Source organism: Lathamus discolor, chromosome 13 (genome assembly GCF_037157495.1).
Source record: "Lathamus discolor isolate bLatDis1 chromosome 13, bLatDis1.hap1, whole genome shotgun sequence".
NCBI classification, from domain to species: domain Eukaryota; kingdom Metazoa; phylum Chordata; class Aves; order Psittaciformes; family Psittacidae; genus Lathamus; species Lathamus discolor.
This window is the reverse complement of record NC_088896.1, coordinates 3,079,660-3,341,310: the sequence shown is the minus strand read 5'-3', so window position 1 is coordinate 3,341,310 and position 261,651 is coordinate 3,079,660. Positions and strand designations below refer to the sequence as shown.

Below are 261,651 nucleotides of genomic sequence, written 5' to 3'. Positions count from 1 at the left end.
CTGCTCTGCCCATACAAGCCCTGCAGTGACCGTGGGAGCAGGGAGTTATCTGGAATGCGCTGTGCTTCTGTTGGGAATGGTGGATGTAGCCCCATGTGAACCCCAGATCCATGGGGAACCACAGGGTTTGGAGCAGACCTGAGGAGCAAAGAGCCTCCCTGTGAAGGGGGAGCCTGATGGAGGCTGGGCAGCCCACTGAGGACAACCTCCTGCTCCCAGGAGCATTGGGAGTCTCAGCCCCTCGTGGTGGCTGATGTCCCCTGTCCCCAGGCCCTGCGGCACTCCTTGGCTGGGCTGAGCCACATTGCTGTGGGTTGCTTAGTGACCAGCTCCACACTGTTCTTCCTGCCTGAATGGGGCTTTTCTCTTCACCAGAAGTTGGAAGAAGTTTCTCTTAGGCCCTTCCCCCTCCTTCTCTTTTGTTTCTGTCTCCTCTGGGAAGTGGGATGAGAATGGGGCTGAGTCCTGCCGAGCAGAGGGATCACAGTGGGCAAGGAGGCTCTGGGGATGGCATCCTGTCCCACCATGGGCTGACATGGCACACATGGGTACACATCCCATGGAGCACAAGTCCACCAGAGCCACCCCTCTGCAGCAGCAGCAGGTCCTAAGCAGCCACGGGAAGTCGAGGGGCTTTGGAGGTGGCATTTCCCAGCCAGCTTCTGGCCTGGCACAAACCAGTGCAGCAGAACCTATGGAGAGCAGCAAGAGCTGGAGCAGCCTTGGACAGAGCCGGGCTTCAGGATGGGGTGAGTGTCCCAGCAATGCAGCAATGCCAGACCAGCCCCAGCCTCCTCCGGGCAGCTGAACAGAGGCAGTGCCATGGTTCAGGGCCACCCCAAATGTCCCCAGGCAGGCCCATGTGGCTGGCAGGCAGCATTGCCCAGTGCCACCAGGTGGCAGCTCCAGTTCAGGACCGGTCAGCATCCTGCTCCATCTGGCACATCCAGGTTTGGCACAGGCCGTGTCCCAGCGCTGTCGCAGCCCTGCACTGCCCACACTGCATCACACCCTTGTCACCTGGTGTCCTTCACTTTATAACCCCTGCCTGCCCATAGCATTATGGCCACTTGACAACTTGGGGTATGCAGGGACATGCACAGGAGGAGTTTGGTGCCCACAAATGCCACTCTTACAGCTGCAAAGGTGAGCCTCGGCTTGTGCAATGTGATGTGGTGCTGAAGGCAGCACAGGTGGAGGGACCAGCGGTGGGATCTGACATCATGAGAGGTGCCTCGGACACAGCGGCTCCTCCTCATGTGTGGGCACGATACCTGGTGCCTGGAATCTGCTGTTGCATCAGTCCTGGGAAGCTGTTGGCGAGTACTGCGAGGGCTGTTGCAGACGTGCCCGGCTCCTCTCGGGGCTCCCCAGGAGGTAACAGCCTCTAAATACCCCCTGTTGTGGGGCCCAGATGCACTGGTCACCAGGAGCTCTCATGGTGTCACCTTCCTGGCAGAGCTTGTGTTTGGTTCCACCTCTTCCCTTTGTGTGCTGGGACTGCTCACTGCTGGCAGATGCAGGGACCGTATCCTGCTGCATGGGCACAGGCACGTAGCTCTGTGGCTGGGGCCAGAGCAGGAGGAAGCGGATGGGGACTTGCTGGGCTGGGGGACCAGGATGCACCCTGGGGACACGTAAGAGCAGGGTTGGGCTGACCAGGCGTGGGGACACCGTGTGCTAGGGCTTGGGCTGGCTGCTAGCGCTGGCAGGCACCACCAAACCCTGCCTGGCGCCAGAGACAGGGCTCAGAGACAGCCTTGTGCCATGGTGGCACATCCAGATTGTCCCTCCTTGCTCCTTCCCAGGTAAGGCACCATGACAGAGGGCAGGCAGAGCTGGGCGCCAGCATGGAGCGGGTGCATCGCTCTGGAGCAGCCGTGGCTGACTGGGTGCTGTGGGGCTCTGCCTGCTCCAGGTCACGGATAACCCTGTTTATGTTCTCCAGAGATGTTTGGGGCAGGGTGGGGGGTTCATTCGCCCTCCTCGCTCCCCTTGTCGACCTTCTCCCTTTGTTGGGGATGTGGCAGCAGGGAAATGCAGTCAGACCAGAAAAACGGTTGATGATAGCGGCGGCAGAGCAAGATAAAGGAGCAGCCCATGGCCTTGTTGTGCAAAAAGCCCCAGGTGACCTCAGAGCACCTCCCCTCGCTCCCAGCGTGCAGCAGCCCCCGATGCCCCTGCCCCGGGGCTGTCCGGGGCTCCTCTGCCAGGCTGAGCAGCAGCACCCTGAGTGCTGTGAGGCTTTCCCAGCTCAGCCTGACCTGGCCCTCGGGCTGGTAAAGGATCCTGCTGTGTCCTGAGGGCATCCCAAGGCTCCCTCCATCCCTCCCTCTGTGCAGCTGGGGTGGACAAGGGGCTCACTCAGTGTCCCCTCTCCCAGCTGTGTGCTTTGGGGACAGAGCCTGCCCTGAGCCCTGGGCCGTGTGCTTTCGAGGCTCCTGTGTTTCAGCGCACCTCAGGCACTGTTTACCCTGCTCAGAGCAGGGCAGGATCAGCTCCTGTCTGCTGAGCCAGCAAGAAAGGAGGAGGCAGTGGTTTGGAGCCGCACCATGGTTTCTCCAAGGTGTTTCCCAGCTCTGCACCACTCCAGGGCATAACCCAGAGCCCCACAGCTTGCCCTGTGCCTGGTGGAGAGGGGATGGCCTCCCAGCTGTGTGTTGGGCTTATCTCACCCCAGTCCGTGGTCCAGGGCTGACCAGCGGCTCTGCCATGCGCACACATCTCGTCACTGTGGTAGGAGCCAGGCTGGGCCCCAGCAGAGCCAACGGGAGCCACCACATACAAGGTCCCAACCTGCCACTTCAGCACATGGCTTGTCCCCGCAGCCCTCCCGCTTTGGGGGGGAGCAGGAGGGGACTGAGGGGTGAGTTTGCCCCATGGGCTGCATCCTGCCAGATTGGCATAAAGAATCACAGAGGGGTCTGTGTTGGAAGGGACCTTAAAGCTCCTCCAGCTCCAACCCCTGCCATGGGCAGGGACCCCTTCCACTGGAGCAGCTTGCTCCAAGCCCCTGTGTCCAACCTGGCCTTGAGCACTGCCAGGGATGGGGCAGCCACAGCTTCTCTGGGCACCCTGTGCCAGCGCCTCAGCACCCTCACAGGGAAGAAGTTGGGGCACATCAGCTCCATTTCCTTGCACAGCTGCATCCCTGAGCCGCTTTCGCTGCCCAAAAGGCAGAGCCCAGTGCTCAGGGCTGCAGTTGCTGTGGGGTGATGCTGAGCACAGCTCTGAGCATTTCTGGTCCTGCAGCTGGGTGCTGCCATCACACTGGGGTCCCGAGTCCTCCATCCGGTCACTTGCACACCGCACCTCCTGCCTCTGGCTGCAGTAACACCTAAAACTCCAAGCACGCCCATTGGGGAGCATCCGCAGGCAGCATTGGTGCTGCAGGCACTTTACCTGACCCTGTCTCTGTGTGGAACCTGGGGAGATGAGGTTTGGCCTCTGTTCTCTGTGCTCCATCAGGAAGGGGCTGTGCAGCAGCCTCCCGAGGCATCCGCTGCCCAGTTTGTCCTTAAGTGATTTCCTTAAGGCATCCCTATGGCGCCATGTTCTCCAGAGGGGCTGACACAGCGACACATTCCTACATCCAGACTTGGAATTTCGGGGCTGTTCTCTACAGGCATCTCCTTGTCACATTCTTAATGCCCCCGTGCCCTGTGCTGAGCAAACGGGGATACATAAATCCTGCAGAGATCTCTGTCCCAGCTGGACGGTTCGTACGCCAAAGACCACACGAGTTCCCTCCACCAACCCGTGGCCAGCAACCAGCTGGTGTGAAATGTGCTGATTTTCCTCTCGCCGGCCATGTGGAGGCCTTGGGGTTTGTTTCCAAGCAGTAATCACTGGAACACAAAGCCCAGGCTAAAAATGACACTTGCTGGTTCTCATTGTGATTTCTTTTGTGTTCTTTTCCTCATCTTTATTTGGCAACTCTCATCCTAAAGGGGTTTTCACACTTAACTTCTAAATTAAGCACCACTTAATGTTGGGGCATGGACCAAGTTGCATTGTAGCACAAAACAAGCAGAGCAGATGAGGAACCGTGCATCTCATTTTCACCCCATTGAAAAAAAGCCCCAGCAATAGAAAATCATCTCTCATGGGAACTGAGATGAGAGCGACGTGAAGAAACCAGCTCCTGCAGCCCTCAGGGCAAAGGCACGGAGCTGCTGCCCCACCACAGATCATAGAATCCTCACGCAATCCCAGCCTGGTTTGTGTTGAAGGGACATTAAAGCTCCTCCAGCTCCAACCCCTGCCACGGGCAGGGACCCCTTCCACTGGAGCAGCTTGCTCCAAGCCCCTGTGTCCAACCTGGCCTTGAGCACTGCCAGGGATGGGGCAGCCACAGCTTCTCTGGGCACCCTGTGCCAGCGCCTCAGCACCCTCACAGGGAAGAGCTTCTGCCTAAGAGCTCAGCTCAGTCTCCCCTCGGGCAGGTTCAAGCCATTCCCCTTGGCCTATGTCTCCAAAAAGCAAATTCCTGACTTTCCCCAGGCTTGCTCTGGACCATTGCCCCCCCCCCAGGGCCAGCCCTTGCAGGGTCCCCTGTGACTCGCTGGAGCAGTTGGTAATAATTAGCTGTGATTAATGAAGGGCCAGAATCAATTGCACATGAGGAGCAAATCCATCAGCTCAGAGCAAACAAAGGCAGCCCCCAAGTCACACTGGTGGGGATGGGCTCCAGGCTGCAGGACCTTTGAGCCCAGCCCCAGGCTCTTGTCCCTGCTCTGCTGGCCCTGAGCCTTGTGGTGCTGCCATGGGCTGGGATCAGGCTTGGCTGGTGGAGGCAAACCCCATCCAGCTCTCCCACCAGAGCTGCCCTTTGCTTCTGGGTTACCCATTAACTTTCTCCCCTTCCTGACCTTCTGCAGCGCTAGCTCCAGCTCAGCTTTAGACCTGGTTTCAGCCAAGTGGTGTTGGTTTGGTCTGTCCTGTCCCTCCTGCTCCTTGCCTGCTCCCCGCAGCTCCCTGTGCAGCAGCAGAGCTCCATCCCTGCACGTCTGCCCTAAAACCACCCCTGCCACCGTCCCCATGTGGTGCCCCTGGTCCCATGCCTGCTGTCCTGGTGGGACAACACCAGCGCTGCCAGCCTTGGGGTGCAGACCTGCTCCTGTGGTCACATCACAGCATGGCCATCAATGGAACCGGGGCACTGGGTGGGTGCCATCCACACACAGCCGAAATTCCCAGAGGACCAGGGCTGGCGACGGTGGGAGCTGCAGTAACACAGACACAGACTGGAATGCTGCTTGCTTCCACCTCCCTTTGAAGGAGCAGCACCATTGGGAATGTGCCTGGGCAGGCAGGAATGGGAGCGGGGGGTTGCTGGATCCAAGGGGATGAGAAGGGTTGGGAAAACGCTGCTGGCCTGGGGGTGCACAAGGGGAGCAGGGATGGGGTCTGGCCAAGGGTTCGTGGGTCCGGATAACAACAGCGGGTATTTGGGATGGGGCCGGAGGTGGGTGACAGCGGGGGTGATGTGCGGGGGGTGCTCAGGGAGCCGCGGGTGCAGGACAGAGGGATTGCATGGAGCAGGGCTCACCACGCTGCTGCTCCCCTGGGCTGGCGCTTCCTGAGCATCCAGCATTGCCCTGAAATAGCTGCAGACCCTCCGAAAGCTCCTTCGAAAGACCCTCCGGAGCCCCTTCCCCCGCTGGAGCAGCTTCTGCTGTGCATCCCTTTCGGTATGCATCTCCTTCAGCTCCCGGCGCTGCTCTCTTTGTTTAGGTGAGCTCAAGTAAAGCCATGTGGAAACATCCTTTCACCAAGCGGGAACTGAAGCGTTTCCTTCCCCAAAACACCGAAAAGCTTCATTCGGATTTCCCCAGAGTACCCCAGCCGCGGTTTCCCGTTCCCCAGCCCAAACCATCCATTGAACTCGGAGCCCTGAACCGCTCTGTTTGCTGCTAAACCGCGTCGGGAGGGAGCAATCCGGCAGCCCCACAACAGTCCCCCCTCCTCTTTCCTCCCCTCTGCCTGCACCCCGGAGCCCGGCTTCCCCTGGGAGGTTCTTTGCCACGGGCTAACCCGCAGCAGACGCCTCCAGCGGGGCCGGCGGTGGCAGCGCAGGGTGGAAGCGGTGCTGGAGCCCAACAATAAGTTCTGGAGAGGGGAACCCTGCGCGCTGGGGGAGCGGGCGGGGGCGGCGTGCGGAGGTGCAGACAAAGGGGCCCGGTTCGCTGCCGGGTCAGTAAATGTTTAATCCCGGCTCGCAGAAAAAGCGGCTCGAAAGCGCTTCTTCTCCCCGCGAGCCTGAAGCGGGCAGCCCGGTGCCTCCTCCCTCCGGCTCGCACCCTCCCTCCGCAGGAGGATCCCAGCCTGCTCCGAGGTGCGGGACGGAGCCGGGCTGCGGGAGGAGGAGGTCGGCAAGTTTGTAGGGATCCTGCGCTGCTCCCGCGGTTGAGGTGCCTGGGATGGGGTCTCCGCGCTGGAAGCGGCTCTGCCTCCTGCTCCTGGCGGGTTTGACCTCCTCCCTGCTCCTGTACGGTCACTACTGCGCTACGGGGGAGTCGTCCAGCAGCCAGAGGATCCTGGCCAGGTAAGGAGGGCACGGGGAGGCGGGATGGGTGAATCCAGCATCGGAGTCGTGCGCTGGGATGGGGAGGGGGCATTGGGGTGCTGTTGGGGTGCTGGTGTGCGCCCTTTAGCGCAGGTTATCCCGCTGTGCTCCCGCTTGATGGCTGCTGGGGGAAATGTGCTCGCAGCAGGTTCTGTGTCCCCCCCCAAAGGTGTCCTGGGCATCTCCGAGCTCAGGGGTGTCCAGAGAGAGATCCCGGGGGGCTGCGGGCGTCCCCGTGCGTGCTCAGCCCATCGCAGTGCAAAGGAACCGCTGCTGGGTCCAGGGCTGGCTGCGGGTGCTCAGTCCCCAGCAGGAGCGAACCCCTTTCAGCAGCCTCTGCATCCCCCCTGGGCTGAGTGAGGATCGGAGCCGCTTGTCCGGGGGATGTTTGGTCCCCGTGGAACTGCACCGATCCCTGGGGCTGTCCCCAACCCCTCGCAAACTCCCCGGGGCTGCAGCACGCCCCAAGCCCCAGCGATGTGCATCTCCCCCTTTGTGCTCCCTGCCTCCGGGCATCCCCCGGCCTCCCCAAGCCCTTTTGGGTCTCCCCGGTGCCGGGGTCCCGTAGGGAGCCCTGGGGAGCGTGGCTGAGCAGGGGTGAGGGAGCACTTGTCCTGCGGCTCCGGCCGCCCTCCTCTCCTGCCAGCATCAGGCGATGTGCGAGGACTGTGCCATGGGTGTCCCTCGCCTCCACACTGGGTGCTCCGGGTGCAGCAGAGCGCAGCCGCCTGGGTGCTGCCCGGGAACTGAGGATGCTGTGGGGACCGGAGCCAGCCCTGGGCAGGGTCCAGAGGCCCCTCTCTTTTCCCTGTCTGGGAGCTGGGGCTCTCCTTGCCCCTTCTGCCATCCCAAGGCAGGGATCCCCTCTCCACCGGGCTTGAGCAGCAGCAGGACCCCAGCAGCCCTGGCAGAGGTTGCTGTTTCCCCCCTTGCTGTGTGGCTGAGCAGAGGTGCCAGTGGCAGCAGCGTTGGACGGCGCCTGGGGCTGGGGTGTGGGCAGCTCCCTGCAAAGAGCTTGATGAGAGTTCGCGAGAGGGCAGCAGGATGTGCGCAAGGACCGTGCTGGAGCTGGGAATGGGAGCCAGCCGTGCCCTGGCAAAGGGTCTGTGGCCCATCCCGGGAGCAGGGTATGGAGGAGACCCATGGGGTGGGTGCTGGGAGCAGGTTCCCATCCCTGCCTGATCCTGCCCCAGCCCTGGGTCCCCCACTGCAGAGCCAGCCCAGCTCCTGCCCCACAGCTGATGGGATTTGGGGGTCAGCTCCTCCAGCCCCAGAGAGGAGCCCAGGGCGAGGTAACGGGGAGCTGAGCTGCGCTCCAGAGCTCTCCTGGGCTTTTCCTCTTGGCTTTAATTCAGCTGCTAAAGCAAGACCCAGAGCGAATCCTGTTCGTGGTTACAAACACGCTGCCCACAGTCACTCTGGACCAGGAGCAGCGGAGTCAGCGCTGCCCGGCCGAGGGATGCGGGGCTGGACCCGGAGGTGGTGCTGGGACAGCCGCTGTGCCGCGCTCTGGTGTGCACCACAGAGCACGCGCTTCCAGCCCTCGCACCGCCCGGGGAGGTCACGTTCTGGCCAGGAGGTTTGTGTGAGCCGTGTCCATGCACTGGGAGGTGAAGGGGGTCAGGAGGAAGCTGCAGCCCTCACTGACGCTGGGTGCCGCAGCACCAAATCACCCGAGGGCCAGACACCCATGGCAGTGCTCTGGCTCAGCACAAAGCTGGTGGCAGCAGTGAGGCCCTATGGAGATGGGTGAAGTGCCCCTGTCCCTGCGGAGCCAACCACCCTGCGGCGCGCAGCCAAATCCCTGGAGCCCCGGGGTTCGGCTGGGCACAGCCCGGTCCCCTCCATCTCCAACCGTCTCTGGAACAGCACCAGCGAGCTGCTGGCATCGCCTGTGGGTGATTGCGGGGCTCTGCCCAGCCTCCGGTGCCGCAGGCTCTGCGCTGCCGAAGGATGCTTTCTGGAGCCCGGCCCTTTGCGGTGGCATGGAGCAAACCCCTTCCAAGAGCCGGTTCACGTCGCTGCTCCTGCTCCCTCAAATGGCTCTGCGGGGCCCTGGGCCTGTTTGCTGAAGATAAGGCGCGAGTGTGTGCTCAGGGCGCTCAGCCGCTGTTATCTGCCAGGGCTGCGGGGCGGCCAAGGACCACAAACGTCAGCTGTGAAAGCCGCGGCGGTGCAGAGCACACCCAGGCTTGGCCGGGCCCGGAGCTGCCCCGGCAGCCGCGGCCACTCCTGCCCCGCAGCCCCATTGTGCATCGGCATCGGCGGCGTTGTCACCGTCTGAGTCAACGCGGCGGCACGAGGCGCTCCGCCACATCCTGGCGGCTGACGTCAAAGCCCTTGGCTGCCCGCAGCCGCTCGCCGGCTGTGTCCGCACAGGGGGGCCCTGGCAGGGCTCGGCCCAGCAGGATGGGAGCTGGCGCCAGCACCCACAGCTGGGCTGCGGACGGAGCGATGAGGGAGAGGCCATGGCTGGATGTGGGACCCAGCTCCCATCAGACACCAGCAGGAGCCAACCTGCGCGATCCCGGTGGATCGGAGGCCCCAGCACCCCGGGCAGCATCCCAGGACCCTCCACTGGCAGTGCCGGGGTCTCGCATTGTCCTGGTGAGTGCCAGAAGGAGAAGGGAATGGTGTGGACCAATGGGATGGGCAGAGATGGGGCTCAAGAGCCTGATGGGGACGGAGTGGGGAGGTGATGGTTGGGAGGGGCTGGAGCGTGAGGGGAGCAGCTCCCATGGGTTGTGTCTCCATGGCCAGGCAAAGGTGAGCGGGCAAAGCAGGGTTTGGGGCCAGGCGGTTTCTTCAGTCCCTGGTCTGTCACTTGGGTGCCGGTGCATCAACCGGCTCCTGCTGGCGGGGCCATGGGAGCTCCGGTGTCACAGGGATCTCCAGAGCTCCCTTCCAGCCCCTGATGGTCCCGGCTGTGTGCGGTGGAGGAGGGCAGCAGGGCTGGGGGCTCCCTGGTCCTGGGCGCACGGAGAGATGCAGCTCCATGCCCCCGTACCTGCTGCGGGACTCCTGCACGGGGGAGCTTTGCTTGGCCGGGCTGTGCCGCTGCACCCGGCAGAGCTGGGCTGAAGGAGCAGCCTCCAGCGTTAACACGAGGGCTCCTGCAGCCTTTGGATGGCCTTGCCCGGCCTTGCTGAGCACCATCCTGCCCGGAACAGGCAGGTTTGCTCGGGCTGGGCTCGTTGAGATGCTCGCGGTGAGGACACCAGAAAGCAGCGGTTCCAGCATCAGCCTGGATGGTTCAGCCCCACTTTGGTGGATCCTCTCCAGGGATTTGTCCTCCCTCGTCTGTGCCAGCTCCAGTGCTCCTGGGATGAGCCTCGGGGATGAGCTGGGGGCTCTCCCTGTGCTGGGGCCAGCTGCGGTGTCAGCACCTCTACACTGGGCACAGCAGGAGGGCTCTTCCATGTGCTTGGAGGGCAGGATGTGGCCACGGGGCAGGGCTAAGCTGGGGACCTTGGCCCAGGGCTGCAGAGTGTGTGTGTGCTCTGCAGGGCAGCGGCTCCTGCCGGGGAGATGCCTTTTCATGGCAAGATGGGTTGATTGAAAGAGCTGCACTGGCCATGCCCAGCCTCTGTGCAGGGACACCTGCACCCTCTGCAGCCCCTGCCCGGAGCTGGGTGTTCTGGGGTGGCGCAAAGAGCGAGCTGGGACTAAATCATAGAATCAATCCCAGCCTGGTTTGTGTTGAAGGGACCTTAAAGCTCCTCCAGCTCCAACCCCTGCCACGGGCAGGGACCCCTTCCACTGGAGCAGCTTGCTCCAAGCCCCTGTGTCCAACCTGGCCTTGAGCACTGCCAGGGATGGGGCAGCCACAGCTTCTCTGGGCACCCTGTGCCAGCGCCTCAGCACCCTCACAGGGAAGAGCTTCTGCCTAAGAGCTCAGCTCAGTCTCCCCTCGGGCAGGTTCAAGCCATTCCCCTTGGCCTGTCACTACAGGCCCTTGTCCCAAGCCCCTCTCCAGGTTCCCTGCAGCCCCTTCAGGCACTGGAGCTGCTCTCAGGTCTCCCCTTCAGGAGCCTTCTCTTCTCCAGGCTGCCCCAGCCCAGCTCTCTCAGCCTGGCTCCAGAGCAGAGCTGCTCCAGCCCTTGCAGCATCTCCATGGCCTCCTCTGGCCTCGCTTCAGCAGCTCCACGTCCCTCTTGTGCTGCTGCCCCAGAGCTGGGTCAGGGCTGCGGGAGGGGTTCACCGGGTCCATGCCTGGGGAGATGCTCCAGCCCCAGCAAGGCGCTGGGCTGTCCGTGTGCTGCCATACCCCGTGGCACAGAGCAGGGTTTGGGTGGCCAATGAGCCTGGATGCGCTCTGGGGCAGGGCTGTGGGTGCCGCTGGTGCCGACAGGGGCTGTGCTGGGGATGGAAACCCAACGCTGCCGCGCTCCGCTCCCCACCTGCCCCTACCTGTCCCTGTGCCGCAGGCAGAGCTCCCAGAACAAGGGGCCCTTGTCTCCACCACAATGCCCCTGTTCTGGCCTGGGCACCTGCCCCTGCCGGCACCGGGGGGCTCTGAAGGGCTCTTGTGTGCGGGGATGAATGGGAGCCTGTTCCCCTCCGGTGGGCTCCTGCCCACCGGGCTCTGACCCTGCCCGGCCCCAGCCCCGCATCCCCCTGGGGCTGGGGCTGCTCCGCCTGGCTCAGGGCACCCCGAAATTCCCAGCAGGGAGCCCTCTGCCTCTGTCCCTCAGCGTCCCTCAGCTGGCCCCGTGGCAGAGGGGTCCCACGCACCCCAAGAGCCTCCAGATTCCAGTTATCGACTGCTTCTCCAGTCCCCCGGCCTCCCAGCTTGTCCCAGCCCCGTTGTCTTTGGGCTTGGGAAGGGTGGGATGGGTGGGGGGAGCCACGAAGGTCTCAGCAGGGCCCCCCCCCGCCGGGGATGCAGGTTCTGGTCCATGGGGGTCCTGGTGTTGGGAGGCAGCAGAAGGCAGCGGCACGGACCCTGTCCTTTGCCGGTCCTCTGCAGGAGGGCACGGGGATGGGCTGGGCAGCAGGGAGGGGACGTGGTGCTGCCCCATGGATCCCACACCTGGGGAGGTCTCGGGGTGCTCCCGGCTGATCCCCCCCCCCCTCGCTCCTTCCCGCAGCCTCCTGCAGCCGGAGCCGCTGGTCCTGGCTCCGCCGGGGGCACCGCGCCGGGCCGGGAGCCAACCGTGGGCCCTCGGAGGGGGCTCGAAGCCCTTCAAGCCTCCCACCGCCGCGCTGCAGGAGCCCAAGCCCAGCAGGAAGCAGGTAACGACGGGGTCACAGAACGGGCTGGGCTGGAGAGGAGCACAAGGTCACCCCGTTCCAACGCCCGCCACCGGTACAGTGCCCCCGGTGCCGCCCTTGCTGGGTGCTGTGGGTTGAAGGTCCATGGGGGAAGCAGAGGATGAGCAGCGTTGTCTGGAAGGGGTTTTGTGTGTGTGATGGCCTCTATCCACGCGCATGGGTCTTCCCAGGCCTCCCTATGGCGGCTGCAGCATCTCCCTGGGCGATTCCCATGTGGAGGCTGGAGCCAGCAGCACTCACTGCTGCCAGCCCAGGCTGGAGAGCCACGAGGATGCACCCAGGCCCTGGTCTTGGGCACGGGGGCTGTTCTTCCACAGCAGAGGCCTTCAGCAGGGTGTCCACACTGGTCTGTCATGAAGCTCATGCTCCCCAGTGGCTCTGCAAGCCCGGCTCCTCCCAGCCCCGGTGAGCCGGGTACCAAGGGGTGTTTCGCCAAAGGCGTGAGGCAGCGCCCTGCCTGGGTGACCCCGAACATCCGATGGACCAGGAGCGCTTCTGCCCCTGGGTTTGTCCTCCCCTCCGTGTGTGCTGAGGGGCAGAGATGCCCAAGGGAAGGCAGACCCAGGCTGGAGACTGACCCAGGGTCCTGCTCCCCCCCAGCCGAGCGCGTGCCCCCGCTCGGTGATGAGCAGAGCAAAGGCAGACCCCAAGTTCGGGCAGATCTTCCGCTTCGAGAGCCCGGTGCTGATGTGGGACCAGCACTTCACCGCGGACACCTGGGACAGGCTGAAGACGCGGCACGTCCCCTACGGCTGGCAGGGCTTGTCCCACACAGGTACGGACCCGGCCGGGATGGGGTGGCAGCAGACGGGAGGGTGTGGGGTGGTTCAAGGGGCGCAGGGGGCCCAGCAGAAGGGAGAGGAGCCCTGCAGGGACCTTGATCTGTTCCCACTCCTGCTCCGGGCGCAGGACGCGGGTTTGCAAATGCCACTGGCTGCATCTTGTGACATTTCCTGCAACAAAAGCCCCAGTGTGTGCTCCGTTATTAACTGGGGCCGGGGCAGCTCGGACAGCCCGGCCCATTGTGCTGGAGGGACGTTGTTTCCCTTCCTACCCCAAACCCACTCCTGGCTCTCCCCGGCAGCCGCTGGCTTCAATCCCTGCGCTGGGAAGTGCTGGGGACAACGGGTGGGAGTGAACCGGGGGCAGCCGCAGGGAGACATTGTCAGGAAGGGACGCGGCCGGTGCAGGCAGCAGCATCCGCGGGGCTGGAGATGCCCGCATGCATCCCTGTGCCTTGCCCGGCCGCTGTTCGGAGCCCACTTTGAGTGTGGGGCTGTGGGGAGGCAGCACAAAGCCTGGGAGAGGAGGGACTGGCCGGTGTTCTCCATCCCACCCCATCCCACCCCTCTCCTCACTTCTGTGCTGCCCCTGGCCCTTGCACCAGCTCACCCGTGCCCGTGTCTCACACTGAAGCGTGCGGATGCTCACGGTGCTGATCCGCACCTTTTCCCCCTGACCGGCCCCATCCTGCTCTGTTCCAGTGGTGGGCAGCACCCTCCGGCTCCTCAACACCTCGGCCAACAGGCACCTCTTCGACAGGGACGGGGTCCCCGGGGGCTGCGTGCGCTGCGCCGTGGTGGGCAACGGCGGCATCCTCAATGGCTCGCGGCAGGGCACGGCCATCGATGCGCACGACCTGGTCTTCAGGTGAGGATGGGGCCGGGCAGGATGGGGCCGTGGTGCTGGGGAGGGGCCAGGCCTGGGCATGGATCCTGTGCTCTTCCCCCAGGCTCAACGGTGCCATCATCAAAGGCTTCGAGGAGGACGTTGGCACCAAGATCTCCTTCTATGGCTTCACGGTGAACACCATGAAGAACTCCCTCATCGCCTATGAGGAGTACGGCTTCACCCAGATACCCCAGGGCAAGGTGAGAGCCAAGGGCTTGCTGGGGAGGAGGGGACCCCCAATTGTCCCTCGGGGCTCCCCATCTCCCAAGCCCTCAGTCCTTGTCCTGCTGGTGTGGGCAGTGCCCCAAGGCCCCTCAGTGCCACAGCTCTGTCCCCACTGCAGGACCTGAAGTACATCTTCATCCCCTCGGATGCTCGTGACTACCTCATGCTGAAGTCGGCCATCCAGGGCAGCCCGGTCCCAGAGGGCTCGGACAAAGGGGACGAGTGAGTAGCCCCCAGGCTCCCCCAGCACCTCTGCTGATGCAGTGGAGGGAGCAGGACTTGCCCGTCCTCACCCCACGTCTGTCCCTGGAGGGGTAAACCCCAAGCAGCCCCAGGGCTCCCGTGACACGAGTTCTGCCCCTCTCCTCGCCCTGCGCAGGCCACGCAAGTATTTTGGACCGGAGGCATCTGCTGAGAAGTTCAAGCTGCTGCACCCAGATTTCTTGCAGTACCTGACAACCAGGTGAGGCTGACGGGCTCAGACCGGCTGTATCCTGCCACTGCTCTCCCCAGTGCACACCAGTGCTGCCCAGCACCAAAGCACAACCCCAGTCCCGCCCTGGCACTGGGACCACCTCTGCCCTGTGTTCTGCAAACAAGGCAGAGGCATCCCTCCCCTGCCATTCCGATCCACTGCAGCACAGCTCACATTCCCTCCTACACCTCACTGTGCCTTGCCTCCCATTTCATACAATCCCAAACTGGTTTGCATTGGAAGGGACCTTAAAGCTCATCCAGCTCCAAACCCTGCCCCACGGGCAGGGACCCCTTCCACTGGAGCAGCTTGCTCCAAGCCCCTGTGTCCAACCTGGCCTTGAGCACTGCCAGGGATGGGGCAGCCACAGCTTCTCTGGGCACCCTGTGCCAGCGCCTCAGCACCCTCACAGGGAACAGCTTCTGCCTAAGAGCTCAGCTCAGTCTCCCCTCGGGCAGGTTCAAGCCATTCCCCTTGGCCTGTCCCTACAGGCCCTTGTCCCAAGCCCCTCTCCAGGTTCCCTGCAGCCCCTTTAGGCACTGGAGCTGCTCTCAGGTCTCCCCTTCAGGAGCCTTCTCTTGTCCAGGCTGCCCCAGCCCAGCTCTCTCAGCCTGGCTCCAGAGCAGAGCTGCTCCAGCCCTCGCAGCAGCTCCCAGAATGAACTCATTTTTGACTTCAACAAGCGCCGAGGTGGGGCCCACAGGGATTGTCCTTTCCTGCCTTGGATGAAAGCAGGCACCTGCGCTGAGGCGATGTCAAACAGCAGGGAGGTCCCTGCAGCAAATGAGCTGCGCCCTAGCAGCAGCCATCAGTGAATCCACACGAGCCCTTGCATTTCATCCAGGGCTCCTGCCTCACTGGGCACGTGCTGGGGGCTGGCAGGGGGCTGCTGGCTCTGGTGGCTTCAGCTCCCCCCTGATGTGCTGTGTGCTCGGGCAGGTTCCTGCGGTCGGAGCTGCTGGACACGCGGTACGGATCGCTCTACATGCCCAGCACTGGTGCCCTCATGCTCCTCACCGCGCTCCACGCCTGCGACCAGGTACAGGGACACCCGGATCTCCCCTATAGCTGTGGGGGGCTTTGTAGAGCTGCTGCAAGCTCATGGTGGGGACCGGCCTGTCCACCCCATGCCCCTCTCCAGGGGAGCCCTGACCCTGTTCTTTCTGTCCCATCTCCCTCCCTGCAGGTCAGTGCCTATGGGTTCATCACCACCAACTACGAGCAGTTCTCAGACCACTACTACGAGGTGGAGAAGAAACCCTTGGTGTTTTACGCCAACCATGACATGATGCTGGAGGCGGCTCTGTGGAGGAGCCTGCACCGAGCAGGGATCATGACCCTGTACCAGCGGTGAGGCCGGGCAGCTGCCCACAGGGGCAAGTTCAAGGACTCCTGTGGCTGTTTTCCCTGAAGGCCACCTTCTCCCTCCGGAGGGCTCTGCCCAGCCAGCCCAAGGAGCAGCCCCTCCGCACCGCAGCCGGCAGTGGTACGATGGTAAGGGACAAGCTGAAGCTGGTAGAGGATCCTCTGGGATCTCCGTTTCATGGCTCAGTGTGATTGAACGGGGCCTTTGGGGCACTAAGAAACACCGTGGCATGTGGTTGTGACCTTCCAGCCCCATGAACACGGATGTGGGGCAGCACTGGCCCCTGTAAGGTACAGGGTGATGGTGGAAGAAGATGCTGGAGATGTGTACCTATGGCTGCAAACACCCTTCACCATCATGCTCCAGCTCAAATGCTCATCACCACGGTGGGACCACAACAGGCACGATGGATCCTTGGAGTGGTGACTGGATCATCTCAGCAACCTGAACATGGTGTGTTTGGAGAACACCTCCCTCCAGGCTGCAGAAAGCCTCATCTGCAGCCAGCTCTGGATTGAGGTGCTGCTGTCCAGATTTGCCTCCATGACCAGCAGGAAAGACTTGGGCTGGCTGCCCTCTCCTGCAACAGACACACAGCGTGCCCTGTTATTTTGCCTGTCTCCAGGGCATGGTGTTTTCAAGCAAGGCTTCAAAGCCATCAGCTATGAGTAGGGTTATTGCAGCTCAGCTGGGACATCACAAACGCAGCTGGACTTTGAGCATCCTGGAACTGAGAGCGGGCCTGCAGCCCTCGTGTGCAGGGGAGTGGGTTTGGTGGGGCTTCCTTCCATGGGGATTATGCAGTGCCCTGCAAGTGAGGAGGCAGCCCCATGCCAGTTGGGTGATGGACCCTGAGTGAGCGTTACTCCTCCCCAAAAGCCCAAGGGGATGATGGTTTGGAACCCATCGGCCATCCCATGTAAGCCAGTGCTAAGGAAGACCCTCTGGGGAGGCTGCTGCAGCCAGTGTTGATGGGGCACTGCAGAGGGAGTGGCGTGAGCAGAGACTTTCCCACTCCGTAATGACATAAATGCTGACTGTTCTCTTTTATGCCTGTTTCTGTTGCTTCTATGAGGGAGTGAGGCCCCTACCTCCCACAGCAGAAGGGCTGTACCATGTACCAGTGAGCCTTTGGCTGGGGAACAGCCCCAGTCACAGCAATGTGGCCATTCCCCATCCAGGGTTAATCCCTGGAGCCCTATGTGGATGGCTGTGTTGGATCTATGGGAGCAGCTTCCGATCAGGGCCTTTTTCCAGTTGGGGTGCTCTGTGCTGTGCGTCAGCTGAAGGGAACAATTCACTGCAGAGATGGCAAGAGATAGGCAGGCTGTGAGCCAGGGAACCTCAAAACCCCCTCGAGCTCACAGTAGGCTGCTTTCAGCCAGTTCCAAGGAGCAGTACAGAAGGCTGGTCTCCAATTCAGATGTAATCTCAAGCTTGGAACCTATCTTATGTTCCCAGATCTCAAATTAACCTTTGTTTGCATCAGAGCCACCTCACAATGGTACCAAGGCAGCCCGTCAGGCCTGTTTCTTATTCACAAGCACTCAGCAAAACCTCTTGCACGACAAGAACAAACCTGATCCTCTCATCACCTGACCAGGACAGCATCAAAGCCTCCTCAAACCAGCTCCGGCCAAGCCTCAACAAAGCCCAGGCAGGTGACTTGGACCATGGCAGCACCTTGACACACAGGGCAAAAAGAGGTTTTACAAATGAGCACTGTCCCGGTCCAGATTCCTGCCAGGAATCCCATCCAGCTCATGGGCAGAGCTCTTTGTGCACATCGGGAACTGCAACTCATTTTTCCTTTCCAAAAGGGGTTTTCGAGCTGTGTGTACTGTGCCCCGGAGTTAAACACACTCTATTTGACCAGACAAGGAACCCAATGGCTCTACTGTTTATACAGGCTGAGAAAGTTGGGGCTGTTCAGCCTGGAGAAGAGAAGCTGCGTGGAGACCTCAGAGCAGCTTCCTCTGTCTGAAGGGAGCTACAAGGATGCTGGGGAGGGACTCTTCATTAGGGACTGGAGTGACAGGACAACGGGTAATGGGTTAAAACTTAAACAGGGGAAGTTTAGATTGGATATAAGGAGGAAGCTCTTTACTGTGAGGGTGGTGAGGCACTGGAATGGGCTGCCCAGGGAGGTTGTGAATGCTCCATCCCTGGCAGTGCTCAAGGCGAGGTGGGACAGAGCCTTGGGTGAGATGGTTTAGTGTGAGGTGTCCCTGCCCATGGCAGGGGGGTTGGAACTGGATGATCTTAAGGTCCTTTCCAACCCTAACTATTCTATGATTCTACTACTGCCTCTCTCCTTATCTTCAAGCATCCAAGCAGAACACAAGAGCCATTTCTGTCACCAGTCCTGGCTTAGCTGCAAGTCATTTTGTCACACTGCTTTTCCTGTTTCCTAACAGTTCCTGCTATCATGAAGTGCTTTTCCAATGTTTGCAGGCACTGAAGTCTTGAGGTATTGGGGAAGCGCAGGTTTTGCTGTAAGCTCACAACTGCTTGCACTTCTGAAAGGGTTTTAACCCCAAATCCTTTCTCCCTGCTCAAAACCCTTTCTGCTTAAGTAGATAACCTTGACAAAAACAACCAAACTAACTTCAACTCTCAAGGTTTTCCACAACCTGTTTTATTCTGGAACAGCAAACAGCAGGGAACCACTTCTTCCTCCTGCCAGCTGCAGATCGGGTCCTAGGTGAAAAGTGTCAGAGCAGAGCAACTGTCAGCTGAAGAGCTCCTCACCTGCAATATTTAATCAACAGCTCAGGGTTCAGGAGATAAAAACTGCTCCCCCCCATAGCCAATGGCATTAGCCATTAGCACCCAAATCCTCTTTGGCTTTACTGAGAACTCACCCACGATGGGGTTGCAGTGAGGAGAAGCCTGCAGTTCCACACTGGTGGCCATTTCACACTGTTTCCAATGATGTATTCAATAGCCATTTGTGAGATCTGCTCCAGAACCATCTTCCTTCTGCTGCTTCTAGAGTTGGGAGACACCACAAAGCAATGCTGTAACTGCTTTCCTAGAAATACTTTGCTCTGAATCCATCCCTTTTCTCAAAGCACTTTTTCCCCCTTCCTCCTTGGAAGCCAAAAGCCCCACATGCTCTTCCCAGTGACTGGTCCCACTCGAACATAGCAGTATTGACAGAGCAATCACTGTGACTGCTGGTTTATGGCACCATTCCCTCACGTCCTGCACACCAACCTTGGTTGTTAAGGAAGTCCACTGTCACCTTTGTTGGCTCAGCCTGTCAGGAAATGTTACTGATCTTCTGCAAACAAATACAAACTTGTTAAATAAAGCATGAAATTATTTAGCAGAATGGAGCTGTCAGATACCTGGAGACAAAGTGCTGCTACAGCCTGGGTGTTCCATGACTGTACATTAGGTGAGAAAAAACACGTCTCTTACCCTGCCCTTCAACCTGCCGCTGTGCCTGTTTGCAGCAGCAGCCCAAAAGCTCTTCACAGATATAATGTGTGCTGTGGCAACAGCAGTCAGTTACTCCCTGTCCTGAGCCTTGCTGTACCAGAGAGCTGGCAGCTGAGCAGCCTGTGTGTCTGGGACAGAGCTTGTGCATCACCAGGGCATGAAGAAAAGGGGAGAGGTGCTGCTTTTGCCCTACTGGTGCCACTCCTGTCCTTGGGAATCTTTACTAGACCTGTTATGGGGACGTAAGCCTCAGTGGACAGTTTTCTCCCTCACAGCTGAGACGTCAGACAGGGATAACAACACATCACAGGCTTGGTTTCTCTCCTGCTCTTGGCTGTATGAACTTCCTAAGTTCTAAGCAATTCTATACAAAGACACCCAGATGCTGCTCCAGTGTTTTTCCTGATGACTAGTATTTTTCCTGGAAAGCATTCAAAAACAAGGTTGTCTGCTCAGCAATGACTCGTGCTGCCTACACATAGATCAAAACCCAGCAGCATGTGATACCAAAGCATTCTCTCACCCGTTTGAAGCCCGACTTGCTCTCTTGCCAAAGCTGTCTTTGGGCAGCAGTACAGCCCCAGGCCTCTGCAGGATGATTTCCTCCTAAATACAAGGTGTATTGAACACTGTTAGCAACAGCATTTTACACTGGGTCACAGAGCAAGAATTAAAGACAGGAATGTTTCCATTCAGAGGCAAATTTTGTCTCTCAAACTCAGCACAGCAGAAACCTGTCCCTCAGAGACAAAGGAATGTATTTGCCAGTGGGTCGTGTCACTCAGACAAGAAACTCTGGGACACGGATGCTATGTAAATCCTTGCTTATTAATAAAAGCCACGCTAACCCTGCGACTTCAATGGTTTAGATCCTTTTTGGCCACTTCAAGCAGACACCCTCCTCACCATCATACAGGAGCATCTTAATCCAACTCCCTCTTTGCACACAAGAATAAGCCACTCCTTCTGGATGTCAAGTGTCTATGGGTTTACTTGAGCAATACATCCAAGCAGACACAACCCTGCTGGGGAAGGATTCTTCAGGGTGTGCCCTTGCTAGGACGACCCTTTGGTGTATGAGAACTGCACATCCCCACCCCCAGCAACCTGATACAGGTTTGAAACTGTCTCAGTGCACCTCCGGGACGGCAAACGGAACAATTATTCTTTCACTGTTGCTGCACAAATAACAGTTATGAGATGAGCTGTGTCAGGTGTCTCCATAATGGGCTGTCATCCAATCCCTCCTAATCCTTTCTACTCCTGCTCATCTCTGACCACGCTGACAAGCAGCTGCTGTACTGAGCACCAGCACCAGTCAAATTCTCATTCATTCGGTGCTGCCTGTCAAGTTGTGCTCCATGGCAGCGCAGAGCTGCACAGTCAGGTGCCAGCTGCAACAAAGCTACAGCCTTGATTGGCTTAATTACATTAATCAAGCATTGGGCTTTTATCCCTCCTACCAGTACCCCCAGGGACACAAGGGCTATCATCTGACAGCAGTGCTGTTTCCACAGCCCAGTGAGAGGCAAAACCCACACTACAAGATAAGAGACTGCTATTTCTTACCATGATGCAAGATCAGTGCTGGTCCAGTGAAGGAATCAGCTTCCTAAGCAGGTGAGTGTTTTCACCCTGGCTTTGCACCATGCTGCGCTCTGAAACAGAGGAAGGAGGCAGAGTCAGCTCACAGAACAGACCATCCCTTTCCCTTTGTGTATTTAGTGCCGAGCCTCAGAGCTAACCTTCCACAGAGGAAAGATCAGTTTCAGACAGGGATAACGTATCATCACTAGCTCAGCTTCCAGGGCAGCTAAAACCGGGCCCACACTGGGCCACCTCAAGCCTGTTCTTGGTTCTGGGTTTGCCTCCCCCCCAGCCAAGCGCTAACGGCAATAATGGCCCTGCTCGCTCGAGCTCGCTGCTCGCAGGGAAGCGCTGACGCTGCACCGACGGCAACGCGCGGGCTGCGCTACACCGGCTGCTCTATTAAACATCCCCCCGCCGGCGCGGCAGGGGAAGAGCCGGGATAAGCGTGGCGGGGAGCGCCCGGGGCTGGAGCAGCCCCGCACGGAGCGGGCCGGAGCCGGGCCCTGCCTCCTTCGCCCAGCACAGCGGGGAGGCCGCCCCATTACGACCCCACGGGCAGCTCTCGAGGCGTCACCGCACCGCAATCGCCATTACCGGCAGCGCGCAGGAGTGCCCCGCTCGCCCCCGCGCTGTCCCCGCGCCGCTCGGGGCCGCCGTGCCCGCGGATGGCTGCGGATGGCGGCCCGCGGTACTCACCGCCCGCCGCACTGCCGCCATGATGCCCGGAAGAGAAAGCCGGCAGAGAGCGGGGCGGGCGCGCGGCCGGCAGATCTCGCGAGAGGCGCGCGGCCTCACGGGAGCGGGGGTGGCCGCGGCGGGGAGTCGAGCCCTGGTGCTGCGGTCCCCGGTGCTTGGGGGTGTGCGGGGGGAGCTCAGCCCTGTGAGGGTGCTGAGGCGCTGGCACAGGGTGCCCAGAGAAGCTGTGGCTGCCCCATCCCTGGCAGTGCTCAAGGCCAGGTTGGACACAGGGGCTTGGAGCAAGCTGCTCCAGTGGAAGGGGTTGGAAGTGGAGGAGGTTTGAGACCCGTTCCAGCCTAAAGCAGGCTGGGATCCTGCACCGTCCGGCCGCTCATGAATCGTATTTGTTCATTCTTGTGCTTTGTTCTGTGGGGAGATACGCACGGAATCACAGAATCAACCGGGTTGGAAAAGCCCTTTAAGCTCACCCAGTCCACCCCTTCCCCAGCCCTGCCAAGGCCACCCCTGCCCCATGGCACTGAGGCCTCGTCTCCACGATGTGTGAGCACTCGCAGGGCCGGTGCCTGCAGCCCTGCCCTGGGCAGCCTGTTCCAATGCCTGAGCACCCTCTGGGGCAGGAATTGCTCCTCAGCTCCATCTAAACCTGCCCTGGGGCAGCTTGAGGCCGGTTCCTCTTGTCCCATCCCTTGTTCCTTGGGAGCAGAGCCCAGCCCCTCCTGGCTCCATCCTCCTGTCAGGCACTTGTAGGGAGCCATCAGGTCCCCCCTGAGCCTTCTCTTCTCCATCTGAACCCCCAGGTCCCTCAGCACTTCCTTGTGCTCGGCTTCTAAAGGCTGAACAAGCATTAGCTCATGTAGGAAGGGGCACACATCACAAAGGTGAATTAGCAGGAGACTCAGGGTTAGGCAGAGATTAGTTAGTACGTATGTATGTGTGCTTTGAATTTGTGACTCCTCCAGGTTATCTTTCAATGTTAAAACCTGCCATGACATCTGTAGGATCCTGTTCAGCTTATGAATACCAAAGTGTAAATGTAACCGAAGGGAGGAAAAATAAGAACCACTAATGTGCACTTTCTTGCATCAAAGCTTCATCCGTCCTGTGGCGACTGGAAATGGAAAGCAGACAGGTGTGAGTACAGGTGAAGCCCCATATCTAGCTGGTGTCACCCCTGAAATGTCTGAGACGTGGGGGGTTCACTGTCCTTCAGGGTGTCTGAATCCAAGATATGCTCATGGAAAGCTGCGCTGTTCCCCACAGTGACAGCAAGAGTAAGCTTCATTGGTGTTGCATGGCATGGCCACCTCCTCTATCGTCTGACCTGGCCTTGGGATTGCCAACTCTATGGACACAGCACCCGTGTTATCCCAGAGCGGAGTCCCCTGAGCTCAGTGGCTTTGCTCCTGGATCCCTCCGATGGCAGGGAGATGGCTCCGTGCTGCCCACCGCGGCTGGCCCTGTGTTCCAGGAGGCCCTTTTCCAGGCAAGGCAGTCAAGTTCCCAGGGACAGGCAGCATGACTTCGTGTGTATTTTTAGTGCCTGGATCCTCCTGGCCTTGTTCCTATTTTAGAACATGAGTTTTCTTTCCAGAGCATAGATTTAACCCGACCTGTGAGTCCTTTGCTCTCCAGAATGGCCCATGTTGTCTCTTAAAGTCTCTCTTAAAAGTCAGCAGACTGCAAAAGCCATTTTGTTTAATTCTGTTTTTCTTGCAGTGGTGCAAGGAGTCTATAAAGAGATGCCAACGTGCTGTTAAAAATAAGCTGCTTCCAACAAAAGTAGCTGCCTAAGAGGCCTTCTCCAGCCCTCTGTGTCCTCTGCTAGCTGCAGAAAGCCTAGCAGGAGCCTGGAGGAAGCAGCCTGCAGTGAGTCCCATCCCCTGGGATGGGAACATGAGAACTTCAGCACTTTCCTGCCCCGCAGGAGCCTGCTGCACGAGTGCTTGGCCCGGTAGGAAAGCAGATGATGATACAGAATGGCAGCAATTAACAGTCTTCACTGCAGCAGCCTTTGCTCTGTGGAGATGTGGCTGGCAATTTGCCTGACTACTTTTAGCTTTCTGGATAAGCAAATACACCAGATACCACAACTAGAATTAGTCCTTTAATTCCCCGAGGGATATAAGGTTTTCTTTTTTATTTGGTTGGGTTTAGTTTTAATACAACGCTTGTGCAGAGTTCACATCCTGGAAAGAGGGAAGATGGAGACTTGGATGTGCTGAGGGATTTGCCACCATCTTGGGGTTTGGGTGGAAGCCCTCAGAGTAACTGTGCTTGTGCCTACAAGTGGATGAGGAGTGCCAGGTGCCAAGTAATGAGCTCAACAAGCAGACGCTTAGGAGAACAACATGAGCAAGTGCCCAGTCATTAGTCCTGTTCGTGGTGCGTAGATATGTCCAAACTATTTCGGAAGCAGAACAAAAGAAGACATGGTCAGCACCTCGCCTATGCCCATTCTCCTAAACCTCTGCAACTTTGCCTGTGTGGGACTTAGTTTTCTCAGCTCTTCCCTTTAGAGGGCGACCATGTCACACACATCTTGGGCGTGCAACCTTTACCCGGGAGCTGCAGTGCAAGGCAAAGCCTCCCAGAGGTCAGCAGAACATGGTGGCTCTTCTCAAGAGCCTCTGAGCCTTCCTAGAGAAGCAAAGTAAGTGATGGTCTGGTCTGAACTTGTGGTTGAACATACTGTTCTTCCTCAGGCGGTTGCAGTGCTGCTCCCAAAGGCAATCTTGATAGACTTCCTGTGGCCAGTCTCCATCAGTTACGGCATTTTCTTGCTCCAGTCTTTGAAAGGTTGAGCAAGAAGGAAAGCTATTAAAAGGGCAGGGAGAGCTACATGTGGATGTTTTGGGGCTGCTCTCAGTTTCCCAGCAGAGGATCTGGAGGGGATTGTTTCCTCCAGCAAATCATATGCTACGTTAAGTCCCCATATTCTGCTTTCTCAAGGTGCTTCAGTATCTGTTGCGCAAAGCCAGAGTTACCTTCTGGTTATCCTTGCAGCAGATAACAGGAGAATGGGCAGAATATGTGCCAGAGAAGGGGAAGGCAGAAAGAGAAACAGAAATCAATGACAGAACCTCTCCAGCTTCATCTGGGCTTTGATCCCACGCTTAAATCGAAGGACAAGGCCTCCTCCCAGTTTCCCACCCATTTCCCCTCTTGGCTGCCTGTAAGCCTCTCCAGGGAGACACTCTCCATGCTTACTGACAGCAAGTTGATTTCCTCTTGCTTTCCCCCTCTGCCTGTCCTGGTCCCACCCTGCAGACAGGGTTCCACAAAGCCTGGGGGAACAAAGCATCTGCTCACTCAGAGATGCCCTGCTGTGGTTCTCATCTTTGACATATGGCTGGCAGAGGCAACCAGGGTATCTGAACACATTAAGAAGTTAGTCCCCCACGGCTGTGTCTGGCTGGCATCAGCCCCCTGCGTGGCTTGATCCTGTGAAGCACAAGGAGATGCTGAGATGCAGGGGGTAGCTAGATTGATGCTTGTCTCTGTTACATATGCTGTGTGCACAGCAGCGCACAAAGACCAGTCCCTTGGTGGAGATTGTTTGCTGGGATTTCAGGTGCTAGACTTCCGAGAGAAAAATGTGTAGGGTTTAAAATAAGTGAGGTCCCAGATCCTGGTGTCTGCTGCTCAAAGCAGGCCCAAGAAATACGAGAAGGGCTCTTTGGAGCTCAGGAGCATACAAGCAACATCTTCCCACACAGGACAAGGCACACTGCAAACAAAATGTCCTTCCCTTCTCCCAGCAGCAAAGCCCTTAAGCCTCCATTGAATGTTAAATACATGCTTAAACCCATTCCTCCTCAGTGTGTCCTGTGTGCTTACATGGAACTTTAGCAGGCTCAAAAATGCTCTGCTCTAAGTGGGGCCTATCTAAAGGCTGAACCTTGTATGCTGAATAACAAGAGCTTTATCTTGACATAAGACCTGTGGCTTTTTCTGGGAGGGTGGTGGTATCTGCAGGCAGGGCTATGATGTGGATTCCTACAGGTGCAGAACAGAAAAGGTTCCTCTTTCTCCTCCTGATGGTGCTGAGCAGCCACTCAGCTGTTCCTCCCACTTCCCCTTTTCCTCAAATGAATTTTGGGCACAGTGCAACAAAACCGGTCTTAAGGTCCTGTCTTCAAGTGCAACAGGGATGGAGCTTGAGGAGGTCATGTCACAGGAATGGAGACAAGCTGATCGACTGATTCACTATGAGGGTGCTGAGGCGCTGGCAGAGGGTGCCCAAAGAAGCTGTGGCTGCCCCATCCCTGGCAGTGCTCAAGGCCAGATTGGACACAGGGGCTTGGAGCAAGCTGCTCCAGTGGAAGGTGTCTGCCCATGACAGGGGTTGGAGCTGGAGGAGCTTTAAGGTCCCTCCCAACCCATTCTATGATGACTGACTTGATCAGTTCAGGTCTGATGCCGCAGCTAGGCAAAGTGACCATCCTGTCAGAGCTAGCCAGATTGCATTCACAGCTTCATTCCTTGCAGGAGCTGATCAGAACAGAGAGCACACAACAAACTGTTCCCATTGCAGTGCCCGCATCGCTAAATCCTGGGGCCAGACGTATGCGTGTGTTGAGTAATAGCAGTAGGAATCCAGCTTCTTCATGGATGACTATGTTTAATTAAAGTATATATCCTCAGAGCATACCCAGAGTTGGAAGATATGAACAGCTACATAAATACACTCAAAGCTGACAGGAAAAACTTAATGCTGTAAGGCTAGTGAAACAAGGAGTAAGATTTCCATCATAGAAAGGCCAAAGCTAGATAGGCAGTTACCAGGAATGGACCTTGCTCTGGGTAATAAGATGGATCCTCTCTATTTTCTGTGTGAGCCTGAGAGATTAGAGGCACGGTAAGCAGAAAGGGTTGGTATGAAAGTATCTAGGCAATATTAATGAGGAACTTCTCAGGTCCTCGTCTATCACAAACAGTAGTTCTGTTTGCTTGGATTACTCGGCCAACCAGCCGTTGATTCAGTCAACCCAGCCTGCACTGTTGTAGAAGCAGTATTTCATTTACCAAGCTTAGATACAAGAAATATGTGAGGCACCCATGGAGCAAACAAGAATATTCTTGCAAGTAATGAGCATAAGCTGCACTGGGGTCAAGAGGCTGTGTCACAGAGCACAATATAAATCCCAGCATTTATTCCTCCTGAAGATGGAGAATTGCAAATGCCCAATCTCTGGCTCACCTCTTGCTTGTCCTCGTTTATACCAGAGGAAGGAGATAATTGTTTTGAGGTGCTTTAGAGAATAGCGTCTCTGCTACTTTCATTGCTTAGGGGGAAAGAACACTCTGAAATGATGAAAGGTCACGTTATTTCGGGACCAGTTAGGTTGTTTCTCTTGCCCTTCTGCAGGAAGAGCAGCCCAAGTCCGAAGTGGTAAACTGAGGCCTCAGTGGCATTAGTCATCCAGACTAATGTCATTTTCTGAGGAGAGGTCCAAAGTGGGTCCTTAGGGAAGTGCAGGAGCAGCGTGGTTACGTGTGGTTCGTCTCCCAGTAGCTTCCCAGCCACCAGCCATTGAGGGGTGGGAATGCCAAAGCCAGCTGTCAGTTCCGTGCCTCACTAATGGGTTTTCTCTGGAATGGAGATTTCAGTGACTTTCTTTTCCCTGACCTCACGCAGTCCCCCTGTGAACCTGTAACAGCCATTCCCTCCTCGGGAAGGACTTGCACAGCTCAGCCCATGCCGCGAGAGGGTCCAGCTTCCTTTTGTCTGTTCTGTGTCTGTTGGACTGATGGCCCCCAGTTCCTGTACAGGAAGAGACCATGAGTGGTCCTTCCTACTTTGCCTGTGTGAGCAGAACTTACGGATCTACTTATCCTTCCCCTCTCTTCAGGCTCCTGAGTGTGATCTCTTCAGAGGAGATCAAAGAGTGAGGGTAGCATTGGTTTAAACCACTGGTTTCCTACAGAATGTGATCTATCCACTTGCAGATGGCTTTTATGGTCTCAAGCCTCCCATGGATTAGCCCACGGTTGACTGTATAAACATTTTCCCTATCCCACATCCTGCTTCCACAGCATGTCTTGTACTCACTTCTCCATCCTTCCACTCAGTCCAAACATCCTGCAGAAAGCCTCCAGCTCTCCTTGACAGCCTTCCTTGCTCCCTTTCCCCCCAGCCTCTGCCAGTTTGCAAATGAAGCTCAGTCAACCCAACACAACCCCAGGTTCTTGGAGACCTGCCCACGAGGGAGAGATGCAAGTGCCTTTCTTCTTTAACTACCAACACATGTCCTGCTGCTTTGTTGTTGACCTAATGCTTCTGCTGTTGCATAAAGGTCCATCTTTAGCCATCTCTTCCCCTGCACATTGCCAGTGCTCTCCTCCCTTCCCTCAGCTGTCATCTCGAGCAGCATCACAGCTGAAGGAGGTGGGTGGGAGAACACGCACCGAGGAGATGGTTAATCTCCCATAGCGCTTGTACTCAGGGATGGGAGGGCTCAGCCACATCCTCCTCCTCCCCACATCATGGGGAGAAAGCTCCACCACAGCTGCTCTGCATGGGGTGGGGGGGGCATTACTAGTGCTTAGGAAGGGTTTTTGGGGGGTTCCTTCTGCCAGGCAAACTGAGGTGGGGTAACAGGGCTGGCATGGCTGGTAGTCCCAAACCACAGCACCTGATTTACCAGAAAGTGTATGTGAATGCTGCTGACCCAAAGCAGCTGGCAAAGAAGTGAAAACAACCCGCCCCACATCCCCTTAATCATTATTTAAACAGTATGAAGGTCTTTGTAAATGTTTAAAACAACAACATGGTTGTGAAGGGAAGGAGGAAAGACAAATAAGTTTGCTGTTTCAGCTTCAAGAAACAGATCCTAATTTTTGGCAGGGTTTTATTCATCCCAAGGAACCAGCTGCTAGCATGCTTTGGGAGGCTCCAAATTCAACATCTCATCTTCCTCCAAGAGGCTGCAGCTTGGCACGGGCACCACCTTTGGTATCAGTGCCTCATGCCATAGGACACCAGTTCGTGACCAGGGCATCTTTGCGAGGAGTCAGCTGCTGTGAGTGCTCACAGCAATGTTTTTCTTTCCCAGACCTAAAGTTCATGGTGGTCAAAGCTCGGAGGGAGCCAGGGAACTCCAAGACGAAGGCGCTGTGGGCTGGCTGATGCTGAGGGTGCTGTGCCTGCATGTGAGCAGTGCAGCTGGAAAAGAGAAGGCTCCTGAAGGGGAGACCTTAGAGCAGCTCCAGTGCCTAAAGGGGCTGCAGGGAACCTGGAGAGGGGCTTGGGACAAGGGCCTGTAGGGACAGGCCAAGGGGAATGGCTTGAACCTGCCCGAGGGGAGACTGAGCTGAGCTCTTAGGCAGAAGCTCTTCCCTGTGAGGGTGCTGAGGCGCTGGCACAGGGTGCCCAGAGAAGCTGTGGCTGCCCCATCCCTGGCAGTGCTCAAGGCCAGGTTGGACACAGGGGCTTGGAGCAAGCTGCTCCAGTGGAAGGGGTCCCTGCCTGTGGCAGGGGTTGGAACTGGATGAGCTTTAAGGTCCCTTCAACCCAAACCAGTTTGGGATTGTATGAAATGGGAGGCAAGGCACAGTGAGGTGTAGGAGGGAATGTGAGCTGTGCTGCAGTGGATCGGAATGGCAGGGGAGGGATGCCTCTGCCTTGTTTGCAGAACACAGGGCAGAGGTGGTCCCAGTGCCAGGGGGGGACTGGGCTTGTGCTTTGGTGCTGGGCAGCACTGGTGTGCACTGGGGAGAGCAGTGGCAGGATACAGCCGGTCTGATCCTGGCTCAGTTTTCCCTGGAGCTGGGGGAAGCTCTGATGCTGCTTTGCACCAGAGCCTGAAGAGGGATGTGAGGGACTCGCCTGCTCGTGCCTGTCCTGCCTCTCTCAAGTCCTGTTCTAGTCAGATCAGTCACTGCCCACAGACAGCACCAGGAAAAGCTCTTGGTGGGGTCTCCTTTGGTTTTCTAGCTTCAGCCAGCTCCTGTGCAGAACCTACACTGAGATAAAAGAGACTGACACAGTGTGAAACCTTCCTCCTCTTCAGCAGATGGTGTTTGTGACAGTGGACTTTGCTTGTGTTGTTGTAACAGAACGGCCTGGTCTAGCCGAGAAATGGAAGGAGAAGGCTGCAGTCTAGTCTTGCTGAGACTGGTTTGCTATGTAAACCTGGCCTGAAAGCCTGGGTCATAAATGAACTCCTGCTCCTTCAAGGATCAGGCTTTTCTGCCATCTTGGAAGCAGAAGTGCTGTCATGACTTGCCTGCAGTCAATGATGTGTGTTGCAATGTGAACTTCATGTTACCCTCACAGAAAACCTAAATGCATCTTACCTGGGGTTAACCTTGTGTCACTGCCTTGGGCTTTAGCAGATCTATGCTACATCTGTCCTAGCTGTGAACTCTACGTGCTTCATGCCTAAAAATCCTTGTGGTTGGAAGAACAGTGCCCCTCCTTGAGTGAGCCATGGAGATGGTTTGAGTTATTGACTGCTACTGCTGCTGAGTGAGCCTGTTCCAACATGTCCTGCTAAAATGATGCACTGAGAAGGTGAAGCTGAACCTCCATCAGGCCCACTGCTGTCAGCCTGAGACTGCTGAGCACAAGCTGCAGTAGGTACTTTCAAGATAAACCGCAGAGTGGAGAATAAAAAGTGTATTGCCTTGATATTGCCTGAAGATTGCCTCCTGCATCGTGACTGAGGGGGAACCTTGTTACCAGCAAAACCCAGGTCTCAGCTGGTATAAACCCTCCAAGAAACTGCGTTACCAGTATTTCTGACCTGGGTCTATCTATCGCATGCAAAATGTGAGCAAACAAAGTGTTGTTCCCTCAGCTGGAAGGGCCAAGGAACCAGGAGCTCTGAGGCTGCTTGTGTGTCTCAGCTGATCCCAGGCCTCTCCAGAAAGTCTTTCCTCAATTCCCTTCTGTCTCTGACCACATCACTCTTCCCAAGTAATGCTGCTGCTCCCAAATCACTGCTGGAGCTCTGCAGACTGCATCAGCTACCTGAGCTGCTCTGCTCCTTACTCCTCCTGATAAGCAAAGACCCTGTACATCAGTCTTTAGCCTCCGCTGAAAGCTGTTCTGAGCCCAGCAACCTGAGAAGAAACTGAAGAGTGTGCAGGGAGACTATTGAAGGCTTTGCCCCACATCTCCTTGATACCTGGGGGAGAAATTAACCCTCCTGGGAAAGGGGTGATGCACATCTACCTGCTCTGCTATTCAAGTACACAGCAATCCCATGGACACCACCTCCTCAAACCTGAGAGCCAGCTCAGGCCATGCAACCCCTGTGGGCATCCCTCCTCCCCCTGGCTCTGACAGCACCAGGCTTTCTCACAGCTCTGGGGGACAAACCCCACTTAGCCCTGACAAGCCTCAGAAGCTCATTCACAGCAAATCATGTGTGAACTTGGCGTGTCCCATGCCAGCACCATCCACCTGCCCCTATCCTGCCTGCTTACAATAGGCACAACAGGCCTGGGCAGGTAGGACACTGGGCATGGTTGGACTTGGATGCTGGAGCTGGTTCAGCCAGAGTGCACTCCTTCCCACAGCACTGCCTTCAGCTGAAGGAGAGAGCTCTGTTTCACTCCTAGCTTTCGAAGAGGTACCGTATGGACACTGTCATGATGTTCATCAGTCTCTGTCTGAGCCCTCTCGTGCTGCAGGAATCCCTGGAGGGGTTGGGGTGGGATGGGTTCTGCTGCAGCTGAGCTCTGGTAGTTTTCCCCCTGGGGTTTCAAGCAGTTTCGTTCCACCCAGGAGAAGTGCCAGGATTTGTTTCTTGGCAGCTGGTTCCGTTTTGCTCTAGAAAACCAATGCTGCGCTCGGAATGCACCGTGACTCAAATTCCTCTGGGCTGCTCAGGTCAAATAGCAAAGAGCAGCAATAGGGAAAGCAGGGGAGCAGTTTTGCTCAGCAGAGAGCAAACAGAAGGGCAGAGCCCTTTCTTTTTCCTGTCATCCTTCCTGGAGTGAAGAAGCAGGAGCTGAGTGGTTGGAGGGAGGGGGGAAGCTGGGGGTCTGCAGGCTGCCTGCCTCCCACCTTTGGCAGCCACACAGTGCTTGGCTCTGCCTGGACCTGCTCTGGGGAGCACTGGCCTTGTCAGCCTCATTGCTTTTGAGGTGGTGTCTGATCCCCTTGGAGAACAGAGCACGCTCTCTCCATTTGTTTTGGAGAGACCTCAGGGAAGCTTTCGGGATCAGAGGTTTAAGCAAAGGGTGTGATGAGCAGTGACAGTTTGGGAAAAACACAAGCAGCAAAAGGTTTTGATACTGTCAGGAACGTGACAGGCAAGTTCACAGCCCCTGCAGGCCTTTGGCTTCTTGTTTTCTTTAGCCAAATGGGGAAAGCAATCCTGTGCGGTGACAGAGTGACCCTGTGACAGGCAGGGCAGAGCTAGAGATGCTGAGAGCAAAGCAGGGAGCCCAGGCTGGGGCTGGGAGGCGGGGAGATGGCCTGCTGGGGCTAGGGAAGCTGGGCACCTCTTTTTCAGGGAGGATGCTGTGAGGCATCGGGCACCTTGGCTCCTCTGACATGCTCAGCTCGTTCCACTGCACCCTGGATGCTAAAGTTGCTCTCAAGGCACCTCTTCCTGCTGCTCAGGGGCTTCCAGGGCTCACAGGACCTCTGGGGCTGGAGAGGGCGAGGTAGAACCTGCCTCCTTCACCAGCTGATGGTGCTGGGACTGAGGATGGGGCTGTGCCTGCCCAGCCTGGGTGGGTGGTGAGGGCAGTGTGGACACGGCCCCTTGACGCCACTGCGGAATGGGTGTCCCCATCAAAACAGAGCTTGCCTTGTTCCCAGGCTAAAAGAAGGGGTTGTGTGGTAAGGAACTGCAGCTGGGCTCTCTGATCTCCCACCAGTGTGTGTGTGAGCTGTCAGGACAGTGACTTCCTTGATGCTGGGCAGTTTTTTCCTGTGCACGCATCCCGTTAATCAATTAAGTTTCTCAGCAGCTTCCTCCAGCATTCAGGCTCGGAGGGTGAAGGGGATTTGTTATTCTGGGCACTGCTGGAGAGGCATGAACTGTACTGAAAGCAAATTGGTTGCGCTTTCCAAGCACTGACACTCTTCATTCACAGCTTGGCTTTGTGGGCCTCCTCCCTCAACCTCCTCCCTGCTCCCCCGAGCACCTGTGGGTGCAGCTCTGGTCCGACCAGCTCACGCAGCGCTGGCCTGAGGCACATCTGGCTGCAGCCTGCTATGGTGGGGCTGGGTGCGGGGGATGTTCTGTGTCCAGGGCAGAGGCATTGACGTTGTCCTTGGGGTAGGGTCTTACTGGAGGGTCAGTTTGGGTTTAGTGCTGCCTGATAAGGGCGCTGGAGCATCTCCTGTATGGAGACAGGGTGAGAACATTGGGGCTGTTCAGCCTGGAGAAGAGAAGCTGCATGGAAACCTCAGAGCAGCTTCCAGTGTCTGAAGGGGGCTACAAGGATGCTGGAAAGGGACTCTTCATCAGGGACTGGAGCAATAGGACAAGGGGTGATGGGCTCAAACTGAAGCAGAGGAAGTTCAGGTTAGATATAAGGAAGAAGCTCTTCCCTGTGAGGGTGCTGAGGCGCTGGCACAGAGTGCCCAGAGAAGCTGTGGCTGCCCCATCCCTGGCAGTGCTCAAGGCCAGGTTGGACACAAGGGCTTGGAGCAAGCTGCTCCAGTGGAAGGGGTCCCTGCCCGTGGCAGGGGGTTGGAACTTCCAACCCAAACCATTCTATGATTGCCTCTCGTCTGCTTCCCCAGCTGTAGCTGTACAAGCTGGCAAGGCTGGGTACCACAGTGCAGTCATGGGGACATGCCGTGGCAGGTTGCCTTGTCCCTTAGCTTACCCCTCTGCGAAAATATATTATCTTTTGATGCCTTTTTTCCCCTTTTTCCTGTCTTGTTTTCCTCCTTCTTCATTGTTGTTCCTTGTGCTGCCCAGGCGTGGTCGTCCTCGTATGGGAGGAAGATGCTATGTGATGTGTTCACATCCCTGCCAGTAACCTCGGGCTTTGTGGAGCTGAGCACTGGGCTGAGGAACACAAGTGGAAGGGTCCAGCAGGGTGGGTGGAGACACCAAGAAACTTGGGGTGATCTTGGGAACATTTATGGATGATTGAGAGGAATTGCATCTCCTGCCAGCTGGGCTACACCCTGGCTCTCTGCTAGTGGGAATGGGGATATGTTTTATGTGTGTTTAGCAATGCAATGGCTTAAGCATGAGAGCAGCAGGATTCCCGGAGTCAGGAGGACCGCAGAGGTTTGTTAGGAGCTCAGCCAGTTGTGTACAGCTCCTTACTCCCCACACTTTGGCCTTTCAGGATATACACACACATCCTCCTAGGCCAAGGAAAACATGGCTTGAGCAGAGCTGTTGGCTGGGTAGGGATGGCCACAGCTTGAATCTAGCCTGGCCTGGAACTGAACAAGGTCTTTTGCATTAGATGCTGCCTGGCAGCCTCGGTCATACCTGCTGAAAGGCTTCTCTGCAGCCTTGGGAATGTGTCATCCTGCTTGGAGATCTCAGCAGAGGATAAGGAGGAGCTGGGTGGAGAAAACGACCAATGCTTTCAGCGGGTTATCTTTATCAGCACGAGGATTTCAGCCATAGCAAGATAACCTGGTGCTAATGGCATTGCCTTTGTAGGATAAATCCCGTACATGTTCTGCTCAGGAAGGTATTTGGTGAACAAGAGAACCCAGGATGCCTGCTACCAGTCTTCTTTCCAAGCTGTTAGTACTAGTGTGGGGTTAAAAACGTAACAACATCTGGGAATAATCAAAGCAGCTCAGGCTCTGGGAAAGCATGGCTGGAGAAAGTTGGAAGGAAGCAACTTGAAAGCTCAGCATTGTTAAAAACAGTCTGGAAGCCCTGGAAATGAAAACTAGGGTAACATCTACAAAGAGCGAGGAAATATCAAGAGAAGGATCTAATATCCTCTGAGGAACAGAGAGGAGCCAGAATGAATTGTAATGCTTGAGCCTCTACTAAGCTACAGGGCATTTCAAATTGCTTTGGAACAAACAGATCTGCCTTTCCTGCGGTTTCCACTGGCAAGAGAGCAGAGGGAAAGACCAGGGCTCGATCTTAAAAACAGCCTAGGGAGTGGAAGTGTGATTTAATGGCAGATCATCACAAGCCTCCAAAAGCTGGGTAATGCCTCTGCAGAGCCTGCGGTGAGCGGTACCTGCCAGGGCTGGCTGGGGGCATGCAGGGCACGCAGCAGAGCTTCAGGGCCACACTGCATCCCTGGCAGCTCCACCAGCCGGAGGGCAGCTGTGGCAGGAGGAATCTAACCCACAGGCTGTGCTTTTCCAGGCAGCAGGATGCGTGCTTGATGGCATCGCTGCGGGAAGGGGAGCGGATGGATCGTGGCTCCTGAGACACATTCCCAATGGAGGGTTACAGTGTCCTGCTGCTTCCTGCTGTGGAGAATGGAGACAAGCTCACTATGAGGCTGCAGCTCAAAGGACAGTGCGGTTGGGATCATCCTCTGAGCGGGGTGGGTAACCCAGGGCTGGCAGCCGGAAACACTGCCCATGGTGGGGTGTCTGCCTGGCAGCAGGGATGTGGTGCTCTGTGAGCTTCCTGAGCTACCTGCAGCACTGGCCCTGCTCCGTGTGCAGGAGCTTCCCTGGGGTGACTTGGGGAAAGGCCACGGAGCCAGCTCTCATCAATGGAAATCCCCTTTCAGCATCACTGGGGAGGCAAGTCTATTGTTGGGAAATAGCCCTGATTTATAGGGGCTTTAATCTAGAAAAGCCTCTCTCAGTGCCTTCCATTCCTTCTTCACCTGCTCTAGTGGAAGGTGTCCCTGCCCGTGGCAGGGGATTGGGAGTGCATGAGCTTTAAGGTCCCTTCCAACCCAAACCACTCTGTGATCACTTTACACCTCCCCCTGCTTCTACCCCTGGCTGGGTCTGGGCTAGAAGCCCTCACCATCTCCAGGAGATGGAAAAGCAGCCTGGGCACGGGGAGGGTGGAAGGACAACAGGGCCATGGAAATGGTTAAAGATCTGGGGAGTCTCTCCTGCATCTTTCATGACAATCTGGCCTCCCCAGCATCCTTGTAAATGAGAAACCGCATAAGCCTCACACTCTATTATTGCTACAGAGCATTAAAGTCTCTCATTTAGGATAAACATTCTCATCTCCAGCAGAGCATGAATAACATTAAATGAGATAGTTAAAATGTTTCAGGCCAATTATAGCCCTGGTGTAACTTCAGCAGAGTTACACCAGGGATTAATTTGATCCGGAGAGCTCTGCCTCCTGTTCTGAACTGGGATTCCAGTGCGGGTAATTGCATCCTGTCTCTCTGTGCTTCCTCGGGAGTTTTAATTGGGTTGAATGGGCTCAACTTCTGCTCTTTTCTTCTGAAAGCCACCAAGTTTCCAAACTGCTGCTCCAAGCTGAGAGCTCTGCTGTGTTAGTGCAGGTCTGTCTGCTCTGCCTCGGGGTGCGGCTTGCACCCCACTGTACCTGCTTGCTGGTGAAGCCATAGTAAAGCTGCCACCCCATCTCATGCTGGGGGGATCAGCCCTCACCTCCCAGCCTGGATCCCAAACCAGGCTCCTTGTGCACTGGGACAGGCAGCTGGACTCTCTCCCTCTTCCACTTCCCAGCCCTCTCAGTAAATCAGTGTTAATGAGGGACATTTGACCCCCTCTTTCCCTCAGCAGCCTTAAGAAGCATTTTTGTTCCATGAGATAGTTAAGAAACTTGAAGCAATTTCCTCCCCCTGCTTCTACTGGAGCTTTAGGTTGATTTTTCTTCCTTTTGGAAAAGTTCTAGGGCACAAGCAGCCTTTAGGAAGTCTCTGGAGCACGAGCAGAGGAGTGACAGTGGTATCTGATATGGAGCGATGGAACAGACAGGCTGGTCAAGATGGGGTTATCCAAGTCCTGGTCCACTTAGTCCTTCAAAGCGATCACGTGTGCAACGGAGGCAGGAGGATCAGAGCTGGGAAAGTGTGTTTGCTGGCTGTAAACAGGAATTTAATCACCAAGTTGGAGCCTATACTGAGCTATATGTCCTCCATAGCCAACTGCATACAGGGGCGATGATGCAGGGAGGGGTGCTGGGAACGTTCTCCTTCACAGATTTCCAGGACTTTCTGCTCCTGTGTGGTCCCTTTCCCTTCTCACAGAGAAATGATGAAAACAGACAGTGAGATAAACCCCAGGGAGCTGAGCCCAGCAAGGCCCCAGCTTCACCCCCTCCTCCAGGCTGCATGGGGCTGCTGGTCCCACACCACCTCCACCACCCTTTAAGCGTAGCCCACTCGCCTTTCATTTCCCTTTTGGTTTATCCCAAAGTGTATTTTAGTGGGGACAGAGATAAAAAAGAAAGCAGAGATGTCACAATCCTTCCTTCCTCCTCAAACAGCATCTCCTCAGCAGGACCACGACAGGACCATGATGGTAGGACCATGTCCTTCAGCCTCCTGGCCCTGAGAAGACCATCAGCATCCATCCCATCCCCTGGACAACCCCCGGTGACACCATGGGAGCTGTCCCCATCAATTCTGTGTTTCCGGTAAAGCAGAGCGTGGTTTTGGCCAGCAGAGAGGATGCAGTTAATGAGGGTTAAGCGGGTTCCCACTCCCACCCACCAAGAGCCTTCCGGGACCATGGCACATCTCTCTGCACAGACAGCAAACACCTTGCCACAGCCAGCAGCAGCCCTCGTGCAGACGCTTGCTCCAGGCAGCTCGCTGTGAGCTAAGCTGCTGCTCACTGAGTAAATACAGCGCATTTCTCACGAAAGCCAGCCTCCCGAGGTCCCCCGGCGGGGAGCTGGCCTTTCCATGGCTCAGGAAACCTTTATCCCCCAAACCTACCCCGCCTCCGAGCAGTGGATTTAGCAAGCGATGTTTGCACACCCAGGTTTGCCGTGCAGTCACCCTGTTCCCGGCAGCGCCATGACATTTGCAGGCAGCGTTCCCAGCTGGCCCCACTTTGGCCTTTCTGGGGTTTTTCTTTGTGGGTTAGGCCAGATGGAGGGAAAGGTCGGAGTTGGATGATGGTGAGCTCCAGACTCGGCTCTGGATGCTCCCAAAGCCCAGGATGACTGTGCCTGTGCAGATCTGGGCTGCAGTCAGTTACCCTCAGTGGGTTGCACCAGGTTCTCTCCTAGTCTTTGGGGCTAATGTAGCTCCAGCATATATGCACCTTTCCTGGGGCTCCTCTCCATCCTTTGCAGATCCTCCTTGTTCCTCATCGCTGCCCACCCAGAGCTGAGCAGCCTCTCTGCAGCTAAGCCCCTGACCTTTATTTTTCCCTTAAATCAATACATAAAAGCTGTGCTACAGCAATCCCGGCATGTCAGGGGAGCTCAGGTGATTTATATCATCTGAGGAGCTGATTCTGCTTTTGAGGCTTCAATCCTGAGAAGCTTTTGTCTTTCCAGCCTCCAATCTCTTCTGTGCTGCCTTCAGCATGTACGTTGTGCTCATCCCCTGGCCCCCGCTTCCTGGCATTATTGACTCTCCATCTTGCTTTTAATCTGCTGTAAAATGAAGCAGCTCTGGGTAAACCAGCAGTTTTATTCTTTCTGATCATAATATTTTCTTTACCATGAGCTGAGATCGGAAAGGTTTAATAAAAAAGCTTGGGGAGGGGGGGCTAATCTATTAGGAAAACTCCCCAGGCATTTGCGCAGTTCTCACTGTGGAGAACCGAGCCACACGGAGCTCTTGCCTGGCCTTACCTCGGTGCTGGGGAGGTGACCCTGCAGGATGGGAAGAAGGTGCTGCCATCAGCCAGGAGCATCCCAGGCAGGAGCCACATCCCAGGCTTCTTCCCTATCTACTTCCCCCATTGCTGTGTCCTGCTGGTGGTTGCCAGAAAGGAGCCAACAGCCTGGTTTGGGTGCAAAGGGGGTGTATTTAGCACTGAAACGATGCCAGCCGTGGTGAGGCCGGTGCAACCCTGCCTGCAGGAGGGATCCTGCTGTGTGACTACGTCGCTCACCAAAGACCTGTGTCCTTTTGACTTATATATTGTCACAAGCTTTGGGGACTGCTGTTTTGGTTAGGTTGAAGCTGTTCTTTGCAGTGACCGATTGATACGCGCTCACATCAACTTTCTCCATCAGAACATTTATTCTTCCAACAGGCCATGGAGCTCTCCAACAAATGAAGGCTCGCACAAGAAATCATCTGCCTGGGTTTGGCAGCAAACAGAAAACAGGGATATTTATCTTTATTCTAACCCCAAATTTTTGTGGCTAAATAGAGCCAAAAATACTTCTCCCCCCCCCCCCCCCCAGTCCTCCACTTCCCCCAGACATGAGACATCGCTGAATGTCGAAAGCAACTCTTCCCCACCACAAATGGACCAAATAAACCCAGCACGAGACTGCTGTTTAGGAGAAACAGATGTGTCTCTAATGCTGTCATCTACAGCAAGCTGCGTCTGCAAACTCGTCTTTATGGAGGTATTTATAGAGACGGGGAAGCTGCCGAGGGGGTGCAGAGCCCAGCGCCAGGGGTCACCCCATGCCTGCAGGCTGCTTCACGGCTCTTGGAGGGCATTGCTGTGGGGCTGATGGTTCCCCCCAGGGCTCAGCCTTCAAACCAGGCCGACTCCTCTTCTGCACCAGTGTTTAACCGAGTGCCAGGTCCTCCCTGAGCTGTGGAGGGGAGATGTGGGATGTTGGCATGGGTTGTTTTGCCAGGCGTGTGCCAAGGCTGGGATGTGCTGGGTGCAGGGGAGCTGCAGGGGGAGAAGGAGTCATGGTTAATTCTTTGTGGAAAGGATTCTTCCCTGTGAGGGTGCTGAGGTGCTGGCACAGGGTGCCCAGAGAAGCTGTGGCTGCCCCATCCCTGGCAGTGCTCAAGGCCAGGTTGGACACAGGGGCTTGGAGCAAGCTGCTCCAGTGGAAGGGGTCCCTGCCCGTGGCAGGGGTTGGAGCTGGAGGAGCTTTAAGGTCCCTTCAACCCAAACCACTCTGGCATTGTATGAGGATTCTATGATTAATTGTTTGCAGAGAGCAGGGACAATAAGATGATCCTTGGAGGATCTTCAGAAGGGACGGAAGAGCAAGGTGAGTCCCTGAGGTGCCCGTAGGCATTCAGCAGTTCCTTGTAGGCTGGAGGGGATGAAGAAAGAGAGCCTCAGTTCCCCCCTGAACCCCACACACATGTCCCAGCCCAGGCCAGTGTCCCCTCGACTCCAAAGGTGTGTGTTGCCTTCCCCGTGCTGGGAGCCACAGATGGACAGGCAGGAGCTGGCCCTCCCTCCCTGGAGTCACTGTGCAGGACACAAAGCCACATCAGTGCCAAATCCCCATGTAACTCACACCCCATCCCCACCCTGGCTGGACCACCACCGGCTCTGCTGCCTTTTCTGTCCCTACGAGATGCTCCTGGCATCCAGGCAGCCACAGAGGAAGGGCTGGACGTACCCTCACGTGGTACCTGAGCTGCTACTGAAAGTGATGGAAAAATGGGCTTTTCCCTTCCAATCTGAGTTGCAGGCTCTCATTCCTTCTCTCAGAGTGAGCCAGTTTTCTAGAGCCTTCGCAGCCTCACTGGTAGGCAGAGACCTATAAATCCTGGATGAAACAGGAAGAAACCATCATTAAAATGCTTGAGGCATCTGTGAGCAGGGCAGAAAGGCAAAGACCAGGCTTTGTGCCCCAAGCCAGCACAGTTCCCCCTGAGCTGCCTCTATCCCAGGTAACTGCTACATCCCACCTGGCTTTGACTCCGGAGCAGTGTTACGTGGCGCGAGGGTCGGAGCCAGCGTCTCTCCTGGTCTCTTCTTCTCCCTCGGGATACCTGGGGACAGAGGAGATGGGTGAGCTGTGGGCAGCAGTGCCAACTGCAGCTCTTTCTCAATGAAAGTGGTGACTTGCTGCAAGAAAAGGCAGCTTTGAATCAAAGTAATGACAAAAACCTCCTTTTCCCCATGTACCCCTGGCTCTGCAAAGCAGCCTGGAGCTGCAGGGAGACCAGGCACCTCAGCTCTAATCCCACAAGGAATTGCTGCAGCACATTTTAGCCTGGAATATGCTGATTTTATCCAACAATTCCTCTTTTTTTTGGTTGTTTTTTGCCAGGAAATAAATCATGCAAGTCCTCCATCACCCTCTTTCCAACCAGCTGTCCCTTTATCACAGCCCAGCCTTCCCCTGGGCTTTGGAACTGGGTCAGTGAGCGACATCCAGCCGCAGTTGCTCCCCACTGAAATTCATAGAAAGCAGAGATGGCCCCTGGGTGCTTTGAAGTGGCCCAGCTTTGCCTTTGCAGCACCAATCTCAGCCAGGCCGAGTGGGGTGGCTGGAGAAGAGGGCGATGCATCGCTTCCCTGCATCCCTCTGCCACATCAGCGCTCATGGCTTTGCGTCTTTGCTACCAGGTAGGGACTGGATGTCTTTGAACCTCTATCCCCAGGGAAAATTGGCTGAAATGAGCCATCAGGCTCAAAAGCCACCTTTGGGGAGCAGCCACATGTATGTGTGTGCATGGACACACATGCGGAGCGTAATTACCCAGCACTTGCTACCCATGGAAACCAGGTGAAAGAGGGAGCAGCTTCACCCTGCGGTTCTTGCCCTTGCTCTGTTTTCAGTGTTGTTCTCTGCCTGGTTACACCTGATGGTAAAAGGGAATTGTGCTGCCCTGGCTGGGGACCAGGTCCTGGGACAGAACTTGTCTCATCCAAAGGAATGTAGCTGAAACAAGCCCAGGAACCTCCTTCAGCTGCAGAAGGAGCCCTGCAGGGAGCAGAGAGGTGGTAAAACCCATCCCCACCTCCAGATACCCAGCTGGCTTTCCCCCTGCTGAAGCACAGCTCCTCTTCAGTGCTTGAATTTGGGGTCACTGTCAATAACTTGCTCAGAAATCAGAAGAAGAAGCCAGAGACGCTCTGAGTCACTGGCATGTTGTTACCAAGGACACTAAGGTTCCTGATTTTGAAGAAGAGATTAATTACATTCTACAAATAGACATTTTCTCTGCATTGAAGAGCAGCAAGAGCTGGTTCTTTTCGCGTAGCTCATTATGTATCAGCAGGTAGTATTGTGACAGATGTAGGAATCCAGTCGTATTGTCACTTGGGTTTAATCATCAGAAAGCTTTCTTCCCCGGGTCAGCTCCTAGTGAGGATTTGTAATATTTACATAGCACTTGGGGCTGGTTTCTTTATTGCTGGAGTCTGGATTCACTCGTCAGTCTCTCATTATGCATGTGCCAGTATTAATTGCATTTAGAAATGAGATTCCAAAGGCAAAGTGAGAGCTATTTAGACCTCCATTCAGCTTGAAAGACAGCAGCCTTCTGTGTGACAGCTCTCGAGATGTTCTTGTGCTCGGCTTTCTCTCCAGCTGAAAAGCAGGTGTTGGAGCGGGTTGGTGCCGGAGCCACTGTATCAGCACTGCCTTTTGTGCATGCCCAGACATTTATATAACCGACAGGATAATGACTCCGCAGAAGTGGCATAGAATTGACCCTTTTGGTACTGGATTCAAGCACGGCAAGGTAAAGAGTGGGTCTGCTCAGCTGCCGTAAGGATAGAAGGGGGAAAGTGATGCTAAGCCTGGAAAGAGGGGTGTATTTCGCTTGCCAGTGGCTTTGGGGGTTATTTATCAGCTCAGCTGTGCCTGCAGCACTTTGGAGCTGTGTTTGTGGCCTTGCTGATGTATTTAAGCTGTACAGGAATTCAGCTGACACTTGTCTGTGCATGCCTGCTGCGCACTGATTGCTCCAGCAGCACCGGAGATGCAGAGCCCTGCCTGGGCAGTGGAAAGGAGGAGGCCACGTCCTGTGTCCCAAAGGGAATGAAGCTGGAAGGTTAAACCCCGAGGATGCCAAGCTACTGGCTCTGTTTAGCCTGAGGTGCAGAGGGTCTGTAGAGAGTCTGTTCTTGCCTTGCAGCACAGTGTGTGGGGTGCAATGAGGGTGTCCTCATGGGGGGATTGATCAGCACAGGCACCACGCTCTCCCTCTCTTCATGGCCCTGGCTCCCAGTCCTAGGAAAATAACCCATCTGAGGCCCAGGGATTCGTGCCCAGCCTGTTTGTGAGGGGGCTGAGAAAGCAGCAGTAGAGGCAAATCCATGTTTCACTTCCCCAAAGCACTTCCTTTGGTTTGCCATAGTTCAGCCCTGCCTTAGCAAGTCCCTGACCCGATCCCTCTCCAAGCGCACTCCATGGAGAACACGTTCCCTCGCAGACCTGGCTCTTCCAGCAGTCTCCTTTGGGTGCTCAATGGCCCTGCATCCCCTGTGCTGGCCCAGCACCAAGACCAAACCCTGGGCTCTGGGTCAGCAGCATCTCTGCCTCCCAAACCCACACACGCATCCGGAGCAGGCAGTGAGCTGCTCCTGCCGGGAAGGGCCCGGAGGGGAAGAACATGAGAAAGGCAAACAGAGCAGACACCCGTGACCAGCCCTGGCCCCTGGCCCGCACCTTGTCGTTAAATAACACAGAAACCAAAGGATAAACCACTGCTTGCCGAGGAAACCCAAGCACCAAAGCCCAAGGAGTCCCCCTTGACCTCGCTGTCCCTTCATGGGAGGTTAGCCCAGGGCTGTGTTTCAGTTTGCTTTCCAGCTCTAGTGAGAGGGGGATAGCAGACCCCATGGTCAGGTTAGGAGGAAACCTTCAAACCTCCCTTTCTGAAGGGTGTCAGCCAGCTCCAGGGGCCAACCCTGACCCCCCAGACCCACGGCTGAGCCCTCCAGCCCTGTGAGTGGGGGCCAAGGACAACCCTCACTGTCCCTGCCAGCCTCAAGGCATATAAATAGAAGATGAGACGTGAAGGAGGTCAAATGGGCAGAGGATTTCACATAATCTGATCTTGCCTGGGCTGTTCATTTGTGTCCTTTGCCCAGGACACACGCTCTGCTTCGCACACGGGGACGTCAGTGCCAGAAGGATGTTCCTGCACCAAGGCAGCTTTATCCCATGGAACATGTGGGCTCCTCCTGTCTTTTTCTTCACTGTGTGCTGCTTTCCAGGGATGTCTTTAACCCAGGGGTCATCCAGACCAGTGCACATGGGGAAAATCCTGGTCTTTCTTGCCATATGGGGTCCTGCTGCCAGCCCAGCTTGAGCCTGGGCCTCACCAGACTCCAGTTGGATCAAAACCGGGTTGGGGCTCTGGTGCTGTTGGTGGTGTGGAGGATGCTTCCTGCCCTCCACCATGCCCATCTGAAGCCTTGGTCTGTTCTGCCTTGGTCCCCTCTACCACTTCCCCCCGACCCTGGCCAGCAGCAATGGCTTTTCTGGCTTCTGCTACTTCTCTTTTCTGAAATATGAAAGGCTGGGGACAAATTCTCTCCTGTTATAAAGCTGTCAGTGGAACTGCTCTGATTTATGCCAGTGCGGAGCACGGTGAAGAGATGAACATCTCAAATAGAGCAAGTAGAAAACCTCTTCATGGCCACCGGTGTTTAATGGTGAGGGCAATTAATCACCTAAAGAACCAATCTAGCGGTGTACGGCTTCTCTGTGGGCTGGTGCCTTTGCACCGGTGCCTGTCTGAGAGCTGCAGTGGGGCTTGGGGGGAGCCTCTCCAGCCCATCCAGCTGTGATTGTCCTCGTGCTCCCCAGGTCCATGCCAGTCTTGCCAAGGCCTGAGCTGCTGGTTCAGGTGCCGGCCCACTCCATCTCTGCACTGCTGTCTCACCAGCCACACATTGATGACGATGGTGATGGTGAAGGCAGTCGGGTGCAGGGTCTGACCTGGCTGTGGGACATTGGTTTAGATGTGGTGAAGTTGTGCTTCTGCAGGAGCGGAGGTGGCCCAGGCAGCCCCAGCGTCCCTCTCACCCCCAGCTCTTTCGGCTCCGAGGTTTTGTGCTTTCCCAATGCTTGCTCCTAGCAGCAAGGACAATGGTGGCCGAGCCATAAACCAGCAGCCCTGACTCCATCCCCCACACCCGCACACTTGGCTTGCAGTGACAGGGTGCCGAGCCAGCCACAAAGATGTCCCTGCACCCCGTCCCTACCGCCCTGAAGGCAGCTCATGCCTGCTCCTATGGCTGGATCTGCCACCACAGGGCTGCCAGCACCAGTGGCATCACTGCTGTTCCCCAGCCTGTGTGCAAGCCCTGCAGCTTCCCTTGGAATGGACCTGCAGGAAGCCAGCTCTGCCAACCTCCCCATGCATCTCTGCTCGGAGGGAGCCTCAGCTCACGTTTGCTCGGGCTCTTGAGTCTTTCGTTCAGGCAGTGCTGCAGGTAGCACAGGGAGAGCCAGGGACACACAGGCCCTGAGATGCTTTCCCTGCTTCCAGTCTTGTTCCTCCCTCCCTGGCTCATTGTCTCAATAGGTGCCAGTTCGACCTCCCCACGCTCGCGGCTCCAGTCTCTGGTAAATGCATTTGCACGGCCCCAGAAGAAACCTGGCTCCGAGGCTGGCGCTGGAGCAGGCAGCCCCATGGCAAGCGTGGAGCCATGCGGGTGCTGAACGGGAGCAAAACCCCCTCCCGAAAGGCACCGGGAGCTGCAGGCAGCGGAAGGCGCAGCCGCCGGCAGCGTGCCCGTGGCACAGCGGGGATGCTCGGAGCAGGAGGTGACCCTGCGCGCCCGTGGTGGCTTTGTCACTGCCGCGACGCGGGACTGCAGCAAGTCCCTTCCCATCTGCTGCCTGCCACCGCCTCGGAGCCAGGACGTGTGTGTGGGCACAGAGCGCAGCGCAACAGGGCCACGGCTGCGGCGGGGTGGCTGCTGGCTCTTCTGAGAGCCAACGTGTCGCTGATGCTCTCAAGCATCCTCTGCACCCAGATGCCCATCCAACCCCCCTGCATCCCAGGGACCTCCCCGGGGCTGTTTCACACCAGGTGAGGGTTTGGCTGCTGGGTGTCATTGGCAGCCTGGTGATGTCCCCACACTGAGAGCACTGCTCAGTCTCCTTCGCAGCTGAGGCAGGTCACACAGGCAGCCAGGCTGCTTGCCTGGAGGGGCAGCAGGATGCTGGACCACTCCATTTGGGAAACACCTTGATCGGTGTGGGTGAAAGCATCCCAGGAGTTCAACCGTGGCCCTTCACACCAAAGAGACAGGGGAGCAATCCTGCATTTCCTCTTTGCTCTTGCTGGTGCAACAGGGAGGAGATGACTTCTTTGTGCCCAGCACAAGGAATTGGTGAATGCCCCATCCCTGGCATTGTTCAAGGCCAGGGTGGACAGGGCTGCTCTAGTGGAAGGTGTCCCTGCCCGTGGCAGGGGGTTGGAACTGCATGAGCTTTAAAGTCCCTTCCAACCCAAACCATTCTATGCTTCTATGATTCTGTGTCTCCTGGTGTCACTCAGAGGACTGAAACTACAAGAAAACTAAATACCTCCAAAGACATCTCTTAGGCTGAGCAACAAGATCCTCCACCCCAGGGCCTCCCGTCACCCACTTATCCCAGCCCCAGGGAGCCAAGGGGACAGGAACGGGATGGGAAAGCGATGGGAAGAGGATGGGAAGGAGATGGGAAGGGGCTGACAGAGCACGTACGGTTCGACTCTGTTGGAGAAGCGGCGCCGCAGGATCATGACCAGCGTGCCGAGGAGCAGGGCTGTGGTGCACATGGCGCTGCCTCCATCCCCACGCTCCCGCAGGCTGTCGCCGTGCCCCCTGGCCCCTCACGCCGGCGGCTCTCCCCGGCACCCGGCTGCAGGCTCCCGGGGCTGGTTTTAAGAGGGATTAGGGCAGGATCGGATGGAATTAGGAGGTGACACACAAGGACGCTCTCCTGTGACCTGTGGGCAGGACGGAGCCAAGTGGCTGCTCTGTCACCCCTTGAGCGCTTAATAGGTTTTGGCACGTGGTGCTCCTGCCCCAGCTGGTCCCCAGGTGATTTGTGATGAACCAAGCCCATTCCCAGCCCGACCACCCCGCTCCTGCCCCAGGGCTGGGCGCTCCCCTCTGCTCCCCCCTTTCCCTTGTGCCTCCCTTTCCCCTCTTTCACCACATTCCTCCTTCTCCCCTTCCCTCCAGCTCCTGTGCTCCTCCTCCTGCCAGACCTGCCTCAACCGGCTCCCTGGCTCCGCTGATCTGGCAGGCTCCGACCTGCCTGCAATTCCCCATGGACACCTCTCAGGCAGCTGATCCAAGACCTTGTCTGCATCCTGCCCTCACCAGGCTGGGTTTGCCTCCTCCTCCCCACTCTCCCATCACTCAGCAGCCCCTGTCACACACCTCCCTCCAGGACACTGCTCTGGCCCCACAGTCTCCTGCAGGACCTCTGTGCCTGTTGTCTTCCCAGGGAAGACTTTCCCTTCCCTACAAGCTCCTTAGATGTCCCTGCGCACGGGCAGTGAAGTGTCTTCACGCACCTTGCCCCAGGTCGGTCCTTTGCGATGCAAAATGCATCTGGAATGGAGTGACTTGGTGGGTTTAGATTGAAGAGAACTGGGAAAGCAGCCACTGGAAGAGAGAGGGCGAGGGGAAGATGCATGCCCATGAACACAGAGGGGTTTAACAGCGCATGGAGGTCCTGACTTGGAGAAGAGGCCCGGAGCAGGCAGGACGACCTGGGCAGCGGCTTCCCGGGCAGCCATGGGTCAGCCAGGGGCTGACACGGGACTGACGCTGGCCACAGCAGAAGGAAAAACCCCAAGCTGGGCATTCCCGTAACGCAGCTGGAAAACAGCTTCTTCCTGCAAAAGGATTTTGAAACCAGAACTGAATCCAAGCAACCTACGTCAACCCAGGTTCAGTGACCGGCTGGGTCTGAAAGAGAGAGCAAAGCCGAGCTTCCCAAGAAGCCTGGCTTTCCATCCCCATCCAGCCAGGTTCAGAGATGCCCCCAGATCCAGCTATATGGGCACGTCCTCTCCAAGTGCTCCAAACCCTAAAACCAAGGCACGAGCAGCACTTGAAACCTCAGTAAAGCCAAATCCCTCTAAGCCCGTCCAGTAAACAGTCCCCATCCCTGAACGTGGGGGTCAGCCAGGGGCAGAGGGGATGGATCAGCCTCGCTGCTGGCACCAGTGTGATGAGAAGCCTTGGGGAGAGCGGTGGAAGGAGCAGCCCGAGTGTGTCCCGTGGCCAGCTGGAAGCGGGAGTGAACGATCGCTTCCCGAGTGGAAGTCAGGCCGGAGGGCGCGGAGCTGCCCTGCACAAGGCACCGGGGAGCATGGGGCAGCCGAGCCCTGTGTCCCGGCTGGAGCACGCTGGGCTCCCGGGAGCGCGTTTCAGTGTGCTCTGAGGTCATGGAAGCCCCAGAAACAGCGGCTGCTGCCGAGCTGGAGCCCAGGGGGCTGGAAGGACCTGCTATTGCCTGGCAATAGCACCGCGGCTTTCGCAATCCCTGCGAGGACATCGCTGCTCGCCGAGCCCCAGCCGCGCCGACACCAGCAAGGGCCCCGCTCTTGCTCCTCCGTGGGCTTGTTTATAACCGCATGGTCCTCCATGGCCAAACAGAGGGCCATAACCTGGGCTGCTCCACCATAGGCACAAGCCCTGGGTGCTCCCTGGGTGTGAAAGGGGCCATCAATGCCATTCGGTTGACATTGGGTGACCTCGGCAGCCCAGGCTCGCCCCGCATGGGTGCGTATCGCTTCCAAACACTCTTGATTGATGCCGAGAGCTGCTCGGTTCAAAGGCAAGGTAATGTGAGCAGATTAGTTAATGCTTCTTGCCCTAGCCCTTGAGAGCAGGGCTGGAACGGCGAGGCAGCCTTAATGGGTTTTGAAGGCTTTTCTTTTTAAGATATGAATCAATGAAGCTGTACGGGGAGCATGGATAATGTGATCGGAATAAGAAACAGGGCTTGTCTTTGAACTGGAGCGAGGTCCCTGACGGTGTTTACTTCATGTCCTGGCACCAAATGCAAGATGACATGAATATATTAGCTTCCTGGCTTTCCTGAGCAACCCCTGCCATGCTCACACCAGCTTCAGGAAGGAAAAGAGCAGCAAAGAGAATCTGTTTGGAAGCGCTGACTTGTTTCCCAAGGACCCTGTCATCCTCGCTTATCGCTGACGGGTCCGGCTCTGACAGGGGCCATGCTCCGGGGGGGGGGCTGGTTCCTGCCGTGGGGTGAGCTCAGCAGGGGGGGGACATGGAGGGGGAAGGTGGTGACACCACCAGGGTCCGAGGAAGTGCAGCGGCCGGCTGGGGCCTTGCCCGTGCAGCCCCGGGATGCTGGATCTGGCACCTGCGTCTCTTGGTTCATCCCTTCCGGCTGCATCACGAGGCCTCGGTTTCCTCAAATCCCGGTGTGGGACTGGGGGGGTTTGAGCAGTTCCCAGCCCGGGACCAGGTTGGTCGGGGTGGGAAGCGCTCTCCAGGGCTGCCTTGGCAGCTTCTTACCCTCCCGTGCCCTGCCCGCGAGCGCCGGGCAGCACCCAGGACCCCTCTCTGCTTCCTCCTGCTCGCCGGCATTTCCCGATCCTTGGGATGCTTTGGGCTGTGTGGGCTGGGAGCGCTGTTTCTGGGGAGGGAAGCAGGAAGCTGACACAAGGTCACGGGGAGGCTGCTCTGTCCCGGCTCACCCACCCCTGCCCACTGCTGCCGGGGGTCCTGCCCGTGTGTCCCCATCCTGTGCTCCCTTCCTGGGCATCACCCCTGCGCTGCTGCTGTCCCGGTCCCCAGGGCATCTCCCCCATCCTGTTCCCATATGTGGATGGTGAGGTCGAGGTCAAGGCGGCCCCAGGGCTTGAGGTCCCCTCTGAGAGCTGGACGCTCAGGGCAGGGTCCCACTGTGGGGTTTGCTTTGTGGCACCTCGGTCTCTGCACAAAGCCACATCTGTTGTACTTCAGCTCCAGAGCAGACGAACCCTATTTGCATGCAGGAAGGAGAGGGAAGGCTGGTTTGGTTTAAACACATTCCCCACCAGCTCCAGTCGGCAGCATGGCCTGAGGTCTGGTTTCAATCAGAGGAGGACTGTCTGCTCCAGCTTTGTCCCGTTCTGCTTCCTGGGGCTGCCCATGGCTGGGACAGGACAGCAGCTCCTGCACTGTCACTGCCCTGGCCCTGCTCTTCCCAGAGCGGAGGACACGGATCTGGGGCATCCCAGTCTCTCAGTACTGCTGCTCTCTACAATGAGTGACCGAGCACGCCAGCAACGTGGACAACAGCTGCGTGATTACCCTGGGATGCCGCAGCATCCCGTGTGATGGAGATGCCGGCACTGATGCCATCCCAGCTGGCTCGGGGGGGTCCTGTTGGCTGTACCCCTTTTTACCTCCTGGACATGTCCTCCAGCCCATTCCTGCAGCAATGGCTCAGAGGCCGCAGGCACTGCCAGCACAGAGCTGGAGCATCAGGATTGCGCACGGGTCTCCTGGGATCAGAGAAGCCGGGCAAGGAAACCTGCAATAAGTGCAGAGCATTTATCCAAGCTTTAGGCTAAATCCTTCCCTCCCGGGTAGCAGGCACTGCAAAGCTGTTTCCTAAAGTCTTGTTATTCCTGTTCTGGCCAGGACTTTGCAGTTAGCAGCAGGGATGGATTAGGGGAGGGGAGAAGGGAATCATTGCTGGGGCAATGCTGGGTGAGCTGGGTGGCAACCCAGGGATTCCTTCCATCAGTGGTCAGAGTGACAAGTCCGGCATCTCTGGGTGAGATAATGCAGCAGCTTGGATGGGCTCTGAGAGCAGGTGAAGGAGGAACACCCAAGGACACGCAATATCCCATGGCCGCATCGGTGGGAGCAAAAGTGGCAGATCCCTATCATCATCTTCCACCTCCCTGTCCAGCTCTGACGGCGGAGGAGCAGAGTCAGGGCTGCTCTTCTGGATGCCTTGGCTTCACCACACTGGCGTCTTCAGCCTTATTTCACCCAAAATGCCAGGGCTGCTCCGGACCTGGCCAGGTTGGTGCCTTGAGGGTCTGGAGAAGGGTCCCAGCGTCACACCTGCACCAAGGCCTTGGGGCAGCTCCTGCAGCTCCTTCCCGAAGCACTCCCAGCGGGAGCTCCTGGGGTCTTTTCCAGGACCAGCCCAGCAAACGGTGTTTGTGAGAAGGCCGCAGGGAGCTGACTTGGCAGGGGACACGTGGAGTCCCCACGTACCAGGGAAGGTGGGCTCAGCCCCGAGGGTCTGGATGTGGGGGTTCCGCCATCGCCCCGGAGGCAGTGGAGGAGTCAAGGGGGGGCTCTGCCATCATCCGCATCCCACGCGCCGGGGAGCTGAAGGCTCGGGATTTTTTGCCTTCACCTCCCACTCGAGGATCGGGAGCCAAGTACATTTCTCATTGCACCCAGCGCAAGGGAGGAGGAGAGGCGGTGTGGGAGGGCACGGCGGGAGCCGGAAGAGCCATCGGCAGGCAGGAGCAGATCCCGCAGGAACACGGCACATCCCGGGAGCCCGTCCTCACCCCTGCGGCCATGCGAGAGGAGGACGTCTTGAGTGGGAGCTTCGGCTCTTCCTATCATGCGGGCGCTATGGGAGGAGCAGCTCAGGCTCCACAGTGTCCCCTGTTGTGGGGACAGGTCTGTGGGAAGGAGGTGGAAAGCAGGAGGGATGTGGTGCTCCAGTGAGAGGGGTGAGGGATCAGCCTGTTGAACTGGGATCTGAGAGAGAAGCACTGATTTCTTCCATGCGGGTTACCCAGGCTCAGCCTTCCCACCGGCTGTGGGGACCACGTCCTCTGTCCCCATCCCTCGGCCACCCTCTGGGACAGCAACCAAGGGCAGCTGGGACTGGGCAGGGCGAGCAAATGCCATCCCAGCCGTGAGGGCTGCCACCTCCCTCGGCACAGCACCTTGCACCAAAGGGTCACCAGATTCTCCATAGGGCTGTACAGGGCCTGCCAGTGCAATTCACAGCCAGGATTTCCCAGCTGCATCTTTCTCCTTCTGGAGCAAGTTGCCTCCTCACCCTGAGCCCTGGAGAGCCATAGCCATGGGAAACCATGGAAATGGGTGGCATGGCATGTGCCAGCGAGTGCCTGCGCCCTGGGCCCTGATTTATGTCCCATGTCTGTGGTAAGATGCTGAAGTTCAGGGCTGTTGGGGTTCGTTTGGGATTTTGGGGCAGTGGAGCATCGCTGCCACTTCACTCATCCCCTGTTTGTGGTACATGGGGATGGGGCTGGGCTCCTGCCATCACAGAGCCCGATGTGGAGTCCCCAAAGAGGGGACACCCAAGAGGGAGGCAAAACCTGGAAAAGGCCAGGGGATCTCTCGCTTTTCCAGCATTTTCTGATATTCTCAGATTTGTAAATGGAGACTCTTGGGCCAAGACCCTTCGACTGCCAGTGCTGATGAGCAAGGCGAAGGTACCAGAACTGACACCAAGTGCAGAAGCTTCAAAGAGTCCTTTACACAGCAAGTAATAACCTGTGCTCCACCTGGGTTATCACCTGAGCCGTCAGATTCAATAGTTTGAGGGTTTTCCCTTTTGGAAGCACCAGCACTGCACTGCAGCGTTGCTCTGGTTTTAAGCTGGGTCTAACTAAGCGCAGCTGCTTTTCCCCTGCATTTTAAGGGGAGGTGATCAGCTTGGCCGTGCCATCCTGTGTCCAGAGCGTGGTGGCCACCTGAGGACATCGTAGCTAATGCTTGAGCTCAGGCTCATGGCCAATGGACAGAAGACAAAGCCAAACTTCAAGCTGGCCACTGCCAATCTGATGATCTGGAAGCTGGTGGTGCTGTCACTGAGGACCTGAATGATGCCCAACCTCCAGCCAGGTAAGGATGGCTGCTGTGCTTTCACACCATGGGTTTGGCAGCTCCCAGGTGAGCTGAGCTTTGTGTCCCTGAGCCCAGGGCTCCCAGCCTGCCCCTGTATGAATCCAGTGGGATACCCACAGTGGGGGCCATTGGGCAGCATCTCCTCCATCTCCACATCTGCAGGAGCAGATGTGCTGACACTGCTGATCTGGCTGGTTTGGAGGAGAAACACAGCAAAAAGCAATGACAGATCTGCAATGACAAAGCTCCAGCCCCAGATGGGCTCAGCTCCCCCCAGCCCCTGCCTGCACCTCAGCCTGTCTGTCCGTGTGATGCTGAGCGCACCCGGCTGCTTCCCTTGTGTCTGATCCCCCTCTGGGGGATTGTCGGTTATTACAGGTCCCCGTGGCGTTCCCGCTGTGCTGCGGGTGTTCCATCCGGCTCGGCAGCGAGCTGGGAATGGCATCTGGGTAAAGAGCAGCCCAAAAGGACGCACAGGAAGGCAGAGGGGAGCCTGGCGTGGAGGTGTTCCCGCACTCCCCACCCCTGCCCAGGCACTCCAGAGCAAGAATCTGCTCCTTTCCCAAGTGCCTTAACTCTGGATCCCTTCGCAGCTGGGTCCTGCCACGGGAAGGGGAGCAAATTCTTGTCATTGAATAAGTCCCCGTGGGACGGACCTTGATCTCTTTGGGGCGGCAGAGAGATGCTGGGTGAGCGGGTGCTGTGGGGTCTCACCCGGCTCTTCGTGCAGCCCAAGAATGAGAAGCAAGTGAGGCTCTGTCCTTCAAAGCACAGAACACGGGAGCACGGGGGGAGCTGAGCACAGGCAGCGCTTGGGATAACTTCAGCTCCCACTTCGGGCTCTGAATTTCCTCGGAGCTGTTTACAAGGGCTGAATAAAAACCTCCCACCCCCCCCCCAGCACGGAGCTGATGTTGCCCAGAACATCCCCCTCATCCCTCCCTTTTGGGAAGGGAAAAAAAAACAGGGAAGGAGGGAGGAGTGGGAGAGAGGAGGAGAGAGGGAGAAAGTGAGCTCACGTTCACACGTTGGTAAAGAGGCTGGTCTTGCGATGCCTTTGAATATTTCACTTTTAGGCAGTTCCCCATCAGTCAGGCTCACGCATCCGAGCCGAGCTGAAGCCAACTCCAGCCATGGGCAGCACCAGGAGGGCTGAGATCTGATCGCACGCAGCAAACCCCGGGATCTTCGGCTCAATTCCATCTCCAAGCCCGGCGGCAGCAGCCGCGCTCGCACACACACACACACACACACGCATTTACACATCCCCGCGTCGGCAGAGCCGCTGAGCAAACACCTTGTCCCTCCTCCCCAGGATATACCCGCTCGCACACATCTCCCTTGCTCTCCCTCTGGCTTCCCGGAGGATCCTGCCGGCTGTTTTCCATGGAGAAAGTCCAGGGAGAAATGGAGATTGAGAGATGGGAAAGAAGTGAAGAGATTTCAGACGCAGAGAAAAAGGTGATTCAAGAGACATGGAGCAGAGTCTATGCAAACTGCGAGGACGTGGGGGTCTCCATACTCATCAGGTATTTAAAATCCAAGCAAACAAGGCAAAAAAAAAGGGAAGCAGCAAATCCAACTGCATCTCTTTATAGCTCAGGAAGAGGCAGAACAATATATAGAAGCGGACTGGAATGAATGACAGCGAGTGGGGAGCTGGCTGGGTGTATTTGCTGCCTGGGAGCAGGGAGGGTTTCACAGCACTCCTCTGATTTCCACACCTTCGAGCCGGGTGGTGGCGGCGGGGGGAGCCTCAGCGGGGACTTTGGGGGAAGCTGCTGCCATCACAAAGGTCACCTTAGCCATCTTAGGGGATGGAAGAGCGGCGTGGGGAGGAGAGCGGTGCTGGGGTGGGCTGGGGGTGGGTTGTGGTGTGTCCCCCCCCCCGTTAGCTGCGTGCGGATGGATGGCAGCGGTACGTAGCAGGCTGGCGGGTGAAATAATGCGAGTTGGGAGCCAAGATCAAACCCAAAGCAGGTGTGACTCCCAGGGCACCATCTGTGCCTCCGGCGGCAGCGTCGGCAGGAAGGAGAGCGCTGGAGTTGGCAGTGGAAGGGGGAATGTGGGGGGCACAGGGGGGAGAGGGGGGCACAGGACCCCGGGAGCGGGATGCTGAGCATCGCCCAACGGCGTGGGGCTGGGGCAGCTCGTGAAAGCAAGCAGGGGAGATGCTCTGGAGGTGGGTTTCTTGTGTTGTCTGAGGGTGCAACCCTTGTTCAGGCACCCTAGGAAAGCGCCAAGCGGGAATCCCATGGGGTGCTGGGGATGCCGGGAGTTTGGGGTGTCGGTGGGGTCCAGCACCCAGAGGCTGTTTCCCTTATTTAAGTGGGGAGAGGAGGATGGTGAGGGTGAGGAGAGGGGCAGGCGGGGTGCCCACACTGACCTGTTGGCAAGCAGCAAAGATGCTCTGCAGAGAGACAAAGCTCCCAGCACCCATCCCGGGGAGCAGCAAAGCAGGAATCCTGCCTGGACCCGAATCCAGGAGCCTGGGTTGTGTCCTTCCCGTTTTGCTCCTGCAGCACGGGCTGAGGGCGCCGGGAGAACCCCTCGGATGGATGCGCTTTGTTAATCATCATCCGAAAGTTTTCCAGGAGGCTGAGAGCAAATGGGATCCCCGAGCCCACGGGGTCTGCAGAGAGCAGGGGCTGGTTCCCCTCCAGGCTCAGTGCCAGCACTGCAATGGGGCAAGACCCCTCTGCAGAGAATCCAATATGACATTGAGTCCTCTCTCTGCCTCTCCTCGGGCATTCCTTGTCTCGGAGCTGGTCCACAGTGGTCCCCATGGCTCCTGCTCCATGTAGCCAACCGGGCCAGTCAGGAGCTGTGACACCAAACCCACCTGGGCTGGGTTTGAAGCTGCAGCTGGCAGAGAGCTGGGGGATGAGAAATTCCTCTTTTCCCCATTATAGAGCCACAGACTGGCTTGGGTTGGAAGGGACCTTAAAGCTCCTCCAGCTCCAACCCCTGCCCCGGGCAGGGACCCCTTCCACTGGAGCAGCTTGCTCCAAGCCCCTGTGTCCAACCTGGCCTTGAGCACTGCCAGGGATGGGGCAGCCACAGCTTCTCCATGAGCTTCAGCATGGGCCTGGCCAGCAGCTCCTGCCCAGCACCCAGCTGGAGCCATGGCCCCATGGGGACCACGTGGCCGAGCTCTGGTCCCGACTCAAACTTTACCCATAGAAGTTTCTCCTGGAGGTTTCCCCCCGGTGGGATGCAGCGCTGTGCTGCGGGGCTCCCCCATTGCCGTGCCGCCAGCACACGACTGAGCTGGCTCCTAGAGTGAACCCCGGCTCCTTGAGAGCCTTCCCATGTTTGTCCATGACACGTGCCCTGGCACATCCCAGCTAAACCCACCACCCGCTCCCTCAGCCGGAGCATCCCTGGGATGCTTCAAGTAAGGTCTGGACTTTTGGTGCGCATCCCCAGGGATGGCGGCGGAGTGTGGGAGAGCTCCCGTCCGCCCCGGCATCCCCGGCTGGAGCAGCACATCTGCCTGCATCCGTGTGCCACGGCTCCCTCTGGCAGCAAACCCCATTCCCAAAGAGAGCCTCATGCTGCTGCCCGAGCCCCGCTCCCCCCGTCAGCCCTGACAGCTCAACCTGCGCTCCCCTGGGAAGCGTGTGCCCGGATAAAGCCGCCGGGGCCGGGGCTGGGAGCACCATCGGCGGCGTTTCCCAGCTGGCATCAACCGCCGGGAGAAGTGGGTCATGCGTGGAGGCCGCCGGGAGCCCAGGCAGTGCGGGAGGGATGCAGCCGCTTCCTAAGACATGATTCAGCAGCTCCAGAGGTCGGGGCTGGGGAGGGGGTGGTGGGAGGCTGCTTGGTGCCGTGCGATGGATGCCATGGGTGCAATGGATGTGGAGGATGTGAGGGATGCGATGGGTGTGATGGGTGCGATGGATGTGATCGGTGTGAGCTGACCCAGCTCCCTTTTGGGTGCACCTGCACAAGGTGCCAGGGGCTCAGAGCCAGCCCAGCCAGCCTCCATGCTTTACTAACACAGGGCTGGAGTTGCTCAACACCTTGCTGGGGAAACTGAGGCAGAAAGGGATGTGCGCATGGGTGGCCAAGGAGATGGAAGGGGGGTGCATTGCAGTGGGACCTGTTTGGTGCTGCCCTCATCTGCAGAGTGACAAAAGGAGGCACATCAGTCAGCACCTGCGTTTCTGTTGTTGGGGTTGTGACCGGGGAGTTGCCTGTGTCTGGTGGCAGAGGGTCCCTCTGTGCTTTCCTGCTCTGTGCCCTCTCCATCCATCCAGAGCTGCTGGGGGCAGGGAATGACTTTTTCCCGTGTGGGAAGGGCAACACCTCTGAATTTAAAGGGTCACAATGAACCTGCGGCCTGATCCATTGCCCTGAGGGTGGAGGCAGCGATGCCCACCCAAAGGCAGCGATGGGGAGGGCTGCAGTGCCCATCCAGCTCCCTCTGCTCCTCCTCCAGCCCCTGCCCAGCAGCTCCTCCTCCACCCCAGCCTTTCCATGCTTTGCAGATGGGGAAACTGAGGCACAGATTTGGGCGCTGTGTTCTCAGCCCCCATGGCAGTGCCTGGAGCCACAGCAAACCCCTGCGGTCCTGCCAGCAGCACGGCGGGGTCCTGGTCTCACAGAGCCTTTGGGGGCCCGGGGGACACAAACACCCGTAATGGGCACTGCTGGCTGAGCAGCCTCCGGATCATGGGAACCTGCTGCGTGCTTCCAACTGCCTCTAATTGACAATTTCCTCGGTGGGGGAGCTTCGCGGCGGAGGAAGCACAGGCTCCTCTCCGCGCTCATCCTCCTCCTCCGGGGCTATGGGGCCTCTGCAGGCTCCATCTCACAGCCACTGCCTTAACCCTTGTGGGGACGGAGCAGGAGCTGGAACTGCCCATCTGGAGCTGCGTGCATGGGCTGGGTGGCTCCCCACACAGGTCCCCATGCCCCCGGGCTCGTTGCTGTGCCTCAGTTTCCCCAGTTGGAATTTAGGGGTTGGTCCTTTTTATAGGAGCCCTCACAAGAGCTCACAGCTGGGGAGCCCAGGGGTGAGATGAGCTCTCAGCACCGTCTGGCATCTGCATTAGCGCTCGTTGTGTAGCACAGGAGCCCTTCATCACTCCCCAAGCATCCCCCCTGCTTTAACACGATTTATTGCATGGTTCAGTGGTGGCCTTGGCAGTGCTGGGGTCAGGGCTGGACTTGATGAGCTTAAAGGTCTTTTCCAGCCTGGCTGGTTCTGATTGCCAATACCCACGCTCCCAGAGAGCACCGAGGCAGGGGGAGCATCAGCTCAGGATCCTCGCTCCATTCCAGACCCCACTAAACCCAGGCCTCTGGGACTGAAGCCGCAGCCCATGTCCCATCGCACACATCCTCTCCCACACCCACACACACGTACCACAGGCACAGATGTGGGACCACGAAACTCCACCAGGGAGATAAAGCAAAGGGTTGGTTTCCATCAGCTCCTAAGCAAATCCACACCAAATATTAATGCCGTGCCAAGGACAGGCAATGCAACCTGCCACTGCGGGCTGGGCCACCTCTGCAGGGCTCCTCCATCACTGTCCCCTCCAGCTCTGCTCCAGACCCATCAGTTTCCAAACTCCCCACGTTGTTACCGTCTCCTTCCCTCTGAGGAGCTGTAGGAGGGGAAGGGGAAGGATTGCCAGGGCAGAATCAGGCCCTGGATTTCGACGGCCACTCAGTCGGAGCTAATACACCTGGATCCAGACAGCTTGCAGAGAGCTTTGCAGTATAAAAGCACTCCTTGGATGCCAGACGTTATTGTAAGGCTTAGGTGAAAATAGCAAAGAGCCTGAGCAATGAGTCTGGCTGTACAGAAAACCCTGGTTTTCCCCGGCTGAACCTAAATGCATGGGTTGTATCCACCCAGAACTGGCGTTTAAAGCAATGATTTGCACCTAGCCCCAAGGCCAAAGTGCTCTGGGGATGTGTCCATAGGGAAAGGCCTGTTTCTGGATGCCTGCGGGCCAGTTTCAGAGCAGAGCAGCTCAGGGAGATGCCCCTGCTGCAGTACCTCGCTGTGAAAAGGGCTCACGGAAAGCCTCCTGTGTGGCAATGTCCCTGTCCCAGGGCTTGTCACACACTTGGAGTCATTGGGCTCAAGCTGGAGACATCTCTGTCTGGAGACAAGGAGCGACCAAGAGCAGCGGGGCTCCGTCCTGCTGAGCAGGACACGCATGAGGAACCCTTTCCAAGGCAGCAGCCCCCTCCATGGGCAGTGAAGGGCTGAGGGGGGGTTCAAGGAGCTCCGTGCAGGAGCAGCCCCTTTCCCTGCGCTGGGTTTTCTCTGACTGCAGGACCTGGAGCCAGCCCTTTCGGGGCCAAGGGGCTGCGTGGGGATCCCTGCGGCACATCCCACCCCGGCACAGCCGCGGGGCTGCCGCAGCTCTCGGGCTGACCCCAGAAGAGCTTTTCCCCTGTCCCAGGGCTGCTCTTGCATCTATTGCGAGGCTAAAAAGATCCCGCTCCACACCCCGAGAGCTGCAGGAGCGTCCCTGGGTGGGAGAGGAGGTGGCGGACGTCGTGTTCCCGGTTTCACTGGAATTGTGCCGGACGGGTGACAAATCCCAGCGCAGGGACCACGTCCTTGTGGAACTGGGTTACCCCTGCTCCACACAGCCAGGGGTTGACTTCCACCCCCAAAGCCCTCCACTGTCCCTGGGGATGGGGAACATGGAGTGGGGCTCCAGCAAGCTCCATCCTCATCATGCCTCAGAGGCAAGAGTCACCTCTTAGCATCCTTGCCTAATCCCCATTGTCTGGTGTGGGAGGAGATGCTGGTGTCAAGGCGGAGGGACCGATGTGATGTCCCTGCCTGCTGCTTGCACCCAGTGGGCAGGGATGCAGGCAGGGACAGTGGTTTGGCAGCAGAGAGGGACAAGGACACGGATGTGGAGGGGCTGAGGATGATGCTGTGGAGGAAGGCACTGGGTGAAGGGCCATAGGAAACTGGAGGTGTGAGGGAAAGCCGCTTTGGTGGTGTTAATTCATTTATCTGGTGAAAGCTGTCCTTACCCCAGCCTAAAGGTTCGTCGAAGCCAAGAGGCTTTGGGCTGAATCTACACATGTGGGAGGGGAAGGCAACAGCGACGAGGACTTGGGGGTGTGAGCAGGACATGAACCCAGGGCTTGCTTGCTCGGACCCAGATGTATTCAGCTGCATCTTTGCTGCTGGGACCTCTCCCGCCCTCGCTGGGGTGTCCTGGTCCCTGGGGCTCTGCAGTGCCCGGGGTGTTAGAGATGTGCTGGAATCCGCACCCAAGGCTCTGCAGCGGGACGTGGGCTTCCCCTGGGGGAAGGCCATGGGAAGGGGAGAGCAACACCTCTTCTCCTCAGCTGCACCGCTTGAATTTAGCAGCACTGCGTGGACCAGGAACTTGGCCCTTTTGCCTCCAGCCCTCTCACTCTGGAGCTGCTGCCCATCACCACCTCCACCCTCAGGGGCCCTCATGGAGAGGACACAAGCAGGCACCATCCTCTTCTTCCTCCACTCAGATTCGCCTTTCCCTGTCTTGCTGGGCAGTGGCAGTGACGTGGCTGGGACCTTTCCCACCTTGGGCCGGGGGCTGTGGGCACAGGAAGCACCCAGCACCCCTGGAACTGGGATGCTGGACTACAGGTGGCTGGGAGGAGCAGGGGGGAGCGAGTGGCAGCCCTCGGCATAATAAACAGCAGCATCACACAGCTCCTGCCTACCCATTATCAGCTGCTTTGTAGGTACCTGAGCAGAGGGGAGTTGAAGGAGAGGTTGGGAAAGGGACACAGAGAGACTCCAGGCTGCGTCAAGAGAGTTTCTCCCATGTAAAGGGATGAGGTGAGAGAAAACATGAACGCACGGGTAGGGGAATCTAGCAAAACCGAGTGTACGAGCGGTGGCTGAGGCTCAGCCACAGCCTCCCAGCACCTTGGAGGGCTCACTGGTACTTTCCCCTGCAGTTTGCAAACAGGGTGTTGCAAACAGGTTTAGGTGCCTGGGGGGGCCAAGGGAGCAGCACCCAGGTTTCATCCTTCCAGCTGGGGAAAGAAGGAGGCAAAGGGCAGGAAGGTTTCCTCCGTGTGGGGTTTGGGAGAGGGAGGAAGATGGGGAGATGCAGAAGTGGTGCCTCTCCTGGGCAGAAACCAGGTTCCGAGTGACTGCAGTGGGTTTGCACCTTAATTATTTCCTTTGGCTCTGCTCTTGTGTCCTTAAAGTTGTTAAAAGGGCAAAAGGGAGAGGGAAAGCGAAGCCAACATCCTGTCCATCGGCTCCAGATGCAGCTCACAGAGCACAAATGAGCGGGCGCGGAATGGAAGCGCTTAAAAAGAAACTTAATGAGATTGGTATGCAGGCATCTGCTTCCTATCAATCATCATCTGGTGTGATATGGAATGGGAAATGTCATCTGTTTAATGACTCTGATGAAGAAAAAGAGCCCCGAACACACACACGCACATCATGACCCAACAAAATTCCAGAGCCTGGGATGTTTGAACTCTCAGAAATGTTCTGGAGATGGAAAAACCCCAACCGACACCTCTCCCAGCTCACTATTGTTTGCCTTGTTTTATTTCTTCCCCCTCTTTTTCCTTTCCCTCTCCTTTCCTCTGGTTATATTTAACCTTTGTGTTAAATTAATCTTCTCTGTTTATTAACACGGAGCACTGAGCCAGCCTCCTTCCCCTTGGTTCCACAGCTCAAGTATTTGCTCCAGGCCAGCTCTTCCTGCAGGACTTTTCCTCTCTCCTCCCCTGCAGAAGCAGAAGGTGCAGGTCTCCAGGCAGCCGCAGATTTGCTTTCCAGCTCGAAGCAGAGATGCTTTGGGCTCCCCTGGTTCAGTTCCCTGTCAGTGAAGGGGAGCACTGAGCACAGGAGCAGGGGGTTGCTGGGTTTGCATCCCTTAGGAAAGCTGTTAGTGCTCAGCTCCCATGGGAACATCATCTCCAGGGTCTGTGAAGTGGGGAAAGGCTGGAAACCAAATATTTGGATCCTTCACTGGCTTCACCCAGGTTGGGGGGTTTTGGTGGTTTAATGCTGGTGCAGCTGGATGGAAGCGGCAGAGAGGTGGAGGTGATGCCAGGGGGGAGGCGTGAAGCCTCGGCTCCTGCTCCCAAAGGGCATCAGTCCCAGTGGCTTCTTTTGGTCCTTCTCTTGGTAGGATGATGCTGTGATCCCTGGGGATGCAGGGCTTGGTTCCCGCTTGCTGTACCCCTTCTGCTGAAAGAACCTGGCTCGGACTGAGAATTTTTCCTCAGCTCATTCCCTGGCTCTTCACATCATGTCCCTGAGCTGACATCGAACAGGGCTTTCCAGGGAGCTTCTGATGGTTTGGGATTTGGGATCCGTTGGCAGCTGGCAGCCTCCGTCCCCTGCTCGGGGTGGTCTGTGGGCAGCAGGTCCCCCTTCCAGCAGCACCCCTGCTCCCAGTGTCCAGGGGATGCTGGCCAGAGCCGAAGGGTAAGGGGAAAAGATCCAGTATCAGGGCTGGCAGAGCCTTAGCTCTGACCTTGGTGGGGTGTTGGATGTCTGTAGCTGGAGGACGTTGATGTCAGGGGCTGGCTGGAGCTGCAGGATCGGGGCTGCAGCAGAGGTGGGAGGGATGGGACAGGGGAGAAGGATGCTGGGGCTGGATGGAAGCAATGATGCCATTAAAACAGGAATATTTGTCCTTCTGTTGGGAACTGCTCAGGGCAGAAGGCATGAATCCTGGGAATGGCGCTACCTGCATGGCTGGGGCTGGCGGACACATGCCCATCCCCAGCCTCCCCACTGACAGCTCCGGGCTGCAGGGGACAGACTGAGCATCTCTGGTGACAGGAGCCGGAGGCAGTCCGGCCTCAGGGGCTGTCTCCCAGTAGGGACCAGATGTGACAGGAGCAGCTTTGCTGAGGGGGAGGCTGGGCAGTAAGAGGAGTTTTGTCCTGGGTCCCCTCCTGGATTTAAAACCTTGTCTCCCTCTTCCACCTTCCTTCCTTCCTCCCCCACCCTGCTCGCTGCCTTCACACCTCCAAAACCTATTTTGGGCCATCTGATGAATCCCAGATGCCTTGGGGAAGCAGCAGGAGCCGTGGTGCACTCCAGGCGCTGCTTCGCGCCGCTTCCTTGGCAATGCCCCCAAGCTTTCACAAGCCAAGGGAGCGGGGGAAGGAAGGGAGGAAGGAAGGGAAAAGGAGGATAACGCAGTGGTAAATGAGGCTGGTCCTCAATAGTGAGATGATTTGTGGAGTGGGGAAAAGAATCCCACCTGGTCCTGGAGAGAGGTAGTGATGGTTGGGAGTAGAGATGGGATGGATTCGCATGGTTTGGGATGGTGCTTGGGGTAGGGCTTATGGCTTGGGAGAGGGGATGAGGGCGTCCATCTGGGTGATGGGGACAGCCCTGCGAGATGTTGCCACCTCCTGAGCATCCTTCCCTGGTCCAGGTGAAGGAGGAGGCAAGGTGACACCTGTAGGGAGGGAGCCGGGTGAAAGGGGAAGCAAGCGCTGACGTGGTTCTCTCCTGTGCAAATGGGGTGGAAGCGGGTGGTTAATGTGAGACCAGCATCAGCCCTGCCTGCGCAGAGTGACCGGCTGCATTGCTGGGCTGCTGCCGTCAGTGGCCCCAGCCCTGCACCCTGTCCCTGGCCCAGGGAGCTCAGCTGCAGCCACAGCTTCACCTGCTCCAGCTGCATTTCACTGGGGTTGGTGTAATCCTGCAGCAAAGGGGGTGCTCAGCCCCTCAGAGAGGCTGCTGGGCGCTGTGGAACATCAGCTCCTGGCATAGGTGAGCAGTGACATGAGCCGCTGGTGGGGCTGATGTGTGAAAGGTGGGGGCATCCTCAGCATGGGGATTTGGTTTGGGTGGCAATGCAGGAATAAAGCCCATGGGACTGGGGAATAGGGGCTGGGAGAGGGTGGCTGGGATGAAGAGAGGTGGTCACGCTCCTCTCCAGCTCTGTGAGGCAGGACGTGGTGTTTTGATGTATGTGGGTATGAATATAGCATCTGTGCTCCTGGGTACCAAGAGCTCAGTCTGGTTTGCAGATGAATATCCAGCTGTGATGCTTTTGCAGCAGATAAGGAAGGCTGGGGAGAAAGGCATTAACCTGCTGGGTTCAGGCGCTGAATGCCACGGCTCCGGAGGAATTCAGAGAGGAAAAGCAGCCCTGGCTGTGTTGGATGCAAGGGGGTGGTTTCCAGCATCTCCACCACTCCATGCTCTGCTTTAACCTCTCCGCCTGCTCTCACCCTCCCGATGGAATTTGATGTCTGTTCTTTCTTGCAGGTTTTTTGTCAACTTCCCCTCGGCCAAGCAGTACTTCAGCCAGTTCAAGCACATGGAGGATCCCTTGGAGATGGAGAGGAGCTTGCAACTGCGGAAGCACGCTCGGCGGGTCATGGGTGCCATTAACACTGTGGTGGAGAACCTCAATGACTCCGAAAAGGTCTCCTCGGTTCTGGCCCTGGTGGGCAAGGCCCATGCCCTCAAGCACAAAGTGGAGCCCATCTACTTTAAGGTAAAAGGAGCAAAAACATATTTCTGGGATGCTTTAGGAATTAGGAAGACGGCAGGAGAGAGGGAGCTGTGGTGCTGCCTGTCCCAGCCTGGTGGAGGTTGGCTGGTCCTGGGGCTTGCTCCCCATGCAGCTGAGGTGTCCCACTGCGATGCTGTCCCATGCAGATCATTGTTCCTAGGTGCAGCCAAGCTGGAGCATCGCTATCTCCTGCTCAGGGAAACCTGCCTGTGTCCTGCCTGCAGCCCCTCCAGCATGGCTGTGGCTGTATGGACCCTTCTGCTAAGTGCATAATAGAAGGGACTGAACAATTGGAGGTGCCTGAATTGTGGAGATGCTGGAGCCTGCAGCAGCACCCCATGGTGCCGGCAGGCTGGTTACCTGGGGTGTCAGCAGACCTCCCAGACATCAACCTCAGAGCATCGCTATTCCCAGAGCTCAGTCACAGGAGGCTTAGGAAAACCCAGACCCGCTGTTAGCTGCTCCCCGGCACGTTATTAACCCTTTGGTGCCTTCCAGAAACTGACCGGCGTCATGCTGGAGGTCATTGCTGAGGAGTACGCCAATGACTTCACCCCGGAGGCGCACGGTGCCTGGACCAAGATGAAGACCCTCATCTACACGCACGTGACGGCGGCCTACAAGGAGGTGGGCTGGGCGCAGTACCCCACCGCCACCCTGTGAGCGGCCCCCGGGCCGGGCGAGGGGCAGGGAGGGCTTCACTCACCCCAGGACTTCACTCTGGTCTCTGCTCAAGGTCTGTGCTCGGGCTGGGGAGCCCGCGAGGGCCGGCTCCGTTAGCTGCCAACTCACAATTGGATCTCCAGGGGGGTTAAAACCAATCTCAATAAGCCAAAATAAACCAGAACCACGAAGGGTGAGGGTGGGTCGGGGTGAGGCGGTGGCAGGGGGTGCTGGAAGGGGATGCAGAGCACAGAGGGCGAGCGTTTGGTTGTTGCCTCCATCTCACTGCCCTGGCCTGTCCAGCACCGCCTCCCACATCCTGCGCCTCTCTTGCTCCGCCTCGGAGCCCTTTGCCCAGACAGCAGCGCCGTGCAGCCCCAGTGCTGCCGAACGTGACCCTGGTTTTCCATGCACAGCCCCCAGGGAAACCTGGCTCCTTGCTTTTGCGGGTGTGATGCTTATGGGGGGCCCCGGCTGGCACTGAAAACACTTTGCTTTGCACTTTCTCTGCTCCCCTGGCAGGGTGACAGGGCTGATGGCTGCGGCCAGAGCTGCTCCCGGCCTCCCATCACCTGCACCATGGGCTGGCAGCAGTCTTCTCCTCTCCCTTCATCCATAGTCCCTCTCCTTGCTTGGCGGCTGCAAACCCTCCCAGGGCTGGAGGGAGCAAGGGGGTGGGCAGGATGTGCTCCTCTGTCGTTAGAGAGTGAAGAAGGAAGGATCATGGAATGGTTTGTGTTGGAAGGGACCTTAAAGCTCCTCCAGTTCCAACCCCTGCCACGGGCAGGGACCCCTTCCACTGGAGCAGCTTGCTCCAACCCCCCTCCAACCCACCCTTGATGGGCTTGTGGGGCACACACTGCACCATCGCCCTGGGAGCTGGTGTCTGTAGGTCTGTCCAGCAGCCAGCAGCAGGATGATGCAGCGATGAAGGGCTGCGGCAGCTCTGCCTGGCACGGTGACAAGGGGGGCTCAGGATGTGATCAGTGTGTCCTCTGAAGCAGACACAGCAGGAGGGGTTCCTGGGGGTGAAGGAAGGTCCCTGCTCTGTTGGATCAGTCAAGAACTTGTTGCTTAGAGCGTGCTCCTGCCCTCTTGGTGAAACTGGGTTCCTTCAAATAAAGTGCCTGGTAGGAACCAGCCCTTGCAGGAGCCGTGTCCCTCCTCAGGGGCTCCAGTGCCTGGCAAAGGCCTCTTTCTCCTGCCCAGAATCCAAGCCGTGGCTGCAGGGCTTGGGGCGCTCATTCTGCTCCAGCACCGGCTGTCCCTGGAGCTCTGGGTGAGCTCTCTTGGTTTCTGCCTCAGTTTCCCCTTCAGTTACAAAAAGGAGGAGGAGCAGCCCCGGTGCCTCTTGCACATGTGCTTGGATTAATAGGATGCCTGGCAAAGGGCTGGGGATGAGGCATCGGATGTGCAGGGAAGCTTTGGCATCCTCATCACCCAGCACTGCCCAAAAGGTCTTGATGCTTTCGAAGCGCCAGCGTTAATGGCAATGTTCCCTGTCGAAGTGGGAGGGGGGTTCCCTTCTGAGATTGGCTCTGGCCTCACCACCGCTGCCCTGGTGTTTTGCTTCCAAGCCAAGGGGTTCCTCTGCCCCTGGCACTGCTGGGGGGGTCCCTGCTCCCAGAAAAGCTCTTGATGGTGTTCTCCACTTTGTTCCACCGGCTGTAACAGCAGGTTCCTGCTCAGCATCCTTGTTGGGCCCCAGCCCTGCCCCTTCCCTCACTCGTGCCCCGATGCTGGCGCAGCCCAGGGCTGCCGCTCAAGGCAGCAGAAGAGGTGTGCTTGGGGGGAAAACGTCACCTCCTGTTCCTCTGGGCTCACTCAGATACAGCCAGGAGCTTGTGCCATCGCCAGTGCCCCGGCTGGGCAAAGAGGGGTTTGGGGAGGGCTCTAAACCTCGTGGCTGCGTTCCCCAGGGCCCTGGGACCAGGGTTAGTCCCAAAACAGCCCCAGGATCCCACTAATGTCACAACAACCCCTTCTCTGGCCTTGCTGTTCTTTCCTCCTAATGTCCCACAATAAACCAGGTGGAGGGGAGCGATGGAGCGTAGAGGGTTGGGTGAAACAATGGCTCAGGGCACTGTTGTCCTGGGCAAGGTCCAGGGGGTTAGCAAAGGGACAGGCACAGGCTGCAAGTGATGCTGCTCTGCTGCTGCCATTTAGAGTCAGCACCCTCAAAACTGAACCCAGCAGCCTGAACCAGTGACAGTGCCAGAGCTGATGCCACTGGCTCATGTCCGAGCGTGGTTGGCAGAGGCATCCCTCAAAGAGCAGCTGCTGTTGGGGTCAGGATTAGGCCTGTGCAGATGGGAACAGACCTGCTCAGTCACCGACCTTGCTCCAGGGCAGGGCTGGAGAGCGACTGCCTGGAGCAGGCCTGCAGGGGTTGATGGTTTTGGGGTGCATCACGAGCTGCATCGATCCCTGCCGACACCCCGGGTCCAGCGGCGCGTATTTTCGATGAGTTCAAGCTCCGTGGATGCTGGGCCAGGCACGTCTCTGTACAGGGGTGTCTCCCCCTCAGACCAAGCTCACGTCCTGACCTTTGGGGTTAATGTTCTCCGGGTGGGAATCTTGTTTTCGCAGTGCAAACCCTTCCTCTCCCTTCCCACAGCCGAAACCGGGCTCGGTCACCATCGGTAGAGGTGATTTTGGGGTGGCTGGAAAGTTCCCAAGCTCATGCCCCACCTACCTGAGTGCCTTGGCTTTGGGGGAGCAGCAGTGAGGTCCCCCCCCTGCCGCACACCTTGGAATGGGGCTTGGTTTCTCGTTGTGTTTCCAACCTGTTCCTTTGCACCCCCAGAACAAGCCAGGCCGTGAGCTGGTGCGGCCGCTTCCGCGCGTGCTGGGCTTGGGGTTGTTTTTGCAGGCACATCTTTCACAAGTAAATCCAGATGTGTGCAGCTGCTGTCCCTCGAGGACCCCCCCCCCCCCCCGCAGCCACGCTGCAGCCAGGCAAATGCACGCAAACAAAAACATGTTTATTTTTACCAGCTCTGGAGGAAGTGGGATGGAGCAGGGAGGGCAGCCAGGGCAGAGCTCGGGAGGGAGGAGATGGAGATAAAGCAAACTGCCCCCCTATTGCTGCCCGTGCGGAGGAGGCGTTGCTTAAATCAGGGGAAACTCATCTGGGAGAGATGAAAATGGACAGAGAGAGGCAGAAACACCATTCCAGAGTGACAGGGCTGAGGAATGCCGTGCGGAGGAGCAGAAAGGGAGGCCGGGTCCTGGCTCTCTGGTGCACACGCATGCACACGCCTGTAGAGCTGCTCCCTGTGACTGCCTGTCCTGTCTCCCCCTGCACCCACTGCAGCCGGCTGGGGACCCCGTAACCCCCAGCACTGGGGCTCAGCACGTCAGCTCCCAGTGTGCTTGGGCTCAGCTTTGCTCTCCTTGGTGGTGGCAGGATCTGGCCTCTGGCTCTGATGCCTCTGCATTAGCATCAGCGCTGGGCTGGGACCCAGGGCCTGGGTCGAAAGTCTCTGGCCCCTGCAGCAGATGAATGCTGGGGGGGGGGGGGGTGTTGGGATCTCTAGGGCAGGGTCCCCCCAAGCACCTCATCCTGGCTCTCTCTGGGGACACCACATCAACCAGTTTGTGTCCCGTCACCCTGCGGTCATCACTGTCTTTGGTCAGAGGGAGTTCAGTGCTGGAGGGAAGAGGAAGCATTGAGTTAGGATGGGACATGGATCCCATCCACTGTGTGCCCCCTCCCTGTGGCCAGCACTCACGGCAGGTATAGCTCCATATGCACCCAGCCAGCTAGAGGGACATCCCAGTGGCACCAGAGCCGCTTGGACAAGGAACCCTTAAAGCCCTTGTGCCACCACCCTCCACCCCCTGTTATGGTGAGACAAACCCCAGAGCCACTGGCTCTCCCGGGGGAATCCTCCTGCACCTCTGCCAGTTTGCTCCAGTTTGCCCCAGTAACGGGGATCCCAGCGTCTGTGGGGAGGTGCCCAGCGACTTCAGTGGGGACCAGACTTTGTGTGGCTGGACTCTGGTGCCAGAGCTCAGCCTTCCCTGCCCCTTGCCGTAGGGAAGCTGCCCTGGTGCACTGCTGGGTAGAAGGGAACCCCATGAGCTAACGTCGGACCGACTCACACACAGGGAGGGGTAAACCCCCCCGCTGGGCCTGCCCTCTTGGGCAGCCACTAACTGCTTCCCATAGCTGAAGTTGTCTCTAACTGTTGGTATGTCTTAACCCGTCCCACCGTGACCCACAGACGTGAGCCCGGCGTGGTCCCATGTAACTCCGTGTCTTTCCGTGACCGCTGCGGGTACTGTTTGTGTGCGTGTTCCTCGGCGCTTCCGTGCTGGTTTCGTGTACGATGGGTGTAACTTGTTCTTCTTTTTGTAGGTTTTTAGTATGTTTGTAACCCGACAGAACGGCGTTATTAAACTGAAACTTGTATCTTCAGTGGATGAACCAACCAACCTCCTCCAGCTCTGCTTGGCTTCTTTCTGGCGGGGTCGGGGGGGGGGGATGTTGGGGGAGATGTGGGGGCTGTGTGGGTCGCACTGTGGGATGCTGGGGAGGGGGCTTTGGGGCTGAAAAGCAGCAGCAAGGGGAGGAGACGTGCCCTGACGTGCCCTTCACTGCTCTTCTGCACCAAGGGTGGTGGTAGAGGTGGCCGGAGGCATCTTCCTGATGGGCTCAAGTGAGAAGGGGAAGGTCTGCTCCTCCTCTGGGCTCTTTGCTTGGCTTCCAGGTACGTGGTGCAAACCTCTGAGGGCTCTCCCTGGGTCGGGAGCTGATCCCATGCCCTTGCCCAAATGCAGCCCAAAATGCAGGTATGGAGAATGAGCTACAAGGGACTGGCCGGGAGCTCTCCCTTGCTGATGTCCTAAGGCCAGTTTGCAGCCTCCATGGCACATGAACCCAGGCAGGCGCCGAGATGAAAGCTCCTCTGGATGTGAAACCCGCGGTGGTGATGGCCTCGGGATGCAGCAACCGCGACCACCAAGGACGTGCGATAGTTCCCAGTCTTTAAAAGGCAGCTCCCTGAGCAGCAGGAGCCAAGTTTTCCATGGATCTGTCCCACGCGGCTCCCCCTGTTCCTCTCGCTGCAGCTGGGTCACGTTGCAGAGGGATGGGTCCCAGCACGGTTGGGTCATGTTGTGGTTTCCCTCCATGGATCTTTCCAGCTCCCTCCTTTGTAAAACGGGCCCATGATGTACTCGAGACCTCTGTCAGATTTGTTTGAGGCCGGCCGACCTTTCCAAAGTTGTTGGCAGAGGACTTACAGACAGACAGACAGACAGACGCATGTGGTGGTCCCATAAGCCCCGTTTCTGTGGGATGCAAGGCTTGGAAAAGAAACCCAAGCAAGCTTTTTCGTTGTGCTCTTCTCCACTGGTGCCAAATTACATCAGTGCAAGGGAAGGGGAAGCTCATCCCACCAGGGTGGTGGAAACCACCAGCATCTGGCCACAAGCAATTTGAAGGGGAGGAATCCCAGCTTAGCACCCTGGTCTGAGGCTGAGGAGGGCTCGGTGGGGTCTGAGAGGGAGAAGGGCAGAGGTCGGTGCCTTGGGGACTGCCCAAGGTCTTGGGGAGCCTGACGCTGGCTCTTCTCCTGTTGGGCTGAAGGCAACAACAGTGTTCTCCAGCCCTGCATGTGATGGAATAGCTCTTGTATGGGCAGGCACTTGGGCTAGTCTGGAGCCCCCAAGCTATGGGGGAGCCTATTTCTGCTCTGCAGCTTAGCCAAGCCCAACCTGCCATAGCCATGGATAAGGGAACCACAGGTTAACCTGGTGAGGGGAACATCCACCTGCTTCCATCTATTCTCTCCTGCTGTGTCTTTTTTGGAGGGGGAAACTACTTGGTGCTGTTGAAGCACTGAGCTCTCGGAGTCTGCTCCTCATCCTGTGCCCTCTTCCGGGTGGAAGCAAGCAGGTAGCAAATGCTGCACACTGCTGTGCTCCCCATGGAAAACACTGCCAGGGAAACCAGGAGCAAAAGGAGCAGGGCGTGGGGAGGTTGCAGCGGTGACCTGGAGCTCTCAGACCTCTGCACGCTGGGCTGAGAGTAGCCAGAAGCAGCAGTGGCCGGAGGGTGCTGACATGGAGCTGGTTTTCCAATGGCCTGTTGAAAAGGAGCTGGGAATTTCAGCATTACTTTGCAGGGAGAAAGTATGGACACAGCCCTTCGCTTAGTACTGGTGCTAACCCCCACTCCCATCACTTTGGGCTGGCTGTGACCACACTCTCTGGCTGCCCTGTGCCTGGGGTGGGCTAAAAGCGCTCTGTTCCCAAGTGTCCCAGCCTGGGGATGCTGCTCTCCAGGAGGCACCCCTCACCCAAGGGAGATGGTGGAGATCCAGCTTCCAGAAACCACCTTGGCTGCCCAGAGAAGCTGTGGCTGCCCCATCCCTGGCAGTGCTCAAGGCCAGGTTGGACACAGGGGCTTGGAGCAAGCTGCTCCAGTGGAAGGGGTCCCTGCCCGTGGCAGGGGTTGGAGCTGGATGAGCTTTAAGGTCCCTTCCAACGCAAGCCCCTCTGTGATTTGTGAGTTACGGCTCCATGGGCACCATGCAGGTGCTGGCTCAGAGGTGGCACATCTCCAGCCTGTGTCCACAACCCACCGGAGCCAGTGACAGCCAAGGGAGAGCCGGGAGGTCGCAGACAGAAACGCATCTGCAAGAGGGACATTGAAAAAGAGAACGTGAAGTAACTGTGCTGCACAAACCCCATTGAAACCCAGCCTGTGGGGTGTGGTGGTGAGGAGAAGTCCTCCCTTGTTGTGCTGGGTGGCACAGGGTGAGAAGCCTCTGGAGATGGAGCTTGCAGGCTCCCACCAGCTTGAAGGACACGTTTCTTCTCCATTATCTGCACCAAGATATGAGCCAGGAGCTCCAGGCTTTGCTGTACGACCCTCCCTATGGGCACCCTCGGCAGCACGGCGGGATTTGGCGGCTCCTGGCTCAGAGCAAAGCTCCTGGAGGGATAAAAAAAGGCAGGAAAAAGTCATCCCAGCGTGGTGGGGCTGACACTGAGCAGGAGCCGGCCCTTCCTTCCGCGCCCGGCTCCTCTGCAGCCGATCTGGTTTATCTGAGCGGCGCTGAATGTAAACGCTGTCAGCGCCGGCAGGGAGGAATTCCTGGGAATTTGGCATCCAAGAGCTGCAATAACAGCGCCGGGCTGGGGGGAAGTGCGAGCTCAGGCTAAAGATCCTCCTGGATAACTTACAGCCAGGCGAAGGGCAAAGGGAGGGCAGGGGGAGGATGAGGAGAGGGCCAGGAGGAGGAGGATAGCACCAAGGGCCACGCTGCGACCAAGGGAGTGGGGATGATGGGGAAACCACACTTGCCCCATGGTGCCTAAGAGCGCTTTGCCCCCCTGCCATGGACCCGGGGTGGGGGGGGCCGGTCCCGATCACCCTCTGGTTTTGCAGGATGCGCTGGGTGCCGGTGGAGGAAGCAGCGCGGAAGGCACCGAGGTGGTCCCGGCCACCTGAACCTGCGGCGTGCCCGAGAGAGGAGCCCCCTCTGCTCCCTGCTCCCGGCCTGGGGGCAGCTCCATCCCCCGGGACGGGCACCGGCTCCGCTCTCTGTGGGCAAAGCAGCACAAAGGCACCCCCGCTGCTCCGCGCATTGAACCCCGAACCAAACGGCTTTGCTGCCGCGAGGATCCCCGGCCCCACGCAGCTGGGACATCCACTGCTCTTCAATACAAGCCCTGTTTATGGACCAGTGTGTCTGCTTTAAGGGAAGGCTTTCGCAAGCCACCCTGCGGGTGCTGCTGTTTGTATATGGGATCAGTTCGGAGGCTGATATTCCAGACGGCTCCTGAAATAAAATAGCCATCGGGCTCTGCTGCAGTGTGGGTTTATATTGATACAGCAGCGTGAGTAGTTAGGGGGGTACTTCTCTGGCAATAGTGTGATTTCTTTAGATACTGACTTTTCTTGGTAGAGTCAAAATTGGCTGGTCAAAATTGGCCCTTCAGCAAGCTGGTTTACTTTAAACTCGGGAAAACCCGTGTCTCATCTGTCTGCCAAGAACTCTGCATCACTCAGGGCTCTTCTACCAACAAATGATGATTATACTGATAATTTAACCATATATTTTATATATACCTACATATAATGTACTCCGATAAGATGTATTTTGAGGTCTTGGTGCTGCTCAGGAAATCATCATAGAATTACAGGATGGTTTGGGGGTGGAAGGGACCCTAAAGCTCATCTAGTTCCACGCCCCTGCCAGAGGCTGGCAGAGAGGTCAGGATGATGACAGAGAGGGGTACCTGTAGGGCTGGGGTGTCTACAGAGGTGTAGTGCCTACAGATACTGGGGTGCCTATGGGGAACAGAGTGCTGGCAAGGATGCACCCAGGATGCTAGTTGTCCAGCCTTGCTCCCTACTGAGCACCTATCTCCCCTGGGGTCCTTCATGGATGGACGCTGAATCCTCCCTGGCCCCAGCCCTTCCCTGGGGCTGAAGAAGGGCTGTGGCGCATGGTCAGTAAGAGGGTGCAGCTTGGCTTGGGGTAACCTCTCTGCAGGCGACTGCAGATGGCTGTGCAGGTACCTGCAGCCTCTGCTCAGGCAGGCATGGATCCATGAGCCTGGGAACAGCACATCCTGCACTCTGAGCAGTGGCAGCTGTGAGGCACACAGGGGCATAGCGATGCTGAGCGACAAATCGAGGTCTGGGGAGACTCTAGAGCAGCTCCAGGGCCTAAAAAGGAGCTACAAGGAACCTGGAGAGGGGCTTTGGACAAGGGCCTGTAGGGACAGGCCAAGGGGAATGGCTTGAACCTGCCTGAGCTGAGCTCTTAGGCAGAAGCTCTTCCTGTGAGGGTGCTGAGGCGCTGGCACAGGGTGCCCAGAGAAGCTGTGGCTGCCCCATCCCTGGCAGTGCTCAAGGCCAGGTTGGACACAGGGGCTTGGAGCAAGCTGCTCCAGTGGAAGGGGTCCCTGCCCGTGGCAGGGGTTGGAGCTGGGTGAACTTTAGGGTACCTTCCAACCCAAACCCATCTGGGACTCCATGATTCAATGGAATGAATGGCTTCTGCTCTCAGCCCAGCTCCCCAGGGTCACCCAGCAGGCAGGAGGGTTCAGTCTTTTGCAGAGCTGTTGTTCCAGCAGTAAAGGTGTTCAGCTCCACAAACCAGAACCACCCTGGACAGGAGACAGCCACAGCCCAGCATCTCCCAGCCTGGCCTGTGCATACATCCAGGGTCGGGCTCAGCAGAAGAAGCCCCTGGGGAAGCTGGATAAATAGCAGCCGGTGAGGAGACTGCTTCCCAAAGGTCGCAGCTTCCTCTGCACCGCTGTGAGTTCACCCCTTCAGTCCCCTCTCCACATCAGCATCCTCTGCTCCCAGTGACCCCAGTGCCAGGGGATGAGGCAGCCTCCCCATCAAGCCAGGCAATTCCCAGCCTTATTGTCTGACGGGGCAGTCACTGCTGCTGGAAGGAAAATCCCCAGGGCTGGACCATCATCCTATGGGATTTGCCAAAGGGAACAGGCATCCCCCTGTCTCCTGCCCTTTCCTGCTCCACTAAACCACCCCAGAGCCCTCACGAATGTTTATTCTTTGGGAAAGTAATAAAAGAGAAGGAAATCCCAAAAGACAAACTCCCACCGTCCTGCCTTTGGTTGCATTTGATATTGGGTTATTCCTTAATCCTTTCCCCCCACAGGCTGGCCAAGGAGGGAGGAAACAGCATTCGTAAGGTGTAAAAGACAAATTTCCAGCTAATATCCATGTGGAAGGGTCTGGGGTGGCTCAGGCAGGATCTGTGCTGACAGTGCCTCTGAGGAGGGGAGCTGGGGTCCCCCCGCTGCCCAGGATGTGGATGTGAGCAGGGGTGTCCCCAGGTTTGCCAAAGGTGATGGAGCACAGGTCGGCCGCGGAGCACGGCGCGGATGGGCCACGGGCGCTGTTCCCCATCTCCCGGCCCTGCGGCGGGGAGGACGCGGTGCCAAGCTCCGTGCGCCGCACAGCCGGCTGGCCGCAGCGTGCCCCGGGTGCCTTGCGGTGGCACCGGCCGGACGGGGCGGCGCTGGGCTGGAGGGGACAGGGGCGGGCGCGCCGGGCGATGGCAGAGGCCGAGCATCCTCCGCTGCTGCGCTGAGCGCGGGTGCGGGCTGGCCCCTGCCGTTCACCCCGGGAACGGCAGCGCTGCAGGCGCCGGGGGCTCCCCGCTGGCTCTGCGGGGCACGGAGGGGATGGTGGCAGCAGGGACAGCCCTGAATGAGACGGGCCGGAGGGAGAGCAGGACATGGAGGTGTCCAACCGGTGGCGAGGGCTGGGGCAAGATGAGTCCCCTCCATGCAGGGCATTTCCCCTGGGTTGTGTCCCTGGGGACAGGGGGGTGAGGGGATGGAGCTGGCAGCTCCCAAAAGGACACAAACCCATCTGCGTGCGTGCGGGAGCAAATCAAGGCGCCCCGGGGGATCTCATGTCCAGACTGGGAGCTCATGAAGAGGCAACAATGGGGAAAAAACCTTCTGGAGAACGTGGCCTGGGAAGGTTTAGGAAGTGGTTGATGTTAGAAAGACACGGAAACCTCAGACTGCAGCCCCAGGATGGGACTGGTGGGGGGGGTTTAACAACACATCCATGTCCATGGATGGGACCTGCCCTGGCAGCCACCACCTCCCAGCCCTTGGTGGCAGCAAGCAGCAGGACCTTGCCTGGCCCCAAGCTGCTGGGACTGATCCCACCCTGGAATATTAACTGGCAGAACAGGAAGGGATGGCTCCTGATGAGATATCCCAGTCCGAGGCTTGGCACTTCACACTGGGGGCTGCTGGCAGGTCAGCCAGCAGCATTGCTGCAGGGTGCACCCTGCTCAGGATGGGTGTCCCATAGCACTGTGCACCCCAGCGCTGTGTCCCCTCCCTGCCTGCCTTTGGGGACATTTCTGGCCGGGCTGGGCTGCGGAGTGGTTTGCACCACAGAGGGAAATGCTCTGCAGAGCATCTCCCAGCGCTGATGCAATGCCCTGACGTTGCTGCCTTGGGGGTGGTTTTGGTCAATTCTTTTGCTTCCTCATTGCCCAACGCTCCACGGGGTTTGCACAGGTGGCAGCCACCATCCTTTCTTTCCCTCTGTGGGCTGGCACAGGGCTCTGCCTGGCTCCTCCACAGATGGACACATCCTGCAGGTCCCAGCCTTGAAGAGGATGCAGGTAGGACCACAGCAGCGATGCTTTTTGTCAGCCCTTGTTTGTCCCAAAGACAGGCTTGATCTGTTCTCTCCCAGAGAAGTCAGTGCCTGGCATCTTGGCACAGGTCCTTGCTTGCTGCCTGCCCCAGCTTGTGGCTGGGGACACCCTCACCTCACTCATCCATCACCCCTGAGTCACAGGGAGCACCCACCCTGCGTCGGGGTGTCTGTCCCCAGCACCCGCTGGGCTCTCCTTTCTCCAGCGGCTTCAAAGTGTAACTTCAAAGGAGCTGGGAGGAAACAGAAGCTTTCTCCACCCTTTTTTTTTCCTACCAGGAACCAGGAGCAGATTTGCTGAGCAAGAACCCATGGAAGTGGAAAGTGGAGGCCACTGTGAGCTCAGCACCGTACTAGACATCAGCAAATCCAAGCTGGACCTGCACTGCAGCATCCCCAGGGACAGTTTTAGTGCAGTGGGCTCTTTTGAAGCATCCATGCACTGGTAAGGTAAAAATAAAGGGAAAATACAGTTTTGAATGGCAAAGCAAAGATCCGTGGTCCCAGCTGTAAATTCAGCCTGAGACCTGCAGCAAGTCATGAAGCAAGGATTTATTTTACGGCAAAACCCAGTGCATACTTTCCTGTGTAAGAGCCTCAGCCGTGCCAAACCCAACCTCAAAAGGTCTCTTCTTCGCTCCTCACATCCTGCCAGCACCTACTCTTCTCCATAGGGATGGGAGGACGCTGCGCGTGAGGCTGTTGGGAAGAGCGATGCTGTGCTGAGGGCGCTGGAGCAGGGGCAGCTTCCCCAGGGCTCAGCTCTGCCGGAGTGCCGTGGTGGCCAGTGCCATGATCCCAGCCCTGTGACATCCTGCCACCTCACCCGCCCGGCAGGACCTGCCTGGACCTGCTGTGCACTTGGGAATGTGGCAGCCCACACCATGCCCGGCACACTGCCAGCACCCAGGGTGCCTGCTGCTGGGGAGTAGAGTCAGGGCCATGCCCTGGGGTCCCAATAGTGACTGGTCCTAGGAGTGGTCAGTGCTAATAGTGACCAGTGCTAGTAGTAGCTGGCTCTAATAGTGACCAGTCCCAATAGTGAATGGTCCTTATAGTGACCGGTTGTTATAGCAGTTCAGTCCTAATAGTAGCTAGTTCTAGTAGTTGCTGGTCCTAATGGTGACCAGTTCTAATAGTGGTCAGTCCCAAAAGTGTTCTGTCCTAATAGTGACTGGTGCAAGTTTTAGCCGGTCCCAATAGCGACCAGTCCTCACAGAGCCTGGTCCTAGTAATGAGAAGCCCTGAAAGTGACCAGTCCTAATACTGTCTGGTCCTCATAGCGGTCGGTCCTAATAGTGGCTGCTCCTAATAGGAGCTGTTCTAGCGCTGACCAGTCCTAATGGGGACCATTCCTGGTACTGCCCGGTCCTGATAGTGCCCAGTCCTACTGGTCCGGTGCCCGGTGCCGGGGCTCAGCTCCCAGCCCGGAGCCAGGCGCCCGCTGCCCAGAGCGGCGCCCGCGGGAGCACCCACGTGTGACGCGATGGGCGGTGCCCATGCCCGAGGCCCCGCCCCTCTGGAGCCCCCGCCCCTCTGTGGCCCCGCCCAGCCCAGGTGGAGGCGGTGCCGAGCGGCGGCCGGTACCGGGACCACGACCGGGACGAGGGGACCGGGACCGCACCGGGGTGAGCGGGGTCGGGGTCGGGAGCGGGCGGGGTCCCGGTGCGGCCGCTTCGCTTTGTGCCCGTCCGGTTTCGTTGCTGCTTTGTGCCCGGCCGCGTCCCGCCAGCTTCCTCCTCCGCCCGCTCCTCCCGCCCTGGGGCCGCCCGGCCCGGCCCTGCCCGCGGCACCGGCGGTGGGCGCCTGCCCCGGGCCCCCCGGGCCCCTGTGCCGGGGTCGGGCGGGGGCCGGCGCGGATCCCCCTGCCCCTGCTGTGTCCCTCCGGAGCGGGCAGCCGGGGCGGAGCGGGGGGGACCCTCCTCTTCCTCCTCTTCATCGCGGGGGAGGCGGGTGCGCGGCCCGGCGGGGTGCCCCGGCCGTGTGCCCCGGGCGGTGGGGAAGCAGAGGGGGGGTCCCTGCCCGCTGCCCTGCCCAGGCAGGGGGGGAAGCCCTAACCCACTTCCCGGGCCCGCTGAACGAGCGGGTGCTCCAGCGGGTTTGTTTCTGGTTTGCGGGTGTTCAGTGCCCTTGGAAAGCGGCAGCAGCCCCGAAGCTGCAGGCAGGTGCCCGGGTCCCTGCCCGCTCCCGCTCTGCCCCGGAGCAGCGGCCTCTCCTCCCCTCCGCCGGAGCCGGGGCTTTGTTGTTGGTGCTGGTTTGAGGTTGGGTTTAGAGGCTGCGGCGCGCTCACACGTGCTGCTGAAGTGGGAGCGCTGCTGCCAGCCCTCTGCAAACAAACCAGCCCCTTCGGTCACCCTGCACCCGTACGAGCACCCCGCAGGGAGCGGGGGGATGCTGCGTGTGGGTGTTTTAGCCCGTTGGGTTGTTGTTGTTGTTGGGTCTCAGTGGCTTTGGGGCTGAGGGGTGAGGCTGAGCTTCACTCGGTCCTGCTCTGCCACCAGGCCAGCAGGACCAGGCAGAGGTTGTCCCTCTTGCCCACAGCTGGGTTGTGGTGCCCACAGCATCTGAGACCCCAGGGCTCTGCAGGGGAAGGGGAGCCGGGAGGCTGTGCTGTCGCCACTGGGTCCCTGCACAAGAGGAAGTACCTGCCCTCTTCCCCAGCACGGCGTCATCCTGCCCGCCACGAGGCCGTGGGGAGCTGGGACACTTCCCTGCCTCTGTGCCTGAGTCCTGGATGCTGGCTCCCGGGGATTTCCAGGCTGAGCTCATCATTACTGACGCCGTCCCGGACTTCCCTGCGCTGGAGCGCTCAGGAGCCACAGTCCCATGGATGTCCTGAGTGGGGAAATGCCACCCGGCTCAGCTCACTCCATTGTGTCCTCCGAAGCAGCACCCATTGGCTCCTGCCTGTTTCCCAAGTGGGAAACAAGCAGCTTGGAAATATCCCACCTCCAAAACAAGCTGGAGGGTTCAACTGTGGCCATGCCGGGGACAAAACGGAGGTGCTGTAACCCCAGGCGCCGCTGGCTTCACAAGTGGCTTCCTGGGCTCCCCAGCTGCTGCGCCTGGGTCTGCTTTTCCGAGCCCTTTGCAGTGAAGGGAGCAATCACTACTTAACGCCACTTGCTCATTTGGAGGGCGGCTTCTGCCTGTTCTGCTCCTGTTTGCTGGAAAGCAGGTGCCTGAAGCAAGCCCCCATGGCCTTCCTGCTTCCTCTGGCCAAGGGTTCCTTGGGCACTAATGCAGCTGCATTGCAGCCTGTGAGCCCTGGGTGAGAAAGGGCAAACCACAGCGTGGGGAGCGGGGCTTGAAGCTGAAACAGGCGTCCCGGTACCAATTCTGCAAGCCTGGTGTTGCTCTCAGTGCACGTGTGAGCCCTCAATGTGTGAGGGTGGCGTTGCCGCAGCGTGGATGTGTGCAGCAGGAGCAGCGGGTGCTGGGAGAGCAGCTCGGAGGCTGGGATGCAGGCTGGCTGGGCTAGGTCTGTCTGGGGGCTGCACTCTTCGGGATGCCTTTGGAATTGAGGCAGTGTTTGGCTGCACTGGGCTGGAAGTCAAGCACACAGCTGTATTCTGGGTCTGTGTTTTGTCATTTGGTGCTGCTCCCGTTTAACTCTTGACAATGAAGCTGAGGGATCCCCCAAATCAATCCTTATTTCATCCCTTTGGTTAGAATCATAGAATGGTTTGTGTTGGAAGGGACCTTAAAGCTCCTCCAGCTCCAACCCCTGCCACGGGCAGGGACCCCTTCCACTGGAGCAGCTTGCTCCAAGCCCCTGTGTCCAACCTGGCCTTGAGCACTGCCAGGGATGGGACAGCCACAGCTTCTCTGGGCACCCTGTGCCAGCGCCTCAGCACCCTCACAGGGAAGAGCTTCTTCAAACTGGTTGTAAGTCTTAATCTGACAGCAGCCCTCAGGATGAGCTTGGAGGCGAAGCAGCACTTGTCACCAAAGAAAGTGTGGGGTGGGTGATGGAGAACAGGCCAGCAGGGGATTATAATGGAGTGGTGGTGATGGGAGCCCTGGTCTCTGCAAGGAGGGCTTGTCCTTCTCTCGCTGTCCCTGTGTGGCAGCCCTGCTGGGAGCTGCCCAGGCCAGTGCAGGGCTCCTGAGAGATCCCCCTGTTTCCCAGGAACCCTGTAGGGATCTGAGTGCAGAGGAGCGAGCTTGGGCTTGGTGCTGGCAGGGGCTCTGCACCAAAGGAGTCAATTGGTAAGGGCTGCAAACTGATAACTTAAATCCCTATGAGCCCACAAGTGATGGGATCACAAACTGTCCTCTCGAAGAGCTCTGTCGCTAATGATCACTGGTCCCTGCTGTCCTGCTGGGCCGGGAGATGGCTGGTGCCACGATGAGCCCCCAGTGGAGATGGGCATGGTCCCTTTTAATTACAAGGAACCAGGAGGTGTCATTTGGGAGCATGTGGTGCTTTGGGTTGTGGCTGTTTCCCAGGCTCCAAGCTGTGCGTGTCCTTGCAAGTATGGATGGAACCCTTGGCAGTGGTGCCCTTCTTTCGCTTAATCCCCATTTCTTTAAATACCAAAACAAAAAGCGGTTGGTGGTGGTTCTGCTCTTCAGGAGGTATTAAGGGTGGGGAATGGACCCAGCGAGGATGCCTTGGGTGGCCCCGGAACCAACCCTGCCCTCTGCTTGGCAGGACTCCTGTGTCCCCCTTGTCCTTAGGGACCTGCACCCCAAGGGCCACCATTGCAGGGTGCTGGCCACACTACAGCAGCCCCAAATGTCTGGTTTGGGAGCAGCCTGCAGCCCTGTGGAAATCAAGGATTTAAGAGGTTTTCCATAGGGGGCTTCCCTTTCCTCCCTCCTCCAGAAACTTAAATCTGGGGGAGCTGTATGAACTTTGCTGAAGTCCTTGGAAGCCGCTCCCAGCCGGAGCAGCCGGGGCTGGGAAAGCAGGGAGTCCTCTTGTATGGCAGCGCTCAGTTCCCCATTATGAAATGGCACCAATGAGTCAGTGTGAAGGTCTCCTGTGAAACCTGCTCAAGCTCCTCTCGAGGTCACACTCAGCAGCCACGGGTGCAGGACCTGCTGCTGCAGCCGTACCCCGAGAGCAGGGAGTGCGGGTGCAAACCAGCTCGCTCGACACCGCTGGTGTGGTGTCAGGAAGCAGTGTGGTACCCAGTGATGCTCCTTTCCACGCTGCCACCGCTCCATCGTGCAGCAGCTTGTGCCGGGGACGTGCCATGGTTATCCCTGTAATTGGGCATCCTGTAGGAACGCCGGGCAGGGCTGGGAGTGACCTCCCATGATGCGGAAGCCCAAAGGCTGCACGCTGAGCTCACGGGGTGAATCCTTGGCATGTCCTGCCCTTTCCTTGGCTCCTCTGTGGTGTGAGCAGGGAAGTCTTGCCGGGACCGGCACCACGCTGCTGGCATAAGGCTTTTCCATGGGTGATGCCATAACCAGCTCATGCACGTGGTGGCTTAACCCAGTCCGAGTGCTCCTAGGGAAGACATGGAGATGCCCCTTAAAAATCAGCATCTCCAGCCCCTGCGGTGGGCTCTGTGGCTTCCCTATGGGCACAGGGAATGGAGGCAGGAGCAGGATGAGAATGGTGTCGGGGAGACCCCATCAGCAGCTCTTGGCAGCTGAGAGGCTGCTAAGTGTGTTGTTGGCACGGGTCCACGGTGATGCTGTGATGAGGGCAGAGCATCACACGGTTTCCTTAGGCACTGGTGAGTGTAGGATCCCCCGTGCTGGGTTTGTGCTGTGTTGGATGGGGATGAGCCATTCTTGAGTGGGTTTTCCTCTGCAGGGTGTAGATCTGGGAGCTTCTGGCCTTGTGGCAATGAGGGTCAGACATGGCCCATGCTCATCTGCTGCTTGGGAGGAGAGGGGTGGGCAGGGAGCAGCTTCCCTGGGTTGAACTGTGGGGCCAGGGGAACACTATGGCTTGGTGGGGTGACCGAAGGGCAGCCCCCAGGTGCCACCTTCACCCACAGCACAAAGGGATGCAGCAAGGTCCTTGTCCCCTCTCCTCAGGGAGCTGCTGGCTCCAGGGGGACATCAGAGCTCTGGCATCCCTTTGCATGGGCCTCTCGCTCTGCACAGGCGAGCAGGAGAATTGTGCAGCCTTGAAATGGCTGAGCCGAGATAAGGAGCCTGTTCCCAGAGATAGGGAGCTTGTTCTGAGGGGGCTCGTCCGGGGGTTGTCTTGTGCCTGGGATGAGCTGAATTCCTGCGTGGGGCTGAGCACCACCTCCCACCGCTGCATCCCACGTGGATGCTCAGGGCTCACAGCGAGGGGAACCCCTGCCAGTACGGGGTGTTCCTCCCATCCCAGTGCCTCTCCGGGTGGCTTCGTGCTCTCTGAAACAGGCAGTGGGCGTTGGGGAAGTCTGGCCTGAGCCCTCACACCAGGAGCTGCTCTCAAAATGGGTGCTTTTCGGAGCTAGAGGAAGAAACGGCCCCTCCATCCCCAGCGTCCCCTCGCACCAAGAGGAAGGGGGAAGTGAGAATGGACTCAGCAATGACCTTTGGTGTGGGGATTGCAGGCAGGCCGCCCTCCCTTGCCTTGGGTAAAGAACAACCTGGGACCCTGCAGCCCCTTCCAGAAGTCACGGCCAGGGCAGAAGCGCTCCCGCCATCGTGCCCGTGCACCCTGTGTTTAAGCCAAGCTGCTGAGGAATTGGAGTAGCTCCGAGCAGTTACTCGGTTCTTAGGTAAAACCAAGTCTAATCAACCCCGGTAGCCTGGGGAATCCGTGTGGTGCCTGGAGAAGAGCTCTCGCGGCTGGAGAGTGCTGCAGCCCTGCCTGGGGTGCCTGTTTGCCAGGGGAGACTTTTGCCCTTTGCTCTGCCCGAAGCCGTTGGGGTGACTCAAAGCCTCCACGTGCCTGGGCTCCAGCTCCGGAAAGCCAAGAGCTTTCCCTAGGCCGCTCTTGGGCTGCGGGTCCCCTTGCACGACCAGGGCCCTTCCAGCAGCATCCCTCGCCCCAGGCAGTGCATCTGCACTGCAGAAAGCAGAGCAGGGCCGGGCAGTGCTGCCCGTTCGGGGTGATGCTGCTGTGAGGGTACATGGAGCCCCACGGGGAGGGCCAGTGGGGAGCTGTGGGGTGGGTGAGCCAGCTCCCTGGTGCTCCCTGCCCACCACAGCAGGTCAGGAAGCATTTGGGTGCTGGCACTCACTGTGCTGGGGATGGGGCTGCTGTGCTGGTAAATATTAATGAGGATGGGAAGCAGGCTGTGTCTGGGGTGCGGGAAGTGCTTTGCGTGGCTCCTTCAACCCATTCCCAGATGTGGCAGGCAAATCCTTCCCTCTCCACGCTGCTCCCAGCGGGGTCACCCAGGAATGCTGGATACACAGGGAATCAAACCCCTGCAGCGGGGAGGCCCAGCCCAGGGCTGTGTGCGAGGGTTCTGCGCTGCCTCATTATCAGCAGCACCCGGCATAGCCCCCCCGGCTGCTCTATCTCCCCACTTGCTCCGCTTCCTTCCCGGGCGTGCTCCGAGCTCTGCCAAGCTGAACAAACCCGCTCTGGTTGCCCAATGTCCTTCCCGGCGCAGCAAATGGGAGAGGATTTCCTAATGGCAGCGTGGGTGAGGTGTGCGCTGCTGCCTGCACGCCCCTGGGGTCTTGCCACCCATTGGGCATCCGCACCCCATCTTGCTACCCCAGCCCTGCTGGAGATGGGGTTAAAGATCCTGCTTCGGGTGTTGGTGCCAACCGCATGGCTCAGGGATGTGGGAGACGGGAGTGGGCAGCTTGAAATAGCACAGAACCCCAGCCTGGTTTGTGTTGGAAGGGATCTTAAAGCTCTTCCAGCTCCAGCCCCTGCCACGGGCAGGGACCCCTTCCACTGGAGCAGCTTGCTCCAAGCCCCTGTGTCCAACCTGGCCTTGAGCACTGCCAGGGATGGGGCAGCCACAGCTTCTCTGGGCACCCTGTGCCAGCGCCTCAGCACCCTCACAGGGCAGAGCTTCTGCCTAAGAGCTCAGCTCAGTCTCCCCTCGGGCAGGTTCAAGCCATTCCCCTTGGTCTGTCCCTACAGGCCCTTGTCCCAAGCCCCTCTCCAGGTTTCCTGCAGCCCCTTTAGGCACTGGAGCTGCTCTCAGGTCTCCCCTTCAGGAGCCTTCTCCTCTCCAGGCTGCCCCAGCCCAGCTCTCTCAGCCTGGCTCCAGCCGGTGGCACCGCTGGGCTCTGAGCTCCACTCAGTGGTGCTGGGCTGCAGCAGAGGAGCCCCAGCAGGATGCCTGTGCCCCAGGGCACGCTCCCATGGGGACGCTGGTGCTCATGGCAGGGCTGACCGTGGCTGATGGCATCCCCATGGCCATGGCTGTGCCAGGGGTCCTCTGCTCCAGTGTGAGCCCGCAGGGGCTTGATGCACAGAGCCATTGCACCAATTAACTCTCCCATCCAGGACTGTTAATAACCGGGAGCAGCACTTAAGGATGCTCCAGCTTTGAGAGAGGTCTTTCACATGAATTATTCAGACAGCCATTAGACTCTAATGGTCTCTTGGGTGTGAGTGTCAGCGGTGGCTCTGGGGGTGTTTTGGAGGCTCCATGGCATTGCTGACCCCTTTCTTGCTCCCCTATGGAGATGAAGAGGGAAGAACAGGGGCTCGTGGTGCCTCCATTAAGGGTGATGGGTGCTCTGGGCCCTGCACCCTTGCGTGGCTCAGAGGCACTTTTCGCTCCCAGTTTAATTGCACCAGCCCGATGCACTTGTGTTCCAGTGCCATTAATGCTGCCTCCCCTCACACCAACGTGCTCAGGGGGACGGATCCTGATCCTCCTTCGAGTGCCTGTGCATCCCACCAGCGCTGCTCTGCAGGCTTGTCTCCAGTGTCTCGTACAGCGGTTGTGCTCGGTTGTCCCCAGGTCACCACCTGGCCTTGCTGATGGTCCCTTTGTGTTGCTCAGAGCATCCCGGTGTGTCCCGTGCTGACGCCTCGTGCGAGCTGCATCACTTTTTCCATCGCTTTCTTCCTTGGGTGTGTTTCCTTGGGTCAGCGTCTGTCGTCATCCACCCCGGGGCTGGGAGCCAGCCCTGGTCACCCTCCGTGTGCTTTGCCTGGTTGAGGACCAAAACCTTGTCCCAGGCTCTTTCGGGAGGGGATGGGGGCTTCACCCCCTGCTGCTGTATCCCTGCTGCTGGATGTCAGGCTCTGGTGAGCTGCAGTGGACAAGAAAGATGTGAGAGGGAAGGTGAAGATGGTGGGGGAGCTCCTACGGACCAGCCCATGCTATCCCCCTCCACCCCCTGCCCATTTATTAACCCCCCGTGGGTGATGGCAGAATTCCCACTGCATTTCCCCCTCCCTGGAGATCTTTTCCTCCCTGAAGTATCATTGTGAGCCCTTCTTTCCAGCTCAGAGCACAGCTCCAAAAGCTCAGGACATGCTTTTGGGTGCTGAGTCCCATGTCCACCACCACCCCCCCCCCCACTGCTGTCACCCACCTTGTCCCCACAGTAGGGTGTTCACACAGCCATCCCCCCCATGCCAGCTCAGTACGTCACCTCTCTTCCCTGTCCCCAGGGCAGAGCCACCCCGAGCTCCTTGGGGACCAGCAGCCACCAGGGACAGTGGGGCAGAGCAGTGCTCCTGATGGGATGCTCCCCATCCCGGGGCTGGGGGTGATGGGGACAAGGGGGTGCTGAGCTGGTGGCAGGGTTGATGTGGATGGAGGCACTGGCTGCCTGTTCTTATGCTGGGTGAGAGTGGTGCCAGCGCTGGAGGGGCTGGGTGCCAGCACCAAACACATGGGGAGCTGGGAAAACACCTTCCCAGCACCATTCCCAAGGGATTTCCCTGTCTGGCGCAGGGTAAAACCTCTCATGGGTCAGGACCCGTGCTTGGGGGCGGCTGCTGTCCCCAACCCACGTGGCCAAGGGGACTTCAGCCCCTGGGGGCTGCTCCCCTCCTCCCTGCTTTCTCCCAGTGCCAAATCCTGTGTTAATGCACAGAGCCATGGAAGCAGCCCCGGCTGTGCCGCGTGACCGGGATGGCAGGTGCCGACGGGATGTGCCAGATCCCTCGGGAGCTGCGTCACCTCGGAGGAGGCCCCGCGCTGCACCCGGCGCCGGTGGGGATGAACCTGGGGTTTAAACCTGCTTTGGCCAGGAAGCCAAGGGCTGCTGGGCTGTGATGGGAGCGGATGGGGATGGGATTTTGGGATGGGGCTGTGAGAGCACCACGTCCTCTCACACCTCTGAACAGCACAGTTCGGCTCCGGTTTCTGTGCTCCTGCCTGGGCTGGCTCCCACCCTGAGAGCTGTTCCCCAGCGTGGATGAGGGTGTCGCAGGGCTTGCTCTGAGCCCAGCGTGTTCCCATTCCCGGCTCTCCGGAGCAGCTGGCGCTTTGAGCTCATTCCCTGGGAGGCAAACAAACAGCGTCTCCAGCTCACCAGCGGGGTGGAAAGTTTTGCTTGTGGGGCTGGCGTTCTCCCAGCTCAGAGCTCTGGAGCACCCCGGCCAGGCACCGGCATTCCCTGCAGCTGTCCCGCTTCCCAAGAGCTGGGCCTGGGAGGCAGCGGTGGGTGAAAGCTCCCCCCCAGCCCATGCAGCTCCCCTGTCACAGGGCAAGGTGCATCACTGCAAGCGGTGCCTTCCCCTCCTCCTGCTGCCCTGTGCCGGGACTGGTCCCTGTTCCTGGTGTCTGGCGGCCGGCAGCTCCATCCCCAGAGCCCGGGGAGCACGGAGCTCCGCTCTCCCTCCACCCCACTGCTCCTGCAGCCCTCTCCCGTGTTCCGGTGTGTGGGTTCTCATTGCAGCCTCTCTCCCTCCCAGGTGAGGCAGGAGGAGCTTGGCCTTGCTCCGGAGCTCCCGTGCGTGAAGGACGGAGGAGGAGGAGGAGGAGGAGGAGGAAGGCTGCTGCGGGTGTTTGCCATCGAGACGCGCCCCGTGGGATCTCCACCACTCTTATGAGGTAGCAAGGCCCTGGTGTGGGGACCAGCGCTGGCTCTGAGCCCCCACAGGCAAGGTGGGAGCTGGGTGCTCCCAGCTTTGGTGCTCAGTGGCAGCGAGGGGTGAGGCAGCAGCTGAGCTGCCGGCAGCACCCAAGGGTGCTGCTTCGGTGCCTCTGGGGAGGAGGGGAGGCAGGGAAGTCTCTCTCCCTGCAGCCCCTTTAGGCACTGGAGCTGCTCTCAGGTCTCCCCTTCAGGAGCCTTCTCCTCTCCAGGCTGCCCCAGCCCAGCTCTCTCAGCCTGGCTCCAGCCGGTGGCACCGCTGGGCTCTGAGCTCCACTCAGTGGTGCTGGGCTGCAGCAGAGGAGCCCAGCAGGATGCCTGTGCCCCCAGGGTGTCCCCCTTGGATGGAGGGGGCCATCTCCTGTCTCCTCTTAGAAGCAGATCCCGTAGGGATGCTGGTGCTTGTGGCACCATCCCTGTGCCATGGCTGTGCCTGGAGGGGGACAGGAGATGCTCCTAAGACCTGTGCAAGTCCCCTGGGTGCTGGCACGTGGCCGGGGGGACGGGAGGGGGCTGGGGTGGTCATGCTCCCTAATAGCGCCTAATAGGATCTGGAACTCCCTCCTCATGCTCACATGGAATTACCTTTCCTGTGAGGTCCTGCCAGGTGGAGCTGGGCTGCAGGGACCCTTGGGATGGGATTGCTTGCGGAATTAACCACCTCTTGGCCATTAAGCTTCTTCCTCTTGGCATGTGGTGCCGGGCAGGATTCAGTCTCCCAGCCTGGCCTCTCTTTGCACGTGCAGAGGGAATGTCCTGCATCTCCTCTCCCGTGGGGCACCCAACACATGGCAGGTGCTGGCCCCATGGCTGGAGGTGTCCCGGGCTGCCCCAGCCCCTCGCTGCCGGAGGAGCCATCCATGACACGGGGCTGTGGGACAGGCTGGGATGTGAATTGGGTGTTTTCAGGCTTTTGCTTTTACTCCCTTGCTGTGTCCAACCAGGGGGGCCCGGTGTCCCTGTGTGTGAGAGCTGCAGCCGTGTGCCATGGGCTGGCAGGGCCACCGCATGGCTCCCGTGTGCATCCCATCAGGCGCATCCTGATGGGATGTCAAACCCCAGCATCCCATAGGCACGTGCTGGGTGTTGAGGTGCTCTGACTCGTCACTCCTGACATCCCTCGCTCTGCTCCTGGCAGGTGAAGGGATGCTGCTGGTGGTCCTGATGGAAGCGCCCCTGCCCACCCAGACCCAGGGAGGGGGTGTGGGGCCTGGGGACACAGCAGCTGGGCTGATGGTGGCGAGGTCTCAGCAGCACAGGGGCTGAGGCTGGTGGGATCCCACTGGTGAGCCCCCCCCTCCTGCTGGGAGCCAGGGGAGATGCTTCTTCCCCTGTCACTGACTCTGTGCACCCCCAGCCTGCCGACTGCTGCCGGCCCGAGATGTCAGCCGGGGACAAGAACGGGGGCAGCCGCTCCAGCAGCAGCCGCCTGCAGAGCAAGAAGCCCCCCAACCTGTCCATCGTCATCCCCCCCCGGGAGGCGGAGGAGGATGGTACCCGCAAGGAGGTGAGAGATGGGGACCTGTGTCCATCCCACGCTGGGCTCAGGGGGCTGCTGTCCCTAAGGGACCCCCTTACGCCATCCTGTCCCTAACACCCTGCTCTGCCTTCCAGCCCTCCAAGGTCCCCATCTACAGAAAGAGCAAGAGCCTGCAGGAGCCCCGCTCAAAGGGATCCGATGGCTTGGAGCGCCGGCCCGGCTTCCGCCGGCAGACTTCCCTATCCCAGAGCATCCGAAAGTGAGGGCTGGGAAGGGTTCTGGCAGCAGCTGGGTCACCAGAGGGGTCTCTCGGTCCCTGTCGGGGTGCTGTGACTGTGGGTACCAGCTTGGGATGGGATGAGAGTTGTGTCTCCAAAGGGAAGGTGTCTGAGGGTTTTGTGCAGCTCCGCTTTGACTCACTGGGGATAATCCTGCAGCAGTTGTTTAGGGCTCATCCACACTGTTCTGTACACTGAGGGCATTTCTGAGCCCTGTTTATGTGGAACCTTCACAAGCTCCTCGAGCTGGATGTCTGCTGCAGACCGGAGCTGATGCATTCTGAACACCGTAGAATCATAGAATCCCAGCCTGGTTTGTGTTGAAGGGACCTTAAAGCTCGTCCAGCTCCAACCCCTGCCACGGGCAGGGACCCCTTCCACTGGAGCAGCTTGCTCCAAGCCCCTGTGTCCAACCTGGCCTTGAGCACTGCCAGGGATGGGGCAGCCACAGCTTCTCTGGGCACCCTGTGCCAGCGCCTCAGCACCCTCACAGGGAAGAGCTTCTGCCTTAGATCTAACCTGAATCTGCCCTGTTTCAGTTTAAACCCATTTCCTGCCAATCCATAAAACCCCATTACCCCGCCCATCCTGTCCTGTGCACGGTGCAGGTCTCAATGGAGTTACCTCTCCAGAGAGACCCAAGGGGCAGTGACATCTCTGCAGCATCCCTTCATTGAGACCCATAGCCAGGTCAAAACCACCCTTCCGAGTCACCCCAACACACATCACCTGCCCCAGAGGAGGATGCCTGGGTGGGACGGTGGTACCCATGGTGGGGGACTGATGTGCTCAGTGTGCCCCTGGTGTGCTCAGTGTGCCCGTGGTGTGCTCAGTGTGCCCCTGGTGTGCTCAGTGTGCCCCTGGTGTGCGCAGTGTGCCCATGGTGTGCTCAGTGTGCCCGCGGTGTGCTCAGTGTGCCCCTGGTGTGCTCAGTGTGCCCCTGGTGTGCTCAGTGTGCCCGTGGTGTGCACAGTGTGCCCCTGGTGTGCTCAGTGTGCCCCTGGTGTGCCCGTGGTGTGCGCAGTGTGCCCCTGGTGTGCTCAGTGTGCCCGTGGTGTGCTCAGTGTGCCCGCGGTGTGCTCAGTGTGCCCCTGGTGTGCTCAGTGTGCCCCTGGTGTGCTCAATGTGCCCGCGGTGTGCTCAGTGTGCCCCTGGTGTGCTCAGTGTGCCCGTGGTGTGCTCAGTGTGCCCGCGGTGTGCGCAGTGTGCCCGTGGTGTGCGCAGTGTGCCCGTGGTGTGCGCAGTGTGCCCGTGGTGTGCTCAGTGTGCCCGCGGTGTGCTCAGTGTGCCCCTGGTGTGCTCAGTGTGCCTGCGGTGTGCTCAGTGTGCCCGTGGTGTGCTCACTGTGCCCCTGGTGTGCTCAGTGTGCCCGCGGTGTGCTCAGTGTGCCCGCGGTGTGCTCAGTGTGCCCGCGGTGTGCTCAGTGTGCCCGCGGTGTGCTCAGTGTGCCCCTGGTGTGCTCAGTGTGCCCGCGGTGTGCTCAGTGTGCCCCTGGTGTGCTCAATGTGCCCGTGGTGTGCTCAGTGTGCCCGCGGTGTGCTCAGTGTGCCCCTGGTGTGCTCAGTGTGCCCGCGGTGTGCTCAGTGTGCCCGCGGTGTGCTCAGTGTGCCCCTGGTGTGCGCAGTGTGCCCGTGGTGTGCTCAGTGTGCCCGCGGTGTGCGCAGGGGCACGGCGCAGTGGTTTGGTGTCAGCAGCGACTGGGAGGGGAAGCGGCAGCAGTGGCAACGCAAGAGCTTGCAGCACTGCAGCATGAGGTACGGCAAGCTGAAGCCCGCCTACCGCGACCTGGAGCTGCCCAGCCAGGAGGTGCCCTCCTTCCAAGCCACCGAGTCACCCAAGCCCGCCAAGATGCCCAAGGTAGATGCTCGCGGCGCGGGGTCCGGCTCCCGGCCTCGCTGTCCCCCCGCTGACGCCTCTGCCCTCCTCCAGATCGTGGACCCGCTGGCCAGGGGCCGTCCCTTCCGCCACCCCGATGACACCGACCGGCCCCACACGCCCCACCACGTCCTGCCCCCGCTCACCCCCGGTGTTGTCTCCTTGGCCTCCTTCAACAGCATCCGCTCGGGCTACAGCCGCCTCCCGCGCAGGAAGAGAGAGTCTGTGGCCCACATGAGCTTCAAGGCGGCCGCAGCCCTTCTCCGCGTGAGTCTCGGGGCTGTCATCGTCTTCAGCTCCGTCCCGTTGGTGGGGTTTCACCTGGGCTCTGCTCAAAGGGGAGCTCTGGTGGAAACCGGACATCCCTGGAGAAAGCGGCTTCTGGGTTTCACTCCCGAGGAGCCGGGAAGCTCCTGCAGCTCTCCAGCCCCTATGGAGGCCTGTTGGGGTTTAATCCTTGCCACTTGGTTTAGGGGAGGGGAGCTACAAGAAGCCCTCGGTGCTGCGAAAGCTGGGGGGCTTCTGGTTGCTTACCCCCATTCGCTTCCTCTGCCAAAGGGACGCTCTGTCCTGGAGCCACTGGCTCCCAAGCAGAGGAACAAGAGGAGCTTCATGTACCCCAGCTTCATGGACGAGGACACAGTGGATGCTGCTGATACCCTGGACTCATCCTTCTTCAGTAAGGCGAGTGCTGTTCCCTGCTGGAGCAGGGAGGGTCCTGGTGCCCTGCACAGGGGCTGGGTGTGGAGTGGGGCTCTAACGGGCCCCCCATGTGCTTCACCCAGCACTGGGAACAGGGGCCTTGGTGGCTTCTATGCCTGGCACTGCAGAGCCCAGGTCTTGGTGATGCTCCTTGGTGGAGGCAGGGAGTGATGCCACCAGCGTGGGCACGTTTCACACCTTGTGATGTGCAGTTGGTGGGATGTCAGTGGAGATCACCCCCTCCCCAGGCTCTGGAGCCAGCCTGGCCTGGTGATGGGCAGGCTTGGTCAGGGGAGGAGGTTTCTCACACACGCAAGAACACATCTGCATCCTGCTTCCAGATGGACATGCACGACGAGACGTACTCCATGCCTGACGACGTCTTTGAGTCGCCGCCTCTCTCAGCCACCTATTTGCGGATGCACCCGGTGGGGGAGGATGCCAGGGTGTCCCCTGAGGTGGAGCAGCCCACCCCGTGAGTACCAGCTCCCAAGTGCCCTGCCATGGTGCAGTGCCTGAGCACCCTCTGGGGCAGGAATTGTTCCTCAGCTCCATCTAAACCTGCCCTGGGGCAGCTTGAGGCCGGTGCCTCTTGTCCCATCCCTTGTTCCTTGGGAGCAGAGCCCAGCCCCTCCTGGCTCCATCCTCCTGCCAGGCACTTGTAGGGAGCCATCAGGTCCCCCCTGAGCCTTCTCTTCTCCATCTGAACCCCCCAGGTCCCTCAGCCGTTCCCCATCCCCGCTGTGCTCCAGGCCCTGCCCCAGCTCCATTCCCTTCTCTGCCCCGCTCCAGCCCCTCAATGTCTCTCTCGCAGTGAGGGGCCTGGAGCTGAGCACAGGATCCGAGGTGCGGCCTCACCAGTGCCCAGCGCAGGGGCACAGTCCCTGCCCTGGCCCTGCAGCCGCACTGGGGCTGACCCAGGCCAGGACGCTGGGGGCCTCCCGGCTGCCCGGGCGCAGGCTGCTCCCGCCCAGCTCCATCGCTCCGCACCCCCGCTCCCGTTCCATGGGCAGGTTCCAGCCGCTCCCCCCAAGCCCGGAGCGTTGCCGGGGTTGCTGTGGCCCGGGGGCAGGACCCGCGTTTGCCTCTTGACCCCCGCCCCGTTGGCTCCAGCCCGTGCGGGTCTCTCCTCTCTCTGCAGGCGGGAGGGTGCCCGGCTCCCATCGGCCGGGGCTGGTGCCGGGCCGGCTCCGCGGCGAGGCCGGCGCATCGCTTCCAAGGTGAAGCACTTCGCCTTCGACCGCAAGAAGCGCTACTACGGGCTGGGGGTGGTGGGCAAGTGGCTCAACCGGACGTACCGGCGCAGCCTGAGCAGCATCGTGCAGTCACAGCTGGAGATCACCGACAGCCACCGGTGAGCAGGCACCCGTGGGACGGGGATCAGGGCTTGGGGCACTGCAGCATCCCTTTGCCCACCATAGAATCCCAGCCTGGTTTGGGTTGGGGACCTTAAAGCTCTTCCAGCTCCAACCCCTGCCACGGGCAGGGACCCCTTCCACTGGAGCAGCTTGCTTCAAGCCCCTGTGTCCAACCTGGCCTTGAGCACTGCCAGGGATGGGGCAGCCACAGCTTCTCTGGGCACCCTGTGCCAGTGCCTCAGCACCCTCACAGGGAAGAGCTTCTGCCTAAGATCCAACCTTCCTTGAGCTGGGCTCCAATTTTGGGTTCTTTCCTCCACAGGCCGTATTTCACCTACTGGATCACCTTTGTCCACATCCTCATCACCTTGCTGGTCATTGGCACCTACGGCATCGCTCCCATCGGCTTCACCCAGCACGTGACGACAGAGTTAGTAAGTTTAAGAGCTCCTGGCTGGGCTGGTGGCCTCCCAGCTCTGCGGTGATGTGCGGCTGATGAGGAAAGCAAGGCTGGTGCCCAAGGGTGCCTGTCACACCCCAGCGGGTGTTAAAGAGGGGATCCTGCCCCTGGGGTTCAACAGCAGCCAGCTGCAGTGCCTCCTTGGTACCCAGGCTGGAGAGCAGAGCAGGGATCCATCTTCCGGGGGGGACCGTGCCCACCAGTGTCCCCACGCTGTCCTGCTGGGGCTGGGAGCATCTTGGGCTGCTGCTGCTGGCTCCTGCTGCTTGAGAGGCTCCATTAAACAGCCAGGGCAGGAGTCCGCACATGCTCCGGCAGAGCTGCTCTCCTTCCCACATTGCTGTGGGACCCAGCAGCCCTTCCCTTGGGACAAAGGGGCTGCTCAGCCCCCCAGGAGCAGAGCGAGCGAGTGCTGACCCCGGCCTGGCTCTGCAGGTGCTGAGGAACAAGGGTGTCTATGAGAGCGTCAAGTACATCCAGCAGGAAAACTTCTGGATCGGGCCCAGCTCGGTAAGGACTGTGCTGGACCACTGCCCCTCGCCCCCCACCCGAGGCTCTGCCCCCCACCAGCCACTGCTCCCCCTGCCCCGAGCCCTGGGGTGCTCCTCTCCCCAGGAAGAAGCTCAGTCCCTCATCCCAGCCCTTGGTACCCCCATCCCTCTGGACCTGCTGCCTGCTTCCCAGAGCTGCAGCATCATGGTGGGATGCTCAGAAGGGACCCAATCCCCTTCCCACCTGCCTCCCCTCCCACCAGGGTAATGGCAATTCAAGGGCTATGGGGACCCTCTGCCCCTGCTGCGCTCTCCCCAGGGCAGCTGGTGGGTGAAGGGGGGGTACAGGGGGACCCAAAGAGCATCTCCTGCACTGCCGTCTCCCTCCCAGATCGACCTGATCCACCTGGGAGCCAAGTTCTCCCCCTGCATCCGGAAGGACCAGCAGGTGGAGCGGCTCATCCAGCGGGAGCGGGACCGGGAGCGTGGCTCGGGATGCTGCGTCCAGAACGACAACTCGGGCTGCATCCAGACCCTGCCGCAGGACTGCTCGGTGCGTGCACCGGGAAGCGCTGGGGATCCCTGCAGCAAAGGGGGAAGCCATCTCCACCCTGCACAGCACCAGGGCAGGATGAATGTGGGGTCAGAGTGGGGCGTTCGCGGCCGCATCCTCAGTCTCTCCATCCATCCTGCCCACAGGAGACGCTGGCAACGTTCATCAAGTGGCCGGGCACCAATGCACCAGCCTTGGGCTCGGGGGAGAAGAGGACGTCAGGGGCTGTGTGTCACCAGGACCCCAGGTAGGGGTGACAAACGGCTGGGGAGAGGTGCCATGGTCACCCAGCTGTGCATGGGGCACCATGGAGGTGCCGTGTTTGCAGCTTGGGTACCTTGAATCCTCTTGTGCAAGGGACTGGGAGGTCTCACACACCATGGCAATGATAAGGAGGGAGTCAGTGGGGAAAGCGAGGTGGGGTCTGTCCTAAACACAGGGAGCAGTGGGAGATGCCGTCGTCTTGCGCTGGTCCCTGCTTGCCCTGCTCTGCTGGGATGGGTGATGCTGTGAGGGGGCATCGATGGGGCTGGGGGGGGTTCACCCATGGAAGGTGCTGCTGTGGGGTGTTGTAGGACACCGATGTGCAGAATCCCCCTAAGCCAGGGGAAGGGGCAGGTCCCAGGGCTGTCTGTGCCTAAGGAGGGGTTACCAGTCTGTAGGGAGGGATGTGCTGGGGGGATCCATCCTGACCCCCACCTCTCTCCTCCCACCAGGACATGCGAGGAGCCGGCATCCAACCCACCCCACGTGTGGCCGGACGACATCACCAAGTGGCCGGTAAGAGCCTGGTGGCACCGTGAGGCACCGTGGTGGCACCTCCATGGGAGGCTGGGCTGGCCATGGGCTCTGGGGAGAGCCTGGGGCTGGACCCCATCCATGGCTCCTGCTTCTAGATCTGCACCTACGAGACCAAAACCAACCACAGCGGCTTCACCCACATGGACTGCCAGATCAAGGGCCGGCCCTGCTGCATCGGCACCAAGGGCAGGTGGGTCACAGCGATGGGCGCATCCACCACTGCTGCCTCTTGTTGTCCCATTGGAGACGGGGGCAGAGGGAGGTTGTGGATCCTCACTGGGGTGGGCAGTGCAGTGGCTGCTGGGAGCGGAGGGGGATGCTATGGGGATGGGAGCGATTTCAGCTCCAAGTGATCCCGCTCCTGCCTCTGCCCAGCTGTGAGATTACGACGCGGGAATACTGTGAGTTCATGCACGGCTACTTCCATGAGGAGGCAACGCTCTGCTCGCAGGTATGGGGCTGGGAGGCACGGTGGGACATGGGAGCAGGCAGGTCACACGTTGCCATGCTGATGCCAAAGGGATTTAAAGTATCCTGTGGAATGGGATGCGGGTGGGATGCAAAGTGCAGGGACTTTCCCAGCTATAAGCTGGACTCTGGTCACTGCGTGCCTGACTTGGGGTGTGGGTAGGACGGAACGCAGTGCCTGAGCCAGCCTCGCCCGGGCAGCACCGGTGTCCTTGGGAAGGGCACATTCCAGGCAGGAAAACATCCCTTCGGGATCTCCTGCAGCACCAGGGATGTTTGGTTGCTCCCTTCCCAGCACCGGAGCAATGTGGGTGCCTCACAGCAGCCAGGGTCCCCCCCCACAACTGACGCGTGGCTTCCCTGTGACCCATCCTGTGCTCCCTGCGGCGCGGCGCTGCGGCTGAGCCCCCATCACCCCTGAGCCCTCCTGCCTCTGCAGGTGCACTGCCTGGACGAGGTCTGCGGCCTCCTGCCCTTCCTCAACCCGGAGGTCCCCGATCAGTTCTACCGCCTGTGGCTGTCCCTGTTCCTGCACGCTGGGTGAGTGCAGCCCCGGTGTCCTGGGGACCGGGGTATCCACTGGGAGGAAACCCAGAAGGAATCCAAGAAACCTGGAGAGGGGCTTGGGACAAGGGTCTGTAGGGACAGGCCAAGGGGAATGGCTTGAACCTGCCCGAGGGGAGACTGAGCTGAGCTCTTAGGCAGAACCAGTGATAGGACAAGGGGCAATGGGTGTAAACTGGAGCATAGGAAGTTCCACGTTAACATCAGGAAGAACTTCTTTACTGTAAGAGTGACAGAGCACTGGAACAGGTTGCCCAGGGGGGTTGTGGAGTCTCCTACACTGGAGATATTCAAGGCCCGCCTGGACAAGTTCCTGTGTGATGTACTGTAGGTTACCCTGCTCTTGCAGGGGGGTTGGACTAGATGATCTTTTGAGGTCCCTTCCAACCCTTGGGATTCTGTGATTCTGTGATTCTGTGAGGGTGCTGAGGCGCTGGCACAGGGTGCCCAGAGAAGCTGTGGCTGCCCCATCCCTGGCAGTGCTCAAGGCCAGGTTGGACACAGGGGCTTGGAGCAAGCTGCTCCAGTGGAAGGGGTCCCTGCCCGTGGCAGGGGTTGGAGCTGGAGGAGCTTTAAGGTCCCTTCCAACCCAAACCGGGCTGGGATTGTTTGTCTGTGATCCCTAATGGCTTGGGAGAGAAGAGGAGAGAACAGCCCAGACTACAGCAAGTGCTGTTCAGGGTGCTTTGTCAGCTCTCTCGTGGCCTGGGGCAGCGGGTGGGAGGGCTGGGCAGGGGCAATGGCAGGACAGGAGGTCTCTAACTCATGGTGTCTCCCGCAGCATCATCCACTGCCTGGTGTCGGTGACTTTCCAGATGACGGTGCTGAGGGACCTGGAGAAGCTGGCAGGCTGGCACCGCATCTCCATCATCTTCATCCTCAGCGGCATCACGGGCAACCTGGCCAGTGCCATCTTCCTGCCATACAGGGCAGAGGTGAGGCTTGGGATGGGGCGCTTGTCCCACATCACCCCAAACCAGCCAGCTCCCCAGGGCACCCATCCCCAGACTGTCCTGCCAGAGGTTTGTGGAGGGGGCTGCAAAGCAGAGCTCTCATCCCCTGACCGGTTTTGCTGTCCCCATGGCAAGGGGAGGGGGGGTCTCTGCCCCATATGTGTGGTTCACACGTGTGGGTCACGCGTTGCCACGTGTCAGTGTGTGTGCAGGGTCCCTGGGCGGGCAGATGGCTAATCTGCTGGCACCAAACCCTGCCAGCTTTAAATGAGATCACACCAAGCACCCTAATCCCCTGGGGTGCATCGGGACAGGGCCAGGGAGGGGGTGATGCTGCCGGCTGCTGAGTCATGGAAAGCACCAGCATCTTCCCTCCTATTCCTCCCCTGCTCCCTCCCCTGAGCCCTGCACTGGTGTAAATGCAGCCCCAGGAGGGATGCAGGAGCCAAATGTGTTTTGCAAGGGGAAGAGATGATCCTTCCAGTGTCTGAAGGGGGCTACAGGGATGCTGGAGAGGACTCTTCATCAGGGACTGCAGTGACAGGACAAGGGGTGATGGGCTCAAACTGAAACAGGGGAGACTGAGCTGAGCTCTTAGGCAGAAGCTCTTCCCTGTGAGGGTGCTGAGGCGCTCGCACAGGGTGCCCAGAGAAGCTGTGGCTGCCCCATCCCTGGCAGTGCTCAAGGCCAGGTTGGACACAGGGGCTTGGAGCAAGCTGCTCCAGTGGAAGGGGTCCCTGCCCGTGGCAGGGGTTGGAACTGGATGGGCTTTAAGGTCCCTTCGACCCAAACCAGGCTGGGATTCTGTGGTCCCTGTGGACACAGGGATGTGTCTGGGGTGATGTGGCAGGGTCAGTCCTGACTTCCCCATCCCTGCAGGTGGGCCCTGCCGGCTCCCAGTTTGGCTTGCTCGCCTGCCTCTTTGTGGAGCTCTTCCAGAGCTGGCAAGTGCTGGAGAAACCCTGGAAAGCCTTCCTCAACCTCTTCGGCATCGTCCTCTTCCTCTTTGTCTGCGGTCTCTTGCCCTGGATCGACAACATCGCCCACCTCTTCGGCTTCCTCAGCGGCCTCCTCCTCTCCTTCGCCTTCCTGCCTTACATCACCTTCGGCACGGTGGACAAGTACCGCAAGCGAGCCATGATCATCGTCTCCTTGCTGGTGTTCGTGGGGCTCTTCGCCTCGCTGGTGGTGTGGCTCTACGTGTACCCGGTGAACTGGCGCTGGGTGGAATATCTGACCTGCCTGCCCTTCACCAGCAAGTTCTGCGAGAAGTACGAGCTGGAGCAGGTCCTGCACTGACCGCTGGTGGGGATGGCACTGGGAGAGGCACCGCTGGTGATGCTGCCCATGGAGGGTCCCCCACCAGCCTGCTGGAGATGCTCCAGGATGAGGCAGACCCTGAGCGTGGCTCATCCTTGGGCTCACCCCTGTTAAACACTGGGGGTGCAGTGGGGAGTGGGGCTGGAGCCAGCCCTGCACCCCTTTGGGGCTGAAAAGCCCATAACTGGTTTGGGGACCAACCCCAACTGCTGCCTGTGTGGGGAAGGGCTCAAGGGAAGTGGGGTTTTGGTGCATCCAGGGCCCCCAGCCTTGGGGGGGGGATGTTGCTGGGGTGCCCTGCCTGTGCCTCAGCCTGTCCCGGTCCCATCCCACCTCGGTGCCCCGGGTGCTGCAGCTCATACTGTGAACACGACCCCCTTTTTGCAGGGGCACTGGTATTTACCTGCAGCTCTTTATGGCCAGGGGTTCCCCACTTTGGGCTCCCCAGGGTCTGTGCTGCGGCTCTGAGGTGTTCAGAGCTGGGCTTTGAAGGTGTTTGTCAGTCCCTCTCTCGCATCTCCTGTTCCCCCAAGGCAATGGAAGGAGACGTGTGCTTGCTCCCTGGGCTGGATGGAGAGGCAGGAGTTGGGGCAGGGGCGTTTCTTTCCCCCTCGTTTCAGTGAAATTCCCTTTTTGGGAGCAGAGGGGCTGCACGTGCTGTGTTCATAGGGCCAGGAGGGAGGCATGGAGGAAAACACGCTGGGTGCTTGTGTGGCTGCTCCTGAAGCCCAGAGACCCCTTGGGAAGCTGTCTGTGCTCCCCCCTTCTGCTGCTGCCTCCAGTCCCTATCGTTACCCCTTTCCTCCTTCAAAGCACAGAGACCCAGGAGCCCTCGCACCTCGAACGGTGCAGACGGAAGTGCAGGATGGGGCAGCCGCCGTCCTCCTCCCCTGCCTGCCCCAGCCCTGGCCGCTGCTCCCCAGCATCACCCCGTCCCTGCTGCCGGCCGCAGTGTGAAGGCAGGTCCTTCCTGGGGCCACTGACCCCTCTGGGCTGGTTTGGACCCGGGCTGTCCCTCCCTGGTGTGTGTTGCTTTGGTGCTGGTGGGTCTCAGCACTGCTAAACGGGGGAAGGTGGGAAACCCCCAGCTGGGGTGTCCTGGGATGAGTATTCAAGGGCTGGGAGCTCAGCTCCCTCTGTCCACAGCTGCTCCCGGGGTCAGCCTGGCAGCAATGTGGCTCCTCCATCCCTCCCTGCAGCCTTCCCCCCTCCATGGGCCAGTTTTCACCCCCACCCCTCCGTTGCTGCTCCAGCCGAAGGCAGACACTTCACCTCATTTGTCTCTTTTTGATACTTTTTTAAAAGCTGTGGGTTTTTTCCCTTCCTTAATAAATTTCTACCTGTATTTAACGAGACACAAAGGCCTCTTCTCCCTCCTCGGGTGCGGGGATGCTGCGCTTTCGGCTGTTGCGGTGGTTTTGGTGGTGGCTGGTGTGGCAGGGAGGGAGGATGAGCCTGGGGCTGATGCCCTGGGGTGCAGGGCTGGGCTCCCCGCATCTCCTCTCAGGGGACAGGATTTTGGGGGTCTCAAGAAGGGGAAGCCAAATACCTGCAGTGAAAAGACCCATGGACCCCCTTCACCTTGCCCCAGGACAGAGACCCCTCGCTGTGTCCCTTCATTGAATGACCCAGGGCTGGATTTACCCCATCTCCCTTAAAGCCAAGATGCCCCAAGGGCTGTTGGCTGTGGCTGTTGTGGCGAGGTGACAGAGCAGGACACAAACACACACAGGCTGCGTAGAAAACCATCACCGTGCCTTTATTTGCTGCTTGACAACAGCTTGAGGTGTTTGCAGAAGGCTTGTCCTGGGCCAGACGTGGGTCTGGGGGGCACTGGTTTGCAGTGGCCCCCAAGGGAGGCTCCACAGTGTGGGGCTGGGGATGTGCTTCAGGGGCTCTGCGTGGATGTTTGCAGGCAGGGGAGCATCTGCAAAGGCCCCTGCTTGGTCTGGGGGCTGCTCAAGGGTGGGCTCGGCCATGGTGGGGCTGGGGAGGCTGCAGGGCTGGGGCACGTGTGTGTACGGGCTTTACTGGGTGTCTCTGCAAACTGTGGCTCTGAGCACCCTTAAATCAGCAGAGACCCCCAACCGTTCCATGCCCGGGGGGCCCTTAGCCCTGCAGCCCACCCACGGCTGCAGCAGAGCCCATGGGGTCAGCGCTGGGATGGGACCAGGCCGTCCGCGGCTGGAAGGCAAAGGGGCGGCTGTAGCCGGGGCGGCCTCGGAGCTGCGGTGGGGATGCAGAGGGGCCGCTGCCTCCCGTCGCCATGCGCGGGGCTGGGGCTGCGGGCGCTCAGCAGCCGCTGTTCCTGCGCATGAAGGCGTGACCCCGCACCGCGTGCTCCATCTCCACGAAGGCCAAGTCCCCGACCGTCACCGCGCAGGGCCCCAGCGCCCGGAACCCGCACTTCTGGTAGAAGGGCACGAGGAAGCGCTGGCACATGAGCAGGGCGCGGCGGGCGGCGGGCAGGCCCCGCAGGTGCTGCAGGTACCGCCACATGAGGATGGAGCCCTTGCCCTGCTGCCGGCAGCCCCGGTGCACGGCCAGCACGTGGATGTGCACGGCCGAGCCCTGCGGCCGGTGCAGGGTCAGCGCTGCCTGCAGGGGGAGCGCGGGTCAGGGCCCGTCCTGCGCGGGTCCCTTTCAGCTCATCCGGTCCAGCCCAGCCCTGCCGAGGCCACCCCTGCCCCATGGCACTGGGGCCTCGTCTCCACCGTGTGTGAGCACTCGCAGGGCCGGTGCCTGCAGCCCTGCCCTGGGCAGCCTGTTCCAATGCCTGAGCACCCTCTGGGGCAGGAATTGCTCCTCAGCTCCATCTAAACCTGCCCTGGGGCAGCTTGAGGCCGGTTCCTCTTGTCCCATCCCTTGTTCCTTGGGAGCAGAGCCCAGCCCCTCCTGGCTCCATCCTCCTGTCAGGCAGTTGCAGGGAGCCATCATGTCCCTCCTGAGCCTTCTCTTCTCCAGACTGAACAACCCCAAATTCAAGGTCCACATCCTCCCCATAAGTACAGGGGTCCCACTGCCATCCCCCCATCATCCTTGGAGGCTTTTTAATCCTGAAATGAATGCTGAGGGGAATTAATTGGCGCATTTTTAACAGCATCAGTAAAATTAATTACTGAGGAAGTTCATTTACCCCAGCGCGGCCTTGGGAGAACACTGCCTGGGTAGCCCCGGGGAGCTTCTGGTCCCCAGTGCACGAGCCGGGGTAACAGGGTCTGGTTCTTACCTGGTTGAGCCTCTCCTGGTCCCAGAGGGAGCCAATGATGAAGGCCACGAGCCGCCCCTCCTCAAACCAGCCGAGGGACAGCTCCGGGCACAGGTTCAGGAAGTGCCGGATCTCATCCAGGTGGAGGGGACAGTCCCCAGAGACAGAGATGAAGGCTGGAGGGGAATAGCAGTGAGTGGAGGGGGGGACCAGGGGCACCCAGACCCTTTGGGACACCCCCAGCACTGATGTAGGTGATGAAAGCAGGATGTGATGGGGAGAGATCCTGTATCCTGCTTCCTACTTGGTCTAAAGGAGCTCTGAGGGGCCTGGGTGGCTCCAGGGAGCAGCTCTGCTCATCCAAAAGCAGCCCCCCATGGCCCATCAGGCTCCTGCTGCTGATTCCAAGGCTACTGCAGTGGGTGCTGAGAGGAACCCTCCCTCCCGGCATCTCCCTCTGGAGAGGACGGAGAAATGGGACAGGTGAGTTTGGGAGAGGGGAGCTGGGGGTGCTTGGGATGCAGGCAAGAGGGAAGGTTGCCGGGGTGCATCTCCCAGTGTGACGGGAGGCAGAGCGTGGTGTCCTTCCTCCCGCTTCCCCGCTGCTCACTGGCTCCCAGGGCTGTTCGGGGAGATCTGGTCCAGGGTCACCCCAGGCTGCCCAGGGGATGGGTGAGCTGAGGGCCATGGTTCTGCACCTCATTAACTGCAGCCCCTCCGCACCTCATTAGGGAGCCCATGGTGGCCTGGCCACAAGCCACAGCCGCTGAGTCCCTCTCTCGTCACCCATGAGGGCACACAGGGAGGGTTTTGCCACCAGGACGTGCCCTCAAGGAGCACAGGGTGAAGGAAAGGGAAGGCAGGACCCCAGGCAGCGCCTCACCTTCCCTCTCGATCTCGAACACGCTGACAGCATCCTCGGGGCTGAGGCAGCGGAACTCGCTGGCAGGCAGCGTGTGGCGGCGCTGGCGCCCGGGAGAGCTGCGGGGGGACCTCACATGGACGGGCTTCAGGAAAGGCATCGCGCTGAGCACCGACATCCTGCTCCTGCTCCTGCTCCTGCTCCGGCTCCTGCTCCTGCTCCTGCTCCTGCTCCTGCTCCTGCTCCTGGTCCTGCTCCTGCTCCTGGTCCCGCTCCTGCTCCTGCTCCTGCTCCTGGTCCTGCTCCTGCTCCTGCTCCTGCTCCTGGTCCCGCTCCGGCTCCTGCTCCTGGTCCCGCCTGGTTTCCCACTGCTCCACTGCTCAGGCAGCCGGAGCAAATGGGCTCCTTGCTTTGTTTCTTGGCTCTCTGCAGATGCAGCTCCACTGGTCCTGACAGCAGCACCCTTGGTTTCAGCCAAACTTCTCCAGTGCTCTTGGCTGCTGGAAATACCTGTTGATCACACACAGGGATAGGCACCCTTCTCCTATACATGTGAGGAGATATATATATATATATATATATATATATATAATCATAGATACATATAGGATGCTGGAGATGAGCTCTTCCTCAGGGACTGTAGCAACAGGACAAGGGGTGATGGGTTCAAACTGAAACAGGGGAAGCTCAGGTTAGGTATAAGGCACTAGTTCTTCCTGTGAGGGTGCTGAGGCGCTGGCACAGGGTGCCCAGAGAAGCTGTGGCTGCCCCATCCCTGGCAGTGCTCAAGGCCAGGTTGGACACAGGGGCTTGGAGCAAGCTGCTCCAGTGGAAGGGGTCCCTGCCCGTGGCAGGGGTTGGAGCTGGAGGAGCTTTATGATCCCTTCCAGCCCAACCCATTCCTTGGTTCTATGCTATATGCAAACAAACACCCACCCACAGTGCCCCCATTGCCATCACTGTGAGCTGGGGCCAGTGCCTGGGAGGACCAGGAGGCTGGCACCAGCCATGGGCTCTAGCAAACACAGCGAGCAGGGTGACAGAAGCCTGGTGACCAGTTAGGAGGTCTGGGCGCTGGGACAGAGCAGGGGCAGGGCTGGGTGTGACAGCTGGAGCAGGAGGAGCAGGCGTGGGGCTGAGCATCCTGCCCAGCATCTCCCAGCCCATGGCAAAGCCAGGCAGGGGGAGAGGCAGCAGAGCCCTGGGACAGGCAGGGTGGGCTGCAGCTGCAGGATGCCAAGAGGATGCAAAGTGAGCATTTCCGGGGGAAAGCTCCTTGTGATGCTCTTGCTTTCACGGTGCAGCACGGCTGTGTGTGAGCGAGCGGTCAGTGCTGGGCCACCATGCGTGCGCTGAGGTGTCCCAGCATGGACTCGCACCAGGCACCCAGAGACAGCCCCAGCTGCCAGGATTTACTCCCTTTTCCAGCTCTCTCAGCAGGTAAGTGGCAGCTCAGCACCTGTTGGGCTCTTGGGTCACATCCATGCTCACAGATAGAGCTGGGGTGGGTTCATGGCAGGATGAGTGGGTGCCTGCAGCTGCAAGGACCGGTGTCCTCCTTGGGCGAGATGCCCCAGGCTCTGCCACTGCCCAGGGAGCTTTGGGCAGCGTGACCCCACCAGACACGGCCCGTGCCAGGACATGCTGCCTGTGATGCACAACCCCATCATCCCTCAGTTCCCTGGGAGGGTCACCAGTGCCCGAGCTCATCCATCAGCAAGATCCTGCACAGCCTGGCCCAATCCCTCAGCCTGGATAAAAGCCTGGAGCTTCAATCTGCCTCTGGTCTCATGTGTGAACAATCCAAGATAATAAATCCAAAGAGAACCGTAAATGGAGCTGATAACTTTACGGAACATATGCATTCCATAGGCAGAAACAGTGGGAATTGCTCCTGTAGCCAGCTATCCCTGCTCAGCCCAGTATTCCAGCCTCCTGCAGCAAAGCCACTGTGAAGCCAGATCACTTTTGATGATTGTCTGAGAGGTGCCAGCTTTCCCTGCTAATTATAGGCTTGCCTCCAGCTAATAGGATTTATGGAAGCAAAATCATTACCAGCACACACATCGCACAGGGCAGAACAAGCTGGGAATTTTCCACCCTGAAATGCCCAGGGCTGGGTGCTTGGAATGCCTGGTTTATCCAGCCCAAGGTGAAAGGGGGGTGCTGTGATGGATTTTCAATGAGTTGCTGGGTTGGCAGTGGATGTGTTGCTAAGGGATCGTACCCATCAGGGAGAATGGGTTTATTTGGTGGGGGAATTACTGAGCACCCCTAATGCTTGTTCTGGTGACCACGGACTGAAATGATGCTGGGAGTGGTTGGTTCATGCTCTGGGAAGCATGTAGGAAGGAGGTAAAGGGGTGGCTGAGGTGGAGGGGACAGCAGGGTGCTGGAGGTGCAGTGTTTGTAGAGTTTATATCAGCTGCTCTGGAACTCCTCATCCTGCCAATTGAATTAGGGGCTCATCCACCGGGATAAATCCTAGAGGAGGCAGGAGGGCAGGCTCTGGCACCTAGAAAATGCAGCCGTGGTTTGATCCTGGGTGGTGCTGAGTGCCTGAGGATGGCAGGGCAGGGCCAGCTCAGTGCAGCCTCGGGCAGGACTCATGTTCCAGCTGCTGTGGGGATTCTGGAGCAGGATAGTTTGGGTTGGAAGGGATCATTAAAAGCCATCTGGTCCTACCCCCCCACCCCTCCCCATCACGAGCAGGGACACCTTCCACTAGACCAGGTTCCTCAGGGATGTCTGCTCACTGATGATAGCCACTGTTGAACAGTTCAGCATCCAAGAGCAAGTCTTCATCCCAGATCACATAAAGCCTGGAAGGAACTGAATAGTGGAAAGTCTCTACCAGGACATCCGGAGCTGGGCATTGAAGACCTCTTGTGCAAGTGGCTGCTCCATTCCCATTAGAGATACTCGTGAAAGGGGGCTCAGATCCTTCCAGCTGCTTCTAGAAACTTCCTGAGACACCAAACAACAACAGCCCGGAGCCGAAAGCACTGATGGGGAAAGGCTGCTCCTTGGCTTCTTTTCCCTGTATTCTTCCCCCCGCTGGCACTTTATTCCTGGCAGCCCAGGTTACACCGCTGCAGGGCTGATCTATTTGTGTCTGTGTTCTGGAAATGAGCCCCTCGCTTTGCTTCTCAGGTCCCCGCAGGTGCAAAGTTCTGGGGTGGGCTCTGGGGATAGACAGAGCGCAGAGGAACCATCCATCATCCCAGCCCATCCCTGGAGCTGACCCGAGCCCTGCCATGGGGGTACCAGCACTGCTGTTACACCTGGGGAGCATCCGACCTGCAGAGGTGAAGGAACCGCACCCCAGCTCACAGAGTGAGTAAGAACCAGAGTGAGGAGGAGCATCCTCAATCCCTTGCTTGAGACATCTGTCTTCCAATGCTCCAGCACAGCCTCCTATATCTTGTTCAAGTCACTTACCCCCAGGCTGCATTTTGTACTGTAACTCCTTCCAGCCCTGCCTGAGATGAGCCCCATACATCTCTGTGTACATAGCAGCTACCAAAAGCTTTCTTTGTAAATTTCCCCCCCACACACTCGTGTTGGTCACTAGAGATCAAAGCACCTGCGTGGTTCAGAGAGGACCTCACGTGTAAATAAAAAGGCAGGTCTGCACTATCCCCCTAACAGCATCTTGCTGTTATTATGTGATGCATCTGCCTGGCTTTGGAGCTTGGCTGTTCAAATGAGTTGGTATCAAGGAGTTATTCACCCAGTTCTGAAGCTGAATACTCTTTGCAAAAGAGCTTGAGATCTTCCAACACCCTGAACAGGGAGGGTTTCGGTGAGAAGGGTCCTTACACCCAGGTTTTGATAGTGTTGGAAGTGCAGGGATGGGACACGGGCTGAGGCGATGGTCACGCTCTTACCTCCACCAAAGCCACTTTTCAGACAAGCTAAGCTGCCTGCACCAACCTCCCTCCCCTTTGGAGCAATTCCCCCCCTGCCTGGGATCCTGGGGCTGGCAGGTCACTGGGCTGGCTGGACCACTGGTGTCCCCAAGGCTGGTGCGGCACCGGGATGTGGGGTTCTTACCGGATGGGGCCCCTGCGCCGTTCCTCTGCCCGCCTGGCTCCAGTGGTGCTGTCCCACAGCAGAGGAGGAGCTGGGGTTCTGCCTCCCTTCCTCTGCCCGCTGCCCCCTCCACTGCCCCAGCTTATATATTTGTTATTTATGGAGCACGTGATGCCACCCTCTAAGGAGTTTATGGCTCCAATGACAGACAGGGTGAGGTGAGAGGCTTTAACGTGACAGGCCAGCAAAAGGATCCCATCGGGTTTCTACTTCCCCCCCCATGACTGCCCACAGGAGGATAAAGCATTTAGCTGATTGCTCTGCCCTGAGTCCCTGCTGCAGGGAGAGCGCAGGACTTAGCTAGGACAGGAAAGTAATGTGTGCCTGATCCAGACCTCCCTGATGGCATTGGGAGATGCTGACGACAGCCCTGCTGAGAGTGGATGAGCTTCCTTAGGATGCCCGTCACCCCAGGGAAGGTCATGATCATGCCTGCTCATCATGCCAGGCATAAGCATTGCTTCGGTTTGAGCAGCTGGGGAGGGAAATCAGCTGGTTCCTTGCGGGATGAGAGGCCAGACCTAAGCTTTCTGCCCCAAGCAGCTTACTCTAAAGACCAAGCATCTCCCTTGCACAGCCTTCTATTGCATAAGAGACTGGATAGGCAAAGCCAGCGACATTTGTCCTTGTCAGGATGTGTGTAATAAAAGGGGGATTATCCCAGGCATGAGCGTGATGTTGGAATCATCATTATCATCATGAACCAGATGCAGCCCAGAAAGGAGCCTGGAGCAGGAGCAGAGCTGGCTTTGTTCCACCGAAGACATGTCCAGGGGAGCTCAGGACCTGCTTCCATTTCCAGCCATGGGTAAGGTGACCCTTTAAGGGAGATATTCCCTTATCTCCCTCTTTTAAGTTTCTTCTCATGGAATTGAAACAGAAATACAACCCAGCAGCTTTCTGCTCCTCAGAATTGCCATTTCAGAGCCACTCCCCACCATTTAGACTGAGCCCAGCAGAGCAGAGGCTGGTCCGTGGCTGGAATAGTCAAGCAGGGATGCTGCATTAGGTGGTTTTAGCTGGGTCTGTCTCTCCCTGCTCCTACACAGCTGCAGAGGGTCAAATACTCCATTAAACGAGAGCCACAGCAGTGTGCTGGGATTTACACATTTAGCATCTTCAGAGAGCCTTGAGCTGTCACTGCCGCCAGGCTGGTCCCTCCCCTGGAGTCCAGTTCAGGAAGGTGGCAGTTGTCTCTGGGTAGGATGTGCAGGGAGGGGTGGCACATGGAGTGCAGATCAACCACAGCTCATCCCCTGCTCTGCCAGGACTTGGGGCTGAAGTGACACACACACAGCCCAGGGTCTGCCGTCACAGGGGACAACGGTGGCACCAGGATCCTCCCGAGTGCCACCATCAGGGATGTTTCTCTGCCAAACTCATGTATTTACTCCTCTAATTTCCAAGCTGGATGCTTTGCTTACATCCCTGTTTCACACCTTCCCCTGGCTTAGCCATGGGGACCCAAGAGGGTGACGCTTTTCTCCTAGCAGTGGCATAAGATGGGTGGCAGTGGGACATCACTGCAAGGTCAGCCACTGGTTCTGATTCCATTCTTCGTTGCCTCCTGCCTTTTCATCAGCTACCACTGACCGGCAGCATGGAGTGCTCATTGTTGCTGTACCTTCACAGCAGGATGTGGCTCTTTGGGCATACTCAGTATCTTCAGCACCTGCCAGGCTGGCTCCTTTGCTTTATCCCTCAGTGCTCCCGTGCTGAGCTGCCAAGCACAGGTCGAACTCACCAGCAGGTCCAGGTCTCTGTGCTGGAGAGGGACAGTCAGTGCAGGTTAAGAGTCTGGGAGCTGGGGCCCTGCTGGAATAGAGGTTCAGGGCTCCCATGGATGGTAGCCAGAGGCCCCAGGCTCTAAACAGACCCTAGAGGGGCTGGTTCTGCTCTGTGCTCTGAAATGTTAATATAAATATATAACAGAGATATAAACCATGCAAATATACGTGTATGTGGCTTTCCTCTGGCATATTCCTTTTGGCCCATCAGTGTAGCTGATGCCCTTCTGCGAGGCTGCAGGGCTGGTACCCTCAGCAGCACCCACAGGGAGCTGGGGAAGGGATGAAGGGATGCTACTTCACAGCTTGCTCGGGACCGCAGCTCTGCTCAGGCTTTGAACATTGGCTTTGTCCTGCACCACGTTAACATGTGCCTTTGCAGGGCTGGTGAATCTCGCTCCTCCTCTACACGAGCCTTTGAGGAAAGAGCACGGGCAATCCGGGGGCAGTTTCACGGTGCTCTCCTGCCTCTGAGCTCCACCAGCAGCACCAGGCAGGGGTTCCGAGCGTAGCCCCCGCTCCTCCGGCCCGGCGAACCGGTGCCGTCCTCGCCCGTCCGCGGCACCCGGAGCGGCCGGGCCAGATCCTGCGCGACGGCGGCAGGAGGCAGCCCACGAGGTGGCACCAGAGCCCCGCAGAAGCGCGGGCATCAGGACCTTCCGGGCATCATCGGCAGCACCAGCACCAGCGGGCATCGGAGCCCTCTGGGCATCGCCGAGCATCACCAGCATCAACGGGCACTGGGGTCTTTGAAGCATCCCAGCACCACGAGACATCCCAAAACCTGCAGGCATCATCAGCACCACCGGGCTTCACCAGCACCTGTGGGCATCACTGGGCATCTCAGTACCCCACAGGCATCACCAGCATCACTGGGCATCCCGGTACCTTGTGGGCATCAGTGGCACCCTGCAGGCATTACCAGTATCTTCTGGGTATCCGGCACCCTCTGGACATCTCTGGCACCCTGCAGGCATCCTGGTGCCCTCTGGACATCCCAGCACCCAGTGGGCATCACAGCACCTGCTTCTTAACTCCTGCAAGGCCTGTGCAAATATGCCCCATGAGAGGTGCACAAGCTCCCAAGGAGGAGGGAAGGGGATTGCCTTTCACCAGTGCCTTGACAGGGACATGCTGGTGATCTAACAGCCATAAAGAGGCTGGACCTCAGGGGGCAGCTTGCTTGCAGGGAGGATGTTCTCCTGCAAAGCAAAAGCCATCACTTCCCAATCAGCCTAAGAGCAGAAATGGTCAGTGGGGCAGTGGGGGGGCTGCTTGACATGTGTCACTTGCACACACTTCCTGTGTGTTCAGACCTCCTGCTGAATCAATCTCATTTGCCAAAAAAAACATGGATGAAAAATGCTTCTTGGGTCTGCCATAGTGTTCTGCAGAGCAGTGCTACTTCCCTATGGAAGCATGGCAGAGCCCCAGCTGGGATCACAGTGCAAAACCACCCGGCTCAACTCTTGCTAACAGGCAAATGGTCCTCACTTGTCCCCATTAAAATCCCCCTGCTGTGAGCCTGGCCTGTTGTATAATGTGCTTGTTTGCATGGCTATTTATGGCTACCTGAAACCCCACCGCTGCTCTTCAGCATGTAATTGCTCTGAAGAGGGACAGTTTCTATCTACGCACACAACTATGCCCATTACATGTATGTATATTTTATTAGTGGCTGTAAGATGTACATTAAGGAGACGATGAGAAGCATCACGGTGCTGGATAAAGCTGTGCTTTGAAGCCTTGAGAAGAACATGGCACCAGTGCCAAAGGGCACCTCCCAGAGGCCTGATCCTGTTCCATAAAGGCACAATTCACCCTGACTGCACTGGGAGAGAGGCTGATACCTGGTCCCTAGCTCCAACAGGAGCTGAATGCCCTGGGGAGCTGTGCTGCAAGCTCCACGCCAGTGATGTTCAGAGGGTGAAATCCTTGTGCTGGAGGCACTCGTGTGCTGAGCAGGTGCTGAGCTCATCCCATCTATCCTCCACTTTACAGAGGTCATGGCTTGTGGACACAGCTCTGCTCCCAGAAGCACATCCCCATAAACAGCCCCATAACCACATGGCACTGAATGGATATTTAAACTGCCTTTTCCCAAGGGTAGGCTGCTATTTTCCCACCCAATGGTCCCTTTTAGGTCCGTTCTGTTCCTTATCCCTGGGGGTGATGCCAAGGAACGCTCAACCACATCAACACCCCACCCCTCTGATTAAAGTGATGCTGTAGCAAGCAATTAAATACTGGTGTCAAGGTCAGGCTGGCCCAGGGGAAAGTGGGAGCTGGGAGAGCTTCTCTGCCTGCAACTCCCTCATTTGGAAGCAGGATGGGAAGAGTTTGTGCTTCCCATCGCCTGTAGCATCCTGCTGCCTACACCTCAAGATAGGCGAGAAACCAGGCAGGGGTGAACTGGCTCCCAGTGCATCCCTCAGCCATGCACCACCCGGATGCCCCAGCCTCATCCCAGCTGCTTCCCAGGGGTTTAGGGCCATTTACAAGGTTGGAAAATCCCAGCAGGCCTGAGGAGAGGGGCTCTGCTCCCTCATGGGGCGGTGAATCTTGGAGGTGGGCATGGGCAGACCTTTCTCCCTGTTGCTTTTCCTAAAAGGGGAAAACTTGGAAGGAGAACTGATCCAGCTGAGAGCATCCTCGCGTTTCGGGGAGGGAGAGGGCAAGAGGGAAAGCACTGCCCTGCAGCTCCTGTTTCCTGCAGCAAAACAGGTCAGGCTGAGAATTCCAGCATCTTCCTGGTATTCCAGCCAATGCTGCACAGGTGGGGAGACCTAAGGAGCAAAGAGGCAGGATATCTCTGGGCGAAGGCCGGGCAATGATGGCTGGTTCGGCTTCCCTCAGCCCTTCACCAGCCAGAGCAGTGGAACCAGCTCGAGAAATCATTTGGATTTCAAAATTCCCTGGAGACAGAGGAGGAAAAACCCCTTGGAGTCAATGAAGTCAAAAGAAGTCAGTGACTGGGGACAAGGTGATGGTGGAGTGTAACCCCCAGTGACTGGGGACGTGATGGCGGAGTGCAGCCCCCAGTGACTGGGGACAGGGTGACGGCGGAGTGCAGCCCCCAGTGACTGGGGACGCGGGGATGTTGCGGTGCAACCCCACGGTGACGGAGGACATGGTGCAGCCCAGCCTCCCCCGCTGACACGGGACATGGTGCAGCCCAACACCCCCCAAGTCCATGTCCGCATCCGCCCCCTCCCGCTGGTGGGCGTGGCCTGGCGGTGGGCGTGCCCTCGCTCGGCCCCGCCTCCCATCCCGTTACTTGCGCGCGGCCCGCGCCGCTCCGCCCCCTCCCCTCCCCCGCCCGCCGAGGCGGCCGCGCGCTCTGCCGTGACTCCCGGCGCCATGGCGGACCTGCCCGCGGAGCCGGCCCCGGCCCCCGCCCTGCCGCTGCCGGCCCCGCCGGGCGGCTCGCAGCGCCTCCTCTTCTCTCACGACCTGGTGTCGGGCCGCTACCGCGGCTCCGTGCGCTTCGGCCTGGTGCGCCTCATCCACGGCGAGGACTCGGAGGAGGACTCGGATGAGGGCGGCCGAGGCACCGGCGGCGGCGCCGCCAGCTCGGGAGGCTCCGAGTCGGGGGGGCCCGGCACCGGCGGCGCGGAGGAGGGCCGCGCCAGCCCGCTGCGGCGGGGCTACGTGCGGGTGCAGTGGTACCCGGAGGGCATCAAGCAGCACGTCAAGGAGACCAAGGTAACCGGGGCGGCCGCGGCTCCTAACCGGGCTCCTAACCGGGGCGGCCTCTGCGCCCGCGTCTGACCCGCACTGGGGGGCCTGGCTCCGCCTTGGAGGCCTCCCGGGGCAGGGCCCCGCGCGGGCTCTCGGTGCCTCCTCTCCCCTCCCCTGCCCTCCGGTCCGCGGGCTGTGGCGTCCGCTGCTCCGGAGCCCCCCGCCGAAGGGGGTTTGCGGCTGTCCGTGCCTCACCGCGTCCCTGCCCGGTGTGGAGCCGCGGCCTGAGCAGGGAACGGGGTCCTCCAGAGGTTGAAATCCTGACGCCTTTCCCTTCCTTCATTGCGCTCCTTCTGGAAGGCCGGCGTGGGTGCTGCTGCTGCCCTTGGCTGCTGGCGGAGCACGGCTGAGGTGCTGGGGTTTCATCATAGAATCGTATCCTAGAATGGTTTAGGTCGGAAGGGACCTTAAAGCTCATCCAGCTCCAGCCCCTCTGCCGCAGACAGGGGCACCTTCTGCTCTTTAATGGCATAGAGAGAGGCCTGCCTGTGAAGGGTTTGTGCGAGCTTCCAGACCCCTCATGCTGGGAGTGTGGGCCGGTATCTCTGCCTTCATGGACGGTGTCGTCATTGCCTGTTTTCAGGGAGTCAGCAGCTGAAGAGGGAAACCTCGACGTGGGGTTTCCCCGTTCAGATTCCAGCAGGGAGTAATTGTGGTCTGGATCTGCCCCTGTTGACAGGAGCAGGTACCCCCGCCGCCGAGCCATGCGTAAATCTGTGACCTCTTCATTCCATGGGAAGAGCCACAAGGTGTAGGTAGGTGTGTGTCAGAACATTCCCACTTCCCAAAGTTCGCTTGGCACACACTGGCTGACAGTACAGAGACAAAAGCGAGCGAGGGGGCACTGTAATATAACACAAAGGGGCCTGCGAGGAATGGGCGTTGCACTGAACAAAACAGGCCTGCACTGTCCTTGCAGTGGGTCCTGGCCCTCATCTGGGGTGGCAGGCGAGCTGGGAGGCTTCTGGTATGGTGTGTGCTTTGCTGGTGCAGAAATGGCCTTGTGCACTGAAGGAGAGAGGGAAGACTGAGAGGAAGAAAGGTGTGTTTCAGTCCTACAGGCATTGGTGGGATTGCAAGTGCTAACGGAATGAGCTAAATTTAGGTGGTAGTGTCATTGCACACGTGACCGCTTGGAGATAAGGAAAATGAAAACAGGTATTCAGAAAAGATGCTGCCACGTGATGGGTTTCTACCTTGGGAAAATAAAAGCCGCCTTTCTCTAAAGAACCACGATTCAGTCACTGCAGCTTTCCAGCGAAATCTTTGTGTGCTGTTGCAGCAAGGATTTGTCCCAGGGTGAGTGTGGTTTAAGCACCTAAACAAAGCCACCTCGGTTTGGGTGAGTAAACACAGACTTAGGAGGTGCTACTGGGTTCCCAAATCCAGGAGCGCTAGCTCTGACTTCAGTCGCTTGGTAACTGAACCCTTTGCAGTGTTAGGAAAAGCTGGAGTGGGGAGGATCAGAAATCAAGGACAGTTATGGAATAAACTGTCTTTCCTCTTCGTGGGGATTCTCCTCTGGTGTAGGCATCTCTGCCACTTTAACCTGGGGAGAAGTCTCTTGAGTGCTTGAGGAATTGAGGTGTACTTGTATTGATTTTTCTATCTGGGGAGCTGCCCGCTAACAAAATCAAGAGGTATTGTGTGCCATCTGCACTGCAGCTCAGGGTTTCTAAAAACAAAGCTGGTGCCATTGGAAATATGTTATGGAATTTACCATTTTGTGGTTATAATCAGGGTTTTTGGCTGTCTGCTGAACCAGCCCTCTTTGTGTTACACTAATGTGTGAGAACCAGCCAGGTAAGCCTGATGTGCTGCTTGTTGTCCGTGCTGGAAGGGGTACAAACCGTGGGCACTACATGGCTGTCCTGAGCCTAAAGTTTGTTGCCTTTTGGGTGCTGTTGCCTGCTGTTACCTGCAGGTGCTTCTTTTAGTGTCTTTGACTCTTAGCATCTTTGGCTGTGAGGCTCTTGTTTGACATCATTAATGTTGACTTGTGCTGGTCACAGCTAAACCATAGAGTCGAGAGGGTGTTTGTGTCACCCTTGTATTTCCCTGAGCTCTTAATTCTGAAATGGGCAGAGGTGCTTGCGGTGCCAGGGCTTCCACTAGCCCCATCTTGTGCCATCGTGTGCCTGGTTTGTGTGTTGAGTTCATTCGTGTCTCTCCCCTGTTTGTCAAGCACTTGAAGATCTATAAACCCTGGTGTATGGATTGGATAGAGTTGAGCATTGTTATCTGAGGGTAGCGAAACATCTTTAGCTTCCAGTGCAAAGGTTAAAAGCAGCTTTCTGTAGCCAGTTACAACCCTGAGCTTTCCTGGCCTTAAACTCTGGGCCAGTTACATGTTGTATTTCAGCTAGGGAATAAGTAGGCCAGTCACTCTTACTGATGTTTCTAGAAGTTCAGTGCTTGCTGTTGCTCTTTCCTGTTGGAGGTGGTAGGCGCTTAAACCCTAGCACACCATAACTGATGTTAATAGGTAATAAAACTTTGTCTCGAAGAGAGCTCTGTCAGTACAAAAGCCCCACCAGCTCCTCCTGTAATAAGTGGTACATCCGAGTGCACTCCTGCCTTTGATTCCTGTATTAATAGTCATTAACACTATCATGACAATAATGTGGATTTATCCTCTGGCTCCTTGTGCTCCTTATCTGCCTTCCATGAGCCCTGTTTAAAACACTGGGAAATCATTGTTGCTGAATATTGTAAAAGCCAAGCAGTCCTGGAAGGAGCAAGCTTACCTTTACAAGTGTATTTGCTGTCCCTGTCTTTTCTGACCCAGCAAACCTGAAGAGCAGTTCCTCTGAGTGGCTAAAGCCTTATCTCTTGTCTTCATGGTCCTGTTGGGTGTGATTACAACACAGGCTGAGAAATGCTGTGACCTGGTGTGAGCACTTAGGGCTTTCTCTAACGCATTAGCAGGAGCACTTGAGCCCAGCTGAATGTTAATTCAGGGTTTCTCAGCTGCAGGTTAGCTTTCCTGCTGCATGCTTGAGCTGCCTTTGGGAACCTCACAAAGATTTTGGGATGGACTGGGTGTTAGTGATGCTCATAAGGTGCTTTAAAATGCTGCTCCCCTTCGTCCTGCCTCTCACCCGAAAGCGTGCCAGCTCTCTGCCACCTTTCCTGTTCACAAAGCCTGTGCAAGGCAGCTTCTGCAGCTGGGGAAATGGAGAGTGCAGGTGTTGTCTTTCAGCCCCTTATCTGCAGGCCTTCAGCCAAGCTCCTGGCCTCCAAGATCCCTGTTCTGTGTCCACCCTGGGAGGGGATGCTGGCACTGGTGTCTTGGTGTGATGCTGTGGTACACACACAGTGCTGATGGGTTTACATGTAGGGACCTTCCAGGGCCCCAGGGTTGCTCGAAGTGTCAAAGTACAATTCTGTTTATATATTTTTAGCAGCCTTTTGTTTTCATGGTCCAGGATACAGCTTGGTTTGAGTGGCTCTGACTGCGTTCAGCCTTGCATTGGAGACAGATTCAGACTATCAGTGCTCCTCAGACACAACCCAGTGGCTGATAGCTTGTTAGCTGGAAATTATCTGTTATCTCTGTGGATTCAACTCTGCTTTGCCCCACACAGCCCTTCTGTCCCTTTTTTTTTCACTGCTAGAATTTCTTGACCTCAGATACTGAGTCATGGATATGAGATTGCAGAAGTTTCTGAAGACTTTATACTCGCATCATTTCAAGGTTTTAATGAATAGTTTGTTTCTTGTCTGAATTCTGCCATGTAGTTACTGCTGTGACCTCAGCTTTTCAGTTGTGATCTTCCTGTGCTTATACATAGGAGAAGGAAATAAATCTTTCACTGAAGGTCTGTGTTTTCCTTCTCCGTCCCTTTGCAGACCCTCTCAGCCCTCATTGCTGGGATCCCAGCCCACACTCTTCAGATATTTATCCTACCTAGTGACTCTGTGGGAACTGTCTGCAGTGGAGGGATGAAAACAGCCCAGAAATCTTCCATGATCCTACCTGGCAAGAGGTTCTCTCTGGAAGTGCAGTGATGCAGCATGAGTGCTTTGCAGGTCAGGAGGGAGAGCTCTGCCTTGCACAGGCAGGAAGGATCCTTTTCAGGAGCCATGAGGAGATGCTGGTCGCAGCCCAGAACTCCAGTTTCATTGCAGCACACCAGTTCCATGCTCATAAACTGTTAAGGCTGGGGTTTACTGCATGAGGAAGCCGTATGTAACTCTCTTCTTGCATCTGACATTTCAGTTAGTCTCCCAGGGGGGGGTTCTTTGAAACCACCTGATGTTTGCAGTCATCGGAGACAGGAGACAAGAAAAGGCTTACTGGAATTTTTTGCAGTTCTGTGTAAAATAGAACCAATTTAGTGGGTGACCTTTCCATCCTGTGAGTGTCTGTTGCAAGGTTACCTACCCTCCAGTTGATTCCCCATTTTGCTTTGATTTATTTGACTTTTGCAATATAGACTTGAGGGTCATCATTAATATTTTACTGCAAAAGCAGAATCCTGCACAACTCATGGGCTGGAAATCTCAGGAGTACTAAATAGTGTATGAATACAGCACTAAATACTGCATGGAGGGTTGTTTTGTGTACAGTGTGCAGAGTGACTTGATCATTCAGGAGTCGCAAGTGGCCACCCGGGCTAAGCAATGAGTTAGAACTATTCCAAGCCTGGACAGGAGGGTTGTTTTTAAAAGGACAAAACCTGTCCCAAGGCAGCAGGTTTTGTGACACGATCTCTTCCAATGTGCTTGTATAGCTCCAATAAAAGAAACCAAAGTAATAATGCTCTTAGGACCAGTAAACAAACTAATGTGCACTAAAAGCTTTAGCAGGAATCGATCAAAGCCCGTGGCAGGCTTTGAAATACCTGGTGAGTGAGGCATTTACTGCAGCATTCCCATACAAGCTCTTCCTTCACTGCTGTGCTGCAGCTCTGATGCAGACTGTTGCAAAGAAGCAGCTTTAAGCAGTTTTACCAGGTTACTTTTTTTGGCTGAAGGTTCTTCATTGCAGTTAGATGGCAGAAGCTTGGAGAGTTGCTTTTTGGGGCAAGGTCTTTCTTACAGCAGCTGCATTCAGCTCCTCTCTTCAGAGGAAGGACACTTTGTAATGTTTAGCATCTGTGTTGGTGCTGGGAAATAACTGTGAAGCTAAAAGCCTCTTCTCACTTGACTCTTTAATTACTTGGGGGATTTCAGAGGCTCAGGTGGTGATGGCACCTTCCTAAATGCTACTGAGGAAAAACCTGTCTCATTGTTTCCACTCTCCTGTTACCTCCCACCCTCTGCTGGGTTTTGGACCAAACTGGTTGTAAGCGCAGGAGCTGATGCTTTAATCTGGAAGCTTTGAACTTGCTTTTGAGGTTGTCAGTCCTGGGTTTCCTGGTACTGAGGGATGCGAGATGATGGCTTGGCTGTCTTTGTTTTACGTAGCGCTCAGAGCGCTTGACCTGTAACTCAGTTCAGGCTCTTTGCGTAGCTGGGGTGTCCCACTCCCGAGACCTTCAGACCTGTGGCAAGGTAGGTGAATGCTAACTCCATCTTCTGGAGCAACAAAAACCCTCACAGGGAGACTCCATGGGAATGTTTGGGCTTTTTTTTCCCCCCCGTTTGCTGTTGGCTGTTTCATTGCTAAGGAGATCTGTGCATGTTTGTGTCTGGAACAGAGATATCCTGCTGGCTTCATTTGTGAAGTTTCAGTTTCTCCTCAACATGAGGAAGAACTTCTTCATGCTGAGGGTGGCAGAGCCCTGGAAAAGGCTGCCCGGGAGGGTTGTGGAGTCCTCTTCTGCAGACATTCCTGACCCACCATGGCCATGTTCTGTGTGACCTGCTCTGGGTGGCCCTGCCACAGCAGGGGTTGGACTGGATGATCCCCAGAGATCCCTCTGACCCTGATGATTCTGGGATTGTGTGGAGTTAAACTTCAGCGAAAGCCAGTTTCTGTTAATGGCAAGGTCCTGGGACTCGGTGGGGGATTTACCTTTGACAGCTATAGATAAGGTTTCTTCCTCTCTGAATGTTAAGTGTTTCTGTGAAGGCAGCAGACTGCATGGGGGGATAGAGCAATAATGAGTGTAAAGGGTGATGAGCAACATCAAATGCTATGAAAAACATGTGGTTTTGTTAGTGGAGGTGGTGGGGATTACTGATGACTGTAATAGCTGCTTTCAGATGTGCCTAGGTTTCAAGTTGACAGGTATTCTCTTATTTTTAGAGCTGCTCTTGGTGTGAGCTGAATGAATCACATGGAGATCCTGTGCCTGCTGTGGGGAGCCAGAGCACATGCAGCCTGACTTCATGCAGGTTGGGGTGTTGCGTTTCTTGACAGGAGGCATCTCTCATTGTGCACTTCAGGATTATTCTTGGTTACCTTGTGCGTTTGACTGCACATCTGGCAAAAAAGCGAGCTATGGAGTTATGTCTGCTGTGCTTTCTGCTTTGGGAAGTGCTTGGGCCAGGCACTGGAAGTGGCCCAAGTGGAGACTGTGAGCATTTACTGGGCTGAAATCTTGAGAGTGTGGTGTAGATGCACACAAACATATTGATGGTGGATAGGGCTTGATAGCTTTATGTTGGATGTGTGCTTGTCAGGAGAGGTGAGGGGAAGTACAGGTGACATTACATTTGTCTTCTGCCCTTAATTGTGTAGGGTTTAAAGCAACTTAATGGGGAGAGATCCAGTAAGCACCTGCAGATGGAATTTTTCCCTCTTATAGAATGACATGTAGATTGAGGCCAAGAGCCTGGGTTGAGAGCGGTCAGATTTTTAGAGTAAGAAATCTGTACCCCTCTACACTGGATTTTGCTTTTTGAGCTGCTTTTTTAAAGGAATGACATCACCTGTATGCTTTGTTCATCCTCTGTCAGTCAGGTACATGCTGCACTAGAGAAGCTCCGTGGTTGTGGAGGAGTTTGCACTGCAGTTCAGGTTATGGGGAAGACTTAAGCTAGACAGCATTGGTGCCTGTATGCTGTAAGCTACTAACCTGCTGGTCTAAATGGATAGCTGTGTGGAAGTGTTTAGAGCAGGCTAGTTTTGGGGTTGGACTTGCTCCATTAGCCTCTGGCATGGGGCAGAATTGTGGGAGTATAAGGGCAGTAGGAGGAAGCCAAGATACAAAATGCTTTTTCTGCACATATGCCAAGATCACAGAATCCCAGCCTGGTTTGGGTTGGAAAGGACCTTAAAGCTCCTCCAGCTCCAACCCCTGCCACGGGCAGGGACCCCTTCCACTGGAGCAGCTTGCTCCAAGCCCCTGTGTCCAACCTGGCCTTGAGCTCTGCCAGGGATGGGGCAGCCACAGCTTCTCTGGGCACCCTGTGCCTCAGCACCCTCACAGGGAAGAGCTTCTGCCTAAGAGCTCACCTCAGTCTTCCCTCGGGCAGGTTAAAGCCATTCCCCTTGGCCTGAAAGTGGGACACATCAAACTACATCTTAAATAATTTACCCTGTTTTTCAGGGGGGTTGAACAACCAGCTCCCTGCTGGGGATGTACACTGGATGCCATAGGTAGGCTGCTTTAATTGCAGAGCTGAATGTTTTCCCCCTGCTTTTGCCATTGTCTTTGTTTCTTCCCTGAAGAGCTGGTGCTCTTTCACTCTTTGTGAAATGAATGGTCAGTGTGAAGGCTGTTGATCCAAGGGCTTGCAGCAAGGAAGGATTGGCCGGGAGCACTTGGTATCTTACCAAAGCTTTCAGACCAAGGAGAAGTTGAATTCCCAGGAGTAAACTTGAAACAAGGAAACTCTGCTCAGCTCGCATGGTATCACCTCACAGCCCCTGGTTAAAGTCTCTCCAGCTTTGCCCTTTGTCCATGAAGCAGCGCTGCTTTTGTACAGTAACATTGTACCATATGGCTCTGCATTCAGCATGCATCCGACCCAGCCCGGTGGTTTGGCTTTACCACTGCCCGTAAAGCTATTAAGCTTTTCTGCTTGTGAGGGAGGGGTTTGGAGGCTTGCAACTGAAGAGGCTGTTTCATCACCAGCTGGGAAGATCAGGAGCTTAAGGCTTTTAACCATGTTTCTTTGCCCAAAGCTGGGAGTTCCTGGTGCATCATTCCAGTTGAAGTAACTGAGTGCAGTTTTCATTTGTCAGTGGATGGTGAACCCTCTGCTTAGTGAAATACACTGATACTGGGAGAGCTGGAGTTAGTTCCATCATGACTGATGTATTTTTTTTTTTTTTTTACCTGCTCTTGAAAGGCTCTGACTTCTTGGAAAATGAAAGTATTTTGCTTATGAATTGTTCTGGTTGTAAGAAACAGTTTTGCTTCTCTGCTGGTAAGGATACTTAGCAAGTAAGTAAGTAGCGCTTTTCATCTTCAAAGGGATAAAAAGGCTCTCATGTGGCAGTGCCTCTTTGGCTGTAAGTGTTAGAAAGGTGACAGAAACTTCCCTCTCAGGTGACTGTGGGTAGTGCCAGGCCTTGGTGGTGCTTTCCTGGGACGTGCTCAGTGCTTTTGCTATCTGAGCCTTTCTGGTCAGGGCTGGAGAGCAAGAGAGCAAGCTGTCTGCTTGGTGGAAAAGCTTTTGACTCAGTGGAGTTACAGCTATAGTCTTCTGTCTGGGCAAGCTATTCTCACCTCAAACTGTAATACATCGGTTATTTGGCATATGTGTAAAGTGGGATGCTTGGAAACCAGAAGACATGCTGTATCTCTTTCTACTGAGGAGCTTGAGTTTGATTTGGTTTTACTCGTATGAATAGCTATTGAGTAATCTAGTCTTGTTGAAAGTTGGGTTATAGGTATAAATCCAGTGAGCTGTGGGTCTTGTAAGGCAAGGGTAGAAATCCAGCCAATGAAGACCTGTAGAAGGAGGCTGTTAGCTTAGTTCCTAGCAGTGTTTCTAGAACTCAGTGGTGTTGCAGGCCTCTTGGCTCAAGATAACATTGATAAAGAGCTGGCCCTAGATCTCAGTCCTCAGTGAAGTAGTTGGCAGCAGCCACACGGAAACACAGTTGGAATTGAGCAGTGCTCTGATCTCCAAGGAGCCTCTGTATTGCCCTTCATGCAGCTTTACTCCATGTGCACTGAGATGGCCCCTTCTGCCTTACCTGCTGCTGGGGAGGGGTGGGAGGTCTCGGCCCTGCCGCGTGGGGCCCGTCTCTGGTGACTGGTGCTGGTCTGTGCCTTGTCACCTTTGCAGTGCATGGGCCACTGCTTGATGCTGCTGCTCAGAGTTGATCAGGCCTCCAGCAAGGCCCTGTTTGTCCTTTGGCTTTGCCCTTCTGTCTGCTGCTGAGGATGACAGTTGGGGTTTCTGCTTGGAAGGTGGGTTATATATCTAATCCAAGTGAATAATTAGCATGGCTGTTGCAAGGAATAGTCATGCTTCTGTTCAGCGCCTGAGTCCAAGTTCCTTGAAACAGCTTTAGTCTAGAGGCAAAATAGCCACATCCTCTAAATTTAGAGTTACTACAGCTGTGTAATTGGCTGGAAATGGTACATAAGGAGCTGCCTCCTCATGTCTGTGTCCTTAGCACGTGTGACTTCTGTCAGAAGCCTGTTCTCTGTCCTTGTGCCACAGGTTGTAAAAGCTGCTGGGGTTTCCCGTGCTGAAGTACAATCTTGTCTTATTGAATTGCCTGTGGGTTTCAGTTTAAAGCAGAAAATGGGAGCGGGGGAGAGGCAGGAATCTCCATCCTTCCTGGAAAACCTCTGCGTTTGGCTGTTTTATTTTAAAGCCTGCAGATGTGGATGAGTCATTTGTAAGAGGTGGGCTGGCCAATGTTGCATGTGGGAAGCTTTTCCTAAGGAGGTGTAGTAGTACATGGTTTCTTTCTTGAGGTATATTTAATGCTGTTTGTGATTGAACATGGATTTATCCTGACTGTGGAAGCTGGAGGAAAGTCCACAGCATGAAGCAAACTGCTTAATGGATGAAGCAATTTGCTTCCTAGACTACACACCTCTGTATAGTCCTGAAATGAGGAAAGAAAAGAGCACCGAGCAGAATTACACAACAGGGAAGGTGACACTGCAGAGGAAGAACCAGAATTCCTGGCTGCTTTGGTTAGGAAGAAACTTGAGGGGTTTTAACTCCATCATCCTCATGTGTCAGTGTTCTGAGCTCTCGCCCTGTGTGTAACAATTGGACAGTCACATGCAGAGTGTGTTACTGGCTCAGTATCTGCCTTTCCACGCCGAGCATCCGACCTGTGCAGCTGACTTGGCTGGTTTGCCCTTTTGCCTCTGGGGCTGGAAACTTCCTCTGCTTGGTTTTGTGTGGGTTTGGGGATTGTGCTGGGATGTGACAGAGAAATTGGTCCACAAACAAAACCTTCCCTGTAATGATAAAGCAAAGTGTGAAGTGCACGGTGACTTTACTGTAATGAAATGTGTGCTGAGCAGGCACAACCTGGGATCACTACTGAGCACTCCTAGGTAGGAGTGGTGAGGGCACCCTGAGCAGGTCCCTGCTGTCGCATCAGGGAAGGCTTGTCATAAAGAGTTACCTGTTTGCTTGGATGCCTTGAATTAGGAAGCTGTCCCAATCTTAAGGAGTAAATATGTAATTTCCAGCATAAACATGCAGGCAATTTACACCCATCTCGTGCTAAAAGCAAACCTGGCTCCTAAGTAGCTTCTTGTCTTTACAAATGTGCTGTTACATGGTGAAGCACAACCATTTTTATCCCTTCACATGCTTTCTGGATCAGAATTGGCTCTGGCCGCCCTGCTCAGCCTCAAGTACCTTGTTGAATGATATTAATGTTTCCTTCCTGAGGCTGCTTTTATCTGAGCCCAAGTGTTAGATGAAAACTTAACACTTCCCGTATCATGCACTCTTTGTATTTCACAGGAGGATTATGTGATCTGCTCTCGTGTTTCTTGTTTTGGTGGGGATCTTTGAGCAAGATTAATAATTTATAGGGGGGAAAGAATCACAAATATGGAAACTGATGTGGTCATCCTAATGCATGTGTAAAATCTTCAATTGGACGAGTCTGGTTTTTTCCAGTGTTGACACTTTTCGATCTGGAAGAAATCCAGGCTGAGTTCCTGGCTTCCTCCTAATTGTGCTGTGTGTATGTTTGTTTCTTCTATTCTCAGTAATATAATTTCATAGAACCCCAGCCTGGTTTGTGTTGGAAGGGACCTTAAAGCCCTTCCATTTCCAACCCCTGCCACGGGCAGGGACCCCTTCCACTGGAGCAGCTTGCTCCAAGCCCCTGTGTCCAACCTGGCCTTGAGCACTGCCAGGGATGGGGCAGCCACAGCTTCTCTGGGCACCCTGGGCCAGCGCCTCAGCACCCTCACAGGGAAGAACTTGTGCCTTATCTCCAACCTGAACTTCCCCTGTTTCAGTTTGAACCCATCACCCCTTGTCCTATCACTACAGTCCCTGATGAAGAGTTCCTTATTTAATACGAAATCACCATCCATGGATACTGGTTAGCTTTTAGAATTTATCTTCTCTTGCACAAGGGTCACAATAATTAAGTTGGATGATGGGTCCGGATGGAATGCACCCACGGGTGCTGAGGGAGCTGGCGGAGGTCATTGCTAGGCCACTCTCCATCATCTTTGGTAAGTCGTGGGAAACGGGCGCGGTGCCTGAGGATTGGCGGATGGCAAAGGTCACACCAATCTATAAGAAGGGCAAGAAGGAGGACCCGGGTAATTATAGACCGGTCAGCCTTACCTCCATCCCTGGAAAGATGATGGAACAACTTATTCTTGACTCCATCACTAGGCATATCAAGGATGAGGGGGTCATTAAGAACAGCCAACATGGTTTTATGAGGGGGAAGTCATGTATGACCAACCTTATAGCCTTCTATGAGGAAGTGACTAGGTGGAGGGATGATGGTAGAGCGGTAGATGTAGTTTTTCTTGATTTCAGTAAGGCATTTGATACTGTCTCCCACAGCATCCTCATAGATAAGCTAAGGAAGTGTGGGCTTGACGATCAAGTAGTGAGGTGGATCGAGAACTGGTTGAAAGGAAGAAGGCAGAGAGTTGTGGTCAATGGCGCAGAATCTAGCTGGAGGTCTGTGACTAGTGGAGTTCCTCAGGGGTCGGTGCTGGGACCGGTGCTGTTTAATATTTTCATCAATGACCTGGATGAGGGAACTGAGTGCACCCTCAGCAAGTTTGCTGATGACACAAAACTGGGAGGAGTGGCTGACACACCAGAGGACTGTGCTGCCATTCAGCGAGACCTGGACAGGCTGGAGAGTTGGGCGGGGAGAAACTTGATGAAATTTAACAAGGGCAAGTGTAGAGTCTTGCATCTGGGGAAGAACAACCCCATGTACCAGTACAGGTTGGGGGTTGACCTGCTGGAAAGTAGTGAAGGGGAAAGGGACCTGGGGGTCCTGGTGGATAGGAGGATGACCATGAGCCAGCAATGTGCTCTTGTGGCCAAGAAGGCAAATGGCATCTTAGGGTGCATTAGAAAGGGAGTGGTTAGTAGGTCAAGAGAGGTTCTCCTCCCCCTCTACTCAGCCTTGGTGAGGCCGCATCTGGAATATTGCGTCCAGTTCTGGGCCCCTCTGTTCAAGAAGGACAGGGAATTGCTTGAAGGAGTCCAGCGCAGAGCCACAAAGATGATTAAGGGAGTGGAACATCTCCCTTATGAGGAGAGGCTGAGGGAGCTGGGTCTCTTTAGCTTGGAGAAGAGGAGACTGAGGGGAGACCTCATCAATGTTTACAAATATGTAAAGGGTGGGTGTCAGGATGATGGAGCTAGGCTTTTTTCAGTGATATCCAGTGATAGGACAAGGGGCAATGGGTGTAAACTGGAACATAGGAAGTTCCACGTTAACATCAGGAAGAACTTCTTTACTGTAAGAGTGACAGAGCACTGGAACAGGTTGCCCAGGGGGGTTGTGGAGTCTCCTACACTGGAGATATTCAAGGCCCGCCTGGACAAGTTCCTGTGTGATGTACTGTAGGTTACCCTGCTCTTGTGGGGGGGTTGGACTAGATGATCTTTTGAGGTCCCTTCCAACCCTTGGGATTCTGTGATTCTGTGATTCTGTAATGGGGCCTGAGTGTGTGTCACACTAATTCTGTGTATTCTACTGTTTAATTGGCATTGGGGTGCAAACACAGTGTATATTCACACCTAATGTGTGTATCTCACAGGGATGCTTGGCTTCTTTTGTTTCTGCCCTATGCAGTTGCTTTCTCTTCAGATTAGCATATGTACAACTATGCAAGCAAGGCAGTTTTGTAGAGAAGATACTCTCATCTGAGGCCTCCCATAGCTGGCACACTTGCTGTGAAATGAGCACACAGTGCAAAAGCTGTTTTCTTTTTCCCTTTAGCAGTTGTGGAGATGGTTGGAAGCTGATGGGGAGCCCCTACATGTTGGGTTTGACAGCCTGTGTTTGACCTTCTTGGCCACCATCAGTTGGGTAGTCCCATCTCATCACCTGCCCTACCTCTGATAGTTACTGTCGAGTGCGCTTTACTGCTCGTGGTGACTGACATGAACCTAAACTTGTGATAATGGAATGAATCTCTTCTAGCCTGCCATTGCTAAGTCTTTGCTGTCAGGAGAGCTGTGGTGAGAAATGAAGGGACTGAACAGGGCAGCTTTTAAAGGTGGTGTTTGTAGGACAGATTCATGGCTTCCAGTGCCTGTACCTGCTTCTTTAAATGAGTGTTGTGCTCTTAATGCTGCAGAGGGTGAGCATGCAGAGTCGGCAACAAACTCAGGGTGGAAAGCTCCTGCTTTCCACAACTTCGATCTTTACAGCTGCTTAGTAGAGCTTGGCAAGCCATCCTTTAGCAGCATTTCTGAGCAATGCTCTGCAGCTCCTGCTCCTGTGGAGCTCCTGTGCAAGAATCCTGTTGATGTGAAGATGGCAGCAAACCCAACACCCCAGGAGCTGGAGAGTCCAAGAGAGTAGTTTTGGAAAGCAGCTGAAGAAATCCTTATGAAATGCCCTTCGTGCTTGTTGGTGCTGCTAACTTTGCTCCAGTTGGGTTCAGATTGCAACAGTGCTGGCAGTGAAGGTGTAAAACAGAAGATGAAGGATCCGACACAGTGATGTTGGTAGCATCATTGTCCAGCCTGTGTGTACTCCTGAGCATGGTAGAAAAGACGCCAAATTGCAGTTCTTGAGTGCTGGCTTGGCTCTAGCTAGTCCCTGCTGTGCTGTAAAAGGATGAGGTGTGTTACTGCTGCTGTAGGCAGAAGTTTGGTGTGGTAACAAGGCTTTCAGAGTTCTTTCTTTCAGTTTTATACCATTTTGTTGCTTCAGAGGCCCTTAAGTGTTCATGGCCCTTAAATGTTAAGTGTAATCCCTTTGATAAATTTTAGCTTTCTTCTCATACCAGTCTCAGGTGCCTCAAAGATCCTTTCTCCCCACACATTTATCCTCCCATCCCTTATCTTTGCTATTTTCATTTTCGCTTGGGAGTTCAGTTACTCAGGGCAGTATCATGTTTGCTCTTCAGAGAGTGGTCCATCCCTGTGCTGGGTTGCATCTGACCGGAGGAGTGATGTTGAGCTGGGTTTTAGGTTTTCCTGCCAATGCACAACCACTGGTATGTGAGCTAAAAGGGCATTTTCCCCACTTAATTGCTGTAGGGTGTTTGAAATGAAGCAGAGTTCTCTGTGTTCTGAGGAAGAGCAAAACAAAGGGTGTTTATGTTCCCATGTAGAAGTGAGGCTCCAGTGGGAACACCAGAAGGTTAGTAGGTGCTATGTGCGTTAGCTAGTGCTGCTTCTTCCAGCTTAGCCTCATCCCAGCAGTGCTTTTATCTTGTGCTTTCAAGAGAAGAAGGTACCTGTCATGTTCAGCTACACCCAGATTTACCCGAAGTGGCAAATCTCCATTAGAGACCAGGAAGAGCTTTTAATCAGAAATGACAGTGTGTGGTCTGTGATTTGCACCGGGGCCTCGAGTGCTGGGTGAAATTACCTTTCTTGACACCCACCTTGCTATAAATAGCTGTTTTAACTGGAGGCACATGTCACTTGGGTGAAGCCTGAGTGATGGGGGGAATGCACATCTCTGAGCAGAGGCGTTGTCTTGCTTTATCAGATGTATTGAAAGCTGCACATCTCTGCCAAGCGATGCTGTAATGGTGAGGCAGCTATTGATCAGAGCTGCGCTCTCAAGTGTTTTGAAGCTGTAATAGTGCCTTGAATCATCCTGGTGCTCCATTCACAAAAGCTGCTGCTGTTAGTGTCACACTGATAGATCGGTATTGGTTTTATCCCACCTGACTCCCCCATCATAAGCGATTTATACTTTTTTCCAGGAAATTCCATACTTTTTCAGTTCCCTACTTTTGTGCACATCACAAAGGGGTGGTTTTCCTGTTATGAAGTGTTGTCTGAGTGCCCAGACTGTTGGTAACATGTAGCAGTATGCTTTTTGGTGCAGTGTCGGAGTATCTCCACAATTCTCTATTTATAATTGTCCTCTTTCAGGGGAAGCCGTGGTGACTTCCCTGCTTGAAGCCATCTCTGCATCGTTGCTGTAGGACTTGGCTTCTGATGCTGAGGTGTTCTGCAGGAGGAATACTGCAGCTTGTCTTGATGCATTCAAGCCTGGAGTGTTACTTGAACTTTGTGGAGAGGTCTCTGATTGGTGCATGTGAAAGAAGAGGAGGAGGATTCAATTGCGAATCTCACTTGCCATTATCATGATGGCTTTCTGAGATGAAGAACTCTGCCCATCATCACATCCTCTTGAAAAGAGAGCAGCAGCTTCTTTTTAAACTTCATTTTCTTTTAAAGCTACTGTATCAAAATCATCTTTGCTATAGATGAAACAGAGCCGGGACTTTTGAATTACAAGCTTTGATTTCGAAGCCCATTTCTGATCTTTGGGCTGTTCCTCTTCAAAAAGCATGTGACACTTCAAAGCTTTAACACTGAGGTGCTTGGAGGCTTCAGGTGGCTGGGTGGAGAACGTGACTGGAGGGTGCCTATTGCAGTTACCATTACTGCTGAATCTCCAACACCCAGAGCCTATGGAAGCTAGCTCTATGACTGTTAAGGATGTTTAGTGCTGGTTCCTGTGGGTGGTGTAGCTGTGGCAGTGTAATCCTGAAAAGGTTTTGGAACATGGCTGTATCAGAAGACTCAAGCACTGATGGACAAGCATGTGCCACACCACCACATCAGTGTTTAATAATCCCCATTTTTGCGCTGCCATCTCAGTTTGCTGAGCAGACTGACATCTAGGAAGAACTCCGAATTTGGGGCTGAAACAACGTGTGTGCTTTGTGCATGGAAGAAGGAAATGTGGTAAGAATAGAGGTGGAGGCTCCATCCTGAGGGCTCAGGAGCTGGGGTGCTAAGAGTTGGAGTTCCCTTAAAATCATCTCTCCCAGAAAGGTGACATTTGCCTCTTGGGTTGGAAATGGAGATTTGTGAAAGGAGAACTGTACACAAACTGTCCATCAGTGCAAGCCCTGCAGGCAAGGGATGGCTTCAGAGGTGACTTGTGTTTCTGCTGGGACTCTGCCACAAAGGGTTTGTGTTACTGCTGATCTTTCAGCTTAAATGTAAATGATGGCTTAAGTTACCCTAAAAATCTGGGGTTAAAGTTTGCTTCTGAAAGAGGTGCTCCACTATGGGCTCTTCCTATCTGGAGGTAATTGTGAAGAGTAACCTCATCTTGATCTGAACATTGACAACAGTTCAGAGATGAGCTCAGTGGCCCTTGAGGATGTCATACTACAGGCTCCACAAGCCCTTCTGTATGGATTTTCAGTGAGATTGGTTCTGTCTTGTTGTGTAGAGAATTCAACCCTCATAGGGTTGAATTCAATCCTCATAGGAGGATCTGCTTGTTCTGCCTCTTCCAGTGGCTTGGCCCCAGGCCAGGAGGAGTTAATGGTGTTGTACTCCCAGGTGATGCTTCACTGGTAGAGATTTGAGAAGACACTTAAAAATGGCAAGAGAAATGGCAGTTCAGGAAAGGGCTGTGTGAGGAGAGGGAGGAGGATGAGCAGACTTCACATCTTCATCCCTTGCCGTGACTGTTATGCTCTGATAGAGCTCAGTGTGAGGTGTGTGCTTGCACACAGCTGAGTTTGGGATCCTTGGTTCGTTTCCTCAAGTCTGGCACATGGGATGGAGCAGTTTGAGAGAGGATGTGATGCTGAACCTCCGGACCTTGAGAGGTGCTGGTGCTGCAGCAGGGGAATAGGATGTGGCAGCAGCAGTGCTGGTGGTGGGTCCTGCCGCAGCGTTAGGCTCTGTCTGCCCTGCGGTAGGTCACCAGCATCTGCACGTGGTCTGGCTGCTGCCTTAGTGCTGACAAGGCCTTTGTCACCGACATCCCCCAGCCTGTGTGTCAGTAGAGCTGCACTTGTGCAGGAAAGGAGTTTATACCCTAACAAAGGAGAGGGCGTTCTTGTTTCTCTCCAGTTGGAGGGAACTTTAAGCCTGATCTCTCCTCAGTTCTGTTTGGGATGATGTGAACAAAAGGGGGAAAATGGTGGGATTTCTTTTCATCTGTGGCTTTCTTACCACGCCCCTGGTGATCTCATAGCTGCTTAAATCTCAGCCCTAGCGCTGTGCAACATAATCCTTGTCATTTGGTGACAGCTTATTGTATGCACATTCTCTGTGCGCCTCCTCATCTGAACTGCTTCATATACCAAAGCAGGAGGCATTTTTATTGCTCTCAGTGTTGTTGAGCTTTGCAGTGTTGGGTGTATCCTGTTCTGCATCATGCATTAACAAAGCGAACAGCCTTTGGAGGGATCTTGGATCTTTATTGCTGGTGGTAATAGAGAGGGCACAAAAATGATGTGGGTCAGCTTGTAGAAACTGCTGGGGGTTTAAACAGCTAAAATAGACACAGGATTGCAGAAGGGTAAATCTGAAGTGCTTCATCCTGATGGGGGGGAGAGCACATTGACCAAATGGGTGTTTTCCAAAGGCGGTGGCAGTGAGATGTGTTATTCTGTCACTGCTTTTCTGTTCCCGCTTGGTTTCTATCACAGCCCTGATGCCCTTGGAGGGAGCTGTTGTCCCTGAAGCTTGATGATGCCCTGTGTCCATGTCCCTGGTGTACCAGGAGAAAGCCCTTAAGGAAGGGCCTGCCTCCCTGATACTGTTGCCCAAGAGCAGTTCTGCACAGATTCCTTCTCTGTTAAGCCTTTTGGGGGGTCCTTTCTGATTTGGGGGGGTTTTAGGATTGGTTTTTTTTTTGCTGTAGTAGTAGGGGAGAGGCTGCATCTTGGAACCTCTTAGAGTTTCCCAAAACTTTGGGGTAATAAGGGTAAGGTGTAATCCTTACATTCGAGTTCTGCTCCCTTTTTTTGTTTTAATGCAGCCAGTGAGTCTGCTTGTTTCTGTGTTCTCGTTACCAGTGGCTCATGGGCTCCTTTATTTAGGGACAAGAGGTAAGGTTGGTGACTGCCCCAAAGACTGCTGGTTTCATCTCCCTTCTCAAACCCAATCTTGGCTTCAGTTTCAGGAGGGGACAACCGCTTGCATAAGGAGGTAAAGCACCTGGCCAGGGCCATTGCATGTGCAGGCTCTGTGTTCATCCATGCCAGTGGTCTCTGGAGCAGAGGGTGCTGCTCAGATTGGGCAGCAGATACTGTTGCCTTCCTTGAACTTGATGGCTGTTCTACCTCTCTCTTTCCTGGAGCTTCCGTAGCTGTGTGTTATCTGAAGAGACATGAGGCTGCCCCATCCATCCCTGCTGAACCCTGAAAAAGTGCTGGAGCTGATTAAAGAGGCACATTCCCTCTGGAGATTGGCCTCCTCCAAGCACGGGAATGTAGGTCATGGTTAAGTATATAAAATGCAAAAAAGACTATTGTAATGGCAGCATTTCACCCAGATAATCCAGTGAGGTCCTCACACTAATAGCAAACCTGTTCTTCCATACATACTATTTAATATGACTCATTAAGCAAACTTAATTAAGTAGCAGCTTCACCCCTACTAAATGCCACGGCACAAGTGATTCCTAAGGCTTTAGGAATCCTGACCAGTGCATCCTCCTGTCTGCTGGCCTTTCTCCATACAAATCTGTATTCTCAGCCTTCAGTGCCCAAGGCTATGGCAAAGGAGGGAAGCAGCAAGGTGTGAGGCACTATTAAGTACCTGATAGGATAAAGGGAATGCTGCATACATGGCTGGCTGAGCCAGGCACCTAGCTCCAGAGTAATGAGGAATGGATCCAGGCAGATGAATTAAGTGGGGTGGAAGCTGGCTCTGTGTGGAGAAGGGGGTGCTCTGTGTTCACTGGGTGGTGTTGTAACATGCAGGAGATCTCCTAAAGCACACCTGAGAAGTGGTATATCTAAAAAAATCTCTCAAAGCCTATCAATGCCTGTTGAGGATGAGTCCGGGGCTCATCTGATGCAGATGTTCCCAGCTGAAGACCTTTCACTACAGGATTCTGTCACATTAGGTGCTTTCTGATGGTTTTTAGCTTGTGGTAAGGGCATAGCCAGTCATATTCATAGCAAAGGTATCCCTTTTGCTGCTTTCTCGGTGTATTCAACATACTTTTTAATCTTGACGGTATCTTGAGTATGGACTTGAGTAGCTGCAGTGTACACCTTCAAATGGAGAAGTACCATGTTCTTGGCTTACTATTGCCCACTTGCTTTTGCATGGTTACCATGCAACTAGCTGCACTTCAGTGGCTGGTAACACAGTACTTTCACATATGCACAGCCTGCAAAGTTGGGGAATCTTAATTCAAGTACAAAAATCACTGTTGTAAGCATAGGAGCATCCTGTGGCTGGTCTGACTTGACTTGAGCTGCCGGAGGTTGCGCTTCCAACTCAGGAGCCTGCCAAATCTGAGGAGTACACAATGGCAGTAATGAGCAGGGGCAGCTTTAAGGAAGATCCCAGTTTGTCTGTCTAATGAGGAATGACCATCTAGTGCAGCCTAAGGCTTTCCAGCACATGGACCTTCCCAGGACATGCCTGGGGCTCAGCATCCTGGAGCAGTTTTGCTTATGGGCTTACTAATGCTCTTCAGTTCATGCCACGTGGCTTTTCAGTGGCTGAAGTCTGCTGTCCAGTCACTGTCTTCCACAGTCACCAGCCTGCAGCCCTGTCCCCTGCCTCACCATGGCATTTTGGCAGTGCTGGTTGGAGGCAGAGTTCTGTTAACCTCCATTTTAGGGGAAGCAGGGAGGAGGAGGCCGAGTGCTGCTCTGGCCATCAGGGGAGCAGAGCTCTCTAAATCATCTTGTGAGGGTGCGTTTATAGTGTTTGCAAACCTATAACTGTGTTTGTGGCTCAGTGTTTCACGAGGGCTGTGATGGGCTGAAATCCCTCTATTATAACTGAAGTCATTAAAGCAAAGAACATGTTCTGGATATGGCACATAGCAAAGAGCTTGGTATTAAAGCAAAATACGTACTTACCTACTATGTATATGCATAGCAATCTATCCTCAAAGGTTATTTTAGGAAGCAACCATCAAGTGAATTGCAGTTCCAGGAAATACGGGCTCCCTGTCAAGGGTAACTGGCTGGGTTTAAGCCAAGGCTATTGATTAGTTGTTCACCAGACTGTTTGTATGCTTAGCTGCAAAGGTATCCAGATACACAAGGCACACATTTGGAGTCATGGCATTGTAGGGGCAGGGATCAGTGGCTTTGTACTTGATTAGCTGCATCAGTTGTCCTTAGTGATTTTCCATCTTGGTTATGATATTCCAAAGAGCCTGTTAACACAGGTACAGTGCAGCACTCAATGTCGCGTCTGTGCTAAGGGATCTAGTGCCTTTCTGCTGTGAAAGGCAAATGCTTTGTTTTAATGGGGAAAGAAAAAGCCTCACTGACAGCCGTGTGTCTGTTTGGAGCAGAACTGCTGACTTGAGGCAAACGAGCTCTTGCTGCTTTCTGCTCATGCTCTCTAGAGTGAGCACTTACTCCTCTAAGGGCATCCTCAGCAGAGCTACTTACATCCAGGCAGGTTACACCTGAGAGAGTCCATGGAGGCAGTAAAGATGCTCAGAGATGAAAGACCTCAGCTCATCTCAGGCCTTGGCCTGAGCTAGCAGCTCTGGAGGGGGGGTGGCAAGGTTAGGGGGGACCAAATACATGTTACAGCTGTGCAGTATTTGACTGTCACATGGAAGGGGGGAGACTGGTTCCACCCCTCGTGTTTGATCTGTTTGTCAGCATCCCAGGGAAGCCAAGACCTCATGCCCAAGCAGTGTGTCAGTGTCCCATTGTAGGGACCCTTCCCTGACCAGTCATACTGGATTGAGGGCAATTCCACTGCTCAGGGAATCGTAAGGGGACCCCTCAGTGGCTCTTCCCACTTTGTGATCCACTGGCAGGATCACCTCCTTTCCATCCTTCAAAAGAGTCTTAAATCCCAGTTAGGAAAATTCTGAGACTTTAGTCCTTGACATTTCTAGGAAGATAGTGAGCTCTGGGGTGAGTTTGGTAACACCCACTCTTCCCTTGCCTGTAAGAGTTGACCTTTTAGAGTTACTAGTGAAGGGGCAGCTCCAGGTTTAGAATGGGAGCTATGTACAAAACTAGGGTGCATCCGGCTGTATTGCCCCTCTGGTTTCAATGCCATTGATAAAAGTATTTACTTACAGCGCAGTGACTTGTATGAACCATCTATATATGTGCTTTTTGTTGCCAAGGAAGGGAAAGAAAGAGAAAAGAAGATTCCCGGAGCCATAATTCTGGAATTACTGTCACATCAAATGTGCTGCTGAATAACTGAATGGATACCTGTGAAGTGACATGGAGAAGAGAGCAGTGTTTGGGTGCAGATGCTGGATGTTCTGCTGGGCAAATGCTGTGTTTAGGTTGCTGGCACAGATATGGAGAGCTTTTGATAGATGGTTTAGGTGTCAGCCTAGAAAACACTCGAAGGGAAAAGGATGTGGTAGTGTTGTATGGTCACGTTGATGGGGTTTAAATAACGATGTTGAAAGCTTTGTGCTCTGGCTGAGGCAGTAAGGAAGGAAAAGTCAGTCTGCTGGACTTACCTGTGCAAGGAGGTGAAACAGGGCTTTGCTCTGGGAGTACAAAGTGAGACTCTGAAGGGGTTTGACATTTCTGTGTCCATATTGCATCATTGTCACCAGCCCTGGTGAGATTGTCTCGGAGTTATTATAGGAAGTTACAGGTTGGTGGGGTTTGTGTTATAGGATGCACAAACAGGAGGCAATGGATTAAACCTGCTCAGGCTGAGGATGTTTCAGGCTTCCCCAGCCCTTCCACAAGTGAGGAATTCACCCCTTGAATAAACAGGCATGTTCCAGTGCAGGGCTTGCAGAAAATCAGTCCTTAAATAACTGGTTTTTGTAGCCTGCTGTATGGATTCAGTAGGGACTGTTGCTTCTTTTTGTGATGGCCAATACAGCATTTATGTAGGGGAGGGATAATTGAAACCCTTTCAGTGAATAGAAAATGCAGCTGAGGTTTTTTGGGCAATGATGCAATTGTGCTGCATTGTCCCAGTAGCTTTCACACACTTCTGCAGTGTGAGCTGGGGGAGTGGCTTTGCTGTTTGTCAGGAGTGAATGCACTCATGGGGTACCTACACTGCACTGAATGCGAGGTGGGCTCTCTGTAGCATTCCAGAGGTTGCTTGAACTGGTTGTAAAGGCTTTGATTATGCTCTCTGAAACCAATGCCTGACTTAGGTGGTTCAGAAGGCATGTTATTTAACAGAAGGCTTTCAGAGAACGTGTGTTGTCTTGCAGCTAGGCACTGTACCTCTTAAACAAGCTCCTGCCTTGGCTCTGTGCAAGGGGGAACTGGAGATATGATCCTAAAACTGCCCTGGCTGGTCCTGACAAGGAGGCAGTGATGATACTGGTGTCCTTGTGAGCTAAATCTGTTTCCCTTGAGTGCTTTTAATCACCAGCCATGGAAACTGCCCCCATCTCCAGCCTGAACATCCCATATTTCTCAGCTCAGTTAGCAGATTTACCCAGGTCCTGATCTGCTTCATGAGCTTCTCTGCTCTGCCTCTTCTCCTTGGGCTTCAGCCAGCCTGTCTGTCCATGCAGCATTCCGTATGTAGCAGAGCACTAAGGCACTGCAGCATGTCTGGGGAGTGTGTTCTGCCTGTGACACCAACCAGGACTCTTTCTCCAGGGGGATGCTCTGGTTCAGAGCAGGCAGGACGCTCGGAGGAGCTACAAGAGACTGGGCAGCTCCATGCCCTCGCTGCCCAGGAGTGACTTGGCACTGTAGCATGACACAGCATTTGCTGTGCTTTCAGCTCCAGCTATTTATAAATGGCTTTTCAGTCGTATTTTGTCTCCTCTAGGAGACTCTGTACTTGATAAAAGAATTCTGCCGAAGTTTATTAGATTTGCTGCAGTTCCTACACCTCAAGGAGTATTTCGGCTCCATGGCAAGGGCTCTGGCTCTGGGTCTAAACATTGTTGAATGTGAGGGAATTGCTCCTTAAGGTATGTCTGCAGTCAGGCCCCTAAAGTGATTTGCCCTGCAGGCTGGACTTGCATTGGGTCTTATGTGCAAGCCAAAACTGCCACGCTAGGGATTTAAGGCTAATATCTTCCCTCTCTCCTAGGAGAGAAGATTGCGGCCACTGTGGGACATTGCTGTCTGTGGGGAAGGGGCTGCTGTGAGGGTGGTAGGGGAGGCTCTGGGCTGTACCACACTAACCAGCCTGTGTCGACCTCCCCTGTTCGGTTGTTGCATGGCTGACATCCTATCAAAGAGCTCTGGCTGTGTCCAGAATCTTAAGCAGCTTTATAAATAGTGTTGCTCCAACTGCCTGTGTGTGCAGAGACTGTGAACGACCGGGGGAGTCCAAAATATTATTGCTGCAGTTTGTGAACCAGTCCAAAAACTGGAGCAAGGAAGAGTGGAAACCTTGGTTATCATCCCCTGCAATGCAAAGCACATGTCTGGGGGGGGGGCGACTGTTAGAGAGGCAGCACTGCTGGAGATTGCAGGCTGTGACACTCGGAAAACATGAATATATAAATCTTCTTAAAGCATCTTAAACCGTTCTTTCTCTCTTACTTGCCTGCTGCCTTAAAGCTGCTTGCAGGTTATGCTGTCTGTGAATAACTGTGAACAATTAGAAGCAATTTTAAATGGCTGGTTTGTATTCGCAGCAGCAGCACATGAGCTAACCAGCTGGAGAGCAGACACAGTGATTCTCTGTTGAGATGTCTCCTGCTTGTGTTCCCTGGTGGGTTTGGCAAGGTGGTTGTTTGCTGAGAGCTATTAGGAGTTCCTCCTGCACACACTGACCTGATTGCAAGGGGAGAGAGGATGCTTCATTCCTTAGCTCACACTTATACCACCAACCCAGCAGAAATCAGCTTTGGCTCAGCAGAAGAGCTCCCCCTGCTTTGCTTCAGGAATACTTTTCATGGATCCACTCTTTATTCCTACTCCCAAAGACGCAGGAAGGTGGGTGCACTGTGCCTCGGGAGGGGGGTGGTCAGCAGTAGTTACACAGATCTCCTTGCAGCATCCTTTTTAGCCTCTGGAAAGGCAGATGGAGGTTCAAGCAGCCCCACTCTTTCCTCCAGGCCTGGCAGTGTGCTGCAGATGCCACTCAGAGTGGTGAGTGACTAATCTCCACACCACTGATGGTGTCCAGATGGCAACCCCAGCGTGGTCCAGCAAGGTGGAAAGCCCTGCTGCATTGTAATGCCATCTCCCTCCCAGGGCAACAGTCTGAGGAATCCTTTTGCTTTACGCTAAAGAAAAGAGCTACTGGACAGACCCTTCTTGCACACAAGGAAGAACACAGCTTAACTGGCCATGGGTTGTTGGGAATCCCAGGGATCTGTGCTGGTGGCTAAAATGGGCTTCTGTCCATATCACACTGGTTGGTGTTGGCATCCAGGTGAGCTTTTTAGGGGAGTCTCTTCTAGCAGTCAAATGCATCTCACTTAGACCTTGTCTAAGGTCTAAGGTAATGCAAAAAAGCTCAGCACAGCCCCTGCTTCCCCCCTGGATGGTGACGTGTTCACCAAGGTTTCCAGGTTCTGCTTGAGCTGGGCCTGGGTGTCTGTACAGATGATGTGTTCCTCACGGCTGCTTTCTGCTGGCTCTGACCTGGCTTTCCTGAGGGAGTGCTGAGACAGCCTGTCTGTGACAAGTGTTGCCTGATGTATATGTAGGCAAAATGTTGTCTCCTTCCCTGCTTACTGCTTCTACCCAGCTTCTCTTGTGTCTCTAACCACGGGCTGGTGTATTTTCAGGTAACAGTGCCATCTGGTGCTAGAGCACTGCTCTCTTACCAAGCTTTCTGTTAGGCAGAGGTAGTAGGGCAGTATTGCTTTTAATCGGCCATCTTACTATAAGAAAATGGGTGGAGGGGAGTCCTGTGATAATCTGCTTTTGGGACACTAAAAGGGGTGATGCTTTAGGCCTGGCCTGACTTTTCTGTTAAGGAGCTGATTTTCCTGGAACTGCTACACCAACAAGACTGGGTCCACAAAGCAAGAGCATACAAAGCACCGAGAAGGAGGATCACAGCTTTTACCATGAACTGCTGCCGAGAAGAAAAATTCGCTGCTTGCTTTAAATCTTGTCGCTGGGGACATCTTTGTAAGATTCCCTGTAGGAGTCTGAGTGGCTTCCTACTGGAGTGACTGCTGAGTAAATCATAGACTGGTTTGGGCTGAAAAGGCCTTTAAGATCACCCAGTTCCAACCCCTGCCACGGGCAGGGACCCCTTCCACTGGAGCAGCTTGCTCCAAGCCCCTGTGTCCAGCCTGGCCTTGAGCACTGCCAGGGATGGGGCAGCCACAGCTTCTCTGGGCACCCTGTGCCAGCGCCTCAGCACCCTCACAGGGAAGAGCTTCTGCCTCAGAGCTCACCTCAGTCTCCCCTCTTCGTGTTTTTGCACATTACGGGGTTGCTTTGCATTCCCAGATGTAGAACCTGTTGATTGACCGATGTGAGTACATGGGATGTAAGCCTGTTAGAACAAGTAGAGCAGCACTTGATGACAAGGTTGGACAAAATCAGACTTCTCTGTAACTCTTCCTAGTGGCACTGAAGCTTATTCATGTCTGTTGAGTCCAGAACAGAGTGTTTCTGTTGAGCAGGCTGCTGAGGTCCTCATCCTTTGAGCCAGAGCTGGCACTTGAGGTACCAGGTTGTCTTTGCTGCTTTACCCCTTCTTCAGGCATGTAACCCAGGCTGATGTGCAAGTGGGTTCCCTGTTGCTGCAGCCCTTTTGTGATGAGTGGTGGTGCTCAGAATTTGAGACTAAAGGTGCTGAGAAGCTAAGAGTTGATGGTTATAGGTGGGATTTGCTTCCAAGTGAAGCAAAGAACAAGGTGGATTTATGTAGCTTTGCTTGTTCTACTTCCAGAATCCTCCTCTCACAACTGCACTGCTGCCTCTGCTGGGAAATAATCTTAAACCTACTTCTTCCTTCAGATAATAACCCAGTAACCTTCCTGTTGTCTTGTTTTCCTTCCTGTGAATCACTGCCTTGTACTTTGTCTTCATTTGCAGACCAGTGTGTTCACCAGGCCAGGCAATGTGGCTTGTGGTGTTTCCCAAACCGTCATGCAACTTTGCAGAGCTACGGAAGCAATTTGTTGCCAGTGTAGCAAATAATACTTGACAGCCTTGGACAAGGCAAATCCGAGTAAAAGATTTACTTTTGCTAAGCAAAAGACTCGCATCGAAGCCAGATTCCTCTGCTCCAACGCACAGCATTTGCCCACATTAGAATTAAGCTGAATTTTTGTTGTATGCAGTGATTTGTTCTGACTTTTTAGCCAAATTCCAGTTCTTGGAAAAACCTTTCAAGGTCTTTCTGCCAGAAGGTTCTAAGGTGGTATTTTGGGAGAGGGGGAAGATGCTGCAGCAGCATGTGGCTGTGAGTGAAGGACTGGGAGGAACTGCGCCGTGGTACTTAAAGGATGGAAAGATGCTCTGCCACCAAGGAACTTTACTGCCCAAAAATAATGGGGAGGGTAAAAGTCCCAGCAGGTATGGTGCTCAGAAGTGCAGGCAGGGACAAAATTAGCTACGAATCACTGCAGGTAGGTGTGCAGAAAGGGGAGGCTCAAGAAGCTTCAGCTCGAAGCTGAAGTTGGAAGGAGCTCAGCTGAGTGGCCCGACTTCAGGTCTCTGTGTCTCCATAAGGAGAGATAACAACAACTTAGAGCTGTGGGTCCCAGGGGAGGATGGCAGTGTTGGGAGGTTATAAGGAGGAATGACACAGCGGGATTTTGAAGCTGGCTGTGTCACAAACCTTCACTGCCAGCAGTGCTGAAAGGGAGCAGGGGTGCGGAGCCGGAGATCCGATTCCTGTGTTTCAGACTGCCTCATCTGTGGTGCTGGGAAGGTTTCCCTCCTCTGCTGTAAACAATTGGTGTGTAATTTGATCGAAATTCTTGTTCCCTTAGTAAAGGAGCTTTAAAGCTGTTGGAGGCATTCAGCTGGTAAATTTAGAGCAGTGTGTGATGGCCTGAGGATGGAAGCTGCTGTGTTCATCCCTACCAGCAATGAGCTCATCGAGTCATGGAATGGTTTGGATTGGAAGGGACTGTTGAATCACAGAATGGTTTGGGTTGCAAGGGTCCTTAAAGATCATCCAGTTCTAAACCCTGTGCCATGGAGGGGGGTTCATTACCGGATCTTCATGAGCTCTTTAGGAAATCCTACTTTAGTCCATGCCTTTTTTTTTCCTGACAAGGTGCTGCATCCACACTATACCATCAAACCCACAGCAGTTTGCTGGTACCAGGCACTGCAAGGGGTAGGCTTAGTGGAGAATCTGAACTGCTGCTGGTTGTGCATGTGCTGAATGTTGGCTGGTTGACAGATTTAGGGCTGTTGGGTGCATGAACAAAAGAATGGGAATAGGTTAGCAGCTGGCTGCCTGCAGGTAGTGCTGCATGTGATGCAAAGGGCTTGATTTCATCTTGGCTCTGTGCTTTCCTTTAAAGTAATCATTTCAGTTTGGGGGAGCCTTTTAGCATCTCCCTGCCTCCCCCTGCTCTGTTCTTCCTGCAGCTGAAGGAAGGCTGTTTGGCCCTGCACACAACAGCCTCATGAGCAAGCTTTTGGACTCTTTTGCACTAAACACAGGAAACAAAGATGCTGCTCACTGCCCTTCCCTTGCTTTGACCAATCCAAATGGGGAGCTGGTGGTTCCTGAGTCACTCAAGGGATTTTTGAGTTAAATACAGGCCATGTTGAGCTTGTCGGTAACTTTAGGTATTTTCTCCTTTAGTAATTCTGAGTGCTTTGAGATGACAAGTGAGGTCATGATGTTATGAAAAGGCACAATGATGTTAAAAAGCAAAGTGGCTAAACCCCAAAATGCATCTAAAGGCATTGGTTATGTGGCAGAGAGGACCATGTTCTGTTGTAGGGTGCTGGGAGCCACATACCACTGACATCTACTCGATCAGGCAGGAGTTCAGACTGTCCCACATGGGTGTATTTCTTCTGTGAGTAACGCAGGAGTCTCCACAACCTCCTGTCTCACTTTCTGTCTGCAAGAGCTACACACGACATATGTTTGCTATGTGAGAGTAGCCAGGAGCCATCACAGGCACAACTTGTGTGCTAATCAGTGCAGAAGACTTACTGTTCTGCAGCTGCATCCCTCAAAGGTTGCTTTGAAAACCTTCTGTGTTGTGCAGCTCTTCTGGGTAGTAGAATTCCAGTTCTCAGGAGTTTCGGTTCCTAGTAGCCTGTTTTCTACCCCATTCTCCCATCTTCCTTCCCATAAAACCCAGCAGGGCTGGAAACCTCCAGTTGTTAGAAATGAACCAAATCTGAGCTTCCCTGGGATTCTCAGCTCTTGCTGCTTCATCCTCTCTCCTCCTGCTTTGCTTTTCAGGCAGTGTGCAATGCAATATGATCAATGTAATGCAAGTCTCGCAAGGGAAGTGAACTTTCCACGTGGAACATATTTTCCCCAGTAGTATGTGATGCCACGGGTAATGTGTTGCTACTGAAATGATATTAAAAATATCTTGGCTTTGGATCTTCCGGGTCTTTGAATTTCTGAACCTTTTGTCGTGTAACTCTGTGTGTAACCAGGCTATATTTGGGAGCTCACTTGCTATTTTAGACGTTTCGTTTGGGTTGAAATAAACCCAGCTTTTGTTGAGATGATTGCTGCACTGCTGTTAGCTGAAGTGGATTTGGGTGTGTGAGCAGGCCTCAGAGCTAAAAACAGCCCAACACTGGGGGGCACTGACTTGGGTTGGCTGCTACCATCTCCCTCCTGTCCCACCTCCATGGACACAATCCCATGGCCACCCCTGCACCAGGACTGAGCTGTTCTGTGTTATGTTGGCCCCAGTATCATTTTGTTTTCCCCTAGTGTGTGGTGCTGGAGCTGCTGGTGACCAGAAGCTGCTTCTTGTTGTAAGGAAGCTCCCTTAACCTCAGAGCCCTGTGGTGGTCCCAGTCCCCAACCAGTGCCGTCTGGTGCAGCTTTCTGAGTCACAGCTTCCCCATTGGAGAAAGCACATCCCTACTTTCAGGTTCAGAAACCAGGCATGGAAACAGGGTACACAATATCCTGCTTCACTTGGGCTTCAGGGCATTCAGAAGACGTGTGAGGAGCCTGTTTGCCAGCTGAATGAAGCCAGGTTGTGTTTTGTCACAGCATCAGGCGCTTGGATTTATCTTTATCTGTTCATGGAGCATCCTCTGAGTGTATCCTGGGGTCTGGAGAGCTCTGTGTGGCCTGTAACCTGTTGCTGCAGCAGACTGCTTTCCCTGTGGTTTGCTCTTAACCTGGAGTTTTCCTTTTCCCTCTGAGTATTGCTACTGCAGGGTTTCCATGGCATCTTCAAAGCCAACACACAGGTGCCTGTCCCTTCAAAACAAAAGTACTAATGTGGGGATTGTAGAACATTGTCAGCTGGAATTGGTGACCTGGAGGGATGTCCCATGGACCTTGATATGTGTGACACTAAAATTCTGTTAAACTTGAACAGAGATCAGAGACCTGGTTCATCTCTCCTCTATCGCAACATTTGTCCGTTGGCACAGAATGGTTTAAATGAGATCAGTTACACAAGGTGTGTGAGGAAAGTGCTGGGGGACCACATAAGATGGAGAAGCAGCCCAGAATGAAGAGCAGTGGCAGGTCTGTGCACATCAGAGCCTGGCTTCCCTGCCTTCCAGGTGATGACCACCAAGTACTTGCTTAACTCAAATGGCAGAACTTCCATAATGGATAGTTTACTTCCAGCTCCTAGTGGGATCGACATCTCAGCCATCATAGAGTTTCGTTTCTAGCATTGTGCTTCCCTCCATTTCCTTGCAGTGTCTTGTTATTCCCATTTCTATAAGCAGTTACCAAGGGGAGGGTAGGTGGGTGTTGCTTTTTCTCCTCCATCCTTATGTGCTTATTCCCAGAGCTCTTGTTTTGGAGGATAAAATCTGGGATGCGTCTGGAATAGAAACTGATATTCTCACCACAGCGACTGTGTTGGAGGTAGAGGCTATGGGATGGCTCTAGCACCCTTGAGCAAATGTTGTTTGCTGGTCAGGCATTGCAGTTACATAGACTCCCAGGATCATTTAGGTTGGAATAGACCTGCAAGATCATTGAGTCCAACCCAGCACTGCTGACATCACCCTAAGTGCCACATGTACATGTCTTAAGCACCTCCAGGGATGGTGACTCCAGCCCTGCCCTGGGCAGCCTGTTCCAATGCCTGAGCACCCTTTGGGGAAGGAATTGTTCCCAATGTCCATTTAAGCCTCCCCTGGTGCAGCTTGAAGCTGTTTCCTTTTGTCCCTTTTTTCTCTGGAGCAGAGCCCAGCCCCTCCTGGCTCCATCCTCCTGTCAGGCACCTGTAGGGAGCCATCAGGTCCCCCCTGAGCCTTCTCCAGGCTGAACCCCCCAGGTCCCTCAGCCGTTCCCCGTCAGAGTCATGCTCCAGACACATGAGACAGCACTGACTGAGTGTGAACTTCAACAGTTGAAGCTGGTATTGGCAAGCTTTGTACTGGATCAGGTGTCACCTCCCACAGCCAGGACACACTCCGTATCACTGGGTGGCTGAGCAGAGATGCACTTACAAAACCAGGGTTGATGCAGGTGAAAGATGTGCTCCCGTAGTCCATAGGAGCTGAAGATCAAGGAGCAGTGATCTGAGATTCAGCCTTGGGCAGTGGTGAGTCACAATGACAGTCTCCCATCCTTCCTGGTGACCAAGCATAGCTTGAGCCTGAGTAGTTGGCTCCTCTGAAAGGGAGCTCTGGCAAAAGGTCTGTGTTGGTGTGTTTGAGACTGAGCAACCAGTGTCTGCCTGTGGATGCATTCAGCCTTTAAAACTGTGGGTCCCATCTGTGATTTAGCTTGTCCCCAGCTTCTGCTCTGGGGCTGTTCAGAGCAGGAAGCAAGTTCATAATCATCTGCTGTTGGCCACATGGCCCACTTGGAGTGAAGAGTGATGGCAGCAAAGCAAAATCCTATTTGTAGGCAGAATTCCCTTCTTTTATTCTCCTAATGTAACGTATCAAGACTCCTGCCCCAAGCAGAAAAGAGGCCATATGGGAATAGGGAAGGAAGAGATGTGAGGGCAGCAAGTGGGTGTGTGGTTGCCTTTTCCCCTTTGTAGTTTTAAGGAGAGGGATGATGCTGGTGGCTGCAGCCTGCATAGAGGTGTTTCTATCAACCATTGGGTACCACTGATGTTAGAAGCCAACCCAACCACCTGGTTAGTCACCTCTGCTTTTAACTATGCAGATAGTGCCCAGGGATGCATGCCACTACTGCGTGCTTCCAGTACTGGTTTTGTTTGTATGCACACTAACCAGGGCTGCTTGTCCCTATGTCAGCTCAGCAACTCTTGTGTTAGCTGTCACTAAACCTCACAAGTAATTGCTGCTTATTTACCTGCACAGCACTTGGCACTGGTGGCAAGTCCAAATCATCAAAAGAAATTGCTCTGGGTTTGAGCTCTTGTCAGAAGGTGGTTTTGGAGAGGAAAATTGGGCCTGTGGGTCTCCCATTTGCTTTATGGAGTTGAGAGGTTAAACTCAAGAGTTAGAGTGTGGGTTCAGCACAGCCCTGGCCAAGGATGCCTACATCTACCTGCTGAGCTGCTTGCTAAAGTGAGGATCCAGTTATTGTCACAGACATAATTCCCAACCTCTGCAGTTAATAAATAACCCCCAGAAAGATGCTTTGAATGAACAGTTTCTTTCTGATAAAAAGGTAGACAAATGGTTTGAAGCAATAAGATGCCAGTTCTTAATGAGTTAGTGCTCAGTAGCTAGGCTGAAATCCCAGGCTGGTTTGCATTGGAAGGGACCTTAAAGCTCATCCAGCTCCAAACCCTGCCCCACAGGCAGGGACCCCTTCCACTGGAGCAGCTTGCTCCAAGCCCCTGTGTCCAACCTGGCCTTGAGCACTGCCAGGGATGGGGCAGCCACAGCTTCTCTGGGCACCCTGTGCCAGCGCCTCAGCACCCTCACAGGGAAGAGCTTCTGCCTAAGAGCTCAGCTCAGTCTCCCCTCAGGCAGGTTAAAGCCATTCCCATTCTTCTCCTGTCCCTACAGGCCCTTGTCCCAGGCCCCTCTCCAGGTTTCCTGCAGCCCCTTTAGGCACTGGAGCTGCTCTAAGGTCTCCCCTTAAGGAGCCTTCTCTTCTCCAGGCTGACCCAGCCCAGCTCTCAGCCTGTCTGTTCTCTCCTAGTCCACCCAGCTTCAGGTAAGAGCCATGATGCTGCCTTATTTCATTTGAGGTGTGCAGATTCATCTGGGAAAGGGACTGTGCTCCTGTTGGTGCTTGTTCTTATGCAGAAATCAAATACTTCTGTACCCCTCCTGCTGCGCGTGGTACAAGAGCATCTTCAGATGTTCTCTAGATTGCAGCTGGTGCCTTTTGGCTGGTAGATCTACTGTAGAGCTTAGGTATTGATTCCATGCAGAGCACCAAAAGAACATCTGAATAGGGGAGGAAATAAATGGGTGCCAGAGCTCTTTTGCAGTCAGTGCACTCACCAGTGTAACAGTCCAGGTGGGTGCATGTCGGGTGTCCCTCTTTGCCTGGGTAAAATTCACTGATGAATGTCCTTGTTTTGCCTCATTTAACATACAGGAATGTGGGTTTATTCCTCATGCTTTGTGTTTGAGGTGTTTGGAGGGTGTGGAGCCCAGTGTGGCTCACAGGAGTGCAGTACTAGCTGAGGGCATTGCTGGGAACCTGGTATTTATCATTCTTGGAGCTATTATCAAGGTGCATGGTTAGACCATCAAACTCATGTTAATACTGCCTTTCATAGGGGTAAATATAGCAACTGAGCTGTAAGTACCTATTTTAAAAGGCTTCAATATTGGGTTCTCTCACTGCTGAGTGAGGGGGCTGACCTGCTGCTGACGATCACATCACTCTGGGTATGACAGGCAAGAGGAGGAATGACTGAAGTGTCATTCTGGCTTCCTCTGGTCGGGGTTCTTCTGGGGTTTCACAGCCTTTTGTGTGATGACAGACCTGCTGAGTATTTATTGTTGACGCTGGCATCCTGCCTCCTATGTGGCTTGCTTATCCTGGCAACTTGAGGCAGGTGGGTCTGGCACATGAAGCTGAAAATAGTGGTGCTGCCTTTAAAAATAGTGATCTGAAAATAGGTGAGATGTAGGCCCCCTGCAGAGGAAGCATTATGCCTTGCTTTGGGAAGGGTTTGTGTGGTTGTATCCTTCGGGAAGGATCACAGAATGGGGATGCTGCTCATTTACAACTTCTGTGATTTACTAGAGTTGACTGGTGCACAAGTATCACCGCTGTCAGGTAGCATCGGATCACCTTGACAGGCTGGGTTCTTCAGGTACTGTTTAATACAGAGCAGAACAGTATGGCTCAATGGTATGTTGAAACATAACACATCAATTTAAACACCATGTGTCAGAGATTAAATTGCCCTGATGCATGTTGAAGTGAAAGTATCATTATACACTCGGAGCTCTGCAGGAAGAGAACTTCAGTTCAAATACCCAAACTGCTGCTAGAGCTCGAGTCCTTCCTGGAATGTGAATGTTCTGGTTCTGGATGGTAAGAGGCTATCTATACAGTACTTATTTTAACAAACAAGTTTAGAAAGCTCTATAAAAATTGATGTGCTCTATATACCCTGGTGGGATGAGAGAGGCAATGAAAACACTTCCACAGTCTGGAAATGGGCTGTGGGCTTCAGGTTTCCCACTCTGGTGAAGTTCGGACTGCAGAAGCTGGGTCTAAAAGCCTGTCTGGCTGGCTCCCTTCCTCTCTTACTGAAATACACCATCAAGAAGGCCATAAATACTCAGGTACTTTGGGTTGATTCCGGATCTTGTCCTTGAATTATAGATTTATGTCTAATTTAGTAAAGCAGGCTGGAAGCCAGGGTGTGGGTTAGGATGAAATGCTGACAAAGCACAGTAGATTTTAGGCTGGAATCCACAAGAAAAAGCAACGAACGCAGCAGCAATGGAAAGGTGGATGCTGAAGGTGAGATGTGGAAGAGGCTCTGTCCCTGAGAGTGCACTCGGGATGTGTAATGAGTGTGTCTGCTGGGCTCAGGATGATGCACCAATGCGGATATGCTCTTGACCACTGAAATGCAGATGGAACTTCCTTCTCCTGTTCAGCAGAAGGACATCTCAACTCAGTGCTGGAGGCTGAGCAAGCCTGAAACTGGAGTTGTGGCCTCCCTGTTAGTATGCTCAGGGCATTACTCCTTGTGTAGCATTTCGGTATTAGTGTATTTGATGGCAATGGCGTGTTGTAGTTTTGAGCTTGTTGATGACACTTAATGGGCTGCAGGTAGCCTTGAGATCACTGAAGCAGCTTGATGAAGGACCACTGTTGGAAGGCTACCGCTTGGTTAATTGACCAGTAATCACTGAAGACTGATCAAGTATACCTCCCCTTACCCTGACTCCTGGTGCACCAGCTCTGCATGAACGAATGCAGAACATGTAATGATGGTCCAGCCACCTCTTCTTGCCAGCTCTAGCTCTTTGCCAGCAAGTGCTTTAGGAGGAGTACAAGCAGTGCTTTGGCTTTATCCATGTTCTTACCAACATTTTGTGTTAACCTGCATGGACCTGGGGGCTACTAAGTGCAGCAACAGCCATTTATTTGCCTTTTTTTCTTCAAGGCAATTGCTTGCTGCAGTGAATTTAGCACCAATTCCTCTGCTAGCTAAGACTCCTTACCGTACTGTACCTTGCTTCAAATGTAGCTGACCAAACATACCCACAGATATTTGGGGGTATCTTGTGTGCGAGATGAGGCACAGGACTGTGGTGTGATGTGCTGCTTCCTGTGTCATCACTTCTCTGGTACATAGACTGGGTGTGGGCATGAAAGGATGTGTGGTGCAGATGGAGGAAGAGGAGAGAGGGAAGTTTGAAGTGATGAACGAGTCAGGATGTCTGCATCCTTTTTGATGTGTCTGCTGATTTAGAGCACGGTCGTGGACAGAGCACCTGGTTGCTGTGTTTTGGATCTGGCTATTGGATTTTGTGCATGTGCCAAGGGGGTTAACTCTGTACAGAAGTGCCTCAGCATCCTCTGCTGAAAACCCTCTGTCTGGAGGATTGGGATATTGTGCATTTGTATTTGTCATGTTATTTTTGACTATCATCTGGGGTCACTAAATTCAGTCTCTCTCTGTCTCCCCTTAGCTGAAGCTTGAAGATCGCTCTGTGGTCCCTCGAGATGTGGTCAGACATATGAGCTCCAGTGTAAGTGCTTTTTCTTTGTCCTGTTTTGATTGTGATACTGCTGCATAGATTTCTGAGGCTTGCCAAATTGCCTGAATGGAACTGAACAGGAATGCTTTGAGCATGTTCTATTTTTAGTGTGTTTGATAGACCTAGCTGCATCCTTTGAAAATGAAATGCTGATAAGGCTGCCTCTCTACTGTTGCATATCTGCAAAGGGCTCCTGAGCAAGCAAGCCTGATAATGCCAAGTAATGAGACAAGAAGCTCATTTATCCTGCCATCGTTTAAGTTTTAAGTGAGTCCATGCTGGGATGAGGAGCGTGGATCTCTCCAGGACCTGACAGGGAGGCTGAAGCAGAGGCAGATCGCATCATCACTGCTTTGTTTGCCTTTTGGTGTGCTGCGGTAGAGAATTTGGAGGGAATGTTTTCGGGAAGACCTCTCAGCCTGCAATGAGCACCATCCTGTCCAGCATCTCCCATATAGACCTCAAATCCCAGCACTGCTAAAGCGTCCAACACAGACTGACAGAAAGCAAGCAAGCAGCCTGTAATCCTTACCTGTACTCTTTCTGCACACTATTTTACGTCCTACTTGTTCTGTTGTAACTGTGCTTAACAGAAATGTGTGGATTTGGTTTGTGTTCAGTTTGGATCGTCAGCTGAGTTGTGGTCTCTTGAGGGGCTTAGCTAGGCTGGCAGTTTCTTACTGTAGCTCACATCTAACCTGTAACCCCAGGCCATATGGCTTGCCATGTGCCTGCATCTTCTCTTGACTTGCTTCCAGCAACGTGGCTACCAAGGCTGTGATGAAGCAGGCAGCTGGCCACTCGCTGCTGCAGTTGCACCACATGGTGCCCAGCCTGGTGCAGGGATGGGGAAGGCCATTCTCTGACCTGGGTGTTTTGGGGTTTTAAATATAGCCTTTTTCTTGTCACCCCTTTTTTACCACCAAATGTTCTAAAGAGAAGGGAGGAGAAACTTGAAGGGTAATTTGAAATATGCTGAAACAAAGCATTTCCTTAAGAAATTGCATTGGTTTTGAAATGGAAATTTGAAGTCAACGGATGTTATTAAAGCTGCAGCTTGATGAAAGCGTTTCAATCCCCAATAATGAAAGCAAATTGAAACATCAGCTCTTCACACCACTGTACCTGGCACAGCTGGACTCTGTAGTGTACCCTCCTCATGCAGAGGGATGCTCTGAGTCCTCCCTCTCAACTCTCTGTTCTCCAATGCTGCTTACAGACTTTTTAAGCTTTCAGGACAGCAAATTGTTCTCCGCTTGGCAAACATGGATGTGCTGCTTTTGTTTGCAATTTCCATACTCATCTGAGCAGAACTTGGCTGCTGTGGCTTGCTGCACGTGTATCAGCAGATAAATTAGCCGGCAGTTGTTTTGCACTCTCCTTTATTGTCTGTTTGCATGTTTAAACACTGGCTTTTGCTTGGCCGTTTGTACTGGTGGCTGACAACTTCGTTTTCTTTAATTGAAAGGGTATAACTCAAATTATTCCCTCTATTCAAAAGCACGGCAAGCCTGAAGAGGACTTCTATTTCACCTTCCCCTCAAGCATGTTTTAAATGTCAGTGGTAAATGAAACAAACCCTTTCTATCCCAAAGAAAGCCTTCACTGTTAAGCGGAATAGAAATCGAAAATAGAAGAGCTGCAGGTGTCAGCCTGCCAAGTGCAGGATGCGGGATGGCTGTCCTGCACCAGTTGGCCTGGCAAATGCACAGGGTGGAACTTATTCTGTATTCACCACACACTCTTAGGGCTTGTTTTTAACCTTGAGCGGGAAGGACTCAATCCTCTGTTCCTCAAGAGAAGAGCTGACTCAAATTCATGTGCTTTGTATCGAGCACTGAGTGTGGGGAAAGGCTGCTTCAGGGGTAATGCAGAAAATGAGATCATTCCCTCTGGATGTGGTTGGGCCTCTGAGTCTGATCCAGCTGGATGAGAAGTGCTGGAGGTGGCAGAGTTCATTTTTCCAGGTGATAGGCTCATTTGGGGAAAGAGTGTATGTAGGTGTCTGTAATCTGTATTGCGCTGCTTCAGAGGGTGCCAGGCTATGCTGGTCCTTTTAAATAAAGGAATAAGAGGTTGTTATAAAGACCTCCTTATTAGAAAAGAGAGTGATGAAGGAAAGAGTAGAATGATGGGAAGTAGAAGATGCAGGATTGAAGCCTGTTCTTGCTAAGCTGCTGTCCTTTCAGGTTGGAGTTTGCTGCTCTGCCTTAAAGCCTTGTCTCTGATGAGGAAGGGTCTTCTCCATTCACTGCTTAAATACTCAGTATCTCCAGTGTGGTGCATGCTGTCAGGGAACCAGAAGCAGCAGGAGGGAAGTCTAGGAGGTGCACTTGCTTCTGGTGGGACTTGAACCCATCAACTCTTCTTCAGATCAGTCCCCTCCCTTTTCCAGTTCTGTTGTTGGGGTTGATGAACATTGATTTTTTTCTTTTTGGACCTGAACTGAAATGTCAGCTCTTTCCATCCTTTAATGGGAGCATCTAATGAACAGGCTGGGCCAGTTGTGCTGGAGCAGGCTGGTGGGGAGCCTGCCCTGGAAGACAGGAGACATGGTGGTGACTTCTTGCTCCAGGACTGCATTGCTGAGCTGCTGTAATGGGGATGATTCAGCAGAAGCCCTCAGCTGCGGATCTGCCTCCCCTGTCGCAGGCTGGTGCCTCATGTGACAGGGAAGTAAATAAACTCCCAATAAATACAGGTTCAGTGGCAGGTGAGGGAGGAGAGCTGTGACTCAACAGCTCCCAGCATTGGTCTCTGCTTTTCTAACCACAGCCAGGGCTCTCTGCTCGCTCAAGTGCCACTGAAAGATGAACTAAACCCATGGCTAATAGCACCCAACTGTGTAAGATGGGAGGCTGGCTTGTAGGGTGGTGCAGGCACCTTCTCTGTCTGGAAGCTGTCTCTAAAGTATGGGCAGAGGGTGCTGGTGTCACCTCAGTCCTGGGTTTATCGCTTTCAGCATCAATAAAAGAGGGGGTTTAGGCCCAGAAACAAGCTGATGCACAGGAACCTCAGGTGTTGGATTGCTTCATGTCTCAAAGCTGCTGTCATGTTGGCTCCTGATAAAGGCAAAAAGAGCTCTGAAGTGCTCAGCATGGAGCAAGGAATTTTGTTGCTTGAGGGGTTTTTTTTTGGTTCTGACTATTAAGCAACCTAAACCACAGGGCCTGAACTGCAGGGGATGGACTGGGCATGCTTGGTTGAACTTCATGTGCAGGGAAAGCAGGGTGGTAGCCGTGCTGTAGCCTGCAGGAGCTGTGGGCTTGTGGAGCAGGTGCCACTTCTGAGCTGGCCTGGCTCATCCTGCACCTCCAATCCTGCTGGCAGCGGTTGTTGTGGATCTGGGGGAGTTCTGGCAACTCCTTTTCAGGTGAGAGATAAAGAGCAGCTCTGCTGGGCTCTACCCTGGCAGCCTGTGCAGGCTGTGAGCTGCTGTCTGCCGTGGCGGAGCTCCCATCACTTCCTGGCCTTTCTAGAAAGAAATGGGAATGATACGTGGACCAGATGGAGGGAATGAGCCCAAGTGCTTCAGGTTCTGCCAGCCCTCCTGGCCGTGCTGGCACAGCTTTCCATGGGCAATGCATGGGGCAGGACCCACTCCTTGTCATCACTGCCTCAGGAGCCAGGAGGCTGCAGAGCAGAGCTTTAATGGGATGTGAGGAAGAAAGACTTGCAACAGGCAGGTGGAAAGCCAGCCAGCCAAATGGGCTGAGCAATCTGTCCAGGAATTACCCTGGACTGTGGGTGTCTGTGGGGTGTCTTTGCTCTTAACTACCAGTTCCCAAGATGGGGCCGGATGTGTTGAGCACCAGCAAGCTCCTGAAGTCCCAGAAGGGCTGCCTTGGGGCTCAGAGTGAAAGCCTTGAATAAATATTTAATGTGCTCAAAAGAGCAGCATGTTTACAAGTGGGACTGAGCAAACAAATCCACTTCTCACAGGGTTTAAGCCCTTTGAGTGTTTTGCTCAAGTCCTGTTGGAGCAGAGACCTTGATGCTTGAGATAAGGACAGCTTCAGAAGTTCTGATGCCAGGGTGTTTGTCACGCTGGCCCTCGGACAGCTTTTATAATGGACTTGTAGTCATTAATAAATCCGTATCAGTTGTGCCAGGAGGCCAGGGCAGCTGCTGCTCTGACAGTGTTTGGGTTAGCAGCCCTTCCTTGCAGGCCTCTACCATATGTGTGAGCAGCATGCACATTGCGTGCTCCCTGCCAAACCACCCCCAGAAGGCTCTTGACAGCACGTATCAGTTTCCTGGGGGCAAAAAAGGTTAAAACTTTGCTAAGAAATGCAGGAGATAATGACAGCCGCCTCCTGATTGGAGCAACTGTGAATGATCTGCCTTGAAACCTGACTAAAGGTGCCAGGTTTATATTAATTTTTTCAGCATGGCAACGGGTGAAGACCATTCCTCATGTGCTGCAAAATTGAGCTCGATGTGAAAAAGTCACAGCTTTAAAGAATTCATAGAACCCCAGCCTGGTTTGGGTAGGAAGGGACCTTAAAGCTCCTCCAGCTCCAACCCCTGCCACGGGCAGGGACCCCTTCCACTGGAGCAGCTTGCTCCAAGCCCCTGTGTCCAACCTGGCCTTGAGCACTGCCAGGGATGGGGCAGCCACAGCTTCTCTGGGCACCCTGTGCCAGCGCCTCAGCACCCTCACAGGGAAGAGCTTCTGCCTAAGAGCTCAGCTCAGTCTCCCCTCAGGCAGGTTCAAGCCATTCCCCTTGGCCTGTCCCTGCAGGCCCTTGTCCAGAGCCCCTCTTCATGTTTCCTGGAGCCCCAGAGCAGCTGGAAGGGCTGCTCTAAGGTCTCCCCAGAGCCCTCGTTTTTGCTCTGGGGTTGATGATCTACCTCTGCCTTTACTGTCTCAGGGCAGTACCTGCAGGAAGGTCCTATGGAGTTGCAGAGGTCTGCTCCCTTACATAGACCAAGGAGCCAGGCAGATTTTAAAGCAAATTCTAATCACCTGACACTGTTCCTACTTGACCAGATGCAGCATTCTCTGGGCTGCTGCTTTAGCAGCCATATTAACTGGGAAGACAACATTACAGGTATTTAAGTGATCTCACCTTCTGAGTTGCCTTAGGGTCCTCTGAAGTGCCCCTTCAGAATGAGGGTCTGAAGGGTAAGACTGAACAGGCTTGAAAGGCTACTTGCCTCTGCATTGTGTGCGTAGAGCATGTGAGTGTGTGTGTGTGTAAGGCCTTCCCTCAGTGATAAACTCTTTTTGTCTATTGCCTTTTCAGGACAGCCAGTGTGGAACTGTAATTGATGTCAACATAGAGTGTGCTGTGAAGTTGGTAGGAACCAACTGCATCCTCTACCCTGTCAACAGCAAAGATCTGCAACATATCTGGGTGAGAACACAGCCCAAATCCATGTGGGAGCCAGGGCTTGGTGGTTTGGAGGGCCGCTGCTGTATTCCAAGTAACACACGCAAGGGAAGAATCCATATTGTGCAGAAAGCATCTGCAGCTTAGTTTTATTTTAAACTTACTGCAGGCATCCTCCCTGGAAGAAGATGATGCAGCATCACCTCATCTCCCCATCTGTTCTATGTTTCTGATCACATTGCTGAGGCGAAATTGACTTGAAGGGCAAGGCTGACATTCAGTTGTGTGAGAACTGAGATGGGCTGGTGTGCCAACCTGACTGGGGCAGCCGCATGGCAGTAGCACAGAGCTTTTGAGCTGTTGGTACTCTTTAAACAGGCTAATAAAAAGCTGAAAGGAGTTGAGCACCTTTCTGTTGAGCTGGAACAGTCTGAACCAGATCTGGTTCTCCCCTTGAGGGGGTGGATGGTTTCCAGAGACCGGGCAGGATTTCATCATTCTTTTTCCTCTGAGATAAAGGTAATTTGGGAGCGAAGAGCTGGAGTGTCGCAGCCTTTCTCAGGACATAGCCTATGGAAAGGCAGTGGGTTACAAGCTTCTCTGAGATGGAAAGCTGCTCTCAGTGATAACAATTGCCAATATTAACTGAAGGCAAGTGTTAGTAGGCCTCTACCTTGCAGAGCACCTCCTGAACAGGATGCTTAAACTTAAGATGTGAGGGGAAAAAAAATCCCAGAGAGAGCCTGAGCTTTTAAACTGGAGAATCCAGGCTCTGTGCTGACTGTGAGACAAACTCTGATGCACCTTAATTCCAGTTTATAGGAAGATCTGTATTTGCTGTGAGGAGTCCCTTTGAGATTGCTGTCTAGTCTGCATGGTGTAAGGATTTACGGCTCAAAGTACAAGGGTTAATATATGTAAGGTTTTGTTTCCTGTTTTCTTTGTAGCCTTTCATGTATGGTGACTACATAGCCTATGACTGCTGGCTGGGCAAGGTCTATGATTTGAAGAACCAGGTCATCCTCAAGCTTTCCAATGGAGCCAGGTACTTCTTGCTGTTGAAGACTGTCCCCCTGTGGCTTTCACAATCCTGATCTGTTTTAGGAGAACCAGAAGCAGACTTCATTCACGTACTGATGAGTTATCTGCCTGCTTTATCTTCAGATGTAGAGTAAGAGTACATCTGTCTCTGAAAACAGTAAGGTTCATTGGTCACCTTCTGGAAAAGCTATTGCCTGGAAGGTGACAGTTTTCTTCAGTACCAGCAGATCAGTGCTTCAGAACTCAAGCACGTTGGTCCTTAAACTGCACTTCTGTTCTGGAAAATAGCTGTTTAATTTGGGCTGCTGTTCCAGACCAGTTTTCAGTAGGAGAGGTAAACTCCACTGAGAGGATTGTTACATTAAGAAAGGTCTGTGAACGTGTAGGAACTTGGAGGCTGGTGGGTTTTATGAAACCAGGATTGAACAGCTTTGCTTGTTCACTGTTGTTTGCAATTGTAGTAGGAATGCTTTTTCAATGAAGACCTAATCCAAAGTTATCTCTAGAGAGAAATTTAACCAGAGGTGTTGAAAGAAATATCTTGTTACTGTCTGCAGAGCCAGCAGAAGGATCTGAATTCTGTTCCTTCTGCATGTTGGACAGTTACTTGGGAGCTAAACCCCTCTGAATTCACTACATTCACTGGCACTGAAGCCTGTTTTGTCCAACAAACTTGACTGATGCAAGGGAATGAAGGAACCAGTGGAGGGCCAGGAGGCTTATAGGCCCGGAAGCTGGGAAATAGCCCATCTGTCTTGTAAATGGAGTGCTGATGTTTAAAACCCCCAAACGCACAATCCTGCAGGCAGCTCTGAGCCTTTCTAAGAGAAGCAGTGTGAGAGCTGTAACAGATGACTGGTGGATGTGTCTGATTTTGATTGTTTCAGCGTTTGTTTCAGGCTGGAAGTCTCTTATGCATATGCTAAACTGGGAGTGAAAAATAGCTCCCCTTCTTTATCTGTATCTCCTGCAGTTACTGCTGCAGCTTAAAACCTTCTTGCTGTCTGTTACCAGTTCATACATAGCTATGTGAAATGAGGTAACTGTTTCCAAAATCTCTTCCTGATGAATCATTTGAAATCCCATCAGAACTAACTCTGGAAGTGAATCTGTTGCTGAAGCAAGATACCCCAATTGTCTTGAGGTTCCAGCATCAGTGTGAACAACAAATGGGAGCTTTAAACCAGATATGTTTAAGATTCCTTGAATTTATTATTACTTAATGATTTTACTTCTTTTTACATGCTGGATGGAACCTTTAGGTACCAAGCAGGGCTTTTAGAGCTTGTCTGTAACCAGCTTTGCTCTGGACCATAAAGGCTCAATGATACACTGCAGGGTGTATGGACAGACCCACTCAGACAGTGTCAGTTGATTTGGTGGTGTTTGCTTTTGAGGTGTTTGCGTCTGGAAACCTGACTGTGTCTCTTGTCTGTTTTCCAGGTGTTCTATGAGCACAGAAGATGGAGCCAAGCTGTATGATGTCTGTCCTCATGTCAGTGACTCGGTGAGCTTCTGCTTCTCCTGAGAGTCTTTTTGATTACCTTCATCTTGTAAGCTTTTTGTGCAGGAGGGAGGGAGAAGACAAAAGTATAGCTATTTATTAATCCTAAAATTAAACGATGCATCACAGATGAGAAGCACTTCACTAGCTCTTCACTTGAAGTAAGTGTAACAGAATGTAGCTTAAAGGTGCTGTTAGTAATGAGCAGGTTTTGTGGAGGTATTACAATTCATGAATCCAACTGCTTCCTTTGCAAACAACTTGCGTAACATGTAGTCAGGTGGCTGATGTCAAGGCAGTTCACTGCTCATTAGATCTGTACATGCTTGAAAAGGCTCTTTACTCCATTTAATGCTTTCAAAATTGTTCCCCTTCTGGAAAAGGGCATGTTGAAAAGGTGTTGTGCTAGAAGCACATTTCCACATCGCATAAAGCACTGTCTCTCTTGTTATTGTGGTCCATCGTGTTCTCTGAATGGAGACCTGCCACCATGCTGGCATTCTCCAAATCACGTGTCGGGAAAGGTTTTGCTAGCTTTTGGACAGCCCAGAATTCCCTATGTGGTGATGGGATCTAACCTCTCTCACCTTTAAAGGGTGACAGCTTGCTTGTTCTTCCAGTGCCATCAGTATGGCCTCGCTGTACTCCTGCAGTGATACTGGGAGTTGACTGAGAATGGTGTTTAATTCTTGGGAGCTAGCAATGCAGTCAGGATGTGTGACAGAGCAGGTTGCTATAGGAACTGCTATAGGAGAGGAATGAGCTTTAGGAGATGGGCAACTTGCAGACTTTACCCTTATGGTTAATCTTACTGATCACAAATGAGATGCAAGCAATGCTAGAATCATAAATCTTACAGCCCTTTATGCTGTTTTTTCCACCTCCTTTCCCCCCACAGGGTCTCTTCTTTGATGATTCGTATGGCTTCTATCCTGGGCAAGTCCTCATCGGGCCTTCTAAAGTCTTCTCCAGCGTGCAGTGGCTGTCGGGTGTGAAGCCTGTTCTGAGCACAAAGAGCAAGTTCAGAGTGGTGGTGGAAGAGGTAAGGACTGAGCAGCAGACATAGAACCACCTGCACAGGCCCTGCCTGGCTCTTTGGAGCAGTCAGCTTGCCATGGGCACCTTCCACAAGCACATGCACTGTGGCTGTGTTCTGCTGAGGTGACAAATTCCTCACTGTGGATTGACAGGACTGTTGACCATGGTTTGGCTTTGCCTCCCTGACAGCACCCTGCAAGGTGATCATGTGCCAATACACTTAGAAGCTGATCATTAGGGCAGTAGAAGCACCTCTTCTATTGGAACTCAAGGTTGCATGCTATCCAGAAAGGGAGGAATGTTGCTGACTCCAAGAGGGAGCAGCTCCAAGTCCATTAGCATGTCTCTGTGACATTGGGCTGCTGATTTGTATGTATACAGCTTCCTTCCCAAACCGTGTGTCATCTTTCTTGGAGTTCAGAACTCTAGAAGCTCTTGGTGTTGCCAAGAGCCAGGCTATGGGAGCACACACAGGTTTGCCGCTTTCCTGGGTGCAAGGATGCAGATCCTAGACCCTGGTCAAGGAAAGCCTTTGGGAAATTGAGTTGCCTTTTCTCTCTTTACATTGTAGGTACAGGTGGTGGAACTAAAGGTTACCTGGATCACTAAAAGTTTCTGTCCTGGAGGTACTGACAGTGTGAGCCCTCCTCCCTCAGTAATCAGCCAAGAGAAGCTGTCCAGGTGAGAGAACCCTTTTCACTCCCAGCACCCAGTGCCTGTACAGACTATGGGTGACCTGCCTGCTAACTCATCAGTCACAATGCTGCTCTTCCTTGATCCATGCCTGCATATTCCAGAGCTTCAAAATGTCTGAGAATACCTTCCAAATCAGTTTAGCAGATGCTGGAGTTACCAACACAAGGATTGGCATCTCCAAGTACTCTCCAGCTGACAAGTGAATAGAGGAAGGGAGTGTCTGGCAACAGGTCACTTCTTCCCTCATCCTTCCACTTGTGTCTGGAGCAGGGGGCAGCTGTTCCCTGTGTGTGTAGTAGGCTGCTGAGGTGTCCTCTCCAGAGCCAGGCTGGTACTGAGGGAGCAGCTGGTGCCCTCTGCAGGCCGCAGCTGCAAAACTGGGCTGGACGCAACTCAGCAAGGAAAGTCAAATGAGTAATAACTCAATGCAGTAGGGTTCCTGCCTGGAGTTCATAAGGTGGAGGGGAGCAGCTCTCAGATGACATCAAAAAAACCCCAATGCCCACTCAAATGTCTCTTGGCAGCATCTCTGGGAAGGGGAGCTGGAGGGAAAGGAGTCGCTGGTATCCCACCCAGTCCCTGGTGAGATCCCCACTTCCCCTTTAGAACTGGGGAACGATCTGATGTGGTGTTCAGCTCCTGCCACCCCAGAAGAGCCATTGGCATGAGCCTCGCTGGGCACTGCTAGGTTCTGCTACTGCTTTTGCACTTTGCTCATGGCTGTCCTCCTGTCCCACAGGGTAAAGCGGCTGGGGTGCTTTGACCATGCCCAAAGGCAGCTTGGAGAAAGGTGCCTGTATGTGTTCCCAGACAAAGTGGAACCTGCTAAAATCACATGTGAATGTCCTGAGAGGAACTGTGTCCTGGGTGAAGGGTCAGTTGCCAAAAAGGTGAGTTGAGGGCTCAAGGGAGTCATTATCTTCTCAAAGTATTTCTGGTTGCTGTAGCTTTTAGAGCAGAAACCTTCTGCACTGTCATGCGGCCTGAAATGTGACTCTTGAAGTGGTGGCTGTAAAGAGTAATGGCTCCTTGTTGCCAGCAGCCAAGTCACCTTGTGCAGTAGTCTGACTGTACTGGGTGAAGCGTGCAGCTAATGCTGTGAGAGAACACGAACAGGGCCTTGAGCACACTCAACACCTTGCAGGGGTTGAGCTGTGTCAGAGCTGGTGTGCTCTGACAGCCAGGCCATTAGACACACGTTGTTTTCATTAGCATGGCCTTGGGTTTCTCGTGGAGCTGTGCTGTTCAGTTAAATCCTTGCTGCAGTGAGACAAGGAAGAAGCCTTTGCATCCTAGGCCAAGTGAGTCACGCTACAGCTTCTACATGCTGGCAGCAGAGCAGCGGTGTTCCTAGAATAACAGGATATCATCAGTGGGGATGGTGACCTCCCTGCTGTCTGCTACATAGATTAACTTGTGACCTTCCATAACAAAAACTTCAGAAAAAGCTTAAAATAGCCTGCAGGAGCAAAGCTCACTGCCCTTGGACTAGCCCAGTGCTGCTCTCCTTGGTTTGCAGGACACTCGGGGGCCTGTGAACTGTGCAGAGGCCTGTGGGGTGCTGTGTTCCTCTGTGTGCAAAGCTGGCTGGCAGCTTGTGGGGTTCTGTGTTCCTCTGTATGCAGAGTTGGCTGGCAGTTTGTGGGGTGCCCAGGTGTTGTCTGACTCAGCTCTGCTTTCTGTAGGTGAGGCGGCTGCTGAAGAAGCAGATAGTGAAGATCATGTCCTGCTCCCCAGAGTCTCAGGGTACCAGTGAGTCCCCTGACAAAGAGGCTGCTGCAGCTGATGACCAAAAACCAGAAGAGCTTAAGCCTGAATCCAAGTGTGAGCTGGATGACTCTCCCAGCAGTGCACCGAGTCCCGAGGAGAGCAAGGAGGAGCAGCCTGAGGAAACGGGGAAGGAGAAAGAGGGAGCAGCAGCACGACAGCAGCCTCCCTTTCTGCTGAAAGATGAAGGATTGTCCGACTACCGGCTCCAGTCCATGGAGCAGGATGCTGATGATGAAGCAGCTGATGACACTGATGACACGAGCTCTGTCACCTCTTCTACTAGCTCCACTGCCTCGTCCCAGAGTGGCAGCGGCACTGGGCGCAAGAAGAGCATCCCTCTTTCCATCAAAAACTTGAAGCGGAAGCACAAGAAGAAGAAGACAAAAGTCTCACGAGAGTTTAAGCCAGGAGACAGGTGAGTTGGGTTTCCAAAGGCTGGTAGACTTGCCAGAAATGTCCCTTACCAAGGTTCCCAGATGTAAACCACCTCCTCAGCTTGAGTGGAAGGTGATGATGTGCCTCATGTTAGAACACCCCATGGTAGTAACCAACAGCAATTCTCTTGTGATGACTGTGCAGTGGCCTGTGTGGAATCACCCTGGTCCCAGTCCAGCTTCTGATGAAACTGGGGCCACATGACGTGACACTGATGCTATTTTATTTCAGCTATGCCCCAGGGCATTGGCAGAATGTCTGTGCTGTATTAGACTCTGTATGCAGGGAAAGAGATGGGTGAATAAAGATCACACAGCTTAAACATGACATGAATCGGTTACCCTATTGGCAGCTTCTGCAGGGAGGCTGAGGACAGGTCATGCTTGCAGGAGTGCACAGTTTCTCCTCCTAGAGCTGTCTCCAGATGAGCAGGGAGCTCTGTGTTGGCAGGGCTTCACACTGCAGTGGTCTCTATTAGCTTTACCCTGCTCTGGAGAGAAATGGGCAACTTTTGCCAGCAGTATACTTTATATTGGGTTTTTAATGAACAAAGTGCACTCCTTGAGAGCCTTGGAGGGATTGATTTCATAGCTTGGGGAAGGAGGGAACATTGCCTGTGTCTGCCCATTTCTAGATAAAACTGGATCTCAGCAGCTTTTCCCTTTTACCTAATTTGAGAATGTTTAAGCTCTTCACGGGATGCAGAGATGTCTGGCAATTGGCTTCCTTGGGCTGCTTAGTTGTATACAGATCCTGCACCAGAAATGAGCTAGTGTGAGATACATGAGAATCCTGGCAGAAAAGTGGCAGGATCAGGATTTAAGGGACCCAGTAGTTTGAGAATGCCATGAACTTCAGTCACGTTTGGGTTAGGTGTTTTAGCTTTTCCTGCATGCCAGGAGAGCTGCTCCTTCAGTCCTTGTGGGGTTTGGAGAACCTGAATTTGAAGGTCACAAGTAGTATTCAAGTGACAGAGCAGGAGTGTGTGATGGAGATCCTGGGAACTGATTCTGGCTTCACTTTTCACTTCTCACCCCTTTGCTGGGGCCTCCATTTCACTAAAGGCTTTGTTAAGGAGAGCATAGCTGATAAACCTGGCAACTTTCTACCCCATACAGGCACTGGGGAGAAATCCCTGTGGCAACACAGATTCCCGGGCTGGATCTGGGCAGCTCCAAGAGGGAAATGCAGAGGTCAGATGCCAGGGCCCTTTGCAGAGATGACCATGCTGCAGAGAATAAGGAGCTAGAAGCTTTTTCAGCACAGAATGTGAACCCCCAGCCGACACTCTACAGGACACATGTGGCAGCTGGTCACAGCTCGGCAGGAGGGGTCCTTGCTGGTTGAACATCCAGCTGAAGCTGGTGCCCGTCAGTAGATGCTGCCGAGCACTGCTGAGAAGTGCAGCGTGGCTGGGCTGGCTGCAGTCAGTCACCACATCTGACCTGGCAGCTCATGGGCATCTCTGCCTGCAGGAGCCAATGCAATGTGCGGCTTTCCCATCATTCAGTGACCTGCTGCAGCTCTCCAGGCAGCTCATGGACCTCTGGTTGTTTTAGTGAGGATCTAGCAGGGGGGGTTATTAATGTTAAATCATGATTTTCCTGTTTGTGAAGCTGCATAAGCCGTGCTGCAGACAGGGCTGGAGCATTTCCTTCCAGCCTCTCCACTCTCCCATCCTCAGCTTTGCGGACTCCCATTTTCCCCAAGGAACCGTTTCTGGGCACGTCACCCACCACGTGTGACCTGTTGCAGACTTGTTCTCTGATACTGTGCTGTTGACTGCTGGTCCTACAAGAAACTTCATACCATTTCCACTTCAAAGTATTTCTCTGACATTCCAGACCCTGCTTTGGTGCTGTTGGGTCCTCCATGCATAAAAACAGGGCTGAGATAAACAGTTGTATTTGAATGTTGTATCTTCTTGATGGATTGACTTGAAAACAGCACAAATGCAGCACTTTTGTTATGTCTGGAAGGTCTGGCCAGCAAAATAAAGACGAGGTTTAAACACTGCATGAGCTTCAGTTTGTTCTGTGCTGTAGGAAGGACAGAAATGGGTGGAGGGCTCATTAGAAGAGGAGGTGCAGCTAAACTGCAGCTCTTCAGCTTCTCAACTTGCCTCTTCTGGCAGTTTACTCAAGCTCTACGGCAGAGGACTAGCATGTGGTCCATTGCTGCATGTGTGGGTTTGATTTCTGAGCTGCAGACACGCATGGATGTGTTTGAACAGCTGAGAAGGAGAGTTTCCTCCTTTCAGACAAAATCCTTTTGCTTTACCCGTAATCAGTGTGTTGCCTCTGGTTTTTTTGTTTGGCTTTTCTCCTTTTTTCTGGAAGGGCTGAGATGAATGCTGCTTTAGCTTTCCTTTCCAGTTCCATGCTCTTTGGCTTCAAAGATGACTCAGAGCTGTCAGGCAGAAGGTGCTTCAGTGGAGATGTTCTTAAGGTTCAAAGTATTTGAAGCTCCTGTTGTGCCTCTGCCAGGGGTTAGAAAGTGGGTGCTGGTAGATGTTAACGTGCTCCACTAAGATTAAAAGTGAGCTCAGCATCAGCTCCCTGGAAGGGAAGAAGTCCTGTAATACAAGCTTGCAGCAATGTAACATCTGCAGGATGATGGAGAAGCTGTCAGAACAAAGCCACTGGGAAGAGGTGGGTTTCGGACATCCCAACCTGCTGATGAGCGTACCTTTGTGTTGCTGAGATCTATCTTGATTCTTGAGGTTGGCAGCATCACATTCTGGCTGTGATCATGCACATTCCCTCTGGTAACTCATTGCCTTTCCGTGTTGCCAGGGTTGCTGTGGAAGTGGTGACCACGATGACTTCGGCTGATGTGATGTGGCAGGATGGCACCGTGGAGACAAACATCCGCTCCAACGAGCTGATTCCCGTCCATCATCTGGACAACAACGAGTTCTGCCCTGGGGACTTTGTGGTGGACAAAAGAGGTATTGGGTGTCAAAACAATCCTCTCCTTGGGGAGCAAACATGCTCTTAAATGCAGAATATTCTTCAGTCTGGATCTCTTAATGTACATTGCAGCCCTTTTTATGGTAGCCTTAGTAGTACTCATTGGAGGTAGGTGCAGGAGCCTAACAAGGGACAGGGGTTCAGCCAACTTAATATATCAGTAGAGAACCATTATTTAAACACCATTATTTAAACTGTTGAACTGTGATAACAGGCGAGATGTGGAAAGAATAAATGCCAAGGAGCAAAGCTGGGATTCTCAGTGTTTCTATAGAGTAGAGGTGGCCACCTTCTTGAAAGCCCTGAGCTCTGTTGCAGAACACGGGGAGAAAGGATCAGCTCACTTTAGGCTGCTTCCTCCGTATGGCTTGTTTGTCATGACCCCCCCATTTTTTCTTGGAGGGGTTGTGGGATCCAGAGGCATCTTGCTTCCCCTTTCTTCACCAGACCAATTGGTGAAACCGATGAGGGTCACAGTACATGTTCAAGGACACTTACAGCTTTCGGCCATGAAATACTGATGGCACACCATCTGCTTTCAGCTCTGTTTCTAGCAGGGATAGTCCCTCAGCAGTAGAGAGCACAAAGCATTGTCAGGTTGGACTCTGGTAGTCTTTGTGTGGTGCTGAAGAGGTACCAAAAGGCCCACGGAGCTGCTGCGAGGGCTGGAGCAGCTCTGCTCTGGAGCCAGGCTGAGAGAGCTGGGCTGGGGCAGCCTGGAGAAGAGAAAGCTCCTGAAGGGGAGACCTGAGAGCAGCTCCAGTGCCTAAAGGGGCTGCAGGGAACCTGGAGAGGGGCTCTGGACAAGGGCCTGTAGGGACAGGCCAAGGGGAATGGCTTGAACCTGCCCAAGGGGAGACTGAGATGAGCTCTTGGGCAGAAGCTCTTCCCTGTGAGGGTGCTGAGGCGCTGGCACAGGGTGCCCAGAGAAGCTGTGGCTGCCCCATCCCTGGTAGTGTTCAAGGCCAGTGGAAGGTGTCCCTGCCTGTGGCAGAGGTTGGAACTAGATGAGCTTTAAGGTCCCTTCTGAGACAAAGCAGTCTGTGATTCTGTGGTTGTATGATTTGAGAGCAGAGCACTAACGGGACAGTGTGTTTTCTCTTGGTGATAGAGCTCAAAAGTGGTCTCGAAGTGGATGTGTTCACCCAGTCCAATCTTATTTTAACATCACTCTGTGCCCCATTAAACTGCAGCTCATTAGCTGAGTACAGTTGTGGCTGTGCAGGAAGAAGTGTTTTTCTTCCTGCCATTCACAAATGGAAGGTTTCAGCCGGGAGAGCTTGGGAGCCGACAGCCTCAGTTGCTGTGCAGAGTCTCTGCTCCTCACTTACCTTGTCTGTTTTCTTCCCTACCGTTGTGACCCAAAGCTCAGAGCTCCCAGGACCCTGGGTTATATGGAGTCGTGCAATCTGGTGACCATATTGGCCGTACCTGTGTGGTGAAGTGGTTCAAGTTGAAATCCAGTGGAGATGATGTGGAGGTAAGTGCAGGAGCCAGTGCTTGTTGGAGCCAGCTAAGAGAAAGCAGCCACAAAACACACAGGCTTCACACATAAACGCATTTAAGCCTGAGAGTCAGCTCTGCAGTGGAGTTTGTCCTTGAGGATGGGAACAGCAATGTGCTTTTGGCCCTGTAAGGCTTAGCTACATATTTATAGATGCCTCCTAGGCAGTGAAGACCAAACAGAGTTTATATCCTGTAACCAGCATCAGGCTGAAGGTTATTGCTGAAGTTTTCAGAGACAGTTGATTTAAGTTCACTATAAGAATTTTTCCTTCCCATGGCTTTGCTAGCTCATGGGAAGAGAATTGACCTATTGCCTGTTGGCCTGCTCACTCTGCTGGGCACTATTGCCTATAGCAGCCTGATGCCTTTTTCTCAGGGCTTGTATGAACACTGTTTTGCAGAGTCCTGATAGACTCTGGTCTAGTTGGGAGATGAGGAGGATTCAAGTCACACAAACGGGGTGGGAGACCACGTTGTCAGAACTGAGCAGGGCCCTTTACATCTAGAAGTGGAACATGAGTCAAGCATGGGGTTGTGCTCCACTTCACCCCTTTCTCATTAGTTGTGAGGCTCCTAGCTCTCTTCCTTCAGGAGAAATCAAAGATGTTTCCTATTAATTGACAAGGCTTTTGGCACTTCCCATTGCCTTGGATCATTTCAGAAGTAAACTCTAACCCTTTGGGCCCCAGCAAACTGCTTTGAGAAATCTGGGTGCTCAGAAGGGGATAAAACGTTGTGCTTGCATGTCTTGTGATCATAGTGATGGAGAACCTGAAGTAAAGGTGAGGATGAGCAGATGAGACAGAGTATCTGCTTCCTTTCACTGTTGCACCTTGACTGATGTGCTGCAGGATGAGGTGACAGGAAGGGGCATCAGCGGCTTCTAGCAGGTTGTTGGACAACTGAAAATTGACCTCATATAGCACAGTACTTTGAAGTGTTGCAGGCATGTCCTGCAGGGCAGTGCAGCATCCTGGGGCTGACATGTTCACATTCTGTCTGTGCTGCAGCTGATCGGGGAGGAGGAGGATGTGAGTGTGTATGATATTGCTGATCACCCAGACTTCCGCTTCCGCACCACTGACATTGTGATCCGCATTGGCAACTCGGATGGAGCCACGGCTAAGGAGGATGAGGTGGGTTCTGGGCACAGTTATGTGACCACACTGTCACCAGCTATTAGTGGAGACACTTGAGAGAGTCAGTCAGAGGGCCTCAGGCCCGCAGGGGTATCCTAAGCTCCTCAGCTTTGTATCGGTGCTCCCTGCTGTCATGAGTAACACACCAGACCTCGAAGTCTGGAGGTGTAACCTTGAAATCCTTTGCTTTTTGGTGACAGAGTCTATAGCAGAGCAAGAACAAAGTGAAGACAAGAAGCAAATATGCCTGAGTGGGTTTAATAAGAGTCTTGCTTAAGGTTTCAGGGTAATCTCTGTTATGAGGATTTTCTGTGGGCTCCTGAGCAAGAGTGAAGGTGGATTTGTTATTAAACCAGTTTCACTTGGCAACAGAAGACTGGGGTTGTGGTTTTCATCTGAGCTGTTATGTGCATGTTAATTCTGTTGAGCTGGTTGATCTCCTGGGGAGGAAGAAGGAACAGTTTATACTGTGGAGGACGCACTCTTTGCTAGGAAAGCAGCATCCTCGGTGTGCAGGGAAGACCTCCAGCTTTTGAGACTGCTGTCCTAAGTAAGAGCTAAAAGGTGCAGTGTGGCTTTTCCTGCAGCCCCAGTTTCAGCAGCATGAAGCACACCGCAGCTTGCTCAGCTGACCTACATAACCTCCTTCCAGTGCAAGGTGCTGCTTGCTGCGCACAGCCCGTGCCAGTGGGGACTTGTCTGTTCCGTTCCAGCGGGGAGAAGCTGCTGGGAGCCCCTGATGCTGGGATCCCACTAGAGGGCAGCCCCATTCCAGGGAAGGTCCTGTTGCCTTCCTGGCACAGCCCTGCAATGGCCCTGGGCCTGCTTAGAAACCAGATCTGCCAGATTGAGTCCTCCTGGTTCCTCCCCTCCTTGGGCAGTGAACACTTGGGAGAGTGTTCCCCTTCTCTATGGCAGTGTTGTGGGATTTCTATGTGATTCTCTTCCCCCTCAGCATGGGGAGCCCAAGACTTCTGCTGGAGGCTGCAGGCATTGCTCTAGGTGCTTATCCAGCTGGGGAATATCTGTTTCTCAAACCTTCTTGCTCTGCACTTCTGGGGGAGGAAAGGGACTGACAAACTGCTCTTGTCTCCATAGCCTTCAGTCGGACAAGTGGCTCGTGTGGATGTCAGCAGTAAAGTGGAAGTGGTGTGGGCTGATAACTCCAAGACTATTATTCTGCCTCAGGTGAGGTCCTGTTCCAGCTTGTGATATCCCTGTAATTGTTGACTGAGTGATAAGTCTTGGGTTTAAATCCTGGGTGCAGATTCACTGAGTAAGGGAATCTTGCTCCATTTATTGCTGCCTTCCGCTATCATAGGATGACTTCCCAGTTCTGTTAGCACAAGAAAATCCTTTGTCAGGAGGACTGGACAACTAACTGGCCATCACTGCTCTTGACTATAGAGGCCAGGAAGGTATGGGCAGGCTGCTGCACCCTTCACACACTGCCCTGCATGTTCCCAGCTCTGAGCACAGCCCTGCTCCTGGCCTCCTGTTGCTCTGCACTTGGGGTTGCAGAGCTCAGGGATCATCAGTTCTGACCTGAGCCCAGGTTCTCTGCATTGCCCAACTAAGGCACTGCTCGAAGATGATAGTTTGTTCTGTCTTGCCTGTGAAATAGCTCCATAGTGGTTTGTTTGGGGTTTTGTGGGGGTTTTTTTTGCTAAAGAGGCTCCTCCAGAATCTGGGCCAGAGCCACAAGTTCTCACCTCAGCTAACCTAGGGATCAGACCTGACTCTCTTCCCAGGGCAGGGAGGGAAAAGGGGTGAGTGCAAGCTTAAAAATAGATACAGCCACACTGCTAATCCATTTAGCCCCATTGATATGTCTTCTGCATTGTTCTAAGCTTTTCTGTTGTACTACCCTGTAATCGTCTTCACTGCTCCAGGTAGTTTCATCCCATGTTTTTTCTCCTTGTTGCCTCAAATGAAGGCAGACAGCCTAAAGCTGAGAGAAGACCTGCATCTGTAGGGTCCTATCTCTGTCACTGTGGCAGAGAACACCACTGCAGAGATGCATTTGGGCGTAGAAAGTACTCGCTCCAGATTCCTTTCTAAAGCAAAGCAGCTCTGCATTAATTACAGTAGAATAGTCAATGCCTGCACTATGGCAGTGGACTGGAGCGTCACAAAGGCTGCTGTGTCCCTTCCCCCTGGTGTCACATGTGCTTGGATCACAGGCACAATCAGAGGGCTGATGTGTGTTCCACAAAGGGCTGTTCTCCCTCCGCAGGGCTGGGGCTCTGCAGCAGCTCCTGCTGTGTCACGCCAGCCCCTTCCATTCTGCTCGGCTGCGTAATTATGGGAGTTGGGGAATGTCAGGAGCATGAGTTATCGGTTGCTAAAACCCGGATTTATCAATGCCTGTCCATGTGCCCAGGGAGGAGCTGGCTGGAAGCTTTCTCTCAGCTCTAAAAATAAAGATAGCATGAATGGCTAATTCCCTTTCTGTCTCAGATTTGGATTAGCTCTGAGGTTTGATGGCTCTTCCTGCCTGCAGTCACTTGTGTTGAACCCAGCTAACCTCTGCTGCCTGCCTGTCTCTGGGTGGCACAGAACAGTGCTGGTTCAGTTCAAGGCTGTGACAAGATGATTGAGTGCCCATGGGCTTTAGCCTCTGGGTCATATCTTGCAAGATTAAGAGGATTCTTGGGCCATCAGTGAAGTGTCAGAAGCTTGTGGATAAAATGTTCCATCCTCACGCAGCCCTGTGAAGCTGTTCTTGCTCCCTGCCTCTGTGTTGGTGCTTGTAGCTGGAGTATGTCTGTAAGGCTCTGCAGGGGGTCTCGTAAGAGACATAGCATGTGCAAAACTAGAAGAGGCGAGGCCACATGGAGCATGGAAGGGTTCAGCTTCCAGCAACAAAGGGGAAGAGAGCATTTTATGTAAGAGCTTATTCAGCAACTTGGGTTAGACTTCATTGTCCCAGTTGAATTTTAAGCAGTAGTGACATACAACAGCCAAAGCAGCATAGCAGGGCTCTGATGGCGAGTAGTGTGTGCCACAGAAGAAGAAAGCTGGTATGGGAATGTTTCCCTGCTTCCAGCATTGTTTCTGTGGGAGGACAGAGTGTGGAGGCAGCCAGACCAGGGCTCTGTGCCAACACAGTTGCTGGTACAGAAGCAGGACCAGAAATGCTAACTCCACTCACAGTACATCTACATGTGGAAACCCTGGGGCATCCAGGTAGCTGTTTGGTGCCTGTGTGCTCTCCCAGGCTGGATCCTGGCCACTGGAATGGCTGCAGCCCACCTAGAACTTGTCTTAGTTTTGCCCTTTGAAAAGTGGAGGGTAGGGTTCTGCTGATCCGTAATCTGTACCAGCCACTGAGCATGTCATTTAGATCAACCACAGGCCACCCTGTAGAGATGGAAGGGGTTGAAACAGCCCAGCCAATCCTAGATGCAAGCTCTGTTTTCATGGGAAGAGCTGACTTGCATGTAAAACCAACTTAACACTCTGTGCTTCAGCCGAACTCTCTTGTAACTCTGCTCTCCTTTAGCACTTATATAACATAGAATCAGAAATTGAGGAGTCAGACTATGACTCTGTTGACGGCAGCACCAGTGGAGCATCCTCAGAGTGGGAGGATGAAAGCGACAGCTGGGAGACAGACAATGGCCTCATGGAAGACGACCACCCAAAAATTGAGGAGTTAGAGCCTGAGGAGCCAGCGGCAGAGGAGGTGAAGAAAGTAGAGGAACAAGTCCAGGGAGCTGTGGCTATGGCTGTTGCAGATCTGGCTGCAGAAAAAGGCGTTAAGGAAAGAGCCCCCAAGAGCTTCCGCGAGCTAAAGGAGGCCATCAAGATCTTGGAGAGCCTGAAGAACATGACTGTGGAGCAGCTGCTGACTGTGTCTCCCACCTCCCCGACTGTGGAGCTGGAAAAACCCACTCGGGAGAAGAAGTTCTTGGATGATATTAAAAAGCTGCAGGAGAATTTGAAGAAAACCCTGGATAACGTGGCTATTGCAGAGGAGGAAAAGATGGAAGCTATGGTGGAAACAGACAAGAAAGAAGAAAAAGCAGAGGCACAGACACCGGTGAGGTCAGAGTGGCCCAGTGAGACACCAGTGCTGTGCCAGCAGAGTGGAGGCAAGCCCGGAGTCACCTTCACCAGTGCCAAGGGAGAAGTTTTCTCTGTGCTGGAGTATGCTCCAGGTGAGTGTGTCAGGTCAGGCCAGTGTGGCAGACTCTCTCCTTGTTGTCTTGCAGTGTTCCCCTCTCCAAAACCTTTGCTTCCAGGCCTTTTGGGTTGGCTATCTTCTCTTCTTCCTAGTCCTTTTCACAGCTCATTAACTAGGGAGGAGAAATCAAAACAACTTCTGTAGCACAATCTGTTCTGGGACATAAACCTGGCTTTTAGATAGCATCTCTAGGCACTACTGCAACATCTCAAGCCACAGGAGTGTGCTTCCCTTTTGCCCATGTTGGTAAGTAACTTTGGAGGGCTGCAGAGAAGAGCTGCTCTCCATTGCAAGTACTTTCTTGAGAGCTGCAGGCTTTGTTCAGGCTTAGTTGCAGGGATGAACTGGTTAAGGAGAGCAGTAACAGCTTGTGCTGGGTGTCCTTGATGGGTGAGAGTCCTTGTTCACTTATGCCAATGTTAATCAGCCAAAAATACAGAGCAGCATCTGTTTGTGTGGAACAGTGGTGACGGCAGAGCCCAAGGTGCTCGGGAGCCAGCCTGCCAGGCCAGAGCTGACAAGAAAAGGTGGCCAAAGTGTTCAGGACCTGCAGGGTGCATAGGTAAAAATGGGGAGCTGTGCTTAGGGTTTGCAGAGAAAGGGTCATTACTCCAGCTGTAGGACAGGGCTCCTGGCTGGGGCACAAGGACCGTGTTGTGTGGGACCATGAGAGCAGGAGATGCAGGCTGTGGCTGCTGTACAGTGTGGGAAAAATCAGATCATGTCCAGGCTGCCTCGTGGCTCAGCACCGAGGCAAGTTTGAGTCTTTTCATCCAGGTGATACACTTACAGACTTGCCTTCACAAGGAGCCCGTGGCAGTTCCCAAAGGCAGGCTCTAATCCTGTTCTCTTCCTTGCCCCACAGATACCCATGCCTTCAAGAAAATGGAGTTCCAGCCCCCAGAAGCAAAGAAGTTCTTTAGCACCGTGCGGAAGGAGATGGCTCTGCTGGCCACCTCCCTGCCTGATGGCATCATGGTGAAGACTTTTGAGGATCGAATGGCAAGTGCCTGCTCTCAAATGCCTGTGTGTTAGTGCTGGGCTCAACATCTACATCACTTTCTTTCTGGAATTCTTTCTGGAATTCCCTGTGTGTCCTTAATCCTTTGCATTAGAGCTGCAGGAATGTGTGCAGCATGTGAAATACAGCTGTAATTACAGTAAAGGGCTGCTTGTGCATTCCTCAAGTCAGGGTGGGAAACAGCCTGGAGCTCCTCATTGTAGGAAGCTTATTTCAGGTGCTTTGCCCCTGTGCCGCCTGTCCTGCTGAGCAGGAAAGGCAGGTGGGCAGCCACAAGGGGCTGGTGTAACCAGTGAGTAGCTTGGGACTTGCTGGCTGCTCCCAAAGCCCTGCTTCAGATCTCTTTGCACACTCTGGTCTCAGGCTGTAGAACAAGTCCACTTCTATGGGGAGAGGTGCCTTGAGATGTGTTGTTTGAGCCGAGTTAATCACATCTCCTCTCTCCTTCTGTGTAAATACAGCCCTGCCAAGGTAAGAGGATGCTTCACTGGCTTCTGTTGCCTCTCTCCACAGGATCTCTTCTCAGCACTTATAAAAGGGCCCACACGCACACCCTATGAAGATGGGCTCTTCCTCTTCGATATCCAGCTCCCCAACATCTACCCTGCTGTCCCTCCTCTCTTCCGCTACCTCTCCCAGTGCAGTGGGAGGCTGAATCCCAACCTGTACGACAATGGCAAAGTGTGTGTCAGCCTCCTGGGGACGTGGATAGGCAAGGTAATGCTTCCATCCACCCATCCGTGGGGAGCAGTGGTTGTGCCAGGAACAAGCCACGTCTTACCAGGCCCAGAGTCCTGGGCTCAGGTGGTGCTTGAGCTCAGGGTGCTTTGGGCTCCGTTTCAGATGTCTGGAGCAGGTAACTGGTGTAGGTTGGCTTCTGCAGGGACTGTATTTGGCTCCTGTCCGTCCTCAATGAGAAGGCTGTGGTCAGACTAGCCAGGCTGTGTCACACTCGGACAGAGCAGAGATGCCAACACCAGCATGGGGTGTTCTCCCGTGGTTTGGCTCTCTGTCCCCCACACTGTGAATGAATCGTGTAGTGTGGCACAAAGTCCAGCTAGAGACTTGGAATAAACAGAGCCAGGGAGATGCTGTGTTGTGAACAGGCAGATCAGCAGGGCATGGGGAAGGGCTGGAACTGGTGTGTGGTGTGTAGGGTCACACTGTTCCATGCAGAACTGGCCTGATGGCGTGTAGTGCTGGCACGAAGTAATGGAGAGATGGGTTGGTACAATGGGACACCAGCACCTTCCTGCTGTGAATGCAGAGAAACTGGGGCCTTGCTTCCTCTGACATTACCACAGAGCAAGCTGCTGGTGCTTGAGCCCTCTAACACATTTGTATGTGTGTTTCAGGGGACAGAAAGGTGGACCAGTAAATCCAGCCTCCTTCAAGTGCTCATCTCCATCCAAGGTAAGGTAAATGCTCCTGCAGAACCTGCGGGACAGGGAAAGGGGGAGGGAGGATCGCAGGCTTATGGGGGTGGGGGGGGCACCCAGCTGAGATCTGCCACCCAGCTGGGTTAGCGCTGCCTTTTGCTCTCACCTTGCTGGATAAAGCAGTGTCCTTATCTCTCCAGTTCAGCAGTCAGAGCAGGTTCAGGCTTTCCTTATGCCCTGAATTCTGGCTGCATCCCAGGTCTCTGACAATGCTTTCCCTTCTTCGCACTGCATCAGCTAAAGCACAGAGCTCTTCTGCTACTTCTTGCGAGCTGGCAGAGGTGAAGCACCGTGTCCTCAGCCAGTTAGCGACGTTAGTTGAGGTTGCTAAACTGGGCTTCATTTGCAGGTCTGTTTTTATCCCACTGAGTCACCTGCCCATCCTACGTTGTACATGTTTTTGCACATGATGCTGGTGTTTATGCTCCTTCTATGTAGAGAATAATGAAGGGTGTGTCTAGACCAGCCCCAGAGCTTCCTGCCATAGGGCTTTGCTGTGTCTGGTTTGGGAACAGACAGACTAAATCAGATCTCTTCCTCAAGGCCACCTTTCTGTATGAGGAGCCCAGGCTTGTGACTTGAGAAACCTTTGACACAGAGCAAGGCAGATGCTGCTCCTCTGAAGTCTCAGGGACCTGAGGGAGAACAACACACAAGAAAAGCCTTTTCTCATTTCCAAAGCTGAGGATCCAGGGTTAGGCAGTCAAAGACTCAATGTTTTACTGGAGCAACGTGGCATTAGTGAAGGACCCTGCTCTCCCCTGCTCCTGCCTGGGCTGGGAGACACTCGTGGTCTCACCTCCAGCAGCTCTAATGCAGTTAGTGGCAGGCTGCCAGCAGCCTGGCGGTGTTGGTGCCATTGCTACACACGTGATTGCATTAGAGCAGCAGCAAGCGGGAGAAAGCCTGGGACGGGTGACCTGTCCCACTGGTTCATGTCTCAGGCTGTGCTGTCTGACGGGACTGTGCTGCGCAGGACAGGACGTGGCCAGCTCAAAGCCTCTTATTGAAGGTTGGCCTTTGTTCTGATTAAGAGGAGGAAGAAACCTAAGGAAAATAGAAAGCTTTGGGTGTGTTTATGGGGTTTTTGCTGGGCGGGGAGGGAAAGGAGATGTGAAACTTTTCCCCTTCTGCCTTTTTGACCTCCTGTGCTGTTGTGTGCCTCTGCATCACACTGGTAGGAGACTGTTCTTGCAAGCTAAGGGTCTTGAATGCCACTCTTGGTAGTATCCAGGATCCCTACTGCCCCAGCAGAAGGCCACAACCCATCCATGTGAGTGCTCCCCTTGTGATCCCTGCCCACTGCACCTTCCAGGTTCTGGTTTTCAGACCTGGCCTCTGCTACCTGCTTGAAGTCAAAGCACGGCTTCTGGCCTGGGGCTGCCTGCATCACTGCGCCTGCGGGTGATGCCTCAGCAGGGTGGTGCTGTGCCCCTTGAACCCCAACCACCTTGGCAGTCCCTTGGCTTGGGATTCAGCGAACATCCCCCCCTTAACCCCTCGGTGCCCCCTTCTCTTGGCAGGTCTCATCCTGGTGAACGAGCCCTACTACAACGAGGCAGGCTTCGACAGCGACCGGGGCCTGCAGGAGGGCTACGAGAACAGTCGCTGCTACAACGAGATGACGCTGATCCGGGTGGTGCAGTCCATGATGCAGCTGCTCCGCAGGCCCGTGGAGGTCTTCGAGCACGAGATCCGGGAGCACTTCCGCTGCCACGGCTGGCGCCTGGTGTCCCGCATCGAGTCCTGGCTGGAGACCAACGAGCTGGTGGAGCGGAGCCACGAACAGGCCAACGGGGCGGATTCTGCCTCCCTTTGCTCTGCAGGCAGCGCCCTGGCCGAGAGCCCGGGGGACAATGCGGGATCGCAGGGGGAATACGGGAGCAGCTCGGAGCAGGGAGCGGCCGCTGAGCTTTCCGACTCGGCGCTGGACGGGAAGGAGGAGCTGGATGAGTCGGAGTTCACAGCCTCGACGCCCAACGCTGCTGATGCCCAACAGTACTCAGACTCGGAGAGCACAGCCCAAGCCAGGGGGGCAGACCTGGCCAGAGACCGAACGGACGAGGGGAAGGCTGCCCAGGACTCTGCCGTGCAGCCCAGTGTGAAACCAAAGAAAAGGAGGAAGAGCTACAGGAGTTTCCTTCCGGAAAAGAGCGGTTACCCTGACATTGGGTTCCCCCTCTTCCCTTTGTCCAAGGGGTTCATTAAAAGCATCCGTGGTGTCTTGCAGCAGTACCGGGCTGCCTTAGCAGGGGCCAATATCCCAGAGTGGACAGAGGACAAATAAACCATCAGGTTAGGGACAGGCAGGTGCAGGGGAGAAGGGAAAGCAGCAGAAAGGAAATAGGCAGATGCTGTCACCAGTAAACTTGCTTCTCCTTCCAGCTTTTCTTCCTCAGCTTGGTTTGTTCCAAAGAAGGTGGTAGGCCTGACTGCTCCTCCCAGGAAAGGTTGTCTAAGCATGAATAACTCTTTGCCCCAGCCCTTCTTCCTTCCCCCCCTCCCATGTACGTGTTCCTTTTGCAAGTTTGACCCTGCAATGGTAAGATTTGAGACCCGCACGGAAGCGGTCATGCAGCCACATTCCCTTCTGCACTTTCATCTTGGGGCACCTTTCCACACAAGGACTCTTCCCACCCATCAGGTTCTTCTGGTGGGCTTCAAGCCAGGAGAAGTGATTGCTGTAGGATCTGGAAGCGAAGGGCAATGCCCTCCCGGTCTCTCCTTTTTTCTCTGCGTTACCGTGGGTTTTACGAAACCTGCCCCAGCTTTCCTGTTCTTAGACATGGGATTGTGTTTGCGTTGAGGTTGTCTGCACCGTACAGAGTTGCCCTGGTCTTGGTTCACAGATAGCTACGAGGCTGTTGCAGTCAGGACTTGCAGGCAGAACCAGAGCTCTGAACTGGCACTTGTGCAGCCCTGGCAGTGCTGCAGGGTTTCCATCCAGTTCTGCAGCTCCTTGTCAGCCTCCTGGAAGCAATTCTCGCCATCCCTGCTTCTTTTTGGCCAGGGTAAGGCAAACTTCCCTTTCCCCCACCGCGCATGCTGCCTGTCTTCTAGAAATACCTGGGGTTCAGGGGTCTGCCCTTGTTACTTGCTTCGGTAGCAGCATCCTTCATTCCCAGCCAATCCAGGCTGTCACACAGCACTGAGCTACCCCTGGGTCTCGGCCTCGCCTGGGCGGCAGCAGCGAGCAGTCCTGGGGCACGTTGTAGATCCTGAAGCTACTCTTGGTGGTGAACCTGGTGTGGGTGCTCCTTCTCCATCAGCTGTAGATGGGTATTGTGGAGCTGTTGGAGCCAGGACCCCCACAAGACAGGAGCTGTGGTGTGGTGACGAGGTCCTGTCATAGCAGCAGCAGTTTGTGCCTGTTCTGTGCTGTTACTCAGCAGCTGGGGCACTGTTATCAGTTCCTTCCCTTGCCAGGGTGGCCTGGGTCCGCTGTGGGCACAGCGCATCCTGTCCCTGATCTCCACGGTCCCTCTCGGGACGGGGCCGGTGAGACAGCCCCTGCTCCAGCAGTGGAGCTGCTGACCCCGAGCACTTTGAAGCAGTGACTTTGCCAGAGTGCCCCGCTCAAGGCACCTTCCTGAAGCCTCTTTTCCTGTGCGCACGCCCTTACCCTCGCTTCTGGAGCTGGGACATCGCTCTCCAGCGCCACTGCATTGCCCAGCGTTGGGGCATTGGAGACGCTCCCACCTGGCATCCCTGCGGAGCACAGCCCGTCAGGGAGAGGCCGCTGGTCCTCCCGCAGCGCCAGGCTTCCCGGAGGAGTGTGGCTGAGCGGATGGCTCTGCCACAAGTGAGGATGGAGCCAAACCCCTCCTTTGCTCTTGCTCGCTGTGGCTCTGGTCCCTTCCCCTTGCCCAGGCCAGGCTCTGGCCTCTTCTCAGTTTGAAGCAGGGCGGTGCAGGTGCCTCTCAGCGCGTTTGCACGGTGCTTCCTGCTCCTTGAACCACCAGAGCCTGCACCCGTTGTCCCAGACCCCCTCCTGTGTCCCTGTGCCTGCTCTTTTCCTGCTGCCCCCATGCTCCGGGCACCACAAAGCCCTTGTGGTGTCCCCATCCTCTGCTGGGTCTTGGGAGGCGCATCCTGCACTTGGTGCTCTGCAGGGAGCAGGGGTGGCTGCGGGGAGCAGCCCTGCAGGTGGATGGGGCTGAGCAGCAGCTCTGGCCCTGGGCGCAGCGGGGCAGACCCTCCCTGGGCTGCAGGGGATGCTCTGGGGCACGGGCAGTGCGAGGCGAGCGTTCACTCCTGGCCACGTTCTGGTGCTAACTGCATGAATCCCTTGAGCGAAGGAAGAGCAGGGGCATCTCCCCCATGGATGGGGTCGCTTGGGGCAGAGGGCTGGGGGCTGCTTGTGCCGGGGGATGAAACCTCTGCGGAGCCCAAATCGCTGTTGGTCATCCACAGACACCGACTTCCTCTGTCCCCTGTGGCTGCCCTGACAGCGCCAGCAGCCAGAGAGGGAGAGAACCCTTTAGGGATGGGGATGGAGCAGCTCCAGGGCTCCCTGCTTTGCCCACCCTTTGCCCTCATCTCCCAGCGAAGGCCGTCCCCTTCGCCCAAGAAATCTCTTTTGTTTCCTCTGATCTGAACCAAGAGCTTTGCACAGGCTCCCTGCGCGGTGCAGTGGCCGTGGGGCAGGGGCCGCTGCCCCCCGGCACTGCCCCACACGAGGCGTGCCCAGAGGTTTACACGTTTTCTAAAGCTTTTGATAATGTGAAGCAGGGGGCAGGGGGCCCAGCCGTGTATTTTGTGTATATGTAATATTTAAGGAGAACACTTTAAAAAGCGAAAACCTGGAGAGAAAAAAAAACCCAGTGGAAAAAAAAACCCAAAAAAAAGCCAAAAAAAGCCAAAGCATGATGCTTATTGTCAGCCTTAACCCGGCTCCGGGCTCTGGGGTCGCGTGCGATGAGAGCGGGCTGGAGCTGCGGCGCGGGGCGGGGGGAAGGAGCGGTTGCAAACCCCCTTTGGAGCCTTGGTTCTGTACAGTACTTAATGAAGACAACAGCCCCGGCCCTGCCCTTGAGGCCATGCTTAGAGGTGTCGTCCCCGTGCAGATGTGGGTGCTTGGTTGCTTACGGTATCTGTATAAAGTGCTGTGTGCCCATTCGGACTTTTTTTACCTGCAGAACTTGTTTTGTTTGGCTAACCCGGGTGTAATAAAGGAGGGAAGATGACTTGCCATTAAATCTGCCTCTGTGAGTACTTCTCAGCGCTGTTCCTTTCTTGCCCTCCCACCCTGTGCTGGGATCCCGCTGGGATGAAGGAGGTGTCCGGAGGGAGCCAGGAGGACCTGGCAGCTCGGGCTGCCCCTGGGCCTCCAGCAGCTCCTGCCCCTCTGCTCTGCTCTCACGAGACCCCGCTTGCAGCGCTGTGCGCGGTGCTGGTGTCCTCAGCATGAGGACATGGAGCTGCTGGAGCAAGCCCAGAGGAGGCCACGGGGATGAGCAGGGGCTGGAGCACCTCCCGTATGGAGACAGGGTGAGAACACTGGGGCTGCTCAGCCTGGAGAAGAGAAGCTGCGTGGAGACCTCAGAGCAGCTTCCAGTGTCTGAAGGGGGCTACAGGGATGCTGGAGAGGGACTCTTCATCAGGGACTGTAGCGATAGAACAAGGGGTGATGGGTTCAAGCTGAAGCAGAGGAAGTTCAGGTTAGATGTAAGGCAGAAGCTCTTCCCTGTGAGGGTGCTGAGGCGCTGGCACAGGTGCCCAGAGAAGCTGTGGCTGCCCCATCCCTGGCAGTGCTCAAGGCCAGGTTGGACACAGGGGCTTGGAGCAAGCTGCTCCCGTGGAAGGGGTCCCTGCCCGTGGCAGGGGTTGGAGCTGGAGGAGCTTTGAGGTCCCTTCAACACAAACCCCTCTGTGGTCCCTGCGGGATTGAGCTCCCGGCTGTCAATCAGCTCCAGCAGGAGGCTGAGCAAGGAGGCACCAGCACACCCCAAACCCTGGAGGGGGGGGGCAGCAGCACCCCATGTCCTGCCTCTGAGGCACCTTCCCTGGGAGCATCTCCGGGGCCCTGGCTCCATGCTGGCTCTGGCTGGAGGGGGCAGTGCTGGGACGGGAGCAGAGGGCACTGAGCAGCTCTGACCACGGCTTTCAGGCCTGGGGTTTCTGCAAACACCGGATCTTTATTGCATCTCCCACAAGAATAAACTCTGCTGCTGCAGGAGCTTTGGGTACAAACATCCTTACAAAAAGTCGAGTTCTTGTATCAAGAGAGCTTGGTCCTGACCCTCCCTGCGGGTGGCGCTGGGGACACGAGCGATGCCACCGTGTGCGTCTGAGCCAGGGAGGGGACGGGGCTGTGCCGGCACAGCCGGGACCTCGTACCGGGGTAGGACACCGAGCACCTGATGGGCACCGAGTACCTGATGGGGCTCATGGCTCAGGTGGGGGACAGCGCTGGTGGCTGTCCCAAGGGGTTAAAGCTAAGCGTGGGGGCAAGCGAGGGGATGAGCACCCGTGGCCCCCGAGAGCTATTGCTATGGGCGGAGGAGGATGTTCCTGAGTGGGAGGAAGGCTCTGCCCCCCCCCCGGCTGGGCCGTGCCTGCAGCTCAGCGCCGGCGTGGGTGAAGGCAGCAGCTCAGGAGCCGCAGACAACGCGGCAGAGGCGGCCGTGGACCTGCCCCTGCACGGGCTCGGAGGCCAGCGCCTCCCCGTCCACCGTCATGATGCCTGCGGCCGTGCGCGGCTCCAGGCGGAAGGCCCGGACGGGGACGTAGCACAGGTGGGGACAGTTCAGGTCCAGGTGGGTCCCTCTGGCCATGGCCAGGAAGATCCTGAGCAGCGCCGCGCGGCCGATGCCGGCCTTCAGGTAGAAGAGGTGGATGCAGCCGTCGTGCAGCCGCGCCGCCGGTGCCATCAGCAGGTTGGTGCCCAGGTGGGACTGGTAAATGGCGTAGACGGTGACAAACTCCTCCTCGGGGACCACGGTCCAGTGCGCCGGCACCGGCTGCCCCAGCGGCACCAGCAGCGAGTCAGGGGGCAGAGCCCCCGGTGCCCCGGTCCCCGCCGGCAGCGGGATGTGGCCGTTGGTGACGGGCTCGGGGGGGTCCCGGGGGGTGCCAAGGGGCAGGTAGGAGAGGCGGCCCTGGTACACCCGCAGCTTGGCCAGGCACTGCAGCGTGCCCAGCGTGAAGCGGGCATTGCCCAGCCAGCGGTACTTCTCGCTGTCGATGTCCACGTCCGAGATGAAGCCCCAGCCGAAGCCCAGGAAGGAGAAGAGGCGCTTGCCCGAGGCCGTGCTCAGCGAGACCAGGTCCATCTGCGTGTGCAGCCCCTTGCACAGGATGAAGGTGCAGTTCGTCAGCAGCTTCTTCTTGGCGACGTGATCATTGCTGCGAGGGACGGAGAAAGGTGAGTTTGGGCTGGACCCATCACCAGCGCTGTATCCATGTGTCAGAACATATCCCAGCTGGGTGACAGTGTCCCTCAGGGACAGCTGCTGGGAGAGGTTGTGCTTGGGGTGGGAAGCATAAACCAGCTCCAAAAGACAGACCCGAGCTGGGGCTGCTGGCTCAGGGTGATCCCAGTCCTGCAGCGGGACCAGCTCTGCCTGGGGTGGATCCTTTAGGGAAAAGCTTTGCCAGACTCAGAGCCTGGAGAGGAGGAAGGATGTGGGGGGATGTGGGGATGCAGCCTGATGCTCACAGGGACCAGCCTGCGGGGAGGTGGGGACCCAGAGGACCCCCCTGTGCTGGGATCAGCTGGGATGGAGCCGTTCCCCCCATCCCGCTCCCCACGGGGCTCACCCTGCGTAGTAGTTGATGGAGGCAGCCAAGGCGTTCCCGGAGCCCCCGGGCAGGATGCACAGCGGCTTCTTCATGGCCTCATCCCAGTCCGGCCGCTCCATGAGCCCATTCACCACCTACAGGATGGAGGCAGCTTGAGGCAGGGACCCGGCAGGCCCGGGGGGGCCGCACTGTCATGGTGAGCCTGCCCCTCTCCAGGCACGGTGCCAGCCCCCCTTTGCTGTTCCCTGCCTGTCTCAAAGCTCAGCTCCGGCCCCAGGCACCCCGTTGTGCCCAGCGCGGGCAGGGGATGCCCCGTGGTGCCCCTCACCTCGTACAAGAGCCCGTCCCCGGACATCACCACCAGCGCGTCCCACTGCGACAGGTCCTCGTCCCGCACCTTCTCGTGTGCGTGGTGGGGTCTCTCTGCGGGGGCAAGCAGAGAGAGCCGAGCGTCACCGCCATGCCCCTGCCCTGCCCCTGCCAGCCCCAGTGTCCCCAGGCAGGGCTGCGGGAGGTGAGGCAGCACCAACCCAGCCGTGTTCATCCCAACTGGGCGATGCTGGGGGTACGAGCCCCTCGGAGGAGCCCGTCCCAGTGCAGCAGCACCCAGGAAGGGGCCCGGGGCAGGAGGAGGGGACTCACCCGTGATGAAGACGCTGGCAGCGACATCGGCCTCGGCCAGCATGGGCTGCACCACGGCCTGGAAGTCCTCGAGAGCACGGCCAGCCCCGCTCTGGGGGTTCAGCAGCACCAGCGCGCGGCAGGGCCGGGGCAGCACCCCATAGCTGTCACCTGCGGGGAGGGACGGGGCTCAGGGGGCTTTGTGAGCACAGCCCCACAGCGGGAGGAGCTGCTCCCCATCCCCGAGCTCCGTGGGCCCTGAGGACATGGGAGGTGAGCAGGGATGGAGAGGAGATGGAGAGGAGATGGAGACCCAGGGTCCTGCAGGGACTCGTCCTGTGCTCTCCCACAGGAGAAGTTCAGGTTAGGAATAAGGAAGAAGTTCCTCCTGTGAGGGTGCTGAGGCGCTGGAATGGGCTGTCCAGAGATGTGGTGACTGCTCCATCCCTGGCAGTTCCAGCCCTAACTGTTCTATGATTCCATGTTTGATGCCCAGGCTGGAGCCCCGCAGCACCCAGTGGTGCCAGGGCTCTGCAGTACGGAGCATCCCTGAGCATCCCGGCGCTGGCTCCGCTTTCAGACACACCAGGGAAAGAAAGGTGGAAGCAAAGGGGAGGTTTAAAACCCACCCCCGGCTGAGCTTCCCCTGCTGAGCCCCACGGCTCAGTCCCTCAGTGTGCAAGGAGCCAAGCAAGGGGGGATGAGGGCCATAGATCCCCATTCCCAACATTCTCCCTGATGGAGTGGGGCCAGGACAGCCCCCTGCACTGTCAGACAGACACTTCTGCTTCCTCTGCTCCCCATGGGGCCCAGGTTTAGTGTGAGGGCTGTAATTACCAGCCTGGCAGGGCTCCACATCCCTCTGCCCCCCCCCAGGCCCAGTGCTCCCTGTGAGGGAGGACCCCTGGGTGCTGCTTGGGCACCACAAGCAGGGCTCCGTGCCTGGAGCTCCTGCAGTGCCTCTGGACCCCGCGGGCCCTGCGGGATGAAGCAAAGCTGGGGGTGACCCCACCAGCTCTGGGCCCCCGATGCCATGATCGGGTCCCCAGGGGGGTGGTGGGTGCCTGCCCAGGGCTGCGCCTGCTGACTCAGCACAGATCGCGGCTCCGTCAGGAGCTGACTCAGGAAAACAGGCACTTCCCAGCACCACCTAACCCAGACAGAGCCGGCCAGCCTGGGGGGGCTGGGGCTGTCCTCCTGCCCCCCCCATCCACACAATGGGGTGATGTGAGCTGTTGGAACAACGAGAAGCTGAGCCCGCCCCCGCTGCCCACCCCAGGCATGAGGGCAGGGAGAGGGGAGCCTGGGGACAAGGATTTGGCAGCGGTGCCCCCTCCCGTGGGGGACACCCAGCATCACAGCGGGGCTCCGCAGCGGCTGGCAGAGCTGCACACGCTGCCCTGTGCCATCCCCTCCCCATGCCCATCCAGCCCTGGGAGCACGGGGAGCACCGCGCATTCAGCACCATGAGGCTGACGGCTCTGGCCCCAGGAATGACCCGGTGAGGCCGTCACCCTGCAGGAAACCTCCTTGTCCCCACAGGAGCCGGCTGCTCAGGACCTGCCACCGAGGTCCCAACAATGCTCTGCCCATGAGAGCCCCTTCAGCCAGGGCTGAGCCTGGGCGCAGGCGCTGGCCCAGGGCTGGGGGGAGCATCAGCTGCCCCCCACCTTCCCCGGCCCCTTATCAGTGGGTGCCAGACAGGAGGGACCTGCTGCCCTCAGGACAGCAGCGGGGCAGAGGAGGCCCCAGCTCGGGGCAGGGATAATGGGCAGTGACCCAGGGCTGGGCTGGACACAGTCGCTCCTCTCCGCTCACCACCAGCACTAAACCCCCTTGGATCAAGCAGCAGAGCCCCCAGGCAGGGACTGGGCTCCAGCCCCGGCTGATGGAGGCAGGTGATGGGGGATTTTCTCCCTCTTTCTCCCCCGGCAACCCTGGAGGATGCAGTTGGAGCATGAGGCACTTCAGGAACCTCGCCGCAGTTCTGAAACCCACACCGTCTCTAACCAGCCACATCATTCCTGAGCTGCACACACGGGTCTGGCCTGAAAATCCTGCCTGGACCTGTGGTGTTGCCCCTGGGCAGGGGGTTACAGCTGGGATCCCAGGATCTGCTCCTTGGCTGGGTGGGGAAAGGCATCAGGGACCCAGAGGGATGCCACAACTCCCTCCCAAGGAACAGACTGCTGGCAGCAGGGTGTGAGAAGGGCCTGGGCCGTGGTCCTGGTGCGGGATCAGTGACGCCGGCAGCACCAGGCAGAGGGGGTGAGTGCTGGTTCAGAGGCAGAGCCCAGCAGCGTGATGCTCGGGGTGGGACACATGGCAGCAGCATCCCCCTTCTGCTGCCCGACACGGGCATCCCGGCATCCCGGCAGAGCTCAGCCACTTCCCGGCCCCGTGCGGCTGCCTCCAGCCTCGAAGGCTGCGGTTGAGGCTGAGCAGACGTTGAGTCAGCAGGAGGAAGGGGCTTGAGCTGCTGCCAGTGCACGCTCTGCTCTGCCCCTCTGCCCACATCCCCACATGTGCCACGTGTCCCCACTGCGCCCAGCGGGGACCACGGCTCCACCACCAACAGCTCCGCCGCATCCCTGCATCCTTCTGGAGGCTCTCTGGGCACAAGGAACAAGGCTGCTGGGGACGGGGAGCCCTGCCCTGGTGTGAGGCCGGGTCAGTGTCACCTCTGCAGGGCAAAGGGGTCCCCCAAAACACATCCTGCACCCGGCGCCAGCAGCTCTACGGCAGCTTCCTGCCCCAGCCAGGGCTGGATTTCCCCAGCAGGACACAATCCCGGGGAGGGTTTGCAGGTGGGACCCTGGGTTAGAAACTGCTGAGGGAGGGGGTTTCCCCCTTGGGGTGAAGTAAGGAGGGGGAAGCTTCACTCGTGCCGAGGGGGATGCTGGAGCTGACCCCAGGACGGGCTCCCCGAGTCCCCTCACTGCAGGGGCAGGGGGGCAGGATTGGTGCGCACGGACTCACCCGCAGCTTCCCCAGCTCGGCCTTATCTGTCCCGCACAGGCCGCGCTGGGGCAGCGCAGGGTGTGGTGAGAGGCATTTTTAGCTCGCCCCGACCTGGGGGAGGAGGTTTTGCAAATCCTTTTGGAGCCCTCAGCTCCGCACCGCCTCCTCCCGTCCTCCTTCCCCGGGCTCCCCCGAGGCTCCTGCCCCAGCACCTCCCTCACGCTGCCTGCGAGGGATTCCAAGCGCTTGGAGGCTCCCAGCTGCAGAGTTCAGGCTGGAATCGGAGCCGGGTACTGGTTTTGCCCCGGCCCCGTTGTCCTGCGTTTTTGTTATTCTGCGTCAAAAGTAGCAGAAAGTCGCTTTGCAGCTGCAGGTCATGTAAAAAAGCTGCATTTTCAGAGCCGAGCAGGGAAGCGCTGGGCTAAATGGGATCTGACAGCATGGATCCCCCTAACCACATGCCTCTGCCTTCCCAAGTCTGAGCAGAGCGACTGGGCAGCTAAAAAATGAAGTAGTGCATATAATTGAATCCCTGCTCAGATGTTCCAACACACGCCAGCCCTGCCCTGACAGCCAGAGCTGGGGACCTGGGCCCCAAACCGGCATCTCCCCTTGAAGCTGGTGGCGGCTCCTGGGAGGCTGAGGGTGCTCTGGGACCCCCGGGGATCTCGGGGGGATTCACCTGCCGGGGCCTGGCTCCTGTCCCGCCTGCGTCAGCACCTTTGGCTCCTTTGGTTTTCTTGCTTAATTCTGCCCTTTGGAGCTTTGAACTGAACGGGGGGGGGGGGGGGGGAAAGGGGGGAACGTGCAAAGGGCCCCCGTGGGGCCACCACGGCCCTGCTGCCCCTTCGATTGAAGGGTGAAAGGGGGTTAAGGCACCCCCGGGGCTGTCCCCGTGTCCCCACCCTCCGATCCAGGTGACTCCTCGGGTACGCGGATCCCCCCTCCCCATCCCTTCGGAGCTCCCGGGCACCGGGGCTCCCGGGGCTGCCGTTGCTCGCCTGGTCGGGCCCTGCGACGGAGCGGGGCCGGGGCCGGGTCCGTGTCCGTGTCCGCGTCCCCCCGCTCCCCGCCCGCGGCACTCACCGTCCTGCACGGGCACGGCGGGCACCGAGAGCTCCCGGATGCGGCGGCTCCAGGCCTGGGCGATGCGCAGGTTGCCCTCGGCGTCGGGTCCCCGGTAGACGCGGAAGGTCCGCTCCAGGCGCTGGCGGGCGGGCGAGCCCCAGCGCGGGCCGCGGAACGGGTAACAGACGAGCGAGAAGCAGGCGGCGGCGGCGGCGGCGGGGAAGGCGGCGGAGCTCACGCAATCGGCCAAGCGGAGCGCGGCGTCGGGGCCGGCCGAGCCCCCGGAGGAGCCTCCGGGCCGCCGCACCTGCAGCTCCCGGGCCGTCAGCACCAGCGAGCAGGAGGCGGCTCCGGGACCCGGCCCCGCACCGAAAACACCCTGAAGTAGCACCGGGCCCCCCCCGGGCTCCGGCGGAGCGCGGCGGCCGGCGGCCATCGGCGCTGGAGCGGGGAACGGGACGCGCCGGGGAGCGCCGCCCGCCGCTGCTCGCTGCTGACGCCCGCCGCGCCGCACGGCTATGGCAGGCGGGGCGGCCCCATTCATAAAGTGCAGCCCACCCCCCGGCACCGCTCCTCCCGGCGGCGGGGACCGGCCCCGGCGCTGCCCCGAGCTCCACGCACGCCCGTCCGCCTGCCTCAGTTTCCCCAGGCGCCGCCCCGGGCGGCGGGGAGGTGTCACCGGAATGTCCGGCTGGAGCAAGGGATGTGCGAAGGCAAAGCGATGCCGGGGTGGCTCTGCCCTGGGGCGGGGGGGGGTGTCCGGTATGGTGCTGCCGTGCTCCCGGGGCTGGCGCGGCACCGACCACACGGTTCTCCACCGGGAGAGCAGCAGATCGTGCCCAGCAGCGCAGCGATCGCCGCGGGCAGGGGTCCTGCCCCGGTCCCTCGACCCCACGCTGCATGAACGGCGTTTAGCAACATCTCTCCAGCCGGGACAGGGTGAGAGGAGCAGAGCGGGGAAATCAAGGCACAGTGGAGGACAGCGGCACAGCTGAGGGGGTCACCTCTGGCAGGGAGGATGGAGCGGGATGATGCCACTGGTGAACTGCCATCAGGTATCCGTGAGGGTCGGAGGGTGCCGTGGGCACCGTGGAGGGAGATGGGCTGCGCTGTGAACCCACCGCGGGCACAGAGCGCTGGGGACAGAGCCCAGGGACCTGCCTGGAGGGTGCTGGCAAGGCTGGGGGCCGCCCGGAGCCAGCAAAACTCACTGACAACAGATTTGATGGTGACAGGACTGACCTCACCCTCCCGAGGGGCTGCCGGGCTCCAGGGGGTCTGGCCCAGCTCAATAATGGAGTCTTTTTGTTGCCAGCCACCTCCCCCTGGATGTAGCTCTGCTCCACATGCTCCAGCTGGTGCTTTGCTTGCAGGAGGCCCTCAGAGCTGAGCCTCTGCAGAGAAGCGGGTGATGAGCACTCGGACAAGCCCATTGGGAATGGTAAGGAAGGCAGAGAGGTGCCGAGTCCCTTCCTCCCCTGGGCCTTCCGCACCCCCTGCTCACCCCCACGCTTTGTGGCCGTGCTCATGGTTTCACACACCATGTGCTGCTGGGCTGGCCGCAGCCTGAGACCCCATAGCCTTGAGCTCCTCACACTCGCAGCAGTTTAATTAACAGCGAGGCCTCAGCCCTGCCTAATCCTGCCGGAGCTGGCCACAGACTGCAGGGAGGGCATGGGATGACAGAGTCAGGTCTTGCTTGTGACCTGAACAGAGCTGAGACGCCATCGTCTGGAACACGGTGCTTCCCAAAAAGACTTCCTGGGTGCTGCGGGTTCAAAGAGATGCTTGGAGGAGAGGTGGGACGAACCCTGCTCCCAGCCTGCTGCTGGTGGATGCTTTCAGCTGGGGCACTGCAGCAGCCACGGCTGATCTGAGGTGAGGTTCGGGCACAGTCCAGTGTTTGTAAACAGCTCCGAGGCCTTGGGCAAGGTGTCACGGGAGGAAATAGCCGGCTGCTGGGTGTGCAGCGCCCTGACCTGCCCCTCTCCCTTCTCGGTGACTAGCGTGCTCCTGATTTCCGCTCAGGAAGGCACGAGACGCAGTGGGAGGATGTGAGAGCAGAGCAGTCACGCTGCTCCCCGCAGGTGCGCGGGGTGATGGGGCAGCTTCGGGCTCTGTCCTCACCACGCCACATCCATCCATGGCCCTGTGCTGCCCGGGTCCCCTTACCCTGCCTGAGCTTTACATAGGGCTCTGCTGGCCACGGCTGTGAGCTGGGAAAGCGGCTGAGAATGGCTTCCCAATGAGTTGTTGAAGCCATAGGAAGGTTTAGGGCAGTGCTGCCCATGGTGGGGATGCAGGGAATGAGGGGGCTGCAGCCAGGTTTTCCTCCGATGGAGAATGGGACCGGCACAAACTCAACCTCCATGTTGAGCTTTCAGCTCTCTCAATGCTGGTCCATGGGGACTCCATGTGAGCCCATCCCCATGCTGTGCCACGCTGGGTGGATGCTTTGTACCACGGACACCCCAGAGCCCACCACCAGCCCCACGTGGGTCCCTCTGCTCTGCTTCCACAGCCACGCGCTGATTCAGCTCCATCCCACGTGCACACCACTTGCTTGCCTCCAGATGCGATGTCTCATACGGAAGCGGGATCACTTCCTTCGCCCTCAGTGCTGATAAACAGTCGTCTGGGCCTATCTTAATTACAGGCGCTTTAACAAGCTCCTTTGACCCAAGCAGCAGCCTGAAGGGTGCTCAGCAGTCTGCAGGTCAGGTTTGTCCTGATCCGCTCCATTCCCAGTGCTGCAGAGGCCACGTATGTGGGAGAGCAGTGCGGGAATACAGGATGGGGATGCGGTATGGAGCCGGTGGGGACAGAGGGTGGTGAATGCCCCCCCCAGCAACGGGTGCTCAGTGCAGGGTGTCCAGGCCAGTCATGACCATGGAGACCACCGGTGTCTCTTCAAGAGCAAACACCCGTCAAACTCCTGTCCTGGAGGGCCTGTGGGGTATCCCAGACCTCACCGATGTCATTTGGGGAAGCAGGGTTGTACACGCAGAGCGCCGTGCCCCTGCAGAGGGTGGTGGATGCTCCCGTGGTTGGGGAAACTGAGGCAGAAACAGCAGACAGGGTTTGCCTTGAGTTGTGCCATCAGCCAAGGGTTAAATGTGGCAATCCAACATCCCCTCAGCTCCCTCCTGCCCCAGCTGCTTAGAGGACCTGGTGCCCACAGACAGCTTGTCATGGGGGCAGAAAGCAGAGGCTGGGGGCTTCCTGGCCCTGCCCTAGTCCTTCACCGTGCTGATGCGTGGCTCTCCATGCCAGGACAAGCCTGGGTTTCAGGCTCCTGCTGCCTACACAGCAGCGACAGGCTCTGGAGGAGGCGTGCAGAGGACACAGCTCTGCAGCAGGTTGAACGGCAGCGTTTCCCTTCGAGGCACACAGCAGCTCCTCCAGCTCCCTGCCCGCTCTGCTGCAGCCGCCTGGGGACGGGAATGGGATGCACTCATCCTGGATCCATCTCTTTTAGCATCATTCCCGCTGCTGAAGGTACATGTCTCAAGGTGGATCCAGAAATAGCGCGGCTGTGTGCTGCAGCGGGGCTGGCAGGGCTGCAGGGCTTGGCAGGGGGACAGCCACCCACTGCAGCAGTGGGAACGTTCCAGGCAGTGCCTGCAGGAGTGGCCAGGGCAGGGATGGAGCCACTTTGGGGCAGACCCAGGCCAGTGAATGCAGCTCAGCCCCTCACCACTGGGGCTCATGGGGAGCAGTCACCCAGGGAGACGCTGGTGCCGACCCACGGGACCAGCAAGAGTCAGGAGGGGACAGGAACAACAGGTATCGCATGGGGGAGAGTGATTGGGATCCCATCCCACCTGAGGTGCATGAGCCAGGACACAGGTTTTGGGTCTGCTATTGATTTGGGGTAGAACTCTGACAAGTGGCTGCACCCCCGGTGCTGGCTCCATGACCTATAGCAGTGGGTATCACCCAAAGCAGTGGGTATCATCCATAGCAGTGGGTACCACCCATAGCAGTGGGTATCACCCAAAGCAGTGGGTATCACCCATAGCAGTGGGTACCATCCATAGCAGTGGGTACACCCATTGCAGTGGGTATCACCCATAGCAGTGGGTATCACCCATAGCAGTGGGTATCACCCATAGCAGTGTGTACCATCCGTAGCAGTGGGTACACCCATTGCAGTGGGTATCACCCATAGCAGTGTGTACCATCTGTAGCAGTGGGTACACCCATTGCAGTGGGTATCACCCATAGCAGTGGGTATCACCCAAAGCAGTGGGTATCACCCATAGCAGTGTGTACCATCCGTAGCAGTGGGTACCACCCATTGCAGTGGGTATCACCCAAAGCAGTGGGTATCACCCATAGCAGTGGGTATCACCCATAGCAGTGTGTACCATCCGTAGCAGTGGGTACACCCATTGCAGTGGGTACACCCATTGCAGTGGGTATCACCCACAAGCCCAGCTTCACACAGGGCTTAACCCAGGAGGTTTCTCAACCTTTGAGGAGCTCAGGGTTACAGCAGCTCCTCAATCACAGCCAGGCTTTGTGACCTGCTGAGGGCTGCCACCCCCCATTGCCAAGCTCTCAGCACAGCCCAGGACCACAGGGGCTCACTCAAAGCAGCTGAGCTCATTCCTGATGCTTGACTCAGGGATATTTCTGAGGTCAGGCCCTGTGCTTGGGGAAACACTTCCAGATGTCCCACGAGAAGCTGCTGAGTCTGGAATAACCACACACACACACGCCCCCCACGCATGAAGTCACCCCCATGAGTGTTCCTGGCATCAGAGCGATGGAGGCCAATGTGCTGCTGCTTGATCTCCCCCCTTGGCTGGAGGAAGCCAAGTTTCAGGCCGTTGTTGCAGGGTTTTCACCACTTCCCTGCAGTGGTTTCCTGCATGATGTGAGCAGAGGAATTTTTGGGAGGTGAGTCAGAGGCTGCAATGAGAACCACTGGGCTGGGGCAGAGTTACGTGTGGGGGACACAGCATCCCACCACAGCATCCCGTTTCTGGCCTGGGAAAGCAGAGGAGGGATTTGCTGCAGCAGCTCCCACAGCTCCTCTCTCCCTGCTGGGTTCCAGCCCCCCCAGCGCGGCTCCAGGGTGCCATTTGGTAAAGGAGAAAGGGCAAAACCTGGTTCTGCTCGGCAGGGTTATTCTGTGTCAGCCCCACACACGAACCCACCCATAGCGAACTCCCTGGTGCTCTCTGGGAGCAATGCAGGACTTGGCAGAGCTGAGAACTCGCTGGTGCCTGACACTCAGTGTGTAAAGCTGGGCTTTGGTATCGAAGCCCCCCACATGGACCCTTTCTTGGCTATGCCCCCCCCCCGGCAACCGCTCCCCTGAGCACTGCTCAAGCCCCTCAGCTCAGAACACAGCAGCGAGGGAGGCTGAGCCTGGATAAGCCTTTCCAAAGGAGCTAAACCCGCCTAAAGCCAGCGTTGTTCCCTGACCCGCCCTCCTAATCTGCGCTCTGATAATGGAATAATGAAGCACTGTAAGGCCTTGCTCTCTGCCATGCTCCGGAGGGAGGGCTCTGCTGCCTCTGAGCATGCCAGGAGCTGGGGTATTCCTTGCTCCCTAAGCTAACAATGGCTCCTTTCTCCTTTGCCTGGCTGTAAAGGCAGGTGGGACTGCCAGGGAAACCAGCGGCTCCCTTTTCCCAAGGAAAGGTTGGCTGGTGCAGTGATAACAGCCACAATCTCGGCTCCACAGGGCGGATGCCAACCCCTCCCTGGGGGATCCATCCCCGCTGGGTGGCTCTGAGCACCCCAGGAGGCAGCGGGAGGATGGTGCTGGAGCAGAGGCCCCAGCATCAGCACTAGGCTGCTGTGTTGAGCTGCCGAGGGAGGAGCGAGCTGGCCGCGGGTGGGAAGGGGTTAAGGAGCCCTCGCTTCCTGCTCCAGCACACCTGACTGCTGGCAAGCCAGGAGGGAAGCACTTGGGAGGAGGGCAGCAGCAAATCCCCGTGCGACGGGCTCAGGAAGGAGCTGAGCACCCTGCAGAGGTGCTGGGTCCCCCTCCCTGCCCTTGGGGTCCTTCCCTCCTTGCTCCCCCTGCTTGGGTGCTGCTCAGGGTTTGTCCCTGCTCCCCCAGGAGCTGCCATTTCCCTGGTGGGAGCAGGAGGGCCCTCAGCACTCAGCCAGCTTCTACACTATAGAAATAGCCTGTGCCCACCCCAATGGTTTCCTTTTTCACCTCCTTCCTCTAGAAGGACAAAGCCGGCTGCTTGTGATGAGTGAAGCTGGGTGCTGTGACCACTGGTAACGTCCGTGCAGGGCAGCAGCAGCCATCACTAAACACACATCTCTGGATGCAGCTGAGGGAGAGCCTGGGTTGGGGTGCCCATGAGGGGGTATCTGTGCCCCCCAGCAAATGGATCCTGCAGCTTGGGAGGCTTCATCAGGTAGGTAACTGTGAGGTGGTTTTGAGGGATGCTGGGGGGAGACATTGGAAGACGAAACTTTCCACCCTGGTGCTCAGGCAGTGCATACAAATGCATTTCTATCTCGTTTGCATTGAGGATGCTGCGCCTTAACGGGAGCTGGAGAGAGCCAACCTTTAATGAAGCGTTCAGCTGAGGAGGACTGACAGCAACGCTGCAGCTCCCAGCCAAGCATGGAATGTTTCTGACAGGAGCTGTGGCTGGAGGCATTGCTTGTGTCACACACACGTGCACCAGAGCCGTGGAGTCACTGCTGAGCCACGGAGGTGTGCAGCCCCATGTCCCGACTGCAGCCCCATGTCCCGACTGCAGCCCCATGCCCCGACTGCAGCCCCATGTCCTCAGCACAGCCCACCACAACTTCTCCCCCTTCTGTCAGGCCATGACGCCTCTGCAGTGCCCGGGAAGAGCCTGTCCCTGCAGGGCGAAGGAAGCCATGTCCCGGTGAGGCGGGTCGCGCTCTTCGCCGTCCCCCCGACGCCAGGCCCCCGCGCTGGCTCTGAAGGGTCAGCCCAGGCTGCTGCCGCAGGGCTGGGGCTCGCCCTCTGCTTGCACGAATCATTCAGGGCCTGGACCCGCCGGGGGACCTCGCCCTCGCACCCAAAGAGCCCGGAAGGCCTCGGAGAGCCTGACAGCGCGCTCCCTGCCACACGGTGCCGAGCGCCAGCGCTGCCCCTCCGCGCCGCCATCCCCGCCACGGGCCGCTGAGGCGAGGCCTCCCGCCCCGCCAGCCATAGAGCGCGGCTAGAGCGAGGCTAGAGCGCCGCCACAGCGCTTCCGCCGGGCCGCCATCTTAGGCGCGGGCAAGTGAAGCCGCCGCGTTGAGGCCGCGCCGCTCGCCGCGGGCAGCACCGGGAGCGGGCGGCGCGCCCCGGCCTAAGCAGGCAGAGCGTTCACCGCCCTCACGCCGTCTCCTCAGGTACCGGCGCTTCCCGGGCAGGAGCTGGGAGCCCCGTCCCGCTGTGTGTGGGGGGGGCGAGGCCGCTGTGCCCTCACCTAAGATGGCAGCGGGGGCGGTCTCTCCCGCGGGAAGATGGCGGCCGAGGGGAAGCGCGGCCTGGCCGGTGGCGGACCCCGCTGGGCTGGGTGAGGGGAGCGGGAGGGCCCCCCTTCCCCGGCCTCCTTGGGACCCCTTGCCCCCCGTCCGGCCCTGCTGTCGCACAGGGCCCCCCCTTCCAGCTGCCCGTGCCCCTTGCGCCCCCCGCCCTCCCAAGGGACCCTCGCTCTGCCTCGTACCCCCTTCCCCACTCTGGGGAGGGGGCAGTGCTCCTCCCGGTGCATGAGGGCGGGGGTGGGTCGGGGTTTGCTCTGCAGGCAGCGCTCCCTCCCTCCCCATGTCCTCCCCCCGCCTGCTGCTCCGTTTTAGTAGCGGTGCTCCCCCCTCCCCTTTCACACTTTGCCACAGGAATGCGGCAGCAAGACCGTAGGTAGCGAAAGGGCTCTCCTCCTCCTCCTGCCTCTTCCCCACCCCTTTAAGGGGCGGTGATCGTGGCGGAGAGGAAGAAAAGGATGCCACGGAAGCTCTTGTTGCCTTATAAATCTGTGTTCTCTCCCTTCGGAGCTCCGCGGGGCTCGCATGACTCTTTGGCGATGAACGCAGCCAGAAGTGGCTACCGGGTCTTCTCGGCCAACTCCACGGCAGCCTCCACTGAGCTGGCGAAGAGGATCACGGAGTAAGTTCCCTCTCGGGCAAGTTTCTGCCCCCGCCCCGCGCTCCAGGCTCCTCCGTGCGGGCTGAAGAGGCTTTTGGCATCCTCCCGCCTCCCCAAGCCGCAGGCGGCTGCTGCGGACGCCTTTGCTGCAGAGGGTTTGCGCTGGGAGTCTCCAGCAGCTCTGCCCCTCTCCGCAGCACCAGCTCGTCCCTCCCGGTGGACCCTCTGGTGTCTTTGACATCCATTTCAAGGCTGGAAAGGCCAGGGTGCAGCAGAGGCTGTTACTTTTGGGAAGGGAGGAGGTGCAGCTTGGCTGAACAACCTCGGGAGGCGTTTTGACTGGTTTGGGAGATGCTCAGAGCTCTCTCTGCTGCCTTTCATGGGCACAGCCTGCTGACCTTGTTTGCCCAACAGCTTCACTGCTTGGGGTGTGTGAAGCCTTGCATGAGTGGACCTTGGCGCAACAGCAGTGGTTGCACCAAGCAGACTGGATCTCGGTGGGGTAGGAGAGGAGGCTTTAGTTCAGGGATAGAAATGTGCTCCTGGTTTCTCAGCCCATCAGGGCAGAGTTTGGATGCACCGGATGAGGGTGTAACAGCTGACTCCAGAGCGGGGCTCTTGTACACAGAGGAGCACTGAGTCCCCCCTGATGCTTGATCTTCTGCTTTGGATTAGTTTGGTTCAAACTGGGGCTGAACTGGGGGTTCAGACTCCCAGCTGAAGGGGCTTTTCTGAGACAGGCATCTGTGGCCTGGGGAGCTGCCATCCTAAAGCTGGACTTGAGTTTCCTTTCTGTGTCATAGCTACAGTTTATAGAAAGCTGCTCCCAAAATCGAGGGGCCTCAGTGTGTGTTTGCTGCAGCAGAGCAAACCCTGAGGCAGCTGCTGGCCTGATCCACCTCCAAGGGGTGCTTAGATTGTGAACATTATTAAAGAGAGGTGTGCTGCTACCTTAAGCACAAGAGCATTGTGCTGTTTGTCCAGCTAGTTTAATAAACAGATTATCTCCATGAAGCTGACTTGGCTGTCTGGCTGAGATTGCTGGTGTTGATGGGATGTGTGTCGGATAACAGCGATGGACTTCATTATGTGATGGAAATCCTCATGTTTGGGAATGGAAAGCATTTTTTGGTTCATGTATTTTTCCTCTTTTTGGTCAGTTCTGGCACTGACACAACTCTGGAAATAAAATGTCTAAAAAAAGTAAGTTTTGCTGCGACAGATGGGACACGGTTTTACAGGACTTGTCCTGTTATGTGGACACAGAACATAACAGAATTCCCCTGGGGGTGAGTGGACCTCCATGAGCTCCGTGCTCTCAGGACTGAAAGAGCAAAGGGATAATCTTTATTCTTTGCTCTTCGTCTTAAAAATAACCCCGTTTTTAAACAGATGTAATGAGAAGAGGCAGGGAATGGCTTCCCCAGGCCATGGCTGTACCATGTGCGGATGGAACCCTCTGCAGGGTGCCCAGTGTTGCTCTGAGTGACAGCAGGATCCAGGCAGTGACATCCCAGCTGTCCTTCATGGAGTAAACTTCTAATAGAGGAGATGGGGGGGGCTTCTCACCTTGGCTCTAACACCAGTGAGGAGTTGGGGTACGGGTGGTGGTGTGAGCATGACAGTGTGCTACACAGCTGCTGCTGAAACTGAGACTTGGGGACACACAGCTGTAAACTGGGAGCAATGACTGAGCTGAAATGGGAAGGTATGAAGGATCAGAATATGTGGATGAGGTTTTGTTGGAGAGGGAGTGCAAAATGTGGAATCATCCTCTTCACAGAGGAGGCCACAAGGATGATCAGGGGCTGGGGCATCTCCTGAATGGAATCGGGCTGAGAAAGTTGGGGCCGTTCAGCCTGGAGATGAGAAGCTGCGTGGAGACCTCAGAGCAGCTTCCAGTGTATGGAGGGGGGGGATACAACGATGCTGGAAAGGGACTCTTCACCAGGGCCTGCAGTGATGGACCGATGGACCAAGGGGTGATGGTTTCAAGCTGAAACAGGAGGAGCTCAGGTTAGACCTAATGCAGAAGCTCTTCCCTGTGAGAGTGCTGAGGCGCTGGCACAGGGTGCCCAGAGAAGCTGTGGCTGCCCCATCCCTGGCAGTGCTCAAGGCCAGGTTGGACACAGGGGCTTGGAGCAAGCTGCTCCAGTGGAAGGGGTCCCTGCCTGTGGCAGGGGGTTGGGACTGGATGAGCTCTAAGGTCTCTTCCAACACAAACTATTCCATGGTTCTATGACTAGTTGGGATTTGGTCACAGTAAAAAGTCTCTCCAAAATAAAGGTGTTCTTAGCATCTTGTGTAGTGGCTTGGCTCTGACCTCCCTTGGGAGCTCAGGGACTGTTTCAACACCTTTGTAATGCATTCCTTGTTTTTCAGGTCGCAAAAGTTGCGTGACTGCTGCCTTTGCCACCGTGTCCCATCCCAGCCTGTGCTTTGCTGGGGAGGTCAGTTGAGCCTTTTAATTGAGTTGGAGCAGTCTTAGAAGGGTGAGTGTGTCCTCTAATATTGTGCGTGCTTTTTAAAGTTTTTTTATGGCCTTTAGTTTAAGTAGTAAAAGAACTTTAAAACAACACACAATATTAGGAGCAGGGCCCCTGGAGACACTGGTCTGAGGCTCTGTTGCTCTTTGCTTGTAGGTGTGATGGTGAAAGTGGCACTTGAGGAGTCCTGGCTTAGCCTTTTTTGACCTCTCAAGCCTGGGGAGGAGCAGTGGGACAGGAGCCTGTGAAAACTGTTCCATCTCCTCACTTCCTTTAATACAGATCTTCCAGAGCTGCTTTTGATTCAGGCTCTGAATGTGGAGTTCTGATCTCTGCCATTTCCCAGTGTGATTCTTGTCTGGTTAGGGGGTGGGTGACGAAAGGGATAGTCCAGCTTTGAGCTTTCAGAGCTCTTGTTTCTGTAGCCATGCCAGGGAGAGGAGATGGTGCTGGTTTGTGAGAGCCAGATGCCTTCTGAAACTTTAGATGGCAAAGATGCTCCTTAGACTCAGGACCACTGAAGCATTAAAAAATCCGTATGTTTACTTGTATCCTAGAAATTAAGAGCGATGATTTTTAATTCCCACATGGAAAGAAAAATCCTACTGCAATTAGGACACTTTGCACCTGATCAAAAGCTGCTTTTACAGGGGAGACAGCTAATTTCTGGACCTGTGCTGATCCCTAAGGGGCCTGTGTGCTGCTGGGGTAGGGAGGAGGTCTAGCAAAAGTTTGCTTTGGTCTCCAGAGTCTAACAGATGCATTGAGATCCCCCTCTGACTGCAGTGCGTGGTTAGCAGGGTGCAAACACCATGTTCCACTCCCTGCTGGTGTGTTTGGGTTGGAGGGATTTGCTGGTTGAAGCTTGCTAATGCTTCCCCAGTGCTCCTGCATAGTGATACTGTGGTAAACTCATTGCAGGCTGTGGATGGGAGTATTCTAGGCTTTCATTTGGTTGGTAGCAATGGGAAATGCTGGTGATCTGAAGACAAAAGCAAGGCTGTGAGCCTAAACAATGTGGAGTGATGAGGGAAAGATGGAGCCTTGCATTCTAATCTCTGGTTGTAGGAAGTTGCCAATGCAGCAACAGGGTCGTGGTTTCTATGGATGAACAGGAGGTGAGCCTTGCTTTTGGAAGGGACAGTGTGTCAGGAGGACTTGCAGCAATCCCTTCAGCTGAAGGAGTTCTCATGGGGTGAGGAGGAGCAATGTCAGCCTTCCTCATTAGGCCGTTAGGATGACGCAGGGGAGTCACCTCATCCTTCATCCTTCAGATCACCCTGTGATGCCACTCTGCCCCATCTCCAAACCCTGTTCCTGCCTTCAGGAAAGAGCTCTTGTGTTGGTGCTAAGGGAGGAGAAGAGGGCATGAACTCTTCTCCATCTCAGAAGATGCAGCACTGTGGCAGGAAGCTAACAGATATTACAGGGTGAATCTGCATCAAAAGGTTTTGGAGGGGGGTCAAAGATAACAAGCTGAAAAGTAGTACGGTTGGAGAGGGTTACAGGAGGGGAACAGTGCTGGAGAAGGGTGTGCATGGAGCAGCTGGGCTTTGAGATGTTCTGTGCAGCTTGGGCATGTAACAAGCTGAGCAGACTGGCTTCCCAAGGAGCATTCTGGTAGGAGGGTAGGAGTAGAGGAAAATCTGTGTGGTATTTGCCCATAGTTCAGCTTCATGGCTTGTGGCATGGCTGGAACAGGTGGTGCAAGTGCTGCATGGCTCAGGGTGCAAGTTGCAGATGAGCAGTAGGGATTATTCTTCAAGTATCCAGTTGTGATGGGTGGATGGAGAGAGGTGAAGGAGAACTGGGGTAGTTCTAAGGCTCTCTGAACAAACTGCCTTGTATCCAGGAAGCTGCAGTTTCCTTTCCCTTTTCCTGGCTTTTTTTTTGTAGTGGGAGATTAGGAAATACACCCCAGAGCTGCATTGTGCTTGCTGGATGAGATGTCTGACCTTTAAATAAAGATCTGCTCGAGTTTGGAAAGCAACTCAAAGTCAAGCTATGGCCTTGGTTAAGCGTGGAGCAGATCCTCTGCTCTCAGCTCCAGCTCCTTCTGGATCTGCAGCAGCTGGTGGAGGCTGGAGGTGTGGGGAGAGTCGGGTGTTTGCAGAGCTGCAACCAGTGACAGTGTTTATAATGAAGAGGATATTGCTAAAATAAAGAAAGGGCTTTCTCTGTGTGCACATTTCAGATTTGATGTCTGCACTGTGAGCTGAAGCTTCCTTTGGAGATGACTTTCCAAATGTCTTTTGGTGCTTGTCAAAGAGGGGAGAAGGAAATGCAACCCGAGCACCCTTTCCAGGAGTACTGAAGCATGCTCTGGTGGCATGAAATCCTGCAGGTGCACTTGCCCCTTGAATGGCGATTCAGCTGAGCATCAAGTCTCTCTTAACTGCCTGTCCTCTCTGTCTGGAGCCTGGTACAGTTGGTGTTGACAGGCTTCAGAGAAGCATTTTAAAGTGCAGCCTGATACAGGCTCATAGTTTCCCATGTCATTTCCTCATTGAGGTGTAGGTGATTGCTGAGCTGTGCACTTTGAGGCTGTGAATTTGAGACATTTTCTAAACACTCTTGTAGCCACAGCTTAATATCCTCTTGGCATGTGCTGAGACTGCAGAGGGCAACTTTACAGAGAGAGAGAGGCCAGATCAATCAGCTGTTCTGAGTAGGTTTTTTAAAGCTGTAATGAGAACTTTTCTCTTAGTTGCCATCAGGTCCTAGAGGAGTCACTTTAGTGATGGAGCTGATGAGGACAGCAGAGTGAGGAGCGAGTGAGTGAGGAGCAAGTGAGTGGTCATACTGGGAAAGCTTGCACTGAGCTGGCAGTGTGGACTTCAAAAGCTGGGAGCAGCGTGGTGTAGTAACACTTTGATCTCAGCCCTCTGTGCTGGGGCTCTATGAGCACACTGCTGCTTTTGAAACCTATACCAACACCAGACTGAGTTTCTGTCTCCTTTGGATGCAGAAGGGAGCTTCCAGAAGTAAATATGTGCTCATATGTCTACATGGGGCTGGTTAACAAATGAGATTTTGGCCTCAAACACTTTGGTGTTGGCAAAAGCCTCCAACTCTCTGTGGCCAAATACTGCAGCACACAGCAGGGCTTTGGTCAATGGAAATCATTTTCCTTGAAGATGTGATTTATCTATGGGACCTGAAGAGCTCTTTTTCCCAGAAGCAGCTGTATCTCCGCATGGCTATGTGCTCTGGGTTACTTGTGGAGCCTTTTCTTTCCTAGTGTGACTCTTCCTGCAGATAAGTGACAGCCCCTGTGCTGCTGGGCTGAAGCTGAATGCAGGCAGAGTTCTTGCTGTCAGTTCAATTTCTCTGTCACTTAAAGCAATGACTGGCTGGGAGCTTCTGCATGGAAAGGTTTTTGAGAGAAAACAGTTGGGGATGGAGGGAGGCAAAGGGAGAGGTGATGGGAAGGAAGGGTTGCTCCCAGGCTGTGTGGTGGCTATGGCTGTGCCCTGCCCTTGACTTCTGTCCAAGTCTCCCTTTTGACGCAAGTCTTCTGGAATTCGGTGCTTTAAAACAGGAGCTTCAATAGTATCCTTGGAAATAAATGAAGGTTTGATCAGGCGCATTCACTGACTGAAGCCTCAGCTCACACAAAGCCTTCATGAAGGGACTCAGTGGAAGGTGAACTGGTGGAGCTGCCTGTTGGTCATCTGCAGGGTGCTGCAGGTCACACTGATTGGCGCCTTCTGGACAGTTTCTGCTGTATCCTTCCCATTGCTGCTCCTCTTGTTGCCATCAGCAGCTGGAGCAGCAGTTTATTGAGAGAGAGATTTATTGTCCAACCAGAGCAATCTGCTGCTGCTCATTCCTTTAAGACTGCAGCCAGGTTTGACAGCCTGAGCTGTTTGTGGCCCTCTTTCCACTGGGAAGCAAACTTCCCTTTCTGATTTCTTGTTTCAGCAGCACAGAAGCTGCATTGCTGCTGTGCAGCCTGAACAGGGGAGCACTGGCCTCTGGTTTCTTCTTGCCAGCTACATCGTAGAAACAGGTTGGAAAAGCCCTTTAAGATCAAGTCCAGCACTGCCAAGCCCACCACTAAACCATGTCCCTCAGGAACACATCTACATGTCTTTTTAAATCCCTCCAGGGATGGTGACTCCACCACTGCCCAGGGTAGCCTGTTCCAGTGCTGGACATCCCTTTTGGTGAAGACATTTTTCCTAATATCCAGCCTAACCCTCCCCTGGTGCAACTTGAGGCTGTTTGGAGCATCACAGACCTCTGTGGTGCGTGTTTGCCATCACTTAGCATTGAAAGTACTACTTTCCAAGGGATGCTTTGCTGTGACATGTGTGGCTGTGCCGGTTTTGAAGCTTTCCTTCCTGCTGTGAGGTGCAGGCTTGACTAAAGGCGTTGCACAGTGTTGGTAATGGAGTCTTTCTCCCAGCAGTGAGGTAGGAACGTGCTGCCTGCAGTGAGCTCGGGGCTCACGTGCCTCCAAAGGGAGCTTGTGAGACGTGCTGTGTGGTTCTGGAGGAACAAGTGTGAGTCACTAAATGTTTCCCCACACACACTGTTTTGTGTGTGTGATTCTTGAGCTGGTTTCGACTTGGCAGCGATAAGGCCAAAGCTTTGTGGTTGCAGGTGCCTGACTGTCGTGGGAAAGACAGCAGGATCCCATCTGCAAATCACCTTTACTGTGTTTCCCTCCCTGGGTTTGCTTTTTGTTGCCCAGCTGCCAGCTCTGGTTGAAGACACTGAAGGTACTGAGGATGCCCATATTGCAGCTGTGATTTTTAACCAAGTGGGGCTAGTGGGAGAAGCCCCATTGATAGAGATTTGAGTGACCTGTCTGATCTGGGCTGCATGGCCCCTGTGTGGTGCTGCAGCTGGTACCCAAGCCAGTCTGCTTCCAACCTCACATGGACAATTCTCCACGTAGGAGTTCGCTCACCAGCCCCAGCTGTTGCCACATGTACTGCCAGACAAAGCATCAGGAATGTGTGTGCACCAAACACATGCTTAGAGGCCAGCTAAGCAAATACATCATGTTGCATTGAAGTAGCTGTTATGTCAGCTGACCTGGACATGATTTCCAGGCCAGCTTCCAGCTGAGACCTCTAGCATGTGGGCTCAAAGTGGCCAGGGTGGCCAGAGTGTGGTGTGGGGCTGTCCCACTCACTGGCTTCTGAAAAACCAAATCTGTGCAACAGTTGAATACAAGGCTGCATCTGTGGCTGAGGAGATGGAGAGAGACCAACTGCTGAAGGTGGTAGAGTGGGGAAAAGCCAGTGACAGATGTAGGCTCTTCGTTTAGGGGTAGTCCTGATTCACTTGTGTCCAAGTGAATGCGGACAGGAAACTACCATGGTAATGTTCATAGAATCACAGTGTGGTTTGGGCTGGAAAGTACCAAAAGTCACCCAGTTCCAACCCCCTGCCATGGGCAGGGACACCTTCCACTTGGCTGCTCCAAGCCCTGTGCAACCTGGCCTTGAACACTGCCAGGGATGGGGCAGCCACAGCTTCTCTGGGCACCCTGTGCCGGTGCCTCAGCACCCTCACAGGGAAGAGCTTCTGCCTTACATTTAACCTGGGCTTCCCCTGTTTCAGTTTAAACCCATCACCTCTTCTCCTGTCTCTCCAGTCCCTGATGAAGAGTCCCTCTCCAGCATCCTTGTAGCCCCCTTCATACACTGGAAGCTGCTCTGAGGTCTCCACACAGCTTCTCCAGGCATGTGGAACAAAGGCATTTTCCAGACATAAACTGTTCCCTAATCCATGGCATGGCCACCAAGCAAAGCCTCGAAGAGAGGGCAAGGAGGGTGTGTGGGACTAATCTTTGTTGTGATGAATGATGTAGGTTGAACATTCGAGAGGAGGAAGGAGTAATTTGAAAGTAAATCAGCAACCTTTTGGGTTTTTAGCATTAAAATCTCTTCAATCACCTGAGTTATTTCAGAAGGAAGGTTTGGGGGAAAAAATACAAGAAATGAGAGTCAAAAAGAAGTGACTCAGTTGCCATTCATCAAGTCTGAGTAAATCATTAGTGTTTAGTTTTGCGACAGACCCACCTAAGATGACATTGCAGAGGCCTGCACGGTGTCATCTGCCATCAGGAGACAGTCACAGAGGACTGGCCCTGTGAGCACACATCAGCCTTCCCCAGGGGTGTCAGAAGGAAGGAGGCCCTGTGGCAAAGGGAGCAGAAGCAGTTCTGCAGCCTGAGGCAATGCTGTGCTTTGTTGGTGTGTCCTGTTTGGTCCAGTCTCTGCTCTAGATCATGAACTGAGTTATTACAGATGTTGGATTCCTGCATTTTTAATTTCCTCTTTTTCTCTGCAGGCGTCTTGGTGCTGAGCTGGGGAAGTCTGTGGTGTACCAGGAAACCAATGGAGGTGAGAGAAATGGTTACTGTTTGCAACTGGTTTGAGGTAACGTTAGGAATACTGCCTAATTCCATCAGCTAAGCCTGGCTAATGAGGGCAGTGATTCAGCTGCGATGTTAGTGCTGCTCCTGGCACTGCTAAACGTCATGTCTGACCCTGGACAAAGCAATTTAAATGTGTTCCTTGTTTTCTCCTCTTGCTCATTTGGCTGCCCATCTCTTCTGAAGGAGTGTCCTACCTCAGGCGTTAGGAAGAAGCTCTTCCCTGTGAGGGTGGTGAGGCGCTGGCAGAGGTTGCCCAGAGAAGTGATGAATGCTCCATCCCTGGCAGTGTACATGGCCGGGCCGGACAGAACCTTGGGCAACATGGTCTAGTGTGAGGTGTCCCTGCCCGTGGCAGGGGGTTGGAACTAGATGATCTTAAGGTCCTTTCCAACCCAAACCAGTCTGTGATTCTGCGATAGTGCTGCTGCTCCTATAGCCAGAATGGGCCATGTGGTGCATAAGCTGCCATAGTTCTGGTGGGGCTGGCCTCGCCCTTTAGGTTTAGTTTGAAATCAGGTCACTTGCTGCAAGGTCTGAAGACATTCTTCATCACTGCACAGCCTGCTTTAAGCAGAGTCCCTTAAGGTTACTGCCAGTGCTCAAGCAGTTATAGCTGGGTGGATATTTCTCTCCTTTCACTTATTCCTGCCCTTTAGTTCACAACTATGTGGGAAATGAGTGGCTAAGACAGGCACCTCGGGAAACTTTGGCTTTGTAGAGCTACTTTGGAGCTCAGCTTTTGCATGTCGGTCTGGGACTATAGGAACTGTGTTCAGCAGAGACGCAGCACATGTCAGTGTTGGAGTGTCTTGACCTTGATAGTGAAACTGGGGAGCTCTCCCAGCTCTCTGCTGCTGGTGTTGCCTTGGGCTGACCCCTTGGTAAGCCACAAAAGGAGTTGCCTCCTTGGTGATTATTGAAGGTTGTTGTGTTGGGTGGTTCATTGTGCACTAATGAATGTGGTATTGACAGCTTCCAGCACTCAGTGAGGAGAAGTGAAAAGGCTCTTTCTCACTCAGAGTTAGGTAATTGTCTCCTACATGGGTTTGCATTGTAAATACAACTAACTCACCCCAGCCTTTGGAAAATCCACTTGGCTTATCTGTGTGTGTAGAGGGTGTATGTGCACGCAGGGCAAAGGAGCAAATCCTTATCTGCCCTGCCCAGTGGGCAGATGCTGCTAAGACATGGTGTGTTATCACTGGAAATGTGATGTCTGGAAACAAAACTGACTGTTTTCAATCCTCTTCAGAAACAAGAGTTGAAATAAAGGAATCTGTGCGGGGACAGGACATCTTCATCATACAGACAATCCCCAGGTAAGGGACCTGTGGCTCAGTTTTACAGCTGGGGTGTGCTTTGAACTTCTGGTTCAGCAGGCTGCTCCATGGGTTTGTTTGCCATTAGCCAGCGCAATGACCAGTATCTTTCCAGTGCTTTGACTTACATTTAAGACACCACATAGTGTTAAGTTGTTAAAATTCCCAGGGGATCTCTTATGCCACAGCAAACTGAGATGCTTCCCATCAACTAGCTGAAGTGTGTTACTTGAAGCCAGTCATGCTTATTCTTGCCCTAAGTGACACACCTGTGCTGTGTGTGTCCTGGCAGCTCAGTTGCTTGGTGATTCCTGACTGGCATTTCCATTTTGAGCTGCATATTTTCCGCTGCCTTCCCATTACCAAATAGCAGAGACAGTAACAAACAGCAGCTATTGCTTTCATTACAGGTTGCATTACTCTTTCCCTTCCACTATAGTGGTGTGAAACTGAGCTTGGTTTCGCTTACTGATGTTGGCCCCTTTTGGGCTTTTATGTTGGGCTGTTCTAGCCTTGAAGTAAGAGAAAAAAGAGGTGCTGCAAGTAAGCTGGGGGCTAAAAAACCCAGCTGCTACCCCCAGGAACCTTGCTGCTCCCTGTCTGAGGAAGAGTGCAGTGAGACAGCACTAGTGTGGTGGGAAGGAGCCTCTTTGTAATGTTTGGCCTGTTAAAGAGATCAGTAGGACTATAAGATCAGCTTTCTCACTCCTGGAATTCTTCTTGCAGGCTGAGATATTTTCCTAGAGCTCATCTCTCTCCAGAGAGATGCTCCAAGTGTTTCCTCCCTCAGGGAGCAACTAAACCTCCAAACTAAACTCTGCCGATGCAGGATTATGTTTCAGGTGAATAGTGCCCTTCTGTTGTTCCTCCTGGGAGAGCTCTCTGAAGGAACTTGTAACTGAGAGCTCTAAAGGTGAAACAGATAAGGTGTTCAAAGATGGATAACTCATAGTTAGGGACAGCAATAGGTTTGGGAGGGGAAAACCTCTTCTGCTTTCAACTTGTTGATCCTCTTGTTTATCCATAAACTAAATTCAGTGTTGTGGGTGAAGAAATGGGTCGTTTTTAGCCAAAATGTTCAAGACCTTTCAGCTGAGGAGCTACCATTATGCAGCTAGTTTTTGCTGCAGCTGTAGCTGGCTGCATTGCTTGAGAGGACAGATTCTGGGGCACCTCAGATTTGCAGTGGGTTTCACGAGAGTAAAACCAGTAACTGTGTTGAATAATGTAAGAATAGGATTTCTACACTCAGTAGTGGTTTGAAAAGCAAACAACATATTAGGACTTAGTAGGAAGGAAGTAGAGGGGGGGAAACAACCTTGTTATGCTGCAGTGTGAATTCAGTCTGCATGGAGAGAGAACAGAAAGACCTGAATATTTGATGCAAGCTGACTGTCCAGAAAGCACAGAGCAGAACTGAAGAAGCTACAAAGACAGGTATTATCCAAGAGTGGTGAAGTGTGGACTAGCATTTGGATGAGGGACAAACAAATAGCTCAAGTTCATACTGTAGAGTATGAAAGAGTTGGTGGTTTAGTGATCCACTGAAAGGGAAACGAGTTGTCTTAGTGCTGAGTCTTGGTGCTGGTTGTTGCAGCTTCACATAAGCCATTTGCTCAGCCCCGAGAACAGGGATCTCCAGAGATTGCTTGGGCAGAGATGAAGAGCAGTGAGGAGGCTACAGGCTGCTGGAGAGGTGTCGTGGTTTAAACAAAGTCAGCCATAAACCCAACAGCCCGTCCACTCACTCCCCCCCTTCTTGCCCTCCCCCTACACCCGGAGGGACGGAGAGGAGAATCGAAAAGAATGCAACTCCCACGGGCTGAGATAAGAACAGCCCAGTAACTAAGGTATAACACAAACCACTACTGCTACCACCAATAATAATAGTGCTAAAGGAAATAACAAGAGGAAAGAATACAACACCTCAACACCAGCCGACCAATAACTCGCCCCACTCCCCCCAGCCGAGCACCGACCCATACCTCGTCCAACCCTGCAGTCCACTAGCCCTTCCGGGTCACTCCCAATTACCTCCCTGGGCATGACGTGCTGTGGTATGGAATACCTCTTTGGCTAGCTTGGGTCAGGTGCCCTGTCTCTGCTTCCTCCCAGCCTCCCCTCATCCCCGGCAGAGCGTGAGGCTCATAGAGTCCTTGGCCAGAATAAACATTACTTAACAACAATTAAAAAACAATCGGTGTTACCAGCTCTCTGCCCAGGCTGGAAGTCAAAACACAGAGCTTGCACCAGTTACTAAGAAGGAGCAAAATGGCTGCTGGTAAACCCAGGACAAGAGGGGTTTGAGGGGAAGCAGAGCTGGCACTAAATGTCCTGGTAACCAGATGACAGTAGTGACAAGGGGTGATGGGTTCAAACTGAAACAGGAAGTTCAGGTTAGATACAAAGCAGAAGCTCTTCCCTGTGAGGGTGCTGAGGCACTGGCACAGGGTGCCCAGAGAAGCTGTGGCTGCCCCATCCCTGGCAGTGCTCAAGGCCGGGTTGGACACAGGGGCTTGGAGCAAGCTGCTCCAGTGGAAGGGGTCCCTGCCCGTGGCAGGGGTTGGAGCTGGAGGAGCTTTAAGGTCCCTTCCAACCCAAACCAGTCTGGGATTCTGAGAAAGTTGGGGCTGTTCAGCCTGGAGAAGAGAAGCTGCATGGAGACCTCATAGCAGCTTCCAGTACCTGAAGGGGGCCTATAGGGATGCTGGAGAGGGACTCTTCATCAGGGACTGTTAGTGACAGGACAAGGGGTAATGGGTTCAAACTTAAACAGGGGAAGTTTAGATTGGATATAAGGAGGAAATTCTTTCCTGTTAGGGTGGTGAGGCACTGGAATCGGTTGCCCAGGGAGGCTGTGAGTGCTTCATCCCTGGCAGTGTTCAAGGCCAGGTTGGACGAAGCCTTAAGTGGGATGGTTTAGTGTGAGGTGTCCCTGCCCATGGCAGGGGGGTTGGAACTGGATGATCTTGAGGTCCTTTCCAACCCTAACTATTCTATGATTCTATGATATGACCACCAGTGCCCCACAGCAGCAGCAGGACTGCAGGTGCCTTTTGAAATCAGTGATAGCTCTTTTCTCCCAGGAGCAGTCTTGTTCTCTACCTGCTTTCCATGTGAACATACATCTTTTTCAAGAGTAGTTTGAAAAATAGGGATGGAAAAGATTGAATTCCGGGATGAACTTTAAGCAGGCTTAAACTTGTCCACTTTGTTTTTACATAACACTGATAGTAGCATCTTTTTTTCCTCTCATGGCCTCACTGGCACAGCTGAAACACCAAAGGGAAGAAACAGCCCTTTGTTTGCTTGTTGTCCTGTGTGGCAGGGGTATGTTTTATGTAATTCTTGGCTGCGTGCTTCAGAGCTAACAAAGCTTTCTGTGTGTCAAGGATACTGTGATGGGGCCAGAGGGAGGGAGAGCAGAGACCTAGAGTGTTCCCAAACAAGTACAAGTGGAGGCTCATTCCCAAAGGAAGAGGGGAGCAATGGGGAAATGGGAATGGTCGGAGCTTGGTCACGGGTCCCACATATTGAGGCTTGGAAAATGGGATCTTTAAACTCTTGGGGAAGGTGTTCCCAGTGGTCAGGAGGAAAAGAGGACATCAGGCAGTGTCCCTGCAGAGCTCTGAGCTGCTCCATGCTGTGTATTCCTCTGCTGCTGTGTGGAATGATGGCCCTGTCGGCCCCTGCTCTGCCATCATGGGCTCCTTGGCTGAGCCACCACCAGCACTGCGCTCCTGGTGACCAGTCTGGGAAGTGGAGCTGCCTGTGCTGAAACCCCCAGGCAAGGCATTGCAGGAGCTTTGCTGGCCCTCGGTCTTCTCGGAAGTGTTCTTCAGTTCCCAAATGGGCTCGAGTCACTCTGTGGTGATGCACAAAGTGTCTCTTGGTGCTGGCTTTAAGGAGCTAAAAGGGTTTGGCTTTGTTCCCCCCTTCCCAAAATGAATTAAAATGCAGCTTAATACACTCCTTCTGGGCCACAGCAGCCATAGAATCACAGCATCAGCTAGCTTGGAAAAGACCTTTAAGATAATCAAGTCCAACCATCATGGAGAAGCCAACTGAAAGGGGGGTTTTAGGTTGTTCAGCATTTGTTGTGCTGTCATTCCTTCCCTCTCTAGATGATAGCATGGAGACGCTGACCTCCACCCAGGTGGTGCATCTGGACTTTGTACTCCTCCAAAATGCAGGTTTTCTTAAGGCAGGAAAATTAACCTGCCTTACATTAAAAATACGCTGATAAATCCAGTGAGGATGAAGTTGTGTTGGCTTCATGTGTGCTGCTGCTTTAAAAGACTATTTTATTTCAAAGTACACTGTATGAAGTGACATTTGTTCCAACATAAGTGAAGAAAAAAGCCTTTTTTTGTTGTGCTGATGGAGGGAAATCATCATATACCTCATGTGAGGATACAGGATCAAATTCTGCTCACAGCTCTTGAGTGCTGGAGTTATGTCCTGTCCATGTAACAGCCAATTGTAATGTGCTGTGGCATGATGGAAGGAGCTCTGTAAGCCCAAGCTGGGTCTTGCGTGCATCAGCATAAGGTGTAGCATTATTTGCTTGGAGGTTTGGTGAGAAGAGGTGTGTCAAAGGAGTTACACTGGATAAACGCTAACATCTGGAATGGGTTTCAATTCTAGAGATGTGAACACTGCTGTCATGGAGCTGTTGATCATGGCATATGCACTGAAGACTTCCTGTGCCCGGAATATCATTGGGGTCATCCCTTACTTCCCCTACAGCAAACAGAGCAAGATGAGGAAGAGGGGCTCTATAGTCTGCAAGCTGCTGGCTTCCATGCTGGCCAAGGCAGGTGAGTGTCACAGAGAACAGCAGCATAGCAGGAGGGTGTCTGTCCTTCTGTTCTACCATCCAGTGCTGGGACATGCTGCTGAGCTCTCCAGCTGCTTTGGGCTATTCGTTTTCTTCAGCTTAGTGTTATTTCTTTGCAACTCACATCCGGGAAGCAGCCCTAGAAGTGACATGTTGAAATACTGCATCAGCCCAGTGCTGTGACTTACCAGAGGCCTGGTTCTCTTTATGTCTTTGGAACTCTTCACATGAACCTGTTGATGCTTTTTTTAGCACATGGCATGTGTGAGTAATAGCTGAAATAGTCTGGAAATGGAGCTATTGAGGATCTCTAGCTGTGTGGGACTCATCTCCTTTCTTTCTTTCCCCTTTTCCTTAGGTTTAACACACATTATCACAATGGACCTTCATCAAAAGGAAATTCAAGGCTTCTTCAGCTTCCCAGTAGACAACCTGAGAGCATCCCCTTTCTTGCTTCAATATATACAGGAAGAAGTGAGGTTACTCTAGTTGTGTGTGTGTATATATATATATATATATATATATATATATATATATATCAACTTGTCTTAATGTGCCAGCAGCATTGGGCCTCTGCTTATGCAATTTGTTGTCAGGCTGGGTCAGTTGTTCTGTTACTGAATTCTTTCTTAGGGGGTACCTATTGCATGTTTCTTAGGCAAGTGAGAAAATGTTCTATTGTATGATTGTACCTTGATAGAAACCAAACTCTTGCCCATAAGATGAGCTTGTTCTCTGTAAAGTCAGTGCCATTTGAGAGCTCCTCTTCATCCTGCTGCCTCTGATCACCTTTTAAATCCTGTCCCACTGTCTCCCCTCACCCTTTGTTCTGTGGTGGATGTCTGACTGCTCTGAATTATTGGCAGACTTTGTCTGAGGCTGAGTATGCCGAATGCTGAGCGCAGGGCATGAGGTTGTATTTTCCATGTGCAGAAGATGATGATTTATGCCCACACATTGGGTTTAAGGCTTCCCCATATGGGGAACCTTCTCCAGACAGAATTGGCTGCAAGGGTTGGAACTGGATGATTTTAAGGTCCTTTCCAACCCAAACCATTCTGTGATTCTAGCCACAGAATGAAGATTTGGGTCTGGGGAAGGAGAAGGGGGTGTGATTATTCATCCATGTATTAAACCTGTACCAATAAGATCTTTACTTAAATAACTTTTTATCATATCCAGATTCCAGACTACAGAAATGCAGTTATTGTAGCCAAATCTCCTGATGCAGCTAAAAGGTAAATGGATGTTTTACTGACTGGTTAAAGGTAACTTGGAAAAAAATCTGGGCTGATGGAAATACACCAGGAAAAATATGGGAGGGTCACACACGGGTCAGCAGTCTGGTCTGGAAGTCCCTTGTGCCTGGAAGTGGGATAAACACCTGTAGTGGTGCAGATGGGCAGCTGAATTTTGCAGTCCCAACCCTGTGGGGGTCACCTCTGAAAGTCTGGGTGGTTCACCTGGGGTTAGGATCAGATTTGCTGCATGAGTTTCAGCAGTGCCTGATCATCTCAGAGAGCATTTAGCAGATGGAGGGTGGCCAGGAGACCCCTGTGCTGCAGCCAAGGGGGCTTTGGGGTGTTAAGTTTGTTTCTGGTGAGGTTTCTTGCTGGGGATCAGCCACGGATGTGCAGCCTTTGCTTGCCCTGTTGGGTCTGGGAGAGATGTGCTCCATCAGCCCAACATCTTCCTGACATGCTGTGGTTGTCCTGCAGGGCTCAGTCCTATGCTGAGAGGCTGCGGCTGGGACTGGCAGTGATCCACGGGGAGGCTCAGTGCACAGAGCAGGACATGGATGATGGACGTCACTCCCCTCCCATGGTCAAAAATGCAACTGTGCATCCTGGCCTGGAGCTGCCGTGTAAGATGGAGCTTCTCTGCTTTCCTGTGGGCAAAAATGAGGGAAGTTTGGTGGGAAACTGCTGTTAGTTTAGGCATGTAGCTATAACCAACCTAATGGCAGTTGGACCAGTGGGAAGGCTGATACCAGCAAGTTGTAGGAGAATGTAGAGGGGAGGGTTTGTATCAAACCCTTTCTGACCATGCAAAGCATCAGTCTTGTTCTCCTTGGCTGTGTCCACGTAACAGTGGCAGATTGACCAAACTCTGCTGAAGGTGGTTCTTTTACGGCCCTCAGCACCAAAACTCATTGAGCTCATGAAACAGAAAACAAATGCAGAAGTGTTACTAACATGGGGACAGGCACTGAGGCTGCTGTCCCCAGTGTGCAGGCTGGCCTTTGTCTTCCCCTCCTGCTGCTGCTGAAAATCTTCATCTTGGCAGCCAGCTGATTGCGTTCCAGTGTGTTTTGACAAGGTTTTGGGGGTTGTGTGGCTGCAGGAGCATTGCTGTGTTGCTTCCTCAGCTCTTGCCATCGACTGGTAAGCTGCTGATTTGGGAGCACAGTGCAAAGTCAAAAGGAGGATGCCTGTGTTCCAGGCAACGCCATCCCCTTTGGATTGCTTGTGTTCCTGCAACAGCAGCAGTCATGACAACCAAAATCCAGCTCTCTCTTTGGAGGGTTTTTACCTTTCTAGGTAGGTGGTGGTGGGACAGGAGCTGAGTGCAGTGAATGTGCCTGAGAAGCGATAGTGGGAAAAGCTGTGAGCAGCTGTGTGTGGTGAGGAGCTACCCCTCATGCAGCCAAGCTTCGTATGCCAGCAGTGGCTATGGCTGCTGCTAAGTGTTTCCTGTTTAAGTTCAGGGAGAGCATCCAGCCAGTTTGTGGGCAGGTTGTGAAGGGCAGGCAGGTGGGACTGCAGGCGTTTTACCTTACCCTGTCATCACTCACTGTAATACAGTCAGTTAAACAGTGCTTATGTTGCTGGAGAAACCCCTGCTGGGCCTTGGGGACCAGGTGAGGTTTGGCAGTGGAGCTTTGGACTTCATCCTGCTTGTCCCCTGTCCAAAGGGGATTTTTTCATGCCCTTCCAACAAAACAGGAACGTATGTGGTTACCCTTGGCCTTTTCCTTCCCCACCTACTCTGAAGAGGATGCTGTCCTTCAGAATGTCACTAGCTGATGTTCGCTGCCAGGGCATTGATGTGACTGTGTTCTTACTTCTATTTCACTTCAAGGAAGCTCAGCTGTGGAAGTTTGTGCTGCTGGTAAATGGCAGCTCAAACAGAGATGTGCCCTTGTCCCGTTTAATTATGATTCCAGTGGAAAATGGTTTTCAGTCCTCACACAACTAATCTGCTGCGGATCACCACTTTCTTATTTCATCTCCTGCAAAAACTTGACTAATGACCTTACATCCTGCATGCCTAAGGCACAAATGTAACACAGTCAAGCTGTGGCTTGGCAGCTGTCTGTCACTGGGCTGGATTATGGGGCCAACTTGTCCAAAGCTCTCAGGAGAAAGTTGCTTTTGTCTCTAGTTGTCCAATCGGATAGATCCCTGGCTTTGAGTGAGCTGGGCTCTGCTGCTGGAGGTGCAGAGTACTGAGGTGTTGTGTGTCTAAAAGCAGTCTGTGAGCTTCTAGTGCATCCTGGTTGTGTTGCAGCCTCTGTTGTGGAGCTGCGCTCTTCCAGGCAGAGGTGGAAGTGCAGCTGTCCAGGGATAGGGATGGCAGTGCTGTGAGTGTCTGCATTTCCTCTCTTTTATACACCTCTTTTCTTGTCTGATTCAGGCATTGGAGAAGTGTCTTCCCACCTCAGGTGGCACATAAATCAAACCTGTTGGCCAGCTCTTCCTGCCATGTGTGCCACCACCAGCAATCCCAGTGGTGTAAGGTGTGATGGCAGAGTGAAGTAGGGTTCAGCTGTGTCCCTGTGTGGTTTGTGAATGGTAGGACACATGCTACTCAGAGCTGTATGCTTCGTTACATCAAAGCTGGCCAGAGAAACCTCTGGGTGTCAAAACAGAAGCATTCTGCAGGGCTCAACTACCACAAACCTGGGTCTGGGCAGTTAGAAGGTGGCTGTGACTAAACCGTGGAGCATCCTCCTCTGAGCTACAGCCACACTGGTGTGGAGCAGCCTGTCCTCCCTCTTGAGACGCTGCAGTTCAGCATTCCCTGAGTTGTGTTCCAGCCAGAAGAGAGGTAAAACTACATCTGGGAGCAGCCCCAGAGCCCTGCAGCGATGACTTGTGCTTTAATGCTATTCTTCATGGGCTTCCTAGTGAGTTGGCTGAGCTCCTGCCTCCTGGTGTGCACCTTTTATCCCTATTCTAGTAGAGATCATGCACCTTTAGTGAGTCTTATATAGTGTAATAGCTTATTTATTGTCCCAAGAGTGTAGTCTCATTTGATGCTCTGGTTTGATGTCGTAAGGAGCTGTAACGGGAAAGTGCCAAAGGTACTTCTAGTTGCAGTTCAAGTGCTGTGCTGAAGCAGCAGCAACAGCTCACATCACTCAGAGCCCAGAAATCAGAGCCTTTGGGACAGGATGACACTCCAAGGTTGTTCTCTTTGATCGTGTGCTCTTTGTGGCTCCAGACTTGCAGCTGGTTTGGGGCTGTGCTTTACCAAATGCATGTGGACTCTGCATGTTTCCTAGAGAAAAGGAGTGGGGCACCATCTGTTAAATCATTTCAGTCCCTTCTATAGATAGCTGCTGGTCTGCTTCCAGCCCAGAGCCCCAGCAAACTGGGGGTGGGGGAAGAAAGTCTGGGTCTTACCCCTGTCTCTTCCTTGTGTTCAGGCTGGGCTTGGGGCTGTTACCTCTCCTTCCAGGTCTGTCTCTCTCACAGAACAGCTTGAGCAGCTTTTTGCTCGTGGACTCTGTTGCAAATGCAACATTCTTCTTCTTGGTAATTATCACTTCAATCCACATTGGCAGCTCCAAAACAGAACTGGGTTTAGCATTTACCATTGGAGTTGGAACTGGATGAGCTTTGATGTCCCTTCCAGCCCAAACCGTTCTATGATTTCTTAATCCATTTTTGACTGTAACAGGCTTATGCACCTGGGAATGCTGGTTCTTTGTGCCAGCGATAAAACCGCTTTTAATGGGAGGTGCTTTAGTGTATATTATATCAGAATGAAAGTGCAGGTTCGAATGTTTGGCTGATGAACTTCTATCCCCACCACCCCTCTGTGTTCTTTGATATTCTTGTTTTATAAAACTGGTGGTTGGTTTGAGTTCTTTTCCCCTCTGTTCTTTATCATCCTCCCCTGAAGCTACAAGTACCACAAGCATCTTTTCTGACTCCAGAAAAACCCCAGCAACTCTTTTAACTTAAACCCCTACATAATCCAAGGGGTTACACCAGGCAGAAGTACAGCTCTGGTTTCCTTCTGTTGCCCTCTGTTGTCTACACACAAATTTTGTGTCTGAGAGGGAAAATGTTCTTTATTACTTGAATCGTGTTTTACCTTTTCATAGCACATCTTTATGGTCAAAGATTTTTGAAAGCAAAAGAATCTGGCTGCAGTAACCCCTGTGTAAGCTCTCCTCACACTGGATTTGATGTGGTTGTGGGTAGATCTTTGGCTTGCAATTGTTTTCTCTTTTTTTGCAGAGAAAATTGAACAAGAAAAAGGGAGAACATCTCTTTAGGATCCGGGTAGGTCCACGTGTTGCCTACCATCCCTGAAAACTAAAGGAGAATTGAAATACAGCATTTAAACCCCAAGCGATGGGAAGTGCTGCTCAGGTTGTAGCTGCTGTGTTAGCCTTTGAGCATAGCAAGGAATGGGTCTGCTTCCTTTATGGAATGGATTTACTGAAACTTTGTGTGTTTCTGGGTAAAATAGTGCTGCATTTCAGCTCCTTGGGCCTGTTTTTTGCTTAGAAGGGTTTTTTCCCTGGCCTGGCTGTTGGAAACGGGTCTCATCTGTGGATGCACACCAAGGGTGGGACAGCAGCCACGTGGAATCCTTTTGGTATTCCACAGCTCCTGCTGGGAGTTCTGTTCCTGCCCAAGCTAGATAACAAGCTAATAACTAATCCAAGCAGGTAGGTAGTGCCTAGAATTGAAATGTATGGTCTGCTTATCTCTTGTGATGTTTAATCTTAGTTTTTCCTTCTCCTAAAAATATTTTCCCTTCAGGATTTAGATGTGACTTTGCATTTGATAGACTAAGGAATCATGCAAGGAAAGCTGAGAATCTGCTCCAAAGAGCAGTTAACTCTTCCAAGTCCAAGGTAGCTGTGACTCTACCTGCAATACCCAGCAGTGAGTAATGTAACTTTGGTCAAACCAGAACTTTTGGCCACCTTCTGTACAGTTTTGGTCAGCTTATGGAGAGCCAGTCTGTGGAGTTGGTCATGTGTGTGAAGAACAGCTCTCCACATGTATCTTTGGAGCTGTGGTCCTCATAATTGCCTTCATCATATCCCTCAGACTGACTCACTCAGCATTCCCAGGCACTGAGGAGTTGTGGGAATAGTGCTGCAGCAGCCTGCTGTGCAGGATGTGGAGTTTTGTGCAGGACCTTTTTCACTCGGGAGGCAAGAAATAATTTTTCAGACAGGCTTTTTGATGGGCACTGGCTTGTGTTCTCATGCTGCTCAAGTGTTCTATCAAAGTAGGTTATCTTAAAGGAGAAAAATCTCCCTCTTTAGGGTGTCCAAAACCCCTTGGTACTGGAGAAGCCTCTGTGGCCTTGGTAGGACACTTTGCACTCCCTGTAGAGAGCATAAAACCTGGGGAGTGCAGATGGGGCAGGTAAGTGTTACAAATGCTGGATGTTCCTCTTCGCTTCAGTGGTTAGATCAGCCCAGATTGTCACCTAATGGCCCACACATGCCCACCCCTGTGTCCTTTGTGTGCTGCATTCACTGTATAAACCTCTGGCAGGTAAGAGGTTTGGCTTATGGAGAAGGCCTGTATCAGAGGCTGATTGCAGTCTGGCGCTACATCTGGACACCCTCAGTGCACCCTAGTTCATCTCTCTGTTATTTTTCCTATTGCTTTCAGGATAAAGCCTGTTACACGTGTACTTTTTGCATGAACCATGTCAGTGCACAGTTAGGCAGGCAGGAGCGGAACCAGCTTTCCCAGTACGTGTCTCCACCATGTGTCAACCAGCTCATCAGTGTGTCCTTTTGCTTCCAATTATTGCTTGCACTGAGCTTAAATAACTGGGTTTGAACTGGGTTTGTCCTGCTCTTTCCATTAATCCCCTTTAAAACAAATACTTACCAGAAAAGGAAGTTTCAGAAGCAAATTGCAGAGCAGGTATTTTTAAGGTCATTACACCCTCTGAAAGAGCCTTGTGTGTTTGGTGAGGTGAGAGAAAGCAAGCAGGCTGCAGTGTGGGTCCCAAAGCCTTCAGAGGAATTAGTGGGTCCAGCAGGTGAAGAACTACATTTGTAAAGCCCTTGAGAGGTGTTGCTCAGAGAAGCCCATCTGATGTTCCCAGTCAAGAGATATCCCTTTTTCTTCAAGTCCTGTTCTGGAGCACACAAAGTCACTGATGCTGCCCATAAACGAGGTGCTGCTTTGGAGCTTCCCTTGCACAGGGGGCTGTTGAATATTTGGATTTGGTTCCTGTCTCTGAGGTCAGTACAAGGTCCCTACAGAAACAGAGAGTTTCATCTTTGTGCAGCACTGCTCTTTATTTCAGGGGAAATGGAGGAGGGGAAAAGGAGGGGAAAAAGAGGGGAATGGTTTTCAACTGGAAGAGGGTAGAATTAGCTTAGATCTTAGGCACCCTGTGAGGGTGCTGAGGCGCTGGCACAGGGTGCCCAGAGAAGCTGTGGCTGCCCCATCCCTGGCAGTGTTCAAGGCCAGGCTGGACACAAGGGCTTGGAGCAAGCCGCTCTTGCGGAAGGTGTCCCTGCCTGTGGCAGTGGGTTGGAACTGGATGAGCTGTAAGATCACTTCCAACCCAAACCAGTCTGGGATTCTATGAAAACAGTGGTTAAACCAGTGGTCACCTGTTTAGGTGGGTGTCAGGATAACAGGAAGCACGCGTCTGTGTAAGATGTAGTTAAAGGCTGGGCCTCTTGTGTGGTGGAGCTGTTGTGGTTTGACTCAAGGGTAACTGACCTGGCCTTTTCTTTCTTCTTATTCTTTAGTGATGATGGCCAAGGAGAAACCACCAATAACTGTGGTTGGAGATGTTGGAGGAAGAATTGCCATCATTGTGGTATGAGTGTGATGGAGAGGAGAGTGGGAGGGGGGTGACTTCCTCCCAGCATCTCCTGTTGACCTCTTTATCCTAGAGAAGAGGAGGAACTGCTCGGGGAGGGTTGGGAATGTGATTGTTGCCACTGTTCTCTCCAGTTTTCCTGGTGGCTTTGGTTATGTCAGCTTTCTGTTGAAAACCCTTTGTACTTCAGTGCTTTAAGCCCTGAAATTTCCTTGCTCCTTTGAAGCTACAAAGGTCACATTTCTACAAATAGTCCACAAATCCAGGACATGCAGAGAAATCTTCTGGAATGTTTAAACACACCCCCCCCAACCATCCAGAAAATCTTGCTGAGCTTCTCATCCTTGCTGTGCCATGCTGCAGTGTAAGTCATCAACACACAGCTACTATCACCGTGATAAAACCCACCTTGCTGAAGAGAAGCTCTGTTGGGGTGTGTGCAGGAACTCCTTTGTTTCCAAGACACGATGTTTGTTTTGCATACCAGCAAAAGGGTCTGTCCATGAGGGAAATGGCATTCACAGGTGGCTGTCCTCACATCCAACAGCAGCTGAAATAGCTAGGGTTTCTGGTTTTCATGTGGCCGAAGCTGCAGTGCCTTGAAGATCCACTCCTGGCCTGCAGGCACAGTCAGCTTTGGGTTTGATGGTATTTCTGTGTCTTCTCAGGATGATATCATTGATGATGTGGAAAGCTTTGTTGCTGCTGCAGAGATCCTGAAAGAGCGTGGAGCCTACAAGATCTTTGTGATGGCTACTCATGGGCTCCTGTCAGCAGATGCCCCCCGTCTCATTGAGGAATCCTCCATCGATGAGGTGGGTCTGCTCTCTGACTGCTCTGGGGGCTGGATTGATGTAGAGCACCAAAACCCACCAACTGGTGTTGTTCCCTGCCACATAGCTCATCTCTGGAATGACTGATTTCCAGTCATTCCAGTTTTCAGCTTTCATCACCATGCTGCTCAAGCTGAACATCAGCTTTCAGTTCCCTGGCTCTTCATGGGCAGGAGGGGGAAGAAGAATCATGTGTGATGAATCCTTATTGAGATCAGATCAGTGTGATGAATCCTAATTGAGATCAGATCAGTTCTGTGTACATGAGAAGGATACTTCAAACCTCACACTTGATAAATGTGTCAGCTGCTGCAGTTGACGTGGATCCCTCAGCCTGTGTGGAGGTGGCTGTTGTGGAGTTGGTGATGCTGGCTCCCTCAGCAGCAACTGTCACCTGGGGGAGACCATTTCTCTTACTCTTCATTTGGACACCCAAGGAGCTCTCCCCTGACCTGCACAGCAGCAGCAGTACACCACCACTCGGGAAGCTCAGTGGGGCGAGCGTATCAGCAGCACGTCTGATGCTCTTTTCTTTGTGATACTCCATAGGTGGTAGTAACCAACACAGTTCCTCACGAGGTCCAGAAGCTGCAGTGCCCCAAAATAAAGACTGTGGATATCAGTTTGATTCTCTCTGAAGCCATCCGACGAATCCACAACGGCGAGTCCATGGCTTATCTCTTTCGCAACATCACTGTAGACGACTAGAGCTGGTGCTGCCCGTGGCCTGGCTTCCACAAGAGAAGGAAACGTGTGTGAAAAGGCATCAGTTATAGGCAGAAGACAACTTTATTCTTGTAGGAGCATGAAGGTTTTCAGTCAGGGGCTGGAGCCATTACATTTTGTGAGCTTTGGGTCATTCTTGTTCTGCAGGGGCAAAGCACATTGGGGGTCTTGGTCATCGCTTGAACACTGCACTGCAACTGCAGGCACTGCTCCTGGAGCTGCTTGGGGCTGCTGAGTTGTGGCAGAGTCTCATGGGGACGGGGAGTGCAGCTCTGCTCTCCAGAACACTAACAGTGACCCTGCTACCAAAGCAGAGGATGGTCAGGTTTGGTGCCTCCTGTGCAGCCCATCCCCTCTGAACAGCCGCTATGCCTGGCCTGTGGGGCTGTTGCTGTAAGCAGGCTCACTTGGCAGCTTGCAGCCCCTTCCACAGGGAAGCAGGGAAGCTTGTTCCTTTCTTGTGTGACGCTAATCCTTGCCTGGAGGGGACACTTGAGAAGGCAGCACAAGGGGCTTGTGAAGGGCTTTGTCTCCAGGATGATGGAAGAATAAATTCTGTAACTGTGATCTTCCCCTTGCTGAGGCAGACAAACACTCCAGTAAAACATGTACCACTTTCCAGCCTGCTGAGGAACAAATCACTTGCTTCCAGCGTGCACTGCTGTCACTAACAGACCCTTCTTCCCTTTTGCTTCTCCTTCAACTTCTGCCCACATCCTCTCTTCCCCTCCAGCATCTAAATGTGTTCCAGGGTGCTGAGTGCCAGGCAGTGCCTGGGCAGGGCCAGCCTCAGCAGTAATAAACAAGTGTGCTCTGCACCAGAGTGGCCAGGCTCAGAGCTGGGGAGGGGACACGGGGGCTCGGAGTGTGTGGGTTGGCTCCAGTGTCTCCAGCAGGGCTGGGTGAGGGCTTGAGGCTGGGGCTGGGTTTCGTGTGTTTTCCAAGCACTAGGAAGAAGTCCCTGCTCTGCCCTGGGAGCACAGTGTGGCTCCTCAGCCTGCTCCAGGCACACAGTCCGGTGCTGGGAGGGTTATGGAATGGATCTGTTGGAGTGTGTGGAGTCCGTGCAGATGTCTGCGTGTAACCCCTTGCTCTGAGCTAGCATTGGACCACGCTTTTCCTCCTGGAAGACGTGAGCAGCGCTGCTCTTCTCTCCCCATTGCTTGTCACGCCTGCCAGAAGCAACGTCAGGGCTTGTTGCCTGCTCTTGCCCAGTTCGGGCTTGCTTTGGGTAGAGAGCATGGAACGCACAGCCCCAAGTGAGCAGTGGGTTGAGCCGTGCCCTGTGGGTTGTGATCAGCACCAGAGCCCGAGCTGTCCTCAGGCTTCCCTTCACTAGACGCCAGAAGCAGTTGGCTGACATGAAGCCAGAGCTGTCTGCAGCTCCCTGCCTGCTTTAGGAAAGCCGGTACCGCAGGGTTGGGGGCAGATGGTGGGCTGGGGCTGGGTGGACGCAGTGCCCGCCTCCCTGATGGAGCCAGCGCCTCTTGCCTGCCGCCCCCCCTCGCCCCAAGCTGCTTCCCCCGTGAGCTGCCCCCGGGGCTGCCTGCGCCGCTCCGGTAGCTCCGCCGAGGGAGCTGCGTGCCCGGGGGGGCCCCGCTGCCGCCCGGTGCTCCGCAGCCCCGCCCCCTGCCGGTGGGCTCGGCCAATCGGCGTCGAGGAGCGGCGGGCGGTGGCCAATAAGGAGCAGGCGGAGCCGGCCTCGCCACATCCCGGGGAGCCGAAGGACGGGGCAGGGGCTCGGCTCGGCTCGGCTCGGCTCGGCTCGGCTCGGCTCGGCTCGGCTCGGCTCGGCTCGGCTCGGCTCCGCTCCGCTCCGCTCCGCTCCCGTTCTCCTCTTACCCCAGGTCCGCTCCTGTTACCGGCCCCAGCAGCACCGGACCCGAGGTCGTGCTTGTGACCCCCCCAGCGCTGTGCAGGGCCTGGGGCCCTGGGCCGGGTGCCCGCCCCGGGCTGGGAGCAGCCGGCGGACGGGACGGCACGGCCCCGCCGCGAGGCACCGGCTCCCGGGCTGACTGCGTGAGTGCCGACGTGGGGCAGCTGGAGGAGGAGGAGGCCAACGAGAGCACCGTCTCCAGGGCAGCGGCCCTCCCAGTTGCCTTCTCCAGGGCCACGCTGCCGTTACAGCAAGGTCTGGTTTAAGCCCGAGGACCCCGTGGGGCTTCGCTGCCGCTGGGGAAGGGATTGAGTTTTGGGGAGGAAGAGCTGGGGCTGAAGCGCTGCTCGGGGGCCTCCCCGTGCTGACAGGGGCTGTCGCTCTGCCAGCTGTGGGTCCGAGAGAGCCAGCGCCCTCAGCTCCGTGCCCCCGGAGCTCCCGCCCCGCCACCTTCTCCATCCCTTCCTTCCCCACTCCTGAGCTGCGGCGGGGAGCTGTGTCTGCTCCTTGGGCAGCAGAGGGGCTCCATCAGTCTCATGGGCCTCATCTCCCACCCCAAGTCCCCTTGGCTCATCCAAGGGCTAAACCCAGCAGTGGTGGGGACCAGAGAGGGACCGCATCCTGCACGGCACTGAGTGGCACGGGGACACGCTGTTCTGGTGTCCCCCGGGGCAGGGACCCTCCCTGGGGCTCACCCCTGCCAGCCTGCTCTCTACCAGCGCCTTCCCAAGGAGCTCGCTCAGGTGAAGGAGGAACAGTCCTGCATGCAAGGGGAAGCCCGGATGAGCCGGCCGGCGCTTGGCCTGGGAGCTGCTGCCTTACCCCTGGGAGGGAGCTTGGCCTTTGCCCCCTGTGTCACCCAGCAAAGGGGGACAAGGAAGAGGTGGAGGAAAACCCAGAGGATGAGGAGAAGGCCAGTCCGCCCCTGCTGACACCCCAGGGCCCCGGTGGCCCAGCAGCATTAAATGGTGATGCTCAGCCCGTGTGGGGGACCCTGGCTTGGGACCTGCCCCTCATGCACAGGCAGGGGTCAGCAGCATCCCTTGGCCCACAGCCACGTGTCACTGGGGTGGCTGAAAACAGCTCCTGGGGCACCCCCCGCCCTGCCTGAACCCCATGTGGGCGCCCATGGCCCTACAGTGGGGCTGGGGGCACCGGGCGGTGCAGCAGCAGCAGCAGCACCTGGCTCCTGCCAGAGGCCAATCCCAGCCCAAGGCAATGGTGCTGCAAGGGGTGAGCAGCACCCGGCTGCCTTCCTGCTCCCCTCGTGGGGAGCCCCCTTCATCGCCCTCCTGCCCCTCGCAGCGCTGCCGCCATGGCTGGGAAGGCGGCACCGACCCCGGCCACCGAGCCCAGCACCAGAACCTGCCCCAGCCTCGGGGGAGCGGGCCCCCCCTTGCCCTAAAGCCCCTGGAGCCTGCTTTGGGAGTGCCCCCGGTGCCCCCTGCACTGGGGTAACTGGGAGCCAGCCAAGGCCCCTCCTCACCCATGGGCAGGCTCAGGTGTTGATGAGCTCAGCCCACCCCCAGCCCTGACTGATCTGCAGGACGGGGCCCAGCGGGGGGGTCACCAGCCCCTATGAACACAAGCACCAGGCACAGGCTCCCCCCGGTGCTGCCTGTGTCCCTCCGTGGTGAGCAGCCCCAGCTGGGAGCGTTCCCCCTTTCCTCCCCATTTCCTGTTGTGCTGTGCCAGGTCTGTCCTGCCCTGGGGCTCTCCTGGTGTCCTGGGGGCTGCTTTGCTGCTGCCCTTGAGCCCCCCGGCCCTTGCTGGCACCTCTGGAGCTGCTGCATTCCCTTTTGGGAGGATTCTGACCCCAGTGGCGTGAGCGGGATGGCAGCGGGGTCGGGGGGTTTATCCCATGGGATGGAGTTGGGCTCTGGAAGCACCAAACCAGGGGCTGGGTGCGCTGTTGGTGTCATTTGATGACACTGATGTCATTGGAGCGCTGTGCGCGGTGCTGGTGTCCTCAACATGAGAAGGACATGGAGCTGTTGGAGCAAGTCCAGAGGAGGCCACGGGGATGATCAGGGGCTGCAGCACCTCCTGTATGGAGACAGGGTGAGAACACTGGGGCTGTTCAGCCTGGAGAAGAGAAGCTGCGTGGAGACCTCAGAGCAGCTTCCAGTGTCTGAAGGGGGCAAGGGGTGATGGGGACGGACCCTTCATCAGGGACTGGAGTGATGGGACAAGGGGCGATGGGCTCAAACTGCAGGGGTTGGAACTGGATGAGCTTTAAGGTCCCTTCCAACACAAACCAGGCTGGGATTTGAAGGCTGGAGGCACAGGGAATGGCTTGGGAGGTCAGGGCCCAGGGCTGAGCCACTCCAGGGCTCTGCCCATCCCATGGTGGGCACTGGGGGACAACCTGCAGGCATCCCCTTGGCCCCTGAGCACAGCAGCACTGGGTATCCTGCAGCACCGAGGCACGGGGTGGGCGATGGGCTTTAGGGGCTGCTGCAAGGCACAGGATGGGGTCCCCGCCCTAATACCCCCATGACTGCAGGCTCTCCCCTCCCCTCTGCTCCCCCTGCCTGAGGGTGCAGCCCCCCGGGGGCTGTGGCAGCTCCTGTGGGCCCCCCCTCCATGACCCCCATTCCCAGTGCCCTGCCGGGACGTGCTCCCAGCAGAGAGACCAGGCGGGAGAGCTGCTGTTAAAAACGGGATGTCTTCTTTTTGCCTTTTTTTTATTATTTTTAAGTTAATAGAAAACTTCCCCCGGGCTCGCCTTTGTCTTTTTTCTCTTTTTTTTTTTTTTTTTGTTTTTTTTTTTTGTGTCTTTTCTCTGTTTTTTTTAAGCAAGATTGATTCGAAAACTAAAAACCTCCCCTGCTGCCCCCTCCCTGGGCAAGGGCCATGAACAGCACCCGCAGGGACCTCACCTTGATACCCCCCCGCAGGCCCTGGGGGGGGTCAGGGGGGTCTGTGCAAGAAGCCAGGCTGGATGTCGGAAGCCAGAGGAGGGGCGCGTTTGCTGTGGGTGCTGCAAGAGGCACCCGGGGGGTCCAGAGCTGGGGGCGGGGGGGGCAATGGCTCCGTGCCCCCATGGCCACCTCCATCCCTTGATTCTGTGGTATTCCCCCCCCCCCCCCTGCTTTTCCCTCTCCTGCCCTGCTGCAGGGATGCTGGGGGAAGCCAGAGGGACCCCCCCACACGCACCCAGCGGCTGCCTCCTTCTCTCTGGATTTATATACATTAGATATATTTATATATTATAGCTATAGATTTAAAAAAGAAAGGGGGGGTGGAAAGGCCCAGCCAGCAGCTCCTGCAGGGGCTCTCGAGGCCCCCCCCAAATAATAATAAATCCTAGAAAATGCTTCCAGTGCGTTGCTCAAGGAGCCCCCGCTCCCAACGCCCTGGCCCGGACCCCCCCCCCCAGCCTCCTCCATCCCACCCTCCCAATGCCCCCCCTCCACCATCCCAGTCTTATCTCTGGCCGTCCATGGTGGCCACGGCTTTCTGTGGGGGGGCAGCGGGCGGGGGCGCGGGGGGCCAGGTGGGCTGCCCGTGGTGGAGGTGGTGGTGCAGGCCATGGGCGGTGGGTGAGGAGGGGGGCAGCCAGGCCGGCTGGTGGCTGGGGGGCGAGGAGGCCCAGAAGGGGCTGAAGCTGCCCGGGGGGGAGCAGGCCATGGAGGTGATGGGGCTGTTGCTGCTCTGCAGGCTCTCGGAGGTCCGCAGCTTGGAGAACATGGCCAGAGCGTCCGGGAAGTTGGGTGGCGTGGCTGGGGTGTTGCTGGGGGTGCACATCTGCGGGGCAGAGGAAAGGGGGGGTCAGATCGGTCTGGTTTGGGGTGCCAACCCCATCCATGGGGACCCATCCCGCACCTGGCAACCCCCCCAGCCCCAGGGGATGCTCGGAGCCTGGCTCTGGCTCAGCTTGGGGTACCCAAGGGTCTGGTGGTTCCCTTAAGGGGGGGGCTGCCTGGGGAGGGCCAGCAGCCCAGGCTGGGAAGGACATTTTGGAGCATCCCGGATGCTCGAAGCCCTGCGGATGCTCGAAGCCCTGAGGATGCTCGAAGCCCTGAGGTGAGGCAGGTCTGGGGAGGGGGCCACTGCTCTGGTGCCAGCTGCACCCCCAGAGAGGAGCAGTGGGGATGGGGCCGATGCAATGGGGCCTAGGAGGCCCCCAACTCCCCTACATACCCCGCTGCAGCAGAGAGAGTGAAGGGCAGGCATCCCCCTGCCCCAGAGGGGGACCCAATTCAGCAAAGCACTCTTGACTATAGGGGGGTTATATATCTATATGTAGAAATGTGTGTGTGTGTATATATATATACATACATGTTCCTCCTCATCCCATCCATGGGATGAGGGGTCCCTGGGATCAAAGGATCAGCCAGGAGTCCTGCAGGTGTCCCCCACAGCCCACCAAGTTAAGAACTGCCATGTAGTCATTGCCTTCCTCCTCCAATGCTTTAAGGTGGGCTTGGAGCAAGCTGCTCCAAGGAAGGGGTCCCTGCCCGTGGCAGGGGTTGGAGCTTTAAGGTCCCTTCAACCCAGTCTATGGCTCCATAAAGGAGCCGCTTGGCTGTCGGAGGACCAGTCCCTGCCCCACAGCTGGATCCTGCGGGGGCTCTGTGGGGTGCTGGGGGTGACGGTGACACCCCCCCTCCACCAGAGCACTGCTCTGTCCTCTGCTGCTGGGAAAAGAGATGGGAGCTGCGCCCATGGAGCCCCTCACCTGCCCTGAGCCGTGCGGGGCCGGGGGGGGAACAGCCAGAACCCCCCCAGACTGTGGGGGGTGTCTGTGGAGAAGGCGAAAAGTGCTTTGTGGGGCTGGGGGGGGCTGTCCCCTGCGCCAGGCTGGGGAGGCAATGGGGCACCCGCTGCGCTCCACGGTCCCGCTCGGGCTGGGATGGGTTTCGGCAGGGCCGGTTTGCATCCCGCTCCCGGCAGCGCCGGTGTGAAAGCACAGGCGAGGCCCGGAGCCGGCCCCGCTCCCGCCGGGAATGACGGGGATGAGGCCCTGCGGGCTCCCCACAGCAGCAGCAGCGCGCGGGGATGGAAGCAGAGGGGTCCAGGCAGGAGCCGGGCTCTGAAATGACTTTGTCCAAGGGACGGAGCCGGCGATGCCGGCGGCTGATTCCCCGATGGAACGAGAAAAGGGGGGTGTGGGGGGGGGAAATCGGCTTAGGCCGGATCCGCTCCTGCCCCCGCGCACGGCAAAGCCGAGCTCCTTCCACAGGAAAAAGCCATCGGAAAGCCCAAAGCAAACCCAAGCAAAACCACCCGGAGGGGACGAGCTCCCCCCCCACCCCGCCCCGGGCAGGGGCCGTGCCCTCGGCCAAGGTCAAGCGGTGCTCGGGGACAAGGGGGGCAGCAGCGGGGCCGCCCCCCGGGCGCCGGGGGCCCCGGTTCCGCCGCGATGCTCGCAGGACAAGCTGCTTCCTGGCAGACATCTTAGCTCGTGTTTACATTCGCCGTGCTCCGGGCCCCAGCAATATGGCTGGCAGGGGAGCCCGGAGCCCCGCGCACCCCGGCGGGGGGGGGGTCCTGGGCACCGAGGGGGGGGGGAAGGGGTTTTTGGGGGGGGTTGGACGCTGTTAGAGTGGGTTGGAGGGGGGGTGGGGAGGGAGGGGATGGGTGCGGGCCCCACTCACCATCTGCGGGGGGTGGTGGCTGCTGGGGATGTTGGTCTCCTGGAAGAAGGCGCTCAGGGCTGTCTGTGGGGACAACGCTCCAGCTCCAGCACCCGGATGCCGGGGGGGACACAGCACCGTGCCCCCCGTCCCGGTCAGAACCACCCCCCCCCCCCGACGGGACCACCCCACGGTGCACGCAGAGGTGCTGCCCCGCCGCCTCCCGAGCCAGGCCTAGCGCGGCGGGGGGGGGGGCCTGGTGCTGCCCTTCACCGGCCCACCCGGGATCGTGCCATTGCCCCCCGCTTCACGTCGGGGGCCCTATGCACGGCGTACAGCACACTGTTACAGCCTGCCCCCCGCCCGGGGCCGCGCTCGGGTTACGGCCAGGGTATAAATAGCCCCGGGGGAGCTCGGACCCGGTTCCCCCCCCCCCACCTCGCCGCGTGTGTGCTGGGGGGGGGGGGGGGGGGCGCAGCGGCCCGGCCACGCGTGTCGGTGGGCCGCGGATGGGCCTGCACGCACCGCTCCGCCCCGTGGCTGTGCGGGTGCCCCGGTTCGGGGTGTCCCGGTTAAAATGGGGGGGGGGGGGTTCGGTCCCGGTTGAGTGCGGGGGGGGGCGAGTACCTCGAACTGCCAGTGGGCCGCCTGCAGCAGCTGCTTGGCCTGGTCGGCGGCGCACCCGGCCGCCAGCACGAACTGGTTGATCATCACCTGGTGCCGCAGCTCCTCCATGTTCACGGACATGGCCGGGCGGCCCCGCACGGCCTCGGGCCGCGGGGCGGGGGGGGCACACGGAGAGCACCGGGATCGAGCGGGGGGGGGGGGGGGGGGAGGGGGCGAGCACCGGAGGAGGCCCCGCCCCCGCGCGCTGATTGGCTGCCGCCGCGCCGCCCGCCCCGACGGGCGTTCGGTTCGAATCTTCCAGCTGCCCCAGCGCCGCGCCCCGCCCCGCCGCCTTCCCATTGGCGGACGCTTGTGTTTTGGCTGCAGGCGGCGCTGCTATTGGTGGGTGAGCGGCGGGGAGGGTGGGGTTGCTGCTGATTGGGTACGTGGTGGCCTGCTTTCGGGAGGCGCTGTGACGTCACGTTCATTGATGAGGTTCATTGATGGCGGGGGGGGACCCGCACGGGCTGGAGCCGACGGGGCGGGGGTCAAGAGGCAAACGCGGGTCCTGCCCCCGGGCCACAGCAACCCCGGCAACGCTCCGGGCTTGGGGGGAGCGGCTGGAACCTGCCCATGGAACGGGAGCGGGGGTGCGGAGCGATGGAGCTGGGCGGGAGCAGCCTGCGCCCGGGCAGCCGGGAAGCCCCCAGCGTCCTGGCCTGGGTCAGCCCCAGTGCGGCTGCAGGGCCAGGGCAGGGACTGTGCCCCTGCGCTGGGCACTGGTGAGGCCGCACCTCGGATCCTGTGCTCAGCTCCGGGCCCCTCACTGCGAGAGAGACACTGAGGGGCTGGAGCGGGGCAGAGAAGGGAATGGAGCTGGGGCAGGGCCTGGAGCACAGCGGGGATGGGGAACGGCTGAGGGACCTGGGGCGTTCAGATGGAGAAGAGAAGGCTCAGGGGGGACCTGATGGCTCCCTACAAGTGCCTGACAGGAGGATGGAGCCAGGAGGGGCTGGGCTCTGCTCCCGAGGAACAAGGGATGGGACAAGAGGAACCGGCCTCAAGCTGCCCCAGGGCAGGTTTAGATGGAGCTGAGGAACAATTCCTGCCCCAGAGGGTGCTCAGGCATTGGAACAGGCTGCCCAGGGCAGGGCTGCAGGCACCGGCCCTGCGAGTGCTCACACCCCGTGGAGACGAGGCCTCAGTGCCATGGGGCAGGGGTGGCCTCGGCAGGGCTGGGGGACGGGTGGACTGGGTGAGCTTAAAGGGCTTTTCCAACCCGGTTGATTCTGGGGTGCCCCCTTTTAACTCCCCATCACCGGTGGGGCAGGGACCCCAGCCTAAGACCAGGGGCTGAGGCTGGAGGCCAGGTTTATTGGGCCAGGTCAGGCCCCCAGGTTTGGGGTTTTGAGGTTTGCTTTGTAATACTGTGTTTAAAATCCTGGTGACCCCAAGACTCAGCTGCAGCCTGCGAGGGTGAGAACCCCCGAGGGTGTCCCCCCCCACTGCTGGGTTTGCGGAGCGAGGGGACTGGTGCGATGCACGCCTGGCAAACAGGAAAGGTGCCTTCCAAACCCGAATGAATAAACCGGGGACTTTGCCCACGGATGGTGTGAAAACATTGAGCTGGAAAGCACCACTGGGGCTGGGATGTGATGGGGGTGACCGGTGGGTGAGGAGAGGGAAGGAAGAGGTGGAGGGGTGGAGGTTCAAGGCAGCTGCTTGCCCCCAGCAGCCAGTGTGCGAGAGCCCCAGTGGGTCACGTGTGGGGTGGCAGTGGCCGTGTGGATGTGGGGCAGGCAGGCAGTGGGCAAACTGTGCCAGGTGGAGGTGTGGAAAGAGCAGTTCCAGAAGCGGGGATCCCAAAGCCGCCCGTCTCCTGCGTGCAGTCCTGGAGAGCGCCCAGGACCTCCTGCTTGCCAAAAACACCCACATCAGCATCAAGCTGAGTTAGCAAAGCTGTGAGCAGCCGGCCCTGGGTGCGGGATGCCTGTAAAACCCATGGGGATGCTGCTTATGAGCCCTCAGTGGGCTCATGCAGGCAACAGGGACCTGAGGCTGCGGTAAAACACAGTGTCAGTGGAACCTGGGACACCAGGCAGGGCCCTCAGAGCCTGGCCTGGCTGCAGGGCCATGAGGCTGCTGCATACACCTCGGAATTCCCACCTGGCAAACCAGGTGGTGGAAAAGCCCCTTTTGGGGCAGGATTTGCAGGGAGGGCAGTGAGGAAGATGCTGCGAGGGCTGGAGCAACTCTGCTCTGGAGCCAGGCTGAGGGAGCTGGGCTGGGGCAGCCTGGACAAGAGAAGGCTCCTGAAGGGGAGACCTGAGAGCAGCTCCAGTGCCTGAAGGGGCTGCAGGGAACCTGGAGAGGGGCTTGGGACAAGGGCCTGTAGGGACAGGCCAAGGGGAATGGCTTGAACCTGCCCGAGGGGAGACTGAGGTGAGCTCTTAGGCAGAAGCTCTTCCCTGTGAGGGTGCTGAGGCGCTGGCACAGGGTGCCCAGAGAAGCTGTGGCTGCCCCATCCCTGGCAGTGCTCAAGGCCAGGTTGGACACAGGGGCTTGGAGCAAGCTGCTCCTGTGGAAGGGGTCCCTGCCCGTGGCAGGGGTTGGAGCTGGAGGAGCTTTAAGGTGCCTTCAACCCAACCCAGCCTGGGATTCTGTGATTTGCCTTTGGCCCTTGCTGGTCTGATCCTGCCCGAGGTCTCTTCCATCCTCCCTGTGCTGCCACCCCACAGGGACCCCATGCGGGGTCTGGGCTCCCACTTCCAGCCAGGAGCTGCTCCAGGAACCAGCCTGGAGGCTGATGCTACGTTAGGGCTCAGCACCCAGTAACGAAGGGGCAGCCCCCTCTGAAGCCGTTGCCACCCTGCAGGGCTGCACGGGGCTGGGCTCAGAGCCCTGGGGTGGGTTTGTCAGCACATCCCAGTGCCTGTGGAGGAACTGGAGCACCGCGTCTATGGACAAACGTTTGCTGCTCAGTCTCCATTGAGCAAACTGCTGTGCCCTCCCATGCCTCAGTTTCCCTCTTTGCACAAGGAGGCAGGAGCAGGATCCTCTTTCCCTGCCAAACACACACCAAATCCCACAGCCGGGTGGCCTGAGCACTGCAGCCTTGTATCTTGCGCAGCTGCAGGTGCGTTTTGGGGTTAAACGTTGCTATTTCCCCATGGGTTGGATTCCCCCTCCCCATGGCCCTGCTGGGCTTTGTCCTGGCTTTATGCATGCAGGATGCGGCCAGGCCTGGGAGGACCCTGCCCTCGAAGCCGGATCATCGCCCATTCCTGCCTGTGCTCCCGTGCTCCACTGCGGCACTGTCCTACAAAACCCTCTGCTGCAGCGGAGACACAAAACCCACCCCGCGAGCTGTGCATGCACACAGCAGCTCTGCGTGCGGTGGCTGCCGGGCCATGGATCTGCACGGGGATAACCTGGAATTACGACAGGCACTAACCCGTGCAGTGTGCAGTGTGCAGTGTGCAGTGTGCTCTGTGCTCTGTGCTCCGTGCTCTGTGCTCTGTGCTGCTCCGGCTCCCGGGCTCACATTTCCCCCTGGCAGCTCAGCAGCGCTGGGCACTCCTCCGATGATCCATGCGCACAACGGGCTCCCCAGGATGTGCTGGGGTGAGCAGGGATCAGCCCCCAAGGGCTGAACAAGGCTCCCTGTTGGTTGATGTGGCCCTCGGCTCCTTTTCGGCCAGTGCTGGCCCCCAGCAGGGCTGTGACGTGCAGCAGTGTGGACACTGGCGCTGCGGGTGACACTGGGGCCGCGGGGCCTGGCGTGATGGGCACAGGCAGAGAACCGGGGTACAAAGTGCCCCCGGGTGATGGTGGCTGCTCCTTGGCTTGGCTTTTCTCAGCCAAACGATGAGGGAGGGCAGGGGATGCGTGGTCCCTCTGTGAGGGGGGAGCCCCGGGGGTGGCTCCAGGACACGGGGCAGCGGATGCCTCCCCGCACGTCTCCTGGTTGGTATTTATAGCACTCGAGTTATCAACTCGAATCAAAATCATGTGCTGCTCCACTAACTTCCACTGCAGGACTACCTAATCACAGCGGTTTAAGTGGGCATCCAGAGGGTCCCTCCTTCACGTTCACCTCCAAGGGGAAGATGTGAAGGTGCTTCTCGGTAGCATAACGCTGGGGGAAGCTGGGGTGCACCGGAGTGGGCAGGCAGAGGCTGCTGCTGGCAAACGCACCAGAGCTGGGAAGGGAGGAGATGGAGGTGGACGCTGGCAGGGGGGTTAATTCCACCCCCTTCTGAGGGCTGCGCAGCCCCGACGGGGTCCCAGGCCGGCCCTGGGGGTCCCCGCGGTGGGCTTGGGGGTCGGCAGTGGTGGGGCTGGTGACACTGGGGTGTGAGGCTGGGGGGGCAGGTGAAGGGTACAGGGGGTGACAGCGGCGGGGGCACCGGGGGCACGCGTGTGCGCTGGGGAGGGAGCGGGTGTGAGCTGAGCGCGGGCACCGGGCGGGGGTGATCCCGGGCACAGGGGCAGCGCTTGTCCCCCAGCCCCGCGGCATCCCCGGGGCGGGGCGGGGCGGGGGAGCCCGGCCCTGCCCGGCCCCGCATTGGCGCAGCCCCGGCGCTAGCGCGGAGGCGGTGCCGGGCGCGGCGCAGAGCGGAGGATGCTGCGGGTGCGGGCCGCCGCCGCCGCCAGCCTCGGTGCCGGTGCCGGTGCCGGTGCCGGTGCCGGGCGGGAGGGAGCCCCGCCGCATCCCGCCCGCTGAGCCCGGCCCGGCCATGGGGGCTCTGACCAGCCGGCAAGACGCAGGCGTGGAGGAAGTGGATGTCCCCGCTAATTCCGTCTACAGATACCCCCCGAGATCCGGTGAGACCCGGCGGGGGGGGCCCGGTGCCGCCGCTGGGCTGGGGGGGGAAAGGGGCAGCGAGCGGGGCGGGAGGAGCCGGGCTCGACCTTGCTCCGGTGGGGGATGTCCCTGCACCCCCCGAAGCAAACCCCGACCGCAGGCAGCTGAGGGGCACCCTAAAATTACCCGTGTGGTGCGGTAGGGATGGGGTCACCCCTGGGGTCCCCTCCCTGGGTGCCCCTTTACCAGCCGAACCCGACCCCCAAACTTGGCTGAGTTGATGCTAAATGCGATTAGTGCATTATTATTAACAATAACAACAATTTTGGCCGTTGTCCGCAGCGCGGGGCTGGAGCTGGGTTTGTAGCCGGTTGCTCCAGCGCTGGCTGCTTGGGGAAAACCTGGGTTTAAATTCCCGGGAGGCTGGGTGGGAGGGATTGGAGGGGATCCCTCCTTCCCGGGGCCCTGCCCCACAGCAGCACCCCAGCCTCTGCCCTGGGGCGCCTTCTCCGAGCTCCTCTCCTGCCCGGCCCCGTCTCAAACCTTGCGTGTGACCTTGGAAAATCCGTCCCTCCCCTCCAGGCCTCGGTTTTCCCTGCAAAGGGCCGGGATGAGCCGGTGTTGGATGGGGGGGGTTGTGGTGGGGAGAGGAGATGGAGCCGGGTCCTTTGGGGGGGCAGCGCTTCCCACCTCCAAAAATCCCCGTGTCCCAGGATGCTGACCTGGAGCACCGCGTGTGCGCAGGGATTGCCACAGGAGCCTTGCGGCGCTGGCTATTATAAATAGAGAACTATTTTGGTAGCTAATAGGATAAAGTAAGCCCTTGGCTCGTTAGTGCTGTGATAAATGACTTGCTAATTACAAATAAAGACCTCCTCAGGAAGCATTGCAGCCAGCACAACCCCTGTTCTTGTCCCGAAAGCCTGTGCTTGGCTTGATTTATTACTGTTATTTGAATTGGAAGCAGAAATGGGCTGGCACATCCATGGAGGTGCAGGTTAACCAGGACGCTGCGGGGTGGAGATGGCTGATCCTCAGCAGTGGGGCTCCCCCTGCTCCCCCTTTTCTATGCATTCAAGGCCTTTGTCACCTTGATGCTGGCTGAAGCTGGACCGCCCCATCCTGGGCTCGCTCTCTGCAGGGGCTGTGGCTCTGTGCATTAAGGGGTTTTGTCTTGAGCCCCCTTCTTATTTAGGGGCTCTTGAACTGTCTGGGTGCGGAGGGGTCAGTGCTGTGCAGCTCCAGGGGAACAACTGAACCCAGTTGAGCACTTCCAGACTCATCTCAGCTGCAGAGGACACGGGGCTGATGCTTGGCTCTGGCTGTCAGGGAGAAGCCCGGGCTCTCGGGGTGCTCAGTGGGGCTGGTCCCACCGCTGGGATGAGAGCAGAGCTGGGGGGACGGTCCTGGGGTCCTCAGGGAGAGGTGCCCGGGTGCCCTGCGATGCGCCAGGGCAGGATGGTGACCGCGGGAGATTATGGCTCTTAATCCAAGCGGGGATTTGCCTTCAGCGCTGCCGGCAGCCGAGGGGACGTGCTGGGAGCCGAGCCGGTTCCTCCCTGGCAGCAGCGCTCCTCTTGCCTCGAACGCCGCATGGAAACAGCCGCTGGCTTTGGGAACGTGGCCCTGGGGGGTCCCCCCCTGGGTATTCCCTTCTCTCCCTGCGGGTGCGGCTTTGGCTGCTGGGCTGCAGGCTCGCTCGGAATGGTTGGTGCAGCCCATGGGAATAGGGCAGCTATGCCTTGCCCCAAGCGAGCATCTCCCCTGCATCATCCTGGGGTCCCATCCAGGCTGGGGGCAAATGGGATTAGTTAAACCAGCATTTTGAAGCAAAGGCTGGGATTTACTTCAGTGATTCTGATCTGGTGCTGGTAAAGGCAAGAGCAGAAGGGGGCTGTTTATGGAGCCCGGCTTGGGGCAAGTCCCTGGCTTCCTGCCCCTGTCCCTGGCTGAGGTTGGCACTGGGAGGAGGGAACAGGAGCGGAGCAAGGGGCTTGGCCATGCAGTGACACCCCGGTCCCGGGGTCCCCACGCCGGTGGGTGGCACTGCCATGGCACAGGGAGCAGCTCTGGGGCTGTGATGGGTGAGGGCTGACGCAGCAGAGCCTGGCTGGGGTTTGGCTTCACCTCCAGCTGCCGCTGGCTCTGGCTGCCTGTGTTAGAGTGCAGTTAAATAAGCCTCAATGTGCCAGCTCACCCATGGGGTGCTCCGGGGCAGGAGCACCCAGCGGTGGCTCAGGGGGTGATGCAGGACGCGTGTCACTGGGTGCCAGCGCCGTGGGCACACAGTGCGCACCAGGCTCTGTGCCCAGGGGGTCCTTGTCTCTCTTGGGGCATCCAGGCAAGGCGCACCCCTGGAACTCATGGGGAAAAGGGGCTGACAGCGTCATTGGCAGGGGCTGGTGTCAGATGTGCCCTGTTGCAGGACACACGTGGATTGCCGGGAGCCTCAGGCCAGCTTGGTTTATTGCTTCTTCCCAGCAGCCGCTCTGGTCAGCCCTTCCCGCACGCTCTTTAAGCCTCTGGAGTTTAAGATCTCATTAAAGCCCGGCTTTCCCTTGGCGATGTGACCGTCCTGGATGGGCTTTTCCTTCCCCTGCGGACAGGGGTTGGTTAAGGCTTTACAATTAGCCAATAATAAGGCGGATGTGGCTGGGAAGGTGCCGCTCTCTCCTCTGCCACCCGCTGTGCCCATGGGGCCACTGTCACCCCAGGGCACAGCTTGAGGCGCCTGTTCAATGGTGAAGCTTCTGGAGGACCTTCCCTAGGCTGCCTGCTGCAAGGGGGGAGCTGAAGCCCCCTTGCATGGGGTGCCCGAGGAGCCTGCAGCACCCAGGGGTGCTCCCTGGCAGGGCGATGGGGTGGCAGTGGTGCGTTCCTCACCCGCTCCCATCCTATGGCAGCACCCAGCACCCACAGACCGTGGCTGGAGCCATCTCCGAGAGCCCCCGCTCCATTTTCCAGCTTTCCCCAGGGCTGGAGGAGCTTTCCTGCAGGTTTCAATGCCGTGTCCCCACCTCCTGCTCTCAGCCCCAGGCAGTGCCAGCAGAAGCTGCCGTTGGCCCCGTGGTGCCCCGGCCGTGCCGCTGCTGGCAGCCCTGCAGGCACTTTGCTCGTGGCTTTTCTCTTTCCCCGTGGCCGCGTCCTTCCCTGGGGAGCTGCCTATAAATTATGTACGTGGAAAATGGGACCAGGAAGCAGCAGGCATCAATAATAGATGGTTGATGGTTGCTGCATCCGGGCATCCCTGCGCCGTGGGGTAAAGCTCTACAGCCCCTCTCATCCCTCCTGCCCCCGTGTTACATCCCCACTCCTCCTCCCCTCAGGCTTTCCTTGGGGTTGGCTCCGAAATGCAGGATTAAGGCCTGATCCAGCCCTGGGCAGTTGCTGCATCTGCTGGAAGCCCACTGCAGGCTCTGACTTCAGTCCGCACAAGCAGAGCTGCAGCCCAGGCTTGAGCTCCTTTATCCAGAGCTTTAGCTGTGGGGTGTCCCCGGGGGGCTATGGATGACTCCGTGCTCTTGGGTTTGGGGGTTGTGTAGGCTGGACCCCATCCCCATGGCCAGTGGGATGCAGTGTAGCGCCCATCCTATGCCCATTGCCTCTCCTCACTCCCAGTGCTTCTGCTCTCCCCATCCCTGTTCTCCCCTCCCTTTCCCTTCCTTTTCCCACCTCGAGGACACATCCAGACCCTCGTGCCCCGGTTGGCTCCTGTGGGGCTGCTCCCAGCTCGGGGGACAGGACATGCCAGTGTTTTGGTTCTGTGCTTTACCCCACGAGGGGAGAAGGGTCCCTGGTCATTGCCTGGTGCTCACCAGGGCAATGTGAGCACTTTGCAGGGGGATTTGAGCTTCTGGAGGTTCTACAGCCCCCGCAATCCTCCTTCCTTCAGGTGAGCCCTTCCTAGGGAAGGCTGCGGGCTGAGAACAGACAGAACTCGGTTCAGGTGTGCTCTGCCCAGTGCCGAGGCTCTGGCTGTGGTCACGCTGCCTTGGCTGCACATGAGGTCTGTGATGCTGCGCAGGAGCAGCCCTGCCTGCATGCCTGGTCCATGCTGCTCCTTCCTGGCTCCCCGAGGGCTCCCCGGGCTTTCAGTGCCAGCACCAGAGGTCGATGGTTGAAGGTTGGGGTGACCGTGGGTGGCTCAGGCCAGGCCGGGGCTTGCAGGGATGTCCCGGGCAGGGAAAGGGGCGCAGGGGAAGGACACAGCCCTGGGTACGAGCCTGCTCCCGTTACATCCCTGCATCACCTCTCCCCATCCCGGCTCCATCCTCCCAGACATCAGCCACCGGAGCCCGGGCAGGGTCAGGATCGGGGGGATGCAGGCAGGGAGAGGCAGCCGCGGAGGGGTCGCTTCCCGGCCAGCTCCTCCTTCCCCTCCGCCTGCTTCGTGTCTGCTCAGCCTGAAAGGCTCCAGCGAGGTGCCCCTGGGGACAAAGCCACCTCTGAGCCGTCGCCGCGGGGGCTCCGTGCTGCCCCATTGCCCGGCTGAAGGCCGGTCCTCGCCCTGGGCTCAGGCCGTTTCTGTTTGCTTTCCAGGGAGCTACTTTGCCAACCACTTCATCATGGGCGGCGAGAAGTTCGACTCCACTCATCCCGAGGGATACCTCTTCGGAGAGAACAGCGACCTCAACTTCCTGGGGAACCGGCCCGTGGTGGTGGGCACCGGGGGCACGGGGCTGGGGGGACAGAGACGTGCCCCTTCCCAAAGTGATAGTGACCGTGTGTGTGTGTCATGGTGTGAGGCTGCTGGCTGTCACCTCGCAAGGGCAGAACCGGCCAAGCATGCCTGGGGTGGCCGAAGTGGATTCTCTGATGTCTAATATGTGGGTTGGCTGCTTGCTGCAGCCTGTCCTCCGCTGGGTATTAACCCAAGTCTGCCTGCATCCACTCCACAGCAATGTAATCGTAGAATCCCAGACTGGTGTTGGAAAGGACCTTAAAGCTCCTCCAGCTCCAACCCCTGCCACGGGCAGGGACCCCTTCCACTGGAGCAGCTTGCTCCAAGCCCCTGTGTCCAACCTGGCCTTGAGCACTGCCAGGGATGGGGCAGCCACAGCTTCTCTGGGCACCCTGTGCCATTGTTACTGCTCTGTCTCCTGTTGCAAGGGGTGAACTGGTTTGCGGGTGGTTGGGAATGGGCTGGGTGACTGTGTGGCATCTGCCTGTGGGTGCCGCTTAGTGCGGCTCCGTGCTGTGGGTCATTGGACCTGCACATACTCTTGCAGCCCACAAGGGCTGCTTGCACACACAAACCCACCAGCTTGAACACAGCAGCTGGTGAAAATGATGGTGAAGGGTCAGGGCTCATTTAGCTCCTTTCTTGCTGAGAGCCCCTTTTCTTAGGGGGACTTTTGACAAGGACAGGACAAGTTCAAGGACACTTACTGCTTTTGGCCATGAAATATGATGGCACACCATCTGCTTTCAGCTCTGTTTCTAACAGGGGTCATCCCTCAACCGTAGAGAGCACAAAGCATTGTCAGCTTGGACTCTGATAGTGTTTGTGTGGTGCTGAAGAGGTACCAAAAGGCCCACGGAGATGCTGCGAGGGCTGGAGCAGCTCTGCCCTGGAGCCAGGCTGAGAGAGCTGGGCTGGGGCAGCCTGGAGAAGAGAAGGCTCCTGAAGGGGAGACCTGAGAGCAGCTCCAGTGCCTAAAGGGGCTGCAGGGAACCTGGAGAGGGGCTTGGGACAAGGGCCTGTAGGGACAGGCCAAGGGGAATGGCTTGAACCTGCCCGAGGGGAGACTGAGCTGAGCTCTTAGGCAGAAGCTCTTCCCTGTGAGGGTGCTGAGGCGCTGGCACAGGGTGCCCAGAGAAGCCCTGTGAGTGCTGGGTGGGCAGAGGCAGTGCCGGGCTCTGCATCCTCCGCGCTCCCCCGAGTCAGCGCTCGGGTCCCTCTGCAGCAGCGAGCACTGGGAACCCTCTGGGTTCAGCAGCAGCCTCTGAACTGCCCGGTGAGCAGGGCCTGGGGCAGACACCGGCAGCAGAAGCTGTGGGGAAGGAAAAGGAACAGCTCGGGAGCAGCAGGAAGCGTTAACGCAGCGCTGGCGACTGAACTGCATCGCTCTGGTTCCGTCACCAGCACCCCTGCGCTGCAGAGCTGCCATCAAGGTCCCATCTCCCTGGGGACCGGGGCGGTTTTGGGGCTGGGCTTCCAGCTCAGGCCAGTTTGGGGGGCTCAGGGAGGGCTTGGGGAGGGTCCGTGTTGTTTCTGGTCCAAGCCTGTGTCCAGGCAACGTTGTTTGGGCATCTCCGAGACTTGTCTTGATGCTGCTTGGCTGCGATGCTTTCGTGTCCTGCTGCTGTGCGAGCCCTGGCTGGGCTGGAGGCGTTGGATGTGGCCAGTGCTCTTTGGTGGGGGTTTATTTGGGTGCCTTGGATCTGAGGAACCAGGGAAAATGGTGTCCCGGTGTCCCAAGTCCCCTCTGAGCTGAGCACCGTGGCAGGGCTGCGCACAGCTCCCCGGGGCCGTGCGGGCTCCCTCCTCCAGGGATAATCGGGATTTTCCAGCCGGGAGCAGGTTCCCAAGGCGCTGGGAAGGGCGTCGCAGGTTTGAGCGCCTGCCCCAGCCGGGCCCAGCGCTGCAGGGGCCGAGGAGCAGGGAAGCGCTTGTGGCACCCGCGGGGCTCCGGGGGAGCCGGGCATCCCTGCCCGTGCCAGCCTGCCTGGCTCTGCTCCTGCAGCAACCCAAGGGAGGGCTTGGCGGTGGTTTTCACTGTAGCAGAAGGGGCCTGGGCCCCGCGTTGCTGTAGCTCATGGATGATGTCCTTAAGGGTAACGGGTGCAGTGAGGGGGGTTTCCTGTTGCGTTTCAACTTGATTTAAATTGAGGAGATGCAAAACCTCCTCCAACAGCCCCTTTGTGATGTCAGGTCAGGCTTGCAGCAGCTAGTTCAATAAAACCCCCAGTTCTTCCCCCAAAAGAGCCCACACATGGGTGTGGAGGAGCCCAACGGTGATGTTTCTGCAGCACAAAATTTGCCTGCGGCACTTCCCCATCCTGCCCAGCACCCGGGGCACCCTTTCCTGCATCACCCACCCCTGGGTGCTGTGGTGCAATGGGGCTGGCACCCAGGGCTGCTTTGGGTATGGCTGGGCTGGGAGCAAGAGGTTGGATTGAGCAGAGGATGGTGACATGGCTCAGCTCCAGCCCGAGGCCTTTTCTCACTTGCTCCCTTCCAGCTGCAAGGTGGGATTCTGCAGGTGCACATTAACAGGTTCATTACCACCAGGTTAATGACTGAGCAGGGGCAATCCCAAGGTGCTGTGGGTTCACCTTCAAAGCTTCTGGTGCCATCAGCCGTGCTGGGGCTGGTCCGAGCTTTAACCTGCTTTTCAGTGCCACCGGTGGGACCAGTGCTGTGGGATGGTGGGGCACGGGAGGTGATGCTGGGTGGTGGAGGAGGGATGGGGCAGGCCTGTGCTTGCACTGCCTGGTCCTGCGAGCTGTCTGTCCCGTCCCATCCCATCCCATCCCATCCCATCCCTCTGAGCCGTGGACAGGTCCCCCAGCCCCATCCATCCTGCTCTGCAGGGCTCTGGGCCCGGGCCGGTGATGATGGATCTGGGGATGGGGAAGGTGATGATGGATTTCCCAGGCGAGGGCGCCAGGGCCACGGGAAACAGGCACCTCGCTCCCCGCAGGGGCCATCTGCAGCTGGGGCTTGTCCCCTCAGTGTCAGGGTCCAGTGCATGCTTCACTGCCGGAGCCGCGGGCGGTGCGGGGGAACAAGAGGGCCCAGGCAGCCTGGCGTGGTTCCCATTCCCTCTCCCAAGGCAGCAATTGAGCCCTTTGTCTTGTGAGCATCTGTCAGCCCTGATGGCACCCGATGCCCTCCTGGCACACGGTGACAGCTCACCAAGGAGCCGGGCCCTCATCCCGGCCTCTGTGTCTGCAGTGCGTCTTTGTGCTGTCCGTTCATGGGGCTGGGAGATGGAGAGGAGGGCGATGGGTCCTGCACCCCTTCCCCAGTGCCCTCCTCTGGGTGGCTGCAGTGCCAAGGAGGGGGTGTCCCTGGCTGCCACCAGGTCCCCTGTCCCCAGCAAGCCCTGCAGCCCCTGTGCAGGTGGACAGGAGGGACCAGGCAGGACAAGGTCACCCTGGAGGATGCCAGGACACCTCTGCCTGTGGTGCTGCTGCCTGGTCCTGCCTGGTCACCCCTTTGCCCCCCTGATCCGGGCATGGCAGAGACCCCACCACCCAATTCCCATCCACGCCAGGGACAAACAGGGGCTCTGTGTCTGTTCCTTGGCTGTTCTTGTTCCGGAGCTTCAGCCTCCCCCTTCCCAGCCATATCCAGCAGCTCCACACTGCACCAAGAGCTTAAAACACACCAGCAGCAGCCTGCCTGCCCTGTGCCCGCATCTCCCTCACCCCCCAGCCAAAGGGGACAAGGAACAGCCCCCTTGTGCGTGTCCCAGCAGTGAAACTGCCCCCTGCAAGGGGTTTTGGGCTTGCTCTTTGCAGAGGGATGTCCCTGTCATCACACTGCCAGGGACCCAAGTGCCAGCGGGAGCTGCGGGTCAGCACCCATCAGGCTGTACAGGCCACGCTGGGTCCCTGCTTACTGGTGTTGGGCCGGGGCTGGGGGATCCAGGACAAGGTCCACGGCTGCTGTACCCCGCTGTGTGTCTGCCTTCACCGGTGTCTCTCTCGTCCTAGTTCCCTTACGCTGCTCCACCTCCTCAGGAACCCGTGAAGACCCTCAGGAGCTTGATCAACATCCGCAAGGACACCCTGCGCCTCGTCAAGTGAGTCCCGTGGGGACGACAGGGATGGGCACGGGCACCCCATGAGCCATGGGAGGGCAGGGTCCGGCTGGGTGCTCCAGGGGGTGCTGAGCACAGGGATGCTCGCACTGTGGATGGAGGGGACGAGCTTTTGCTGTCCAAATGCGCCCCATCCGCTCGCAGCTCGGGTGCTGGCGCTGGCTGCCTGTGAGATTAACGGAGCTTAGTGCTGCCTTTGAAGTGCTTTTCGTTCCTCCCCCACCTTCCAAAGGCTTTGCTGCAGGGAGGCTGGGACAGGAGATGTGGGATTGCAGCTGGAATCTGCTGCAGCACTTCCTGGTCTGCAGGCCTGGTTTTGCCCAGAGAAGCTGTGGCTGCCCCATCCCTGGCAGTGCTCAAGGCCAGGTTGGACACAGGGGCTTGGAGCAAGCTGCTCCAGTGGAAGGGGTCCCTGCCCGTGGCAGGGGTTGGAGCTGGAGGAGCTTTAAGGTCCCTTCCAACCCAAACCAGGCTGGGGTTCCACCACCTGGGGCACTCTGGGCCCTCCTGCCGTGCCTCAGTTTCCCTTGGTGGATGGGGAAGCCCCTTTTGGGGCCACTGGTGCCAAGAGGAGCCTTGTCCAGGGGGTCAGGCCTGGGGCACCCTGAGCCATGCCTGGGATGTGCCCATCTCCCGCACCCCCTGTGCCCCCCAGGTGCTCAGAGGAGGTGAAGACCCCGGGGGAGGAAGTCAGCAAAGCCAAGGTGCACTACAACGTGGAGTTCACCTTCGACACGGACGCCCGCGTGGCCATCACCATCTACTACCAGGCCAGCGAGGAGTTCCACAACGGGGTGGCGAGGTGAGGAGCCTGTGTCCCCCCCATGCCCTTGGTGTCCCCCTGGCCAGGGTGCGTGGCTCCTCCTGATGGACACGGGCCCTTTCCTCCCTGGAGCACTCCCCCCCGTCACATTGCTGAGGGCAGAGGGGGGTCCTCCTTCCCTGTCCCATCCTGCCCCTCCTGGTCCCCACCAGCTTGGCTGCAGAGTCCCCTCCTGCCTCGTGTTGGCTCCTCTGGGGTTATTTTAACCCTTCTTGGGACTTAGCCCCAAAGGCATCCACAGGGGATGGGATGTGAGCCCCCTCCTTCCCATCTTCCCAGCATCCCCGTGCTCCGGGGACCCTGACTCTGTCCTCTCTCCACGGCACAGTTACATCCCCCGGGACTCGAGCCTGCAGTCCGAGACGGTGCACTACAAGCGGGGGGTGTGCCAGCAGTTCTGTGTCCCCTCCCACACCATCGACCCCTCCGAGTGGAGTGAGGACGAGGTGGGTCCCACCGGCGGCATCACCCGTGGGGTCCGGGGGTGGTTGTGGATGCGGGGTGAAGCCTCCATCCCTGCTCCATCTCACCCAGCCTCTCCTCCTGTCTCCCTCCAGCTGGGCTTCGACCTGGACCGGGAGGTGTACCCCATGGTGGTGCAGGCGGTGGTGGATGAAGGAGAAGGTGAGGATGGGGTTGGCTTGCCCGGTGGCTGGCTTTGGGATGCCAACCCAGGGCAGAGCCTCCTGCTTGTTCTTGATGCTGCCGTGGCTCTGCCCATCCCCTAAGCCCTGCGCATCCCTCTGTGTCTTGCAGAGCACAGCGGGCACTGCCACGTGCTGCTGGCCACCTTCGAGAAGGTAAGTGCCACGCTGGGACCATCCTCATCCTCCTGCCCTCTCACCCAGTGGGCGCAAGAGCCCAGGGGAGCCTGCAGGGCTCAGGATGGTGCTGCTGGGATGGGGCTGCTTTGGGGCTGCCCCTGAAATTCCGGGACTAGCCCTTAATTTTCAGCATCACTTTTGAGGTGTTCGGTCTCCCCCCCACCTTCCTTGCTCCAGCAAGTCTCCAGCCTTGGATGTGAAATCCCACAGCTTCCTGGTCCCGGGTGTCAGGAAACTGCTGCAGAAGGGGCTGGTTGGGAGCGGGGACAGCGCCAGGGTGGGTGCGAAGGGGTCCCTGGGTGCTGAGCCTCGGTGCCACCCGTGTGCTCTCCTCCCTCCAGCACAGCGATGGCACCTTCTGCGTGAAGCCCCTCAAGCAGAAGCAAGTGGTGAGTGTCCGGGTGCCCCAGGGTGGTGGCAGCTCCTGCCCTGCGCACCCCAGGGTGGCGAGGGCCTTTGAAGGGCAGCAACCCCAGTGTGGGCAGCGGCTGCCCCTGCCCTGCTCCTGCCTCCCGGGAGCTTTTCCAGTGTAATCCTGAGTGCATTGATGCAAATGGACGGAGGAGGGAGCTGGGAGGGCCTTGCCTCTGCCCCTCACCCCTTCCCCACGGGCTTGCAGGTGGATGGTGTGAGCTACCTCCTGCAGGAGATCTATGGCATTGAGAACAAGTACAACACACAGGACTGCAAGGTATGTGCCTGCATCCCACATCCCGCATCCCTTGGGCCTTCCCTTAGCCCCTGTTCCCTTCCCCTAGCATAGGTACAGCCATTAAAACATGTCTGGGGCAAGAGTTTGTGCATGTGTCTGGGAACACTTTGTGACAGCATCGAAGCTGCTGGGGGCAGAAAGCTACGGGATGGAGCCTTTTTACCCCCTTCCTTTTTGCCCCCTTCCTCTCCCCCATCCATTGTGGTTCCTTGGGAGGGTGGTGGCTGGGTCTTACTGGTTTAGGAGGGGACAGTGAGGCTCAAAGCATAGGATGTGCCTCCCGCTCTGCTTTATGTATATAAAAGATGGGGTGAAGGTTGCATCCCGCTGTGGGTACCTGATGCCTCCAGCTCCAGGAAGGGAGGGACAAGGTCCCAGGGCTGGGTATCGAGAGCAGGGACCCAGGCAGGGAGCCCCCAGGGCACCCACGCTTGTGCCGATGGGCTGGGGAGCAGGAGCTCGAGCTGGTCCCGTGTGTGCCATGGGCAGGTGGCCGAGGACGAGGTGAGCGACAACAGCGCCGAGTGCGTGGTGTGCCTGTCGGACGTGCGGGACACGCTCATCCTGCCCTGCCGCCACCTCTGCCTCTGCAACACGTGCGCTGACACCCTGCGCTACCAGGCCAACAACTGCCCCATCTGCAGGCTGCGTAAGCACGGGGGAAGGGGCCGGAACGTCTGGGAATGGGCTGGCAGCACTGGGATTTCCCTGGCATCTCCCATGCTGGGGTTCTGGGTCAGCCTGCGCGCAGCGGTGCTGTGCAGTGCAGGGGGGCCCCTCCTGGGAAACGGGTGCTCTTCTGGGAGGTCTCTCATTCAGCACCCGGTTTTCCCCCTACCTCTCGTCCCCGCTGCCGCAGCTTTCCGAGCCTTGCTTCAAATCCGAGCCATGAGGAAGAAGCTGGGGCCCCTCTCGCCCACCGGCTTCAACCCCGTCATCTCCTCGCAGACCTCTGACTCTGAGGAGCACTCGGTCAGTGCCCGCGGGGCAGGTTTGGCATATATGAGCTCCCCGGGGCCGGGGTTTAGGTATTTAATGCAATTGATGTTGCCACAGACTGCAGGTAGACAGCAAAAACAGGGCTTTAGCTCGGGTGGGAGGGCCATGGTTTGGGGCTTCCATTCGTGCAGGGAGTTTGTCTGTTCCCCGGGGCTTAGCTTCTCCCTGGAGTATCCTGATCCCAGCCTGGAGAAGAGAAGCTGCATGGAGACCTCAGAGCAGCTTCCAGTGTCTGAAGGGGGCTACAAGGATGCTGGAGAGGGACTCTTCATCAGGGGCTGGAGTGATGGGACAAGGGGTGATGGGTTCAGACTGAAACAGGGGAAGTTCAGCTTAGATAAGGCAGAAGCTCTTCCCTGTGAGGGTGCTGAGGCGCTGGCACAGGGTGCCCAGAGAAGCTGTGGCTGCCCCATCCCTGGCAGTGCTCAAGGCCAGGTTGGACACAGGGGCTTGGAGCAAGCTGCTCCAGTGGAAGGGGTCCCTGCCCGTGGCAGGGGTTGGGGCTGGAGGAGCTTTAAGGTCCCTTCAGCCCAACCCCTCTGTGACTCCCTGGTCTCTCCGCAGTCCTCAGAGCACATCCCCCCGGGCTATGAGGTTGTGTCCCTGCTGGAGGCTCTCAATGGGCCCCTGATGCCATCCCCGGTGCCCCTGCGCAGGCTGGGGGAGCCCCCGGGCGCGGGGCCCCTGCCCTGCTATGATGGGTCCCTGCCCCCCCTGCGGGCTCTGTCACCCCTCGAGCGCGTCCCCGACTGCGGCCCCCCGGGGCTCAAGGTGAAGAGGAGCATCTCCAAGTGAGTGCCGGGGCCAGGCGGGCGCAGGGGTCTGGGGCTGTGGCAGGAGTGAAGCCGTTTGCTTTGCCCCCTCCGGGCAGGTCCATCTCGCAGAACTCCTCCATCCTGCCCGAGGAGGAGGATGAGAAGTCGTGCACCGAGTCGGAGCTGAGGGTCTCCAGGAGGAGATCCCCTGCCCGGTGCCAGGAGGTGAGCGCTCCGGGGCCGTGGTGATGACCCAAGGCACTGGGAGGGTGGCAAGTTTGGGGAGGTTTGGGAGCTGCCTGGGGTTTGTCCCTCCTGGCTCTTCCTGCACCCATGAGGATGCCTGGGGGAGATGGATCCATCCCTGCTCAGTGTCCCCCATCCCACCCTCCCCATGGGTTCTTCTTCCAGGAGTGTGGTGTGACGCCGGAGAGTGAAAACTTCACCCTGTCATCATCAGGAGCCATCGACCAGTCCTCGTGCACCGGGACACCCCTCTCCTCCACCATCTCGTCCCCAGAAGGTAGGGCACCATGGCAAGGCAGCAGAGAGGTATCGAAATGTGGTTTGGGTTTGCATGGCCCCTTCCTACCTCTGCTTCGTCACCCATAGACCTGGAGATGGGGACATAGGGGCACTGATCACCCTTGCTTCATTACCAGAGACCCAGAGGGATGCGAGTCCCATGACCTATGCTGGCAGCTTTCCACCCATCACACCTCCATGGCTCCTTCCTCCTCCTCATTAGCCCCATTGTGATTACCTGGTGCCGACCACTTGCACGGGGGGGCTGGGGGGGTCCAGTGGCCCCGCTCAGCCCCTGCGCTCCCACAGAGCCCGTCAGCAGCAGCCTGGCCCAGTCCGTCATGTCCATGGCCTCCTCCCAGAGCCAGCACTCGCAGCTCAGCACCGACACCGTGTCCTCCATGTCCGGCTCCTACATCACTCCCGGTACGGAGGAGGAAGAGGAGGAGGAAGGGGAAATGCTCCCCTCGCCTGCAGGTGCCAGCGCCACAGCCTCTGATGGAGAGGTAGGGGCTGGGGGGGTTTGGTGGTGCCCATCACCCCCAGGCTCAAGAGCTTCCCCAAACCCAGCAGCGCCACACTCTTGGTTGGTTTTTCCTTTCCATCTTTCCCACCTTCTGCCCACAGTCGACGCCTGTGGAGTCCCCGGATATCAACTTCGTCAGCATCTCAGCCGAGGAGCGCGATGCCGAGGTAACCACAACTGCCTGGTGAGGGGCTGGCACCAGCATGGCAGGGGGGCACCGGGATCTGGGTGCCCCACAGAGCGGAAAGCTGGGCACTGGGCTAGCAAAGGGGCTGCTGGAGCATCCGTGTCCCTGCAGGGCTGCCCTGGCAATGGATGGGGCAGCGGGGTTGTCCCCTACCCGGGAGCATCTCCCTGCTCCTTGGATATCCCCAGGAACAGGGGCGTCATTCCCCTAAAGGGACACAGTGGTGGGACACTATGGGGTTGCTGATGCTCACTGCCTCTCGCAGGGCAACGACGTGCTGGAGGATGAGGACGCGTCTCCCACACAGGAAGATGGTAAAAGGCCCCGGGTCACTGTTGTCCCCTCACTGTCTGTTGGCTGTCACCGGTGGGCAGCCCAGCGAGGGGCAGACGCTGGCTGTGCCCAGCTCCCCTGCCTGCCCCCTGCCACCCATGGGTGACTCCATGGGCACTGGGGCTGGGAAAGCATCCCAGTGGGGTCACCCATGGGTGGGTTGAACACCAGTGGTGTGGGCAATCCAGGCAGCCGCGGGGGCGCTGGTGAGCACAGTGTGGGGTGTGCAGCAGGTGATGGTTGGCATGCAGCATCCAATGGTGTTTCCATTGGGAAAGAGGCTCCTCTGTGATTTTCCCTTGCTAGGACAGTCTTTCCTTGCACCTCTGAAAGTCTCCCCCCTTAGAGGTCCTGGTCTGGGCTGGTTCCCATAGGAAGGGGCTGCAAAACTTTTCCCTTTGGGATGCTTTCCTGACTTCTTTTATGGCCTGTCCTCAATGTGCTTTCACAAGGCAACACACGTGCACTGAGGGCTCCTCTCACCTCCTTCCTTGTGCTCAAATAAGCCAAGGAAAGACGTGGTCGCTCCTTTGCCGTCGGCCACCAGCCACCTTGGATTTCTGTTGGGCTATAGGGAGGCCCCCAGCGTGCCCTATCCCACGTTTGCAAGCCTCTGGTTAGCAAAAATGTGCCAAAGCAGTTCCCCCATCCAACCTGGACACTCAGCTGAGCTGGAAAGCAGGAACACCCATCCCCAAAACCGGGCCTCTGCCCTCGAGGAGGCTCTTGCTGATGGGGAGACTTGTATATGACAACTGGGAGCACCCAGGGGCTGTGGTGGACATCCATGGGCATCCCAACAACTCCGGGAGCAGGATGGCCTCTCTCCTTCGGGCATGGTCCTGCGCCTGTTGCAATGGGAACATCCCTCCTGAGGTTTAGCGCCTGCATCTGATGGATGCAGGTCAGAACCCCGGGGAGAGCTCTTGCAGAGGTGATGCTCAGAAGCAGAGTTATCCCCCACGGCCTCCATCCCCCTGCAAAGCTTGGCTACAGCTTCTTCTGCCCCACGCATCCGGTTGCTGCCTCCACCCGGCATCCCTGCGGCTCCCACACGCGCTGATGGTGCCGGCGAGGCTCCGGCGGGAGGTGACGGTGACACCGTGACCCGGCTCTATTGACCGGGGACCACCCGGCTGGGCCAGGGGGAGGTTTGGTGAGCCCCGGGTTCAGGTGTGCCCATCACCGCATCGTTGCTGTTTCGCTGCCCTGCGATGTGGCCGGCGCAAGGAAAGGAGCAGCTGGGGCCGTTATTGTCCGCTCTTCACCCGCTCCCGGCTGGAGGCACCGTTTTAATCTCGTTTTCTTTGGAAAGAGGGTGGGAAAGGGACAGGAAAAGAGCCCGAAATCCCAGCCCCCGCTGCTGAGAAGGCCCCCGCGGCGTTAACTGCCTTAACTCCCTTCCAGGCCCGAGGACAGGCGCTTTCCTCGGTCTGAGCTGTGACAATAACAATGACTTGGGCATCGCACACGTGAAAGCGCTGGACAATAAACTGTGCTCTGAGGCCTGCTTACCTGGTGAGTGGCCGTCTGCTGAACATGAACTTGGGGCGGGGGGGACAGTCCCACTCCTCCCTGCATCACCCCAGCCCTTGGCATCCACCCCTCCTCTCCTCCTGCCATCCCCATCATCCCCACCGCCATCCTCATCATCCCCACCTGCACCCCCCTCAGGCTGTCCTCACTGCACCAGGCATGCCATGACCCAGCTGTAGGTCAGCGTGCTCTGTCCCCACTGGGATGTCCCCAGGGCGTTGCAGGCTGGGATGCTCTGTCCCTTGGCCAGGGCACTGCTGGTACCCCAGCCCTCCCTGTGACAGCATTTGTGTGGCACAACTGCGGCCTGGTCCAGACCTATGTTGGGCACAGCAGTATTTTGGGTTGGGATGTGACCCACAGCCAGTCCAGCCTTAAAACCTGCCTCCCCTCCTCTTCTTCCAGGGGAGATGGGGGATGTCATGTTGGGCTGCCCTGCAGAACCCCCATGTTCATCCCTCTTTCCCATTTCTCCATGCTTTCCTTTCCACCCTCCTTCCGTTTCCTCCCACCCTCTCTCCATCCCTCTTTCCTTTCCCTCCTCTGTATGGAAGTTCATGTTCGCTCTGTGCCAACACGGTTTTCCCAACCCATGCTTGTCCCCCCCCTGCCCAGAGCTGCCCAGAGGTGACAAATGTATTGGTGACCCCACTCCTCGTGTGGCCCGGGGGCTGCTCAGTGCTGCAGGATCCTCTGTGCCCGCCTGTGTGTCTGGAGGAAACACGGGGCACAAAGCCCAGGTGAAGCCCTCTGAGGGGCCAGGTCTCCATCAATACATTTGTGGACAAGCTCAAAGCAACTCTGCCCCCGCCTTGCCCCTGTGCCTAAATCTGTGGCAGGTCCCAGACCCGCAGCGGGTGCTGGGGAGCTGAAGGGGGGGTGTGAAACCCCTAGGAGGGAGGGGAAATCCTTTCTTTCCCCCTTCTCCTCTGGGAAAGCTCCCTTTCCTGCTGCTTCACCTGTTCCTGGTGGCTTCTGCGCTGGAGAAACATGGCTGAGGCTCCTGGGGAGGAACAGGCGCCTGCCACAAATGCTCTGTGTCCCCTCCATCACCCTCTGGCAGCCACTGGCTGAGCCCCACCGGTCTGGGGGGGTCCCAGCAGCACCCCTACCTTTGCTGGGGGTCCCAGCAAAACATCCCCCAGCTCCGGCACCGGCCAAAGCCATCCCTGACCGCGTCCCCCTCACTTATACGAGGGGGAGGATGAGGAAGGGGCAGCTTCGCAGCCCTGGCATGGGTCTGTCTTGCTCTGCTGTGAGGACTGCAATGGCCTTGTCCCCCGGCTGGGCTGGGGCGCAGGATGTGGCCCCTGGGCCGAGCCCGGCCAAGGATGTCCTCTCCATCCTTTGGCCACCACGCGTGCGCTGCTTGGAGCCCTCGGCAGGGATGGGGAAGCATGAGAGGGATAAGCGGGAGCTGAGCAGAGCGGGGGCTTTGGGGCTGCCCGTGGTCACTGGGGGCCGGAGGGAATAACCCCGGGGTGTGAGCTCTGCGCTAGGGTGCTTGGAGCTGGATTCCCACTGGAAGAGCTCACGGGGCCGGAGCGGCGGAGGGGAGCAGCCGCCCGGGGCTGAGCTGGTGGTTTCCTGGTTGCCATCAGTGTTGGGTTTGTCCCTTAAACTCAGGGCAGCTCCCTCCTTCCCCTGCCCCTCTGCTCCTCCTGCCCCGGGGCATTCGGCCTCCCGCTGTGCTGGAGCTCCTGTGGGGCCCAGTTGGATGCTGGTGGTGCTGGTTCGCAGTCGCAGGGCTGGTTTGCATGCACTGAAAAAGTCCTTTTTGGCAGAGGTTTCTTGCAGGTCTGGATGTGACCACATCCCTGGGGCCAGCAAGAACAGGGGGAACTTTTACTTTGGGGCCAGGCACTGGTTTCTTGGAAGCTTAAAAGAAAATCACCTTGAGCAGAGATGATGATATCATTATTGTTATTTGTTCCTCCCTCAGTTTCTCTTGTGGGGTTAGACCTAGTGAGACCCATGGGCTGGGTTTTGCTCTCTCTATAATGGATGAAGGTGCAGGATGGGGTTCCTCAAAGCTCTTGTGAAGTCTCTGCAGCTTTCAGGCTGGTGGGAGAGGGCTTTGGGAGGAGTGGAAAGGCCACATCCTGGGATCTGGGGACACAAGGTTTAAATCAAACCCGCAGACCTGTGTCCCTGTGGATCCTGCAGAGCCCTGGGGTGAGCAGCAGGTTGCATGGGCTGTCCCCATGGCTCAGAGCATCCTCTGGCCGTGGTCATGGCCTTGGCCAGATCCTGCTTCCCAATCCTGCTCCTCGGCAGCCACCCAAGGGTGCGCTGAGCTGAGCTGGGTCTGCTCCAGGGCACTGCAGTGACCGATGCAGCGTCAAGCTCTTAATGGGATTTTGGGGGTCGTGTGTTCTGTGTGGTCCTGTTTAACAACCCCTTCCCTCTGGGATCTGCAGGCTTAACATGCCTTGCTCTCCAGCCTGAGCTCGCCATGGAAAGCTGCCCCCTCCCATACATCAGCAGGCAGCAGGGCTTTGTTGCTCCCTCTTTGGGAAAGCCTCAGCACTTGTCCTTGGCCTTGGGGGGCCCTCACATGACCCCCCTCAACTCAGAGCTGCCCCGAGCCTTGGGCACAGGGCTTTCACCTCACTGGTGGGAGCAGCCGCTCTGCTTTAGGCGTGCGTCCCCTTCCTAAGGGCACCACGTAGCCTCTGGGACACAAGGCATGGGCAGGCAGGTCCCCAGCTCTGCCCATCGGCCTGCCCTGGCTGGAGGGTGCTGCCTGCACCAGGAGCCTGCAGCCCAACATGGGGCATGTGAGGACCCAGCTTCCCTGTGCCACGAGCATGTTCCCCCCTCGGTTCTCCTTGGCACAAGCCCACGCATGACGACCCCCTTGCCCCATCGGTGGCTCCCTGTCCTCATCCCAGACCTGTTCCCGGGCAGCGAGCCCCGCATTCCCCCCAGTCACTCCGGTTGCTCGCTCGTGTGCATGTCCCCCCGTGCCACTCTGCTCCCACCTTCACCATGTGCCTTCTGGTCTCTCCTGCCACGCAGCCGCCGTGCCGGACTCCTGCCCCATTAACATTGAGGAATAGGTATGAGACACCCAGAGCCTGCGCCCACCTCGTGCCCGGTCACCCGGGGGGTTGGTGCCCCCGGCAGTCCCCTCGCTGGGTCACATCCCAGCCTACCCCATGGGGCGTCTGTAAGTGCCCTCTTACTGGGCATGGGGGGGGGGGGCAGAGGCAGCCCCCTTCCATTTGGGTTATTAAAACCCAGCCATAGTGCACTGTGCTTCCCATTTGCCCCTCGGCATTCCTGCGAAATCAGAGGTTTAAGGGGCTCCCCCGGTTTGGAGAGGTAAGTGCAGGCACCTGCTAGCCCTCACTGCAGCTGAAGCCCAACATGGGGGGGCTGGGGAGGTGGGTGTCACTTGGGGAGACTGTATTGCATCCCATGGGAAGATGCCCAATGGTGCTGTGGCTTTGGCAGCCCCTAACCCCCTGTTTTCTCGCCCCAGGCCCAGAGGCAGCCAACAACAACGTGCGGCTGCAGCAGGCACCCCGGCCCCGCTGCCCCCCCGGCCCCCAGGACCTGGAGCAGGCAGCGGCCACCCCTGTGTGAGGGCTCAGCCTCAGCAGGGGCACATGCACCCCCCGTGCACGCAGAGGGGTCCGGGCACCGCAGGCACCGCCACCTCCCTCCCCTGGCTGTGGCGGGACTGCTTTCCCAAAGAGAAGATGGTAACGTGGGCTTTTCCTGCCCGGCCCCGCTGTGCAGAGGGGGGCCGGGATCCACAGCACTTCAGAGCCCCTCCATCGGCACCTTCCCATCCTCCAGCCCGGATGGGGACGGGCTGGGGTCCCCTCCTGCCCCTGGCCATCTCACACCCATCCCCAGGCCTCTCTCCTCCAGTGCACAGAGCGCCTGGGATGGGGTCACCCCACAAAGGGTGTCCTGGGATGTTGGCAGAGGTGGACGATGCCCAGGGGTGCAGGTTAAGGATGAATGTTGGCATCGGCATCCTCAGTACACAAGCCAGTGACCTTCATGGGGGGCTGGCACACCCCCAGGTTCGCTGACCCCATGCTGTGGGACTGTCCCCATTAGTGCACTGGTGGTGATGGTGCCCCTGGAGCTCCCCGTCCCTCTGCTCTCCACCCTGGGCAGCACGTGGGCTCTAGGGCCTGGCCCAAGAGGTTGCTTTTCCCCAGGGGATGGAGCGGGGTGGCCAGGGGACCTGGGACACCCCCCCCCCACCCCTCACCCTGGTCACCAGCCCCAGGGACATGGCCGGTTTAACCTCACTGTCTTCCACCCACTGGGGGCGCGGGGCTGGGGCTGTGCCCTCTCTCTGGAACAAGTGCCAAAAGTGTCACCCCCTGGCCTGCCCTCTCCATCGCACTTTGTAGCAGGGGCTGGATGAGGGTGTGGGAGCTGCTTCCCCATCCCTCCATCCCCACTCCTCCAGCCCCATCCCTCTGGCCAGCGCTGGCCTCACAGCATAAGTGGGTTTTGCTCCAGGAGACAGGAACACAGGGACAGCAGTGGGGTAGGGATGCAGCCACAGAGCTTGGGGACCTGACCGGGCCATTGGCAGAGGCCAGGCTCTGCTCCAGAAAGCACCAGGAACAGGCAGAAGGCACCCTGAGGAGCATCAGACCCAACATCCCAATCCAGCAAGCTCTGGAGCTGTCTGAGTGAGCCCAGGGTGGGAGGTTGAGCTCCCCTTTTTCCCCACCTGGTTTTCTAAGGCAGATGACAGCAAAGGCCACCTCCTCTTTGCAGAAGGAAGCTGCATTTCAGAGCTCCCTTAGGAGAGAGGTGTTCATCCAGTGAAAGCAACATCCCCCAGCACACAGGGAGCAGGTCCCCACCATTGTCCCCACAGTGGAGCACAGGCTGTGCTGATGACTGTTGCTGTTAAAGGGGGATAAAGCCCTTCTGGGGGCTGGGAGGTGTTTGCTGCTCACTTCATGTCCCTCACTTCATAGTGTGGGTCCTGCTGGAGGTGGGGTCAGTGCTGGCCACCCTCCTCTGCTCTGGCACCCCACCGTGACTCCTGTAAGCTCAGCAGCTCCCAGATTCCTCCCTGGAAACTCAGGGCTGGGTGCTTGATGGGGGGTGACATCTCCATCTGTGGGATGGGAGCTGCTGCCACTGGGGAGCTGTGGTGGGGAAGAGCCCTGCAGGTATTTGGGGACATGGTGTGTGGCCCATGGGGACACACTGCCCAGTGCCATGGTGGGGCAACCCATGGGGTTTGGGAGTGCTGGCCCCAGGAGCCAGCAGCACCACACTGGGCACAGAGAGAGCTTTAGGGGTTCACTGTCACGCTGAGCTGAGAGGACTAAGGGGGCTGTGGGAGGCTGGCTCTTCCCTAACCCCCAGCATGGAAAAACCAGGATGATGCTCCAGGGGTGGCTCAGCTACCAAAGCCTTGTGGTTCAAAGGGGACCAGAAGAGCTCTCCAGGCCTGGCATCATGGTGTAGGGCTGTGGCAGTGTTTGTGGCTGCTGGCAGGTCAGGTCCTTGCTCAGGGTGTCCCTGGAGGTGTCCTGGAGGGTTTTCTGGCTGTTCTGAGCTGTGTGTCCCCAAGTTAGCTCCCAGGGTGGCTGTCCCATGTCCCATCCCACAGCTGGTGGCATGCGCATGGTGATGGAGAGAAGCCAGGATGAGCGAGCAAAGAAATGAACATCCTCCATTGGTGGCACAGGAGAGATGGGATTTGGGTGCAGGTGACACCAGTGCTGTCCTCAAGCCACCCGGAAGGGACAAGGGACAGGCAGGAGCTGCTGGTGAAAGGCAATAGCCCCTTGTTCCAGTGATCCAGCTGTCAGGGATTTAGGGAAAGAAACCAGATTGCTGCTTCTGAACTCTGCTTTGAGCATGTTTTGGATTTTCGGAGTATGTTTAATAAAGGGCATCTTATGACAACAAAGCATCCAGAGTCCTTCCGTGGTGACAAGGTGAGAGCAGCTGGAGACCTGGTGGGGGAAAACACTTTTTGGGTGGGAGCACCCACCCAGGAACCTCCCCAGAATCAGCCCAGCTGCTTCAAATCTCCTAAAACGCTTCCAACAAGGTCCCTTCCAGCCCAAACCCTGCCTTCTCCAAGCACTGTTAGGATGGAGAAGGTGCAAATGCAAAACCTCTGCAGGAAGGGTCTGGGCTGGGGTGTGGATGGGCAGGCAGATGGTCCCTGGCACTGCTGGGATGGATGAGAACACCCAGAGGAGACTTTTCCTGGAGAAGAAGAGCTGGGTCCTCCTGCAGGAGAAACCCCCCCCAGTGCTGGGGAGGAAATCTCATGCTGGGGGCTGATACCCGAAAGGTGAGGAGGGCCATAAGGGGGGTTAGAATGTGGTTTTAGTGGAGGGGGTGATACACGATGGGGGAATAATAGAATCATGGAATGGTTTGGGTTGGATGGAACCTTAAACCCCATCCAGTTCCAACCCCCTGCCCCGGGCAGGGACACCTTCCACTTGGTTGCTCCAAACCCAGTGCAACCTGTCCTTGAACACTGCCAGGGATGGGGCAGCCACAGCTTCTCTGGGCATCCTGTGCCAGCGCCTCAGCACCCTCACAGGGAAGACCTTGTGCCTCATATCCAACCTAAATCTCCTATTTCAGTTTGAACCCATTACCCCTTGTCCTATCACTCCAGTCCCTGATGAAGAGTCCCTTTCCAGCATCCCTGTAGCCCCCTTCAGACACTGGAAGCTGCTCTGAGGTCTCCACGCAGCTTCTCTTCTCCAGGCTGAGCAGCCCCAGTGTTCTCACCCTGTCTCCATACGGGAGGTGCTCCAGCCCCTGATCATCCTCATGGCCTCCTCTGGGCTTGCTCCAGCAGCTCCATGTCCTTGTTATGGAAGCAACTTGCAGCTGCTGGGGAGGGCTTGAGGTGGCCAGATCCTGCAAAGGGAGAGGAAGAGAACTGAGGCCTGTGGGGCTGTGCCTGGGCTGCTCAGGAAAACCCTTGGACTCTGCCTTAGGGAGCATTCCTGCAGGAGCAGGTCTTGCTCCTGAGGGAACTGACTTGTCCAGAGGGCAGGACCCTGAGCTTTGGGGTGGGTGTTTGCTGGATATTCACCCCTGGAAAAGTGAAACAGAAATTTCCACTCCTCTGGGAGCTGCCTTCTCCCTCCTCCACTGGGGATGGGCAGGAGCAGAGGGGAATTTCGGGAGAGGGTCTGACACCTGCCTGCCCCCCCAGCTTGTCCTGCCCAAATCCCTGGGGATCCTGGCAGGAAAACCACTTAATGTACACATGCTTCAGCCCTCGAGAGCGAGTCTGGCTGCTCCCAAACCCCCTTTCCCTGTGGGCAGACACAGGAGGGGCCTTTAAATCTCCCCAAGCTCCCCACTTCTCAAAGGGCAGAGCCGTGTGCTGTGGGGTTGAAACAGACCTCCCAGACAGGCTTCTCTTGGGATTCACGGCTGCTCCCTGCCCCCTTGGTCAGGGAGGGGGTCCCTCACTGGGATCCTTTGGGCTGGCAGAGGAGGGGACACAGGGATTTCTTATAGAAGCATATAGCTGTGACAACCTTAACTAATAAAGGGGGACCCCTCCCTTTAATCTGGGGTGCTGCCAGCCCCCCTGTCAGCTTTGCCCTCATCACTGTGGATGAAGGGCATGAAGCAGGATGGGGGCATAGACAGGAGGAAAAGGGATGGGGCTGCCCCTCTGCCAAGCCGTGGGGGGGTGGCCCGGATACAGGTTTGGGGTGTGCTGGTGCTGTGCTGGGGCGCAATGGAGCTCGCAGCATCCCTGGGTACCACAGACCTGCCCACCTCCAAACTGCGAGCATCCCCAGCCCAGGCCTCTGGCCCCTAAACGCCCAAATCTCAACCTAAAGTGGCAGGTCCCCTCCGGCTCCCCATGACAACGCGGGGACCAGTGGCAGGCCCGGAAGCTGTTTACGGGGCGGAGCGTCACCGTGACAACGGGTGAAGCCTTTCGGAGCAGCTACTTAACGGCAGCCCCCGGGAAGCCGGGAAATCACGGCGGAACGGCGGGCAGGGCCCGCACCGCCACCGGGCGGGAGAGCGGGACCCGCATTCCCCCCGCCGCATCCCGGCACCGCCGCTCCGGTTTTCCCGGTTATTCTTTATTTTTGTGTTATTTTCTCCCCTTTTTTTCCCGTTTCCCCCCGATTTTCCCCAGCGCTTTTTGCTCTCCCGTGAACTTCGGAAGCTGCGGGGACATCGCCGGGCCGGGTAAGAGCTGCGGAGGCTGCGGGCGGGGCAGCGCAGGGCGGGGGGAGCGCCCGCGGGTGCGGTAGGTTTGCACGGGGGGGGTGTGGATGTGGCTGTGCTGTGTCTCTGTGCGTGTCCCTGGGTGTGCTCATCGTCCTGGCTTTTACTTCCATTTCCAGCCTTTTTACGCCCCCCAACACACGCACCGCAACGGGGGTCTCCGGTCCCACTCACCCCGCCGCGGGAGCAGGGGCTAGGGAGGACACTGGGACCGGAGCATCCCAACCCGTAACCGCTGCCCCCTGAGCCTTAGTTCGGGATTGGGGGCGGGGGGGGAAGCCCGTTTGTTTGGAACGAAGCCGGTGTTCCATTGTCCCCGCCCCCCCCGTCCCGCGCCCCGTCCCGCGCACCCCGCAGCCGTTGAGCAGAACGGGATTCGAACCGTTCTGAGCACGGTGCGGTCGCACCGCTGCGGCTCACAAGGGAGAGTTTCCTCGCCTCAAAACCTCAGGATTGTGGGGGTTCCAGCCCAGCAGCGAAACCACACACTTCATCTCCTGCCCTGGGAATAACCCGCGTTTGAATCTACCGGCTGCTCTGAGTGAGGGTGTGCTTGGGGGAGAGTTCCGGGGGGGGGGGGGTTAGGAAGACCAGGGGAAGGGGGCGAGCAGAAACAGCCCAAACCCGAGGGATGCTGGTGGTGGTGGTGGTGGTGATGGGGAATTGAAGCTGTTTTGTCGAGGGGCTGGACCTTGAGGTTTTGTCCTGCTAGGGGCAGTGGGAAAAGCATCCTCCCTTTGAGGGATGGAGTTCGGTTGGCTAAAGGGGGGTGTGGGTGTTATTTATTTATAAATATTTATAAATATAAATATTTATTTATAAATAAGTTTTATATATTTTTAAATAATTTCATTTATAAATATTTGTTTATAATTTATTTATAATTAAATATTTTTTTTTATTTTATTTATAAATAGATATGTTCTTCAGCCCAAGGCTTGTGCTGGGACACCAGGATTGGGGCATGCTGGGGGGGGAGTGTGCAGCAGTTTGAGGGACCTTTCCCAAGGTTCAGGGCTGCTGAAGCACTGCAGGGGAGTTGATGTGGCTCCAGCACACAGCACCCTGGGGATGGGGCTCACCAAGCAGCAGCCAGAGCACCCAGGCCGCGGTGCCAGAGAGTGTTTGCACCTCGGTGAGTCTCCAACTCTCATCCTGTTGTTGCTGCAGGACCTTCCCCATCTCCTCCCTTCTGTACCTGCGCACCCTGTGAATGCAGGACCCAGCACAGAATCACGGCATGGCTGACGTGTGGTCCAAACGCGTGCGGGAGAGGAGGAAGAGAATGCTGAATGGCACCTTGGATGAGTTTGATGAACTGGATGACAGCCTGACCAGCCTCATGTGGCTGCAGGACTTCTCCATCACCAGTGCCAGCATGGGCAAGTCCTCCTGCAGCCCCACTGGGCCGGACCCCCATGACTATCATAAGATCCCCAGCTTTGCTGCCCCATGCTCACCCCTGGCCGCTGACCCGGCGTGCATGGGCATGCCCCACACCCCCTGCAAGCCCATCTCTTCATCCACCTCGAGGACAGCACACACCACTGTGGCCATGAACCCTCAGCTCATGGAGGACATCGACTACAAGACCAACCCGCAGGTCAAGCCACCCTACTCCTATGCCACCCTCATCTGCATGGCGATGGAAGCCAGTGAGAAGCCCAAGATCACCCTCGCTGCCATCTACAAGTGGATTACTGACAACTTCTGCTACTTCAGACATGCTGATCCCACCTGGCAGGTAGGAGATTTGGAGACCTCTTGCCCTGTTCCCTCCTGTTGCAGGGCTGAAGAGGGCTTTTCACAGCCTCCACCATGCAAGGCAAGGTCCCATTGGGATGCTGGATCCCACTGGGAGGACAGCTGGTGGGGAACGGCTGTAAAAGGGGCACAGAAATGCCACAAACATGAGGGCAGCAGAGGCAAGGAGCCATTACAGGGGAGAGCCCAGAGCCATTTTGGGAGCAGGGAGGTACCTGCTAGTCCCTGCGACTCCTCTTGGCTCTGGCGTGAAGATGTCTCTGTCCCTGACTCCACCTTTCAGGATTCTTGTGGGGTCCTGAGTCTCTTGGGGCTGAACACATGTGAAGTCACCAGGGTGAGTATCTCTGGGTGCTGAGGACCAGGCGTAGCAGAAGAACGGAGAAGACCCTTGGGGAGATGCTGCTTGCTGGACAAATCCATCCTTGAGGAGGTTCAGAGCAGAAGCGCTGCTGCTTTCCAAGCAGGGCAGGTCTCCTGTCCATCACTGTAAGGGAAGCCCAAGAGAAGTCAAACATGGCTGCTGTGCCCAGCTAGCACCAGTGTGTCCCCATTAGGTAGAGGACAGCCTCTGGGCTCTCCAGCTTTAGGGACAGCCTGAAGCAGAGGGGCTTTTCCAGCCACCCTGGCTCACTGCCTTCCTGTGCCACACGAGGGGCCCCTCCGGCATGTGTGGTTTGTAGGATGTGGCAGGGCAGAAGGGACCTGGTGGCTCGTCCCTCTGCTTGGGTTATTCCCAGCCCAAATCCACAGTGTGCCAGTGATCCTGGCAGTGGTGTTACCCAGGCAGGGCTGGGCAAATCAGCCCACCTTGTCCTCAGGCAGGGGGTTCTCCAGCGGCTCTTGAAGGCCACCATGGAGAACGGTTCCTTTCCAGGGCCACCCCAATCTCCCCTGAGCTGGGGGGACGTGCAGGAGGAGGAGCTGTGCCAATGTGTTGACTTGCTCCTGTGAACCCATGGATAAATACCCCAGTTTTAATTAAATGTGTTGATGAATAAAAGAAAGAAGGTTTCCAATCCCTGCCCAGAGGTGCAGGGGGGGGCACAGCACTGCTGCGGGCAGGAATGACAACTATGCTAACAGGGGAGGAAGGCTGAAGGGGGTTTGGGATGAGAAGGGGAAATGGGGAGCAGAGAATTCAGCCTGTGAGTCTCCGAGCCTTGTAAAACTCAGTTAAGCTGTAAATCTGGAGTTACCAGCTTGGATTGTTTCAGCATGTCTGTGTCCTGCTGCTGCTTTTTTCTTTTCCCCCTTTCTTTACTTTCCTTCTTTTCTTTTTCCTTTATTCTTCCCTTATTCTCTCTTCTTTTCCTTTTCTCTTTCCTTTCTTTCTGAGCCTCTCTTCTCTTCTCATTCTCTCTCCCAATTCCTGTACTTAAGACAGCCTGGAAAGGTCATGCCACCCATCCTCCGGGGGGAGATGGATCTATTCCTGTGGGAGCTGAGTGCTTTGGAGAGGAGCCAACACACCCGAGGAGCTTCAGCCCAGAGGAGGGTTTTGTTGTGTGTGTGTGTGTGTGTGTGTGTTTTTTACCAGCTCCAAGCATTCAAGCCTTGTTTTTCCTCCTCGGCACTACGGATTATGGGTGAATAAGCATAAAGATATCCAGGCAACATTAGGGGGGAAAAAAACCCTCTACCATATCCAATCTCTTAATACAGTCTTGGCTTTGTGGAGCCCTATGCAGTGTTATTTACCCAATAACTGAGTTCCCTTTCTGATTCTTCACATCACTCCAGGCACATTCAGGGGTTCAGAACAGCTCAACAGGAACAGAAATTCCTCTATTTCTTTTTTATTCCCATTTTTGACCCTCCCTCAGCTCATTTGAGCAGTGGCTGATGAAGATGCAGTGATTCCACATCAGCTTCCTTGGTTTACCTGCCTGGTGCCTAGTTTTTGGCCAAATATTTTCCCTTCAACACTAGCAATAGGCCCAGAAGAGCTAGGGAATGGAAGGAAGGCCCTGATGATGCCATCCCCCATGGGGCTGCCATGTGTTGCCACTTGTCATGGGGCTGTGGTCACATTGGTGAAAAGAGCCTCCTCTTCTTCCTTAGCTGTGAAGGACGACCCTTAGCTCCATGCCTAGAGCAAGTCTGGCCAGTTTCTCCCAGTGTTCTGCATGATCCAAAGCCCCATGGCCTCAGTTTATAGGCAAGGAGAGTTGCCCAAAAGCTTCCTGTCGGTTGGCAAGTCCCAGCCTGAACCCCTTGGCTCTTGCCACCTCTGGTTTGGTTAGACAGGAAACAAGAACACTGCTGGTGACTCAGGGGAGTTTCTGCTGGGCACATAGCCCAGGCTGCCCTGATGTTGCTGATTCTGCCTTCTTTTTCTCCAAGGTCCCTGCTGAAAACACATTTGTCCACCCATCTCCCCATGCAGGTAGGTGCTGGGGCAGCTGACCAACATTCAGCCTTGGCTTTCTTTCTCTTTTTGGTTCTAGAACTCCATCCGGCACAACCTCTCCTTGAACAAGTGCTTCATCAAGGTGCCTCGGGAGAAGGGTGAACCAGGGAAAGGGGGGTTTTGGAAGCTAGACCCCCAGTACGCCGACCGGCTCAAGAACAGTGCCTTCAAGAAGCGGAAAGTGCCCCCGGTGCAGATCCACCCGGCCTTCACCAAAAACACCCAGCAGGATCCACCATGTACCACCAGCTCATCCTCTTTGGTTTGCACCTCCAGTAACATCCTCAACGTCAACATGGAGTCGCAGCAGCTGCTGAAGGAGTTTGAAGAGCTCACCGAGAGCCAGAACATGAATCCAGTGGATGACAAAGTGGGGTGCAAGCGCAAGAAGCCCCTGCCCAACCGAACGGCCAAGGTAGCTCGTGTTTCCAGCTCTCCCCTGCTGACCCAGGAAGAGCAGACAGAGCTGGGGTCCCTCAAAGGTGACTTTGACTGGTCAGCCATCTTTAACACCAACCTGAATGAAAACTTCTCAGCTTTTGAAAATCTGGAGCTCACGCCTCCAATCGGCCCCATCATAGGAGATGTGGACTTGGAGGCACACGGCCACATCGACTGTCCCCAGGGGCAGGAGCAGGCCCTCACCGAATCCAACCAAACCAACCCAGACCTGGATGAAGCCTTGATGGCCGCAGCTTTCCTGGAGAACCCCTGGGATGAAGGCACAAACGACTGCCTCACCAACTGTGTCAACATTGACCAGCTCTTTGAAGCCTATGACGCCCCTTTGCCAGCAGAGGAGGGCGACTGGAGCAGCTTCACATCCCTTGTATAAGACACCAGTCCCCACTTAAAACCCATGCAGACTTTGTGCTCCCCCCCTCCAAATGCTGCTGGGACTTAAAGGGACAATATTTTCTAGAGACAGACACATCCACAGTGACTTTTGCCACCTTTTAAGATTACACATAAAAACATTTTGGGGAGGGGGGATGAACCACCATCACAGGAACTGTTTGGTATATCACTGAAGGACACATCAAGTCACTAATTCATGAGTTTCCTCAAGAGAAGAATTATAACAGTACTTATTTTTTTACTTTTAAAGGAAGAAATGTGAATTGTCATTTGGTTTTATCCATAGAAATGGACATCTGTTCCTTCAGGGCTAAAGAAGAAGCACCTGCTAAATCCCACCCAAGACATGAGATTCCCGGTGACTTAGGACTTGATAGAATAAGTGCAATTTCCTTACCTTTTTTGCTGTTTCTCTCCCCTTGTTCAGAGTAGTTGGTAGGTACAGTATGATCATTAGCAGCCAACAGATGTCCCTTATGGCTTCTGGAGTTCAAGCTCCCTCCTGACTTGCGCCTAGGGAAGAAGAAAAGGTTTATCAATTCACCAAGTCTGCCTCTTTAGATGGTTTTATATTATCTATTATATATTATATATTCAAAGAAACCTATATTTTTAGCACTAGAATTTCTTCCTAGTGGGGGGATAGGGAAAATACAGTTTTGGGGTTGGTTTATATTATTACTGTTTAAAGGCTTGTTCTGTAAACCAGCACTACAGGAGGGAGGATTCCTGCAGCAGCAGCAGCAACATGGCAAGGAACCAGGAATTGGTCCTGGCAGGAGTGGAGCAAGATGCTCCCAGAACTGGCTTTTGTCATTTTTACACCCCAAATCCTTGCTCTGGTTGCTGAAGGGTCTAAATCACCACAAACCCTCTCTGGCTTTCACCCCTTTCTGCTTTTTTGCTCCAAGACTGTTGCTCACCACTTCTTCTGCTCATCCATCAGGCTCCGAGTGGCTGATGAAGGACCCTGGTTGAGGCTGTGCCATAAGGAAACACCATGGCATGGCCATTGATTGGTGGCAACTGGGCCACTTCACATTCAATGCTCCCAGGTGGGACCGAGGAGGAGAGAAATCCACATCCAGCCTCCATCCAGGAGCTCAGACTGTGTGTGCAGCAGGCTGTGGCGATGGCAGGGGAAATGAAGTCACATCCATCTGGGAGAGCTATTGGGATTGACACCAACTGAAGCTCTGTGCAGTGAGAACGTGGCAGGTATCTGCAAATGAACATTTCAAGAGCAAAGCCAAATGCTGCTGGAACTTGACTTGAAGCTCTCAAGAACTGGATTCTTTACCTCTCCTTCACTGTAGGTTTAGAGTTAAGAGTAGCCTTTAGGTAGGAGGAAGTAGAAGTTGCCGTTTTAGTGATGTGTTTTAGGCTTCTATAGAATTGGAAGATTGGAAAAAATTTCTTTTATTGTTACTAAAGCACTTAGGACCTTTCATAGGAGCAATAGGATTTAGCAAGAGTAGAGCTGTAGTGTAAGAATCAATAAACAAGCCTTTCAAACAACAACCAGATCACCCTTGGACTGATTTCCACCCAAATTTGGGGAGAGGGTTGGAGCTGTGGAGGTGAGAGCACAAGTCAAGTCCTGCATCCTCCTGGGTATAAAGAACCAACATCTTCAGCTCTCACAAGCAGCAGGGCTTGGGCTGGGGCTGCTGCTTTGCCTGGGTACCAGGGGCTGAAGGCTCGTGGGGGTCCTTGGGGGCCAGTGTAGATGCTTCTATGTGTATTGGTGATGCTTCTTTTATTATCTGTTGTTTTATACTTTCCTGTTTGGGGGCCTCTATCTTGATGCTGAAGAACTGCAGAGATGTGTGTGCAATTGAACCTTTTTTCATGGAACATTCTTTACAAATTAAAACAAAAAAGAAACAAAAGAATTTTTTGAGAAGAAAAAAAACCCTTTTGCCTCCTTGATTCCTTCCTCCTCTGCCTGAACCCCTCCTAGAGGAAGGGGACATCTCACCAGCCCAGCCCTGGTTGCACACCCAGCAGTACATGGGTGCTATCATCCCCCTTCATGGCAACACAGCAATTCCCTGTGGGGAAACTGAGGCACAAACCACTACCTGTGTGGAATGGATACGCAGTGCCTGTGCTGCACATGGGTGACCAAGTCCTGGGAGCTGCTCCTACCCCCTGGAGTACCCTTCCCTGCAGATTACATAGTATGGGTATCTGGGCCTTACTTCCAGGGAAATGGTGGAATCACCATCCCTGGAAGTGTTCACACACGATGTAAATGAGGCCCTCAGTGCCATGGGTTAGTGGTGGCCTTGGCAGTGCTGGGGAACGGTTAGACTTGATGAGCTTAAAGGGCTTTTCCAGCCTGATTGATTCCATGATTCTATGATTATCCCTCTGCTTGTGCCATGTCCTCACCTGGTCCTAAAGACACCCTGAGAACCACAAGTGGCTTCGGAGCCCTCCTGGGTGCAGGGTGGTGAGAGGAGCTGCACAGAAGCCGCAGGAACAGCCAAGCCCTCCTGAGGCCAATTACACCAAGGAGCAGTTGGGCTCTGCCAAGGCAGGGAGGAAAAGCAGCACACGCTCAGCACCCAGCCTGGGCTGGGCAGGATGTGGGAGCTGGGGGTGCAGGAATGGGGAGTTCCATGGGGTTGGCAGCTTGGCTCAGGGATGTGGGGCTGGTGCAAGGCTGCAGGGGCCAGGCTGTGGGTACAACTACAGCTGTGGGGCAGTGCTGCCATATGGGATGGGGGGAGAAGGGGAATCTGGAAAAGGGGGGTCTGGCCCCCATTTGGTGGCTGCCCAGTTCCCACTGTCACATCTGAGCACCTGCAAAGACAGGGATCCCCCTCTAGATTCTGCCTGGGGCTCATCCAGCTTGATGGTCCACTCCAGGATGTTCCACCCCTCTTGCACAGGGAATACAGCACTTGAGGAGCATCCTATGACCTCCCATTGACCTGCTGGATCCCATTGGCACCAGGCCCAGCAGCAGTGAGCCCTATGGCAGCCCCTGTGCACTGCAGTGATCACAGCTGCTCCCAATCCAGCCAATCTCAGCCCAAAATAAGGGTCGAGGCACAAGCAACCCTGGTTTCTATATGCTTTCTGCTGGGAGAGCAGGATGCAGCTCTGGGATGAGGTAGGATTATCCTTTGTAGGAGACAGCTTTGATATATGGGGGGGAGGGAAGGAATTTTGGAAGCACATCTGGACTCTCAGCTTGAGGACACTGGAGACCATGAACCCCCAAAGGCAATAAGGAATTCCCTGTCCTGGCTTCTCCTCTTCTCAGCTCCCTCTTGGTAGCACTGAGGGAGCTGCTGTCTCCTTCCCCTAAGTAGTGGTGGCACTGGCAGGGCTGCAAAAGCCTGGCAGCCCCCTTGGTCCTCGGTCCACTTCTTTATCTGGTTTTGCCAAGCACAACAGTGTAGTTTCTGCTGTAAACCCCCTGGAAGAAGAGGAGCCCCCAGCACCCCTCCCAACCCCTGTGCCAGGGGACTGGAAATCACCACCCTGCCAGGAGAAAATATTCCAGCCTGCCGGAGCCAGTCGAGGGCTTTAAAGCGAGAAAGGGTGAATATAAAGGAGGCACCAGGCGAGGCCTGAAACAACTTCGTTTTGTTCA

The 261,651-nt window shown here is 56.2% G+C and overlaps 10 protein-coding genes, 2 long non-coding RNA genes and 1 other non-coding gene across 28 annotated transcripts; 7 read left to right on the top strand and 6 right to left on the bottom strand.

Moving 5' to 3' along the window:
• Positions 1-5,689: 5,689 nt before the first annotated feature.
• Positions 5,690-16,107, top strand: ST6GALNAC2 (ST6 N-acetylgalactosaminide alpha-2,6-sialyltransferase 2). 2 transcript variants are annotated; one of them, XM_065693497.1, is made up of 9 exons: positions 5,695-6,547; positions 11,659-11,803; positions 12,443-12,617; positions 13,327-13,492; positions 13,575-13,713; positions 13,857-13,960; positions 14,118-14,201; positions 15,153-15,252; positions 15,400-16,107. In XM_065693497.1, exons 1-9 carry the CDS (start codon positions 6,423-6,425, stop codon positions 15,565-15,567), a joined length of 1,206 nt encoding a protein of 401 aa, XP_065549569.1. In that variant the 5' UTR covers positions 5,695-6,422; the 3' UTR covers positions 15,568-16,107. The 2 variants fall into 2 exon arrangements, with proteins under 2 accessions (XP_065549570.1, XP_065549569.1); XM_065693498.1 differs by lacking the exon at positions 15,400-16,107 and having other exon boundaries at positions 5,690-6,547; positions 14,800-15,242.
• A 2,088-nt stretch (positions 16,108-18,195) lies between these two features.
• On the bottom strand, positions 18,196-21,376 carry LOC136021359 (uncharacterized). Of its 3 annotated transcripts, XR_010615743.1 has the most exons (6): positions 21,313-21,376; positions 20,596-20,684; positions 19,550-19,632; positions 18,799-18,865; positions 18,444-18,570; positions 18,196-18,330 (listed from the first exon to the last, which is right to left on the bottom strand). It is a non-coding gene; the product is annotated as an uncharacterized LOC136021359 (long non-coding RNA). The 3 variants fall into 3 exon arrangements; XR_010615742.1 differs by lacking the exon at positions 19,550-19,632; XR_010615744.1 differs by lacking the exons at positions 19,550-19,632; positions 21,313-21,376 and adding an exon at positions 21,211-21,279.
• On the bottom strand, positions 20,754-20,827 carry LOC136021691 (small nucleolar RNA R38). The gene has a single exon (XR_010615869.1). It is a non-coding gene; the product is annotated as a small nucleolar RNA R38 (small nucleolar RNA).
• An 18,090-nt stretch (positions 21,377-39,466) lies between the features above and the next one.
• Positions 39,467-40,027, bottom strand: LOC136021377 (uncharacterized). The gene is made up of 3 exons (XR_010615752.1): positions 39,967-40,027; positions 39,675-39,824; positions 39,467-39,520 (listed from the first exon to the last, which is right to left on the bottom strand). It is a non-coding gene; the product is annotated as an uncharacterized LOC136021377 (long non-coding RNA).
• A 12,808-nt stretch (positions 40,028-52,835) lies between these two features.
• CYGB (cytoglobin) lies at positions 52,836-71,827 on the top strand. The gene is given in 7 exon segments (XM_065694124.1): positions 52,836-53,373; positions 63,087-63,318; positions 63,835-63,995; positions 71,402-71,477; positions 71,479-71,518; positions 71,521-71,560; positions 71,562-71,827. Coding segments are annotated over 7 exon segments (735 nt in total). The 5' UTR covers positions 52,836-53,230; the 3' UTR covers positions 71,605-71,827.
• Positions 71,828-76,732: 4,905 nt separating this feature from the next.
• On the top strand, positions 76,733-98,780 carry RHBDF2 (rhomboid 5 homolog 2). The gene is made up of 19 exons (XM_065693504.1): positions 76,733-76,812; positions 85,938-86,076; positions 87,474-87,623; positions 87,731-87,855; positions 89,539-89,731; positions 89,804-90,016; positions 90,308-90,433; positions 90,793-90,926; positions 91,593-91,805; positions 92,132-92,243; positions 92,705-92,779; positions 93,152-93,313; positions 93,460-93,560; positions 94,030-94,093; positions 94,210-94,304; positions 94,490-94,565; positions 95,022-95,122; positions 95,928-96,081; positions 96,979-98,780. Exons 3-19 carry the CDS (start codon positions 87,498-87,500, stop codon positions 97,396-97,398), a joined length of 2,490 nt encoding a protein of 829 aa, XP_065549576.1. The 5' UTR covers positions 76,733-76,812; positions 85,938-86,076; positions 87,474-87,497; the 3' UTR covers positions 97,399-98,780.
• Positions 98,781-99,581: 801 nt separating this feature from the next.
• Positions 99,582-101,667, bottom strand: AANAT (aralkylamine N-acetyltransferase). Its single transcript, XM_065693225.1, has 3 exons — positions 101,511-101,667; positions 100,649-100,803; positions 99,582-100,017 (listed from the first exon to the last, which is right to left on the bottom strand). The coding sequence occupies exons 1-3, from the start codon at positions 101,665-101,667 to the stop codon at positions 99,712-99,714; spliced, it is 618 nt and encodes a 205-aa protein (XP_065549297.1). The 3' UTR covers positions 99,582-99,711.
• A 9,027-nt stretch (positions 101,668-110,694) lies between these two features.
• On the top strand, positions 110,695-175,990 carry UBE2O (ubiquitin conjugating enzyme E2 O). 2 transcript variants are annotated; one of them, XM_065693224.1, is made up of 19 exons: positions 110,695-111,076; positions 146,638-146,697; positions 151,956-152,066; positions 152,990-153,087; positions 154,527-154,590; positions 155,486-155,629; positions 156,197-156,306; positions 157,061-157,211; positions 158,007-158,506; positions 161,322-161,476; positions 162,866-162,978; positions 164,015-164,140; positions 165,242-165,331; positions 167,649-168,306; positions 169,198-169,334; positions 169,867-170,070; positions 170,709-170,766; positions 171,974-172,065; positions 172,316-172,432. In XM_065693224.1, the coding sequence occupies exons 1-19, from the start codon at positions 110,732-110,734 to the stop codon at positions 172,328-172,330; spliced, it is 3,231 nt and encodes a 1,076-aa protein (XP_065549296.1). In that variant the 5' UTR covers positions 110,695-110,731; the 3' UTR covers positions 172,331-172,432. The 2 variants fall into 2 exon arrangements, with proteins under 2 accessions (XP_065549296.1, XP_065549295.1); XM_065693223.1 differs by lacking the exon at positions 171,974-172,065 and having other exon boundaries at positions 172,316-175,990.
• A 919-nt stretch (positions 175,991-176,909) lies between these two features.
• SPHK1 (sphingosine kinase 1) lies at positions 176,910-183,860 on the bottom strand. Its single transcript, XM_065694019.1, has 5 exons — positions 183,204-183,860; positions 179,178-179,327; positions 178,864-178,958; positions 178,554-178,669; positions 176,910-178,139 (listed from the first exon to the last, which is right to left on the bottom strand). Exons 1-5 carry the CDS (start codon positions 183,727-183,729, stop codon positions 177,386-177,388), a joined length of 1,641 nt encoding a protein of 546 aa, XP_065550091.1. The 5' UTR covers positions 183,730-183,860; the 3' UTR covers positions 176,910-177,385.
• On the top strand, positions 181,099-216,540 carry PRPSAP1 (phosphoribosyl pyrophosphate synthetase associated protein 1). 8 transcript variants are annotated; one of them, XM_065694013.1, is made up of 19 exons: positions 183,187-184,240; positions 184,559-184,626; positions 184,900-185,063; positions 185,707-185,901; positions 186,459-186,683; positions 187,834-188,090; positions 189,380-189,574; positions 189,692-189,879; positions 189,993-190,532; positions 191,175-191,286; positions 200,061-200,113; positions 201,401-201,467; positions 206,115-206,287; positions 206,666-206,781; positions 207,490-207,545; positions 208,026-208,171; positions 214,283-214,353; positions 215,025-215,171; positions 215,739-216,540. In XM_065694013.1, the coding sequence occupies exons 10-19, from the start codon at positions 191,204-191,206 to the stop codon at positions 215,895-215,897; spliced, it is 1,071 nt and encodes a 356-aa protein (XP_065550085.1). In that variant the 5' UTR covers positions 183,187-184,240; positions 184,559-184,626; positions 184,900-185,063; positions 185,707-185,901; positions 186,459-186,683; positions 187,834-188,090; positions 189,380-189,574; positions 189,692-189,879; positions 189,993-190,532; positions 191,175-191,203; the 3' UTR covers positions 215,898-216,540. The 8 variants fall into 8 exon arrangements, with proteins under 8 accessions (XP_065550090.1, XP_065550085.1, XP_065550086.1 ...); XM_065694014.1 differs by lacking the exon at positions 187,834-188,090; XM_065694015.1 differs by lacking the exons at positions 185,707-185,901; positions 186,459-186,683; positions 187,834-188,090.
• A 3,900-nt stretch (positions 216,541-220,440) lies between these two features.
• On the bottom strand, positions 220,441-224,204 carry UBALD2 (UBA like domain containing 2). The gene is made up of 3 exons (XM_065693822.1): positions 224,001-224,204; positions 223,395-223,457; positions 220,441-221,541 (listed from the first exon to the last, which is right to left on the bottom strand). Exons 1-3 carry the CDS (start codon positions 224,118-224,120, stop codon positions 221,221-221,223), a joined length of 504 nt encoding a protein of 167 aa, XP_065549894.1. The 5' UTR covers positions 224,121-224,204; the 3' UTR covers positions 220,441-221,220.
• A 4,421-nt stretch (positions 224,205-228,625) lies between these two features.
• RNF157 (ring finger protein 157) lies at positions 228,626-250,679 on the top strand. Of its 5 annotated transcripts, XM_065693467.1 has the most exons (20): positions 228,626-228,806; positions 233,326-233,444; positions 237,451-237,539; positions 238,213-238,359; positions 238,709-238,826; positions 238,938-239,004; positions 239,137-239,180; positions 239,546-239,593; positions 239,824-239,895; positions 240,406-240,565; positions 240,776-240,888; positions 241,480-241,706; positions 241,787-241,895; positions 242,082-242,193; positions 242,505-242,701; positions 242,823-242,888; positions 243,174-243,222; positions 244,649-244,759; positions 247,799-247,839; positions 248,265-248,298. In XM_065693467.1, the coding sequence occupies exons 1-19, from the start codon at positions 228,719-228,721 to the stop codon at positions 247,837-247,839; spliced, it is 1,977 nt and encodes a 658-aa protein (XP_065549539.1). In that variant the 5' UTR covers positions 228,626-228,718; the 3' UTR covers positions 248,265-248,298. The 5 variants fall into 5 exon arrangements, with proteins under 5 accessions (XP_065549539.1, XP_065549538.1, XP_065549535.1 ...); XM_065693466.1 differs by lacking the exon at positions 247,799-247,839 and having other exon boundaries at positions 248,265-250,679; XM_065693463.1 differs by having other exon boundaries at positions 237,478-237,539; positions 245,393-248,352.
• A 2,120-nt stretch (positions 250,680-252,799) lies between these two features.
• FOXJ1 (forkhead box J1) lies at positions 252,800-260,242 on the top strand. The gene is made up of 3 exons (XM_065693391.1): positions 252,800-252,967; positions 254,177-254,750; positions 257,221-260,242. The coding sequence occupies exons 2-3, from the start codon at positions 254,220-254,222 to the stop codon at positions 258,016-258,018; spliced, it is 1,329 nt and encodes a 442-aa protein (XP_065549463.1). The 5' UTR covers positions 252,800-252,967; positions 254,177-254,219; the 3' UTR covers positions 258,019-260,242.
• Positions 260,243-261,651: the final 1,409 nt, after the last annotated feature.

Excerpts from the sequence above, each read along its gene's own strand:
- ST6GALNAC2 (XM_065693497.1), top strand. The coding sequence starts at position 6,423 with ATGGGGTCTCCGCGCTGGAAGCGGCTCTGCCTCCTGCTCCTGGCGGGT. Across the intron at positions 13,714-13,856 it reads CCCAGATACCCCAGGGCAAG|GACCTGAAGTACATCTTCAT; the intron begins GTGAGAGCCAAG and ends TCCCCACTGCAG. Across the intron at positions 14,202-15,152 it reads TTGCAGTACCTGACAACCAG|GTTCCTGCGGTCGGAGCTGC; the intron begins GTGAGGCTGACG and ends GTGCTCGGGCAG.
- RHBDF2 (XM_065693504.1), top strand. The coding sequence starts at position 87,498 with ATGTCAGCCGGGGACAAGAACGGGGGCAGCCGCTCCAGCAGCAGCCGC. Across the intron at positions 92,780-93,151 it reads TCTGGATCGGGCCCAGCTCG|ATCGACCTGATCCACCTGGG; the intron begins GTAAGGACTGTG and ends TCTCCCTCCCAG. Across the intron at positions 94,094-94,209 it reads ACGACATCACCAAGTGGCCG|ATCTGCACCTACGAGACCAA; the intron begins GTAAGAGCCTGG and ends TCCTGCTTCTAG.
- AANAT (XM_065693225.1), bottom strand. The coding sequence starts at position 101,667 with ATGTCGGTGCTCAGCGCGATGCCTTTCCTGAAGCCCGTCCATGTGAGG. Across the intron at positions 100,804-101,510 it reads GTTCGAGATCGAGAGGGAAG|CCTTCATCTCTGTCTCTGGG; the intron begins GTGAGGCGCTGC and ends ATTCCCCTCCAG. Across the intron at positions 100,018-100,648 it reads ACCAGGAGAGGCTCAACCAG|GCAGCGCTGACCCTGCACCG; the intron begins GTAAGAACCAGA and ends CTCCCCCTGCAG.
- UBE2O (XM_065693223.1), top strand. The coding sequence starts at position 110,732 with ATGGCGGACCTGCCCGCGGAGCCGGCCCCGGCCCCCGCCCTGCCGCTG. Across the intron at positions 154,591-155,485 it reads GTCCTCATGTCAGTGACTCG|GGTCTCTTCTTTGATGATTC; the intron begins GTGAGCTTCTGC and ends TTCCCCCCACAG. Across the intron at positions 162,979-164,014 it reads CCAGTGGAGATGATGTGGAG|CTGATCGGGGAGGAGGAGGA; the intron begins GTAAGTGCAGGA and ends TCTGTGCTGCAG.
- PRPSAP1 (XM_065694018.1), top strand. The coding sequence starts at position 181,114 with ATGAGGCACTTCAGGAACCTCGCCGCAGTTCTGAAACCCACACCGTCT. Across the intron at positions 181,286-191,174 it reads AGGATCTGCTCCTTGGCTGG|CTCCGCGGGGCTCGCATGAC; the intron begins GTGGGGAAAGGC and ends CTCCCTTCGGAG. Across the intron at positions 206,782-207,489 it reads TTCAATATATACAGGAAGAA|ATTCCAGACTACAGAAATGC; the intron begins GTGAGGTTACTC and ends TATCATATCCAG.
- SPHK1 (XM_065694019.1), bottom strand. The coding sequence starts at position 183,729 with ATGAATGGGGCCGCCCCGCCTGCCATAGCCGTGCGGCGCGGCGGGCGT. Across the intron at positions 179,328-183,203 it reads CGCCGTGCCCGTGCAGGACG|GTGACAGCTATGGGGTGCTG; the intron begins GTGAGTGCCGCG and ends CCCTCCCCGCAG. Across the intron at positions 178,959-179,177 it reads TGCCAGCGTCTTCATCACGG|AGAGACCCCACCACGCACAC; the intron begins GTGAGTCCCCTC and ends TTGCCCCCGCAG.
- UBALD2 (XM_065693822.1), bottom strand. The coding sequence starts at position 224,120 with ATGTCCGTGAACATGGAGGAGCTGCGGCACCAGGTGATGATCAACCAG. Across the intron at positions 223,458-224,000 it reads CGGCCCACTGGCAGTTCGAG|ACAGCCCTGAGCGCCTTCTT; the intron begins GTACTCGCCCCC and ends TTGTCCCCACAG. Across the intron at positions 221,542-223,394 it reads GCCACCACCCCCCGCAGATG|ATGTGCACCCCCAGCAACAC; the intron begins GTGAGTGGGGCC and ends TCTGCCCCGCAG.
- RNF157 (XM_065693462.1), top strand. The coding sequence starts at position 228,719 with ATGGGGGCTCTGACCAGCCGGCAAGACGCAGGCGTGGAGGAAGTGGAT. Across the intron at positions 239,005-239,136 it reads GGTGGTGGATGAAGGAGAAG|AGCACAGCGGGCACTGCCAC; the intron begins GTGAGGATGGGG and ends TGTGTCTTGCAG. Across the intron at positions 239,594-239,823 it reads CCCTCAAGCAGAAGCAAGTG|GTGGATGGTGTGAGCTACCT; the intron begins GTGAGTGTCCGG and ends ACGGGCTTGCAG.
- FOXJ1 (XM_065693391.1), top strand. The coding sequence starts at position 254,220 with ATGCAGGACCCAGCACAGAATCACGGCATGGCTGACGTGTGGTCCAAA. Across the intron at positions 254,751-257,220 it reads ATGCTGATCCCACCTGGCAG|AACTCCATCCGGCACAACCT; the intron begins GTAGGAGATTTG and ends TTTTGGTTCTAG.